Raw genomic sequence first — 288,358 nt, forward strand, 5'->3', positions numbered from 1 at the left:
ACCTATACGCTGCTGAAATGCAGACCAAGATATTAATTCGGAATCTTCTACAATCTTCCCCCATCTTACCACGCCGTTAACTTTCAGTGGTATTGATAGCTTATCCGTAAGACATTCAGGAGTACCTGGTGAATCCCAAATGGGGGCAGAGCTACAATAGTAAGCTATCCCTAACACCTTACGAAATTGCATCCAGACCTTACAAGCATGTCTGGGGATCTTCAAACGAACCTTCTTAAAGAACTTTGGGTGCCCAAATTTATACAGACAATTATCAGCTCCTTCCGCAAGATGCACCGTCAAAGCTCTCCAAACCGGAGAATAATCTGACTTCTTATTCAGTAAAACTCTAATATTCTTTTGTTGGAAAGCCAGATAATACCTATAAAAATCTGGGGTTGCTATGCCCCCCCATTCCTTCTTTTTACATAACTTCTTCCATGATATCCTTACTCCCTTAGATGCCCAAATAAATGTAGATAAGTCACCCTGTAGTTTTTGAAACAAGCACGACTTGAACTCCAAAGGTATAGTGTTAAATAGGAAAGTAAACTTTGGAAGAATACACATCTTTAAAATATTAGCTCTGCCGATTATGGAAAGAGGGAGAACGGCCCATGCCTTCAGAAGTTTTTTAGTTTCCATATAGGCTCTATCAAAATTAACCCTGGCCACATCACTAAGATTAGCCGTAAACTGAATTCCCAAGTATTTAATCTCCCGTTTTACTAACGGAGAAACATAGGCCATATTCTAACACATGAATTCCGTTTTCTCAGTATTTACACTGTAACCTGACATTCCACCAAACTGCTCCATCAATGTATTAATTATAGGTAGGGAACCCGCCACATCACTAGTATAAGGCATCAGGTCATCTGCGTATAATGCTACTTTCTTTTCCCAGGCCCCACTCCAAAAAGGGAGAATATCCCTACAAGCCTGAAGCAGAATTGCCAAAGGCTCAATGTATAAGTTGAAAAGCAAAGGTGACAAAGGACAACCCTGTTCAGTACACCTACCAATCCTGAATTCTTGAGACAGCAAACCATTAACCAGGATCCTCGCAGTAGGGTATTTATACAATTCCCTGATAGCTGTAATAAAAGAAATTCCCAGTCCACCTAATTTCATCACAACCTGCAAAAAGAGCCAATTAACACGGTCAAATGCTTTAGCTGCATCGAAAGTCAAAACTGCCAAGGGAGACTTCTCCTGTAAAGCCAAATCTACTGTGGCAAGTAAAATCATGAGTTAACTCATAAAGTTGTCTATCTTTTATAAAACCCTTCTGATCTGGATGAACCAAATTACCTATAACTTTCCCCAATCTTCTGGAAAGAATCCCTGTATACAGCTTGTAATCTGAATTTAGTAGTGAAATGGGTCTATACGCCAGTATTGTTTTATGTGTGTTTCATTTGATTCTGAGATTAATCTACATGACTTTAGCATTGTTATTTTAAGGGAAATAAACTTACTAAACTTTTACTAAAGGTGTGGATATTCATGGCTGAAAAGTCATGGTGTGTGACAATTACTGACTCCATTGATTATTGATTTTTACTGATTACTAATGATTATTGATTATTGTGTATTGATTATTGATTATGTACTGTAGCTATGGTAAGAACACCCCAAATGAGTCAAAATGTTCATCAACCTATTCGTGTTTCCTTGTAAGTTTACTTATTAAGGTCCGACACGCTAACAGTTATGATAGCAGACTGATGGTTTGTCTCTTTGAGGGCTTGCCATAGGTGTCCAGTGCAGAGTGATAGGTGTTACGGTTATGGTAGCAGTTTGAAGTCGGTCCTTTGTAGATTCAGTATTTTTAAGATTAGGATTTTGTTTTCAAAATGATAATTGGATAGAAAATGATGTTCCCTTAAGACCAGAAATGACTTTCTCAAATCCTGGATCCTGCTAGTAGTGGTGTTGGGTATGTTCCTGGCGTTCTAGTGATAGAGTGAGAGAAATAGATCACGCTTGCACAAGCTTATGCAAATCGCAGGTGAATTGTGACATATGTGAGAATTTAGGGAGTTTGCGTACTCCAAATGAAGTTTTAGTAGGAGTGTGCGTACTCCGCAGTGTGAGAGTAGGGAAGTCGTCGAACTTCACATGTGTGTGGCACTTTGTGCTAAATAATTGTCCATGTGGTTGCTGATGTACAGACCCTGTGTGGTCTAAAACTCCGGAGCATATTGAAAAGTATATGAGACACTTGGTTATATGTTGTAATCTGTCTGGTTTAGTAGGTTGATCAGGCGTGGTTAACAAGCCAGTGTGTGAGTTAAAAATGGGTGAGAGGAAATTTCGACTGAGATTTGGTGAGGCCTATGTGCACCAGGACAGACCCATTGATCAGTTAAGAGTTACATTTTCCGGTTGAGTTTTGCTTTCGAATCTGGGAGCCTGAGAAAGAGGAATAGCTGCATGTGTGAAAAACGGCATCAGTGAAAATCCGTAAGGTTTCTGAAGGGATTGTGTTACCTTCCTGTATTAAACCATCAGATTTGCTTTTGGTTTTTGATTAGTGCTTGCAATATTTTGCATTCGTTTTATGTGTGAATTGGAGTTTAGGAGGATGAGCCACAGAACTTTGTCAGCCGCAGTACGTGTGATTGTGACGTCATTGGAGCTGCGCTGGGATAGGTTGGTTAGTTAGAAGGGTCACGCACAGATTGGAAGCTGTCCGTGAGAGGCAATTGGTTGAGAATGTGGGTCAAAGGAATCTTGGGATGAAAAATAATTTCCTGATTTCATTTTGAATAAACAAAAAGTAGAAAAGATGAAGTTTTTCAAAGCGTTGAGAAGTGCCCTAAGGGGAGATACGTACATTACAGCGAGTGTAGGGGAGCCTACACAGCCAGATTAAAATAGAGTGTATGGCTGAAGGTAATATGCCAAATGTAGAGGAGAAGGTGCTGACAAAACCAGAAGCAACAGCCTGAAAGAAGTGTACATTCCCAGCGGTGTTAGACACATTAAAAATGTGACTTAGGAGTACACCAAAATGTCTCTGAAAGTATGTATTTAAAAGAGACTGTATCTCGCCACTTGGATAGCATAGGTCTCATGAACAGATGTACACGCTGCGTGTTTTTGAAACAAAATAGCTTTTAGTCTGCACAGCTTGTCAAAATTTACATTTGAAGTAGCAATATGAGGTCAAATTTCTGCTACCTTTATCTCTCGCGTGGGGGAGAAAAGCACATTTCTGCAACCTGTAACAATTTGGGAGACCAAAACTACACATGCAATTCCAGCTCTCATACCACAACAGCTGATTTCGTTCAGCATCACATTACTTTCATTTGAGAGCACCTGGAACGCCAGATGAATCAAAGGGACAGGAACCCCCTTCAGATAACAAACTAAATTTGCAGCTGAAACATTACATGCTCAGTGCAAAGACAGCTGTTTACAAATCATCAAATGACTTACAGAAGTCACACATTCACTTCAGCTAAGAAAGAACTCCTTCATGCCATTGAAACATTTGTTCGTAAATGGTAGCTCCCACAACTCATGGATATAACTATCTCTTAGCTTTTCAAATCTGCCAACAGGAATGTGCTTCAAACATGAGGTGAATTGAAGTGTTGAAATGGGCAGATTAATAACCAAATTGCAAATGGTATTTCCTCCACAGTGACAGGAAAGTTTTCTCTTTGATGTTTAACAAAATATATGTTTCTTCTTTTTGAGCCATTATTTGTTGCTGTTGTGTCAGATTAAATGGGGCAAACAATTCCCTGGAACTGGCGTGGTACCAGGTCACGCAACCACTTTTCAAAACTTGAACAACCTAACTGCATAATGGACCTAAACTGACTCTGTCCATGTAATAAAGATGGCGTCAATCATTCAGACACAAGCTTTATTCGGTCATTAATGAACCATCAAAGCATACAAAATCTGTAGAGTATTTACAAGATGAAACTACATCACAATTGAAATAAATCAATACTAAAATTTTAGTTAAATATAAGACAGTCACATATCCTTAATAATATCTGGTTTCCTAAAACTATTTGATCAATGCTGTACAGATACCACAATTTAAAAACCACAAAAAGCTATTTGTCCAAAGACCACAGATATAATAAATTCTGGGAATTGCTGGGTCCTGTCCATTCAACATAAATGTCCAGTTGCTCTGAAACAAAAACACATGCCTACATTCACTCGTTCCCACAAATAAAGTGCCAGTGTGTGATTTAGGCCGATATATTCAAAGTTTCCCTACGTGTTGTGCATCTAAAGCTAATTTCCCTTGTGCTTTAATTACACTATAAGCATAATCATTCTTGCATTGAGACAACTACTGCCATCAGTGTAGTAATTGTCTCAAAATCAGAAGTATGGTTGGCTTCACTCTTAGAAAGAACAGACATACCCACAATCGATACCACAAACAATATCCCACACATAATCGCCAAACCAATACTCATATATTTACAGCGCCTAGTGTTATTACCTTGTTGACTAATGTTACTCATGATATGTAAAGAATCAGAAAGCAGAAGGAAATTTAGAAAAGCTTGCAGCAAAAATAAAAAATAGGCAACTATTCTTTCAGCAATTACTTACTGCTCTCAGTCTCACTTCCAGGATCCCTTGTCAAAATCAGTGAGCAGCTTGTCAAAATCAGGTTTCAAAACTCAAATCAGGTTATCAATGTCTCTTCTGGTTACTTTCAACAGTCTCTTTCTCAGAATTTTTATCTCAGATTGTTTCAATAGTTCAGTTCATCAGCTTCCTTCAAGTGCCAAAATACTGACCCGGAACGTTTCTATCAAAACAAAAAGACATAGGGGGTCATTCTGACCCTGGCGGTCGGTGATAAAGCGGCGGCCAACCCGCGGTCAAAAAAATGCAATTCTGACCCTGGCGGGAACCGCCAACACAGCCCGCCGCATTAACACTCCGACCGCCACGGCGGAACAAACAAAAAGCGCGGCGGTCACCGCCAACAGCCAGGCGTCAGACAATGTACCGCCCACCCTATCACGACCCACCAATCCGCCACCTTTTCCGGGGCGGGAGCCCCGCCGATAAAAACACGGCGGAAACAGACATTTCCAATGGAAAACGCTCACCTCAAAACACTCCACGCGGAATCCGGACAGCATGGAACCCGAATTGAACATCATACCTGCTCTCGTCTACCTGCTCATCTACCACGAGTACGAACTCCGGCGCAGACGTCAACGGTGAGTACTGCACCTACGACACACGGGAGGGGGGAGGAAGAAAGGTTACGGGCATACACATATGCGACCCCACCACCCCCCCAATATGTACACACCAATGCAGAGCAGGAAGTCACAGTGACACCACACAAAGACCCTTTAAAAATACAATGACACAACCAAATTTGGAATACATTTTCATGTACAAAAAAAGCACCTGGAAATAATTGAGCAACTGTGAAAAATATTTACAAAAACCAAAAAGATATACACATCAGTGTATCACTGAAGTAACAAGTCCTGCACATCCTACGAATCTAACATGTCCGTGGGCCAAGGTTCTGCGAAACAAGGGCAAAGCCCACACACGAGACCTGAGTCCTTTGGAGAGAACACTGCAGGGGCATCTGATGTCAAAACTACAGGCACCTCAGGGGGAAGGGAAGGGGGGGCCACCACAGCCACATGAGTCCACAACGCCAGATCCACGAGGAGCCACCATGCCCACTGTACCATCCTGGGGAGTGCAAAGCCACAGTCTCTCAAGTCTCTGCAGTGGGTGGGTTGCCCACTGGACCATCCTGGGGAGTGCAAAGCCACAGTCTCTCAAGTCTCTGCAGTGGGTGGGTTGCCCACTGGACCATCCTGGGGAGTGCAAAGCCACAGTCTCTCAATGTCTCTACAGTGGGTGGGTTGCCCACTGGACCATCCTGGGGAGTGCAAAGCCACAGTCTCTCAAGTGGATTACAGAGTCCACTGGTCAAGGAGGAGGCATGGTGGGCACAGTGAACCATAAACAGTGCCTGAGACGGCGGGACCCAGCGCAGTGGTGCATGACATGGCGATGTCCAGCGGAGCGGTGCTTGAGAGGAAGGGCCCAGCGGAGCGGTGCTTGACAGGAAGGGCCCAGCGGAGCGGTGCTTGACAGGAAGGGCCCAGCGGAGCGGTGCTTGAGACGGCGGGGCCCTGTTCAGCGGTACCTGTCTTCACGGCGGGCCCTGTTCAGCGGTGCTCTTCTGCACGGCGGGGCCCTGTTCAGCGGTACCTGTCTTCACGGCGGGGCCCTGTTCAGCGGTGCTCTTCTGCACGGCGGGGCCCTGTTCAGCGGTACCTGTCTTCACGGCGGGGCCCTGTTCAGCGGTACCTGTCTTCACGGCGGGGCCCTGTTCAGCGGTGCTCTTCTGCACGGCGGGGCCCTGTTCAGCGGTACCTGTCTTCACGGCGGGGCCCTGTTCAGCGGTGCTCTTCTGCACGGCGGGGCCCTGTTCAGCGGTACCTGTCTTCACGGCGGGGCCCTGTTCAGCGGTACCTGTCTTCACGGCGGGGCCCTGTTCAGCGGTACCTGTCTTCACGGCGGGGCCCTGTTCAGCGGTACCTGTCTTCACGGCGGGGCCCTGTTCAGCGGTACCTGTCTTCACGGCGGGGCCCTGTTCAGCGGTGCTCTTCTGCACGGCGGGGCCCTGTTCAGCGGTACCTGTCTTCACGGCGGGGCCCTGTTCAGCGGTGCTCTTCTGCGCGGCGGGGCCCTGTTCAGCGGTACCTGTCTTCACGTCGGGGCCCTGTTCAGCGGTACCTGTCTTCACGGCGGGGCCCTGTTCAGCGGTGCTCTTCTGCACGGCGGGGCCCTGTTCAGCGGTACCTGTCTTCACGGCGGGGCCCTGTTCAGCGGTGCTCTTCTGCACGGCAGGGCCCTGTTCAGCCGTACCTGTCTTCACGGCGGGGCCCTGTTCAGCGGTACCTGTCTTCACGGCGGGGCCCTGTTCAGCGGTGCTCTTCTGCACGGCGGGGCCCTGTTCAGCGGTACCTGTCTTCACGGCGGGGCCCTGTTCAGCGGTGCTCTTCTGCACGGCGGGGCCCTGTTCAGCGGTACCTGTCTTCACGGCGGGGCCCTGTTCAGCGGTACCTGTCTTCACGGCGGGGCCCTGTTCAGCGGTACCTGTCTTCACGGCGGGGCCCTGTTCAGCGGTACCTGTCTTCACGGCGGGGCCCTGTTCAGCGGTACCTGTCTTCACGGCGGGGCCCTGTTCAGCGGTACCTGTCTTCACGGCGGGGCCCTGTTCAGCGGTACCTGTCTTCATGGCGGGGCCCTGTTCAGCGGTGCTCTTGCAGTATGTCAAGGGAGTCATACCTGGCCTGGACACCCTGCTCACTCGCCCTCCGACCGTGCTGTGTCAGGCCCCTTCGGGGAGTGAGTCCTGGGCCCTTTGGTGTCGTCCCTTGCAGCCGGGATGGGGCTTGTGGGGCCCTCCTGCTCCGCGCTCCTGGTGGTTGTCCTCTCCGCCCTGCTGTCATTCCGCTCCTTAGATGGGGCTCTCGGGCCCTTGCCTCCCCTGGCTGCTGTGGCCGGTGAAGTGGCCGGAGTCACCTCCTTGGGGGCAGCCGTCTCTGTCCGCTCACGGCGGCCCTTCAATTTCCGGGTCCTCTTGCCTGGGGGGGGGCTGGCTGTCCCCTTGCTGCTCACCGAAGTGTTACTGCCGCCAAAGGGTGGACTCCACATGCCATGCACCACTTGCACTGTAGAAGTTGGGCTGGTGGTGGCTGAGGTGCCCTTGGGACTTTTCCCAGTTGGAGGGGGTGGGTCGGGGGAGGGAAAGAGGTCAAAACTGGAGAGGTAATTTTTCTTGGGACCAAGGTAAGGGGTAGGAGTAGTGGTGAGAGAAGTGGAGGAAGAGGATGTGGTTGTATGAGAGCCAGGTGTGCTGTCCTTGGGTGCAGGTGACTGGGACGTAGGCTGTGGTGAGGTGGTTGGCTGTTGTTTGGGTGTCTGCCTGCGTTTATGTGTCTTGGAATAGGGGGTGACAGACACAGTGGGAGAGGACACAGGGGACGTGTAAATGCCAGTGAGGGTGGTGACTGCAGGTGTGCGGACTGTAGTGGAGGGTTTGCTGGTGGTGGAAGAACTGGCTGATGTTGGGGTGCATGCAGGTGTGAGTGTAGACGTCACAGGGAGGGAGGAGGGAGACGAGGAGGACGGGGACACAGAGGTGGTAGTGACTGTTGATATGTCTGCATCTGTGTGTTGCTTGGGTGAATGCTTGTGTTTTCTGTGGTGCTTATGTTTGGATGAGCTGGCCTTGTGTGTTGAGGTGTGTGCAGGCTGGTCTGATGGTGTGGATGGGATAGCTTGAGGTACAGGAGACAGAGAAAGGGTGGAGGCAGATAGAAGAGGGAGACTGGAGACAGGGACAATGGCTGCCGTCAGTGCTGAGGCCAGAGCAGTGAACGCTCGTTGATGGGCAGCCTGACCCGAATGAATGCCCTCCAGGTAGGCATTGCTCCGATGCACCTCCCTTTCCACCCCCTGGATGGCATTCAGAAGGGTAGTCTGCCCAACAATGACCGTCCTCACCAGGTCAATGAGCTCCGCACTGAGGGCAGCAGGGGTAACAGAGGCAGGGGCTGAGGTGCCTGGGGCGAAGGAGACGCGCGCCTTCCTGGCCGAGCGGCCACGGAGCGAAGACTGAGGGGCTGCTGGGAGGGCGGTGCTGGTGCGCTGGGTGGCGGCTGTACCTGTTGTTGCGGGGGGCACAGATGGTGCCGCCACCGCTAGGGAGCTCCCAAACGAGGACGTGTCCGTGTCGCTGGTGTCTCCACCGGCCCCCGTTGTGGTGCTCCCCTCGCCCTCCGGATCACTGGTGCCCTCGGTGTCTGTGTCAGTGCCCACCGGGGCCTGGTGACCTGCAGCTCCCTCCTGCTCCGACGCCAAATCTCCTCCGCCGGATGATGCTAAAACACAAGAAGACAAAGATTTAGGGTGGGGGGAGGAATGAAACAAAGTTGAGTGCATGCCTTAGCAATACCCTTTGCGGAGAGGACAGACACAGGTGCCTAGTGCACTAAGTCGCGAACTTGGGGTACACTACTCAGTACTTCTGACTAGGCAAACAGGTCTAGGGACAACACACGCGCACATGTGTGATGCTGGAGCATGGGTAGCTGCACTTGGCACCCTACAGAGGTGGGGGGTGGGGGCACAGGGCCATGCCTAAGGGAGCGGACTACACTACAGAGAGCGCCCTGGCCTAATGTCACCCACAGCCCTCCTCCCCCACCCAGACGCCTCCAATGCGCATACAGATAGGAGAATGTGCGGATACTCGCCCCCTTGTGTCTGCTGTGCTGTCCTCAAGCGCCCATCCAAATTAGGGTAGGCCACTGCCAGGATCCGGGACATCAGGGGGGTCATGGTGCGACTGGCACCCCTCCTAGGTCGGGAGGCCATTCCCAGCAGTGTTTCTGCGGTCTTCCTCGTTCCGCGGCGGATGTCCTCCCACCTCTTGCGGCAGTGGGTGCCCCGTCTGTTGTAGACCCCCAAGTTCCGGACTTCCTTGGCGATGGCACGCCAAATATCGATTTTCTGGTGGGCGCTCACCTGTTTGACATGTACAGGGTGGGAAAGAGAAACCGTCACATATCTGCATGTTTGGAGTACATGCCCCCCCCTCCCCAACCTTGTCATGGTTCCCATTCTCTCATCTGTCGTGCGTTGCACTCCTCATTCCCTCCACACCCCACCAACTTACATCCCCCCACTCCACACAGGCATAACCCATTCAATGTGCACTGAGTGTACTCACCTGTTGGTCTGGAGGACCGTAGAGTAGCGCATACTGGGGGAGGACCCCATCCACGAGCTTCTCCAACTCTTCTGAACTGAAGGCGGGGGCCCTTTCACCAGTAGCAGAAGCCATTGTCACTTCCAGACCGAGTTCACAGCAGCACTTGCAGTATAGGTCCTCTCCTGTGGATGATCAGGTCTCGAATGATTGAGCAGATAGAAAATGGCCGTCACGCCCGCGGCGGTGCGTACCGCGGCGGTGCGTCCCGCGACCGCCGGCGCACATCGTCATTGGCTCCTGAAACCCATAGGCTTCAATGTTAACCAATGCGTCTTCGCACAGCGGTCTTCGACCGCCTACCGCCACGGTGTGCCCCGCCAGCGCAGTGACCTCACATCCCATTGTCCCACTTCACAGGTCAGGCATCGGCCATTTCAAGGGCCCACATGGCTTAATTTCTAATGCGTCACACAGGCCTAGGCCTTGCAATGGCACACATACAAACATATCAAACCATACATTTACCTGTACTGTGCAAGCTGTGTTGTACGTACCTATGAGTGGATTGACTCTGTACTCCATATTCTCCTTCCTAGGCACCGTCCGCTGGGACTAGCGATGAGAAGGAGGAATCCTCGCGTGTACCGGCCGCTGGTGGACCTGTCCACAATGGAAGAACGCAACATAATACTACGATACCGACTTGACCGAGCCTCCATCCATGAACTGTGTGCCCAGCTGGAGCCAGCCCTGATGTCCCCCATCCGCCAACCCACAGGAATTCCCCCTCTAGTGCAGGTTCTGTCTGTCCTCCATTTCTTTGCAACTGGCTCATTCCAGACAACAGTGGCCATGTCATCTGGGATGTCTCAGCCTATGTTTTCCAAGATCTTATCCAGAGTGTTGTCTGCCCTGATGAAACTCATGCGGAGCTACATCATTTTCCCAGAGGAGGGTGATTTGCCTACAGTGAAAGCTGATTTCTATGCCCTTGGACACATCCCCAACATCATTGGTGCAATTGATGGGACCCATGTGGCTTTAGTCCCCCCAAATGACGATGAACAGGTGTACAGGAACAGGAAGAATTACCATTCAATGAATATCCAGGTGGTCTGTTTGGCTGACCAGTACATCTCCCATGTAAATGCCAAGTTCCCAGGGTCAGTGCATGACGCGTATGTTATGCGAAATAGCAGCATTCCCTATGTGATGGAACAGCTACAGAGACAGCGTGTGTGGCTAATAGGTGACTCTGGTTACCCCAACCTGCCGTGGCTATTGACCCCAGTGAGGAATCCCAGGACCAGGGCAGAGGAACGGTACAATGAGGCCCATGGGCGTACTAGGAGGGTGATTGAGCGAACCTTTGGGCTCCTGAAGGCCAGGTTTAGGTGCCTGCATATGACAGGTGGATCCCTAATGTACTCACCAAAGAAGGTGTGCCATATCATCGTGGCGTGCTGTATGCTCCACAACCTGGCTTTGCGATGCCAGGTGCCTTTCCTGCAGGAGGATGGTCCAGATGGTGGTGTTGTAGAAGCCGTGGAGCCTGTGGAGAGTGAAGAGGAGGAAGACTCTGAGGACGACACAGACAATAGGGACAGAGTGATACAACAGTATTTCCAGTAACACACAGGTAAGAATCACCCACGCCATTTCACAATTGCTTATAGCCTCCTGCATCTATACTTTCTGTAGTTCCCCACAGATGTTTGTCATTAATTTTTGCCTTTCCCTTCCCTTCTCAGTGCTGTCTGACTCAGTACCTGACTTCTGCTTGGTTCGCCCATGAAATACAGCGTATTGACATTGGTATGTTGTCATGACTAATTGACAGAACAGAAATTGAACAGTAATATGTAATACATTTGTTAATAATACAGCATGACTCAAAACAGATTTGTGTGCAAAATGTGATTTATTTACAGTGCTAGATATCGGTACATGTGATTCTAAGGGTGATGGGTGGGGGTGGAGGAATATCCATGGCAGAGTCCAGTTCTCAGTCTCACAGGTGCATTGTCCTTTTGCCTGTGGAAGGATGGAGCATAGGCAGTTCATGGTTGGACAGGGTGGCAATGTGGGACAGTGGGAAGACTTGAGGGGGTATGTCCTGCTGGCGGGGGTCTTGACATCCTACTCTGTCTTTTTTTTTGGTCTCCGGCTCCTCTTAAGGGGTGGTTGTTCTTCAGCAGGAGGTGGGGTTCTGGGGGGCTGTCAAGGTGTTGGGACCTCCTGTCCACTAGCGCCGGCGGAGGTGGTAGGCTGTTCCTGGTCCGGGCTAGTGACAGGGGCCCTGTGTGGTGCACCATGGTCCCGCAACGCGTCCTCTATCCTGTGGAGGGCCAGGACGATGGTCCCCATTGCGGTCCCGATGATTCTCAGCTCCTCCCTGAACCCCATGTAGCGTTCCTCCTGCTGTGCCTGGATCTCAGTGAACCTGGCCAGTACCGTTGCCATTGTTTCTTGGGAGTGGTGGTATGCCCCCATGAGGGTGGTGAGGGCCTCTTGGAGAGTGGGTTCCCTGGGCCTCTCCTCCCCCCCCTGTCGCACAGCAGCCCTCCGAGCTGCCCGGTTTCCCCCGGCCTCTGTCCCCTGCCACTGCCCCCAGGTCCCTGTTGTTGTTGGGGTGTTGGGTTAGCCTGGGTGCCCTGTAGTGGCAGACACACCGCTGATTGAGCTGTCCTAGAGACAGAGGCATGGGCCCGCTGGGTGGGAGCTGTGCTGGTGATGGCAGAGGGGGTCGGGTCTGATGTGGCCTGTGGCTGCCTGAGGGGAACCGACTGCCCAGAGGTCCCCGATGGTCCGGGCTGGTCATCAGGTTCACTGTCGACAGAGCTGCTATCCTCAGTGTGGGCCTGTTCCGGTGGTGGGATGGACACTTCTGGACCCTCCTGGCTGGTGTGTTGTCGTTCGGGTCCTGCATGGGGTAAGAGAGTTTGGTTATTGTTTCTGTGTGTGCAATAGCGTGCGTGTTATGGGTGCCCTTGTCCCCCAGTGCAGGCATTCCCTTGATGGAGGTGTTGTGAGGGTAGTTAGTGGGGGGGGGGGGTTAGTGCAGTGGTCATGCTTAGGTGATGGGTGCCCATGATTTGTGTTGGCATGCAGGAGTTGGTGTTGGGATGGGTGGGTTGTGCTGGTGAGACATTGTCAGGGAGGATGTGTGCTGGGGGGTTGGGGGTGAGGGTGGGGGTGTGGGTTGGCATGCTGGTGGGGTGGGGGGGATATAGTAGTTGAGATTGGACTTACCAGAGTCCATTCCTCCGGCTACTCCTGCGAGGCCCTGAGGATGCAGGATGTTCAAGACCTCTTGCTCCCACGATGTGAATTCGGGAGGGGTGGGTGGGGGTCCGCCGCCAGTCTTCTGGACCACGATGTTGTGCCTGGAGACCATCGATCGGACCTTCCCCCGTAGGTCGTTCCATCTTTTGCGGATGTCCTCCCTATTCCTGGGATGCTGTCCCACCGCGTTGACCCTGTCCACGATCCGCTGCCATAGCTCCGCCTTCCTAGCTATACTGGTGTGCTGCACCTGCGAGCCGAAGAGCTGGGGTTCCACTCTTAGGATTTCCTCCACCATGACCCGGAGTTCTTGGTCCGAAAAGCGTGGGTGCCTTTGGGGTGCCATGGGGTGGTGTGGGTGAGGTGTGGGGTGGTGTATGTGATGATAAGTATGTTGGTGAGTGGTGCCTTGTGCTACTATGTGGTGTGTGTGATGGTGTAGTGTGCCTCAGTGTGTCTTGCTATGGATTGTCTGCTGTGTCTCTCTCTCCTTCTCTCAGTAATTATGGTTGCAGGGGTTTGTGGGTGATGTGGGTGTGTGTTTTATAGTTGGTTGATTGTGTGGGAGTGGTGTGTGTATGTGTATCAGGTGTGTGTATTTCAAATTGTCCAATGTGGCTGTGTTTTGGTGCTGTGTGTGTATTCTGACCGCGGCGGTGTGTAGCGCCAATGGAATACCGCGTTTGAATGACCGCCGTGTGGATTCGTGGGTCGTAATGGCATGGGCGTATTTCTGTTGGCGTGACAGTGGAGGTTTGGTCATCTCCAGTTTCTCGCTGCCCGCTGATGTGGCGGGCTGCAGTGGAGGACGGATTTTTGGAGGTTTGACCGTTGTGGGTCAGAATTACCGTGGCGGTTAACCGCGGCCGCGCGGTGTTATGGCGGTCTTCTGACCGGCGGTAAGGGCCTTTTACCGCCGAGGTCAGAATGACCCCCATAAACTCTTGCTGCCATTCACTTGTAGTTACATACGCCCATTCAGGACCTGTGTATCTTCGACTTGCTATTTTCTTTCTTTTCAACTTTCGATCACCATTCAATTCTCCTTCACTTAGATCTTCTCTCCTTGTTGTATCTACTTCTTCCTCGATCAAAGCTTCAACAACCACTTCTTTTCTTCTTTCTACTTGCGACTCCGGCCACGGATCTCCTTTCAGTGGACCTTTTGTCAGTGTTCTCTTCAGAGTCAAACTCGAACCTTGTTCTTGTTCTGCATTTTTTTCTCTTGGTGGACCTGCAACAGGTTTGGGAGGAGTCGGATCACAATGGCTTTGATCCACCTCAACTCCTTTCCTCTCTGGGTCTGGCATTTGCTCTGTTTGTCTCTCAAGATCATCTGCTTCTGGGAAAGCTCTCCTCTGACTAGGCTTTCCTGCTTCCTCAATTGAGATGGGCCCTCCGTCACCCTCCTGGAGGTCTTCTCCTTCGTCTCTCACAGGAGTGACTGAACCGTCCTCAACGGGCTCAGATCCGGTCTCAGTTCCCCTTTGTTCTCCTTCCAGCCCTGAGACTTGTTTCACTGTTGTTGGTACTTTCAACAACTCTTCTTCCTCATGATCCAGTGGACATGCTACTATCTTCGTGTGACTTGCATGTATCCAGTTCGGAATTCCAGCACACTTCACAGCTGTGGTAGTTGTCAAAACTACCTGATAAAGTCCCTTCCAACGCAACTCCAAACACGTTTTTCTCACGTGTTTCCGGACCGCAACCCAGTCTCCAGCTCTCAGATTGTGTCCTGGGTCATGGATCGGTGGCAGTGTGGTGGCTTCCACCTGCTGAGAGAAAGAGCAAACCACATAAGACAGACCTTTGCAGTAGTCCAACACCATATCATCTGTAATGTGGACAAGTGCATTTGCAGGCACCGCTGGTAACCTCATGGCTCTGCCCATAAGGATCTCATGCAGCGACAAACCTGTCTTCCTGTCAGGTGTGTTTCTCATTGACATCAACACTAAAGGCAATTATGTCAGGCCATTTCATATTCTTTGACACACACATCTTTGCAACTCTTGACTTTAAGGTACCATTCATCTGTTCCACTAGTCCTGATGCTTCTGGCTGGGAACTACAATGCAACTTCTGTTCAATGTTCAATGCTGCACACAGTAATTTAAGTACTTCATTACTTCATTGGTTAAGTGACTTCCCCTATCTGATTCTAAAGAGATCGGAAACCTGAAACACAGTATCAGTTCCCTAAGCAGTAGTTTAGCTACTTCTTCGTATAGGGTAAGCTTCATTCCAGTGATTAAAGATGTAAACAATCACCATCACATATCTCAAACCTCCACACACAGACATCTCAATAAAATCCATCTGCATTCTGCTCAATGGACCTCCCACTCTTCCAATGTGGCTCAAAGTAACCACTGTCCCTTTACCCACATTTAGTTGCTGGCAAATGACACAACGATGGCAAACGGCTTCAACAAATTGTCTAAACTTTGGGTTAAACCAGTCATGTTTGAACAGTCGAATCATTGCATCCCTCCCAATATGTGCTTCACCATGATAGTACCTCGCCATTTGAGACAACAGACTGTTTGGCAAAACCAATTGACCCTCTTCTAAAACCCACAATTCATCTTGTCTTTGCACACATTTCATTTTACTCCATGAACGCTTTTCCTCCCTGTCAGCATTATTCTGCAACATTTTCAATCCCTCCAGAGTGTCAATTACTTTCAATGCAAAACTTGGACATGTCTCATCTTCTTCCGGTAACAGCTCCCACTTGTCTTTGAATGAAATACAGTTCAATGCACGAAACCTTGCGACTTGACCCGCATATCCATTTCCCAATGACACAAAGGCCCTCATTATGACATTGGTGGTTAGTACCGCTTACCGCCATGCTGACTGCAGCCAACATACCGCGGCGGCGGCGGATTACCACTACCCATATTATGACACACACATAGCAATCTGTCACTATACAGCCACACACACAAGTCCACCAGCCCAAAGGTCGCTGATAAACTGGCAGTAACCAAAACCGCACCGTTACGCCAACAGAACAACACCCAGAACATTATGACCCACAAATCACCACGGCAGACATTCAATGGCGGTAAATCATTGGCAGTACATACCGCCACGCTCAAAATACACACACACACATACAAAACAACACCACATTGGACAATTCAAACAACACATACCTGACACCCATACACACACCACACCAACACCACTATAAAACACACACACACATTACCCACAACCCTTTACGACTACAAACAAGTACCACAAGACCACAGACCAGAACACAGCCACACACCACCATACACCATACACACACCATCACCCACATCACTTCACACTATACCCATGGCACCACAACAACACCCCAGGTTCTCTAAGGAGGTGCTAAGGGTCATGGTGGAGGAAATCATCCTGGTAGAGCCACAGCTATTCGGATCACAGGTGAAGCAGACATCCATTGCTAGGAAGATGGAACTATGGCAGAGAATCGTGGACAGGGTCAACGCTGTGGGACAGCACCCCAGAACAAGGGATGACATCAGGAAGAGGTGGAACGACCTACAGGAGAAGGTGCATTCCGTGGCAGCAAGATACCAAATAGCTGTACATAGGACTGGCGGTGGACCCCCACCTCCTCCCGCACAACTAACAACATGGGAGGAGCAAGTCTTGGCAATCATGCATCCTGAGGGCTTGGCAGGAGTAGGAGGAGGACTGGACTCCGGTAAGTCAACTCTTTACTACTGTCACCCCCCCTACTTGCATGCCATCACATTCCACCACCCTTACCCTCACTCCTATCACTCCACCACCTCCCACACATCACAACCCACCCCTCCCAATACCAAGCCCTGAATGCAACACCAATGCATGGACACCCACCACAGACCTGCATGGACACCTATCTCTAAAGCATGCACACAAGAGGGAAGCAGCTAGCCCACCAAATAACAACTTACACAAGGCAAAGCTGCCAGGAAAATAACACCCATAGAGGGCAACACACCCATGCACAAGATGTCACATGCAGAAATAATAACACTGCGTTTACATCCCCACAGGTCCCCCAGCCAACGTCACCAGAGAGGAGGTGCCAGCAACATCCAGTCTCCCCCCCCCAGAAGAGGCCCACAGTGATGACAGCAGCTCTGGAAGCCTGGATCTGGATGACAAACCTGGCCTGCCAGGGATCTCCAGACAGTCGGTTACCCAGGCACAGTCCCATACCACCACAGAGCCTCCACCCTAAGGAAACACCAGCACAGTACCCACCCAGTGGGCCCATACCTCTGTCCCCAGAACACGTCAATCAGCAGTGTGTCCACCACTATAGGGACCCCAGGCCACCCCACAAACACAGGACGATCAGGGACCTGGGGTCAGTGGCAGTGGGCACACGGTTCAGGGGACAGAGGCACAGAAGAACAACAGGACAACAGGGAAGCTGGGAGGACTACTGTGCGACAGGAGGAGGACAGGCCCAGGGAACAGACTCTCCAGGAGGCACTCACCGACCGTAATAGTCTCCTTCTATATGAAAGTCACCATCCAAAAGCTCTTAGAGACAATTTACCAGTGGGTCAATTTCTTCAGTTGAGACGAAACTGTAGCTCCATACGTGAGTTTGATAAACAATCAGATATTTTACAAACTAAACTCCAGGACCGACATTATCCGACTAAGACGATAAATGCGGCCCGTAAGAGAGCAAAAAACAACCATAGGGAATGCCTGTTGGCCAAAAATGAAAAGACTCCCCAGACATGTATAACCTTTGTAACAACGTTTACCCCTTTGTCTAACACCGTTAAAAAGATAATCAATAAACGTTGGCTGATTTTGGAAAGTGGCGGTGATGTTATGCCAAGACCCATCTTTGCCTTCAAGCGTACTTCTAACATAAAAGATTTAGTGGTCCACACACGTCCACAAGGCGGGACATCCCGATACAAAAAACCCTGTGGGATTGCCCGCCCGTTGTAGGCCACTTTCCTTGTGGCAATTGTAACGTATGCCCTTTAACCAGTAAGGTCACATCTATAGACCTAGACCCAATTGGAAGGTGTTTTTTAAAGAAACATACGAACTGCAATTCTAAAAACGGTATCTATATGATCACTTGTCCTTGCGGTTTACGTTATGTGGGGATGACTACATGACCAGTTAAGATTCGTATAAACGAACACAGAAGCAACATCGGAGAGTGACCACAAAATTGAGCTCCCACTTTTTGGATGCTACGCATTCGCCAGACGACCTTAAATGGGTGGTCCTAGAAGTCCCAAAAGCCCTCCCACATGGTTCCAATTCACTTTTTAGAATAGAACAAAGATGGATTTTTAAATTGGGAACATCATTACGGGAACTTAATGATGATATCCCCTGGACCACTCTCTCACCTTAAGATATATTCTGTTTCATTAACTTTATTTTTACTCTGGTCAACAACCACTTAGTTACTTTTGATTGGCTTTTCACATTTGTGTCAACTTTGATAGACTTTGGGGCTATTTTTGGGCCTTGATATGATTCATTTATAATTATTCTGACATAAAAATCTACATAATTGAGAGTTATACAGCCCTGTATCTGATTCAATCTATTGATAACACAGTGGAGTGCAGTTATGAGCTATCCTTTGACTGTCTTTTAATCTGAATCGGGTTGCTTTTATTATTAGCGACCGCTATCCTTTTGACAAAAATAATAATAATAATAATAATAATAATTTTCTTATGGAACTTTGTGTTCCCTCTCCTTCGATGTCTGTAATCAATAGCCCCCGCTTTTTATTTGTGACGAGGAGGCGCTTTGCATTGATTTTAATTGAAGTATTTTTTCCACCATACGAGAGTCTGTCTTCACTGCCGATGGCTGTGTGAGCCGGCAGCTACTTCCGGGTTTCATAGATCGGGTAAATAAAACCCGGATCTACACCGCGCTCGTGTTTTTGAGGACGCGCCGGTGGGTAGGTGTATTAGCCTACTTTGATGAAACTGAAGTAAGTTTCCATACAATCCCTGGTTCTTTGTCTTGGTGAGCACTCGAGTGACTCGGTTGAGTGCAATTTTGCATTTTGCACGTGACCGTTCGACTCTGAGCAAGCAATCTATCTTTTGACTCAGTAGAAGATAGTTCTTTCTCACTAATCAACACCAGTTAAGTTTCTCCCAATTGTCGACATTTGATTGAATTTTTATAATTGTGTATGACAAAATTCAGATAACTACACCTCATTAATTTTATATATGAGTGGAGATTTGATGTTGATAGACACCCAAAAGGAACTGATTGCTGGGTTTTCTAGTGTGTACGGCTGTACCATGTCTTAATTAATTAACTGTTTTCTATGTCTAGAATTACCAGACATGTTGTGTTGTGAGTTAAGTATCTTTGAAACTCATGATGTCTTTATTTTCTATCCATTGTGATTTATGACTATTAATTCACAGAATTGTAGTTTCTTGTTCTGGCAAGTGATCCTTTTGAGCTCTATCCTGACATTGGGGATGGTAAGCTAGATTTTCACTTATTTTTCACACGAGTGTGTCACTTTGATCACTTTTTTCTCACAGGCGCACCATTTTTTATTGTATTTTCATTGTGCTTTATTTTGATCATAGTTTCTCTATTTGTATTCATTTAGGGTGACCTTTTTGAGTTAATAAATAGGACTAAGTAAGTGACTTTGTTCTTTCTACACATTGTTGATTATAATCTTTGGAGAAGGTTTTTTGTCCTGATGAAGCGTCGCTGGATCCGGCTGGACGCGAAACATGTAGACTTGTGTTAGTGAGGTACCATAGTTGGTTATATCCTCTCTTCTTTAAGAGAGTAGGTGAGCATTATTAATCACGTTACTCCTTATTTTTGGTTTTTAATCTTGGTTGCCATCACATTTAATACTGATTAAAACTATGAATTATTTCTGTTGATGGTAAACCAATTTTAACGTTCTATTCTCTCCAATATTTGCTCGGGTACTTAAAATTGGGTATCCCAATGATAATTATTCGATTTTTCACAGCTACCATCTGAGCAAAGTGGTTAAGAGCACCCCGCTAGGGGAGCCCGTCAGGCATTGCAGCACCAGCCTGACGAGGAGCTTTCCCAATGATGATGCCAGTCATCCATTGTGATGCATGAGGGTTCTTGCTCCTGAATAATTTGGTTCGCCTGTGTGAATCTTCCGTGTGTTTGGAACAGTGTACCAATTTTTGTATCATGGCACTCACCGTGATCCTGGGAGCATACCACTATTCCCAGGAGACGATGGGCCAGATACTGGACAAGATGGAGGAGAACCAGCGGCTGCAGGAGGGACAGTACAAGGGGATCAGGGAGGACTTGAAGGACATCAACACCACCCTGGTCACCATTGCAGGGGTGCTGGCAGACATGGCCAACACTATGAGGGAGGCAGTGGTACACCACCAGGCCCCTACCACTAGCCAAGCCAATGAACAGCCCTCCACCTCCACCTCCACCTCTGCTGTTGCTAGTGGACAGGAGGCCCCGCCACAGGACCAACAGGCCACTAGCACACCTCCCCCTGCAGAAGAAGACCCACCCTGCAAACGTTCCCTGCGATTCAGGCAGAAGCCAGAGACTATTTCCAAGATCCCCAAGAGGAAATGAGACTCCCCTGATTGTACACAGGGGAATGTTTCCATCTCCTATTCATCCGCAGCGGTTGCAATCTATGGGTGAAAACGGTGAGCAGCTGGTCAGTATCCCATATTTCCAAACACTACACCTCATTGCATGTTGTGTTGTGATTGTATATTGTTGGATAGGTCCAAATGGTGCTTATGTGTACTGTGACCCAGTTAGGTGCCATGGCCTGCCCCCCCACTGAAATGGCGTCTGCCTGTCCTGTATGGAGGGATATGTACAAATGAGGTAATTCCGTTGCGGGAGGCGGTCGAGAACCGCCGTGCAACTCCTCACTGGCTATCATTGGGCCCTATGGGTTACAGTGGCCAATGGTGATGTACGCTGGCGGTGACGGTATGCACCGCCGCGGACGTGACCGCTATTTTCTATCTGTTCACTCACTTGGTTCCTGACCTTTAACAGGACCTACACTGCATGTGCTGCTGTGAAATATGCTAAAAGGGAAGAGATATTAGGGGAAAAGAAGCGCTCCCAACAATCCCCTGGTAAGAGTAAAAAAGAAAATATCATAAGTAAATATGGTGCTCCTGGCCTCGGAGGAATCTCCCCTGCCCCCAAACTGTGAAAACACAGATGTACAAATTATACAATGGAGACCTAGGCACTCATGTACATCAGAGTCTATAGAAATCACTATTACGGATTAAACAGAGTATGTATACCATTAGTTACACATCCACTAGTTATATGCATATGAACAAAAATCCAATACGAATCATTTTGAGTGACGATTCCATCCTTTAATGTAACACAAAAACAGCCAACACATGTTTCGTCATGAGAATGGGTACTTCCACTCTGTGGTACTGAAAAATTCTGGACCCGTGTTATAAACATCGTCGTATCACAACGATTTTGGTATCAGCAGACCGAGAATGATTAGAATAGTATGCACAAGCATTGTATTCATATTCAGGTGACGAAATCACCCGAATATCAGAGTTTCCGTCCTGAAACTCTGAGGTTCCATTTAAACGACAGCCATTTTGTGATTGCCCTCACATAGGCCAATGACTAATGCCGAAAACGAGTCTGAAGGACACATACATCTTTGCTGACTCCTCTGTGACCTGGGCAAGCTGACTCCACTGCCTGAAGCCAAACCTGTTCGGCCAGTTTCATTCCCAGTGGCCGAATGAGATTAGTATCAAGGCACAACACATCATAAAACCTTTAATCACACACAAACCATGCCTAATCTTACACACACCTGTCCCTGTTTCTTTCTTTATGACTTGCTTTACAAGGAGGAGGTGCCTGTTTATATTGGGGGTCCGTCGATATCTGATGAAAGTACTGAGCCTTGCCGGGTAATTGATTGAGGGCTGGACAAACTGAAATATGGCTTGTCATCATAACCCTGCTATTTCTTTGTAGTGAAAATATGTGAATGGTCAACTGTAAAATAAGGAATGTTTGCCTAAAGCATAATATTTTGTATAAAAGAGAAGGTTAGCTTTGCAAGGGGAGCAGTCTCCTGAGAACATACACCGTGTTGTACTTCTAGGATACCTGTTACTGGCTGCAGCCAATAAACAAGATCTTTGACTTCACCAAGAAGACTCTGTGTTTCTGTAGTCTGAAACAGGAAGGACTCGAAGTCTTAGGGTGTGTTCCCTGGCACCACTGGGTTCTGAAAAACCCAGTACTTCATTTGGCACCCAACGTGGGGCGATTTCAGCGGTACCGGTCCAAGCCAGAGGTTCGCGAGGAGCTTCGTGTGAAAATTCTGGAGGGAGGCCGCCACTTCATCGACCCCTTGTATGTCGACGTGGTCCAAAAGTCTTTGCTGCGAGGTTCCCCACTTTCCGACGGCTACGAAGGACTGCTGCCCTGACTATCGCCCTGTTTTGGACCCTTGATGATTTGGTAGAGCGAAACGATAAACGAGTCTTCTGGTGATGTCATCGATACCTCAGTTAAGTATAAGTGGAGCGTCTCCCAGTCTGGAGAGCGAAGATGCCTGGTCTTAGCAGACATGGAAATTTGTTTTGTCTTGGTTATAATAGGGATTCCTGATTGGAGGACTCGTGTCCGGTTCCTCCGATTGACACTCCAACCTATGAACTATATGTGAAACATGGCATAGGCCCCATCATATATAATGAAGTATGGATCCGATACACCAGGAAAGATGGTGTTTTAAAATGGCCCCAATATGGTAGTTTTGACACAGAGATTCTGGATAATCTGGAGGTTAAACTTTTTAAGAAGAAAGCCCGGCCGGCGATGTTTGACTCTTTCCGCCTATGGCGTAAGGAAGCCAAACAGAAGGAAATTAAATTAGCAAAGAGAAATAAGAGGGAAGAGGGTATCTCGATAATGCAAGCTGCCATACAGTTTAAAGATGATGAAGAAGAACAGATAAATGAGCAGTTGCACAGGCAACGTAAAATGGTGACCGATAAATGTTATCCAGTTTTTCCGCTTCTTCAGCAAGATGCAGCAAAAGAACTTGAGAAAGATCCTTTAATGTCACACTTGTTGAGGTCGCCACCCCCTTATGCGCAGAATGCTACAGCACCTCTGCAACCTTTAGCTGTGCAACCTCCGGTTATTGTGCCTCAGGTTCTTCCACAGCCGCCAGCTCCTCTTCAGTTGGCTCCTACTACTATGGCGCAGCCCCTTCAAGGGCCGCCGACTTCGCTACCTGCTCCATCTGTACCTCCTACAACTTTATGTACTACATCGACTGCCTCTTCTGGTGTTCTTCCTGATACTGCCTCTGAGTCTGCCTCTGCGTCTGCCTTGCCTCCCTCTGTTTTTCCTCCTGTTCTTTCATCAACTTCTCCTTCTGTCCGACAGAGAATGACAGATACTGTTGCCAGCCTTATATTTCTTCTCTTTGGGTCGTCTGGTGTGACCCCGGAATCGGAGCGTAAGCAGTCGCGTAGTCAACTGCCTAATTCTCGAGAGAGAGAAATGTTTGACCGTATGGCGCGTAAATGGGTTGTTTACCCTTCAAGATACGATGTAGAGTCTGTTATGGATGTCTTCTGTCAATGGGAAGCACCGAAACAAAGATACGTTTATGAGAAAATGTGTGCTTTCCTTTGTGAGGAATTGGAGGATAAGGATTTGGAAACAAATCCGCCTGATTTGTGCAGTGTACGGTTTGAGTTTGCAAAGGGCACGATTGTGGGTTCCGATGTTGAGAAAGCAGTTGCGACGTTGTTGTCCTTTAGGAATAAGGATCCTTCTCAGTCATTGTTCGAACATGACTCCTCTGTTAAAAAAAAGGTGCGACAGTACCCAATGAGAGAAGTCCCTCCGGTATGGAAGGACGCCGTTGAGGCTGATGTTGCTAATCAAATTGATGCTGTCCCAGCTCATTTTCAGCGTGTTTGGGTACATGTTCCGTGGAAGCGAGCTGAAGTTTTAGCCCTTAAGCAGACTTTGCCTGATCCCCGTAAAAACCCTGCAGGGTATTATAAGGAATTATCACAGACTGCAGACTCATGCATTATGAATTTAGCCGACATAGACATCTTATTTGGGAATGTTGTTCCACAGCCTTTGTGGGGATTGATTCGCCATACAGATCATGCGCAAGAGTTAGGTGACTCATGGGCTAATATTAGTGCTGCAAATGATAGACAAGTTGGGGGTGCCAAGCCTGAGCCTTTAGTAGCAGAACTGCCTGCTAGGATCATTACTTACATGAAGACTTTAATGCCTGCGATGCGTGTGAATTGGGATAAATTGTCTGCGTGTAAGCAGAAGAAAGATGAAACAGTGTCTGATTTCTCCACCAGGTTTGAGGAAACGTTTATCGACCACAGTGGTCAAGATATGAGTACAGAAGGTGGTCAACGGTTGTTCGTCGACAAGTTTGTGCACAATTTGCTTGCCGAGCTGTGTAAGAAATTGAAGGAGTTCTTGGGCCGTTTCCTCTTCAGCACAAATATTGGCTACTGCACAGTACTACGAAAATAGGGATAAAGATGAGAAGGATAGAGCAGACAAGAAAACTAAAGAATTAAAGACGAAGGTTCTTTTACAACAGGCGTATCCGCCACGTGGTGGTCAGAGTAACTATCAGCAACCTCAACAGTTCCAGAGAAACTCGCAAAGGTTCGAGTTTTCTCAACCACGTGTTCCTGTAGGTCCCAATCAGTGTTCATATTGTAAAGAAGAGGGTCATTTCAAGTATAGTTGTCCTATTTTGTTACAGTGTACGAATGATGCTTCTGGCGCAAGAGGTCGAGGTGTTCAACAAGCTCCTAGAGGTAGAGGACGTGGAAGTTTCCCCAAGAACACGCGTTCCTTTCCATCTCAAAACTCAATGAATAGATTTGACCAGCAACATAACGTGTCTGGTAGAACGGCTCAATACTATGCTGACGACTACTATACAGAAGATGAGAACCTGGAAGGTAATAATTGCTAGGACAGCCATAGACGGAGAGAGGGAGTTTTTTTTAGCTCCAGTAGATCAGAATGGACCTTATGTTAAGGTGATTACATCAGGTGTGTCGGAGCCTTTTCTGTTGGATACTGGTGCTACAAAGAGTTCTATTATGCACTCAAAACTCCCTGGCGCACCTTTGTCTGGCGAGATGAATGTTTCAGTAGGTTTTTCTGGCGCCCCGGTTAGGAACCCGATTTCTAGTCCTATGTCCCTTTCTGTTGGACCTTGTGAATTGGAAGCACCCCTTATTCTGACGACAGGTTGTGGTGAAAACTTGTTAGGATTGGATTTGTTGAAAAGATTGTATGCGACATTATATTGTTCTCCTTCGGGAGTACAACTTACACTGGGTAGGAAAATGGTCTCTCCAATGTATTTGTCGAAGGATAAACTTCCGACCGAATTGTCGTTTCTTCCTGATATTATTTGGGCTACTGGTCCTAACGATGTGGGTCTGTTGGAAATACTGCCTTATGTTGTGACATTGAAAGCCAATGTTAAATTACCACGCATTCAACAATACAAGATCTCTAGTGAAGGTGAAAAGGCGTTGCTAGCGATCATTTATGATTTAATTGAAAAAGATGTAATTGAAGAGACAAGAGGCAACGTTTGTAATAGTCCTGTTCTGCCTGTTTTGAAACGTACTGACCCCTCTAAGCCACCTGTTTACAGGTTCGTGATTGATCTTAGAGAGGTAAATAAAATAGTTGTGCCACAGTTTCCAGTTGTTCCTGATATCACTGCCATATTAACTATGATTCCAGCTTCCGCCACCTGGTTCTCGGTGATTGACTTAAAGAATGCTTTCTTCAGCATCCCGATTGCCGAGGAGAGCAGGGATATTTTTGGCTTCAGTTTAGGAGGCAGAAGTTTCCGCTTCAAACGCGCTCCTCAAGGCTACTGTGAAAGTCCATCAATATATAGTCAGGCTTTAAAAACACAGCTTGATGCAATTGTTTTACCTGACGGCGCTACCCTTATTCAGTACATTGATGATTTGCTAGTCGCTACAGATACTGAAGAGATTTGTAAAGAAGCCACCTTGTTGTTGTTGCGTCATTTGTCTGATTTACATCACAAAGTGTCCCTTTCAAAACTGCAATATTGTCGACAAGAAGTGACCTACTTAGGTCATCTCTTATCGAAGGAGGGAAGGAAACTGACCTCAGAAAGAATTCAGGCAATTGCAAAATTGAGTGTGCCAAGGACACAGAGAGAAGTACGTGCTTTCTTGGGCATTACATCATACTGCAGACAATGGATACCGAATTTTTCTTTGCTGGCCAAACCTTTGGTAGCATTGACCTATAAAGATACACTGAATCCCGTTCCATGGTCTGAAGATTGTCAAAAAAGTTTTTCCGAATTGCGTAATGCATTGTGTTCGGCTCCTGTGTTGGGTACCCCCGACTACAGTAAGCCCTTTACACTGTATGTCCATGAGAGAGAGGGTTGTGCATTGTCAGTGCTGACACAGTGTTTTGGAGACAAGCAGCGCCCATGCGCATATTTTTCGTCGACTTTGGATCCGGTAGCTAAAGCATTGCCGAGTTGCTTGAGAGCCACAGCGTCAGCAGCTGTTTCTATTCGACAGTCTGCTGGGTTAGTGATGAATAATATGTTGATTGTGATGGTTCCACATGCAGTGGACACGTTGTTAAACAGGACCAAGACACAGCATTTAACTAGCGCTCGATTGTCAGGTTACGAGTTGACACTGTTAGCGAGTCATGTGCACATAAAGAGGTGCAATACGTTGAATCCATCCACGTTATTGCCGATTTCAGTAGAAACAGATGATGTTGAACAACATGATTGTTTTCTTAGGACAGAAGAAGAAACAAAAGGGAGAGTAGATCTTAAAGATACTCCTCTTGTAAAGTGTGATGGTACCTTATGGTTGGATGGTTCATGCTTCAAGCTTCCAAATGGTGATACGACTGCAGCATATGCTGTCACAACTTTGCATACGATTGTTGAAGCTGCACGTATACCACATAATTCAGCTCAAGCAGCAGAGCTGATTGCACTTATGAGAGCGTGTGCGTTATCAAAAGGAATGAAAGTGACCATATATACCGACAGCCAGTATGCGTTTGGTGTGGCCCATAGTTTTGGACGATTGTGGAAAGAACGTGGGTTCCTGACTTCGCATGGAACTAAAATTCAGCAAGGTCAGTTGGTGAATGAGCTTCTTGAGTCACTGACCTTGCCATTACAAGTTGCGATTGTGAAATACAGTGCACACAAGAAGGTTACGGATGATGTCGGTCATGGCAATGCATTTGCTGACAAAATCGCAAAAGAAACAGCAAAAGATGTGATGAATCGAATGTATGTTGCAGGCCCCGCAAAATGGGCTGGTGACGTTGGAATGTGTGAAGATACGATAGAGGGTGTGAAGTCTCTTCAAGCTGAAGCTTCAGAGAAAGAGTTGAATGTGTGGAAAGAATGTACGGGTAAATTGGATGAAAATGGTTGTTGGGTTGACTTGTCAGAACATCAGCGATGGTTGTTACCCGATGCGTATGTGCTTGCAGTGGTGACAATGGCTCATGGAATGGCCCATATCAGTGTGAAAGGGATTTGTAAGTTGTTGGCTCCAGTATGGCAAAATGCTGGAATTCCTAAATGTGCAGAGAATGCAGTCAAGAATTGCATGGTGTGTCTGGAATACAATCCTGGTAGGGGAACCCCAACTCCAGCTAGTCATTTTGCGCCTCCAACGTATCCGTTCGAGGTTTTGCAGCTAGATTTCATCCACATGGAAAGGCGCAACAATCTGAAATATGTACTCGTTGTTGTTTGTGCCTTTTCAAGATGGGTAGAAGCATATGCCTTAAAAGACAACACTGCCTTATCCACAGCTAAAGCCCTTGCCAAAGAATTCTTCCCTAGGTTTGGAATGCCGAGAATGATCTGGAGTGATAATGGGAGTGAATTTGTGGGTCGAGTGATGAAAAAATTATGTGAGGGGCTAGGTATCCAGCAAAAATTCCACGCTGCAAATCACCCCCAATCAGCTGGACTAGTAGAGTGCTATAATGGCACGCTAAAACTGAAGTTGGCAAAGATACAAGCGAGCTCTAGTCTTAAATGGCCTGACGCTCTGCCTTTAGCACTCCTATCAACAAGAATGACTGTGCATTCGCGAGTGGGACTTAGTCCCTATGAAATTGTGTTCGGCCGCCCGGCCAACATATGGGGAGTGCCAAGACCAACAAAATTCAGCGAGATCGAACACCCTGTACTGCTTGATTATTTGTATGAATTGACAGCTAAATTGCGCGTTCTACACCAACAGGTTCACGATACTCTGCCTCAGGTCTCTAAAGCTCCAGGACATCTTATCGATCCTGGATCATGGGTGCTGGTCAAGAACTTCCAGCGGACAAAGAATGACCAGCCCCGTTGGACCGGCCCCCACCTCGTCCTTCTCTCAAGAAGATCAGCTGTTCGAGTGGAAGGGAAAAAGAACTGGATCCACGGCGTACACTGCAAGAGGGTCCCTTTTCCTCTACCGTACGACCGGTGGGTCCAGGAGGGGATCGCTGACTCTGAAACTGAGACTGTGCCTCGTTTTTTGCCATTTAGCGATGCACGTGTAAAAGGAACAATTTCTGAACGAGAAAGTGACAATAATTTGCAAGAAGCTGTGCCACCGTCAATTCGATTGAACACTACAGAGCCTGAACTCTTGTTCCAGAACCAGACAGTACCTGGAAAAAGCCGTTATAATTTGAGACCAAGAACTAAGGACAAATAATTTTTTTCCCGTTCCTTTGCTATTTTTTTTAAAGTGCGGCTCTCTCATCTGAGAAACTTTCTTATTTTTGTTTTTTTCTTTTCGAACCGCCATCCAGGTTCAGCTGTAGGGTCGTGGTTGCCCAAGTCTTTGGAGTGCAGCTGAAGACGTTAGGTCGACAGTTCTGGTCGGTCTAAGGGAGTTGCCCTGGACTGACAGAAGCATTCCCTAGCATAGAACACCCTACCACCGCGAGCAGCAACTAGAGAGGATGGAGTTTTTCAAGAATGAGAGACCTGCCAAACAGATGGATTTTAAAGCCAGAATGTCTATAATAATGACAAAGAAACGATTTTTGATATTATGTATTTTCATGTTGCTCAGTGTAATGACGTTTTTAATAGGATATGTTTTATTCTCTTTTCAAGTGACATTTGCACCCATTACACAGCCCATACCTCCTTCTACTGTTTCCTCGCATTCTTTTCACCCCCTGCCTGAACACGAGTCTGCCAGAAGATTAGAATTTGTCAACAATTCATTCATTCAGCTTCTACACCAACACCAATTAGTAGTGAACACAACTAACTGTTGGGTGTGTGGTCTTATGCCTCATACTACTGATAAAGGTATCCCTTATCTGGTCCTGCCTTTCAGCCATAATGGTTCTGTGTGGGCATATAGATCGGTGTCCATATACGCGTATGAAGCCAACCCCCTACGTTCTGTGAAAGATAATCCTAAGAATAGTGCTCTAGCTAATGGTATAGTAGATATGATTAGGGAAGATATTTCCTATGAGACTATCGCGAGAGATGAGACACTAGCATATATTGGATGGAACATAACAGGATATGGAGTTACTCTGAGTGGAAACCAGCGAGCAAAGAGATCCTCCCCGATTTGGATTGTACCCCATCAGGGTCACCTATGTCTGCAAGGTAATGGCAAAAATCTCAGAGCTCAGTGAGGGAAAAGTATCTGCACTGAAACATATGTTTTTGCGTCTCAGACTTCTCCTTCGTTATTAGCAGCTAAGGGTACCTATTTCATCTGCCATAATAGAGCCTATACATGGTTGCCCCCTGACTTCTCAGGCACATGTTTTGTTTTGTTCCTGTTACCTCCCACCTATACGGCCGCGGCAGATTACCATAAGACAAGGATAGTTAGAGGTGTCATAAGTAAAGAAGACACTACAGGACAAGAATTTGGAGATTTCGTAAAGGGTTTTCTGCCGTTTTGGGGTCCTATGGTTAACAGCAGGAACATAAGGCAATTGACAAGGGTGGTTGAATCCACGGTAGTTGAAACCGCCGGTGCCCTTAGTAATTTGACTGCTGAGCTCCAGTCGGATCGCCTTATGACTCTTCAGAACAGGGTCGCATTAGACGTCATACTTGCAGACCGAGGTGGGGTATGTAAAGTGATCCAATCAAGTTGTTGTGTTTTCATCCCAGATAACGCTCCGACAGTCTACCAGGCCATTTGCAAACTGCATAAGATCTCCAAATCTATTCACGTGGATAAAGGAGATTGGTCATTGATGGGGTGGTTCTTGGAGCTGATATCCACCTGGGGATGGAAGACTCTGGTAGTCATTGGGATGATCTTAGCCATTCTTTTCCTGTCCTGTTTGTGTGTACAGTGTGCTCCTGCAATATGTGGCCTCTGTGCTACATCGTGTGTAAGGAAACCTGTATCAAAAGACGAGCTAAGTAATAGGATGATGCTACAGCAACATCTCAACGACTTTATGAATATAAACCTGGACTCAGATTAGCGTGAGTATGGGTTATTGCCTATGTAAGGGCAAAAGGAGGGTCTGTGGTACTGAAAAATTCTGGACCCGTGTTATAAACATCGTCGTATCACAACGATTTTGGTATCAGCAGACCGAGAATGATTAGAATAGTATGCACAAGCATTGTATTCATATTCAGGTGACGAAATCACCCGAATATCAGAGTTTCCGTCCTGAAACTCTGAGGTTCCATTTAAACGACAGCCATTTTGTGATTGCCCTCACATAGGCCAATGACTAATGCCGAAAATGAGTCGGAAGGACACGTACATCTTTGCTGACTCCTCTGTGACCTGGGCAAGCTGACTCCACTGCCTGAAGCCAAACCTGTTCGGCCAGTTTCATTCCCAGTGGCCGAATTAGATTAGTATCAAGGCACAACACATCATAAAACCTTTAATCACACACAAACCATGCCTAATCTTACACACACCTGTCCCTGTTTGTTTCTTTATGACTTGCTTTACAAGGAGGAGGTGCCTGTTTATATTGGGGGTCCGTCAATATCTGATGAAAGTACTGAGCCTTGCCGGGTAATTGATTGAGGGCTGGACAAACTGAAATATGGCTTGTCATCATAACCCTGCTATTTCTTTGTAGTGAAAATATGTGAATGGTCAACTGTAAAATAAGGAATGTTTGCCTAAAGCATAATATTTTGTATAAAAGAGAAGGTTAGCTTTGCAAGGGGAGCAGTCTCCTGAGAACATACACTGTGTTGTACTTCTAGGATACCTGTTACTGGCTGCAGCCAATAAACAAGATCTTTGACTTCACCAAGAAGACTCTGTGTTTCTGTAGTCTGAAACAGGAAGGACTCGAAGTCTTAGGGTGTGTTCCCTGGCACCACTGGGTTCTGAAAAACCCAGTACTTCAACGTGACTTTTTCAAGGCTGAAAGAAATATCAAACATAAAATATGTACATATCTGAACAAGATTCATAATCTGTGCGTTACACAACTTATATGATTAATATGAATTAGCATATCATAAAAAACAAATGCCAATACTTCATTGTTAAACTGGCACAATCAAAACCATAATCAGAAACAACTTATTAAATATATTACGACATTAAATGTTTACATTCTATTACTGTGTTATCCAGATCCAGTATGAAAAGTGAGAAAGAGAAACCAAGGCACAACCCACAAAGATCCAAAGTACTGTTATTACTATGTATTGTATTAAAAACAAAACAGTTGTACTCCCAATCAGTAAATTATTCATAAAAGACACCAAACAACCCCGACGAACCAGTGAAACAAATCCCAAACCGATGCACAACCAAAATACACCTATTATGTGGCAAACAAGTGCACAAAATAACTGGTAAGTGACCCCCAGAACAAACTGCATCGTACCTAAGTTGGGTATAGTAAGAAGATCATCAGTATTTCAAAATTACTCGAACTATTACCGACATCCACTCTGTAAGCAAAGCGTGTAAAACGTGTAAAGAAAGATAAGTAGCAAAGAACTATTAAGACACAAGTGCTCCACCAAACTCCAACCGAGGGCACCTACCCGCTCATAACCATAAAGAGTAGCCACATGTGGAAATGAAATAATATCCTCGACACCTAAAGTAACGATAATAATATTAAACAGCCAGTTAGCGTAACAACTTATTTGGGATATCCACGTAATGTTGAATATGATCCCAGCATGAGTAGCAATAAATTCTTAATCCCTTACCTAATTCCAAGTGCAAGCATGCACACAAACGGAGCTGAAAACGCCAGCTCCGAAAGTCAGTACTCCAAGTGAAATCGTTTACACTAGGCTGCCATCTTAATACCTCGACCGATCTCAGACGCGCATAAAAGTAAAGCGCGCAACCGCATCGTCCTTAGTACATATATATAATGATCGGCAAAGCGCGGGCGCCATCTTAGTAGGAGAAAAAACTATCTTCGAATGCTTCCCCAATTAAAATGTAATTCATGAATTTACGTCCGCTCTTCTCCACCCTATAATATTAGAGAGAAGCAGTCTAACATAAGAAATTACAAAATTAAAAACATCATAAGAAAACCATGAGAAACTAAAAAACGAACAAAAACGAAAAGAACCAACAGGGTCAGAAAGCAATTATCTGCTCATACATACCTGATCATTTCGCATACATTAGTGATATGTAATATACCTAAAACCACAAAACAAAAAACAAGAAAACGTTTGTGCCTCGGCCCCTACCCCACAGATCAGACTGGATGGTTTCAAATCAATTATGAATAAGTATAAGCCATAATTCACTGTATATGTTATAAAGAAAAAGTCTATACCAGATATAAACAAGTGGAGAAGGCTTGTATAATATCAAGAAAACAATATAGCATTATATAACTATAGTTACAATGTTATATAATACAAACATAACTTATAAGTCGTTTATTTCAATTACATGATTCCAATAAACAAACTACATTCTAAAGACAAATAGACCCAGGCATTTAATAAAAACACAATAATATATAGTAAAAGCACTAATATATATTATCATATTTAATCAGTCAAAAAAGTATTCAATTTCGTAGTTGGAATTAAGCCCCATTTCTACTGCTCTGAGTTTGAGAATCCATTGGCATTCCCTCTTCCTCAGTTGTAACTCTCTATTTCCACCACGCGGATTAGCATGAACCATCTCAAAGCCAAAGAATTCAAAGGTCCACGTATCCGTCTGGCTGGGGCAGTGACTCATATGTATGACAATGGGATATCGCTCGTCTCGCTGTATAAGGGCTCTATAATGTTCACTAATTCTTACTTTAAGGGATCTTATACTGCTGCCAATATAGTATAAACCACATTTGCATATTATCATATATATGATGAAGCAGCTGTCACAAGTAATGTGGGAGGTGATAGAAAATGTATCTCCCATCAGACTGTCAAAAGTAGAAATACCCGACCTACTTAATTTGCACATCCCGCACCGACCACATTTAAAGAACCCCTTGCTACGAGTAGTGAGCCAATTGTCATGTAAAGATAAAATAGGGTAACTAGGACATAAGATATTTTTCAGGGTTCTACCTCTGCGAAAAGTGAAAATGGGTGAATTAGATATTTGATCCTTAAGAGTAGTATCTGCCTTGAGTATATGCCAATGCTTCCTCATACACCTCCGTAGGGCCATTGAGGCTGGAATCGACCATGGCTAGTGTCACTTGAGAAAGGGCCCCTGCCTTCACTGCGGCGGAGTTGGAGAGACTGGTGGATGGGGTGCTATCCCAGTACCGAATGCTGTATGGGCCTCCAGACCAACAGGTGAGTACACTGTGAGCACGATGCATGGGGCATGAATGCATAGAGTGGTGTGTGTGAAGGCCTCGTGTAGGGGGGTGTTGGTGGAAGGGCCCTGGGCAGAGTACTGCATGTATGGTGGGCCATGTCTGTGATTAAGGGGATGTGAAGGGCTATGGTGGGCCATGAGTGTAACAGGCAGGATGGTCTGACTGATACCTTTTCCTGTGTGTATTTCTCTGCAGGTCAGCGCCCATCAGAAAAAAGGTATGTGGCGTGCCATCGCTAAGGACGTGCAGAACCTGGGAGTCTACGGCAGGCGGAGCACCCACTGTTGGAAACGGTGGGAGGACCTGAGACGCTGGGCACCGAAGACGGCGGAGGCCCAGCTGAGGATGGCCTCCCAATGAGGAAGGGTGCCCGTCGAACCCTGACCTCCCTGATGGCCCGCATACTGGTGGTGGCCTATCCGGAGCTGGATAGGCGCTTGGGGTTATCACAGCAGCCACAAGGAGATGAGTACAGTGGCCCAATATACTACTTACGTGTGGTGGGATGGTATCCGGGTGGGGAATGTGGGTCTCTGGGTGCCCCTAGGCCAGGCCAGACATTGCAGTGTAGGTTCCATGTTGGGCAGGGTCTGATGTAAACTTCCTCCCACCAAGGTAGTAGGCATCCACTATTGGGCAGGGGTCTGTGGGTCTCAGGTATGCTGCAATTGGCGTTAGGTGTCCCTGTACATGGGCTGGTGACTAGCATTGTGACTGGTAGTGCATTGTCTAGTGTGTAGGACTGTTCCCTGTGTGGGTGTGTCGTGTACGCCAACGGTGGTGTTGTTGCTGTCATTGACCAAGTGTATCCTTTGCCTTTCCCCCCCCTTTTTGTTTTGTGACCCTGTCCTTATGTGCATTAGCATCATCTGGCGGAGGAGCACAGGCACTGGCGATGGAGGGAGCTGCATCCCACAGGGCCCACGAGGCCAAATCCACTGACGGTGAGGGCACCAGTAGGACGAAGGGCGAGGGGAGCACCATGGCGGAGACAGGAATGGATAGTTTGGACAGTGATACCTCCTCTGATGGAAGCTCACTGGTGGTGGTGGACACCTCTGTGCCCATCCCAACTACAGGTACAGCTGCCACCTCCCATACCAGCACCGCCCTCCCAGCAGCCCCTCAGCGTGTTTCCCGTGCCCGCTCACCCAGGAGGGTGGGCATCTCCTTTGCCCCAGGCACCTCAGGCCTTGCCCCAGTTAGCCCTGCTGCCCTGAATGAGGAGGCTATTGACCTCCTGAGACCCATCTCTGTTGGGAAGTCAACCATTGTGAATGCCATCCAGAGGCTGTCAGCCCAAATGCAACAGACAAATGCATTCCTGGAGGGCATTCACACTGGCATGGTGGCCCAACAGAGATCAATCCAGGCTCTGGCCTCCTCTTCGATGGCAGCCATTGTCCCTGTTTCTAGCCTCCCCCCTCCAACTACCTCTACCCAATCCCATTCCCCTCAACCTCAACCTATCCTAAGCACACAGGCAGACCAGCCTGCAGCCAAGACAACACACAGGAGTGGTTCAGGCAAACACAAGCACCACACATCATCCCACAGGCACTCACACAAACACCATCCAGATGAAGACATACCAACATCTACTCCCTCCACTGTGTCCCCCTCCTCCTCCTCGTCCACCTTCCTCCCATTTCCGTCTATACTCGCACCTTCATGCACTACATCCTCATCCACTACCACCATCACCATCACGCCTATCACTACACACCCCTTACTGGCAGTCACCACCCCCACATCCATGCACACGTCCCCTGTGTCCTTTCCCACTGTGCCCCTCCTCCAAAAGTACACAAACGCAAGCACCCAACAGCCATCCACCTCACAACAGCATCCAGCCCATGCACCCAAAATCAGCAGACAGACACCTCCTACAACCACTTCCTCTTCATCTACTCCCAAACCTTCACCCTCTTCCCGCCCCAATTTCCCTAAGAAGCTTTTCCTCTCCACCATTGACCTCTTCCCTACCACTCCCCCCCTCGTCCTTTAAGTCGGGCCAGGGTGGTCAGAACCCAGGCGAGCACCTCAGCCACCCAGTCCACGGCCACAGTAGTGTTGACAGCTACTCCAGGTGGGAGAGGATACCGGGCACCAGGCAGCCACACAAAAAGGGTGCCTGCGCCAGGTGCTGCAAGGAAGGCCAAGGAGGCACCACCAGCTTCGTCAAGGAAGGGCAAGGAGGCACCAACAGCTGCGTCAAAGAAAGGCCAAGGAAGCACCCCCAGCTGTTACAGGAAAGGGCAAGGAGCAATCCCTGGCTGCTGACAGGAAGAGCAAGGGCCCTTCACCAGCAGGCAGGAAGGACAGGAGGCCTGGTGCTGGGACTCATTTGGAGCCCCTACCACCAACCATGGTGGTTCAGCCGTCCGAAGCTGCAGGGGATGGACTGGAGCCTCCCCCAACCTCTGCCAGCACCGCCACCAGAGCATTTCAGGCTCTGGCCTCAGCACTGATGGCAGCCATTGTCCCTGTGTCCAGCCTTCACCCTCCAACTTCCTCCACCCAGACCCAATCCCCTGTACCTCAGCCTATCCCAAGCACACCATCAGAACAGCATGCACACTCATCAACACACAAGAGTGGGTCAGGCAAACATAAGCACCACACATCCCACAGGCACTCACACAAGCAGCATCCCCATGCAGACACAGCAACATCCACTGCCTTCACTGTGCCCCCCTCCTCCACGTCCTCCTCCTCCCACCCTGTCTCGTCTCCACTCACACCTGCATGCACTACATCCTCAGCCACTGCCTCCATCACCAGCACGCCCATCACCACACACCGCTCACATGCACTCACCACCCCACTACCATTCAGACATCCCCAGTGTCCTTTCTCAGTGTGTCAGTGAGCCCTCCTCCCAAAGTACACAAATGCAGGCACACACCCACCCAACAGCCGTTCACCTCACAACAGCCTCCGGCCCATGCACCTTCACCCAAATTCAGCAGACGTACACCTCCTACAACCACTACCTCTACCTCCACTCCCAACCCCCTCCATCTTCCCGTCCCAGTGTGTGAAAAAAAACTTTTTCCTGGCAAGCCTTGACCTCTTCCCTTCAGCTCCCCCCCCTGTCCTTCCCCTACAGCCAGGCTTACCAGGTCCCAGCCCAGCACCTAAGCCTCCAAATCCCCAGGCACAGCGGTGCCAGCAACTGCAGGGTCATCGAGTGCGCCACCCATCAGGGCTGTCAGTGTGCCACGTAGCGAGGGCAAGGACTTTCTGCCACCTGCCAAGGTGAAAAATGTGCCCACATCCCAGAGGGAGAAGTCAAAAGTACCAGCCACAAAGGGCTCAGCAAAAAACAAAGGGGATAGTGGCAAGACAACTGCGGCACCATCAAAGCTGTGGAAGGGCCAAAAGATGAAGAGCAGGTCATGAGAGGGCATGGTGGCATCTACTGAGGGACCAGTGTCACACTTTCTGTCCACGACCATACCAACCTGTACGGCTGCCAACACCGCTAGCTGCCCCGCCACTAGAACCGCCACCTGCACAACCACATGCACCGCCACCTGCACCGCCCCCGGCACGTCTACAGCCTCAATGACAGTCCCCAGCCTCTTCCCCAGTGGGCAGCCATCCGAGGCTGCAGGAGACGTCCTGCTGTGTCCCTCAGCAGGTGCTGAGCCATGCACCGCCGCCAGCACTGCTGCAACAGACACCGCCGGAAGCACCGCCACCGGCCCCGCGGCGTCCTCGGACACAGACACCACCGCTGACATGGCTACCATCCCCAGTGTTCAGTCGTCTAAGGCTGGAGGAGAGTTCCTGGACCCTAGGTAGCTTCCATGAGGCATTTCTTCCATCACTGTTTGCACCTGCAGGTGGAAGGCGCAGCAGTGTGGGGTATGTCGCTGCCTCCATGGCGTATCATGCTACCTGAACCTCGCAAATCTCATGGCATGCACACCCAGGTGAGGTAATTGTACCGGCCACAATTCATGTGGAGTACTCTGGGCACCAAGCCCCCTCCAGAACCAGTGGAGAAAGGCATCCACTACCTCAGTCCTTTGCAGGATGAATTCTCTGGGCACCAAGCCCCCTCCAGAACCAGTAGTGGAGTATCACATCCACTACCTCAGTCCTTGGCAGGATGAACCACTCTGGGCACCAAGCCCCCTCCAGAAACAGTGGAGTATCACATCTACTACCTCAGTCCTTGGCAGGATGAACCACTCTGGGCACCAAGCCCCCTCCAGAACCAGTGGAGTATCACATCCACTACCTCAGTCCTTGGCAGGATGAAGCAAACTGGACACCAAGCCCCTCCAGAACCAGTGGAGAAAGGCACCCACTACCTCAGTCCTTGGCAGGATGAAGCACTCTGGGCCCCAAGGCCCCTCCAGAACCAGTGGAGAAAGGCATCCACTACCTCAGTCCTTGGAAGGATGAAGCACTCTGGGCACAAAGCCCCCTCCAGAACCAGTGGAGTATCACATCCACTACCTCAGTCCTTGGCAGGATGAAGCACTCTGGGCACCAAGCCCCCTCCAGAACCAGTGGAGAAAGGCATCCACTACCTCAGTCCTTGGCAGGATGAAGCACTCTGGGCACCAAGCCCCCTCCTGACCCAGTGGAGTATCACATCCACTACATCAGTCCTTTGCAGGATGAAGCACTCTGGGCACCAAGCCCCCTCCAGAACCAGTGGAGAAAGGCATCCACTACCTCAGTCCTTGGAAGGATGAAGCACTCTGGGCACAAAGCCCCATCCAGAACCAGTGGAGTATCACATCCACTACCTCAGTCCTTGGCAGGATGAAGCAATCTGAGCACCAAGCCCCCTTCAGACCCAGTGGAGTATCACATCCACTACATCAGTCCTTGGCAGGATGAAGCACTCTGGGCACCAAGCCCCCTCCAGAACCAGTGGAGAAAGGCATCCACTACCTCAGTCCTTGGAAGGATGAAGCACTCTGGGCACAAAGCCCCATCCAGAACCAGTGGAGTATCACATCCACTACCTCAGTCCTTGGCAGGATGAAGCAATCTGAGCACCAAGCCCCCTCCAGACCCAGTGGAGTATCACATCCACTACCTCAGTCCTTGGCAGGATGAAGCAAACTGGACACCAAGCCCCCTCCAGAACCAGTGGAGAAAGGCATCCACTACCTCAGTCATTGGCAGGATGAAGCACTCTGGGCACCAAGCCCCCTCCAGAACCAGTGGAGTACCACATCCACTACCTCAGTCCTTGGCAGGATGAAGCACTCTGGGCACCAAGCCCCTCCAGAACCTGTGGAGAAAGGCAGCCACTACCTCAGTTCTTGGCAGGATGAAGCACTCTGGGCACCAAACCCCCTCCAGAACCAGTGGAGTATCACATCCACTACCTCAGTCCTTGGCAGGATGAAGCACTCTGGGCACCAGGCCCCCTCCAGAGCCAGTGGAGACTGTTATCCACTTGAGAGACTGTGGTTTTGCACTCCCCAGGATAAGGCAATGGGCAAACCACCAACTGGAGAGACTTGAGAGGCTATGGCTTTGCACTCCCCAGGATAAAGCAGTGGGCAAACCACCCACTGGAGAGATTTGAGAGACTGTGGCTTTGCACTCCCCAGGATACATCAATGGGCATGGAGCCCCCTCGTGCAGCTGTGGCGTCGTGCGTTCATCAGGCTGAGGTGCACCCCCTCCCCCTGAGGTGCCTGTTTATTTTCGATCTGATGCCCCAGCAGTGTTCTCTCCGTTTCGAGTCAGGTATCATGTGTGGGCCTCGCCCATGCATTTTGGGCCCAGTGGTCCACGGACAATGATTAGTACACTATCCGGACTTGTGTAGTTGGTGTACATATTTGTATATACTGAATTTTGACTTTTGACTAATGGCTTTTTCTTGATTACACTGGTTACAATCATTTCCTTTTGTCCTTGCGTTCTTCCAAAGGGTGGGGGTGTATATGTAATGTTGCTGCATGTATTCGTGTGTATGTTGATGTGTGTGAGGGTGAGTGTGGGGATGTTGTGTGTTGCATGTGTGTGTCACTCGCTTTCCTCCCCCCGTGTTGTAGGTGCTGTACTCACCGTGGTCGCCGCCACTGTTCGTACTCCTGGTAGAAGAGGAGGTAAACCAACATGGGCAGTACATGTAGTTCGGGCTCCATGGCGTCCTGGTTCCTCGTTGGGTATCGAGAGGTGAGTGTTTTCCCTTCTGTGTACTGTTTCCGCCATGCTTTTGATGTCGTTGGTTCTGTCCCGGAAAAGGTGGCGGATAGGCCTCTTGTAATATAGTGGGTGGTACTTTGTCTCCCGCCTGTCTGCTGGCGGTGTCTGCCACGCTGTTTGTTTGTACCGCTGTGGCGGTCGGAGTGTTAAAGTGCTGTCTATGTTTGCGGTTTCTGCCACGGTTGTAATCCCATTTTTTTCCCTGCCGGCCTGTTGGCGGTATTACCGCCGCTTTAACACCGGCGCTAGGGTTGTAATGAGGGCCTATGTGACTATTCTTTCCCAAATGGTTCAACGGGGCAATTGTATCATACTTGCACTAGTCCCTTGTTTTGGACGCAATCAGCAAGTCATCAATGTACTGCACCAAGGTCGATTGGAAAGGCAATTCCAATGACTCCAAATTCTTTTTCAAGATCTGATTGAATATGGAAGGTGACTCTGAAAACCCTTGAGGAAATCTCCACCAGCAATAAACTCGATCCAGAAATTTGAAAAAAAAGAAAATTGGCTAGCTTTATGAAGAGGCACAGAAAAGAAGGCTTTCGACAGATCAATGACGGTGAACCATACGGCATGGAATCTGAAACATTATCACAGCTGGGTTTGGCCCCACAGGATAACATTTAACCACAATTTTATTTTTCTCAAATCCTGATCAATCCAAACCTCCCACAGGGCTTTTGCAACCCCATCATCGGTGAATTACATGGACTGCTCAATACTTCCTTCAAAACTCCTTGCTTTACAAAGTCTGCAATTATCTGGGAAACCTTCATAAGAACATTTTGCGGCATGTAGTACTGCGGAAGTTGAGGGAAAACTGCATTCGGCTTCACAGTAACTTTAACTGGCTCAACTCCCTTTATCAGACCTACTTCTTTTCCTGACAAATCCCACTTTTTCTCCATAACTGTTCCCTGCCAATCAGGATGAAGCTCTTTCACTGTGAACATTCAGAAGAATTTGATCAGAGGATATTCTTCATTTGTAGTTTCACACTGTGTCTCTGGGGCTTGGTCATCTTTATCATCACTATTCGTCTGAATCTCAATCCCATCATTTGAACATGTTATCGAACACTTCATTTTACACAGCAAGTCTCTTCCCAGTAGGGATACTGGACTTGAATCACAGACTACAAATTTGTGCAGTCCCTGAAAGTTGCCAATCTCAACTTGAACTGGATCTGTAATCAGGTTTGTCAAATACTGGTTTGTTACTCCCACAACCTGAACTGTTCTACCTGAAAGGGGCAAATTTGGAACTTCTGCACTTCTCACTGTAGAGCGTGTGCCTCCTGTGTCAACCAAGAATGAATCTCTGTGACCCATAACCTTTCCCTTAACATAGGAACCTCTTTGATCTACTTCTAAGGAAGTCGCAAGCACACACAGCTCCTCATCTGAACTGTCACTCGTCCAATCATCATTTATCCCATTCTCACTGCGTAACGGGAGTTGGTGTACTGTATTACTACTTTGGTTAAGCTTCCGACCTGTGACCTGTTGCGAAAGCATCATCTGTTGCTGTTCCATCAGGGCCTGAGGTATTTGAATTTGCTGTCTAGGTACCAACGGAGCCTGCTATTGCATCGGCTGCAACTGTGTCATTTGTAAACGTGGCATTTGCACTTGCTGCATAGGTTGGAAATTTTGCATTTGATTCACATTATTCTGAAAATTTGGATTAGGACCTCTCACTCTCGGTCCTCTCATATTCTGGAATTAATTGATGTCATTACTCTGCTGAACAACGCCTTCCTGCACCATCACTGGACACTCCTGTTTCCTGTCCTGTTCTGTCCAACGGCTCCACAAATGTGACATGGCAATAATTTATTCATTCCTTGCACATCATTCTGAACCCCTACAGTACTCAAGTCTGGACCATGATTCATATTTCCTCCCTGATTTCTACCTCCCATCTGGGGCTGAAACATCATGTTCCCCTGCTGCTGCGGTAACTGCTGTGGAAAATCCCCTTGCACTCCTCTTTGAGCTGCTATTATCTGCATCACCATCACCATCACCTTCTCTTTCAACTTTCTCTGCTTCAAATCAATTTCATGACTTTAGGAAAATGGCTTCCTGTTGCAGTTACCCCCCACTTTTTGCCTGATATTGATGATGACATGACTGAGATGTGTGCTGGGACCCTGCTAACCAGGCCCCAACACCAGTGTTCTTTCACTAAAAATGTACCTTTGTTTCCACAATTGACACACCCCTGGCCCAGCATATGTTGTGCCATCCTAAGGGACCCCTCACCTAACACATCCACACTGGCATTGTAGATTGTGTGTGTTGGTGGGGAGAAAAAGGCAAAGCCGACATGGCATCCCCCTCAGGATGCCATGCTCACAAAATACTGCCTATGGCATAGGTGAGTCACCCCTATAGCAGGCCTTTCAGCCCTAAGGCAGGGTGCACTATACCACAGGTGAGGGCATAGCTGCATGGGCAAAATGCCCCTACAGTGTCTAAGTCTGTTCTTAGACATTGTAAGTACAGTGTGGCCATATTAAGTATATGGTCTGGGAGTTTGTCAAAACGAACTCCACAGCTTCATAATGGCTACACTGAATACTGGGAAGTTTGGTATCAAACTTCTCAGAATAATTAACCCACACTGATGCCAGTGTTGGATTTATTACAAAATGCACACAGAAGGCATCTTAGAAGATGCCCCCTGTAATTTACCCAATCCATCAGTGCAGGACTTACTAGTCAGTGCCAGCCTGCCACTGAGACGAGTTTCTCCCCTCCTGGGGTGAGAGCCTTTGTGATCTCTGAGGCCAGAAACAAAGCCTGCACTTGGTGGAGGTGCTTAACAACTCCCCCCTGCAGGAACTGTAACACCTAGCAGGGGGCCTCAAAGGCTCAGGCTTCGTGTTACAATGCCCCAGGGCATCCCAGCTAGTGGGGATGCCTGCCCCTCCGGCCACTGCCCCCACTTTTGGTGGCAAGGCTGGAGGAGATAATGAGAAAAACAAGTCCCTAAGGTGTCTTGAGCTGAGATGACCCCTGCCTTTAGAAACCCTCCATCTTGAGATTGGAGGATTCCCCCAATAGGATTAGGGATGTGCCCCCTTCCCCTCAGGGAGGAAGCACAAAGAGGGTGTAGGCACCCTCCAGGACAGTAGCCATTGGTTAATGCCCTCCTGATCTAAACATCCCAATCAATCAATCAATCAAAAAATTTGTAGAGCGCGCTACTCACCCGTGAGGGTCTCAAGGCGCTGGGGGGGGGGGAATCAAGGGGGGCCAGGGAGGGTCGCAGATCGAACAACCATGTCTTGAGGTTCTTTATGAAGAGCAGGAGGTCTTTGGTTTTGCGAAGGTTGGTGGGGAGGGAGTTCCAGGTTTTGGGGGGTGAGGTAGGAGAAGGGCCTGCCTCCTGTGGTGGTGCGTTGGATGCGGGGGACTGTGGCTAGGGCGAGGTCGGCTGATCGGAGGTTGTGTGTGGGAGTGTGGAAGTTCACTCTTTCGTTGAGGTAGGTTGGGCCGGTGTTGTGGAGGGATTTGTGTGCATGGATGAGGATCTTGAATGTGATTCTCTCGTCTATGGGGAGCCAGTGAAGGGATTTGAGGTGGGGTGAGATTCGTTCGTGGCGGGGGAGGCCAAGGACGAGGTGTGCGGCTGTGTTCTGGATTCTCTGGTGTTTGTGTTTGAGTTTGAGTGTGGTGCCGGCGTAGAGGGCGTTAACGTAGTCCAGTCTGCTGCTGATGAGTGTGTGGGTGACTGTCTTCCTGGTTTCTGGGGGAATCCATTTGAAGGATTTTTTTTAGAGTGCGGAGTGTGTGGAAGCTGGAGGAGGTTAGAGCATTGATTTGCTGTGTCATGGAGAGGGAGGGGTCCAGGATGATGCCGAGGTTGCATGCGTGGTTTGCGGGGGTGGGTGCGGGGCCTAGGGCCACCAGGAGTCGTCCCATGTGGTTTTGTTGGGGCCGAAGATGATGATCTCGGTTTTGTTTGAGTTGAGCTTGAGGTGGTTAGTGGTCATCCAGTTGGCAGTGTCGAGGAGAGCAGGGTGTAGGTTGGTTTTGGAGGTGGTGGGGTTGCGGGTGAGGGAGAGGATGAGTTGGGTGTCATCTGCATAGGAGAGGATAGTGATTACGTGAGCTCGGAGGATGCTGGCTAGGGGGATCATGTAGATGTTGAAGAGTGTGGGGCTGAGGGAGGACCCTTGGGGGACTCCGCAGGTGATCTTGGTAGTGTTGGAGTGGAAGGGTGGAAGGTGCACTCTCTGGGTCCGGTCAGTGAGGAAGGAGATGAGCCAGTCTAAGGCTTTGTGGCAAATTCCTATGTTGTGGAGGCGTGTGCGGAGTGTGTGGTGGCAGACGGTGTCAAAGTGTTTTTTTTTTAGGAGAGCAGTGATTTCCGCGTGCTTCCAGGGGTCTGGGTAGGTGGCGGAGTCGAAAGAGGAGTTGATTGTGTTGTAGAGTATGGGGGCGATGATTGGGGTGGCTTTGTTGTAGATGCGATGATTGGCATGGGTCAGAGGGGGATCCAGAGTGGATGGAGTTCATGGTTTTTTCGGTTTCTTTGTGTGTGATGGGGGTCCAGGTGGAGAGTGTGGTGGGGGGGTCAAGAGTGGGGGTTGGGTTGGGTGAGTGAGGGGTGTGTGTGGTGGGTGTGTGTGGTATGAAGCTGTTGTGGATGTCCACGATTTTGTGGAGGAAGTGGTTGGAAAGGGCGTCACATAGGGGCTGGGTGTGTGCGGGGTCTATGTTGCTGGCTTTGGGTTTGGCAAGTTCATTAATGATGGTGAAGAGTTCTTTGCTGTTTTGAGAGTTGTTGTTAAGGTGTGTCTTGTAGTGATCTCTTTTAGCGGTGCGTATTAGTTGGTGATGGGTGCGAATGGTGGTTTTGAGGGTGGAGAAGTTGGTTGTGGAAGGTTCTAGTCGCCATATTTTCTCAGCTTGGCAGCATTTGCGCTTAGAGTCTTGGAGTTCAGGGGTGAACCATAGGGCGTTCTTGATGTTGCGGGTGGCGATGTGTTTTCTGAGGGGGGCTAGTGTGTCTGCGCAAATGGTGATCCATTTGGAGAGGTTGTGTGCTCCTGTGTTGGGGTCGTTGGCGTGGGGGGGGGGGTTGTGAGCCTGTTGGGAGTTTAGTCATTCTGTGGGGATCTTGTCCCACATGCAGCAGGGTGTGGTGTGTTGATGGTAATGTGTGTGGGGTTTGGTGAAGGAGAAGTGGACGCAGTGGTGGTCAGTCCAGAGGAGTTCGGTGGTGTGGGTGTAGGCTTGCGGTGAAAATTGCGTTGAGCGTGTGTCCTGCTGAGTGGGTGGGTGCAGTGACCAGTTGTTTGAGTCCGAGGTTGGTGAGGTTGTCTGTGAGGGAGGTAGAGTTGTGGTCTTGTAGGTTTTCTAAGTGAAAGTTGAAATTACCGAGGAGGATGTAGTCTGTGGAGGTGAGGGCGTGTGAGCTGATGCTGTCGGCGATGGCGTGGTCCTGGTGGTCTGTAGATTAGTGTACCTCTGAGGGTGGAGTTGTTGTTAATGTGGATTTGGAAGTGCATGTGTTCTGTGTTGTCGATAGTGTCTTAGGAGCTGGTGGTGACTTTGATTGTGTCTCTGTGTAGGATGGCGATGCCACCACCTAGCCTGTTGAGGCGGTCTTTGCGTTTACCCAGAACCCAGGAAATCAGATTCCTGCAACCTACAACAAGAAGAAGGACTGCGGACCTGAAAGCCCTGCAGAGATGACGGAAACGACAAATGCTTTGGCCCCAGCCCTACCGGCCTGTCTCCAGACTCAAAGAAAACTGCACAGCAACGCATCCGACAGGGACCAGCGACCTCTGAAGCCTCAGAGGACTGCCCTGAACCTGAAGGACCAAGAAACTCCTGTGAACAGTGCAACTGTTCAAAAACAGCAACAACTTTGCAACTTTCTTGCAACTTTTAAAGACTTCACTCTTCCCGCCAGAAGTGTGAGACTTCACCCTCTGCACCCGACGCCCCCGGCTCGAGCTCCAGAGAACCAACACTACAGGGAGGACTCCCAGGCAAATGCGATCTTGTGAGTAGCCGGAGACGACCCCTCTGGACCCCCACAGCGTCGCAAGCAGAGAGAATCCAGAGGCTCCCCCTGAACGTGACTGCCTGTAACAAGGAACCCGACGCCTGGACCAAACACTGCACCCGCAGCCCCCAGGACCAGAAGGAACCGAACTCCAGTGCAGGAGTGACCCTCAGGTGACCCTCTGCCTAGCCCAGTTTGTGGCTGGCCCGAGCAGCCTCCCTGTGCCCTGCCTGCTCCGCTAGAGTGACCCCCGGGTCCCTCCATTGATTCCTATTCAAAACCCGACGCCTGCTTTGCACACCGCACCCGGCCGCCCCTGTGCTGCTGAGGGTGTGTTTTGTGTGCCTACTTGTGTCCCCCCCAGTGCTCTACAAAACCCCTCTGGTCTACCCTCTGAAGGTACTTACCTGTTGGAAAACTGGAACCGGAGCACCCCTGTTCTCCATAGGCGCCTATGTGTTTTGGGCCCTCCTTTGACCTCTGCACCTGACCGGCCCTGTGTTGCTATGACTTTGGGGTTGCCTTGAACCCCCAATGGTGGGCTGCCTATGCCCAAGAACTTGAACTTGTAATTGCCTTACTTACCTGAAAAACTAACCAATACTTACCTCCACCAGGAACTGTTGATTCTTGCAGTGTGTCCACTTTTAAAATAGCTTATTGGCATTTTAACTAAAACTTTGTATGTTACTGTAATAATTCAAAGTTCCTAACTTACCTATGTGGTCTACATTGCATTTTATGTATTTACTTCCAATCTTGAATCTTGTGGTTCTAAAATAAATTAAGAAAATATATTTTTCTATATAAAAACTATTGGCCTGGAGTTAAGGCTTTGAGTGTGTGTTCCTCATTTATTGCCTGTGTGTGTACAACAAATGCTTGACACCACCCTCTGGTAAGCCTACTGCTTGAACACACTACCACAAAATAGAGCTTTAGAATTATCTAATCTTACCTCTAAGGGGAACCCTTGGACTCTATGCACACTATCTCTTACTTTGAGACAGTATATACAGAGCCAACTTCCTACATTGGTGGATCAGCGGTGGGATCTAAGAGTTTGCATTTTCTGGACTACTCAGCCAATGCCTGATCACACTACTAAATTCCAAAATTTGTCATTAGCAACTGATTTTTTTAATTTGAGCTATTTTTCTAAATGTTTAAAAGTCCTGGTTGGGGGCTTGTGTAAGTCCCTGTTAGCATTTCCTTTAGAGTTTAAAAGTTTGTAAAAGTTTGGATTTAAGTTCTAGAAGTAGTTTTTAGATTCTTAAAAAGTAATACAAACTTTTAGAGTGATAATGTCTAGCACAGATGAGATGGTGGTGGAACTCATCCTCACCCCTTACCTGCATCTAAGGATGTCAGAGTTAAGGACTCTCTGTAAGCTAAAAAAGATTTAAAAAATGGGTCCAACCATACCAAAGTAAAGCTCCAGGAGCTTCTGGCAGAGTTCAAAAGGGACCACCCCTCTGAGGATAATCCTTCAGATCGGGAAGTTAGTGAACAGGAGGATGAATTCCCCCCTCCTGTCCTAATGAGGGAGAACAGGGTCCCTCGAACCCTGACTCCACAAATCATAATCAGAGAGACTGGTTCTTCCACAGGGGAGACCTGCACTTCTGAAAGCATTGAGGGCAGCCTCAATGAAGATGACCTCCTGTTAGCCAGGATGGCCAAAAGATTGGCTTTGGAGAAGCAGCTCCTAGCCATACAAAGGGCAAGAAAAGAGATGGGTTTAAGTCCCATCAATGGTGGCAGCAACTTAAATAGGGTCAGAGAGAATACTGACATCCTAAAAATCCCCAAAGGGATTGTAACAAAATATGAAGATGGTGATGATATCACCAAATGGTTCACAGCTTTTGAGAGGGCTTGTGCAACCAGAAAAGTAACAGATCTCACTGGGGAGCTCTCCTTTGGGAAATGTTCACTTGAAAGTGTGGGGATAGACTCCTCACACTCTCTGGTAAAGATGCAGAATCTTATGACCTCATGAAGGCCACCCTGATTGGGGGCTTTGGATTCTCCACTGCGAAGTACAGGATTAGGTTCAGGGGGGCTCAGAAAACCTGGGATGATTTTGTAGACTACTCAGTGAAAACACTGGATGGTTGGGTAACTGGAAATGAAGTGCATGACTATAATGGGCTTTATAATTTGTTTATGAAGGAACACATTTTAAGTAACTGCTTCAATGAAAGGTTGCATCAATATCTGGTAGACCTAGGTCCAATTTCTCCCCAAGAATTAGGAAAGAAGGCAGACCGCTGGGTCAAGACTAGAGTAACCAAAACTTCCACCTGGGGTGACCAGAAGAAAGGGGTTACAAAGCCTCCACAGGAGAAAGTGGGTGACACTAGAAATAAAGAAAAAGAGTCATCTGTAGGCCCCCAAAAACCAGACCAGGTGGGTGGGCCCCAAGATACAACCCAAAACAAAGGTGGGTACCAGGGTAAGAACTGAGATGCCACTAAGGCATGGTGCCAAAACTGTAGACAGACAGGGCACCACACCAAGGATACTTCTTGTCCCAAAAACAAACCCCTAGCAAAATCCCAGGGGTGACCAGGGTAGCCATTGGGTATGACTCCTCAGATGAGGAGGTCTTCATAGCCTTCAACTGGAAAAAGGGCCCAACAGGTGAGTTAGAGATTCCAGGGGGAAGTAAACACTTCCACCACCTACTGGTGAATGGAATCCCAGCCACTGCCCTGAGAGACACTTGTGCCAGTCAAACTATTGTGCTTGACAGGCTGGTGTTCTCAAATCAGTACATCCCAGATGAGACTGCAGAGTACGAGTTAGCCCAGACAGGATCACTGATAGGCCTGTGGCTTTTGTGCCCATAGAAGTGGGTGGGACTTTTAGCTGGAGAAGAGTGGTAGTCAGTACAGACCTCCCCACCGATTGTCTCCTTGGAAATGACTACCCAGAGGTTAGTCAATCAATCAATCAAACAAATTTCTCAAGCGCACTACTCACCCAGTAGGGTTCCAAGGCGCTGGTGGGGGGGGGGGTTACTGCTCAAAAAGCCATGTTTTGAGGTGCTTTCTGAAGGTTAGGAGGTCCTGGGTCTTGCGCAGGTTGGTGGGGAGGGAGATCCAGGTTTTGGCGGCGAGGTGGGAGAAGGATCTGCCTCCGGAGGTGGTGCGTTGGATGCGGGAGACCGTAGCGAGGGTGAGGTTGGCGGAGCGGAGCTGTCGAGTAGGTTTGTGGAAGTTGATTCGCTAGTTGAGGTAGGCTGATCCAGTGTCGTGGAGGGCCTTGTGAGCGTGGACAAGGATTTTGAAAGTGATCCTTTTGTTGATGGGCAGCCAGTGTAGGGATCTGTGGTGGGCGGAGATGTGTTCGTGGCGAGGGAGGTTGAGGATGAGATGTGCGGCTGCGTTCTGGATTCGCTGGAGTTTTCTCTGAAGCTTGGCTGTGGTCCCTGTGTAGAGGGCTTTGCCGTAGTCCAGTCTGCTGCTTATGAGGGCGTGGGTGACTGTTCTTCTGGTTTCTAAAGGAATCCATTTGAAGGTCTTAAGTAGCATGCAAAGGGTGTTGAAGCAGGAGGATGATATGGCGTTGATTTGCTGAGTCACAGAGAGAGATGAGTCCAGTATGATGCCGAGATTGCGTGTGTGGGTGTTGGGGGTAGTCCAAGGGTGGTGGGCCACCAAGAGTCGTTCCATGCTGTCTTGTTGGGACCGAAGATGATGATTTTGTTTTTTTCTGAGTTCAGTTTGAGGTGGCTTGCTGTCATCCAGTTAGCGATGGTGAGGAGTCCGGCGTGTAGGTTATTCTTGGCGGTAGATGGGTTCTTTGTGAGGGAGATGATGAGCTGGGTGTCGTCAGCGTATGAAATGATGGTGAGGCCGTGGGGGCAGATGATGTTAGTGGGAGGAGCCATGTAGATATTGAAAAGGGTGGGGCTGAGGGAGGATCCTTGAGGGACCCCTCAGATGGTCTTGGTGGCAGTAGACTGTAAAGGAGGGAGGCGAACTCTTTGGGTTCTTTCGGAGAGGAAAGAGGTGAGCCAATCCAGGGCTTTGTGGTGAATTCTGGTGTCGAAAAGGCATGTGTGGATGGTTTGTGACATACGGTGTCGAAAGCTGCGGAGAGGTCTAGGAGGATGAGGGCGATGGTTTCTCCCTTGTCCAAACTGGTCCTGATGTCGTCTGTACAGGCGATGAGGGCGGTCTCGGTTCTGTGGTTTTTGCAGAATCCAGATATACGTTGAGTATGTTGTTGTCTTCTAGGAAGCAAGATAGTTGTATGTTTACTATCTTCTCTATGACCTTTGTGGGGAAGGGGAGTAGAGAGATGGGTCGGTAGTTTGTGAGGTCTTCAGGGTCTGCTTTGGGTTTTTTGAGAAGAGCGTTGACTTCGGCGTGTTTCCAAATATCTGGGAAGGTTGCGGTCTCAAAGGAACTGTTGATGACGCCTGGAGCTGGGGAGCGATGATTTGGCTGGCCTTGTTGAAGATGTGGTGGGGGCAAGAGTCTGTTGGGGAGCCTGAGTGGATGGAGCTCATGGTTTTGCCAATTTCTTCATCGTTGGTGGGGGTCCAGGTGTTCAGTAGGTTGGTGCAGCAGGGTGCTGTGGTGTTGGTTGTGTCGGTGGTGGTGATGGTGGGTGATAACGATGTGAAGCTCTCGTGTATGTCTGTGATCTTGCGATGGAAGTAGTTGGAGAGGGAGTTGCAGAGGTCTTGGGAGTGTGGAGGGTCGATGGTGTAGGATTTGGGTTTGGTGAGTTCTTTGAGGATGGCAAAAAGTTCCTTGCTGTTGTGTGTGTTCTCGTCTATGCGTTCTTTGTAGAAGGCTCGTTTGGTGGTCCGGATGAGTTGGTGATGTTTGCGCATGGCTGATTTGAGGGCAGAGAAGTTGCTCACTGAGGGTTCTTGGTGCCAGGCTTTCTCAATTTTTTGGCATTCTCGTTTGGAAGCCTGAAGTTCTGCGGTGAACCGGGGGCGGTCTTGATGGTGCGGGTGTTGTTGGTTATTTTGAATGGGACGAGGGAGTCTGCGCATGTTTCTAGCCATTGTGTGAGGTTGAGGGTGGCAGCGTTGGGGTCATTGGTACTGGGAGGTGGAGCTTGTGCAAGGTTGGAGATCAGTTGTTTTTGGAGATCTTGTTCCACTTGCGGTAGGGGGTAGGATGTTGTTGGTGGTGGGTTTCAGGAAGGAGAAATGGACACAGTGGTGGTCAGTCCAGTGGAGTTCGGTGGTGTGAGTGAAGGCGATGTGGCTGCTGGAGGTGAAGATGGCGTCTAGCGTGTGTCCAGCTGTGTGGGTGGGTGAGGTGACCAGTTGCTTGAGGCCGAGGTTTGCGAGGTTGTCCAGCAGGGCTGTGGAGTTGCAGTCGTGGGTGCTTTCCAGGTGAAAGTTAAGGTCACCAAGGAGTAGGTAGTGTGTGGAGGTGAGGGCCTGGGAGCTGATAGTGTCAGCGAAGGTGTCACAGAATGGGGGGCAGGATCCTGGTGGTCTGTAGATGAGGGTTCCTCTTAGGGTGGTGTTGGCGTTGATGTGTACCTGAAAGTGTAGGTGCTCTGCAGTGTCTAGGGTGTCGTTGGTGTTGGTGGAAATCTTGATGGAGTTTCTGTGTATTATGGCGATTCCTTCTCCTGGTTTGTTGGTGCGGTTTCTATGGGTGATTTTGTATCCTTCTGGGATGGCTGTGGCGATGTCGGGTTCTGATGAGGAGTTCATCCATGTTTCAGTGAGGAAGGCGATGTCAGGAGAGTATGTGGTGAGTAGGTCCCAAAGCTCAATGGCGTGCTTGTGGACGGAGCGGGTGTTAAGGAGGATGCAGTTGAGGTGATTCGGGGGTTAGGTGTTGTTGTGGTGCTTGTTGGTGTTGGTGGTGTGAGTGCAAGAGAAGTGGCATGAGTGGCATGTGAAAGGTCCGTGTGTGTGTCTGGGGTTGGCTTGGGTGCAGGCGGTGTGCTGGCCAGGGTTGAGAGCGAGAAGCTCTGTGGAGGAGTAGTGGTGCTTGGGGGGGCCTGAGGAGCGTGGACCAGGGGGAGAGGCGCAAGGCGCGGTTCAGGCGCTGACAAGCGCGGACGGGCGCTGACGGGCTTGCCTCTGGCGCACCTCAGGCGCGCCAGCGGCGCACCCGCGCAGCGGCCGCCATTAAGAAGGGGAGGTGGGAGGGAGGAGCAGCTGGGAGGCGGGAGGGAGTGTCCAATGGGAGCGCGAGGGGGGCAGGGCCGCAGGGGACGCAGCGGCTGGGTTAGAATAACTGCCGAGAGACGGAAAAGAAAAACAGGCACAATTTAGAGCGAATAATACGAAGCGGAGCAGAAAATGGGCACACTTAAAGTTAAAAACAGTGTGTATAACGAAAAACCAATTACAAGAAAAGAAATACAATTTACAGAAAACAAAGTACACGGTACAAAGTACACTAGATACGCCTACCACTAGGCCCCAGGGATGAGGCGAAGGCGGGTGCCTGCGGGTGGTTGAGGGCCTCGAACTTCTTTTTGCAGCAATGGCGGGGTCAGGGGCACAGAGGCAGGCTGGTGGAGCTGAGTCTACTCCTGGCCCAAAGCAGGTCAGGGGTTCACACTAGATGCCGCGCAGCGGTCGCCATTAAGAAGGGGAGGTGGGAGGGAGGAGCAGCATGGAGGTGGGAGGAGTGTCTGATGGGGGCATTAGGGGGGCGGGCCGCAGGGGACGCAGTAGCTGGGTCAGAATAACCGGCGAGAGCCGGAAAAGAAAAACGGGCATAACTTAGAGCAAATAATACGAAGCGGAGCAGAAAATGGGCACAATTAAAGTTAAAAACAGTGTGTAAAACGAAAAAAACAATTACAAGAAACGAAATACGATTTCCAGAAAACAAAATACACAGTACAAAGCGCACTAGATAGGCCTACCACTAGGCACCAGGGATGAGGGGCAGGCTGGTGCCTGCGGGTGGTGGAGGGCCTCAAACTTCTTTTTGCAGCAATGGCGGGGTCAGGGGCACAAAGGCAGGCTGGTGGAGCCGAGTCTACTCCTGGCCCAAAGCAGGCCAGGGGGTCACACTAGGCGCCGCGCAGCGGCCGCCATTAAGAAGGGGAGGTGGGAGGGAGGAGCAGCTGGGAGGTGGGAGGGAGTGTCCGATGGGGGCGCGAGGGGTGGGGGACGCAGGGGACGCAGCAGCTGGGTCAGAATAACCGGCAAGAGCCGGAAAAGAAAAACGGGCACAATTTGGAGCGAATAATACGAAGCAGGGCAGAAAATGGGCACAATTAAAGTTAAAAACAGTGTGTAAAACGAAAAACCAATTACAAGAAATGAAATACGATTTCCAGAAAACGAAATACACGATACAAAGCACACTAGATACGCCTACCACTAGGCACCAGGGATGAGGGGCAGGCGGGTGCCTGCGGGTGGTGGAGGGCCTCAAACTTCTTTTTGCAGCAACGGCGGGGTCAGGGGCACAAAGGCAGGCTGGTGGAGCCGAGTGTACTCCTAGCCCAAAGCAGGTCAGGAGGTCAGAGCCCAAGAGAGGAACTGGTCTAGTGCCAGTCCTCGCCTAAGGATTCTGGAAATGCTGCTCCTGCAGTAGCTTCAAGTAGCCCCCAGAAGAAAAAGAAAAGAAAACAGAGCAGGAAAGGTGGACAACCTTTAGCCAAGGTTCCAGCAAGCCATGGAGATTCTGTTTCAGTAGGGGAGAACGCCAAAGGTGGCCCTGGTAAAGTCCAACCTGACCCACAAGAAGTCTTGGCTAATCAGGCAACTGTTAAGTGTGAGTGTGTGGCTCCTGAACTAACAGAAGAAAGAGTGGAAGAAGGGTGTTTACAACAAGATGTAGTAACCCCCCACTCTAACACAGCAGACAGGCACCCTGAACCCAAAGAAGCCTGTAACTTAGCCCCTTCCCTTGTAGGTGAAGAGCTAAAGGTGTGGTTCTGGGCACTGACATCTGTCAGTGGCCTCTGCTGGGTATTAGCCTTTATGGCTGCACTGTCCTTGGCATGGTGGTCTGATCCCTTGCCAATAGCAAGTTAGGCCCCCTGACCCTGTTGGTCATGGTGGGGTTACTCCAGCTATGGGTAACCTCCTTGGGTAAGCTAGGGGTGACCCTGGCTAAAATAAGATTAGCAGAGGTGGATACCTCAAATCCCAAAATAGAGAGAATGGGTGAAGACACTAAACACACAGACATGAGGCAATTCAGACTAGGTCCTATTACTGTGGAAGTGGGTCAGTTCCCCAGAGGGAATGACCTGAACAGGAGGATGTAAGTCAGAGTAGGCCCTGCAACAAACCAGCCAGTTTTCCCTACTCTTCCTCGCCTGACAGACTAGGAAGACTCTCCTAGCTTTGGGTGAGTCTCTTGGCCTGTGGGCTGGGGAGGGGGGGGGCTTGTGTAGGAAAATGGCTCCCTGTTGCAGTTACCACCCACTTTTTGCCTGATATTGATGCTGACTTGACTGAGAATTGTGTTGGGACCCTGCTAACCAGGGCCCAAAACCAGTGTTTTTTCACTAAAAATGTACCATTGTTTCCACAATTGGCACACCCCTGGCCCACAGATAAGTCCCTTGTAAAAGGTACCAGTGGTACCAAGGGCCCTGTGACCAGGGAAGGTCCCTAAGGGCAGCAGCATATGTTGTGCCACCCTAAGGGACCCCTCACCTAACACATGCATACTGGCATTGTTGATTATGTATGTTGGTGGAGAGAAAAAGGCAAAGTTGGAATGGCATCCCCCTCTGGATGCCATGCCCACACAATACTGCCTGTGGCATAGGCAAGTCACCCCTCTAGCAGGCCTTACAGCCCTAAGGCATGATGCACTATACCACAGGTGAGGGCTAGGTGCATGATTAATATGCCCCTACAGTGCCTAAGCCTATGCTTAGACATTGTAAGTATAGTGTGGCCATATTAAGTATATGGTCTGGGAGTTTGTCAAAACGAACTCCACAGCTCCATAATGGCTACACTGAATACTCAGAAGTTTGGTTTCAAACTTCTCAGAATAATAAACCCACACTGATGCCAGTGCTGGATTTATTACAAAATGCACACAGAGGGTATCTTAGAAGATGACCCCTCTAATTTACCCAATCCTTCAGTGCAGGACTTACTGGTCATTGCCAGCCTGCCACTAAGACGAGTTTCTGCCCTCCTGGGGTGAGAGCCTTTGTGATCTCTGAGGCCAGAAACAAAGCCTGCACTGGGTGGGGGTGCTTAACACCTCCCCCCTGCAGGAATTGTAACACCTAGCAGTGATCCTCAAAGGCTCAGGCTTCGTGTTCCAATGCCCAAGGGCATCCAAGCTAGTGGAGATACCCGCCCCTCCGGCCACTGCCCCCACTTTTGGCGGCAAGGCTGGAGGAGATAATGAGAAAAACAAGGAGTCACCCACCAGTCAGGACAGCCCCTAAGGAGTCCTGGGCTTAGGTGACCCCTGCCTTTAGAAATCCTCCATCTTGAGATTGGAGGATTCCCCCAATAGGATTAGGGGTGTGCCCCCCTCCCCTCAGGGAGGAGCCATTGGCTACTGCCCTCCTGACCTAAACACACCCCTAAATTCAGTATTTAGGGGCACCCCTGAACCCAGGAAATCAGATTCCTGCAACCTACAACAAGAAGAAGGACTGCTGACCTGAAAGTCCTGCAGAGACGACGGAGACAACAACTGCTTTGGCCCCAGCCGAACCAGCCTGTCTCCAGACTCAAAGAAAACTGCACAGCAATGCATCCAACAGGGACCAGCGACCTCTGAAGCCTCAGAGGACTGCTCTGAACCCGAAGGACCAAGAAACTCCTGTGAACAGCGGCACTGTTCAAAAACAGCAACAACTTTGCAACTTTTAAAGACTTCACTCTTCCCGCTGGAAGCGTGAGACTTAACTCTGCACCCGACGCCCCCGGCTCGAGCTCCAGAGAACCAACACTACAGGGAGGACTCCCAGGCGACTGTGACCTCGTGAGTAGCCCGAGATGACTCCCCTGGACCACCACAGTGACGCATGCAGAGAGCATCCAGAGGCTCCCCCTGACTGCGACTGCCTGTAACAAGGAACCAGATGCCTGGACCAAGCACTGCACCCACAGCCCCCATGACCAGCAGGAACCGAACTCCAGTGCAGGAGTGGCCATCGGGCGACCCTCTGCCTAGTCCAGTCGGGGCTGGCCCGAGCAGCCTCCCTGTGCCCTGCTTGCTCCGCTAGAGTGACCCCCGGGTCCCTCCATTTATTCCTATTCAAAACCTGATGCCTGCTTTGCACACTGTACCCGGCTGCCCCTGTGCTTCTGAGGGTGTGTTTTGTGTGCCTACTTGTGTCCCCCCAGTGCTCTACAAAACCCCCCTGGTCTGCCCTCCGAAGACGCAGGTAAATACCTGTCAGCAAACTGGAACCGGAGCACCCCTGTTCTTCATACGTGCCTATGTGTTTTGGGCCCTCCTTTGACCTCTGCACCTGACCGGACCTGTGTTGGTGGTGTGGTGACTTTGGGGTTGCCTTGAACCCCCAACGGTGGGCTGTCTATGCCCAGGAACTTGAACTTGTAAGTGCCTTACTTCCCTGAAAAACTAACCAATACTTACCTCCCCCAGGAACTGCTGATTTTTGCACTGTGCCCACTTTTAAAATAGCGTATTGCCATTTTAACTAAAACTGTGTATGTTACTGTTCTAATTCAAAGTTCCTTACTTACCTATGTGGAATACCTTGCATTTTATGTGTTTACTTCCAAACTTATGGTTCTAAAATAAATTAAGAAAATATATTTTTCTATATAAAAACTATTGGCCTGGAGTTAAGTCTTTGAGTGTGTGTTCCTCATTTATTGCCTGTGAGTGTACAAAAAAAGCTTAATACTACCCTTTGATAAGCCTACTGCTCGACCACACTACCACAAAATAGAGCATTAGAATTATCTAATTTTGCCACTATCTTACCTCTAAGGGGAACCCTTGCACTCTGTGCACACTATCTCTTACTTTGAGATAGTATATACAGAGCCAACTTCTTACAATCACTACAGTATTTCGCATACTGCAGCATCTCATCAATTGGCTTTGCTTGCCAACAAATCAAATGATTCTTAATCATCTGGATAATTTCAGGTCTCAATCCTTCCCCAAATCTGAACACAAAATGGAGCATGTTTTTCGCCTCAATTGTTTCTGTACCACTGTAATTTATGAACGCCTGCAACAATCTCATAATACGCATGTATTGACTCCTTTGCTTCCTGAGCTATCATGTCAATTCTCTGCCAATCAATATTCTTTGGTGAAATTCTTGTGCAGTTGTCATGGAATCATCCTAAAGTATTTCCCATTCATTCTCAAATTGTCCCGAAATCATCTTGGAGTAATCTATGCTCATCATGAAGTTGTCATGTGATCATCCTGAAGTAATTTACACTGATCCTGAAGTTGTTAATTAGTATTCCTTAAATGGTTAAAGCTCATCACACACTTTCAATTTAAATAATCAAATTATCATCCTAGAGTAGTTTCTCTGATGACTCTAGAGTCATCTCATTAAAATATTTCACCCTATACACATACTTCAGGGTAGTTTTGGATGATTCCAGCATATAACTACAGGAGTAGCTCAGCTAGAGTAATCAGATGACTTCAGAATGACTCCAGAAAGATCTTTCTTTTTGACATGGGTGGTTTGGTTCGAAATTTCAGTGTTCCTCGCAATTTGTTTGTTATTCAGTTATCCTTGGCATAGATGTGCAAAGAAAGAGGATGGACTATAGTGACTGAGATATATATATAGTGTATGGCTGGCCCTAATTAGGGTGGGGGGAGTCATAACGAGGCTGTGAGACTCTGGGAAATGTAGTTTTGTTTTTTATTCTTTACTATTGGCTGCTGTGTGTTATCAGTAAAGAGAAAGCATAATCCTCACATCCCTGTCCTTAATAGAATTTAAAAAATGTGTCACGCAAGCTAGAACATTTTTGATCCTTGGTTAGGCTTTGGCTGGGCACTCTCTGTTATTGCGTTGGCTCACCCACCTCTAAAACCTATTTACATTAAATATGACACGTGTTAAATTCCATTTGTAACGTTTTGTAGACGAATGCTTCTGAAATGAACAAAAAGCACATCATTATGTTCAAAATATGATGCAGAGATTCCGTGTTTCGAAATGTGCACGTTTACCCACCTGGTTGAGTAAATACACGCTTATTTGTCTGTATAACTCTACGCCTAGTACTACCACATGCGATAGTAGAGAACAGAGACAAGTGACAAAAACACACTGTCACCTTAGTTCTTGGTAACGTGCTGATCTAATACCTGCCTTAATGCATAATAGACATAGAAAACTTCATCTCCCAGAAGCCGGTTCTACCGGAAGCGGAAGTCTCGTTCCTGGAACAGGAAGTGACTGTTGCTAAGCGATAGTGGCGAGTGACCTGTAACGGCCTGTAAGATCAGCTGAAAAGCGTCGGCGGGAGAAGGTGTGTGCAGGCGGCAGTATTGTCCGATGGGATACATGGTTTGATCTGTTGTGTTTATGGCTATGCAGTGGAAGGGGCTTTGCTGGGTTTGTGCAGTGCTCGGCCGGGGCTTTCTTCATACTCAAAGCTGGGAGTTATGGTGCACTGTTTTCCTAGTAGAAATCACAAATGTGTTCTTCTGGCTTTTTGAGCTGTGCAGTAACCGGGTGCTGGGGATGCAGAGATCGTGCATGGACTATTCTGATTCTTGGGGCTATGCTGTGGCTGTGCAATACTCCCAGCTTGGCCATGTACCCACCCGTTCTGTGAGCTGAGGCTGGTTTGTCAGCTAGAGTCGTTCTGAGCTATGCTGGTTGCTGAGTTCTGTTGCCATTTTAAACATTTGCACATTGTTCATATTTTTATTTGTGGATATGGTGTCTTGAGTGTGTTAAACCAGAGGAGTAAGTTGAAAAACGTAGCTACGTTTGAGACGAAAGGTACAAAAGTGCGAGCAGGACATAAGCTTGATATGGCGTTTTACGACACAGCATAATGCGAAGTGTAGCGAGGGGGCAAGGCAAAGCAACCTCGAATACAAGCAACTCTGATTTGATACCTGCTCTCACTACTGAAAGAAAGATGTGAGTTTGAGATTCATAGGTAAAATCCACTATTACAGTGCCTTTTTAAATTTAGATCCGTTCCCCCTACTTCAGTGAGTCTGATCCAGAGGAGTGGGGTGCGTAGCTAACCACAGGCTTATCAAGAAACTTGTGTTATGCTTTTGCTAGTATAAAATGCAGATAAATAAAACTTAGATCTATAAGCAAAATGCCAAGTTCCGGATAGTGCCCTAGCACCTCTAATATCGCCCGACTACCATGTAAAGCGTTACATCTGAGCACCTCAAGGTACAAAGCGGGTCATTTCAGAATGAAAAGAAGGTGTGAGGAGGTAATCGTCGCATTAAGTAGAAATCCCCATGTGCACGAAAATGTATATCACGAATCGCTCTTTCTCTCCCTAAAATGTGAACTTGCTCCCAACCAAATTTCTGTTGTTTACCTCCCTTCATTAGTTCATAAACAGCCAGAACTGTTGCTTAGGGGTTTGGTCAACCACATTCTTACTGAGGTCGAACATATCTTGTGTAGAAGGTGAATCTTTGTTTGCGTTGTTGGTCTGGATGCAAATGTTTTGCAAACTGGTGATATGATTTTTTTTTCTACCACATAGTCACTTATAATTTAATATGAAGGTAATTTTTACCTGGGGTTTCTGGTTCTCTGCATACTGTTGTGCTGTACAGTAGTTTGGAAAGATGGTGCGGAATTCACATCTGTGGCCTAATCATAGCCACTGTATTGAAATTGGTGATTCTCATGATACCTCTAGTCTGGTACTTTTTTTTTTTTTAACTTCGTGTGCTGTTTTATCAAGAAGTATAGCCGACCTACTAGGTGTGCCAGATCCATGCCAAATTTTCTAGCCAAGCACTGACTATTGGGAAGAGTTCAAATTTTATATTCATTTGTGTATATTTATTCTCCGTAGATATTTTGGAATTTGAAAAGTATCAATAAAATGGGGGGTTGCAAAATTTTACCTTCTAGCCCTTCTAGTTTGGCAATACAATATGTATTTTTATCTTTGCACTTGTACTTAATCATGTGAATACTTATTGTATGGTTTTTTTGACACACCATTGTTTTCCTACTGAATTTGATACTTGTTTTCCCAAGATTAATGCTGCCCATCTATATTAAATATTTTTTTATACTTAAGTTCATTTCTATTTATTCCATTGATATTCAGATCTTTCCTAGAATTACATTTTGGTTAAGATTGGGTGGGGAGGTGCTATAAAGCGACCAAGTATTTTTCAAGCTTTTTTCAGCCACTAGCCATGTCTGTAGTTAATCGAAAAGCCATACCACAAGTCTGCTCTTTGGAACTTGATGATTTAAATGTTTTATGATGTAGATGAAAGTATCGGGGGTTGATGCCTCTTTTTTGTTTTATGGCATCTGGGGATTTTTCCAAAACAAATCTCGTCATTGTGCCCTTCCTTACACAGCTGTTAGGTATTACACTCAGTTCATAGGGTTAACTGAATTCACAGGCCCTGCTCTTCTCAACCCCTAAGCCAGTAACTATTCTGTCTCACAAACTCACTAACTTACAACAGATGGGGAAGGGAAGCACCTAGGAGGACATACAATAATTTCTTTCAGCTATTTTATTATTTTCATATGTTTTTAGTGAATCATTTCAAATTCAAACCTCTGTAAATAAATAAAAACAATTTACCCCATATACAGACCCATAAAAATGTTTTGCTACAAGTTGTTCACTATTGAGTCTTTTCACAGTAACATCATATCATTCATCCAACAATTTAAGGACCTTTTGTATCCTTGACACAGTATTTCAAAATATTATACTGTTTTCTCCTATCGCCCTATATATAATATTTCAGAATAACTGCTTAAAATGACTTCTCTTATTGCATTAACTGTCTGACATGATGGAACCTATGGCACAAAGATAAAGTGGCTTTCTGAAATGTGACGTACTGAGTAAATTGAGTGGATGTCTACGAGGTGGATTTCTGTCTCATGCAGTGTAATAAGCAAGCTGTTGATTGTGTATTGTGAGATAGTGTGTATTCCTTGCATACTTTGGCGTTATTTATGCAGGCAGTTGATCTAAGAAAGATTTCTTAAAGGTTACAACAATCACAGATGGGCTTATACAAAAAGTACACTAGAAATGATACAAAGTGCAGAAGGAAGAAAATTAATTGTGTATTATAGCAATGAAGAAGCGATGTCATTACTGCAAAGCAATTATTAGCTGTTACCATGTGAGAGACAGTTGTACTTTGGAAAGACAATAATTGTTATGTACACACTTGTGCCTTGTATATGAAATGATTCAATAAAACGTATGAATATAATGAACTGGTGAAAATAAGTTATTGAATGTGCTGCCAGGTGCTCCCTACACTCATCTGTTCAGAATTCTCAGCACTTCTGTATGGAATTTTATGTGGCAAAGATATGGGACTATCAGATATCCAAAGGGTCTGTCCTGTATTTTTTTCACTAAAGTGGATTTATTCAAATTTTGGTAAAGGGTTTTAATTTTATTATTAAAGCATTTGCTGTTATTTTAAGAAACACGAAGCCTTTACATATAAATGTGCAAAAGTCTTCTGATTTTTATTTCCGTATGTATTAAGTATCAAAAGTTTTGTGTATGTCACAAATTTAACTTCATGAGGTTTAAATCGGTCTCGATGAAAATAATCCTTCATGGCATCAGTGCATTTCGGGATTTCCAAACTCTTCTTTCGGAGTAAAATGTGGTCACTTGCAATTAAAATCACCAGATTAATTAGAAATGTAAATTATAAATAGTTTTGTAAATCGGGTAGCAGGCAGTTTGTCTGAAGTCTTGAGTTCTTAGCTCAAAGGTAAAACATAGAATCAATTTACTGGCAGCTCCTCTAGTAGAGTCTGATGTAATTCTCAGGACAGTTGCACACATCTAATTCCCCGCTCATTTTGGAACTGATGTAACCATAATTCTTCAAAGATGGCAACCTTTTTTCCTTTCTGTTCTACATAAATCAATAACAGTTTCATAATACATTTCATTGAGCATGTCATAAACTGGAAAATAGACTTCAAAGAATGTGAAAGCAAAACAGTTCAAATCCCATTTTTCATTAAATCTCATTGGGTTGCTTTATTGTAATAAACTCGTCCAGTAATTTTTATTTTCTCATAAAGTCTCTGCTTCTATTGAAATGAGCTTTTTTTTTATCCCGAACATTGGTCACTTGAAAACAGGTTTATCTCACTGTGCCTAAATTCTCAAAATTGATTAGCGACTGAAGATTTTTCTTCCATTGTCAGATATTGTATTTGTGCTCTGAAATTCTGAGTTTTTTTCCATTCAGTCTTACCAATTTACAATAAGCCAGAACAGCATTTGATTGTATAACTGTAAAATTGAGCACCACATGATAGCTTTTTATTATTATACTATTAAAGTGTATACATCCCAAATGGAATGTTCCGTTCAAGTTAGCTTTATTTCGGTAAAAAAGAAAAAATACATAAAAGCACATTTACAACACACTTTGATAAGTATAAAAAAGGGTAATATAATATCCTCTAGCTAATAATGTCATATGCCCAGGTAACAAATGTGCCACATTCGGAATCTGAATTAAAAAAAAAAAAGAATAAAATATAATATGAATAAATTTAAAATTGTAACCCAATATTAAAAGCATGACTTCAGGAGGACAAAACAACTCCTATTCTCGTTTTTAAACTAGTATTCATGAATTATCTATAAATTATTTACCATCAAACTACAGCTCCACACTCAAAACAACTTCAGTACAATGCACTATAAAATACACTCCATAGATTTACATCTAGTATGCCAAATGGCCTCCAAAAACCCTGCCAATGTACATGCCACAGTCCCATGAGGGTTTGTTTTGCATATCCTAAGGGCTAATAGCCGATTCCTAAAACCCATGGATCTGCAAAGTGGTATAATCCAACCTACTCTCTGCTTGGAATATGCAGGGCAATGAAATAAGACATTGGCCATACATTCGACAACTCCACATCCCATTGGGCATAAGTTAGAATGATTTTCAGGTTTAATCCATCTGCAAGTGAAAGTGCGTAGTGGTAGCGATCCTAATCTAAATCTAATATAAAGTGCACATGCTAAAAGAGATGAAATAAAATTCATATAATGCTCATATTCATAGTGGCATTTGAGTGATACAAAGCTATTTGTCATACTAAACGAAGGCACCTCTGCTAACTTTTCAACTTATACATTTAACCAGTACGCATCCTTTACAAGCTGCATAGCCTTTTTGGGAGATGAGAAGGGTCTGTCCAATAGGCTCCTAACCCAAGTTTAATAAAAGTGTTTTCAACATAATTACACCACCTAACTTTTTTTGTAGCATGCGTACTCATCAGGACACATAGCCACGCTCTATATGGGCTAAAAATGTCCAAAGGCCAGATCCTAATCCAATATGTTAAAGGCCTTAGGGCAGCTGTATGTTAAATGGAGTGTACATTTATATCCATCCGAATGGGCAATGTGGGGGAACTTGCATGTACTTCTAATAAAGCTTTGATGAAAACATTTTCAGCTCTTTCTAGGTCCTTCAAATTACAATGTCCCCATAGCTCTGCACCATATAATCAAGCTTGGGCTTTATATATTTCCATCGCAGGAGAGATGGCAAACCTGGGGGATCTAGCAGCATATCTCAAAGTACCCCCAGACTTTTGTTTTAGGCTCATAAGATACTTCAATAAGTGAGCCTGCCATTTATGTGAGTCCTCCAGTCTGATTCCTAAATAGTCTAAGTCAGTCACTCTTTCTAAAGCTTCCCCATCCAGAAATATCTGTTTCCTCACTTTGTTTTGTGTCACCAAATACCATGTACATGATTTTGGAAGTGTTAATTTCCGATCCATGGTTTTTACAAAAACCAGGGAACTTCTCAAGCAAATTAGCAAGTCCAGAAGCAGTTTGGGATAGTAGCTGAGTATCATCTGCAAACAATAAACACTGGGTCCTCGCCCCACCTATTTTGGGTGCGTCACTAACAAAGTCCAATAAGTAAGGAATGCAAGCATTGATGAACAATAGGAAGAGTGTAGGGGCCAGCACACACCCCTGTCTCACCGCTCAGCGTATTGGGATCTCACTCGTTAATTCCCCTTTTGTCCCCCATCGAATTCGGGCATAACTCTTGGAGCACAAGTCTTTAATCAAATTTAATAGAAGTCCGGGAACTCAAACTCTGCTCATAACCTCCCACAGTTTACAATGTGGGACCAAATCAAAAGCAGGCTTAAGATCTACAAAAGCGACAAAAAGTTTCCATACATCCAGGTCCATCATCTTCCATTTGATCATAAGAAAGCGACATACTCGGTCAACTGTGCCTATTCTCTGCCTAAAGCCCACCTGTAAAATGGCTGAGTGCTTGGTTTTCTATTCCTTAAGCCTACTCAATACCTTGGTAGCAGACTTTTTTTTTTGTAGGTTATCTAGAAGACTGATTGGTCTATAATTTCATGGGACACCACTCTCCCCCTTTTTTACGAATGGGTACAATAATTGCTCCCTTCCAGCTCCGGGGGTAAATGCCACTTGCAAAAGCAGCGTTTGACACCCTATTGACATAAGGACCCCAATAATCAAGATCTGATTTAAACATATCCGTGGGAATACCATCCAACCCAGGTGCCTTTCCTGATTTCTGGGCCCTAACAGCAATCTTGGTTTCCTTTAGAGTAAGGGGTGTAAAACTAACTGCAGCAGGAAGCACATTTGTTGGTTCATTAACAATAGGAAAAACAGGCTCATAGCTATACAACTCAGTAAAAGGGCTAATCCAATTTTCGGGGGGAATATGGCAGTCAGGTCTAAAATTCTCATTTCGTCCATTTCTGGCCACCAAGGTTCAAAAACGTTTAGAGTTTCTGTCCTTAGCAGACAGTAATCACAGGGGTGTGGAATTTATTAAAATATCTACTTGTCCGGGGGACAGGTTGCTTCTCAAATCTACTTGTCCTGTAAAAAGATCTACTTGTCCCTTTGGTGCCATGTAGTGTGGCGACAAATTATGGCAGCAATTAATAGCCTCTCTGATTATGCCAGGGCTACTACCATAGTAGGGTTTGAATACTTGCAGTTTCAATTCCTACTGTAGCAATTTCCTTATTTTGCCACCTTTCTGCAGATCTGCATACTGGGGCTGGAGGAAACAGTAAGCTATAGTTCCAGGGCTGGAATGCCTTTGAGTCTGCAAGCCTACTAACCTGCATGTTTTAAAGATTTTTACCAGCTTCTCTCGAATATTTTCCCATAATAAGAAAGGTTAGACATTTACTCCGGACAATAGCAGAATTAGAACTTCTTCCAGAGTTGGGAAGAAAGTGGCTGGAGGGAAAATGAACTTGCAAATGCTCAATAGATTTTCACATGAGCAAATCTACACATCGTATTTACCCATGCTAAAATACAGTTCACAAATATTTTACAGGGGTACAACATATACCATGGGTGCACTTTTGTGACTTTCTTTAAAAATTTGGGGCCACATGTAGGTAGGTTCAGATTTGTGACCTGCAAATTGCGAGTCGCAAATCCAAATGTAGGATGGTGTCCTTGACACCATCTGTGATTCGCAAGGGCTTCGCAAATGCCCACCTCATGAATAATCATGAGGTGGGTCGCAATTTGCGACCCCCTCGCGAATGGTGGCCTGCTGGAGACAGCAGACCATCATGTCTGTGACTGCTTTTCAATAAAGCAGTTTTTTTTTGTAATGCAGCCTGTTTTCCTTAAAGGAAAACAAGATGCATAACAAAAATGAAACGTTTTCGTTTCATTTTTTCAGAGCAGGCAGTGGTCCGCAGGACCACTGCCTGCTCTGAAAAAATGTTTACAGTGACATTCACAATGGGGAAGGGGTCCCATGGGGATCCCTTCCCTTTTGTGAAAGTGTTAGCACCCATTTGAAATGGGTGCAAACTGCGATTGGTTTGCGCCCGCGGTCACAAAACAATCCTACATTGCACTGCGAGTCGCAATTAGGAAGGGAACACCCCTTACTAATTGCGAGTCACAAACCCGTTTTGTGATTCGGTAACCAGGTTACTGAATCGCAAAACTGGGTTTGTGCATCGCAATGTGCTTTTTGCATGTCGCAAACAGCGAAAGTCGCTGTTTGCGACATGCAAAAAGCTACCTACATGTGGGTCTTGGTCCCTAATTAGGTCTGGTGTGAACAAAGACATTTTGTTTTTATTAAACTTCTATTTCTCTCTCTTTCGGCTGGCTTTACTGTGAGTGATCGCATTCTGCTCTTCCACAAGGAGCATATTGCCACACAAAGTAGTTTTGTTCAGTGTCAGGAACTACAGTGGCAATCAGTGACATAAACGAAACTGGAGGGTGCCCCTTTGCAAAGAACATGGAGCCCCCTCTCCAGACTCACTCAGGGCAGGTGATGTGCTGAAGGGGCCCCCTGGAGGGCGGCTGCGGGCCTTTGTTATGCCGCTGGTGGCAACGTGTGCTTTTAGAGTTCAAAAACTTTTTGGGGGGGTTTTGCCAGTGTTTGTTACAATGTTGAGGGCCTGGTAGCTCCCACAACAATAAAGTGTTACAAAAGCCATGTCAAAACAAGACATGCATTGATGAAACTAAAAGACTTATAAAAATATGTCAGATCAGTTGGCTTTGTCAGTGTTTGTTTATTTTCATGCTTCCTATAATCGTGTTGAAAATGGTTACACTGATTTTCCATTAGAAATATTTTTGGGAAATACTAGCATGCATCAACACATTTTACTAAATGACACTTCATTTGCATATAATCAGAGAGCATTCTGGGAGCATTATACTTAGCCTCTTAGCCTAAACTTTTCAAACATGTATGTACACGTATTTTTTTTTGTACTGGAACCAACGTCAGTAGTGAAGTGTGACCTTAAAACATTTATTTACAGCACTCACTCTAATAATGAAGACTTTCAAATAATGAACCATAAATACAAGTTCGAACAGCATTATCTTTTGGAAACACATTACCTCAACTGCAGAGAGTTCCATGCTTTGTAAACAGGCAGCCAAAGGGTTTGTGCTGCAGGGGGTTGGGCCTACTTGTCCCAAGGACAAAACAAACATAAAAACTTGTTGCCCTTGACCACAAACAAGTTGTCCCGGGCATCGGGCGATGGGAATTCCACATCTCTGAATCAATCCTGCACGGATATCTCTTCCCAGTGATATTTGCTAGTCTTAAGTGTAGATGCATACTCACGTCTTGCATAAGTTATCTTGGCTCTATCTTTTAGTTTTATTGCTTTTATGAGACTGCTCTTGGCCTCTCTGCATACCTTACCAAACCACCTATGGTGCGGTCCTACTCCCGGGTGTTTATTCTCCCTGATAGTTCTAAAGAATAACTCTTTCAGGGCAGAGAAAAGGCCTGCATGCAGGGCCATAACCTCATTCTGGGTATATGGACAAGAACTGTCAGATATGTTCCTTTCAGTTTAGTTACAGGAATTTGTAGGACCACCGTTGATTATTCATAATTTTACCTTTTGATTCTCACGCTCCTTTCAAATGCAGTTCATGGAGTATGTGGAAAATGTTAATGTAGCTATAGATGTGTATAAATTAGTCTTTGATATTTTCTCTAGGTTTTTTTAAACAAATTGCTTTGCATTGAATATTAGCTGTTGAATACTGGCTTTTCACTTTACTTTTTTTTAACCAACAGTATGTTTTTGTTTAATAAACTCACTCTTCTTTGTGAACTACTCAATATCTAGTTCATATCCTCTTTCTTTAAATTCCATCAAAATGTTTTGCTTATGATGACTATATTTATCTGAATCTGATACAGTCCGTTTAATTTTCACCAACTGGCTGCACAGCAGATATTTTATTGAATACTCTGTGAGAAAGCGTGTGATATGTAGTAAATTGTTTTGGGCACTGACTTGGTAAACAAATCAGTCTGCCGTTTTCCCTTACACACTTCAATCTTTAACACTAGAAAAATCGATTTTACTGTCTTTCACTTTGTGTTTTTAGTTTTGTATTTGGTAATTGCTGGTATGTAAGCCACCTATATTACTTTTATCTTTTTTTTTCATTAAACCAAGCATATAAAAAATTATACTATAAATCTTTTATAGAATACCAACTCTTCGCAAACCTATTTCTGTTCGAAATTTGCAGCAAATTAGAGTGCAATGGCTCCAAGCTGGAAAGTATCGACGTGCATGATCAGTGTAGACATTTTTTTTCTTGTATTGTAAGTTATAAACTAATTTTTGATTGCTTGTTACAAAGCAATATGAATATGTGCTTTAAGTGCCAAACAATATAGAAACTCAAAAATGCCATGTGCTACAGTGCTTGCTACCTAACTGCTAAAGTGCATAAGTTCCTACTGTATTTTGTGCCTTACAGTATGCATAGTCTAAAAACTAATTCTTTTAATCCAGTACAAATGAGTGCTTAAAGTGTCAAACAATATCAGCATATCTGGACCATTAACCACTACATTAAACCAGAAACTACAGTGACCTTTAGGCTTATATGGGCAATACATAACGCTACTCATGATTACTAAATTATCACATCCAAAGGGGCCCAAGTACTCTCGTATCTCTTCAAGCTACCCTTACGCCTAGTCCGTTGTAGCTGCACAAACTACGCCCGAATAGTTGGTTTTAAAGTAGCATGCAATGTTGTAAAATCAATGATCTTCCGACTGCTACTAAAGCTGTAACAAAGTTTTTGATGCGTTTACCCAGACCTTATGTTTGACTCGATACCAGCAAACAGCGCCAGTTTTAATTCTGCATGCAACGTCATACGGATACCTTGACTTCATTTTGAAAATACCCCATGCACCAGAGTGGGACACTCCTATGCGCCTGATCTCCTTTTCCATCTTGAAGACACCTAGAGCATGTTTTGCTGATAGAATTACCTTGGGTGTTTAATATGCAAACCAGCGAGATAGGAAATTCATTCTGGCTGCCCGGAGTGATTTATAGGGTCTAAGATGCCTTCAAGTCTTATTCCTGTCACATTTGCACTGTGTTGAGAGACAGAGGTCAAAAGTCAGTTTGTTTTCTTGCAATGCAAAATACGTTTCCTTGTGACTGTAGAGTTCCAGGATTTCGTAAGGTGAACTGTCTGACCTGTGTGAAATGAAAGTGTTTTGGTATCAGGTTTTTCCTAATGCACAATTTATATAACTAAGTCAACTTTACAGACATTTCAAAATACATTTCAGTAGCTGTGAAAGACCATTTGTTTGTACTTCTGTGTGATGAAACAATATTTTAATAGGATGAAAAAAGTCAGAACATTTTACCTGGTGATGTGCAAAAGATAAATGTTTTCTGAAACCCAATTTTCACAGGTTATTGATAATACACTATATAGTTTTATCAGTAAAGCTGTAAGTTAGTGGGAAGATTTTTGGAAATGTATTGTCTGTAAATGACAGTGCACTACAACATCATGCTTTAGTAATATATTTATTAAAAGTGAGTGTTTAAACATAAACTGAGAAACACTCCTGCCCTGATGGCAAAGCTATTAGTAAACTAAGAGGCAAGTCATGCATGGATCATGTGTACCCTATATGTGGGCTAGATTTATTAGACACAGAGCAAGCGTTTAGTGTATTTAATCAAACAAAAAAGGATTTTTTTACAGCAGAAATGCTTAACTCACATACTTAAAGATGCACTCATATGCTCATCTGTGAGAATGAAGGAAAAAGGTGACTGTAAAATAGAATATTTGCCTAGGATCACACAATTTGAGGCCTGTTTCCTGGTCAAGTATATTACTGTTAGGTTGAGTAGGTTATTCAAGCTACTCGACCTGCAGGTCTATTATTATTTTTACAATTATTCGAGGCCTGCTTCTGCACTCCTGTCCCCGTCTGACTTAATGGTTTGTGTGTGTGTGTGTCTGCCTCTGGGCCGACTTATAGGCGATAACCTGTCCTCCAAATGTAGCTTTAAACAATTCCCATACTGAGATTGTGGAGGCCATGCCCTGATTGATCTAAAAAAAAGAAAAACGTCTTAAATATATTTAAGCATGCTGGCCACCTATTTCGGATTAATCAGGAGTGCCTTATCAAACCACCAGCCTACCCTAGGAGTTTGAATGCCCTCAATCACCATAATGACCCCAAACACCGAATGGTCAGAGAATGCATTATCCCAAATACTGGTGTCTTCTCATTTGACTGATTTAGAAATTAAAAAATAGTCTAACCATAAGGCCATATTATACTGGCTAGAGAAGCAAGCAAATTGCCATGGGACCTCTAAATTTAGACTATTTTTGATTGCGGCCATCACTTTATCTGTTTTTGATTTCAGCTGTCTTTTAAATGTATTTGAGGTATCCAATTTAAGATCCTGATTAAAATTAAAATCGCCCCCCTCCCCCCCAAAAAACTATCGGGCATGCCACACCCATTACTAAGGGAAAAATTGCCTTTAGAGGAGTGTCATGATCTACTGAACTGGACCATAGTAGTTAAGGAGATTAAGAATAGCCCCTGAATCCGGACTTTCAACAGGATCCATCGTCCCTCCTTAGCTCTAATAACTTCATTTACTTTCCTGTCTAATCGTCTGGACAGGAAAATCTCGACTCCCTGCACTGTGGTCCCCTAAAGAGCCTATTATTATACCCAGAAACCATAAAAGTGCCCGCTCACAGTTCGAGGAGGAATCGCCCACAGTACCCCCTACCTTCCCTAGCAACTTCTCTGGTGCCGGTCTGTAGTCAGCAAAATTGACGATATTAGTAAGGGTGAATATCACATTTAGCTGCTTTTGGGAAGGAACCCGGTGTGCTCACATTAATTGTCAAATCTGCTGGAGTCCTCCATGAACCGCAACATATCTTGATGATTACTGCTATATTCTGGTCACCCCCTTTCTCTCTTGCCAACTGGCTTGTCTGTTGGCCTGGCATCTTACTCCCCTCTGCTCCCAGATCGCCTTTTAATTGACCTCCTATTAATTGGCCATGGTTTGTTGCCTGATTAGGTGGTTCCTGAACCAAGCTTTTTACTACTAAGTCAATTGCTGATTGAGGCACTTGCATTTGGGCTGAGCCACAGCCCTCTTCTTCAGCCACATTAGCTTCAGTGAGAGAGGGAGTGGCTTTTATTGAACGCCTGGCATTAGTGGCTTTCAAAAACAAAGGATAGTCTTGCCTACCATCAGGGGCAAAAACATTCTCTCCTACTGTTGTGGTTGTCAATGATATATGAATCAGGGAGGGTTAGTGAGGGGAGGGACCTGCTACCTGGCCATTGTCTTGTCCCCCTTGACAAATTTTCCCCTATAAAACTTCGGCACGTTTCTGCCCAGGGAGCCGCTGAACCACATTCTGCTGAGATTTGTGCTGCTAACCCAAACGGTAATAGTTTTAGCCGTCACCATCTTGAGGAGATTGCCAACTAGTTTGACTTTACGTGCAGCAATGTTTCCCCCCCCCCTTTATACGACCAAACTAGCTGCGCATTGGACGTCGTGTGCGCAAAAGCCATACCCAGTGATCCTCAACCACGGGCGTAGCAGTAAATGAGTAAAAACAGAGCAAATGGTATGGTAAGAAACCGGATGGTAAGAAACCTGGCAGCCTCACACGATAATGTTCATTGTGCCTGTGCCAAACTTGCTTCTCTTAGGCTACGGCGGTCACAACCACCTAATTAGTTTCTACATTGCAGGCAGCTAATCACAACAGCAGCCGTATTTCAGGAAAGAGCACCTGCTTCGGCTCCACATGTCATGGGAATCCTATGTCCTCCTCAAGGCATCCTCCTCGCTGCAAGCCCCCTTGTGCTCTTCGCTGCTCATTGCTCGCCTATTGCAACAACATCAGTATGTACCGGAGGGAGGTCCCAAGCATGCCTACCCACAGATCATGTGGGATATGTCCCGGGCTTCAGCTGATTACGGAAGATTTGCACTTCAAGCCAGTGTTCAGCTTAAGCTAACCTGCATCTCCTTCAAGTCTCTATCTCCAACGACTCTCATATCGCTTGCCGCCTTGTATGACTTCAGGAGGCAAGGCAACGTTTAGGAGTAAAGGCACTTTTCAAAACAAAGTCATTTCATTCCTACTTGACTGCATTACGCTACCTTGAGTGTAGCTCCCAGCCACTCTCCACATCCCTCAGCCCCAACCAGCCCAGCTCTCATGTTATTTAATGTGAAGCACATTAACACTTGGTTTGCCAACGGAGTGATGCTTTATGAAAATGTACAAAAGGTTAAAAATAACCTTTCTTTTTTGAGGATCTGAGATGGCCTTGAATATGCATTGAAAAGGGAAAATATGGCTACTGAAGTCATATTTTTAAGGATACTAGTTAAGCACAGACATACACTCGAGAAGACTTTTAGCACTCGCTATGAAAACTTAGAGGCAGAAGGGAATGCAGAACTGCTTGGGAAACACACTTGCTTTCACAGCTTTGTTAAAATTTAGCAAGGGGGAGAGAAAATGAAATTTACATAGGGGAGAAGATGACTTTCCAGAAGGGTACAGTTCCATACACGTGTGCCTTGAATGCAAAAGACTTTCGCACCCTATTTTGTGTATTTAGTATGGTGAACCTTGAAAGTGGCATTACAGACAGATCAAAGATTCCTAATGGAGCCTTGTATTTTAATTGTTTTGCAAGAAACAAGCCACTTCTGTCTTAGAGTTTGTGCATTATGCAAGGTGCCTTGAAGCAAATCCGCTTCTCTACTGGGAGCCATTGTAGCAAGGTTAGATTATCAGAAACCAAATCAAATATTTTTAGATTACTGACACTCCAATTAGATAGGTTTGTATCCTTTGCCAGTAAGTGATGGATTTTTTGGAAGGCAAGTTAGGCCGTAGTTCACACAGAATTGTACTAAGGCATTGGCTACCATTAACCTGTGTCTAAATGTTGGAAAGGGCCTGATAGGATAACATTTGGGTGGTATTGGGTATTTGTTTCTCCTTATTCAGGATTAAGCGAGAAGACTGGGAAGTCTCCCACAGAGGGAGACCACAGCGAACCATCCCACAGGTTCACTTTGCGAATGCCTGTAAAATCTCTTCCTTGGATGGATTTCATTTTAGAAAATTGTTCCTCAAAAAATAGATTGTTTCCAGATTGATTTGTAGAGGTTGTGGGAATCATCATTCATATTTAATTATTTTGGTATCATCAACATATAAATAGGTGGTCACCTTGAACTGATTAAGCAGCACAGCCAAAAGTTCAAGACAGATTTGAAAAAGCAATGGAGAGGGGGAAGACTCCTGAGGAATGCCATAGTGTAGCCTGGTAGATGAGGATATGACACTTCTTAACTGAACTTGCTGTGTTCTCTGTGTTGTTAAGAGTCTATTCATTTAAAGTTAACACTTTTGATTTGAGACTTAATTAGTTATTATAGCAGGATCTTATGATTGACTTTATCGAAAGCGGTGGAGAGGTCTAGGTGTTTTGCTGCACCGGATCTAATTCTTCCCAGAAGCATCCTCAGGTTGTCTGATGCGTAATAGATTACTGGTTCAGTTCCACAGCCTGTTCTAAAACTTGCCTGGTCATTTGCCTGAATGCAATTTTCCTTGGCAAAAGCTTGCAGGTATGTAGTTACTAATTTCTTGAGAATATTCGATAAGCAGGGAGTAAAAGAATAACTTTTAATGAATTGATTAGTTAAAATCATTACAATAAATATTTGGAATGCAAAATTACCATTGGGAAAACAATAAATCAAATTTCATTTAAAAAATAAGTTGGAAATGTAGGGTGGTGGCAATATTAGCTGAAAGTTGTCTGGAACCTCTGGATCCAGACTTTAAAAAAAAATATATATATATATATATATAGGCTTCTAATTGCCTTTTTAAACTCTAAAAGGACTTTACCTGACTCCATCTATGCACCAGTTACATGGGTGACATGAGAATTAATTGGATGGCTAAAATTCTTAATTTTGCCATCAAGGCAAGCATCTAATGGGGATCCCAAGAGTGTGCTACCGTTATTATCCTAAGACAGTCTTCAGTGATAGTGGAGAACGATTGCAAGTAAGCGATATTATTAAACTCAGCTGTCCTGTTACTGTCTCCTTTTTTCTGGCATATTCAAATGGCTTTTAAGATCTTCCCTTATTTTTCTATCCTTATTGTAGCGGAAGGTGGAGAATAAGAGCACATGTTCCTGTAGTAGAATAATGCCAGAACTGCAAGCATGGGGATTTTGGCGCATTTCTATTGTTTTAAACATTTCCTATTCAGTTTGTCGTATTCAAAAATAATGTGGAGTAACGTGTTCTTTTGGCCTTTCTCACAATCTAGTTGTATTTTCTCATCTGTTTTGTATAATTGGTTTCTTAATAATTATTGTGGGTTCTATGCAATGCTTTTTTTCAGCAATCTAAGTTTGTCTTCCTTTTCTTTTAGAGTTGCAGTATGCAAGGTAGGGGATAGATATTTAGTTTTTATCATTTTGTTATCCATCAGGGTAACAGTTAGAGTAGGATTAAATTCTTGTAGCATAATATCTGGCTCTATGGGATGTATGTTTTAGCATGGTTATGAAGCTTGGTAAAATGCGGTTAGAAATCTAGTGGAGGAGCGGGGGGTCACTTGTTTCCAGTTTGAGTGGGTGACTTGCTACTTCACGCCTTTTTTAAAGATTGTTTTTTAACATCTTTTAATATAAAAGACCATTAAAATGTGGTCTGTCCATGACAGCTACAATGTGTCATAATTTTTGACCAATTTTAAGAGATTCAAATTTTATGTCAAGCATGGCGCCAGCTTTGTGTGTAGGTGAACATACTAACTGTTTAAAGTCTAACATATTGAGAGGTTTGGTGCTCTCTTCTTTTTTGGTGTATTCTGCCCATAAATTGAAGTTGCCCACTATGACCCCCTCAGAAGAGTGATCAGTTCCTTAAGGCGGCTGAAGAATTCTAGGTAGATTTGAAGGGATTGATAATTGAGGATGCAGCCACGGAGGGCACTGTTTTTGCTTTCAAGGCTTCAACACATAGGGCCTAATTATGAGTTTGGCGAACAAGAACACCCTTCTGTCAAACTTCCAACAGGGTGGCCGCCACTGTAGTGGTGACCTCCCCGCTTTACCTATTATGACTTTCCTGCCGGGCTGACAGGTGGAAACCAAGGTTTCACCTGTCAACCCAGTGGGAAATTGGCGGCAGCATTGTTACTGGCCCATAATCGAGCCGACGGCAATGCTGCCACCCACAGGGGGCGCCAGCACCCTCATAATGCGTACTCTCTGCACAGCAGACCATGCGCTTTATGAGGGTGCTGGCCAGTGGGACCCCTGCACCTGTTCTCCACCAGCCTTTTCATGCAGAACCACCCTGGCTGATTGCAACTTGCACCCGCTGTCAGCCTGTTGGGATCAGTGATCCTTGCGGAGGTAGCGGTACCTTGGAGGTCGGACCACCAGTGTCGTAATGTAGCAGTTGGACCGCCACAGCAGTGGCTGTCCAGACTGCGAGTCTGGTGACCTAGTGACAGCCAGACTTGTAATTAGGCACATAGTGTTGTTGCTCGGGAAATATTCACTGTATATCTTTTTAATTTGAACTGATTTGTGGTGGATTACCACACCCCTCTTCCATTTCTAGCACATCTTGTTTAACATTTAAAATTTTTGCTGGTGCTATGTCATCTAAGATGAATTTACAATCGAATGGTAACCAGGTCTGGATTATTAATACACTGTAGATCAAGTATTACATAGGTGTGCCTCTATCTTATGCATTTTTTTTTTTTTTTTTTTTTTAACTTTGGCCCAGTGGTTAAAGTTAGACCTTGCTTATGAGTATTTTGTTAGTATTTCTATTAAGAGCATAGATGTTTTATTTCTGTAAAGTGCTGCGTATGTCTTTCAGTGGATAATTGTGGACAAATAGTTTCAGAACTAGATACAGTTTGAAGTATCTGGCCAACCAGAGTGTCACCCTTTTGTTTCCCAAGCCTACTAATATGTTAAAACTCTTTACATTCACCAGGTGCACCCAACAGGTGGGAGAGATGTCTGAGGGCGCCTCCAGGATCACCGGCCCAATTCCTCCAGACCCTACTCTCTTCCCCGACTATTACAAGCGCCCTGCATCAGGTAAAGCATCAGAGAAGGTTCTATATTAATGCAACATACCTTGGCCATCTTATCTACTGTTGTTCTATCCTTTTTATGAAGCCATTTCTCCCAGCTGAACCTTAGAAAGTGGGTTTTCAGCCATTTCAGTCATTTCCATTTGTTTCGAGAACACCTCATACCCTATTTAGGCCACCACAGGGCATGCAGGAGGGCAGAGGTCACAGCCATGGCGCCTGGGGTCATTTGCCCCTGGTGTACAATCTACAATAGCTCTGCAAATGGGGCTAAATACATCCTTTATGCACTTGCCTCTCAATAGTGCAGACAAGCAGTCAAGCACTCTTACAGAGATGGGGTGGGGGGGCAGGTGGGAGGGGAGACTGAAAACAAAAGGCATAATGTAGTACGGTCCAGGCTAATGCTTATCTTAGTGAAAGAGAAATACTTGAATTTCACTGCAAAATGAAACATTACACATTTTGATGGAGGTCCAGCTACAGGATTCCATAGAACAACAGGGCTGTAGCCAGTTCCTCCACCAACCATAGTGGTCTAGTACAATTGCTACAGTTATCACACTACCGCTGTGGTCTAGCAGCAGAGGAAAGCTCAAGAGCTATAATTGGCACAAGTTGCCAGTGCACTATTTGGCTTATAATAGCATTACTAAGTTTAGTAACCTGTATATCAGTTCAGTTTTTATCTTTCAAAATTGTTCACAATTACAGTAGTTACTACTACTAACATTCAGGTCTATTTAGTTCATGACACAGTCTCTCAGTCATTCAACATGGAATTGTGCTACCCATCTGTGAGACTTGGATGGGCACGGAGGTTGTTGTGTTGTGCGCTTTGTGGTCACACAGCCAGGGCCTCATGTCATCCGGCTCAGAGTTGCAATGATGGCTGTGACTCTCGGATCTTGGCAGCAGCTGTTACACCCCTTCGGTAGTTGTGGCCTTTAGGCTGATGGCGTGCATTCTCCTGTTACAGTGGTGGTGTTTGTTTTGTAGTTCGCACAGCACATTGGTCAGTGCAGAAAAGGTCCTGTGGGCCACTGCAGCAATGCTAGATAACATGCAGATGTTTAGGGTTTGCCACATCTCGCACACACAGAGAACACTCAAACCCTTCACTGTTCAGGTTTGTGCCGGCAACTCTGCTAGCGTAAGTTGGTTATTCTGGATAGTCCACACACAAGGATATGGCTGGGCTTCTCCTCCTGGAGAGTCTCTTCTGCAGGTTCGGGCATTTTCCTTTTCTCTCTGAGCAGTCAGGCTGGCAGCCTTATAGGTGCTAAGCAGACCCACAGCTTCTCCACAAAGTTGCACAAACATCAGGTGATGTCACCTCACCTCAGAGAAACTGACTATCAGGCAGACAGCAGCTCTTTGAGCACTTTGTGGAATACTCCCTTCCTTGGTCAAGAAGAACCTTGAAGTGGACTAAAGTAGGATTGTGTGGGTTCTACCTTTGGACCCCTTTTGAAGACAGGATCTTGATCCACTGTTGAAAGTCCAGGAACCTTTTTGGTTTGGTTTCCTTTCAAATTTCTTTTTTTGGTTGTAATGCGGAAAGAGACTTTTTGCACATCAGTTAAAGATTATGGGGGTCATTATGATCCCCGGTGGTTCAGATTTACGGGCAGTGATCTGTGTGATGGGTGCAGCTGCACCCGCTGCACAGAAGCATTGACAGCAATGTCCTGGCCATGCATTCTGCTGGGCCGGTGTGCAGAAACAACGTTTGCGCCTGCCAGCCCAGCAGAATGTTCTTTATGCAGCCGGCGGGGCCCGAGGGGGGCCGGCGGTCAGTGAAGTGCCCGCCAGCATGAACACAGCTGTAAATACCACTGTGTTCGTAATGAGGGCCTATGTGTGCTCCAGGTAGAAGCATCCAAAACGTGGGCACACTGAAGTGTAAAGACTCTGAACCTAGCTATCATCTGCCTTCCTGAAGTAGCAGTCAGGAAAAGATGAAAGGGCAGGGCCGGCCTAGAAACTGTTGCTCTGTCAACAACAGAATCTGCTAACTCTGTCATCAACCAAAAAATGCGTAGGAATGACCCCCTGCCAAAAGTTTCTCATAGAATTCCACACTTCTTGTGTTTGGGGCTTTTCCATTCTGTTCCAGGAATGCAGGCACTGAACATACACTGTCTGGGAAAGCTGTGTTCCATCCTCAATTTTGTACCAGTTCAAACCAGGTAATGTGCAAAGGAGTCCCCACTGATTCCAGCAATCAGAATCTTACCACAATTGGGAAGATTTTTTTATTTTCTTGAAATGAAAGTGTTGTGTTTGCCCTCTTGTTCATGAGGCATTAGTATTCAAAAACACATGGCCTTGTTGCCCCCTGCATTACGATTAAAGCCCTTTTAACTGTATGCCTGTTAGTAGACTGTCGACCAGCACCCCCATGTCCTAATTATAGATCCTAATGGAGGAGCAGCCCCTGGATTTAAGTATCCGTTTTATTATTTTTTATGTTTTATTTATTTTGTCAATGTTTTGATTATGTGAAACAAATAAAGATTTACTTACTTTAATTTCCCTTTTAATTTACTGTTCCATAAAGGTCGGACACCCATATTTGAGCGTTATATTAAAAATATAAATAGGAAGTGTGCACATTAGCAAATTTCTGCTGCTGGGCCATCTGAAACCTATGGAGTGCTCAAAGTAAAAAGAAACATGTAGCTCTCAGAATGTGACCAGTGGAACGATAAAACTTACCTAAACAGAAGGACGATAAAGATGTGTTGCTCCAAGAAGAGGAAGGAAACCCATTGAAAAAGAATCAGGCAGATGTGATTGGCAAGAAAGCCAACTAATAATAAACAATGACCCAACACAAAGCCACTGTAAGTATTGGTATTGTCCACAACATTTTTTTTTTTTTTTTTTTTTTTACAATAGAGAACTGAGAGGCAGCCTGCAGAGAAACTCAAGAGTGATGGCTCACTAGTTTTCCTTGCCTGTCCAAACACCCAAGTTTGAGATTGAAATTGAATTCCAGTGACTTAAGACCTTTGAACATTGACCATTACCAGACAACAGTGTATAGATTCAAAGGTTACCAGCAAATCACAATCTGGAGCACCATTGCCTCTTTGGTGGGGTCCTACTTATTTTGGTGGTGTGTTTGGGTTTTATAATTTTGGGGTGACAGCTTTTTATTACAGCTCTCATTTATTTTTATGGATGACTTGTTTATTCCACCCATTGGTGGTACCTCCGGCCTGGAACTACGTCCAGAGCCCTGCATCTTTGTCCCTTATCCATCTTTCAGATCTTTTTACAAGACTATGGCTCAAGCAAGACACGCGCTTCAGAAGTTCCCTTCAATCTGAGCCAAGTTCCACAGGCTAACATTGATCACCGTAAACAAATACAATGCCTTGCACTTGACATCTCTAGTAACCTTTGGGTCCTATTGTAGTCCCATAAAGTGATTTATTTTCTATGTTTTTTAGTTATATCATGTTTGTAACTCAACTACTAATTTATCTGTTAGAATTCCCATTTACAATGTACAATTTTGATTATGTCCAATTAAATGATTTAGAAGTTGTAACTTGTGTATTTCTTGATGCTTTGTATTTAAGACATGAATGTGTCTAAGGGCCTTGAAAGAGAACATCACTGGTTTGTAACCAATACCCTACTTTGAAGTTTATGATTTAGAATATTCGGGAAGTCTTTAGGAAAAATTATGGAAAATAAATGTTGGGAAGATATTTCTTGCATGGAGACAACGTTATTTTGTTCAGGCAAAAAGTGTGTGAGGTTTTAAAATGCAAGGCTGAATGAAAATATTGGTGATTTGTACAGAACAGGAAAATCCTTTTGTCATATTTCAGTATATATTATCCCGTTAAATGTTTGAGTGGATCACAAAGCTGGACCTTAATAAGACTCCTCTTCTCCAGCCCTGCTTCAGCTTATGTGATTGATGAAGTTCTTCCTACACCATTCACAAAAGAAAATATTGAAAAAAACAGCAGTTCTATTAATTGTATCGTGCCCTGACAATATTTTGGGATGTAGCCTTAGATTCAGTCTGAATTGGTGGATAGCTCAACTGTTCCCTTTTAAGTGTACTGTGGTCAACAAGGTGATTCCTGAAACGTGGCTGGGAGCAAGAATTAATTCAATATTTTAAAAATTCAGTCACTGTGACCCAGTATGACTCCTGCTAATATCTCTTTCTAGATACCAAACCAAAGTTTTTTTTTTTTTTCTTTTTTTCCTAAGCTTGTTTTGGTGTACTTTGGGGTTGGTCATTCCACAGTGGGTCTCTGTCTGCCCCTGCAGGAGGTTGCTGGTAGGTTCACAGAGTGTCATGGCACTCTCTTTTGCGCTTTGTGAACTTCATGCCAGACTTTAAACTAGTCAATGAGGGAAACTATCGGACAGACTTTGAAACTGGGGCTAACTATCCATTACTCAAATTGCATTCTAAGATGGGACCCAAATTGAGAGCTTGACCAATTGCTGTTTGTCCAGAAAGACAAACATCTATAAAGATCTGAAAAAACTTGTATTTTGTCTTTTTGTGGTTGATCTTCCAATATCTGTATCTCTTTCTAATTTTGTCCCCCTAAAACTGGCAAAGAAACAGATTAGTTGCTTGATATACCCATATGCCCCTCTCTTCTTATTTCTAGAGGAATAATTTACTAATAAATATGTACAAAACAAAAATTCTGGTCATGTCTGTTTACCAGAAATACCTTGTGGAATAGGCAGCACCAAATGTGTAGCTATCCAGTTAGCCTGTTTCTAAATGCGCTAGCAGGGAAATATGGACCCATACTTTTATAAAGCCCCGAACTATTAGTTATGTATGCTAGGATCCGTTTTGCTGATTTGGACTGTAAAATACTTGCAACCGCTCCTGCAGTCCTCAGAGTTACCATGATCCCTTGAACTTTGCCTGGAACATGGCACTCTTTTGTAGGTCACTATAGCAAAAATCCACTGAGTACAATTCCTACTGCAGGGCAGAATTTACTAGATGCAAATTTGTCATCTTTTGACTTTAACTTCATTAGAGAATTAAGAAAATCTTTTTAATATCAAACCGTACTAAAAAATAAATGATTTGTTAAATGTTGTCACATTGTCTATGGACAGTTCCAGGAATGTAAAAAGTTTATTAAGCAATGGGAATAAAACGAATGGAGGGCGGTGAACTGAGCTCTGCCGAGGTGTTTTTTTTTGTTTTTTTCCTCCAACGCCAAGTTTGCAAGCAAGGAAAATCGTACTCAGACCACCTCCTAGTGGGATTTCTTACTGTGGGCTGTCGCTGATGGTCGCTAGTGCTCGCATTGAGAAACCTTCCGTTCGTGTTGAGAAAGGTGCCGCTCGAGTAGAATATCTACTTGAGTGGCAGAAAAGAAGCAGAGCCGTCTTGCTTTGCGCGTGGTGACTTTACCATGGATTTTTCGGCGCGGGACAAACACTTGGCGTTAACAATTGCCATGAATGGCGTGACCTAACGCACTCCACCGCTTGCGGAACTCCGTATAGCCCGGCGGAGTATTTTGGTCACTCCGCCCATACCTCAATATTGCCTCAGAGTATGAGCAGAGATAAACAGTAATTGGCCCAAAAAGTTCAGTGTTGGTCCTAAAATAATTTTTGGGTGACCTTTCTTTACTGAATTATTTAGTTGAAATCATGTATCCAAACTTGAAGCATCCCAGTTTTAACGGCCATTAGGCCTTCATAAAAAGCTGTCAGTTCAAGGACTTTAAAGAAGTTGATGGTAAGAAAGGAGGGACATTATATATGTACCATAGGTAATATATGTAGTAATTGAATACCCTTTGTTTTTATATCTTTGTAGGTTGTATTTGTCTCATTGCTTTGAAATTCAGGGTTATGAACTGAAGAGATGGCATGTTTTTGGGCCAAAAGCAGTTTTTAATGCTTCAGTTTCCCTAGGAAAATGCTATATTAAAAAGAACATATTTTGGTGCTGAAAGGCTTTTTATGTTTTTTTCCAAAATGTTTGTTTTAATGTATTTTTAGTCAATGTTTTAAACGATATGTCAAGAAAAATAAAGCTATGTGATTGTCCCAGTTTAGAATGTTTGAGCACAGGAAAAATATCTGGGCAATTGCATCTCAGCCCTTCCAGTAATATGTGGTGTTTCACAGAATTTCTCACTCTTTCTCTCTATCTCTCTCTCTTCTCAAAGCATAAGTTACTGTTCTTGCTGATGTTATCAGGAGCTACTTATTTCATTATCCGTTATAGCCAGATGTCACACAGTTGTTTGGAAGTGGATGAGAGAGATCGCATCTGTGTCCAGTAATTCACATACTGTTACTAACTGTAATATAGCACATATTCTTGCATCCTTATGAACTTTAGTGGCTAGCCAGCAAACCTAACCCTGTTTCCACTCTCAGTGATACTAGTCTGCAATGTAAGAGCCTGAGGCTTTATTCTAATATGAGGCAATACTACAGTAAATCCAATCAGTCAAATACTCTGGATGCTAGGGATTGTACACTGGTTTTCACTGTAAAAAGAAGGCGCTACCTATATCAGGAATTGACTTTTGTAACTTGCAGTATACCAAGATCCCAAAGAAATTCTGTGGTATAGTCTTGTCTAATGTGTTTGTGACAGGCGGTATCATATGTGTGGGTTCCAGACTTCTGGCTGTAATGCTGGAGATGACACTGGAGAGTCATTGGGATCAGCTTTATTCTCCTGTGTTTTATACTTGTATGCTTTATATTCATTAATACATACAAACAAGAAAGAAGTGTTTAACAGTGAAACTTTAGTCTCCGTGTGAATCCACAACATATTTAGCTTGGAGGATGATTAAAGAATTGTAGCTGTTTCTTCAAGGATCTTGCAGCTCTTTATTGTGAGCCCAAGGGGCTATTTTCAACATTATCAAGTGGATGTGGATGTGGCAGGCACAGCAAGTGTTGGCGGATTTTAAGAAGATTTTTCCCGCTGTTGGTAACTGTATATTTGCTGAGCGGTGTTTGTGCTGGCAGTTAACCTGTGATTTCAAGTTATGCTTGTCTGAGTCAGCGTGTGAAGCCGATCGCTCAAGGCAGTTTCCCCAGCGGCTTTGTGTACTGTGTTCCACAGTACTCGTGTGGAGCTGTGCTCTTGAGGTAATTACATTATTATCGCCATGCTGTGAAGCTTCTGCAGCGTGTCTGGTTTTTACCTGTCTGCTATTTGTGGTTCTGCCATTTGAAAGCCAGCTGTGCAGGGCTTATCCTTTAATGTACATTCCCTGTTGGTGTCATCCATTGCCCTGGCTGGTTTACTTGTGGACAGTCAATTTTCCGGGCTGAGATAGAGCACCTTCTGGGGACTCCGAGTGCTAACAGCAATTAGCACACTTATTTCTTGTGCAACAACACCAGCTACTGGTGTCATTCAGTGCTAACAGCGATTAGCACACTTATTACTTATGCCAGAATAAACAATATTGTTCAGACTTTCTCTCAGCAATTGGCACATTTCATCTTGTGCTAATCTAACCACATCAACAGCTCTGTACTCCAGCCAGTAGCACGCTTTATAGACAATTTTTATTACAGTCAGCGATTGGCACGCTTAATCTTGTGCTAATTTAACCACGTTCAACAACTTTATATTTCAGCGATTAGCAAGCATTATAGACCATTTTTATTACAAGTTCTGTACATGTGTTATTACTTCTATTTTGATTGTGGTTTATTTTGTTTAAGTTCTACATGATGCAATCTGTTACTCCACCAGCACCTTTTCTCCAGGAGCCTGGGGAGCCGCCATAGAAACAGAGGTTGTACATAAGGTTGTTTAATTCTTACTCTGGGGCCATTGATGGTCAAAAAGTTCACCCTGACAGGAAATGACATTTCCTGTATTATCTTGGGGTGGAGAGGCAAAATATTTTTGGTCCTTTACCTTAAATAAATCCAGCAGAGGCTGAAGAGGTGGATGAATGTCAGAGTGCAGTCAAGTTTATATTGAGGGCATAGTTAATTTTGAAGTACTTAGGCATCAATTTTTCACCAGAGTACAAGCACTATCTGAGTCTTCTGACACATTCATAACTTCTTTAAAAGTGTTGGCTTCTAATTGTGGGTTTGACAATTTTACCTCACGGCTTATTAGGGATCATTTAATGGCAAGGTACAATTAAAAAAAAAAACCAAGAAGGATTATTAGCATGTAAAAAATCCTACTGTGGATGAGACGATTGATATTGCAAAGAGTCCTCTAGATAAGATTCAAAACAGCTGGGATCCAATACTCAACATGTTTCTAATGTAAAGCAGAGTGTTGGTAGAAATCAGACAAATAAAGGTCAACAATCAGGTCAGGTGCAGTCTGGTTCCACATTATCAACAAAAGGCCAAGGAAGTACTAAATCCCCGGGGCTTCATGTGTGGTTCATTGTATCCTGTAATCTCATTTAAAAATTGTCCTGTAGTTTCACAAGAGTGTTGGAAGTGCAACAGATTAGGGCATTTTGAAAAGGTGTGTTGGGGTGGTAGACGTTCTGGTGCTGGTATAAGGAGCCTAAGAGGGATGCCAATTTGAACAGCACAAATCCAGGAGATGATTTGCAAGTTGCAGAAAATCAATTAGACAAACTAGTGTTAGTAGTCAATATTGTGGTAAATGGTAAAAGTGACACTAAAAGTTACTGAGACCCGTTGGTGGATTTTACCATTAATGACCTCATTATTCCCTTGCTTGTTGATTCTGTTGCTAGCATAACCATTATTGACATCACTAAAGTTAATGAAAAGTGGTCGAATTAAGTTTTACTACCTCCAGATGTGGTCACTACAGCTTTTGACGGAAGCAGAATCAATTTGCAGGACTATTTTTGGGCTACCGTTGTTTTTTTCCAATAAGGCAATCAAAGGAAATGTTTATGTAACAAAAACTGTATACTGCATTTGGTTGGTGGTACCAGGCTGATTTTGGCATTATCATAGGACCTGGAAAAGAGCCACCTGTTTCTATAGAGGGTTGTCTTCACATTGGGATGTGGTTTAAAAAAAATTGCCCATTGGATTTTTGAGTTTCCTAGAGTATTCGGTGATGAGGTGGATGAAATAAAACATTTCAAACATGTCTTTAAGGTTAAAGATTGATTTGTGCCTATTAAGCACAAGCTATGCAGTGTTCCTCTCAGTGTAAGAGGTGATTTGACAAAACCTTTGTCTAAAATGCAGTAAGACGGCACAATTGAGCCAGTGCATGTCACTGTATGGTTATCTCCAATGGTTTTGGCAACAGAGAGTTCTGGAGAGTTATGATTTGTTATTGATTTGAGAAGTGTGAACAATGTGATATGGATGGAAAATCTTCCACCTCCCAGTATAGAAGATTTAATCACCATAGTGGCTCAGGCCAAATGGTATACGAAATTGGATTTGAAAGCAGCATTCCGAAAGGTTGTGTTGGGAGCTGCGTCACACCATTAAACTGCTTTTGTTACGCCTGATGAGATTTTCAATTTTGTAGGATGCCATTTGGTCTGGCCTGTGTTGCATTGTTTTTTCAGAAGGTCGTGACAAAGATTTTGCAGTGGCTAAAAATGTTGTGGCATTCCAAGATGGTATTTTGGTGTTGGTTAACACTTTAGAGGAGCACATTTGTACATTAAGACTAATGTTAAATGCTTTGTGTAAAATGGTGTAACTTGAAGAAAAGATAAATGTGTTTTTGCTGTCAAGAAGGTGGAATATTTTGGGCACATTATTTCATCTGAAGGTGTCAAACCTAAACCACGATGGTGAAGGCACCTGTAAAAGCTCCACATCCAAAAGACAAAGATCAACTTTTATCTTTTCAGCTTCAAAAAACTGTAGTTATTGCTCTGGTTTTATTCAGAATTGATTATTGTAATGCCCTTTTATATGGGCATTTATGAAGCAGGTTTAAAAAAGCCTCCAGACACTTCAAAATGCAGCTGCCCATCTTTTAAAGAAAGTCCCTCAATACAGCTCAGTGACTCATGGCTTATCTAAGGTGCACTGCCTTCCAGTTAAGAAGCGTGTAGCGTTTAAGACTTTCTGTTTAGCTCATAAAGCCTTATACAGTACAAAACATAATGGTTTGGCCGGTAAATTTAAATGGTAGCAACCAGCCAGGAATTTGAGATCATCTAGATTGCTTCATGTTCAAGTTCCCAGGTTAAATAAAATTTCCTGGGGTGGTCGCAGCTTTGTCTACACCATGTGCCAGTTGTGGAATAAATTGCCATTTCACCTTATGAATCAATCAAATTTGACTACATTCCGGAAACTGATGAAATTATGTTTTTTTTTTTTTTTTTTCTCCCTCCTCTTTTTAGAAGTGCTCTTAGTGGTTTCTTTCATTTCATGTTTCATTTGCTAGAAACCCTTGGGTAATCACACGCTTTATAAAATCAGCTTCATTCATTCAGATCTTTCTTTGGGATGTGTTTTTTATTCCAAATTTGTACAGAATTACTCTGATTTGACAGAATGTTTTTGGAAGTTGATAGAAATAATACAGGTTTCATTTGGTCACCTTTATATCAACAAAGTTGTTATCTCATCAAGACGGATATGGTAACTGCTCCTGCACTGCAAACATTTGTAACAGTGGGTGCAAGTGGGTACGGGATTATAACAGTGCTTTCACAAAAGGATGGAATCAGAGAGACCGCTATTGGATGTGCCTCTTGAGGACTAACTGAGGTTTAAACACTACTCTGCGATCGAAAGAGAGGTGCTGGCATACACATGGGGTGTTGAGAAATGTAAACCGTATTGGTGGGGAAGATCATTTTGCCTTCAAACAGAACATCAACCTTTGGAAATTCTCAAAGGGTCCAAGATAAAGAAATCTACTGCCATGCTTACTAGATTGTCTGTGAAGCTACTGGAGTTAAATTTTGAAGTACTGTATACACCTGGGGGCAAAAATTGTAAAGCAGACTGTTTGTCAAGGTTACCTATTGTCAATCAGAGGAATTCCAGGGAGGATGAAGAAATTGAAGATTGCATTACTGCAATGGTTGGAGATCTAGTAGTGTGTGAGAGTGTGCATGAATGGTGTAATGTTATGAGTAAGGATGTTGGTCTGCAAGAAGTGATGACATTTGTGTTGTAGGGTTGGCCTAAGGAAAGAAGCTTGAAATTATATTTGCAACCTTATTGGAAGATTGCAGATCAGTTATCCATTGAAAGTGGTGTTCTAGTCAGAGTAGAGAAATTGATTCTACCTATGTGTTACAGAAAAAGGATTATTGAGATTGCACATGCTGGTCATTTAGGCATGACATCCACTAAGAGAAGAGTAGGAGCGCGATGTAGGTGGCCATCCATGGACGGAAAGGTAGACGAGTTGGTATGTGAGTGTGGCCAATATTGTATTAGTGATAAGCATCTGGTTGCTTTGGTTCAGGAACCTAGGATTGCTGTGAGTTCAGGGAATATTTAGCAAAAAGTGTTGATTGTGTTTTAAAAAAAATATATATATATATATTTTTTTATTTATTTTTAATTTTGGGACCATTTCATGTTTTACCCATGCAAATGAGATATTTTACTGTAATTAGTGGCCAGTTGTCCAGATTGGTGGAGGTGATAGGAGTGGGTGAGCCCAATACTGCAAGTGTTTTGAAATTGTTCACAGAACAGAGGTATTCCTGTTGAAGCTTTATTTTATGAGATGTGTGTTGAAAATTTTTCTATGTGAGAATGTTTGTAAAGGGGGAAATATGTGATGTAGTCTGTTCTCTTGTGGTATAGTCTATTTTCTTATGTATGTGTCACAGGAGGTATGATGTGGGTTTTAGACTTCTGGCTGAGGTTGGCTTTAATGCCGGAGATGACACTGGAGAGGCGTTTGGTCCAGCTCTATTTTACTAGGCTTTATACATGTACGCTCTATATTCATTAATGCATCTTAATACTAAAGAAGTGTTTAACAGTGAAACTTCAGTCTCCTTGTGAATCCACAACAAATTCACTTGGGTACATTATGAAGAATACCTCAGATCCGGGACATTTATTATTCATTATTACCGATTGTGGTAATATCCCAAGTAAAGAGTTCATGGAATGCTGAAATGAAATTAATAAGGGATTACAGCAGAGCTATGTCACCCCCCCCCCCCCCCAATTCAGAGTTAAGCTGCTGTTTATCTGCAAGTCACCTTTGACTTTTCTTTTCTTCTCCTTACAACTTTCCTTGCCACCTTTTAATTGCTACTGTGCATAGTGATGCCTCCATTGTGGATGGTCTAGATCAAAAGCTCCTAGATTAATTAAATTAAATTCAGAGTAACTAGATTAGGTGAGTGATTACGCAAAACGACTAAAATGTCTGTACAGAATCTATGCTCTTGCATGATGCGTGACAGAAAGATTATATATGCACATTATAACCAACTAGGAAAAAGAACATTGTGCAGTTTAGCTAAATGTTTTTCCTTTCGTACATTCATCTTTCACTTTCTTTCCCCGTTTTCATGTTTAAAAATAAAAAACATTAGATTGCTCTCTCCATATTTGCCTCTTATTTCTGTTATCTTGTTTCTCATCTTTTTTGCATTTATTTAGCTTTTTCTTTTTCTTTGCCATAGTCCCTTTGGCTTTCAGTGTTGCCAACCTTTCTGCTCTAATGCACTTTCTCACTCCTTTTCCAATTAGTTATCTGTCTCTCTTGCCATTTTATTCTGGTACACCGAAAACAAAGAAAATCACTAACCAGTATTGATTAACACTTTTACATTGGTTAGTTCTTGCCTTTTAGTTACCGTCAATCATGTTTTCCCTTTGTTTCTTCCCTGCCGATTTCTGTGCAGCCCGAGGGAGACTTGAAGGAAACTCACTGAAACTTGACTTTCTCTCTGGACCCCTGGCACCTGACCCCACCTTGTACCCAACGTGCTACAGTGCACGGCCGGCCAATCCTCCGCGAATCCGCCCCAATGCACGGGAAATTCTGGAGAGAGGGCAGAAGGGAACAGTTGGGGTTCTCCTACAGCTGGAAGGAGTGTCACTACAGGGGGAATCACCACCTAGAAGTAAGTGAACTGAGTCTGAATTTAAAAGAACAGCATCTAAAGGCGTTATCTCTGGTGTTGTCATAGCTGGTTGTGGATGGGGTGAATCATATAGTGCTATGGTGAAATTTCTCAGTGGATATGTATGAAGTCTTGCAACTAAGCTTGTTTGTGTGCAGTCATTTGGGAGCCGATGGTGAAGAAATATGTTTGGCTTGTTATTCATAGCCCATGGCTTGCCTGTTTTACATATGTCCTTAAACCAGGAGAAACAAACACATGTTCACAACAGGTTTGTATCTACATAAGGGCTGATCATTGTAGGATCCTAGCCATACGTTTTACAGCAGTGCAGTGCAGTGCAGTGCTGCACCGTTCTCAAAAGTCACACAATACTACTCTCTTGTCTTCATTGGATACAGGATCCTATGAAGGTTTCCATTTGTGACTTTGAGGAAATGGCCATTTGTTTGCCATCAGGTGCATGAAAGTACCCATTTATAACTCCATGGTTTTACCAAGAGTTAAACTTGAGATGCATCCATTTATTAAAATCTGTTAAAAAAAACAAAACAACATATTCTTATGATTTTAATACGCACTTTAGTACTTTAGCTTGGTGTTTTTGACAGAAAGGTGTGGCATCCACAAATGAGTGATAGAAATGGATGCATATCATTTTCTAAAATATGTGTTAAAATTAACAAATGTAAAAGGTTGAATACAGCAGTTGAATGCCCCCACGGGTTGCACTCTGCACTTCACTTTCACATATTGGTTACTTGCAGAGGCAATTGAACTGGCAATCTTTTGTCACTAGCCTGAAAACTAAATCCTGTCATTGTCAGTCTTTATCAACCAGAAGAGGGTGGCATTAGCTCAGATAGGCTTACCATCGTTGGAGTAACAAAGTTTCTAAAATCACATTTGAAGGAAATACTTTGGAATGTCTTAAAATTGTGCATCACACATTTGAGACATGCCAGACCTATCTCAGTCCTCCTAATTGCTTTTAGCTGCAAGCATTAAGATTTGCTTCAGGGGTGAATCGTTACTAAAATGCAATTCCCAGCTGAACAGCCCAAATGCAGTTCACATCTGAATAATAAATTATACATCCATTATGGCCCTTATGGCTTGGTAAACATTATTAAGGACCAGGCAGCAACATTCCTCCATTTAATTGTATGAGTATAATACTGAATGTGGAAAAAGCCTTTCTTTCAGTCCTACATTTGTTACTTTTCTATTTGCCTTCAAAACTAGCTACAACTTTTTCATCATTTAACAAATGCTATACTGCAGGAAAAGGGAAAAAGGGCATGGTCTCCTTTGGCAATTTGGGTTGGCCTGCTGCTGTCATAAACGTGTCACAAAAGCATTTCAATAACACCTTTGAATGTGCAATAACATCCTGAGAGGTTGCACCAGAAACTGTACTTGGTAGTTATATATGTTAAAACCTTTAAATAGACTGTTTTCCTAGGTCGGTATGTGAGAGTTGCATGATCTATCTTATAAATGCTCCAGAGTCCCTAGCAGCATGAAAGGTAATGCCTAGTTAATGTAGAAGGAATTAAATAAACCAGGACTATAAGAAAAACAAGTTAGATAGTTTCAACAAACAAGACCCCTGAGCTCCCTCTGACATACTGTAGCAACACATCTTAACAATCATCCTATGGACAGTGTGAATGTGTGTAAGACATCAGATTTGAAGAACTTGACAGTTCCATCATCAGTCAGGTGTCATAGATTTGGTGTAGGATTCAAAAAGCAATCGCCATCTTGAAAGCCCAAGCTGTCAATAGTTGAAACCTACTATAATGATGTGGTTTGTCACATCTGTGGGGGTCAAAAAATTATTAATATTGTTCCCATAATTTAGCTGCCAAACATTGTACTCAAACATAGGTGTAATGGTGTAGTACCTATTAGATTATGGCAAAGGAGCACAATGTGATTAGGGCATTGAGTGGCAATTGAAGTGAATGCCAAAGTAAAGGTGATAATTCATGATTTGTGTGATTTATTGTTTCATGAGATCATGATGTAGTTTGATGTATATTTTTACCTGCTTAGTCTTTATAACCGGCCCTATTCTGGTGTGTTGATTCAACTACAGTTGTTTCACTATTGATTTGAATATTGCCTTAAATCGTCATATGTGTTATAGTAAGGACATTTCCTGTAAAGAAGAGCAGTGGAACATCCTTGACTCTTACTACACTGCATCTGTCAATCTATTGATGTTTGGAAGCTTCTTTTGTATATACAACTATAGTTTCCCATCGGTTGAGAAAGTGTAACGAAAGGACAAGAATAGATAATCCACCAAAACTGTTACTGTTTCAATTGATGATGCAAAGGGCAGTATTGCTTTGTGGAAGGTGGTACAGGACCCATCAACCCAGCCATAAATCAAAAGTAAACACAACCCATCTGTGCTTATTCTAAAAAAGCGTACAATGGTCAGTAACCAGTCGCAAGTGAAAGCATCAGCAAATGAGCTAATAGTGCCGAATGAAGGAAGGTTCAGTAGTGAGAGCATCAGTGGATGAGCACACAGTGGCAAATAAGATTAATTAAGTTGGCACAGATTGGCATAAGGGAAATTGAGGTAAGACTGTATAGCCAAATATTGGATGAAACTGAACTGCATCTCAGTTGACAGGGACTTAGGAGGGTATTATGAAAGCCCATGAGGGTGTCATGGGGACCTTAAAGAGATTTCTATTAAACCAGGCTACACATTTGGTCTGTACCAAAGAATTTTAAAGAATGTAGGTTACCATAGCCTGTTTGCTAAAAGGTTGGGCCATGCAGATAATTGTAGTGATGAGTTGGAATCAAGTATAAGTAGTGTCTCAAGAAAAAGAAAAGCTATCAAATGAGGAATTTGGGAGGCTCTAAAAAAGGTGGCGGAGTTTAAAATCCAAATGTTCTTCAGGTGGTTGTTCGGGAGAGGACTTAAGAATGATGTTGAGAGAGACCTAAATATCCCAGATAATGCATGGTTTAACCCTTTCCCATTTCCATAAGTCAACTACCAGTCTGATGCCCCAAATAGAATGTAATGTTGATAGCACAGTTAATGCAGGAGATGTTTTTCCTCATTAGCTCCACATGAAGTGTGTGAGTCCATCAATATTCAGGCGATGAGAAAAGCCTTGTGTGTAAATAAGAGTATTGTGCATAGATAAGAGTATCAGCAGAGCTTCAGAGGTGTCAGTTATAGCAATAGACTTTGTACTTATTGAGGTTGGTGAACTATGTTTTGTTGAAGGGTAGATGATTCATAGCTCATGGTTCAGATCTGAAATAGCCCTTTTTTTAAAAAGGACAAATACAAGATTAATTAATGGCCTTCTCTTTTGTAGTTGGCCTGAAAACATCATAAGGACTTATTGTTTGCATTAATAGAGGCCCGCCTATAAAGCTACTGAAATCTAAAATAATAATTATAAACCAACCAACAGTGAGAGAACATTTCTATATTCAAGACTGTTATGTCATTTGGATTGGGTCTAGGTTGCTTGATTACCTAGGAATATGCATCTCAGACAGCACTAGCAACTTTCCCTACTTGCTGAGGGCAAAATAGTACTCTGAAAGCAATACAGAGCAATCCTTTGTTTTAATAAAAAATGTGTTGGTTACTTTTTGTGGGTGATATAAAGAGCATAAACAACTTAATCTACAGAGCAGTGGAGCAATCTTGCTAAACCCAGCCCTGGCAGTGGTGAAAAGCAACTTATTTAAGAATATTTAAATATCTTTCCCTGTAAAACCCATTGTTCCTTTGTAGATCTGGGTGAAAAATGTATAACTGTGCATCTTTGCTTGAAAACCCAAGAGTTTAATGGGCCCAAAGACTGAACGCTCTTGCAAAGACATCATAGGTATTGGGAGATCCTTGGTTGTGTTACCTCTCATGGTTTTATTATTTTAAAAGTTTGTTTTGTACAGTTATCCTTCCATCATTTTAACAAAACCCAGGATTGCTTCCAAGAGATGCAAAAACTATACTGAAGGAATTTACAGGGACCAGATTAAGCAACATAAAATAAATTCCTTGTCAGTTTCAAGTTTGATGATCCAATAAATGTATATACAGTGTTGAGACAAAGAAAGTATACCCTCTTAGATTTCTGCGGTTCGACATATAAAGGCTTATTTGGACTTTGTTTGTTCCTCACCAAGCCCTAATAGGGGATCAGTCAGTCAGTCAGTCAGTCAGTCAGACACACACACACACACACACACACACACACACACAATAATTCAGTAGCCTTTTGTGAAAAAGTACTTCGATAACTTAAAAGGAGTTTATCCATTTTCCAGGTTATCTTTTTTGTAAACTTTTTATTGATGCACATTAGAATAGCAATGTTACAGTGATACCCTTATGATGTGACATTGACAATACAACTCATAATGTAGACTTCAAGCATCTTATGTTAGCAATGAAATCATTCCCGTGTACAATGAATCTATTCGTTAGGAACCTAAAAAAAAAAAAGCTGAAATGCACCATTACCCCCCCCCCCCCCCCCCCCCCACACACACACACACACACACATACAATCTGTCTGAGCCAGTAATGTAAACTATAATGCCTTTTCACCTCTCAGGTAAGAGCCACACCAGGCATCCGTTTCTCACAATACTATGAGTGGAACTGCACCAGGTCGTCCCTACATTACATCCCAATCACTTCCACCCCCCACTGTGTCATGGAGACAATTACGCAGTCATGTCATTGTTCGTCAGAGATATATCAAGGTGGATGGACATCACTCTTTAGTAGTATCTTAAAATTTCTGTAGGATCATATCCCAAGCCTGGATAATAAGGTATTTCCTCAAGCCCTCGCACATCTCCCTGTGAAGGAGAGTGCTTTTTTCACAAGCCCATGTGGCTACCACCCTAGCTCAGGCTGACAGGGAGGGAACCATAGAAGAGTTCCAAAAGCATAGCTATGCTGCATTTTGCTAACAGCAGGGCCAGGTTAAGGAATTTACGTGCAGGCTTCTCTGGTCCTGGGTGAGGGAAGAGTCCTAAGAGTGCATCTTCTGGTGAAGTAAGCATGGTAGGCCTGTCGCGGTGCCCAATATTGATAATAGTCAAGACCAAAAGGACCGCAACAAGGGGCAGTACCAGAACTTGTTGAGAAGGTCTGCAACTGGAGGGCACAGTGATGGCAGCCCACACTTTTTCCATGGAACATTTGATTAATAAGAGCCAGGGTAAGGTATGCCCTATTCAAAACCTTAAACTGAAAATATCTGAATTGAGCTTCTCTAGATATTTTATGTTGCTATTCCACTGTTGTGGACCATTACATGTCATGAAAGGATCTGGTGAGGTCTGCTTCACATGCAGTTCTAAGAGATGATTGATATTTATCAATTTGTTGCTGGAATACTCTGTATAGCTTTTTTTATTGTCTTCCCCCATGTTTCCACTGTGTGTAGTGTCTGGTACACCTTTTGTGTCAGTGGGAATGTGAAGGCAGATATTGAAGAGTCTGCGAAAAGAGTGCAGGGCATGCTTTTTTGCGAGGAATCGCCCAGGTGGGAGGTCACAGTCTGTCAAAGTGTATAAAAGTCGATTATCTAAACATTATCGCAGCAGTGAAGAGACCAGCTGTATGTCGGTGTCATAAGTGCCCCATTCCGAGCACCCTGTGCTTGTGGGCAGAACTAGAAGAGGAATAGCAGTAGAAAAATGTGTAATGATGCCTGTTATCTTATCAGTCCTGCCCAAACAAGCTGCCGCCAGTCGGAGGAGGCCTGTGGTTCGAGGAGTTAGGTAAGTAGAAGGGAACAAACGGAAATTCAAGAGGCCAGGCCACCCCTGTCCTCAGCCAGTGAAAGACCTGTTTCAAACAGGGAGCAACCAGATAGCTAATGGGCAATCCACTATAACTGTGCAGCAAAGTAGTACTGTTCAAAATCTACGAGCCCCAGTCCCCCTGCATCTGTCAAGAGCTTTATGATGGCAAGGGATACCCTGCATCATCCTGCCCCCCGCCCCAGCCCCCCCCCCCAAATTAAAATAATCCATGAGGAATCTAGTAACCTGAAGAAGGAGCATGGAAGGACGGAATGGTTAGTGAAATAACAAATGAATCTGGGTCCCTACCACCATTTTTACCTAGGACACATGAAGAATTACCAATAGTGGCAGGGATGACCAGAAGGTTATTTGTGCTCAGAGTGCTTCCATCACATTATCTAGGTTTCCCTTTCATAGGTCTTCTACTGCAGTGGTTCCCAACCTTTTGACTTCTGTGGACTGCCACTTCATCATTACTGGAACCCATGGACCAACACTAAATTATTATTGGAATCAGGGGACGCCCCCCCCCACTGAGTCATAACTAAAAGCTGTGGACCTAATCTGTTAATATTATTTAATTTTCTAAGCAGTCACAGACCCCCTGAGGAGGCTTCGCGGACCCAGGGGGCCCTAGACCACAGGTTGGGAACCACTGTTGTATGGTAAGTGTTGATGCCCAAATACTTAAATGTAGTCCGAGCTAATGTTAACCTAGGGTCCAACAGAGGTAGATGTATTTGTCTGTCTCAATGGTGTAAAGCAGTGATTCCCAGCCTTTTGACTCCGGAGGCTCCCCACTGAATTCTTACTGGAAGCTACAGACCCCAAAACAATTTGTACAATTTTAAATTTCAAACATTAAAACTGTAATCCGCAAAAAAGACACAAACAACTACACACAAAACAAATACTCCAATTACTAAAGATATAATTATTTTATATTGAAAAAATATGCAGAAATCAAAAAATGTAATGGGAAGATTGGCACTGCATCTCGACGACTAACTTTTCAATGTTTAGTTTTATTTAGGAAAGATGAAACCTCTGGTCAGATTCAACATTTCCCAAGCAATTTCAGTTTTTATTTTTAGGTACATAAGGTCTGAGAAAGCTTTTTCACATAAATATGTGGTGGGGAAAAGGAAGTAAAACCATAAGTGCCTCTCCTCTCTTTATAGCTTCTCTGTCGCATGTAATTCATGTATTTTATAGATCCTCTCATACCAGTGTAGGGTGTCGGAGCATCTTACAGGGGTCTACAAGGTGTAGGATTCACATGTCATCCACAGTGGTAGCCATTTTCTAAGAGTGCTTGGTCAGGAGAAGCACAAACTCAGGAGTCAAAACTCAACACAGTGGTTAGTGTTGATTTTAATAATAAGAATATATTTCTACGCAAGCAAACCTTTATAGCAGCATAAGGAAAATGAAAGACTAGGAAAAAAACTTTCTAATTTGTGTCAGATGTAGCTCTTTAATGGCAGTTCATAGCTCACTGTGCTAGAATACGATTGTAATTTATGAACTGCACAGTAACAAAAGAATCTCTGTGGCAAAAACAGTAATCCACGGGGCTAAGCAGATAAAATACTGTTCTTTGCATGATACACCTTCATTGCAGCAGGAATATTAACCATCTGCGCTAACTTTGAGTCAAAACTGTCACTAGACAAAACTCCCATCTCTCTCCAGCAGGTACATTAATCATTAGAGTTATTGTGATGCTTTTATTTTTGCCTGAAAGCTGCTGGGAGTACAAGAAACTTTGCAGTGCTTTTAAAACTGCTGCACAACAAAGGAAGTAATAAATGTAAACACACACACATCAGGTTTGTCAGAGGCTCCTGCTAGAGAAGTACCTTCCTCCGGGCTAAGGCCTGCGGAACCCCTGGGATTATATCATAGACCCCTGGGTGTCAGCGGACTACAAGTTGGGAACCAGTCCAATTCACTCTGAAGCCTGGTAGCAAAAACCTGCGCTATATTGCGTAGCCTAACATTTGTGTCACAGACGTACAAAGGAGATCATCATCGTATAAGGACACTATATGGGTGGTGCCATATAACTGTATTCACCGGGGTGTTGCAAAGAGGCAAAGCTTTGAAACTAAAGGTTCCATGGCCATTATGAAAAATAGTGGTGACCAGAGGCACCCTTGTTGAGTGCCTCCACCTTCGGGGCAATGAGCAGAGATACACTTCTCAGTCTTTGCATGGGCTGAAGGAGCAGAGTACAGAATCTGTATCCAGTTCCACCAGTACGGGCCTGTCCCAGATAATATCAGTACTTAATGCACATAATCCCAGTATAGGGTTTCAAAGGCTTTCTCTAGATCCAAAGCAATCCATATATCATTGGGGTAGAGAATTGCCAACTATTTTTTTGTTTTTAATATGCCACTGGTTACGGAGGTTTTGAAAAGTGTTCCTTTGTAAGCCTGGTCACTGTGAATTCAGTCCGGTTATTCCAGCAGTAAGCTCCCTGCAAATAGTTTGGTCAAGATTTTGTAGTCGGCGTTTAAAATAGAGAGCAGGTGATATGATACTAGATCTGTTGGATCTTTATGAGGCTTCAGCAAAGTGGAGGTGACTGAGGCATTAAGAGTTGGAGGGAGCAGGCCCTTAGGGAGAAAGGATTTGTATCATATTAGTAACTGGGGAACCAATTGCATGCAAACTGTGCATACAATTTTGCTGGAAGGCCCTTCATACTTGGGATCTTCCCATAAGGGAAGTCCTTCAGAATCAAGAGAATTCCTGGTGATGTAATGGGTGTGCCTGGTAATAGTCAGGCCTCCAGTGAAGTTGGGCAACAAAATGCTCAAGCAGATCATCAGGTAGAGTTGGTGGGTCAGTATATAATTCTTTGTAGTAGTTGTAAAGAGCTGTGGTGATAGCTGACTGTGTTATGTCTCCAAAAGAAAGAGAGGTCGTCCGACTGATAGGCAAGTGGGGTGTAATCAAACGTGCTATTAAATGACTGGAATTTGCCCCCTTCATTGTTGGTTATAACTAAGTACCCAGCATGGTTGTGACACCCTATCTTTTCCTTGGTGCCAAAATACATAGCCCATGCTTCCTGCACCTCATTCACCCTTTCAGGAGAGAGTACCACTGCTTGCTCCAGGTACAACAGGGTCAAGTCAGCTTTTGCAGTGCCCCGAGTGAGCACTCTGTGGATGTCCACTATAGTATTAATGCAGAACCCCCCTTGTAGCAACCTTAAAAGTTTCCCATTCCACCAGGGGGGGGGAAGAGGAGGACCATGCATTATCCCAAAAAAAGGTGTTGATGTGTTCTGACATAGTCTGACAGAACACAGTTTCATCTAGCATCGTAGTCACCAGTCTCCAAGTGGGGATCGGTGCAGCAGGAATTACCCCAGGCCACTGTCTGCGGTAGGGGGTTATGATCAGATAACTACTCTGGGTAAGTAGTATATGGAAATCACCGTAGTGTGTAGAGACAGCAACAAACAAATTGGTGCAGTTGGAAGTGCCATTTAGGAATCTGGGAATAGAAGGGCACAGTGGGTCAACAATTGCCTGAGCACATCAGCAATAAGAAGCACTGGGGCATTGAACAATCGAGATGCGGGTCAAGGATTGAGTTAAAATCCCCACCTATGACCCATAGGGCAGTTGGCCAGTCAACAAGTATGGCCATCAGCTCAGCCCAAAAGTCCAGTTGGACCGTGTGGGGCGTGTAAATGACACAGAGATTTTGTGGGTGACCATTGAACTGTTAATTAGTGCAAAACGGCTATTGGGTTGATGTATTTCTTTCACAACCAGAAGGGAACCCCGGCTCTCACCCATACCTCAACCCCACTAGCACAGCTTAAAAAATACAAGGCAATTACCTGGCCCCTCCACTTAGCATGCAGCTGAGCTACCTCTTTAGTGTCAAATGGGTTTCTTGTAATAGATGAATGTGCATTTTCCAGTAAAGCATTGCTGCATGTAACCTATAATGTTCCGTCAGTTAGTTAATTCCTCTGATGTTCCATATAATCAGGTTGTAGGACTCAGCAAATGGACAATGTAAGGGTGCTATGGCTCAAGTTGGGACCCTACCAATGTGTGTGGGATGGAGTCAGTGTGTACCAAATGTAGTAATGTGCGCCCATAAATGGGTGTGCTCCACAATAATGATTACTCAGACGAAAGCAGACATGTAATGGAATGCAACATGCTTCCATAGGACAGAACAGAACCCTGCCGTTCAAAAATAAAAAAAATAACCCAGAAAACCCAGCGCAAACATACCAACAAAACCTAGGGAAGAGGTGAGGGAATCCAGATAAAACCATGACCGTTCTCTAGCTGTACGTGCCAAGGAAACAAGGACGGTGCTGTGGCTACTGCAGAGGAGGGTTCCCAATCCCACCAATTCTTTAGAACCGATATTGAGTGATAGCAGATCCAATACCTGGCCAGGGCCCAAGTATAGTGGGCTGTCTGGTCCCCTCGGTGGCCCTTTAGCAAAGAGGGTCCGAAAGATCTGCAATTATAATATCCAATGATGGACCGTGGAGGTCATTCCATAGTTCTTGTGAGAAGTTAGACTTATCAGATGTGGGTCACCCCAACTCGGCTATAGTTTGTGCAGTAAAGGATGGCAATAAAGGGCTGTCAGAAGTCAGCCCCTCTAAAAGGGAATCCTCTGCAGAAATGGAGTCAGAGGAATGCAAGCATGGTGACGCTGATAGTCTTTGCACCCCAGCTGTGACCTTGTTTCGCTGCTCCCTCCGAGTCTCTGCTGGTGATTGTTTGTCACACTGTGGTCTGCAGCCACATAGTTTTTGAGCCGTGTTTAATATTCGATCCAGCTTGGAAACGGTGGACCAGTGAGACCAGTAATGCCCAGGTGCCCACTTATCAAGAGTCTCCACCCAGTCCCTTGTCGCTTCCACTTGAGTGAAAAAATTAGTATGTTGGCTTTTTGAGATGATTAACTTGGCAGGGAACATTAGGGTGTATTTAAATCCCAGTTCTTGCCATTTCCTCTTCACCTGAGTGATCGATGTCCTTTGGCACTGGAACGCTAATCTGGAAAAAAAATCACTTTTGTGTTGTTGAAACAAATGGTACTCTTTTCACTGGCTGCTGCTAGGTTCACATCAGTCGCGAGTCATGCAATAATAGGTTGGTGCGCACCACTGGTAGAGGTGCCTAGAATGGACCCTATGTGCCCACTCAAGCACCAATATGTGGACAGTGCAAAATTACATTGTACCCATCTTTTCATCAATATGACAGTTGTTCCACTCTCCCCCTCCTATAGGTCTATTACCCTCACATTGTTTTGCAGCAGGAGCGACCTTCCGCATCATCCAGTGTACCTTCTGGTATCTGCATGTATTCTCTATTAGATTTTATTTTTCTTCCCTAGAGGATCGCCATATTGTTGGTAACGGAGGCAAATTTGACTTCAGAGGCTTCTCTGGATTCTGCGATGGCTACCAAAATCGTGTCCAGTGTATAGGAGAGAGGGGTACTTCACCTGGGGAGGACCTGGTTTCCCTTTGGGGTCTGTAGTAGTGGCATGTGATCTCCCTGTGGTGGGTCCAGTAGTGGCTGTGGATGTGGTATCTATGGTCCGGTACCAATCTGCAAAGCTCATTGTTGCTTACACCCCTTGCTTCATTTGCCCATAGAAGGTGGGCCAGCTAGGTGCAGACCAACACAGTCCGCAATACAGACTGAACCATGAACCAGACTTTGACTGCTACTTCTTGGGGGCACAGCACCAGGCTTCCATGGTCAAGAATCCCCTCCGTCCACGTCCCTTCTCCTGAGCCCATGCCCGGCTCTGAGACAAGCCGTGTTGCAGGACCCACATGCCAAAGCTCTGCAGTCCATTTCCACTGCTCCTAGCCCTCAGGTGTTGGGTGGTCCTGCACCTCCCAGGCTTCCGGGCTGACCCTGGACAGGCCATCACTGCCATCGCGGAACCAGTTGCAGGCCTGCAGGCTGCACAGCTTATCACTCTGCCACAGTCCCCTCCTGTGCACTGCCTCCACACAGATAGCTGGTAGGAGGTGACACATCCTGGGAGGTGACTCCTGGCTCCACAATATAGGGGTGTGGATGCTGTGGATCTCCACTCTCTGAGGATTCAGGTGAATGGCTGAAGGTTTGAGGAGCCTCTCTATCTCGCATCCGCCATATTCAGCGGTTCAGCCATATCCCCTGTTTTTCATATCACCTGTGAGGAATTACGGCCCTCTTGTCCTACAAGATTGCTTCCACTCCGTGATATTGAAGGAACTGAGTTATGCGCAGGTGTCTCTTCAGGTCTTACCCCAGCATCTCAGTGGGGTTGGGTTTTGCATCTTTGACTTGACCATTCCAAAATCCTACTTCTTTTCATTTCATTCACAGGTGTGTTTTAGAACATTGTTGTGTAGGCCTGATCCATTTTTGCCTGTGTTTTAGCTGTTGAAAAGATAAGATGGTCTCAAGTTTTCTTCTGGAATACACTGGTGTAGAGAGGTATTCATGGTGGACTCAATCATTGTGAAGCATTCACGCCGTGCAGCTGCAAAGCGGACAAAAATCATCACCCCTCTACCACCATGGTTGACAGTTGGTATGACGTTCTTGTGGCCATAAGTGTTTAGTTTTCATCAAACATGTTGTTCTGCATTACAGCCAAACCACTCCACTTTGTCTTATCTGTCCAGAGGACATTGTTCCAGAGTTTTGTGGTTCAATTAGGTGCTGGTTTGTTAATCTAAACCATGCAGCAATGTTCTTTTTAGAGAGAACATGTTTTCTCCTGGCTGCAGTTTCACAAAAGCTCTTCAGGTGCAGGAACTTTAATATACAGAGGTGTGTGGAGATAACTGTCTGTGGTTTAAGTGTTATTCAGGATTGGATCTTTCATAGATTCACATGCTTGACTCATTCCCCGTCATCAAAGTGGGAATCCTACTGTACCTTTAGAAAAGCAGTATGCAACAAACCTCATACGCTATAACTGTGTTAGTCCCTGAGTCCACTAGCTTATCTATGTAATTTTTTTCAAAAAGGACTAAACTTGAACTATGACCAACCAGGCGCCAGCACCCTCTAGAACACTCCCAAGAGAGGCTCCTTGCCTCAGATTTCCCCACATGTCAAGTGTGAAGGGTGTCTCCCTGAGCTCCGCTTAGTTTTTTCTTCTACTTCAAACAAGGTATTGGATTTTCATCTATATGTACCATGTCTGATTCTAAAGGCCTCTTTTTCGTCCGTGTAAGACCTGTGAAAAAAATAGAGTTCATGTGGATGATCCACATAAGAAAAGTATTTACTGCCTTTACCCTGACCATAAGGCAAAGGAGTGCAAAATTTGTCGCACTTTTTCTACCAAGACTCTAAAGGATAGAGAAGGAAGATTATTATTGTGGCCCCAAAAGTCTAAAGCCCAAAAAACATCTTCAGATGAAGACAGTGACTATTCACCAGTGTCATACAAGAGAGACCGATCTTTAGAGGGCACTTCTGAGTAGACTAGAAAATCCCTCAAAATTCATCCCCAAACAAGGGAATTCAAGAAAAAGGAGAAACAAAAACTTTTTTTCTCAGAGACAATTTCATCTGCTCTTACTACTCCGTCAGAACAAAAAGATATGCCTCAGACAGACTTGTCGACAACAAACAAAAAAATCTTCTTTTAAAATCCCATCAACGAGAACATTACTGTCGACAGTGACATTATCAGAGACGACCGTCACCACCATCTCCATCACATTTGTCTACAGCGCGGACCACAACTACCATTGATGTTCCCATTTCCTCAGTAAAGTTTATGGAGACAAAAGCATAGCTGCGCCCCCCACCGATGTCTGCCCCGTTGACGAAGACTCTACCGTTGGCGACCTCAGGTACTGCTGCATCAACATCTCCACTATTAATCACCTTGTCAGCAATGGTCCTGTTGACTACTACACCATTAACTCACATGCCACCGTCGACAACATGGTCAGCGACACCAATAAAAATTGTTAAATCCTTTGTGAAGCCTGGACTCTGATATTCCACCAATACATCTCTGTCTTAGACATGGACGATGATGGCCCATTTGGACCAACCCCTAGCCCCTCGGAGCTCCATGTAAAATATCAGAAAAGGATGAGAAATACTTTCAGGGTGACCAAGGCCAGGAATCTGAGGATTACTACCACCAACCCTCCACCCAAAAAACACCTGGAGCTTTTCAAATATTATCCTGAGCTTCAACACAGACAGGATGATGTTTTTATGCCTCGCACCTTGGTTCTGGACCATCAGGCTATGCTATCTGTTTATAGACAATGTTTTCCTGCACAGCTACAGGCACCGCCACAGCCTGTCCCTTCTTCTCTGCTAACCATCTCCCCACCAAGGGATGACCCCTCGACTTCGGAAGACAATTACAGAGAGGAAGGCGAGATCCACGAATATCCTGCACAATTGGATGATTGGGAAAACGATATCATTCCCAGCCCATCTCCACCACAACACCAGCCTGTTACTTCTCCTCCAGGGGACTTTGGAGTGTTTCACAGCCTTATGGAAAAGGCAGCTGAAAGATTTTGCCTTTCTATAGCAGTCAAGCAATCCTACTGTTTCTTATACGATTTCAAAAACATAAATGGAAATTGGTTTGATCACATTTGGGAGGAGGGTATAGAAATAATGAAAAAACCCACAACGGTGGCAGCTGGCTTACCACACATTGACAAGAAATATAGAGCACCTGATGATGCGCCGGCATGCCTGTCAGGGCATCCCAGGCCAGACTCCATAATTTCACAAGCAGCGCAGAGAAGATGTAAAAATCAGTCCACCCCCCGATAGAGACGGATGCCACCTTGACTCAATAGGCAAAAGATTTCCCCTTGTGTCAGCCATCACAGTCAGAGCTGCCAATTCTTTAGCTATTCTGGCACGCTATGACAGGCAGATGTGGTCTGACTTCAAGGATATGTTAGACCTGATCCCGGAAGATCGAAGGCAGGAGGCAAGAAAAATTCTTCAGCAAGGCACATACGCCTCTTCAGAAATTGACACCACCATGGATATTGTCTCCACAGGTTGAAGGCAACTGGCAGGCGCAGTCATCCTGAGATGCTAGGGATGGCTCAAAGCCACATTTCGACCTAAAGTTCAGTCAAAGGTTCATGATATGGCTTATGATGGGGACCAACTGTACAAGATGAGGCACTTCTTGCCATTAAAACAGATACAGATACCACCAAGTCCCTCAAAACCTTGAAATATAGAATATTTCCCTTTCAAGGTGCAAGAGGTAGAGGTTTCCCCACCTATAGAGGCACATACCAGTGCTCACAGCAATATCAACCTTATCAGCCTCAATATAGACCACCACAAGGATACCGCTAGTCAACCCTGGCTGGTTTCTCTAAGCAAGGAGCTCGCTGGAGAGCGGCACATCAGAATACAGACACCGGTCACAAACAATGACCGAACCCAGGTACCAGCTACATAACTTTATTCTCCCCACGTGGGTGCGATCATTTCCAACAATCTCCACCACTGGAAAAACATCAGCTCAGACCAGCAGGTGTTCAACTTAGTCAGTTATAGTCATACTTTGGAGTTCACAAAGAAACCACCAAAGAATCCACCTAGGCGGTTGCACCCCCCTCCTCTTCACTTAACAAAAAGGAAGCCATTTTGATGCTTTCCAAAGGGGAAGGGAGACCTATCCTAGACTGCAGGCAACTAAACGTATATCTTCGAAAGCATACTTTCAGAATGATTACTCTCTCAGACATACTGAACTTACTGAACAGTGGGGACTATATGACATCTCTGGACCTGGAGAATGCATATTTTCATATTCCTGTTCATCCCAAATATCACAAATATCCCCAATTCACAGTAGCTGGTACCCATGATCAATTCCAAGTTCTCCCTTTCAGATTCAAGTCCGCTCCATGCATCTTCATCAAGTGCTTGGCTCCAGTAGCAGCCACTCTCTGAAAACCAGGTCATCAGCTATTCCCCTACCTGGATGACTGGCTGCTAAAAGCATCAACTCCACAGGGAGCACTCAAAGCCACAAAAGCCTGCCATGCACTTTTTCACAAACTGGGTCTCGCAGTAAACAAACAAAAATCTTTAATTACCCCTACTCAAAAGATGACACTTCTAGGAGCTGTTCTTGACACACTCTAAAACAAAGCCTACCTTTGGCAAGAATGATAACAGAATCTGACAGCCTTAGCCAGCAAAATATCAAGAAAAAAGTCTGTTTCAGTGAGATTGTTCCAAATCGCTCTTAGGCATGATCTCTTCAGCAATCAACCTGGTCCCATTTGCGCGTCTCAAGATGAGACCATTACAAGAAGAACTACAAACTCAATGGAATGAATCTCAATGCCCCTTCGAAGATCTTATATCCATCACACCAAGAATGATAGAGGTGCTAGAATGATGGTCCCACCAACCTCATCTTTCCCAAGGCCTTACTTACCCGGCATTGGTTCCTGATTTCATCATTACGACAAATGTGCCAATGGACGTCTGGGGAGGCCACCTACATGACCTACAAATCGAAGGGAAACTGTCCAAAGATCAACAGCAAATCAACAGCTTGGAACTCAAAGCCATTTTCCTCACACTGCCTTTCTCCCAAGGATACAAGGATCTTCAGTGCTGGTCCAAACGGACAACGCACCCAGCATGTATTCTATCCACAAGCAACGAGGCACAAAATCTCTAACACTCTCGAAAGAAGCCTAGGATTTGTGGCACTGGTTATTCATGTCCGATCCACACTGATACACGTCCCATGACTTCCAAGACTTCTCTAAATGCACCAGAGTCAGATATTACACCTAGAACCAGTGTTGCTGTATTTAAATGCATGGCAACTGAATTCTAAGCTCACTCGGAAGTGCAAACCCATGCTCTCTAAAGCTAGAGCAGACAATACAAAGAAAGCTTACTGATTGTAATGGAGGCGGTTCTGTTCCTGGTGCCAACAAAATGATTTGCACCCATTTGAAGCCTCCCAGGAACAGATACTACCATATCTGCGATCACTAGCAAAATCTGGCCCGATCCATTCTTCAATAAAGGTACACTTATCAGAAATTTCCAGATATAGGCGATAGTCAGAAACAGTATCCCTGTGTTCCTCATGACTAATAGAGAAGTCATGAAGTGTTTGTTCATGGTGTTTCCTCTAGTAACGGCGCCTCCACAGGAATGGCATCTTAACGTTGTTCTATCACAGTTAATAAAACCACCTTTTGAACCTATTCATAAAGCTGAACTAAAGATCCTCACATGGAAGGTGGCTTTCTTGAGTGCGATTACGTCCACCAGAAGGGTTCATGAGATACACTTTCACTGCGAAAGAACCTTTCCTACGCCTCACAGAAGAGTTTGTCATTCTTAGAACAAATCAAAATTCATTCTGAAAGTTCCATCTCAATGTACCAGTAATTCTTCATATGTTTTTCCCCAATCCTACCCCACCAGCTGAAAGATCTCTCCATACTTTGGATGTTAAGAGATGCCTCAAATTCCATCTCCAACGCACTAAAGCTATTCGCAAGGCTGATCAGCTGTTCCTTTCCTATGGACCTGGATGAAAGGGACCGCAGTAATAAAAGCAACAATAGCAAGATGGCTGTCCTCAACCATCCAGTTTACCGTTCCATAGCAGGAAAACCTTTAACAGGACAAACTTAGCTGCACTCGACAAGGGCACTATCTACCTCTACTGTTCTGTTTGCTGGAATCCCGCTGGAACAAATATGCTGGACTGCGACTTGGAAGAGCCCACACTCATTTATGCAGCCTTACTGCCCCCAGTGCATGCATAGATGTGACGCGGCAGTGGAACAAGCAGTCCTGCGTCATCTGTTCCAATAAGGTGAGCCTCTCTTAATAGAGAATTTCTTCCCTGTACTAACTACCCAAATTGCTTTCTAGTCTTATGTAATTGCACTGGAAATGTTTCTGTAAGTCACTTCTTTTAGATATAAAGTTTAATATCTCCATGTATATAAGCTTTGTTATGTTTACACACAGTGTAATCGTTGCATATTATTTACTTGCACATGTGAATTCTCTTAAGCCCATCATCCTCTAAAGATTTGCACTAAGTTGTTATACTGCTTCCTATTCGGATTCAAGCATGTGAATCTATGAAAGATCCTATACTGGATAAGACCATGAGTTACTTACCTATAACTGCAGGTATCCAGTATTGGCATCCTTCATAGATTCACATGTGACCTTCCATCTTCCCCTTAGAGGCTCCCCTCATATTCTAACAATATTCTTCACTCTAGTGCTCTAAACATCTGAAGGAAGGAGCCTCTCTTAGAAGTGTTCTAGAGGGTGCTGGTACCTGATTAGTCATAGCTATAGTTTAGCCCTTTTTAAAAAATGACATTGGTTAATGGACTTAGAGCCTACTGCCATTATAGCCTGTGGAGTTTGTTGCATACTGCTTTTCTAAAAGTGCTGTGGGATTCCCACTTCGGGGAATGATTCAAGCATGTGAAATCTATGAAAGATGCCAATACTGGATAACTGCAGTTACAGGTAACTCATTTTGCACTTTGCAATCTCAAATAACATCCTCATGTCTGACCGTGGGGTGAATTTGCTAGGATACCCAATGCCTGGTAGATTTGCAACTGCCTGGAACTTTCTCCATTTGTCACAAACCGTTCTTGCTGTGCATTAATGTAATTAATATTGTTTAGAAGTAGTTTTAATAACCCTTCCCAGAAATGCGAGCAGCAACGATTCTTTCTCTGAGACAGTCATAGATATATTTTGACCTGATGTAATAGGCTAACACAAATCTGAAATTTTCAGACTAAACTAACAGTTTCTGAGTATCTAGAGAGCTGGTAGCGCTTTCCAATTATAATTTATTTAAAGTATTCCTCTGATCTAGCAACAATGCAGTGGATCGCTTGAACATAAACTTCCATTGACTGAGCTGCACAGAAGTGATGGTAGGAAGGAAATGAGAGAGACAAATACTGTAATGAAGTGACTTTTTAGATCTTTTCTGTATGCAAGGTGAGCTGGACTTCTGGTTCATATCTGTGAATTAGGACAAGGTTTGTTTTGAGTTTTTGTTTTATTGCGTTTTCATAGTTATGAAACTAAGGGAGTATCTGTACTTGTATTTCTCATACCGCCTGTAAGTAAGAGCATATCATTCAGGTAGAATGGACGGCCATGTTCAGTGTTATTCATGCGATCTTGAATTAGATTCTGGCTTCCAGAGGGAGCCAGTAGACATGTTTTAGGATGAGGTGATAGTGTGATTTCTTGGCTTCTGCGACTAGTTTGGTGGTAGCACAAAGGATTATTTTTAGAGGTACAATGTTGCATTTGAGGAATCTTTCAGGACTGCATGGCCTCTGTCAAATTCAGTCAGAGCGCACATTTGTACTGCCAATCTGAGGTCTTCCTGAAGAGCTAATGCTGTTAAGCAGCTGACTTTAACTCATAACATAGTCAAAGTGACAGACTGAAAGGTTGCTTTGAGATGATAAAATAGTGTGCATTTGTTTAGCAGCATCTGATTCTAATTAACTTCAAAACTGATTTAGAAGTAGCAAGCAGACACTTTTTCACAGTGATACTGGTTTTTGATTCATAAATGATGACTAAGGGACATTGGTGTGCCTTAGTGTCATGTCTTGAGATCTAGCTAACTTTAGGATTTGGTGAGGATTAGTTGAAGGTCAGAAATATATTATTAATATATAAAACGAGAATATTAAGCATGCTATTTCTTGTTTTTGCATCTTTCTTTTTCACAGCACTGTAAAACTAAAAGAATATTACAAGATTATTTGGATATCATTAAACCACTGTGGTATAAGAATCATTATATTGAAGATAGGCTGGATACCCTGCCATTGTCACAGTGATGTGTACTTGGAGTTTCCCAGAAAGACCTAAATCATATAGTTCTAGTCTTTAATTGTCCCATATACAAGACCGTGAGGCTGTATTTGTTACTGCCATTTCTCTATAACAGCTCAGATACTCACCGCCTTTATAAAGTGACCATCAATCTAAGCACATTAGTTGTATGATAACTTTAATAGGTACAAGAGGGTAATTTTGAGTTTAGTTTCTGTCAACAATGTTTACTGTGGAATAAACCTTGACACGTTTTAACACCCTGTACTGTAGGTACCAGCATCATGAATTTTTTTTTTTTTTTTTTTTTTGTAAATGTATTTTTTGTGTAATCAGATGTGGGCACTGTATTCTAAATTAGTGTAGTAGACATTGGTACATTTTTAATGAATCTTGTTTATGAAGGAAATAATTATGTGATTCCCCTTGTGCAAGATTCAGTTTCTAGTGTGTGCATTATAAGCAACCTAACACAGGATAGCAATGTGGTAGTCTCAGAAATAATCCGCCTATTGTATATGTATTTTAATGTATCATAAACATCCTGTATTTCTGTCAGAAATTGACCATAGAAGTCAAATATAAAACAATTAAATCAACACTAAAAAAATAATACAAAAGTCCATAAATAAAACCAATGCCTAATCATCATCTTTTAAAACATTAGTATAACAAATTCATTCCATTCCTTGTATATAAAAGTTATTTTCCCTTCTCAATTCCATGTTTAATTTCAATGTATTGGAATTAATCTACATTTCGAATTTCTTCAAATAGAAAACATTTAAAAATACAATAATTACTGTGCATATCTACATCTAATGGCTAGGGCAATTTTTTTAAATGAAATTCACAACTAAAAAGCATAATTCTAGAAAGTTCATTTGTTTTAGAAAAGTGAAAGCTCTTCCATGTTGTCTAATAGTCACTGCTTTCAAAACAGGTAGTAAAAGCGTCTTTTGTGGACTAGCACACAATGGGATAAGAAGCATAAAGTGCATACTGCTTGACCTGGATTTAGTCATTTTAGGGCCCACATCATAAAAGTTTTTGCAGAAATTACTTGTAAATCCAAGTTCCCTATAAAATTGATAAATGATTTCAAGAGCCACTGTAGCTCATACATGCTTTTTATGCTATAAGTATTACGTCATCTGCATCGAGAAGGCATGGGTTCCAGCGTCCGTCCCTCACGGGTAGGTCTTTCCCATTCTTATTCAGATATATATCCAGCTAATTAATATATATATAACAGAAAAAGATACGGGGCCAAGATACAACCCTGCCTGACCACGCCCCCTGTGTTGATTTAATTGGGTCCGTACATTCTCCATTCTTACCAAATCTGATTCTAATGCTGGAATTTGTGTGCATTCTCTTTAACAAATGTAATAAAACTTAACCCCCATGGATTCCATCATGGTCCACAATTTAGCACGATTGACATTTTCAAAAGCACAGAAGCAGTCCATGTAAGGCCCCTTTCCTGGCATTGACATCGTTCACCGCTAGGAGTGTCAAATTCAAACATTGCCCCACTTTGTCCACTCCTGGGTAGAAACCAAATTGCATAGGTGAAAGAATATTATTTTATTCCACCCACGTCTCTAACCGTGTGAGGAGGACTCGGCCTAGGATCTTTCAGGTGGTATCCAACAGGGGGATCGGTCTGTAACAACTTGGAACAGCTTTATCGCCCTTTATAGGTTTCACCTGCACTTGCACTGTGCTTGCAAAGTCTTATGTTACAAACAAAATCCTTAAAGGGACTTAGAACCTGCCCCTTCTTCGCCCCTTACTTACCTGAACTTCCTATTTGTTTATGAAAACGTCGCTTGATTTTACTTGCTGTTTATTGGTCACTTCCAGCTCTTCTGCTCTGCTTTCTGTTCTGCTTTTGGCATCACGTTGAGTGTAGCAGCAGTACTCCTTCTGGTCTTAGGTGATTGGTTACTTGTTAGTGTTTATATGTGAAAAGATGAACTGAACGCAAGTCAATTTGCTTTGAAATGTGTGTAAACATGTCGGTCATCTTGCAATGGAGTACCGAGTGCATATGTAAAGCAAGCAGTGAGTGGGCTCAGGTTGTGTTTTTCATTACTTATTTACATTTCTGATGAATAACAGTTGTAAATCTTAAAATTATTTGTGCATTTGTTTCCCAAATTACCACTCATTAATTTTTTATAGAAAAGTCATTTGTATAATTGGGCAACGTTTTTTTTCAAATTGTTATTCTCTCAGTGACTATATATTTTTGATTTCAAGAGTATTATATTGACATTTTATACAGTAGGAAAATTTAAATAACATAAATGAAAAGAAACAATACATTGTATGGTACAATCAAATCAAGTGGTAACAGTAGATTAGGAAATAGCATGAGGAGTTGGTCCACATTTATAAAAGTAGAGGGTAGAGATAAGTGTATTAGTTTGCAGTGGTGAGGTAAGGTTAATCAGTGTATGTATTGTGACAGATTGTTTTTTGATGTGGTGAATGATCAAGGTACCTCTGTTATAGGTGAATTAGACAGAGTAAAAGAGCGGAGACAAGAGACGAAGAAGGTGACCACTTACTGCCATTATAGTGTTAACATAATATCAACATAGTGTCAACGTAGAGCCAACAGAGTTTCAACGAGTTATCAATAGGGTGTCTACCTAGAACCAACACATTATCAACTTAGTAGAAGCATAATGTTCACATAGTGCCAGCATATTCTTAACATAGATTCAACAGATATCCAAGTGAATCAGTCAAGTCACCCCAGATTACTGTATTGCAGGCAGTGCAGGCAAACATTAGTGATTTGTGTATTGTCCAACCTCTGGGTCAGAACGCAGTTTCGATAACAATTGTACAACAGCTAAGTACCCATTGGATGGCATTAGATTTGTATGAAATTATTATCAACCTGAGGCTGGTATCAATATTGATTAATGTCCGTATGAGATTTGATAAATCTAAATTCTGTTGAAAATGAGAAGATGAAATATTGCAATAAATCCTTTATCGGGTTGAAGGCAATTATAAGACAACTGATTTAATCAGAGCAGATTAAAAGTCGTTATAGAGATACAGTACCAGTCTTTGAAGAAGAGAAAATAAATCTTACCACTGGTTAGGGTTAACAGTAGGATGTTAGGTTTATTGTTAGGTCATTAGAAGGTGAGTAGGTGCTAGTTAGTTTAGTTAAAGTTTTTTTAGGTTGCTGACCGCTTTTATTTATTCTACTTCAGTTTGAAGAAGTGGAAGCAACTCAAACAAATATTTCAGCCCATGTTATGGTAATTATGAAAGAATGAGCTTGTACGCCCATGTGTCAATCCCATGGGTCGATCAGGGTTATGCAACGTTATGGAAAGATACCTGAATTTGGTTTTGGTTAGGCAGTTTGTGAGCAGCCTTGATTATCATATGTTACTAAGTGAGTAGAAAGTTAGTAGGAAGGATTTGTGTTAAGTGTTGGCCATTCCTACTGAGTTTTTAAGAAGTAATTTTCAGATCTTTGATTTCTGCCACGAGGAGTCAAGTTTCTTAGGGTCTTCAAAAATGTTGGTTTTGCCATTGTAAGTTGTTTTTATTCGTGCAGGACCAATAAACGAAAATTGTATTGACAGATCTTTCAGAGCTTTCCTGTGGGAAAGGAACAGCTTTCGTTTCTTGACAGTGTCTGTGGAGTAATCTTGAGAGATCCCAATGGATGCCCCTTGCCACTTAATTCTCTGTATTTTCATCATCTGTGTGATGGTGGCTTCATTATGTGAGTACCAGGGGGTTTGAAGATGAGGGCTCTTGGAGCTTTGCTGTTTGTGGACTTATGTGTGGGTGCTCTGTGCACTCCGGTTATTTAAAAGTGCTTGCCTAAGTTTATATTGAGTACTTGGGGGATCCATTTTTCAATGAAGGTTGCACAGGAAGAAGCTTGGTTTTCGTCACCTTCAGGAAGTCCGAAAAATGCACATGTTGCCCCTTCTGTTTCTGTCTTGGAGTTCGGTGATGTTCCTTTCCAGTCTTGCAGTGGTAGTTGATAAAGTTTTCGAAGAGTTGTGTTTGTGGTCTTCCAGGAGGTTTACCTGTGATTCTGTATCAGAAACTCCCACCCAGTTGTATTATTTTGTGTTTCAAATATGCAAAGTCGCTCTGTACAGTTTATGGGGTGGATTTTGTCAATTGAGCAAGCACCTGGAGCATGTCCATTTTCTGCATAATTAGGTCCAGAGTTGCGAAGTTCTCAGATTTACATTTTATAGAGGAGTCTGGAGTCGGGGGTCCTGCTTGTCTCTCTTTTGTGCTGGTTTGGTGTCTTTCAGGCCTCCCTTTGCCTCTTTTGGATTGTGCAGTTTGAAGTCTGCCATTTTGAGAGCAGACTTTACTGTAAAACTTGCGTCTGGTGCACCTAGTGGGATTTCGGTAGCCCTTGAGGTGTTTGATTGAGGCGCTAAATGTTGGGAGATAGGGTGAGGTGCAGAAGTCTGTATCCTTCCTGGGTTAGTAACACTTAAATAATTGTATATGGTGCCGCAATGCAGATTGTTGAACAGCAGGGTACAGCACTTTGGAGTGAAAGGGATATTCTCTGAACCCTCCTGTCTGCAATTTGGGTTGCTGTTGAGGTGGAGAAATTTAGGATCTCATTGTGTCTTGTTTAGAAGTAAGAAAGTTCAGGAGCATGTTTAAGAGAGAGCTGTATTAAATGGATGTGTCCATCCTGGGGTCAGGCATAGGATGGGAGGGCCAGTGCCATATTTGCTCTGGTCGGTAGGTTAGTTTTGTATATTATAGGTTCCTACCCTTATAGAGCGTTGTAGAGTAGTACCACTAAGTGCTCATCTCTAGGGGTAGGATGTTCATAGTGAAGCTGGGGTAGTCGAGTAGAGATTCATCCACGTGGAGTCCTTGTGTCGGCCATTTTAGGGTCAGACGTTGCGAGGCAGCTTCTGGAGCACTTGGTTATATGAGGTGTTTCGTTCAAAGTTTTTTTCGTCAAAAGTCAGTCACTGGAAGCACCACACCTTATATGCTGGACATTGTTTAAAGTGTCCATGAAGGCGGTGTATCAGCAGAGCAGGACGTTTTTGTCGATCGGTACGGCAGAGCTCTCCGATTAGGTGCCCATTTTCCTTGAGCGGTAGCCACGCCCTCTTCTCTCAGTGACTTATTAACAGGCAGTCACAATTGTAGTTATGTTGCAGGCACTCGGGTAATGATTTGAATGGCGCAGCAGGTGCAGTGGCACTGGGGCCAAAAGTTGTCAGAAATCATCTAAACACCAGATATTGCCATATTTTACCACTAAACAGGCATCACAATTGGAGTTACCTTGCAGTTATAAGGGTTATGATTTGAATGGTGCATTGGGTGCAGTGGTACTGGGGTCACAGGCTGTCAGAAAACCTCTAAACACAGATTAATGCTACATTTTACTACTAAACAGGCTGTCACAAGTGTAGTTATCTAACGGGCACTAGGGTCTAGATATGAATGGTGCAGCAGGTGCAGCGGCACAGGGGCCACATTTTTCATAACTCCTCTAAACACCAAATATTGCAACATTTTACTACTAAACAGGCAGTCACAAGTGCAATTAACTTGCAAGCACCAGGTTCATGATTTTAGTGGTGCAGCAGGTGCAGTGACACCGGGACCAAAAAGTCTAGGAACCCCTCTAAGCACCAAGTATTGCAACATTTTACTACTAAAGAGGCAGTCACAAGTGCATTTATCTTGCAAGCGTTAGGGTCATGGTTTGAATGGTGCAGCAGGTGCAGTGGCACGGGTGCCACAAGGTGTCAGTCTCTAAACACAGATTATTGCTAAATATTACTACTGAGCAGTCAATCATAAGTGCAGTTATCTTGCAGGCACTTGGGTCATGATTTGAATGGTGCGACGGGTGCAGGGGCACCAGGCCCAAAAGTTCGGAACTCTTCTAAATACCAAATATTGCTACATTTTACTGCTAAACAGGCAGTCACAAGTGCAGCATCTTGCAGGCATTGGGAGCATGATTTGAATGATGAAGCAGGTGCAATGGCACTGGGCCGAAAAGCTCTAGGAACCTCACTAAACGCAAATTGTTACTAAATTTTACTGATAAACAGGCAATCACAAGTGCAGTTATCATTCAGGCATTAAAGTCATGGTTTGAATGGAGCAGTGGCACTGGGGCCAAAAGTTGTCATAGCTCCTCCAAACAAAAAATATTGCTATATTTTACTACTAAACAGGCAGTCAGAATTGTAGTTACCTTGCAGTTAAAAGGGGCATGGTTTGAATGGTGCAGTGGCACTTTACTAACTACACATTAATATACCCTAATAAAGTGCCATATTAAATAAGGTAGAAGTTTGGAACCCTGGGATATTAATTTAACATACATCCGAACATAACCAACTGTTAACGGTTTATCTGACTTAAAACAAACATTATTGTGACCTTTCTCTAATATTTATATTCCAGTTAATGAGACAAAATGCAAAAGAAGTGCTTGTTGAAAATGAGGACAATAACCAACTCCTTCTAGGAGGGGGGCAAGTGGCTGATCACTGCGGCACAGAGAATGTTTCTAATCAGGGGGCCCATAGCTCTATATTGGCCTTAAAAAGGTCTATGGGTACTCCACTTGCGTCTGGTGCTTCATCATCAATAGATCCACTCAGTGCAGTGCAGCAGCTCTGTTCTATAGCATCCCCCAAAGGTCCCTCCATACCACTCCTACCCAGGGAGTTTTCATGACCAAACAATTTTGCATAATGAACAACCCAGGACTCGGCTGGAATGACACATTCAACACTAGTTGAACTCTGATCTGGAAATAATTGGCCATTGACTATCGCTGGTCCCTAAGTTATAATGCTAATTCTAAATCATCCCTTGCTGAATTCTGGATATCAAGATTTCTTGAAACTAAAGTTCCTTTCCCCGCGTAACCTGCACCTTTTCCCTCTGAGTAGACTTCAGTGCTCTTTGGAAATTTTAACCTGATTACCAGACTTGCCCTTTTTAACAACTAGTTACTTGGACACCTTAGCACAAAGTGAAATAAACCCAGATATAATTATTTCAGGGTCAGAATCTAACGACAGATGGATAAAATCAATTAATGTAGGCTTGCCATATCCATGGACAGTGGGAGGTACCGAACAAGGATTAAAACTAAGATCTGAAACAAAAAGCAAATCATGTTTGATAAGGCTCTTATTTAAAACCTCCCCATAAGGAGTGTGCGTTAAATGGGTAATTAAATCCTCTCTGAGGTGGGTAACCCACACACTTAGGTATGACTAAATTTACAGAGCTTTAAATTAAAATCCTCCTCTCATAAAAGAGAAATTTGAAAAAGTATTTTTTTTTTGTTTTTGCAAGGGACGTATCCAGATCTTCCACCATCTGTCAATCTGTTATCAAAAATGTTATAATCTTAGTTTACTATCACCAAATTTCTGAACCCACCTAATTGACAACTGTAGGATCTGAAACCACAATGAGTTGTATATCTCTGTTACTTTTACAAAAGGAAACTCTAAGTTGACTAGAACAGCCCCCCCCCCACTCTTTCGCAGAACCTGTTGCTGATGGTGAACTACAATATGTATGAAAACCATCTACATAGAAAGGAGTTACTATCTATGTTTTCTGTAAGAGAATCGGGTCACTTTTACTAATATGGGCGAGCCAGTCAGGATTGTTAAATTTGTCCCTCACACCTGCTGTGTTCCAAAGCTAAAGGCACCCCTTGGAATCTTGCCATGCATCTTCCTTTGCCCCTTTAATACAAACCACTGGTTCTCCCCCATCACTGGGCTGAAAAGTGCCAGTTGCCCATTTTGTCAATCTGTACTCTCCAGGTCAGTGAGGGGGACAAACCGTTTTTGAGTAGGAGTATTGATAGCCCCCCAGAACCCTCCCGACCTCTCTCAAACCTGAATTGAGGGCAGACAAACTGGGCCCGGAAGAAAACCCCTGATGGTAAGGCCGGAATACCCTTACTAGAAGCATGCGTATGGGTGAGGCAGTTTTAATAATGTTGCCACTGTTTTTTGGGCCTACAATTTCCCACTACACAGCCTAAGTGGGGGCTATATGGGACATGACCAACTTTTTTTTAAAACTCTTGTCACAAGAATGATCTCATATAAATTGCCTCTCCCTCCCTCACCCCCCCCAACCCTGAGTTTTTCCTTAGCTAGTAAACCACTTTGGATTTCAAGTCTAGGACATGTTCATGCTTCCCGGGGGTACAGGCCGGGGGCAAATGTAAATGTTTTTCTGGGTTAGCACTGACTGATGTACTTTCAAGGTCTTCGTTAGGTGCTGCTGGTGCCCTGTCTGATCCAATCTGGCAGTTTTTTGGTGGAAAACAGTTTATCTGTACTACATTTACTATTCTCTGGTTAGCTGTGTCCTGTGTTTCCACAGGGACAGACCTTTCTACAGTGTCATGTATTGGCACTGCTATCAGATTCTCAACCTGGACTTATTGAGGGGAGACCCCTTTAAGAGTCAGTTTATCTTTAATCTCTTTCAAACTACCGCATATGTCATTACAAAATATTTTAAGTATGAAGTCCAAATTATCAAGAAAGTCCGTACACAATTTTTGGTAAATATCACTGGGCAAATGCTCTTTTCATAGTGTCTGGGCTTCTACACCTTTAGCAACATAATTCCTCTAGGGCCTACGACTGGTCTTATTCGAGGTGGACCGGATAGCCGTTGGAGACCCCCTTCTATTCCCAGCGGAACTTTGGTGAATCTCATTTTTCTTCCTTTTAGGGGGAGGTGAGTCAGCCATCCCTACACCTACATCAATGACTTCCAAGTAGGGAGCCGTACTAACACAAGGATATAGGGAAACTTACGAGGTAGCTCCACTGAGGCCCGACAATATTGAGGAGAGTGGGGTAGGCTGCCCACTGTGATTTCCAGGTGTCTTCCTCATTTACTACTCGTACAGGTGAGGAAACCAGCGAGTTGCATTGTTCTTTATCTATGCGTTCCTCCACCAGACCTAATTCCGCGTTAATTGCCCCCATTACAGATGTAAGATACAATGAAATAGATGATGTTGCTTGGGGGGGCCTTGGCAGCATCCCCTTTCCCATCGCATGTTTTCCGTTTCTCCATTCTTACCTATATGGGCATCCAGTTTGCCTATAAGCGGGACTGAAGCACCAACCAGGGCCAAGAGGGGTGGCCCAGTCCAGTCCAGTCTCCTCTGGGCTCTGACAGGCGCAGACGGACCCGCTCTTGTCCCGGTCTTTGTCCAGGCATGTGCCCAGGTGCGTCCCCCACATGTCCCGCTGTGCCGTTTTTTTTCCTTGCACCTCCTGACGCAGTACTGGCCGTGGGTGGGTTTCCCCCTGAGCAGCCTTGATCCCATAGTCACAACAACAGTGCGATAGAGCTTCCTGCTCTGCTGGAGCGTTGTGCCGGTTTTGTCCTTGTGCCCCCCGTCGCAGTAACAGTGGGTACATTTCCCCCCGAGCAGCCTGGATCCTCAATAAATTAATTATCTTTCACGTGCAGATGTGTATCTGAAATGCCATTGGAATAGATCTTCAGCTCCCAGATGACGCCCTATATGTGAGACACCACACCTTCAGTCAGTCCACCTATCATTTTTATCTGTTGGCATATTAAGCTTTTATAAATTGCATAACATTTAAGCTACTAACATTTGTGAGATGGCTCCACTTATCCCATGAGTGACATTGCGCACAGATGACTCTAACTTAAATATACATGTTAAACACTGAAGTATAAACTTGTTTTGATTTGTCAGAGAAGGACCCCAAAGACCATGAGAAGGAGAATGTGCGAAGGATGAGAGAAATCCAGAAGAAGTGTCGTGAGAAGGAGATGGAGAGGGAGATCAACAAGCCCAAGCCTGTGAAGGCTCTGTGGAAATCCCAGAAATATGAGAGTGTGGAGTCAAAAGTGATGGCTCGGCTCCAGGTATGGTACCAAATCCTTGTTAGGTAATTCTTATTTTAAACATGCATATTGTGTGAGATAAAAGCCTTCCCTTGCCATCCAAGCAGTACTCAATTATGAGCTACCCTTTTCTTCTGACTTTATAATATATTCCATTGGCATGATACCTTAAGTAGGAACCCTGACTCCAAAGCAACATTAGCAAGACCGTCTTGCTCTGCCATTCACCTTGCAATATGGTAATGGCTATCTGGATAAACCACTACTACAGTTAATTATAAATACAACACAGGTTCATAATGTTATGTTGGTCTACATCTCCCATTTTCGCACCTTGGCACTGTGTCTGTCCCTCCCTCAGACTTTGTCTCCCTTCTTCTCCATATTCTCACTTAAATGCATTCCCTGTATCACTAACCCTTAACTCATCTCTCCACTTATTTCCATGAATCTCTTGTCCTCATGTTCCTCTTGGTATGTTAATTTCTGTAAATTGTTTAATTAGCATATCTCGGACAATAAGAGAGCGGAGCACTGTACAGTGGAGCTGATACAAGGGAAGATTACAGAGGATAGGGTCCACTAGTCAGATGGTTTCTTGTGGATGAGGTGTTGATCACAGAATAATATAATAATTTCCTTTCTGAATAGCGGGTGTGAGGAGCCTGCTCTATTTAGTTAGTGGGAGAAATCTAAATTCTAGGAGTATAGCAAGTGAAGGCTTTGTATTTTTTTGTGCTTTTTTTTATCTTAAACCGTATGAGATTGTTGTGTTGAGTGTTGTCGTCCTCGCTCTTGATATTGCTTGCCAGATATGGTGAAGTTCAAATTTTTGGTAACGTTGCAGGTTTGAAGGTAATGCAATCTAGGGAGGGAGCCATTGGTGCTTTTTCTGTGTGGGAGAGATTCATTCAAACTTCCTGAGACATTTGGTCTGATGGATGTTTGTGAGTAGGGTATTGCCTCCTCTGAAGTGAAATGGGATCACAGCTCTGACTTTTCTGAAATCTTCTTTCACTTAACAAATTGTAATAAGCTGGTTAGACATTTGGGGCCAGATGTAGCAACTTTGTAAATTGCGAGTTGCAATTTGCGAGTCCGAGCAACTCGCAAATTGCAACTCGCAATTTGTAATGCAGAACGGTGTCTCAGACACCGTCTGCGAGTCGCTATGGAGTCACAAAGACCATCCTCATTAATATTAATGAGGTGGGTCGCAAATTGCGGCCCCATAGCGACTATGGGCACTCACGGGTATGGAGGCCTGCTGGGACCAGCAGACCTCCATGTCCGTGACTGCTTTGAAATAAAGCAGTTCTTTTTTTTTCAAGTGTAGCCCGTTTTCCTTAAAGGAAAACTAGCTGCACTTAAAAAAAAAAAAAAAAAAAAAAGAAACTTTCGTTTCGGATTTTTTCAGGGCAGGTAGTGGTCCCTTGGACCACTGCCTACTCTGAAAAAATATTGGTGGGTCCACTCACAAAGGGGAAGGGGTCCCATGGGGACCCCTTCCAATTTGCGAGTGGGTTACCATCCACTTCAAGTGGATGGTAACTGCGAACGCGGTCACAAATGGAATTGCATACCACTGCGAGTCGCGAATAGGAAGGGAACACCCCTTCCTATTTGCGACTCTGAAATGCATTTTGCGAGTCGGTCCTGACTCGCAAAATGCATTTCTGCATAGCAAACTCCGGTTTGCGACTCGCAAACGGCGATTTTTGCCGTTTGCGAGTCGCAAACTGGTTGCTACATCTGGCCCCTAGTTTCTGGTTGGCAGAGGTATGCACCCTCTCCATGCAGTAGCCACAATCCTAGTCAGCCTAAGTCAGAAACACACCCTAAATGAACCTGTGCTCACCCCCTGGTAGCTTGGAGAACAGCAGTCAAGCTTGATTTAAGAGGCAATGTGTAAAGTATTTGCGCAACACTTCAAACAGTAAAACAGTGAAAACACCACATAAAACGATCCCACATCTGGTTAGAAAAATAGAACTCAATTTATTGAGCAAAGACCAAAATGACAAACACACAATAAGTAGACATTGAGATATGAATTTTTGAAGAATAAACTTGGTTGTAGTGCTTAAAAGCATAAAGCACCAACTAGGGTAATCTGGTCACACTAAACCGGGTCAAATCTGGAAAGTCAGGCTAACGGTGATAGAGCGTGGGTCAGATACAGGGACCAGCCTAGGCCCACTGAAACAGTAGCATTGTTCTGAGTTGCGTCGATGTCGAAGACAAGATGCGAAGAGCAAAGGAGGTGATGTATTGGCGTCAATCCCAAATATGCAGGCTTTGAGCTGTGCAAAGTTAGGTCTGAAGGTGAGGTGTCACGCAGTCAGCAATACAGTGTTCCTGATCCTTGGAGTATCAGCAGTAAAGCGGTGTCCTCGATCATCGCAGCAATGCATAGGCATTGATGGAAGTGTCCTGGCTCTAAGCCGTGCAATGATGTCAATGCGTCGATTTTGGATAGGAGCAGCACTCTATGCCCACTTCCAAGGGCCCTGGACTGGATTGACACCAGTTGGCAGGGCAGGATTTTCAGATGGTAGAGTCCAGGTGCTGTAGGAGATGAGTCAGAAGTCTTTTGTGTCCCTGAGACTTTAAAAGTACAGGAGGCAAACCAGCAAGCCCTTGGAGTCACTGGTTCTGGGCTCAAGTGTTGTGGGTCCAGCCCTTCTCAACCAAGCAAGGAGGGCAGCCAGTCAGCACAGCAAGAAAGCAGTTCTGCAGGCGCAGCAGTCTAGCACAGTAGCAGTCCTTGTAGCAGCACAGCAGTCCTTCCTGACAGAGCACCCTGAAGTCTAGAAGTGTACTGAGTTGTTAGGGTCAGAAGTCCAGTTCTTATACCCAGTGGTGCCTTTGAAATGGGGGAAACTTCAAAGAATGGGTTTGAAATGCACAGCGGTCCTTCCTTTGTGCCCTAGTTCCAGACTCACTATAGGGGGTTAAGCAGTCCTTTGTGTGAGGATAGGACACAACCTATTCAGGTGTAAGTATGAGGCTGTTCCCACCTCCTCCTTCCCATCCTGCCAGGATGGCCCATCAGGATGTTGATGTCCCATCAGTCACACCTAAGCTCCCTTTGTGTGTGGCTGTCTAGAGGGAATGCACAAACCTAGCTGTCACCACACCCCAGACGTGTATTCGAGACAGGCCACAGGCACACAAGGCTAAGAGCACGAAAATGGCATCTTTCTAGAAGTGGCATTTTCAAAATTATAACAAATCGGACTTTACTGTTAAAATGGATTTATTGTTACTATTCCATAGTTACTAAACAAGATACGTCCACCCCTTTCCAATCAGGAATTACAGCTTATTAAATGTAATAAGGAATCCCCAATATTACCCTCAGGTCTCACAGTATTGAAAATGAATTTGAGAGTTTTTCATGACCAGGACATGTAAAACCTAAAGTATTTATCCTACTTTTAATTACATAGTACCCTGCCTAAGGGCTACCTAGGGCCTAACGTGGGGGTGACTTATATGAAATAAAAGGGACATTTAAGGCTTGGTAAAGGGTTTTAAATGTCAAGTCGACATGTCAGTGTAACACTGCATTCAGGCTGCAATGGCAAGCCTTGGACATGTTTTAAAGTGCTACTTAAGTGTGTGGCACAATCAGTGCTTCAGGCCTATTTAATTTGCAGGCCCTGATGCATGTAGTACACTTTATAAGGGGACCCATAAGTAGATTAATAATGACAATTAGGTGTTTAACAGTCGGACCATGTTTTAGGGAGAGAGCACATGAAAGTGCTCGTAGTCCTAAGGTCAACAAATCGAAATCAGCAGAAAAGTGTGGCAAGCAGTCAAAATGTTTGGAGGAAGACCTCCCTAAGGCTGCCTGGTCTAACAGAGCTGTTACTGATTCATTGTGTATTTTTTTTTTGTGTTGTGCTTTTTGAGTGTGAAGTTGAAAATGGGGGTAGTGTTAATGTGAAATCCTCGCGACCTGGCTCAGTTGATCAGTTTTTGGGAGGAAACCATGGAGGGCCTTCTTTGATAACGATTCCTGCACATGTTTTTTGGGTTGAACTAGAATCTGCAGACCAGTGTTCTCTCACAAATGTGACCTGACAGATTCTATCCTATTTATTACAAGTGCTGTAGGTTATGAGGTGTTGCTCATCTTAAATAGCATGAACAAATTATTAGGAAGTGCAGATTTTAATACATTTGAACAATACTAATTATTAATACCTGAGTAGCTTCCAAGATACTAGGCGCCCAACTCCAAGTTGTGGCCACACTCGGACAAAACCATATTTGTAATTTGCAGATATGTGGCTTGGGGGAATATTGATAATAGTGGCCATTTTTTAAGCCATTTATCCCCTTGTTGTTGGATAATTTAACCCATGTGCAGCATCTCCAGTGTGTGGTTGGAGTTAAGTCCACAAGGGGAAACACTTTGAATCCACCAGCAATAGCCAATCATGTACAGAATAGTACCACTTTCTGTGCAGTGCAAAGACTTCCATCTCCACAGTACTTTCCACCAATATTTAACAAGACCAAACACTCATCCAGTTTCACAAACAACTGAGATTTCACTTCTTCCATCAAGGATCTAACCATGTACTCCACAAAACTAGCCATGCAAGCTTCCCATACTATGATGTGTTACTTGTACTGGTTTGTCTTGTCTTCATTATCCACCATGCATTCCGGTGCCAATAAGGCGCTACAGCACCAAATAATGTGCCGCAAATTCCTATGTAATATAAAAATGTTTACCCAGTAGATGTAAGTGATAAATGATATTTCAGCAGCTTTTCAGTAGATTCCATTGTGATTCCATTTAGTCATTGTAATTTTTTGCCCTTTGCCCATACTAGTTACTTTTCACTTAAGCACTTATATCTGACTTTTAACTTAATAGCTGAACTAGGTTTTAAGAGCAGTGTAGTATCTTCACACACCAGTGATTCTTACCTATGCATGTTTCATTGAAATTCCATGGAGAAACTATCAGAGAGTAAAAAAATGTGTAAGTCCAGTGCAGTAACTCTGATTCATGATGTTCTCCCTAATTCTAGGCAGGGAAACTCAGAATTGCCTTAATTTCGTGCAAGGGAGAGCTGCAAGTTGTAGTAACAGATTTTTCATGTGGTGAAATTACTGTACCTTCAATCTAGTCTGCTCGGAATAAAACCATGTACTGCCCTAGAAGTTCTCAGTTCTCAAGGATGCCTTGCTTAGCATGGTCATGTTTTTCTAAAGTTGTCTTAAGGGAGTACAAATGTAATGTACTGCCAAAAGTTTAGCACTACAGTTGACCATTTCTTTTTCAGGACAGCTCTTCTACACCAAATGTGGAAACACCTAGGTTCCTTAAGGCACACTCCCGCTGTGGCTCTGGGATCCAGCCCAGACGTTCATTGTCGCCAAGCCCAACGCATTCGAGAGCCCTGAAGGAAGTTCGGAGTCCAAGGATGGAAGACAACAATCAAGAACAGGTGAGAAACAGATATGGTGGGTCCTGCATGACCATGGGTGTTTTAGTAACTATTAAACCGCAATAGCTGTCGGCATGGGGTGGTAGGCCATTGTGGAATGCGCTGGAAAGCTTTTTGCCCAGTGAAATGAAGGTGAATCCCAGTCAAGACTCCTTGGGGGCGAAGAGGGTACAATGGATTAACTCTCTTGAAGGCAGCTGAGCGGTTCAGTATTATCAGGAGGCAGGGGTCATCCTCATCTGTGGTCAGTGGGCATTGTCTATGATGCGTTGTGTAAGGGTCTTCATGCCGCAGCGTGATGTGCAGTCAGACTGATGGTTGTGCAGGAGATGCTTAGCTAGCTTTAATGTGATCTTGAAATTGAACATGGACTGCTTTTTAAATAGATTTGAGTTGTACTGGTAGACAGCACGGTTTGTAATGCTGGCAGTACTGCATTAGCAACACGTGAAAGAGATACTAGAGAAAAACAGCCACTGGCAAATGCAATTATTTTTGCTTGTTATGTGAAAATGCTTCTTCATTGATTAGGTTGTAGTTGGGTGAGGAGATGTAGGAAAGTACCATCTTCCTTGGCATGTTACCCCCATTTTTACCTGTATGTCAGTATGTTTATGCCTGTCTCACTGGGATCCTGCTGGTCAGGACCCCAGTGCTCATAGTTTATGGCCTAATGTGTGTCTGTATAGTGCTTAACTGTGTCCCTGAGGCTCTGCTAATCAGAACCTCCGTGCATATGTTCTCTCTGCTTTTAAATGTGTCACTATAGGCTAGTGATTTCATTTACCAATTTCAATTGTCACACTGGACCCCCCTTATAAGCCCCAAGTATATGGTACCTAGGTACCCAGGGCATTGGGGTTCCAAGAGATCCATATGGGCTGCAGCATTTCTTTTTCCACCCATAGAGAGCTCAGACAAGCACTTACACAGGCCTGCCATTGCAGCCTGCATGAAATAATGCACACCTTATTTCACAACTATTTTCACTGCACTTAAGTAACTTATAGGTCACCTATATGTCTAACCTTCACTTGCTGAAGGATAGGTGCAAAGTTACTAAGTGTGAGGGCACCCTTGCACTAGCAAAGGTGCCCCCACATAGTTCAGGGCTATTTCCCGGGACTTTGTGAGTGCGGGGACTCCATTACACGCGTGCACTACATATAGGTCAATACCTATATGTAGCTTCACAATGGTAACTCCGAATATGGCCATGTAAGGTGTCTAAGATCATGGAATTGTCCCCCCATACCAAATCTGGTATTGGGGAGCCAATTCCATGCATCCTGGTGGCTCCACTATGAACCCCAGTACTGCCAAACGAGCTCTCTGAGGCTTGCACTGCAGCTACAGCTGCTGCCACCTCACAGACATGGTTCTGCCCTCCTAGGGTCTGGGCAGCACAGTCCCAGGAAGGCAGAACAAAGCATTTCCTCGGAGAGCAGGGTGTTACACCCTCTCCCTTTGGAAATAGGTGTTACAGGCTGGGGAGGGGGTAGCCCCCCCAGCCTCTGGAAATGCTTTGAAGGGCACAGATGGTGCCCTCCTTGCATAAACCAGTCTACACCAGTTCAGGGACCCCTTGTCCCCTGCTCTGGCGTAAAACTGGACAAAGGATAGGGTAGTGACCACTTCCCTGTCCATCACCACCCTAGGGGTGGTGCCCAGAGCTCATCCAGTGTGTCCCAGACTTCAGCCATCTTGCTTTGCAAGGTGTGGGGGCACTCTGGAGGGCTCCGAGTGGCCAGTGCCAGCAGGTGACGTCGGAGACCCCTCCTGATAGGTCCTTCCCTGATTAGGTAGCAATCCCCCTCTCAGGGCTATTTAGGGTCTCTCCTGTGGGTTCTCTTCAGATTCTGCTTGCAAGTTTCCTTCAGGAATCCTCTGCAACTACTTCATCATCCTCTGATCAACCGCAGCCACTCCAGGAACTGCTGTAACAGCAACAAAGTATCCACAAGGGATACTTTTCCTCTGCATCTTCAGCTCCAGCCAGCAACTGAAACAGTTTTCACAGTGTGCATGCTCTGAGGGCTCCCTGTCTTCACCCTGCACCAGAAGGGCCGAAGAAATCTCCCGTGGGGTGACGGAGTCACTCCCCTGCTCCAGCAGGCACCTTCTAAGATGACTACTGGTACCCTTGGACTCCTCACAACGACGAGCGTGCTCCTAAGGACACAGAGGTTGGACCCCATCATCATAGACTGTCCTGAGGTCCTGCTGATGCAATTTGGAGGAGGTAAGACCTTGCCTCCCTGAGAGCGATGGTACCTCTGCGGCTTCTTCACCTCCTGAGGCCTCTGTGCACTATTTGCTAAATTCCTTTGTGCACAGCCTGGCCCAGGTCCCCAGCACTGAGTCGCTGAGTTGTTCTTCGGCGGCGTGGGACCTTCCTTTGATGTGCTGCACCAATCACGTTTTATCCTTTGTCCCTGTGTCCTGGGACTCCCGTAGGTGCTGCCTGGCATCCTGAGGGCTCTCTAAAGTGCTGAGAGCTCCCTCTTCCTCCTCACACAGACCCCCAGGTCCCTCCTCGGTCCAGCCAGTGCCATTTTGACGCAAAACGCACTTTTGCCGTAACCAAGGCTTGTTGGCGACTTCCAACACGAAATCCCATCTGCATCCATTTTCACGTTGTGGAACATCCTTTGCATCACACAGGAACCCGCTGGCATCTTTCTAGGGTGCATTCCTGCAGTCTTCGACTAACCGGGGACTCTTCTTTTGCACCCTGTTCTGGGTTGGCAGGGGCTCCTGTCCTTGCTGGAACTTCTTTCGACTTCTGGACTTGGTCCCCTTCTTTTGCAGGTCTTCAGGTCCAGGAATCCAGCAGTTGTTGTTTGCAGACTTGGTTTGTTACTGCAAAATCCCAATCACGAGGTGTAGTGTGTCCTAAGGAAACTTGAAGACCTTTACTCCTGCTTTTCTGGGTTCTGGGATGGGGTAATGTACTTACCTTTACTATATTCTTACTCTCCCAGCGATTCTGCACACACTACACCTGTCTAGGGGGGAATTTGTGATTTGCATTCCACTTTCTTAGTATATGGTTTGTGTTGCCCCTAGACCTATTTTCTCCCATTGCATTCCATAGCATTTCCTATTGTTTGCACTGTTCTATGACTATTTACTTGTCTAATTTTGGTGTCTAGTGTATATATTGTGTATAATAATACTTACCTCCAGAAGGAGTATTGTCTCTAAGATATTTTTAGGACTGTGTCGCCCAAATAAATACCTTTTTTTTTTTTTGGTAACACTGAGTATTGTCTTTACTTGTGTATAAGTACTGTGTAACTATAAGTGGTATTGCCTGAGCTTTGCATGTCTCCTAGTTCAGCCTAAGCTGCTTTGCTATATCTACCTCTATCAGCCTAAGTTGCTAGAACACTAATACTTCACTAATAAGGGATAACTGGACCTGGTATAAGGTGTAAGTACCCAAGGTACCCACTACAAACCAGGCCAGCCTCCTACAGGCACTAGGAATGACTCAGTGTGAATGAATTGAAAAATGAGTGAGTATGGGATTAAACGTATAAGTGGAAGAGTGAGTGCATGGTAGTATGTTTGATGGCTAAATGTATAAATGGATGGATGAAGGTGCAAAAGCCGCCTGCAATGGCAGGAGTGGTGTGGTGAGTTTGGGAGGAGAGGGATTGGAGCAGTGGAAGAAGGAACAGTGTATAAGGTTGTGTAAGCGCAAGTGATTTTGAGCACTCTTGGAATGGGTGCGAGTACATAGATGGATATCTGTATTAATGGGTGTATGTGAGTGGATGAAGGGTGCAGTGGAAAAAAGCTAAAAGTTAATAAAGGGCCCAGAGTAAGAGCATGAGCTAAAACGGATGGAGAGAGGCTGTTAGCGAGGAAGAACAGGTGGGAGTAAGTTTGTCCATTGTCATTAATTACAATGTTATTGTAGTGTGCGAGAGAAACAAATGGACCAGAAGCAAGCATTGAATGGTAGATATCTGGCTCATTGTAGACTGATGAGCAGCAGACAAACTCCTAAGAAGCACTAAAGTATGTAAAAAAAAAAGTGATGACTGGAATGTTTGAATTAATCTCCGCCACTGGTAATTACTCGGGCCGCATCTCAATCCATCAATATTTTGCACACCATGCTACATACAAATCAGTCTTGACTCTGCTCCAATGGGAAAATTCCAACCCGAATAGTCAGGCTAGGTTCTCAGTGAACTGGAATAGAAGCAACCTAGGACCCTAGTTAGGGTTCATCAGACAGATACAGCTTGGTTCCAGTGACATTGTGAGTGGGACCCACATCTGTGAAAACCTCTCCCACTTAGGGTGACACCCTAAACTATACACAAAAGGGATGTATACAATGCTTTAATGAATTTCGGCCACTGGTAATTACTCAGGCAGCATCCCAATCCACTGTTATTTTGCACACCGTGCCACCTCAGTTTGGACCCATCCATATACAAATCAGTCTTGACCCTGCTCCAATGAGAACATTCCAGACCCGAACTGCCAGGCCAGGTTCTTCCCTAACTGGAACACAAGCAACCCAAGACCATATTCACCCTGTTTGTTGCTCTTCAGTCGGTTCTAGTATGGTTCCAGTGGCACAGTGAGCACAGGACCCATGGCTGCGCATACCCTTGGCCACTTACGGTGTTGCACTGAAGTACATCAATAATGTAATGGGTGGAATGCTTGTATTAATCTCCTGTGGCTGTAACTTGTAGAATGTTACATTAAAGCAACAAAAACAAATAGCTTGTTGGTTGTACATATGGAGCCTTGACACACAGGTATATAACAGACTATCAGTGTTTTGTTGCATACACAGAAGGAGGAATAAGCAAAAGCAGAGTGCCCGCAGTCCAGTTCTTGAAACATTCCTCAGTGCTAAGGTGAAGGTATTTTGCAGACCAGGAAATAACACTACATACTTAAATTGTACTTTAAGCTATAGATACAAACACTGGTGTATTTACCATCCTTTCCAATATTTACTGAGGGTTATGCTTGGCGTGTATTGTATTCTCAGTAATAATCAGTCATATAACTAGGAGACCGAAAAGCCCCCTGGAAGTCGACAAGAGGCACTTGGGCATGCTCCTCAAGAATAATGAAGTAAAAGCACCAAGTTCAATAATCAGTAATGTCTACAGTGAACGAAAAAGCTTATTTTTTTAATAGCTGGGTTGTGAGAAGGGTTGGCACTACTTTTAAGTTCTGTATTCTCCACGGTGCTGCAGAACCAGGTTTGCAAACTTAAGGGGCAAGGGAGGGGGAAGTAAGGAAGTGAACAAGCAAGAGAAAAGGAGAAACAGGATTGAGAAAGCCAGAGTGTAAGAATTGGAGAGATGAAAAAGGAGAGATTAGAGAGAGCTAGAGAAAAAGGGATAATGTGTAACAGGAGGCAGGCATAGATAGACAGTTACAAAAGAGACCTGAGGGAAGATGGGAGACACAGAGGAGAGAGGGGAAACGGGCTGATAGAAGTGATAAAGAGAAAATGCAGGTAGAAGATAGGGACAGGGGATGAAAGCAATACATATATATGGAGACAATTGGCAGAAGCATAAGAAAAGAGGCTGGTATAAGGAGAGTGGTTGTGTGTATCGAGTCACGTTAGTTCTCTTTACATTGTTGCATATATGCTAGTTTTTTAGGTTGGTAAATGGTTTTCGTTTGTCCCTTCTTGGGGAGGTTTTGTTACTGCCTTGGCTATCGCCCCTGTTAAATGGGTAATAGCACTTTTGCCAATAAGTTTGCGAGCAAACTTCTTTTTCCTTTTGTGTCTCTCCTTATCGCTGATGCTCATAGCAGCAGTGGTGCTGTAAACTGGCTCGCTTATGTGAAACTGTTATACTTTTGATTTTCAAGTTATGTGGCAAGAAAAATCCGGTTAGGAGTTTACAACTCTAATAGATCTAACTCGAGCAAATACGAGACCCATTGCATTGCAAATGCTTGTCATACACCGAACTCATTCCGGCACCACCATTCTCTGTTCTTTTACAAAAGTTCTATGTAGACTGTAATTCACCCTTAAATTGCACAGCACACTGTTAGATCAGGGGTCCCATTATCTTCTTTGAATGCTTCCAACCACCTAAAATCGTACCTTTTTAAATTAGCAGACTTTCTTCCTTGCAGCACAAGCCTTATGATGCAGTCTCATTCAAGATCTTTTAATATATGTTTTTTAAATTCTACTTCTTCACACCTGCTGGTCTAGTGATAGCTAAATTCTGTGCAAGTCTCCTTCCCTTAAAGTGCTTTACCATATGCAGTGACAGAGTGGTAAAAAATGAGTCATACTCTAATCCCATGCACACAGTTGAGTAGAAAGTGCACTACGTGGCTTTCATTGTTTGCCCACTATCTGTGCCAATTTTATCATCTACTCATATTTTGCCACTTTAGTGGGGATTATTTTCCGCTTTCTTACTTTTTTATATGCGTATGACCATGCCCATCATATTGAGGTCATCTACTACAACAAGCAATGTGGTGGAAGGCCCTACTGCATCGGTGAGCGATGCACCAAAAGTAAAACCTTTTGGTATTCATTGTTTTGAGTAGTCAGGATAAAATGTTGGAGGAAACTACCTTCCCATAAAAGTAGTTGTCTAGTGTGGCTTCTCTGTGTAATCCTAACACAATCTGTTCCTTCGTTTCATGCTGTTTAGCATTGGGCTGTACCAACGCAGGGATGTTCTTCCCTTGACTAGGGGGAAGTTGAGCACTTTTCAGTACCGCTTACGCCCAGGTTTTTCCTGTTGGTGGTGGGCATTGCAAAATAGCCATATGTTCCCCGACCCCATCTAAATTAGACTGGCTTACCTATAGCCAAAACTTTGATGGCCCTTACTCCGTCAGAGGAGTTTGACAGAGGCAGAGATGGAGTAGTCTCTGCTGTTGTCAAACTATGGTCTGCCCAAATTTCAAATCAGATGGGTGAACCAGTCTTGGTGGGGAGGGAACTCAGTCTCCATTGTGATGGAGTTCCCTCTCTGCCAAGACATAATTCAGCCCTTAATCTCCATTCATCTATTTTAATTCTTATTGTGCTGCCATGCTTGTTGTATACTTCTCTCTTAAATGTATAAAGCCTACAAGCCCATGGGCACTAGTGTGCTACAGACGCATACCAAATAAATAAGTACATTTCTCTATTCTTTCATGACATAACGGTGCTTCAGATGCAAGTGAAAGGTGTGAGCATTGACTTTGTGTCCCACAACGCCCGCAACGCCAAGAAAGTTCAGCTGCAACGCTCCAGGTCCCTGCAAACGCTAACAGAGGTGCTCGAGCAGAAACGCAAGGAACAGGAGGATTACAATACCAAGCAGAAAGGCCAAGTACCACTATAGTATGTACACAACCGATTTATATTTTTAATTTGTTCGTTACCGCACTAGACATTTCAAATTACGTTTCATTCTTTCCTTTCCATGTCCTTCAACTTATTTGCCTTTCTCTTTTCTTGAGTCCTGTTTCACATTTTCTACAGCTCTTTTTAATTCTGCTCTCAAACTATTCTTTTCCCCGTAGCAGATTTTGTCTTCCTCTCTTCCCTCTATCCCATCCACTCACCACCACCCCACTCATCTTTCAGCAACATGCCGTCATTCAACTGTAAAAAGTCATGATATGAATTATCTTAAGATTTATGTGCCATATTTCTTGCAATATTTCAAAACCAGGAAAATTATACTTTTTTAGGTCGCATAAACTTTGCCGTTTCTAGTACCGGATTTTTGATGCAGGCTACTTTAAAATGTTCAAAATATTTTTTTGCTGCCCCCTCTAAACCCCCAGAACTGATGATAGCTACATTCAACCCAAGTCTTCTTTAACTAAGCAATGCTTTCGTTATATGCACTCTCTTTATGGCAAAATAAGATCCATACTCTTAATTCCCTGGGCACACCCCATTTAGTAAAACTAGCAATGTAGGTTTTTGCATTCTTTCTTCATCTCTTAAAAATATTCTGTCATTGTTTTAACCTTTCCACACCCATGCAACATGTATATGTCAACAAACTCGATTAATGGCTAATATTCTTTACTGGATTGCTGGATATTGCTAAATTTCGCACATATTATATAATAGCATATGGTTAATTTATGTTGCGTTTAGTATGCAATTTGTAAAAGAAAGAGTGCTTTTTAGAAATTGGGTTTCTGGCTGGCAGAGGTATACACCCTGTCCAAGCAGGAACCACAATCCTAGTCAGGGTATGTCAGAGACACACCATAAATTAAGTTATGCTCACCCGCTGGTAGCTTGGCACAGAGCAGGCAGGCTTAATTTAGGAGGCAATGTGTAAAGTATATCTGCAACACTTTAAACAGCAAAACAGTGAAAACACTACACAAAACGATACCACACCAGGTTAGAAAAATAGAGCTTAAATTAATGAGCTAAACAAGAGTAATGACAAAAATCCAATAAGTAGATATTACAATATGAATTTTGTAAAGAATACATTTAGTTGTATTGCTTAGAAGCATAAAGAGCCAATCTGGACTGTCTGTTCTGGTCATGCTAGATTGGTTCAAGTCTGAAAATTCAGACAAACCACTATGGAGTGTGGGTCAGGAATAGGACCAGCCTTTGACCGCTTAATAGAGTTCCTTGGTTTGAGGTTGAGGATTCTATGCAGGGATCAGAGAAGGCAATACGTTGGCGTTGATACAGCAGATGTAGCTGATGCGTCAGGAATGGAGGCAATGTGTTGTGCAGTCGGCAATGCATGGTCCTGCCCGCCACGGTCGACTGTGCTACAATGTCCACAGTACTCGCAGAAGCGGCAATGTATAGGCGTTGATGCAAAGCTTCTGGCAGTTGCAGCACTTTATATCCACTACCAGGGGCCCATGACTGGACTGCTACCACTTGGCAGGGCAAGCTTTGCAGCAAGCAAAGTCCAGGAGCTGTTGCAGGATGAAGACAAGTCTTTGATGGCGATGAAACTTCTGAACAAGAGTAGGCAAGCCCTTGGAGTCACTTTGGTCAAGGGTTGGAGAGATTCAAGTCCTTTTTATTCACTGCTAAGCATGAATGGCAGCAGGCAGCAGGCAGCAGGTCAGCAGAGCAGGCAGAGTGACTGTCCTTTCAGCAGCACAGCAGTCCTTCTTCCTAGCAGAGTATCCACAGGTCCAGAAGAGTACTGAGTTTGTGGGGTTTGGAATCAGTTCTTATACATAGTGGTGCCTTTGAAGTGGGGAGACTTCAAAGAGAGGTGTTTGAGGTGCACAGAGTCCCTGCCTTTCCTGCCATGCTCCAGACTCACTACAGGGGGTTATGCACCCCTTTGTGTGGGATCAGGACACAGCCCATTCATATGTAAGTGTCAGCTCCTCCCTCCCATCCGGCCCAGTAGCTGCCTAGATTGGTGAACTGTACTTTTGTTGCATTAGTAGACAATAGAGGTTTAGATGTGAATGTGGCTATTCAGTGTACTGTATACTGGCATTTTAAGTCTAAGAAATGCTAGGTTGAGAGATCCTTGGTTGTCTCTATTTATGCCAGTAGTTTTTACAGTGTGTGGTGGCTGCACAGTGGATGCTTTGTTTTAGACACCAAGGCCGTTTTTCATATGTTTTATATGGGCTTTGAATGTCTCTCTTTTGATTGTTCATGCCAGCGTCATTTCTGGTCTGACACCAACAGGTAACGTTGAATTTGCCCAGGCCATGATCTAGTAGTTCTTGACAATTAAGCGTTGGTTGTATGTGGTCCCCCGCAGCCATTGTATACCACGGCGTATACAATTGAATCTGCCCAGGCCATGGTCTATTCTTTTCTTCTGCCCTTGATGTCCTAGCGTTGATTTTACGTGGACGCTCGCAGCCTTTAACCTTAGTGGGTCCTATGTATATATATTAGTTACTCTACAATTCTTGTGATGATTCATTGCCTGGTGGATTGTGGCGACATTCCAATTTTTTTTAAATTACATGCATGTTGACAGAGACCATGTATGATCGTTCCTCATCATTCAGTGCAGCCTGTGTCGGTTTTTGACTAAGTTAGTAGTATTTTGTAACCATTACTAATTTGATGTAGTTGTTTGCATTGACAATAGCGGTGCATCTAGAAGTATTTAGGTTGTTGATTCATACCATGAATGCTTTCATGTCCAGGGCACAGTGGTGACCTCCTTCTTTACGCGTTCACGTTGGTAGGCTAACAAACGTGTGTGGCACAGGTTTGATGGTTTGGCGCTTTGGTTGTTCATGGGGTTTTGCATAACAGCATGTGCAGTGGCACCTTGTGTGTTTAGAGTGTGATGCATGGACACTGAGTTCCCTCCTTTTCAAGATACCCAGGATCTTTAACTTGACTTTGAGCAGGTGTCTTTTGGACTCTGTGTGCTGCACCTCAGTACTCTTGAGTGAGCACTTGGAGTTCTTTCTTTTTGAGTGTCCCTCTGTCCATAATGCACCTTCTCTCAATGTCCAGACAAGCAACTCTCCCCGCCCGCAATTTCTTCTGTACTTTCTCTTTCAGCATTGAAGTTCTTAATCCCCATCATTGATGGTATGGATTCTTATGTCTTTTCTTTTCCGGACACAAAGCATTCTTTAATCAAGATACATGAAAAATTGTAAACCCAAATTAGTTCTGGATGGGTAAGATATTTCATATGGATATATGCACCATGGGGAGTTCTATGTGCCCCATGCAGACTGGTTTCTGTTATACTCTCAGTTGTAGGTGTTTACTAGACATCCTTGATCCTGATGAAAACCTTTGCAAAGTTATAATATTGAAGTTGAAACATTGACTTTCCCTAGGTCAAGAACACCCCGATTATAACACATTAGGCACTCAAAACGTTTGATTATTCTTTCGATTTGTTTTCATGCAGTTGTTCATTTGGGCTTGACCTATTGATTCTTGCCAAGTATTTAAAGTTAATGTGCCATGACAAACAAGAATGGAAATCAATGTCTTTGTACTAGTCACTACGTCGTCACTTGGAGTACTTAATTGTTTTTTTATTTTGATGGATCAGTCTGTGTATATCAATCTTTTTGAAGGAATGAATAGTCTGCTTATGACTAATTTGTATATACTTCTACAAATATACAATCTTTGTTTGAAAATAACTCTAATTGTGTCTACTATGAACTATTTCCTTCATGAATTGATTCTTGTATATCCCATAACCACATAAGTACTTTTTGTATAAAAATAAAAAAAAAATACAAATCTGGCAAAACTGTTGTCTATTTTGTACTTGATTACCCTTGTTCTTTGGATTAAAGGGTTCCCCTTATTTGATTATATTGTTGAGCTACAGCTGTGTAGCGAGTGGTTTAGGTAAATCATATTTTTCAACCAGGTTTTTATTACCTCTATATCTTTATCTACTGTTTTCCATTCTATCGACCTTAGATTTGATATGTCTGAGCAGGAAACTCTTCCCTACAGTGAGGAGTATATTTGAAAACTGATTAGGGGTTCTTTCTTTCTAAGTTCTGTGCCCAACCCCACTGACAATATTTAAAGATGCAAAATTACACTAGCATGTGAATTACAGGGCATTTCTAAAATAGATGTCTTTTTTACACACTTACATTTGATAGGAAACAATGTGGAGAAAGACAAGGGGAAATAACACCTGTTCCTCTATTCTGTATTCCCTCAAGTCTCCCGATAACAATGGTGCCTCACCTGGGTAGGCCTAATGCTTGCGACAGGAAACGCAACATGGACACATCACATTTTTACATTGAAATCGAATGTGTTTTTTGTAAAGTGCCTAGCTGTGGATTTTGACCTGTTGCTCAGCCAGCACCTAGGGAAACCTACCAAACTCATGCACTTTTGAAAACTAGACACCAAGGGGAATCCAGGATGGGGTGACTTGTTGGGGCTCTCAGAAGGTTCTGTTACCCAGAATCCTTTACAAACCTCAAAATTTGACCAAAAAAAACACTTTTTTTTCCTCACATTTCGGTGCTGCAAAGTTCTAGAATCTGAGGAGAGCCACAAACTTCCTTCCACCCAGCGTTTTCCCCCAGGTCTCCCGTTAAAAAATGGTACCTCACTTGTGTGGGTAGGCCTACAGCCCGCAACAGGAAATGCCTCAAAACACTACATGGACACATCAAAATTATCAAGTACAAAACTACCTGTTTTTGCAGAGGGGGGCACCTGTGTTTTTGTGCCTGGGCTCAGCAGCCATCTAGGCAAAACCTACCAAACCCAGACATTTCTGAAAACTAGACACCAGAGGGAGTCCAGGGAGGTGCGACTTGCGTGGATACCACAGTGTTTTTTTTCTTTTTTTCTTTTTATATACCGAGAATCCTCTGCAAACCTAATTTTGCTAAAAAATCAAAATTTTCCCACATTTCTGTGTGGAATCACTAAACCGGCACAGAATTCCTACCACCCAAAGTTCCCCTCAGTCTCCCCATAAAAATGACACCTCACTTGTGTAGGTGGGCCTTGCCTGTGACAGGAAAGAGCCAAAAACATGTCGAAATTGAGGGGGAACCAAAGTGGATATAAAAGGGCAGTTTGGAAAAAAACATTTTTAGGCTGGCAAGTGCAGCAGAATTTTTATTGGTATAGATGAGACAATGCTGGGTGGTAGGAATTTTTGGGATTCCTGCAGATTCCAGAAGGTTCCATCACAAAAATGTGGGATTTCAAGCAAGCTGGGAGGTTTGCAGGGCATTGTGGGTAGGAAAATAGTGCCGGTGCATGTGAAACACACCACCCTGGATTCACCCAGATGTTTGGTTTTCATATGTGTCTAGGAGCCAGATGTATCATCTGATTTTGCACTCGCAAACAGCGAAATCGGTCGTTTGCGAGTGCAAAATCGGGGTCTGCAATGCATCAAATGCATTCGCAGACCAAATACCGAAAATCGCAAAAATTGCGATTTTCTGGGTTGCGACCTGGATTTTGCGAATCGCAAATTGCGATTCGCAAAATCCAGGTCGCAATGCAATTCTGCAAAAAATCGCAAATTGCGATTTTTCGCAGAATGGTATTTTGCAAGTGCAAAATACCATGTCCAGCAACCAGGTGGTAACCTGGTGCAAAATTAAAAAATGCAGTAAAACTGCATTTTTACATTTGGAATGTAAAGCACACATGCCCTTTTGGCATGTGTGTCCTTTACATGTCTAAAAAAAAAAAAAATGGGGTGCAGGAGAGGGGGCCTTAGGCCCCCGGCACCCTGGCCCTTTGCTTTTCTCAAATTGCGATTTCTGTTACAGAAATCGCAATTTGCGAAAATGGAAAAAATTCGCAGCTATGTGCCAACAGGCCCATAGCTGCGAATGGGGCCTGTATTGCAATTTGAGATTCGGTAATTGCATTTGCGATTTTTAAGAAATCGCAATTACCGAATCGCAAATGTGATACATGGCCCTTTGCGATTCGGTAATTGCGATTTCTTAAAAATCGCAATTACCGAATCGCACTGGGCCAGATTCATACATCTGGCCCTAGGTCTCATAGATTTTTCTACATGGCAGCGTCCCAAAGTCCAAAAAGTGCAGCCCTCACCATTCCAAGTGGGACGATTTTGATAGTTAGACAAGCTCTCATGGCCCAAATGTATAACCAAAACACAAAAATAATCAAATGTGCTCTTGCTTGCCGAGGGATAAGATATTTTAGTGTGCAGGGGGAGAGCTGAAAGACTGTTACCCCCTTCAGTTGGGGTGGGGGCATCACCATGTCCAATCTTGTTTGGTAGCCACCACTCCACAATTTGTTTCTATTTTGAATTCCCTGGCATCTAGTAGGCTTTCTTCTCCCCCCCCCCCCCCCCCCACACCCCACCACTGCCGGGGTGTGGATCTAGGGTAATTGCCCCATCTGCCCACCGGTGGACAGAACAACTTTGTCCCCATTTATTTGAGGCGGGGGTATGGCCATACCCCCACCGTCCTTTCTTTAAAACAAAAATCTTTCCTGGTTTCTGGTGGGCTTAGGTGCAGATGGGCCTTACAAAAATAGGCCGATTTGCCCCCAAGGGGGGCAGAAATAGCCAACAGTAATGTGCCCCATGGGGAACGACCCTTGCCCAGGGCTCAGGAATTTGGTGACGCCAGTGGTCTGGATACTTCTCCAGACGCTGGCATGCTTTCTCCTCCTACCGTGGCTACGGCAGAAGGAGCAACTTATGGTATGGTAGTCAATAGGGCAGCTGAGGTCCTTGGCCTTGAGCTTCCTACTGTACAGGTCAGGTCCAATCTCCTGACGGAGGTGCTTCAGCCCAGGGCTTGTACATCAGAACCCCTTTTACCATTCAATGAAGCCCTCACCCATGTCCTTTTGGGTACTTGGTCCAAACCCAACACAGGGGCTCCTGTGTCTAGGACTATCGCACGCCGCCATCGGCCTGCCCTGAATGACCCTAAATTCCTATCCCAACACCCCACGCCTGAGAGTCTTGTCATCCAGGCCTCCTGTTCTTCAGGCGCATTCCCTTCCGCACCTCCGGACAGGGAATCAAAAAGGCTGGAACAGTTTGGAAAGAAGTTGTTTTCTTCCTCCAGTCTCTCGCTGTGGTCTGTGAACCCTGCATGCCTTTTGGGACGGTAAACCCACTCTTTGTGGGATATAGTTGCGCAAGTCCTGCCGCAGATACCGTAGGAGGCCCGTGCTATCGTCTCCCAAGCTGTGAACGATGGGAGAGATGCAGCAAAGTTCACAATCTGTTGTGGGCTGGACACGGCCGACTCTCTGGGCAGATCAGTTGCTAGGACGGTGGCCTTAAGACGCCATGCATGGTTGCGTTCTTCTGGGGATGTCCAACAATCCCTCATGGACATGCCCTTTGATGGCTCCCGTCTCTTTGTAGACAAAGCGGACTCGGCCTTGGAGAGGTTCAAGGATTCCCGGGCTATGGCTCGGTCGCTTGGTCTTTCCTCTGCCCCTCGCCACCGGCAGTCTGCTTTTCGCCTCTGTCGAGGCCATAGAAGGGGCTCCCTGTCCCGTTCTCCAGCGTGCCACCCATGCTGCCCAGCCCCTGCGTGGATGGGGACGTGGAATCCCACTTGGGTTTGGGACAGGGAACCAGAGGTCTGCCCAGTCCACCTCTGCCCCCGCTGCAGCCTCCAAACCCTCCTAGTCCGTCCCCTCACTCCCATCCAGTTGGCGGCAGGATTCGCCATCACCTGCCCCACTGGAAATCCATCACTAGGTGGGTTTTGCAGATCGTTCAAAAGGGCTACTCCCTCCCTTTCAAATCTGCTCCATCAGCCTTTCCTCCAAATCAAATCAAATCATTAACATTTATAAAGTGCGCTACTCACCCGTGCGGGTCTCAAGGCGCTAGGGGAAAAAGGGGGGGGTTATTGCTGCTCGAACAGCCAGGTCTTTAGGAGTCTCCGGAAAGCGGAGTGGTCCTGAGGCTGGTGGGGAGGGAGTTCCAGGTTTTGGCCGCCAGGAAGGAGAAGGATCTCCCACCCGCCGTGGAGCGGCGGATGCGAGGGACAGCAGCGAGTGCGAGGCCAGAGGAGCGGAGGAGGCGGGTGGGGACGTAGAAGCTGAGGCGTCTGTTGAGGTATTCCGGTCCCTTGTCGTGGAGGGCTTTGTGTGCGTGGGTGAGAAGTCGAAAGGTGATCCTTTTGCTGACTGGGAGCCAGTGCAGGTGTCTCAGGTGTGCGGAGATGTGGCTGCTGCGGGGTATGTCGAGGATGAGGCGGGCCGAGGCGTTTTGAATGCGTTGCAGGCGATTTTGGAGTTTGGCTGTGGTCCCGGCGTAGAGGCTGTTGCCGTAGTCCAGGCGGCTCGTGACGAGGGCATGGGTCACGGTTTTTCTGGTGTCGGCGGGGATCCAGCGGAAGATCTTGCGGAGCATGCGGAGGGTGAGGAAGCAGGCGGAGGACACGGCGTTGACTTGCTTGGTCATGGTGAGAAGAGGGTCCAAGATGAAGCCGAGGTTGCGGGCGTGGTCTGTGGGGGTCGGTGCAGTGCCAAGGGCTGTGGGCCACCAGGAGTCGTCCCAGGCGGACGGGGTGTTGCCGAGGATGAGGACTTCCGTTTTTTCAGAGTTCAGCTTTAGGCGGCTGAGCCTCATCCAATCTGCGACGTCCTTCATACCCTCTTGTAGGTTGGTCTTGGCACTGGCGGGGTCCTTGGTGAGGGAAAGTATAAGATGCGTGTCGTCGGCGTAGGAGGTGATGATGATGTCGTGCTTGCGTACGATGTTGGCGAGGGGGCTCATGTAGACATTGAAGAGTGTCGGGCTGAGTGATGAGCCTTGGGGTACGATGCAGATGATCTCGGTGGGTTCTCAGCGAAACGGAGGGAGGTAAACTCTTTGGGAGCGGTTTGAGAGGAAGGAGGCGATCCAGTCCAGGGCCTGGCCTTGGCTTCCGGTGGAGCGGAGGCAGGTGATTAGGGTGCGGTGACAGACGGTGTCAAAGGCAGCCGAGAGGTCGAGCAGAATGAGGGCGACTGTTTCACCGTTGTCCATCAGGGTTCTGATGTCGTCAGTGACTGAGATGAGGGCGGTTTCAGTGCTGTGGTTGGTTCGGAATCTGGTTTGTGAGGGGTCGAGCAGGTTGTTGCCTTCCAGGAAGGTGGTCAGCTGTTTGTTGAAGTAGTCAACCATAGGATCATTTGGCACTTGGCACTTATCCGCCAGGACGTCGCAGCTCTCTTGGCGAAGAGAGCTTTAGAAAAGGTCGATGTTCCCGAAGTAGGTCGTGGTTGTTATTCCCGCTACTTTCTGGTGCCGAAAAAGGTCAAGGGCTTACGTCCTATCCTAGACCTTCGGGACCTGAACTACTTTCTGAAGAAGGAGAAATTCAAAATGCTCACGCTGGCTCAGGTTCTGTCTGCCTTGGACCCAGGAGACTGGATGGTAACGTTTGACTTGCAGGACGTTTATTTCCACATCCCCATCCTACCTGCCCACAAGCGTTACATACGATTCGTGTTAGGTCATGAGCACTTTCAGTTTACCGTGCTCACCTTCAGCCTTACCAGCGACCTCGGGTGTTCATGAAAGTGGCGGCAGTCGTTGCAGCTCATCTGCTCAGGTTAGGGGTGTCAGTCCTCCCCTACCTCGATGACCGGCGGTTGAAGGCACTCGCCCCAGAAAGTCATCTCCCACCTTCAGACTACTGCGAACCTCCTGCACCTGCTGGGGTTCACTATAAACGTGCCGAAGTCACACCTGACTCCCTCTCAGTCGCTCCCCTTCATTGGAGCTATTCTGGACACAGTGCAGTTCCTGGCTTATCCTCCTGAAAAGCGAGTCCGAGACATTCAGGCTATGATTCCGATCTTTCGGCCTCGGTCTTGGGTTTCGGTGAGACTGACTCTGAGGCTGCTGGGCCTCATGGCCTCCTGCACCCTGTTAGTAACACATGCCAGATGGCATATGTGGTCTCTGCAGTGGGACTTGAAGTTCCAGTGGGCGCAGCATCAGGGGACTCACTCAGGCATGGTACAGATCTCGGAAGGGACTGCGAAAGACCTGCAGTGGTGGCTTTCGAAACCGCATTGGGTCCACAGCAGATCCCTCTCCCTTCCCCAACTAGATCTATCTACAGTAACAGATGCGTCACTTCTCGGTTGGGGCGGTCACATGGGAGAGGCGGAGATCAGAGGCCTCTGGTCTGCGGCGGAGTCTGGGCTCCATATCAATCTTCTGGAGCTCTGGGCATCCCTGCACACGTTTGCTAAACACTACAAGTCCGTCAGAATGGCTACTTTGGTCGTTCGGTCCTGCAGGATTTCCCAGTATGATCTTGGTTTGCATCCCACCTCCCAGGATGGCATTGCTTGGGTATCTATTTTAAGGTAAGGAATCTGCAACTAGAAGTCTCTATCAGATGTACAAGTTACTTACCTTCGATAACGGAATATCTGGTCGAGACATATTCTAGGTGCAGATTCCTTACCGCCCACTCATCCTCCCCGCTTGCAAAATTATTTCTAGGACAGGGATTCCCCTTTCAGGTCCTTAGCTCTGGCTCACCAATCTCAGTGTTCTTAGCGGCTCTGCGCTTTGACGTGGAAAGTCGTTAAAAGAAACTGACTTCACTGCGTGAAGGCGGTGTCTATATACTACTTCTGACGTCATCACAGCGACTACAGCGCCCACGGAGTTGACCGACACCACCTTCCACCGCGCAAGGGTATTACTCAAAGAGAAATCTCCGGATCCAGTCTGACGCCTGGTGGGAAATTCTAATGTAAGGAATCTGCAACTAGAATATGTCTCCACCAGATATTTAGTTACCAAAGGTAAGTAACATGCACTTTAAGAGTTTTTCACTAGAAGGTCAAGTAAAACTTAAAAGTACATGTCCTACGTTTTAAGTATACTTTACCCACCACTTGGGCTGTCTAGGGTCTATCTTAGGGGTGACTTGTATGTATCAAAAAGGTAGGTTTGTCCCTGGTGAGAGGGTTAACTTGACAGGTCAACATGGTAGTGTAAAACTGTACACGCAGACTTTGCAGTGGCAAGCCGGAGTCATGTTTAACAGTCTACCGAAGTGTGCATGTAGTGCACTTTACTAGGAACCTAAAACTAAATTAAATATGCCAGCTGTGGATAGGCCACTGTTACCATGTTTTAAGCAGAGAGCACCTGCATTTTAGCACTGGTTAGCAGTGATAAAGTTCCCATAGCCCTAAAGCTAGCAAAAATGAGGTCAGCAAAACACGAGGCTAGAAGGCAAAAAAGTTACAGAGAACTACACCAAGGATGCCAGGTCTAACAATGAGGATGCCCGAAGCTGTGCTCAGAAACTGGCAATCAGTGCAATGAAATGTTGGTGTGCTCAGTGCCACAGCTGGTAGCCTTAAATCCACATCATGCCACTTCAATCCACTGCCAGGCACTCCCTCCCCCTTCTTCTCACTCTTGTAAGTTCCTGCTTTCGCCCTTTCTCTTCCTCTGTCTTTCAGATTTCCGTTACTTGCTCTCTGTGAATAAGTGATGTGGACAAGTGAGCTCCGGTGCCCAAAAATAAGTGCTGGTGGCCTTCACCAGCTCAAATTATGCACTGGCTGCATCTGCTGCTCTGTGCACACCTTGCAGACCATTTACCCTTTTCAGCTCTTTTTTTCATCTTACCTAATGATTTTGTATCTTTTTTTAACTCTAATAACTTCTAGGGTTTATCCGAAGGCAGGCTTACTGTAAGGAAATGCTTCTTTTTGCATGCTTCCCTCAACATTTAGTACTGATGCTCCTGGTTTTTCGACTCTGAGAGTGCACTGAGGCCTGCTAACCGGATCTCGGTGCCAGTGTTTTAACCCATACATACAAAGTGTATGTCGAATTGGATACACCCAATTTGGCAAGGCTTGACTTAACTGTAAGTCATTAGTATATGGTACTCGGGGTACCCAGGACATGCAAGACAGTATCCACTCAGGACTGCAGCACTGTTTGTGTCACCCTTAGTGTGACAAGGTACAAAATGGCTCCCTGCTTGCCACTGCAGACTGGAAGGACAGTGTTTTCACTGCCAGTTCGACTTTACCATTCAAACCAATGGCCAAGCCACCCTATCCCTTATCATTATATCTGTCACCCGTAAGGAAGGCCTCTGGCAGGGAGATGTATTTTGTTAAATAAGACATATATCTTTTCTGATAGGTCTTAAGAACAACACTTCCAAATTGTCGTTTTGCTGTGGGTGAAAGTTGGTAGCCCCATTAGCTAACACAGGGTTACCGGGTGGCATCCCAACCAGGCTAATGTTTGACTGGAACGACCAAACTGGGTCACATAATGAATCAAATTAATTGTGGCATTAAATGTGACCTGCTGGCCAGATCAAAATTTATGTCACTATTAAAGGTAGGCAACTTTTAGAAAGTTGCCATTCGGTGCTCTGCGCATCAGGTAGCTTCGCAAAGGCACACAGACAGCTTTCTGATCACCTGAGTAGACATGTGAACAACTCCCAGTCTCTGGAACAAAGGCAGTGCCTTAGCAGAAAGGTGTCACCTCCTCTGCGAGAATGGCCACTCAATGATGGGTCGCCTAGCTTAGTACCCCTGAGCAGGGATGCCTTTTGTTCCTGTAGACAGCATGGAGACTGGGCCAGAGAGGGGTAACTCACCCCCAAACCAGTTTTACCATAGGCATGTAGCCATACATCTAGGTTGGGCTACCAAGCTCCTGACGCCCGAGGAAGGGTTGTGCAATCTTGAAAGAGACAAGAATGTAGCATTCTGGGATACCCAGATGCCACACATCACAGGAATTTCATCACTAGTTAGGAGGAGACCCAGTAGGCCATTGGCTAGTGACAGCATAGTCCCCTCATGGCACTTTCCTGGGATAAATATGGCCCCCCTGGCAGCCTGAACCGGAGATCATGCTGAAATGCCAAAGGACGACTACCCATCTGTCCTGCACAAAAAGAGGCTGCCAGTTCCAAAGGACTGCACCTGCTGCACTTTCGGCTAGCAAAGATTGGACTGTTCCTATGGCTTGTGGCTCGGGGAAAAGTTGATTTCTGGCATCCAACAACAGCAGTGACTCTAAGGATCAGTCATCTTATGTCCTGGAACCAGCTCCAGAGACACAAGAGCTGAAGTTGGCCAAGTTGCAAAGTTTTTAACCACTGCAGAAGTTTTGCTGCTGCCAGTCACTGGGCACACAGGAGGACAGATCCGAGATAACCAAAACCTGCGTCTGCGGACCCAGGGGTTGCTATCCAGGACTGGGTTTGGCGCATCCAAAGACACTAGCCCCCTCCAACGGATTTTTCCCCAACCGCAGTGCAGACTGACCAGTAGCCCAGCATCGGCTGGCCGGCTACTGCAACCTACAGAAGTTTGAGGGGCCCTCGACCTCTGTGGCCAAGTTTGCCCCACTTCACCCGTGGACTGAGGAATCTTCACAAAGGCACCCCTGTTGAACGCATCACAACTGGAGCATCCTTTCAGCTTCTTTCAGTCTGTGTCTCTCAGCATCAGGACAACTCCATTGATGTCTATTGCAGTCCTACTGTAAAGTTTGTCTCTTGCTTTAAAAACACTCCGATGACCAAGCTTTTCAAAGTTTCCAAAAGTTTTGCTGGCCATTGCTTGTGGTTAATATAAACATTATTTATTAATTCTAAAATCTGTATCCCTAGAGCCTTTCAATTGATTTTGCTGCTTAAGGTCTCTAAACAATCATAAAAATCTAACCCGTTTTTATAAATTGGTGTCTTGTTTCTTTTGTGTCATATGACTTTCTTAATTTGTTGTTTGGTGCTGTTAAATGCTTTACACATTGTTTCTTGCCTAAGCCTTATTGCTCGAGCCACAGCTACCCAGGGCTGAGCTTAAGGTTAAGTAAATGTACCCAACTGGACCGAAGATCGTATTTGTGCGTGTACTGCACGATATGGCCTCCAAGCCATATCATATAGTACACCCAAATCCTCACATTAGTGCCTAGGGGTGGGATCCAGACCTTGTTTAGCCATACTAGACAACTTATAAGTTTGTAACTGACCGAAAGAGTTTTTGCCATATTGAGAAGTAAAGGTTTAGCCAAGTTCTGGCATTCTAAAGCATCTGCTTCTACGAAGAAAAGTCAAGACTTGAAAAACGTTTTTCTTGCTATTTAAACATTTTCAAGGATGTAGGGGAAAGGATTCAACTTTGCCACCTTGCCTACATGGAAAGGCCATGAGCTGAGAGTGTGTAAAGAATGGAAAATCCTTACAGGAGTATCATTCAAAAAGGATTACCTGGTAAAAGCTCTCAACGTCTGGGGGATAAGATTGTTGTGATAATAGGGCTAAGGGTGACAATAGTGAGCCATTCACATAGGGAAAATGAGGACAGAGTTGTCCCCACAATTCATCCAAGACATGACTCCCTCTCTGGAAGTGACAGGAGCGTCACATCTCTGAAGAGGCCTGAGGAACCCGATGCCCAGCTAAGCCTCTTGGAGCTACAGGAGAGGAAGCTGGCCCTAGAAGAAAAGAGATTGGCCCGGTGAGGAGAGAAGGGCCAAGCTGAGGATGAGACCCCAGGAGATTGGTGGCAGCAACAAGGTGACAGAGGTAACTGCTGAGGTTGCCTATAATACCAGGGTGCCCAAAGGGATTGTGCCCTAAGTACTCTGAGGGGGTTGATATAGACAAATGGCTGGCATCCTATGAGAGAGGTCTTGGAATGAGAAGGTAGGTGCACAACATTGGGGGTCATGACTGTGGGAACTCACCCATGTTTTAGGAGAAATAGATTGCTGACACTAGAAGACAAGGTGACAGAATCCTACACCAATATGAAAGTTTCACTCATTGATCTCTTTGCCTAACCTGTGAAGAGTATAGACAAACATTTAGAAGCACACTAAAGAGAGCAACACCATCATGGTTTGAATTTATAGATGCCTCTGTGAAGACAGCGGATGGGTGGATTAAAGGTAACACCTATGAAGACTTGTGCAATTTAGTGGTAAAAGGATGTATTTTGAGACATCGTTCCTCAGAGAAGTTACACAGGCATCTTATACTCTAAGCTACCTAGCCCTAGAGAGCTGGAAAAGATAGAGGATGAATAAGAAGTCCTTAGATGGTAAACAAAAAATGGGAGAATGGACCCCCTTCAAGAGAAAGATGGGGTTGGAAGTTTAAAAAGCAGAGAAGCCCAAAGAGTCCCCAAAAGAAGTCCACAGTGGCACCCCAGAGCCACATCCCAAACTAAGGGGAGGGGGTATCAGGGAAAGAATTTTGACCACTCAGAGATTGGGGTATTCTTTGACTGTAGACAGCAAGGGCGCAAGAGAGGTGATGCAGCATGCACCAAAACGTCACCCACTGGTGACACTACCAAGGGCGAGTGTAGGGATTGGAGTGGAAGTTATCCATGGGGCTTGCAAGGGATACACTCAACCCACAGTTTTGTTCCTGGGAAGTGAGGAAATTGAACCTTTGGTCACCAGGCCTGCCAGTATGATAAAGTACATGCAGTGGCCAGAAATTAATGGGTTGGAAGTTAAAGCCTTGAAGGATACAGGTGCTAGCATAACCACGTTTATGGGTAAGCTGGTTTTTCCATGCCAGATCCTACCAGATGAGGTGCATGAAATAGTCAACTCTGACAGTGTTACAAAGTTACATCACATAGTTGTGGTAGTCTTTGAGTGGGGAGAGATAACTGGCCCTGAGAAAGTAGCTGTGTCCCCTGCCATCCCAGTGTAGTGTGTATTGGGCATGCATGGGCAGAGGTGGACCAAAGGACTCATGCAGCAATGTTGGGTCTTCTGGAGTGGGTTAGTTTCCCCACTAGAGCCCAGAAGGACTTAAGGGAAGGAAAATGACTGTGGATCATGAAACAGTGGATCCAGTCCCTAGTGACAACAGAAAGAGCAGGAAGACTTCTGCAAAGAGTCCTCAAAGATAGAAGCAGTCCAAACCTCAGGGGACAGCATAGTCTCTGAGGAGGAGGATGCTCCCTTGAGAGACTTGCCTGATTTGGCAGAACCTCAAGGAGCCGGTGGTCCTTCCAGAGAGGACTTGAGCCAGGGACAGAAGACTTGTCCCACTCTTGAGGGCCTGAGAAAGTTCACTGTCAGACGAGAGTTCCCATAAGGTATACTTGGAGGAGGGAATCCTGTACAGTGAGTCCAGGGACCCCAAACCAGGGGCAGCCAGGAGAGTGATTGTCCCCAGAAGTATGGAGAATTCCTCCTTAAAATAACCCATGACATTCTCTTGGCTGGGCATCTGGGATAGACTCAAACCTGGGACAGGTTAGTCAACCATTTATTAGTCCCAGATGGTAGAAAAAGTGAAGGCGTTCTGTCACTCCTGTGTGACCTGCCAGGCTAATTGCAAGGCAGGTATCAAACCAAATGCTACCCCGATACCACTTCCAGTGGTGGTGTTTCTCTATGAGAGGGTGGGGATTCACGTTGTTGGTCACCAAGCTCCACCTACTGACTCAGGGCAAGGGTACATTTTGGTTTTAGTGGATCATGCCTCTAGGACCCCTTAGGACAGTTATGGCACCTGCAGTAGTTAGGGCCCTACTTAGTATTTTTATTAGAGTGGCTACTCTAAGGATATCATTTCAGATAAGAGCACAACCTCAATGTCTGCCTATCTGAAAGTGATGTGGGATTAGTGTGGGGGTGACATACGTTCACTACTCTTTATCAGCCACAAGAAATGTAATAGTTGAAAGATTTAACAAGACCCTGAAAGGCATGATCGTGTGTTTATCAGAGAAACTCAGGAGGAGATGGGATGTTCATCTCCCAGGCCCATTGTTAGCCTACTGGACGGTTCCTCAGAAGGGAGTAGGTTTTAGCACTTTTCAACTGCTCTTTGGACACCTTGTCAGGGGTCCTTTATGTTTGGTAAGAGAAGGGTGGGAGAGACCCCTCAAAGAACCCAAACAGGACTATATTATGTGCTAGGCCTTCACTCCAGAATGGCTGAATACATGAAAAAGGCACATAAGAACTTGGAGGCTAGCCAGGAGCTTGTTAAGCACTGGTATGACCAAAAGGCTTTTATGGTTGAGTACCATACCAATCTGGGCAATTGGTTTAGGTGTTGGATCCTGTAGCACTCAGAGCACTCCAAGACAAATGGACCTGGCCTTACCCTATCTTGGAAAAGAAGGGAGATGTCACATACTTGGGGATTTCAGATACCCCAAGGAGCCCTCGTAGGGTGATACCTCTGAACAGGCTCAAGTCACATCATGACAGAAAAGACATTACCATGCTCATGGTGACAGATGCTGGCGAACAGGAGGAAAGTGACCCTCTCCCAGACCTGATGTCTATCGACGTCATATATGGTTCACTGGAAGGAGTAGCACTCTCTCACACTGACAATTCAGCAGCGGACTGACTGTCTCAACTTGCTTACGCAGTTCTCTGGGTTATTTCCCTTGACTCCAGGTCTGACAACATGTTGTACCCATGATGTGGACACAGGTGACAGTTTATCGTTAAAAAAAAAGATTTACAGACTGTCAGATCAAGGCATGGCTAGCATTAAAAACAGAAGTTGCTAAAATGCTAGATATATGAGTGACTGGGCCTTCTAATAGTCCATAGGCCAGCCTAGTGGTTTTGGTGCCCAAATCTAATCCCAAGGAGGGAAACCTGAACTAAGGTTGTGTGTGGACTGTAGAGGACTGAATGCTGTTACTAAGGCTGATGTTCACCCATTTCCAAGAGCTGATGAGTTCGTAGACAGGTCAGTGGATGCAAACTATGAGTACCTTTGACCTTACTTCAGGTGATTGACAGATAGCCCTTGGACCAGGAGCCAAGGAGAGGTCTGCGTTTCAACCCCAGAAGGCCACTTTCAGTTCAGAGTGATGCCCTTTGGGTTGAAATATGCCCCTGCCATCTTCCAGAGGTTGGTGAAAAAAGTACTTTGTCTGGAAAGTTTCAGAGCAGCATACCTTGATGATATTGCTGTCTTTAGTTCCACCTTGGAAGATCACCTGGTCCACCTCAAGAACGTGTTTCAAGCCCTTCAAGAGGCAGAGATGAATGTTGAGGCAATTAAGTGCCAGATAGAGAAAGGGTCTGCAGTTCTACCGGGGCACCAAGTTGGTGGAGGCTTTGTACAACATCTCCAACCCAAGATCTAGACAATTCTGACCTGGGTCTCTCCAAAGACTTAGACCCAGGTCAGAGCCTTTTTAGGCCCGACTGGGTACTATGGGAGGTTTGTGAAAGGTTATGGTACCACAGTGGCACCTTGAACATAATTAACCTCTTAAAAGCAGCCAATGAAAGTAATTTAGACTGACTCCTGTCAAACGGACTTTGAGACCCTAAATGAAGCTCTGTGCTCAGCGCCTGTAGTGAAGGCACATGACTTCACCAAAGAGTATTGTTCAAATTGATGCTTTAAAACATGGGATTGGGGGCTGTTCTGTCACAGCTGAATGGCAAGGGGCAAGATCAACCAGTTGCCTTTGTTAGCAGATGACTCTTCCCCAGAGAGCAACTTTGGAGTGTCATTAAGAGGGGGAAGCCTTTGCTGTGGTTTGCCCCCCAAAGAAGATGAGACCCTGCTTGTTTGGGACTTACTTCAAAGTTCAAACTGACCACAGATTTCTCAGATGACTTATGCAGATGAACGGGGAGAATCTCAAACTGTTGAGGTGGGCCATCTCCCTATAGGGTACGGACTTTACAGTGGAAAATAGACCTGGAATTGACCATGCCAATGCAGATGGCCTTTCTAGGTTTTTCCATTTAAATGATGAGAACCACCCGGATTAGGGTCAACTTGCTCATCACCTTTCGTCTAGAGGGGGGCCATGTAAGGAAATGCCTCTTTTGCATTTTCACCCTCACATTTTTGTACTGATGCTGCTGTTTTTTTTTTTTTTTTTTTTTTACTTTTACTTTTACTTTCAGAGTGCACTGAGGTCTGCTAACCATACCTTTGTGCCAGTGTTTTAACCACGTTCAAAGTGCATGTCGAATTGGATACAGCCAATTAGCAAGGCCTGATTTACTTAAAGTTCTCAGTATATGGTACCCAGGGCACGTAAGACAGAGTGCCCACTCAAGGCTGCAGCACTGTTCGTGCCACCCTTAGTGTGACAAGGAACAAAATGGCGGGGAGCTGTAATTTGTTAAGTAAGGCATGCTTTACAATATGTCTTAACGTGGAAGGGGGGTTTGAGGGGGATGAGGGGGGGGGGCTTTGATGGGCCCCCTAACTCAACACCCCTGAGCAGTGTAGAGGACTTCTATACAGTTGAAGAGGAATACAAAGCATATCATGATGTCTGATATAATAATGGTTTCTGATGGGTAATTAAAAAATTCCTAGCTATCATAACGGAAAGTTTAAATTCTATTAAGGACTCAGAGGCGAAGATTAGGCTTCACTTTCTCCACTTTATTACATCCAGCAGCCATTAAAAGTTTGTAACAGAAACCAAACTACATTTTCCATGAATACTATGGAAAAAGAAGCATCAACATGTCCAACAATTAAGATACGTCCATCCCTTCAACTTCGCCAGAGGACACTCTGTTCTCCTCTTTCTTCCTGCAAGCACAGCCAGTAAAGTTCTGTTTCATTCTTGTTTACTTGAATCCATTCCTGAGAAACAAAAGGGTCATTTCAGTAAAACTTTATGGAAGCATCCCCAAAGGGAAATATTCCTTCAACACAGAAGATTATTTTACAGTATCTCAACCAATCCAAACTTTCCTAAACATAGAAAATATTTTACTTACATAAACAGAGCAGATACATCGGGGGGGGGGCATCAAATCTCAGGGTGGGCTAATCCTCTCCTCTGAGTCATTAACAGAATAGGACCAGAAGGGAGGATTAGGCTGGTTCCAAGCTTGTCCACTACCAAAGTAACAGATTTGAAGAAGAACCTTTTGAATGTAGAGTCAGATGACCAATCTACTACGTTTAGTATATCATCCAGGTATGCTCCCAGTGAAAAAGCTTTAGAGACAACAGCATCAATCCCTGCATCTGACGGAGGATTGTGTGGTGTCGCAGCTGAGGCCAGTGCAACGCAACTGACGCCCGCACCAGGTGGTTCGCAGCAGAGGACGCAGGGGCGCTTTGCGAGCCCGTGAGCAGAGGAGCAGAGAGCCGCGACAAGCTGCAGGGACCCGACGAAGTACCTGTTGCGACAGCAGCAGGCAAGCTCCTCAGGCGAGTCCCCCGGCAGAGAAAGGACTCGGGAGCCTCAAGAAGAGCCGGTAAGCGCCAGCAGGGCCGGGAAGACGCGAGGGGAGGGTAAAAGTGGGTATTGGTGCTGCAGCAGAGGAGGGGGCTCTCCTTGCTCCCTTGCTGTGAGCAGACTCTCTCCTGCCTACTGTCTACTGTGATCTCCCCACCCTCTGCTGTGCTCAGAGTGCCCTGTGCTCAGAGTGCCCTGCTGTGCCTGCGCCCTCCGTCCCAAAGTAGTGCTCCCAGTTGTGCCACCTGCCCTTGCTGCCCTGCAGAGAAGTACACGGGGGGGTCAGGGAGAGCGACACCAGGGAGAGAGCCCACAAATCCCAGACATCAGATCCACAAGCGGGGGCCCAGGTACACAGAGGAGGGAAAGGCACCACAAGGTTTCCAGGCTCCCTCAGGCTGCACCAATTGGAATCCAACATGGAGCCCAGTGGCAAAAGAACTAGAACTCCGAGACTGTGCAAAGAACCGACGGAAGCCAGTGGGTGCAATTTTTTTTTTTTTTAAGACATTAGGCTGCAGGCTGCATGCTTCCTCTCGGCAAAGCAGCCAGCCACAGACTGACGTGACTCGCACGAACGGAAAGGCACACACAGAAAACCGCAAAAGCACCTTTCATTGAGAAAGACCATCCACTGAAAACACTCAGTCATTGTCTGTCAACCAGGGGGCAGCAGGAAGGATGACACTAACACGTGGAAGGAAAAAAGCAGCAAAGCGGCAAAGACAAGGCTCCTCAGGGGAAGGCTGGCACGAGCCGGAAAGTGAATCCATAGAAGGGAAAATACCCACAAACCCAGCACAAACAAAGAAATCGCCTCATAAATCTCCAAGCTAGGGTAGAAGGGCAGGATCTAAAATCACAGACTTCTTGCTCACCCAGATGGAGTCGAACCCCACCAGCACTTCAAAAGGTATAGTTCTTGCCAATGACTCGGAGTCAACAGACGGGGTTGAAGTGAAGACTGCGCAGGACATTGAAAGGCCTTGTGTCGACCTGGGAACAACAGACACACTTATCCCTCAGCCCAATGAAACAGGCATAAATTCACAGATGTTACCAGAATGATGCTTTTTCCACTTTAAATCTCAGCAATTGGAACAACTGGGGGGAGAGTCTGTGCAATACTTCAGTCTCCAAACAACCCTCGCAAGAAGAGAACGACATTGACTGTATCATAATAGAGGAACTTCCGCTGATAGATCTTTGCTCAGACATATCTCAAGGCAATCAAATCACAAATAATAAAACAAAATTGAGATCCATCTGTAACACAAGCTCACCAAGGAAAGATCATTCATTTTGCAAAACAATAACTACAACAACATCTAATATGCTTGCAACTTCAGTCGTCATGGCAATGGAGCAACAAGATCAACAAGAGGAAACTGACGCCCCATCGAACCATACAACGGGGGCTAAATCAAAAATAGAACCATTACCATCTGGAGACTCGTGGAAGGCCTTGTTATCAACAATGGACACGATGTCCGCAGCTATTCAATTTCAAGCAGACAAGCAAGACACTTGTGTAGATTTACTCAACATCCTGGCTGTCCACATTGTGAGCATCAACAACAAGCTTCAAACCTTGCACGATCTGATAAAGAGGGCCCAAACCCACTCATACACCCAGCAGGTGACATGTCAGGTGACAACTCACAAAGACCCTGGAAATCCTTAACGACATCTTGAAAGAGGTAAAAGTTCAGACCCTTAGAACTTAGGAGCACTTTTGTAGTAGTGGTGAGAAGGCCCTCAAATACTCAGTGAATAAGGAAAGCACACAAAATGTGGAGGAACCCCCACATGAAAGCAATAATTTCATGGAAAATAACTTATCTGGACAGGGAAGGTCTCAAAGCAACACAGAGGGCAGATCATGCCATAGTACACAAGAAACAGGCTCCTCCATGGGCGGATCGAAGGAATCAGTCCCCCAAAAAATCAATAGCAGAGGAATTCTCCCTCAGGAAAAGGGGAAAGAAACGACAAAGGAAAGCACAGAAAACATCCAAGGGGGTCCAGCCACATAGTATATGGAAAGCATTCGCTAACTTTAATGGCTTGCAGTGCAAGGAACCAGGAAGAATAGACAAAAGCAACAAGACAGCAAGCTGGGCCAAATCTAGACAGATGAGGGAAGGACAGCTAGGACAATACCCCGTGTGAATCGAGTGTTCCAGGTAATCAATTAACATCACATAAAATGTGTCCTAAACCCCTCTTTCCAGCAACGAGTGGGGCGGTAGCCTCTTGCATGGCGAGATGGCCTTAAGAGAACCCCATGGAATAAGTATAATCATCCGTCCGTGCCCAGACCAGGGAACACAGCAGGTCAGTGATAGGCTGGAGACCGCTAAACCCTGGGAATACAACCCTCAATGTGCTAGCTCCGAACACAATACGATCATAACAAATCTATCTGCAGGAAAGAACAAACCGATTTTAGATCATGGTCACTATCCTTGGTCAGGCGATTGCCCAAACAGCACAGCACAAAAAAGAATTGCAGGACATCAGACATCGCACGATAAGATGGCTTCAGAGGACAACAAATTACTTTTAATCCCTTGCAATGATTCAAGGGGGGCATTTGACATTCTAAACAGATGCACCATACTGAAGTTAATAAATGCGATTCAAACTCTGGCTCACATCTCAACAACAGAACTGATGACTGTTGAGTTCATTCCACATCCAAATAATAAAGATAAAGAGGCAAAGCTGACATCCTGGGCCACATCTGCCATAATTGACCAAGTTTTAGTACATCGAGACACATTTAGTGCTTGGGGCATCGTCCTGCAAAAATTAGAACCGCCCCGATACCCCAATCTTCTGATACCACAACAAAAGAAGGGAGGCTCAATTTTAAAAAGGCCGTGGGAGTAGAAACCTCCCCAAGTAGTCGGCAACACTTAAAAATTGTAAATAGTAAAACACCAAAGATTGCTTCATCATAGCATGTACCAACAGGTCTTCATTGGTACACCCTCAACAGTCAAACAGGTTGGAATGCAAAATTTAAACAACAACAGTCATAATTGGTCCTGACGAAAATCCAGAACACATTTACATATGCTCCTGGAACGCTCATGGTCTAAAAAATCTGGTTAACGATAAGGCTGAGTTTCCCACAGCAGTTTGAAATCATCATGTTGCAGGAAACATGGTGTATGGAGCCGATACAAATTTCTGGATTCATTGGGATGGACGTCTCTGCAAAACAACCTCAAAGATACAGACACCCCAAGGGGGGCCTCACAACGTACTGCTCTACGAAAATCAACTGGGTGACCAAAGCAGATTGACCTGGGAATCGACTGGCTGCTACCAATAAAGTTGGAACATCAGGCAACAATAGAACCTTACTACTGATCAAAGTATATTCACCCCAATAAAACTCAAAATAGTGAAAACATGGAAATATTGATCAGCATTGTAAAAATGCTGCAGAAGCAAAATAAGGACGCAATCCTCTTTGTGTCCGGTGATTTCAACCTTGATCTGAGCAATGGCAGCACAAAACCCCTCCACGGAACATATGCGAACATAAAGCTTGAAAATCTGGGTTTGCGCACCTTACGCCTCTCCCCGAGCATGCTTCATCCGCACAAGTAACTTTCTCAAGTGGCACAAAAAAATCCAATATCGACTTTACATTAATAAATGAAACTGCATTGCCATTGGTCTTAGCATATAAGATTCAACAGCGCACACCAAACGATCACTTGCCACAACTTATTAAGATCCGGAATTAATGGAATCAGCTCCCCTCCACAAACTTCATAATTTCAGCCCCAGTGACTTATGATACAAAAAAATTGAAATGGAAGGGGCTGGTCCTCGGCAAAGTAATGGAAGAAGTGTACCGCAGTGCAGGTACAACTGATGAGCATAAAGAAACACTAAGAACGCAGGAACAAGATCATCCTCCAGGAAAACGAGTGGCCGCCGGGTTGCCCTTGTGTGATTCCCTAATGAATAAATTCTCCATCAAAAAATATCTCCCAATTTCGGTCATAGAGACTAAAAACAAAGTTAAGAGTGACAGAGCAGTAAAGCCATGGTATAATAAAACCCTGCGTGATCAGAAAAATCAAGTCTTTAGAGAACTAAAAAATGGTCCTAAAAGACATACACTGGGGAAAGAAATCTGATAACACAAGGCTTTCTGAACTAAGAGCCAAATACAAGAAAAATTGCTTGATGGCAAAACAGAGATATTATGAGGATGTGTGGACCAAGCTTCCCATGTCCAACAAACAGAAAAATAACAAAACGTTCTGGGAACTGATAAACTGATTAAATCCGGGAACAAATCGACACACGAATGCAAGAATCGACGCGGCCACATGGGAAGCCCACATACAAACAATGTTCTCACTCCCGGAGCACCATGCGAAGGAGGAGGCCACTCAGGCAGCTGACTTAAGTAAGATAAACTTTGGCTTTAGTGTGACAACACAAACCGATTTACCTCCAAACGATAATGAACAAAAGCACGCACGAATGAACACAGACATTGAAAAACTGACAAATCTTTTTAAGAAACTAAAACTGGAAGGGGCAGCTGGCCAGAATGGAATTCCGAATCCCCATTTTAGAGGAGACCCTTCATTCTGGGTGCATTATTTGGTGCTTCTTTTTAATGACCTCCAGGGTACTATGAGGCTACAAGACGCTTGGAAAGGCAGTATTATTCACCCAATATACAAAGCAGGAAACCCTGCAAGCCCCTCAAACTACAGGCTAGTAGCATTGATAGACGTGGAAGCAAAACTTTACGTAGCCTGTCTATTGCAACAACTAGCAGAATGGATTCATGATAGACATCTAATTCCACAATGCCAGACAGGCTTCAGAGCAGGTTTTGGAGGCTCCACCAACCTGCCAATCCTGGCCTTGCTGGGAAATAAAGCCAGGCTGAAGAAGAAAAGGCTATTTGCGTGCTTTATTGATCTAAAGGCAGCTTTCGATTGCGTACCAAGAACCAGTCTATGGGAGAAACTGAAAGGCTGGGGCTTACCTTGCAGCCTTCTTAACAAAATTATGGCTTTGTATACGGGTACTTGGGCGCAAGTAAAAATCAGAGAGGGCGGCCACCTCACCAACAGACTATCAACAGCAAAAGGATTAAAACAAGGGTGTGTATTAGCTCCCACGCTGTTCAATTTATATCTTGCAGACCTAGCTGAGGCCCTCGCACCCGTAAATAGTCATCCACCAGTACTGGCCAGGAAAGGAATAGCATGGTTACAGTATGCAGACAACATAGTTGTACTTAGCCAAACACCAGTCGGATTACAGCATAGCATGGATGCACTTCACACATATATAACAATGCAAGGTCTGGAATTTAACTTGAGTAAAAAAACAAAAAGTTGTCCGCTTGGTTGATAAGAAGTTTACATTTGTTTCATGGTTTTTAAATGGAACCCGGGTGGCAGTTGCCCCCACATATAAATACTTGGGATTTACTATGGATCGCCTCCAGACTTTCAAGCCACAGCTTGCTGTCGCTCAAGCCAAAGCCCACTCATTGATCTATGGCTTCAAAGTATTAAAACAAAAACTGAGCTGCCCATCATATATTCACCTGCTTTCTGTCATGGCAGCAGGGCTAATGCCTACCGTCACCTATGGAGCTGAAATTATGCTGGGAAAGGAGACAGTTTTTTTTTTTTTTACAATTGAGTACAGACGAAGGCCTATAAATCGTTTTTTCAGATTCCACGACCAGCATCTCCATGAACCATCGGTTCATGCTTTTTCGATTCGGGTTGATGGAAACGAAAGACATGGTCCCTTTTTATGGAGACAGCAAGTACCAACACATTTTTGCCGACTATGTGGGCACAGACAAGAGTCATTAGAACACATCTTTTGCGTGTGCCTGGCTTTGCTAGGCCTCAGGATATTGTATTTTTAAAATATCTTCTGGTTCTTAAATATACGCTCATGTAGGCCGGCCGTTATCAGTTGGCTTAGTGGACTCTCAATCCTATTTTCTTGTCGAGGGACCAAATTTATGGTACAGGCCCAAAAAGAATTAGAGAATAAACTCTAGCAAGCCGAGAGTGCATGGTTTATCAACTGGTGTTAAAAGAGTTTTTAAACAGTCAACTGCAGCCAGAAATTAGTCATAGGAATTACTTAGTGTTAATTATTTAAGGATATTCCCTGAATTTTACTTTTAGCAACTAACAATGCAGCTTTAACACAGGAGTAAGAAAATCCCGATTAAGAACAAGGTTGAAATTAGCGGAGCAGGTTTTAGTCACGCACAATTTAACATCATGATATGATTCAGTTTCAAAAAAGCAAATTACGTTTTTATGAGCTTCTAATTTATATAGTGAGTGTGGTAAGTATTTATATTGGATGTATGCTTGAATTGTGATGGTTTTAATTAACCTTGTCAATAAACTACTTCTTTTTCTTTGTCTATGTAGTAGTAACCACATCAGACAAGATTATGTTAGTGGCCACCATATGCATGATTACTAGCAGTGAACAACTTTGTGTATCAGGCACACTTGCCAGTAACCATGTAGAAAAAAATGCTTTGTCAATGTGAGATGCCTCTGCATGGGTAATGCATAACAGTCATAGCTGCAGTGCCCCAGCACCAAGTTCATAATATTAGTAATATTGTCCCACAACATCTTTTTTTCTTTTTTTTTTTTTACTCAAATATAGGCTTTAAATATACTTAGACGTTTTAGTTTAAAATACATACTTTTGGTATGTGTATATAAATTCAACCAAGTAAAAGCTTCCAATTTATTGCACTGGGTGGCACACAGAAGAACTACTTAGATACAGCTGTTAAGCTCACGAGCTACTCATTGGAGAAGCCTGGTCTACATCTACTCCCTTCTCTTCTATGCACATGCGTTTGGACTCTGTGGCTGATGCGGCTGATTACCCAGGAGGTAAAGGGGCTTAGGGCCCTTGAGTATCTTCCCTCGAGGCAAGGGTTTTTTGGTACTGGGCCTGTAGTCGTATCTTCTTCTTCAAGGGAGCAACCACCTGTGAGACTGCCTTATAAATTGAGACATTAATTATCTGACAAAAGTGATCATCAATAGGGAGGTAAGTAACCTCCTCCTCCTCACAATATTCATCAAATCCTTTCATTGCTAATTTTGAGCAAAGCACAACATGAGGAATAACCAAATGGGGGAGTCCCCTATAGTATTATATCCCTGAAAGGGTTAGCTTGAAAGACCCTCAAGGGCCTGGAAGTAGTCCTCCCTTATGATTTTAGAGAACTGATTTACTGCCTGGGTGAGTCCCAACTTGTCCTAGATCTTACCCTTAAAACGGGTGTTCCGCTTCCAGACAGTGGCTCTGAAATTGTTGAACAACGCAATAATAATGATAGTAAGTACTTCTGCCCCAGATGGAGATTGCCGCTGGATGCGCTTCACCAAGCCTTAGAAACTGGGCGAATGACATGCAGAACTGGCCGTGAAGGGGTCGAAAACGCTCCAGAGGCCGTGCTGTGAAGGAAACCTGCACCAAAGGCAATTACAAGTGACACTTGAACAAACAAGGGTACACAGTAAACATTTGGAAGCCGCAAATACAAATAAAACAGTCAATAAAATACAAGGAAGAAAACACTTAACTCAAGCTGCTGGAGCAGTGAAGAAAGAAGAGGATAGAACGTTCTCGGAGGAAGTTGAACTGATGGACATATCCTGATTGGTGGACATGTGGATGTTTCTATTTCTTAAGTGTTTCTTGGGAAATGTAGTTTGGGTTCTGTTACAAGCTTTTAATGGCTGCTGGGTGTAATAAAGTGAAGAAAGAGAAGCCTAATCCTCTCCTCCGGTCCTGACATAGAATTCTGCCTGCATATTCCTCACCTGCTGAATATCCCAGGCTCCAGGCAAATTTTTGAAAAGACCCTTCCATGGCATTAGGGGGTGCCGGCTCCACTACAATCTGGGAAGTGAGGTTGTGGTGTGGTCACTGGATCCAAATAGCACCCACACAAGTGGTTTGATTTTAGTTCTTTATTTCCATGAACTTTGATGAGGATCCAGAGTTCTCCTGAGTGGTTTTTCACCTCAGAGTTTTTTTCTCAAGATTGTTAATCATTCAGACTTTTAGTGCAGAGTATTAGGGATGTCCCCTCCAAAAATGTCATGATTTAAACCGTGTCACACCTGCGACAAACAGTTGTCCATCACAGACCCGCATGAAGACTGTCTGTGGTGCCTGGACTATAGGCATGATATTTTTCCTGTGACCAGTGCTACAGTAGTCTTCCTATGGCCATTAAGCTGCATTATTCTAAGACTTTTATGGCGCATCTGTCTCAATATACTCAGTCCAGATTGAGATCACACTATTGCTGTTCTCCACCATCAAAGTCTTTGAGAGAGGAAAAAAAGAAAATGCAGATGGAGTCCCCAAGATAACAACTAAAATCAAGGGATAAGTCACCTCGGCATATATCAAGTATCCAGCAATCTTCGCCTTCAGAGCCTGAGTTGATGGATATCACTGCACCTCAGGATCCTCTCCATGCACTGCCCTCGCTAATACTGCTACCAGTGCTGGTAGTGGATGTCCCTGCTCTTCCTTCGTGCTATGTGATACATGTTGGTCCCTCTCCAGAGCACCTTTTAGCCTTAGAGGCCACGTGGGGCATGTTTGGGGTCCTGTTGGCGGATTCTCCCCCAGTGCCCAGCATCTCTATCATTCTACTAAAAAACGTTCTAACGTCAGTCAAAGTTTTACTGATACTGATCCTTTGTCAGTTCTCCTGGTGTCTATGCTGGTGACAGTCCTGGCAGCACTTCCCATGCAGCAGCCGCCTCCTCACCTGACTAAACTTACATCCACTCCCCTGCTATAGGCAGCATCGAGCCCAGTTAAGGCCCATTGCTCAAGGAAAGAGGCTCAGATGATAGAAGAAGCATACTCTGCTGGTACAGATTGCTTACGTTGAGCTTGCTGGCAGTGGGTACACACACTTTTTTGCTCTGATTTGGATCCTGTAAAAAAACAGCGGGACAACCTCAGGACGCAGTTATCAGTAGTGACCACTTGTTCCCACCTCATTCTTTGGAGACTGCTATCTGGCACTGCAAAATGCCATCAGTTAAGCTAATGCCCCAGCTATTGATATTGTCTCTGTGCTGCATTCCCATTTGGGATACCTAATGTTACTACGTTTGATGGTATAGCCTTCCCTCACTATTTCCTACTAAACAGTGACTGTGCGTGCTGGAGCACATGTGCTTTTCACATCTTGCCTGGATAGGTGGCCATATTTATTAACATGGGCCTCTGCCTTTTTAAACTGACGGGTAATCTTACTGCAGCACGTTGGAAGATGACGGACATTTAGTTGAAGATGTTGCCATTCCCTTCGTCTCACAAGGGTAAGTATATTACAACAGTATAACTTGGTTTATATTCTTTATGAGTATATTTTATAACTGTGGGCGGCATGACTTGCTGAGCAAACATGGCGGCTGCTCTCGAAAGGAGCTCTGCTCCACTGGCCAATAAAGTCCTCTACATCTCCCTGCTGCAGCTCTGCATCTCCCACCATTCGGCACCCCTGCACAGCAGCACCTAGGGCCCTGATTAAAAACTCCCACGTATCGACCAGCTAGGACCCAATGCGATTCCCCGGGCCTGGAATGGCAGCAGCCTACTGCAAGGCTAGGCTTGCTGCCTGATGAGCTTCCCAGCCTCTAGCTCCGCCACCCGAGAATGTCAGATTCATGCATATGGCAAGGAGACGCTATACTGTTTACATCCTACATCAAACACTAGAATGCACAAATTATATTCCTCCAAGAAATGCACACGTTAGTAGAGGTACAGCACTTGCACAAACATTGGAGGGGGCTCATCATAGCTACCACCTATTCTGCCTATGCATGCGGAGCCCTAATCTGCATTTCAGCCTGGAGACCCCTTCCAAGCCTTGGATACCATACTGGGGGAAAAGGGGCAGTATGCCATACTAGAGGCCATCTGGATCTCTCCAGCATCCTACAGGGCAGCATATATGCTCTCAGTGTAGACCAAGGAACCTATTGGGCCACACTCTCTGGGGTGCTGTCACCTTGAAACGAGACACCGTGGACCATTTTCAGAGGTGGGTTCGCCGATGGTCATGTGGAGATCTCTAAACTCTCACTCTTGAGTCTATTCATTCTACTCAGCGGTGCATGATTTGCATGTGTGACACATACGCAGCTTGCCTAATACTCAACATGAAAAAGGCCTTAGACACGGTAGAGTCAGACTATCTTTTCCAGGTGCTGGGCGGTTATGAAGATAGGCGACCTTCTCCGGGCTTACACAGAGTTGCTCTACATTGCCCCCCACATCCAGGGTGCGCCTGGGCAGGTTAATCTTACTACCGTTTTCACTGGGAAAGGGGTACCCGCTCCAACCTCACCCCCATATACACCACCCTACAGTTATTGGCACAGATTGCTGGCCTCTGAGTCAAATTGTGCACATTTTCTCCGAGCCCCAGCCTACCCTCGCTTGAGATGCGACTCAGGGAACACTACTGGATTGGAAGGCCGACACACTTCGGTACCTCAGGATGCACATATACCACTCCCCTATTGACCTCTTTGAGGTCAACCTAACGAGTGCCCTCTCAGCCCTAAAATCGCAGGTGCAGTTTTGAAGGTATTTCCCTTAGCTACAACGGGGAAAATAGCTCTGTCCAAAATGATCGTCCTTCAGCGACTTCTTTACTACTTTGCCAATCTTGTTCCTCCCAGTTGCTTTTTCAGTGACCTGGATACAATGCTAAGGGAACTCATCTGGGGTTCTAAACACCACCGCATTGCGCTGCGCAAACTGTATTTACTGGTGGGCAGAGGTGGCCTTGGTGCGCCCTTATTTGAGGCCTGCTACTTTGCAGCACAGCTCCAACTCAGTTTGGAAGAAACCTGTGCTGGATCTGGCCCCCTATCTCTATTTGTGCTCCAGAGCTCCCTCCTTCTTATGGCCGCCCCACAGTCTCTACAGGTAACACTAGCCCACAGGTTTCTCAAACGAGTTGCCTGCCTTACCTGCCAGGTCATACCTTATGCCCTGGCATTCCCCCTGGGCCAGCCGCGCCTCTTGGGATCCAATCCCTTAGCAGAATTAGCAGCTTGGCACACCTGCTCCTTGCCTAATGTCAGTCACCTGTGCGCAGAGTGACACCTCCTCTTCCTTCACCTACTCATAGATGATTACGCCCTTCCCAGGGGTGAATCCTGACATACCACCAACTCCCACCACGTTCTGAACTCTCTGATCTGCACTGAATGAAGAGCCCCAAATCCACTCTGTAATGCAGACTCATGGGAATGGGTCCTCCCTGATAACATGGCTATACAAGGCTCAGAAGGCTCACACAGGGGTCCAGCTGACACCTAAGGGACAGATGGGATTCGACTTAGGACGAGCGCTACACAACACTGAGTGGAACAAGGCATTAGAGTTTCCACAACGTGTCTCCTGAAATGCACACTTCAAAAGCATACTTTCATAGTTCTACATTGGTCCTACCTGACACCAGAGCCCCTGGTGCCCCTCCCCTACCACAATTACAATTCCCACGTAGATATATCAGTACGCATGACGACCCTGCATGTCCCCATACACACTCTACCTAGCTTCACTCTCGCCCCAAATTGCCCCTTTCTCTTCTTTCCAAGTTTATGCACGGGTCCCCCGATTCCAAAAGTCTGAGCCTGCATCCTGAGTCTAAATCACATGCTTGCCTCTTTCATTCTTATGTTGTTGTCTCTGTTATCAGACACTCCCATCATCTGTATATGCTTGTCGATGCTACTGCTCTATCCTGCACAGTTGTACATTATACAGGGCTGTTCACATTGATGTTACTGTTTAATGAAAACCTCCTAATAAAAACAGTTTTCAAAAAGAGTATATTCCATAACTAACCTATATTATAATAGTCCAGGTGACCATCACCCTCACCATGAGTACAATATGTTACACAGGCTATTACGATCACGTTAACTCACTAATGATGCACCACAGTCCCCCTTACTACTTGGCCAATGTAGATATAAATTTGTATTTTACCAGCATATTCCAAAGTCCCAATCCAGACTTTGTAAGTGTTCTAACTTATTTTTGGCTACCCCTTCCTGATGTCACAATCGTGATGAACCTCCTGTATCCTATATAGGGTTGAAAGGTCATTGACATAAAAAAACAAGAATTTGATATTTGCCTAATAGTTTTATTGGTGTTTGTTTTTAATAGGAAAAACACAAAACAGTTAGTTTGTACTTCACGTTCACTTGTCTTGTGGCACTTTGGGTAGTGGTTTTATTGTTCAATGGGATACATTGCATCAATATATTGACTTTGACAATAGCAGTTGATGTTGTCTAATACAAGCTGTTTGTGGTACATCATGGTCTAGATATGAAGTTTCTTTTGGCAGTGATTGCATATAGTCAAGTAGACCTATTAATGGGAATTGAATTGAACGATACCATCGAGAACCACCGTGATTAAGGAAGTGTCAATGTCCCAGGTTCCTGTGAATTTAAGGGCGGCTACAGTGGTCCTTAGAACAACACCCGTATTCCATCCTATGGTTGTGACCCCTTTTAAACTGTGGAAGTCCATTATGCTCCCTCCTATCCTCCATACCACCCCTCCAAGGAGGAGATACTACAGTGACTAGATCAGGAACGAACAGTCAGCTTTTATCTCAACCGCAGTAAAGACGTCAGGTCTGATGACCACATTTTTTTGTAGGATACACTGGCCACATGTAGGGCCACACGGTCCAGAAGGGGACCATGTCCCATTGTATAATGTGGTTCATGAAAATGTGCTTGGCCTCGCAGAGAAAGACCCACCTTAAGGACTCTGTCCCCGTTCCACCAGGGCAAATGCAGGCAAAATCTTCTACCTCAACTTTGGCCAGGAGTGTTCCAGTTTCACTTCCTTCATCTTTCTTTTGAAGAGACTGATTTCTTACTTGTTTGGTTAGGCAGATTTACAAAATCAGCATCAACTCTTTGAGTCACTTTATAAATGCTGTTACTCACTCACTTATCCCTCCAATGTAGGACCATTTCTTGGTACTCTCTTGTAGCGGTCATCATATGATATATGACAAAGAATACTTTTCGTACCTGTATTATAGTTCTTCATTATAAAACATCTTCAGCATTGATATCCAACTCATCCAATCTCCTCAACCTTTAAGACTTTTTCTCCAAACAGCTTCACTTAAAAACAAGGGTTGTGACTGAGTTCAGGGTATCTTGGGTGCTTGCCTTTGTTTAGCGCCAACATCATATCTCTGCAATTTAATTTGGTTTATGTAAGTTGAACTGTTCTACTTGCCCCATGTTTGAATTGTGTTGAATAGTTCGGTTTCATAGTCTTCAAATAGTTCTGTTTTTATTTTTCGTGTTTGCAGTTTGTTGGCACTGAAAGATCACTGGCGTAAAGAAGCTGAAGAACGACAGAAGAGTAAGCCTGATCCATCAATGCCTCAAGGACACACCATGATGCCAGAGGAGGAACGACTTGAAACTCTGAACAATCTCAAACAGAGTAAGTTGAAGACTTGGTAGCTTAATAATCTAATAATGGAAATTTCCTGAGTAAGTAGAGAAATACTGTGAGGTAAATTATCTGCCCTAGTTGTCATATTGCGAAGCAACTAATACCTATCCTGTGCCTTCGCAAGCCATCACAATTGACACCTAAGTGACCTGCCAATAATATTTTTGTATTTTTACAGTCAGCTTATAGTTGCTCCTGTTATTTTTATTTCCCAGATACTGTAAACTTTGCACTTGTATAGCACACTACTCACCCGTTAGGGTCTCAAGGCGCTGTACTCAAACCGCTATGGAACCCCTCCTGGCTTTTCCCTGTGAGGTGCCCACTCCTGGGCACCCCCAGGGTGAAGCCAGGCATCCAAGCGCTGTTGGGGCCATTGTGGAGATTAAGCAAGCTATTGCCCAGAGTTGCAAAGTGGGACCCATTAATTAGATTAGGCACCAAGGCGAGAATTATCTGGTCCAAGGGAATTGAGCCCAAGACCTGCCGAAGCGGGACTTGAACCCTGGTCTTGAGCCAGATCTCTGCTTCAGGGTCTGCCACTCTAACCATTGTGCCACACTTCTCCACTGAAACATACTGAAAAATGCTTTACTAATAGCTATTTAAAACAAATGATCTATTGTGTTTTTAAGATGAGTGATATAATATGAATGCTCTGTGTATTAGTAAGTTTTATTTAAAAAGTAAAGTTTACTTCAGATCATTGATGGAGGAGATGTCCTTTGATATTTTTACATTTTATGTTTTGAAAGTACTAAAACTGCATGCACACAAACAAGGTATATTCCACTGCACCTCAAACGTGACCAGACGTTTCCCTGACTAGTCTTTTCTTTAAATCCCATTTAGTCTCCAAAAAAGTCTTCCCAGTGTTTCTGTGTACTTGTCTTCTTCAGCCCTTCTGCTATGTCCTGGACTAACCTGAAGATTTTTTAAAATTGGCAACTCCCTACCATGTTCTCCTGATGGATACTTCTACCTGCAAATTCCTCACCTGTAGAACAATCACAGGCATTAGACTGTATCCATAAAACTTCCAAAGCTCCCAAGGTGCTGGTACAAGGTGCAAGTGTCAGCTGATGCTGGAAGTGACTTCAGGCAGCGTCCTTGAGGCCATAAAGTGTCCACCCTGGGGAGGGACATCGGTTCCCTTCGCTGTCTGAGGAGTTTCCTCACATAAAGACTAAAATATAATTTGTAGTAACATGTCCCGTCACTAGAAAATAGGGTTCAAACCCTGTAGGGATTGTGCAGGACAGCTGTCCATTGCAAACCCCCATGCTGTTTGTCTTTGGTGCCTCAGGTCAGACCGTGATTCACAGGGCCTGATCCTCCTATCTCAGCTTGCCCCCTAAGGCCATAAAAGAGCACAAAACTAAGCTCTTTGTGGCCAAAGGACCACCGCCACCACAAACATCCAAATAATCGTTTTAGGTCAGGGTGCAAGAAGAAGAAAAAAGCATAGAAAGTCAGAGAAACACGCTAAAGGTAAGTCTACCTGTCGCTCTGTCTCCCCCACAGGACCTTCAGAGACGGCATTAGTTGACTTGATCTCAGTGGTTTCTCCTTCCTGCAGTCCTGCTCCACCACTGAACTCTGCTATGGAGTGACCATCAAACCTTATGGAACCTTCAGTGCTAGTGCCTCCATAATCTAAGATTCTGGCGTCTGCACCAGCCTTACCAGAGGTCCCGACTCCGTTCTTCAATGTCATATATTCTATCTTTTCAAAGGCATTGATACCGGCCGGCTCCCCTTTTGGGCCAGCACCCTATACATTTCCTGTTTTCATGCCATTGCATTCGATGACCTTCAGCGCCATTTCTAATGATCTGGTGCTGGAGTCACATTGTGTTGACCCCATACTCTGGTACAAGGTGCCTCAGAAGTCAATGCTGTAGATGGCACCACCTACGCTACCACCGACTCCTAGCTCCGGCAGTGCCACCGATGTTGCTCCTCCTCTTCAGAGACTCCATCCTGTAAGGATGCCAACAACATTTGGAGGAGGAAGAGTACCGAAACTGTCTTTGTGGTATTTTTAAGGCAAACTACATGGAGAGTCTGGAAATAATGCTTATGAGTTTCAAGGACTGTCTTCCACCAGTGACCTAGATACCTTTCCAGAATTACTTATGGACTTCCCCACTAGTCCACCAATGCCTGAAGTGGTCTGTCTTCGTAAGGTGATGCTGGAGGCTACTGAAGTGCGCAACTTGTTTTTGCCCACCACAGAAGCCACGTCCAACATTCTTACAGAGGTACTTTTACCCTCTACTTTTACATCATAACCACTTCTCCCTTTTAATGAGGCTATTTTAGAGCCCTTCTTGGTGACATGGGAGAAACCTTTTTGTTGTGGCAGTCAACCAGATTGTAGGCCACATTATGGCCGTGCTCCTGATGACCCAACTTTCCTTTCGGCCCACCTCCTCATCTGAAAGCCTTGTGTAATCTTCCTGTTCAGGGGGCCAATCCAAAGGTTCTTTTTCCTCCGCGCCCTCCGATAGCGAGTCAAAACATCTTAAGGCAAAAAGGCTTTTTTTTTTTACGGGAAGGATTGCCCTGGACTGCCTTAGCTCTAACTGCCTTCTAGCCACATATAATCATGCCTTTGTGGGATATGTTTCAAATGCTCTTGCCTCATGTTCCTAACGACATGAGAAAGCATTTCCAGGAGGTCGTTTGTTATGATCAAAATGTCTCCATGTATGATACAAAATCGGGGCTTGACAGAGCAGATTCTGTGGCCCGTGACATGGACACTTCTATTACCATACGTAGACATGCTTGGTTCCCCATATTCAACTTTGCTGCGAATGTCTAGGCGAATTTTACGGACCTTCCATTTGATTGGGCGCAGCTTTTTGGTGAGAAGGCTGATTAAAGTCATGCAGCTTCTGTCTCCATCCAAAGATTACTACCAGTGCCAGAGCAGGAAAGGGCCATGGAAGTTAGGCTCATTACTTTCAGGTCACCAAAAAGGCGTCAGTCTCCATTCAATCCTAGACCTCTGGGATTTTTAATTTTTTCTCAAAAAGGAAAAGTTCAAGTTACTGACCCTAGTATTACTGGTGCTGTTCGACCTGCAGAATGTATACTTTTTATCAGTCGTTCTGGAGGTACTTGTGATATGTGGTGGGTTCTAAGCTCTGCCAATTTTCACTTCTTCGTTTTGGTTTGATTTTTACACCTCGAGTCTTCACCAAGGTGACAGGAGTGATAGCAGTCCATCTCAGAATGTCGGGACCTAATTGGTCTGGAGTTGCTGATGGGAACCTTTTCTGTATCCACCTGGTACTGTTAAGTTAGAGGACAGTTACCTGCAAGATTTGTAAGGTGAATAAACCCAAGAGTTGCAGGGAAGAGCTGCTTACCGTCTGCTTGAGAGGCAGTTGTGGTGAATCATACTCTTTCTGATTTCACAATTGGTGCTCTTTTTCCCGGTAACACCTCCATAACTTTTCCTTTTTTTTTCCTTAATTGTGAAATCAGAGTAATATGTTCCACCCAGTACAGTCCCTTCATAAAATAAAGCCTTCCATTACCCGGCTGTCTGCATCTGTGTCTGGGTCTTTTACAGATATCCTCACCCGAGCTCTTAAACCATTTTCACGATTGACGTTTATAAGTAATTTAGTGACAGAGCCAAATGGCAGGATTAGTAGCTGTAAAAGCAGGACATTGTGCCTGATACCATCATGTTTGTGAGAGTTAAATGCAGGCACGTATTTTATACAGGGAGAGATCCTTGCCCATACGCCTCAATTTTTTTCAGGCCTTTGGTTTCTTTGACTTCTCGCCCTCAACAACTTTTGCTATGGCGCACAGACCTGTTTCTTATCTCCAATTTCTGCAGCAGCTGACTCTTAGTCTCAGAGTCTCTTTTCTATGGGACAGCAGCTATCCGACACTCGCCTCTGGTTGTTATGCTGTTTCAGGATCTATCCAGGAATAATAGTCTTGCATACAGATAAGGGGGAAAAGGAGATGGTGTATTTCATCTTGGAGGAGGGAGAACAGTGGGTACTATTGAGGTTTCCTACCACTGTCTTGAGGTCAGCAGTGGTGCAACACAAGGGTCCAAGTCGCACAACCATTCCTCCCAATCACCTTTGTAGCTGCAAACCTGTCAGCCACTTTTGGCCGTCCGAGTCCAGCAAGTGTGTGGCAAGAGCCTGTAATGAATTTGCCTTTCAGGATCAGACACTCTCCAGCTACAGACAATTTTGCAAACAGAGGTTACAAGCAGCTGTTACACAATGTAACTGAGCAAGTCTGATAAGGTCTCTCTCCCCAAGTTTGATTTGGGGACCAAGTCTTCAAATGCTCAAGTCACTCTGGAGTGTTGCACCAGGAACAGACTTCAGCTGTTTCTGCAGGCACCCTCTGCAGTAGTTCCCCCTGTGATGACAGCCATTCATTTTCTCTGCACCTGTGGTTGAACTTTGTTGCTGCGTCATGCCTAGGGGCTTTTGAGTGACAATGGGAAGGATTACTTGTCATCAAGCACAAAGCCTCTTCATAAGAAGTGTAGAGGCTTACCTCCCTATTGTACTTATCAACTCACTCTCTAAAACACAACAGTTACAGAAAGAAGTGAAAACTCTGAGCGGTGCTGCGCCCATGCATAATCTGCCCTCAGTTTAGCTAGCAGCAGCAGTCATGTTGAGAGGTGTCACTGACGTTGTTTCTACTCCATCATCCTTGCAACTCAAGAGTGGCATGTCTTTGCGAGTGACTCCTTGACACAACCACACATTCAGAGCCCCTGCGGTTGCAGAAGGTACTGGCTGTCTGTTGCCTCAAGTTTTCCTTGCTTCTGGATTACCCCCTAGGCTGTACTGCTTGATTGAAACATGGTGTCCCCACACATTGGGCCAGGAAACGCATTGATGGTAGGGTGGGAGACATTTCACAATAGAGACAGATTTACCATTATTACACAATCCTGTCATTCCAGCCATGAAAGAACATAAGGAATGTGCGCAGCTCGCACAACTTGGCATCCCTAAGACGTAAAATATATACATAGAAGACTCCCTTATATCTAGGACAACGCTTAAAGAACAGGGACACACTTCCCCATTAGGCATATTTCTGTATTACAGGCACCTGCACATTTTACATGGAAATTGCCGTCAACACACCCATTACTAAATGGCTAAACATATTTTATCAACACAGCATCACCTAGACACACCATATCTCACATAAAATGGCACACCAAATGCTGGAACATCCAAGTATATGGGGGCGGCTATGCATCAATGGAACACAGATCTTGATATAGTTCTTAAAGATGCCTTTATTGTCATAAGGTGAAAACCGTTGTTGTATTAGTTTGGGCATGCCTACAATAATGGAATACTAGCATGAAATATTTGACACGCCATCAAAACTGATAGCACTACAATAGAATCCTCTAAGTTGCTGGCACAACTATTCTGTGTCAAGGAATTATTGACTCCCACTAGGAAGTGTTCAACCACGTCCCTCTTGGTTGCTAAGAGGAATAGGAGAGTGCCTATCTCATGAAGAAGCGGTCCCACCCCTACCACAAACCTACGGGTAAAACACCTAGTTTATTGTGACATGTCAGATGTGTACACAACACTCCTACCCCTCACGTCAAGGCACATGTCCTTGTCAACAGGTGGAAAAGAAGAATAAAGACAGAGGGGTGTACAAAAAAGTAAAATAACGAAGAATCAGGAGATTGTTTGAAAGAATATACAATTAAGATGAGGCACTGTCATGTGTGGTGCATTATATCAGTGGTTCTTAACTTTTTGACTTCTCGGAGCACCACTGAATCACTACTGAAAGCCAGGGACCTAAGCCTAAGAAACATCTACAATTTGAACCACAAAACGATATACAGAAATACATAAACAAGGGTTGTTCAAACAAATACATACATTATGAAATAATTCAATTTGTATACAAAAAAATACAAAATTTAAATTTTTGGTTCAATGAGCAGATTGGGACTTTTTGAAAATGTGGGTTTATTTCTAAAAGATGAAGCAATATGCTAGGCTTTAGCATGTCACTAACTCATCTTGTCATTGTTTTTGCTGTGAATGCATGCTTTGGTTGAGGCGACCAAGTGGCCATACAACATTATGCTTGCTATACTTGCGCTTAGATTGACAAATCAACCTAATTTTTCAGCATAAAATTTCAAACTCCTTCAAATTCACAGACTGTTTCACAGTTAATTTTACATTTCGCTTTTTTTTTGGGAGACATACTTTATTAATCTTTCAATATTATTTAATTTTGCAAACCGCCCCTTACCCTCCTAGCAGGCTTAACAGACCCCCAGGGGTCCACAGACCACAGGTTAACAACCACTGCATTATATGAACATACATTTTTCTGGTTTTAGTGATATGAAACACTAGGCAGACTTAAATGTTTTCCTTTTTCTTGTTTCTGACCAAAAACCTAGTCAATGTGATTGGTAGTAAGTTATAGTTACTGGAAGCTGATAATGGAATTATTGCATCAAGTAATGGATCCAATGATATTTTGGATTGTTTGTGTAATTTGTAATGCCAGAAACATGTTACCCTGTGTGTTTATAGGAAAATGAAAAAATAGTAAAAAACATTTAAAAAAGAAAGATGGTCTCCCTTGCAGACCTGTTTTAATCATCTGATCAATCAGAACAGAATCGTCTGGATGTCCAGTTGACCCAGCCACACCATCTCACCTCGAACCCTAGGAACGGCTTTGATTCTATGTTTTCCTTCATTTTTAGTTCAGATTTTTATCTCGACATTCCGAGTATGAAACGGAAACCTAGGGAAGACTGTCCCAGTCATACCATCTCAGCCTCTGGCCCCGCCAAAATGGCTCATTAAAGTAATGAGATCACCAGTGGTTTCTGGAGATGACACCTCTCGAGTGTGAGTGCTCTTGAACTTGTCTTGTAAATCTCTGTAGAAGACATTAATCTGAACATTCTAAGACCCCTAGTTGAAATTTTGCATTGGGACATTTTGCTGATTAATTTGCCGCTCCCCTACTTGAGGTCCCTCCCCCCCTCCCCCCCCCCCCAATACACAGACTGTTTACACTAAGGCAGTGGTTCCCAACGTTTTGACTTCTATGGACCCCCAACTTATCATTACTGGTACCCCCACTGAATCATTATTGGAATCCGGGAATCCCCCCCTTACTGAGTCATTACTGAAGGCTGGGGACCTAATCTGTTAATAATATTTAATTTTCTAAGCAGTCGAGGACCCCCTGAGGAGCATTCGCGGACCCCCAGGGTTCTCCGGACCCGAGGTTGGGAACTACTGCCCTAAGGTATTCCCATGCATGGTTTTGAACTAAATAAAAAAAATAAAATCAATCAATTCCTAGTCACCAGACAGGATCACTGATCTATCAATGCAGTTGTCCCAGCAAAACCATTCTTTTCAAGAATGAGTGGAAATGCCACCTTGCTTTCCAGGACTCTTGTACCTGGGGATAGTTTGTTAAATGTAGCGTACATTCATCCAGGAAGATGGGGAAATCCCTGGGCTCTCATATATATCTGGTCAGTAAAGGATATGAAGGTGAGGGTTCCTGAACCCTGGTAGACAGGAGTTCCCATGCATGCTCTTGAGGACACTGGAGAAGAAGTGCTGGCAGTTAAGTCCTGGGTGGCCCGCCATAGGTCTCATATCCATTGACTGACGGGAATGCTTGCCCTGATAGGTCGAAACTTCCTACACATGTTCTTAGAGCCACCTGTGAAGAAGTATGGTCATTCACCATTAGGGTTGCCCCAACACAATTTCAACATCAATGAACTGAGGAGGATTTTACACTTTATCTTGATGCTCCATTTGCTGTTAATAAAATATTGCATTGCCCTGCCATGAGGCAATTAATTGTCTAATGATATTGTTATGCTACAACCAGTACTTAGTTTATAAAAGAACAAGTGCAAGGGCCCAAAGATTTTCTTAAAAGCACAACAGCGCCACTCCTGAATGTCTGGGTTGTTGAATACCAAGGCTTTCTGGTCTTCATGCCACCTCACGTCTCTTACTTCCACAGTCTTACCCTCCCTGTCCCATTAGCTCACTTTCATGTTCCCCTTCATTCCTGCTTTCTCCTTTTTATTAAAGTCTTTCCATCTTTCTCTTCCTCCTTTTTCCCCATTTGCTGCCCTTTCTCTTTCTTGTTCTGGGTCAAAGTCTGATGAGTGTGACGCCAAAACATAAGTCCCAGTACTCAAAAAAGAATGTAGTGGAACCCACCTGCAACCACCGGCTCAAATTAACCACATATCTTGAAGAGGTTTGTCTGTAGCCAGAACTACAAGAGAGCCCTGCAAATTTGTCTGGTACCTGATTAGGTTGAAGAAATATGACTCAAGAGCTGCAACATATTACAGGGCAACTACCACCTCAAACTAGTTATATATCTTCCCACAGCCATACTATGGGATCAATGAAACTAACCAGGGCGAGGAGCACATGTGACATGCAGAAACCCCAGTAAGGCAAGATCAGTGAACAGAGGGGTTAAAAAGCATAGAAGGCAAAGGAACCCCCACAGCATAACACCGTGGACAGGGTGGCACAGACACTGTAAATTGTCCTTTAAATTATCATTTTAATCTGAGAACAGAGCATTTGTTTAGTTTCAAGCAGCAACTGTGATCCCGAAAATGTTAGTAGCTGATAATGTCTAAAAACAGAATAAAAAGAGTACAGGGCTTGCAGATGCGATAGCCAGAGTTCCTGAAAAGCATACAGAGCAACGTCCTGGACAAATACTGCTTTCCAAGAATGACTTTTTATAGAACTTACTACAAGCTAATTGACTTAAGCAAAATTCGTGTTTACAAGGGTATAGGACCTGTTGGGGACCCCATTTTGAATAGGGGCCCAATGGACCCATAATTTCTAGTTAATGTAAACAGGATGTGGTTAATGGGCCGTTCACCCACAGACAGTGCAGGCGAATGCACCTGTATCTGAACCCTCAAACGTTTGGTGATACCTGGCTGAATGTGTTTGATTTGTTTAACAGTTATTGTATTTAAGTACACATTTTACCGTCCTTACTAAGTTTATATTATTCACTGTGGTTTCCATTATATTGGTAAATTGTAATGATTTATTACGTATTTTTATTCTTTAAAAGAGCTTATGTTCTATAACCCTTTGTGTTGGAATAATATACACATAGGGACCTATGAATGATTATGATTAATTAGCATGGATCAACTAACAAATAGTTTACAATGTAGGCACACTGGAGGGGATTAATATAACTGCTTGAAATTGTGTGATAAAAGATAAGATCTATTTTGTTCCTTGCCTTTTTTTTTATTTTTTTTAAAGGAATTATTAATGTTCTTATTGTCGAGTAAACTATAAATTTAGAAGCAATATTTCATATGCGTAACACCCATAGGTGTTTGATAGAAACCTAATCAGATGTTGAGGGTGTATGTGGGTGTTGTTAAAAAAGGAAATTTTGATTAATATATTTATTAATCAACATTTTCACCAGTCCTAAGGTGTGAGGCCATAAGTGTCTCCTGTTGATAAATCAAAGCAGAAAGAACAAGGATTTATTATGTTTTTTTACGGAGGCCAGCAAATCATTGAAGTAAATCTGTTTGCATCGTCTGCAGAGTATCACTAACCTAAGAAGCATGGACTGAGTGACAAATGTGTTATTCAGTGTTAAGAAAGGTAATTTAAATACCCTTTCCTTTTCAAATCCCGTCTCCCAGTAGTTCACTGTAATGTTCCCTGTCATTAACATTGTGAATATAGAGGATGGCACTCCGTAGAAGAAATATCTTTGAATACCCTTAACTCTATTTCTTCAAGCAAGAATCACCTTCTGACAAATAAGACCCATTATTTATCCATTACTTCGAAAGAAGTGTTTGTGCACCCAAAAGATAATCAAAATGCTGTTTGTGGCTTGGAGAAATGTAGACCTTATGAAGTCATGCACCTCAACATCAATGATTGTCTGCGTATGCCAATAACCTGTATAAGCACATTAGAACATGTATTGACATTTTCACTGAGCACAGTAAATTTTCTCAAATGAAACTGAAAATACAGTCACTCTGCAGAATCAATGCTGTGTGTAAAAACGTTCTCTTTTTATCTGTAAATTCCTTTTTCCAGCTCAAGCACAGCTACTGAAGCAGTTAGTCACACTGCCTGTCCGAGCAGACACACTCAGCATTCAGAATCGGAGGACAGAACTAGATAAGAAGCTTTCAGAGATTGAAGAGGCCCTCAAAGTTTTCTCCAGACCAAAAGTCTTCATCCGAACAGATTCTTGATCAGTAGTGCGACCAGCATGCTTCACAGCGGATTCGTATGGTGGGCCTGCTAATTCAGGTTCGATGAGTACCAGCACTTGTTCGTTGTTGACTGGACTGTTAAAGCCTGTGTTTCTTCCACTTCACCATCATCATGGCATGGGGCACATTATCAATAAGCATCATAATCTAGCATGATACCTATACTATCTTGCCACTGGATAATTATTGTAGAACTCTGCTTTCTGGGTTGACTTGCTTGCATAGTGTGTTTATTCATTACTTGGTGACTGTGGCTGTTGAAACTTTGGATGTGTTTTGTTACAGATTTGTTCATTTCCAGTTGACACGTCAACTCTTCCTTTGTTTCTTGGTGCCATAGATAGATATGCAGTGTTTCCAATAGAAGGAAACTGCCATAGTCATCCACTCTTTGTCATTATGATCTCTGATGACAAACTATGCAATGCAGTTGAGTAGATATGCCTTGCTTGTCTTTGGCAGTATCTTATTCTACAGACGGATAAGGATGTAAGGGATTGTATCAACCGCTCAGTTTGATTTTCTGTAACACTCCTAAGTAGTAGTGGTAATTGCTGAGCAATGTTGTGTCACTCTACAAGTTGAGGAGTGGAGGGGAGAGACTCCCCCTGCATTGTGGTTTACTTCTACAGGCATGGCCTGGAAGGATGATCACATCTAAGTGAGTTTTAGAGTGCTATCGTCACCCAGGTGATATGGATGGTGTCATCTAATCTAAAGGCTGGACCGGTTCTAATCCTTTTGGAAGAGGCTGTCTAATTGAATTAAGGTCACAATGTTGCATTGTGTGCAGGCCAGATCTCATGTGGAGGTTTTACTGCTCTCCTTACCTGCTTCTTCTTTAAGAAGTGATAATAGGCAGGTAAAGACCAGGGAGTATTGCTTTGCTTGCATGCTTTAGGCATGTTTGTGATTTCCTAAGAATGGAACACATACTTCGCTAAAGAAATTGTAGATGCTGTTTGCCTTGGACTGTGACTGAATGTTCAAGCAGTCAATGAGGTGGACAGATCTACAAAAAAAAATCACAGTAGTATTTTGTGAGTGGCAGACAGAGGTTTTTATTTCACACCATGATGCGTCATTGCATATTAAGCGACAGAATGTTCTCGCTAAGAGTATATTTTTAAAGTATTTATTTAATGGAGTCCCTGGCACAGGCCAAGTCTGGTGTGTTCACTCTTGGAGAAGTATTTCCTAAATTCAGAGAAATTAGATATATTTATTTTGTCCACTGTTCAGCCTGTCACAGTTGCTGAGCTAGACCTCTAGAGTCTGTAGACATTCTGTGTTCATTTGCAATATAGAGTCACCATCTATGAAATTACCTTCTTACTGAAATCTGCTCTCTTCTCAATCTGATGTCCTGTCATAAAAACCTGACAACAGCATCATTCCTTTAGTACCTCATAGGGTCATAGTCCTGCAGTGAATGAGTCAAATGCTTTGAGTGTCACTTGATCCAAATCTACAAAGTCTAAACTGTCATAACATGTGATATGCGTTTGTAATTGGTTTCATTAATCGTTGACAAATCAATTAATTGTTTATTCACATACCCGAGTGTATGCATAAAAGCAAGGTACAACACAAAACAATAAGATCAATACAATAAATTAATCACTTACAGAATATATATACCAAAACAAAATACTCAAACAAAGGTAAAAGCGTAAACAAAGCTTTTTTCAGGCAAGAGCCCACTCTGTGCCAAATCTCCTTACTGCTTAACAGGTGCAAATAACGAAGAGCCACCCTGCATTGAAGCAAGGTTTAATTTCTTTAATAACGGTTTCAGAAATTGTTTGGTTAGGATTACATAAAATTGACAGAAAAAGAAATGAAGCAAGGTTTGCTCAGAAGTACTGTCACACAGGCAGGCACCCAAGGATGATATAGTACTGAATTCCAAGGGGAACCTAAACAGATGATGGACAGTTCCTACCCTAAAACGGAACAAAAGCGACCTTTTCTGTTGTGTCCACTGGCTACAATAGATACAGCTCCGGACAATCTGTTTATTACAAGCTAAAGTAACACTACACTGTAGTTTTACCTCTTTAAGTGCTCTGCCTCAGAGTTTGTCTTCTTCCCATTAAAAAACACATTTTCACTGACTTAATATCTTTATTTATGAGAGATGGCGAGTGAATAGCTCCGGGTGACCAAGAGCTTTTAGGGATGAATCAATCCATGCAAGCCACGGGATAAGTGCTTTCTTATCTTGCAGTAAACACTACTTAATAACTCTATTCAGAGTTGCCTCAGGGTTGGTTGAAATCGAAGGCCCTAGCAAGATGGGGACCTGTTTGATAGGATTTTCCAGGTACAGCAAACCAATCTCCTTATGAAAAAGTGCATGTTCCTAGGTGGTAGAAGCAACATTCGCCCACCCAGGAGATTTTCCTCAACCTGCAGGGGATGGCTTTTTGAATCTCCCAAACTCCTGCGCCATAACTAGCTATCGGAACACACTGAGACTTCTATTTAGACAAGACGGGAGATAGGGCCTTGAGACCACTAGGCCACAGAATGTTCAAAAGTGCTCCTTTTGCCCTACATAGGGTAGTTTTGATCAGGAAATATGGAAACCTCACATGCCCAAAGAATTAAACGCAATTCCTGAATACGGTAAATTGTGCACACTAGTTAAATGTTTGTTTCCACAAGTTAGTGAGGTAACCCTGTACTATTTAGGGCAACACACTGTGATATGAGATTTGTTAACATTAGTTGATAAATCCAGAACAGCCATAAATTTACAAAAGAGTCTACTAACTTTCTTAGGGTTTTAAGCGTGCAAGACATTAAAACTGTGTCGTCCGAAGACAACAACACTGGAATATTTACTCTGCTTATTGGCCTCAACCCCTAACCAGAGAGAACAGACTGTCATAATAGTATTTTGACCACTAAGGAGATGGTTGAGATTACAAACTTTCTCTGCTGTACATTACCTTCTGAACCCTGCTCTTCCCCCCCCCCCCCCCCTCCTTACTTCTGTGAATTGTCACTTTCTTGCCAGAAATGTCCTAGCTAAGAGAGAGTGTGGGGAAGGGACTTACCTTCTCCACTAATTTCCCTTCAGACTCCTCCCACAAGCAGGTCCCATAATTGGAACATCATCTTGTAACACAACCTGTTTTTGTGTCTGCGCTGCAGGTTGTGTGGGTCTTGGCTGGGTTGGACCCTGATTCCTAGATGAGTTTGTGTATCAAAAGATTGCAAAGGCCCTTGGAAGTATAGAAGAGAACTGCCTGGTCTGCCGGAAGAAAGTCAAGGTTCAAACTCCATGCTCTGCAAAGGGTTCATCTGTTTCTGATCAAATATCAGAAACTATTGCAGATTTTGAGGGAAATGTATGGTTCCATCACCACCTCCACTACCATTCCTTTGCCTCTTTTCCCTCCTGTGTGGCAAGTAAAATAGTAAAATAGGGGTGCAAAACATGTGGTGGCTGTGCCCTATATTAGCACATTGCTAGGTTTAATAATATTTAGAAAGCAGATTCCTTAGATAAGCCTTGCAGGGCCACTGTCTTATTTGGATTGCTTGGGGAACTAAATGTAAAGTACAATTTGTATATATTTAAGTGCATTTTATGGTGTTTTATGAAGTTTCTCAGTCTTTACTAGAAGCTTGTGTCTTTTGAAGATAGTCCTGATGAAGTAGCCTTTCTTAACTTAGTGTTCTGCTCTCACTGACCGTCCGCTGGACAGTTTCTGTAGTGAAAGTTGCCTTCTTTTATTTTGCTAGAATGCAGTAAAAGAGTAAACTAGCTACACCAGGGTTCTGTGCTGGGCTGTATTTAGTGGCTGGTATTCCATGTCCCTGCATGTTATGGTCCAAAGGGAATCGTGGTGCTGTGTAAACATTACTCTAATTACAATCATACCTTTAGAGGTAAAAGTGACGGTGGTGAAACAGTGGGAGTATTGAGCCTGTTTTTCTCGCTGAAATCCTGAGAACCAAATTCAGCCTCTGATTGCTTCCCTGATTGTGGTCCAACAGTGAGCCAAAGAGGCTACTTTGCTAGACAAAACTTCCTGTAGATGATCCTTCTTCCTCTTTTTCATCAGTGTCTGCTTGAAAAGCTTCAACTCCTTTCTAGGGTTTTATCCTGACCCTCTGCAAGATATGAACACTATTTGTTAACCAAGACCTTAAAGATTTGCTGTTACGTGATTGATAAAATCCTAACAAAGCAACCTGGTCCACATTTCTTGCTGAACTCTGTCCACTTGCTGGATCTATCTTTTTCCCTAATTCTGGATCATATGTTGGCTAATGTGGCCCGAGGTTCGTCAGATATAGAGGCAGATGGAATCAGCTCTTAATAAAAGTTACACTGGACTAAATGTTTCATTTAGAGATAGCCTTCATGCTATTTAGGCCTCAGAGGAATTTGTTAAAGGGTTTTAGAAGTTGCTAATCCTGTGCAGTCAGGCCACATTCCTTTTTGCTGTAACCTGTGGTGCAAATGTCATGGCTTTGAGTACATCAGAAGAGGAGGAATCTGAACTACCTTTGCTTTGACCATGTAAAAATAAAGACTGATATCGAAGCTGGGGGATAGAATTGCCTCTGCTAAGGTCTAAGAGAACTGTACCAGAAAGGTTTCCCAATCTTAGGCTGACTTTGGAAGATCAGGGCAGATTTCTGATTCTTAAAGGTCCTCCTCAAAAGCTCTTCCAATTGATCTCTAAACAGGGTTGATCCTCGAGATGCTTATTTCAACGAATCGCCTTTTTAGTTTATTCAGCCTTTGAGTTCCATAAAATGGATTTGCCTGCTGGCTCTAACAATATGCTCTAGTGCAAATGTCATGGCGTTGTAGTCTTCTGTTTTACAAGGTCAAAGCAGTGTTAATTTAGATTCCTCCTTTTCTGAACCTTAACACCAGTTCTTACTATGCTGAGCATCTATCACTTTCTCGAGGACCAGTGGGAGACTGTCTCTCTTCGGCTATGATTCTTGCCCCAAGTGTTCTTCTGAGACATGCTTGAGTTTCAGGTCTCCTCGGATGGATTCCTTAGCAAACTCCAGCAATAGCCTATTACCTTGCTTCGTTTCAAGGTTTCTGGAGATATGGGCTTTGTCTTTACCCCTTTTGCCCCTCATAGCCAAGTTCTTTGCTGGACTCCGCAGGGAAAATACAGTAGTCAAAGTAATTGCTCCCTTTTTCCCTGACATCGGGTGGTTTCCACTTATAAGGCCCCCGAATGTATATCCCAAGTGGCTCCTTCCTTTGGAAAACTTTTCTATGTAGAGTCCTCTCCTGTCTCTCTTATCCTACCTGCCACTTAATCTGTGTGTTGGAAGGCTGAAAGTAGGGGGCTGTGAAAGTCAGGCCCTTCCTCCATTTTAGCTGCCTCTTATTTAGAAGTCTTGCAGAGTTTAAACACTTAAGACTATGATTATAACTGGCTTTTTCGTCCTGGTGTCGACCCACAATTTTCAGTCCTTGCAATTTTTTAATCAAAATGAGTTTTTCAGTTTCTTCTGGATGATTTATTTTTGATCTGGTAATGTCCGCTCGGCTTTCAATGTTTAACAGTAAAAACTGTGTGTACTTTTTCAAGATGTCTTGCTATAAAAGATCAGTAAAGTCAGTAGTACCTTTATATAATCTTCCCATAACTATCAAGGCTCTGCAGCTTCCTTCGTTTACTCTTTGGAGGATGTGGATCTAACATTTTTAACTATGAAATCTTTCTTTTTGATCTGAATCATTTCAGCATAATGGCTGGGTGAACTGGCCTTTTTATGTTGGTTTGGACTTCTTATTTACAAATCTTTCTAGACAGACTGATTACATATGTGTTCAGGATATCAACCTAATGTAGTGTCTTAATTTCATGTAGACAGATATCTAAGTTTCCCTTCTTTGCCCCCCTAACCCTTCTTCCCAGAGTGAGAAGCTTGGCATGGTCAGGGTTTGACTAGACCTATCTATAGGCTCATAATAAAGCTCTTAGGCTAGTGATACTCTTGTTATTTTTTTGTATTTTGTGTTGTTAATGTAAAGCTTCTCCTTCCTAGTTATGTTGCAGGGTCAAGTTGTTAATTTCTCTGACCTACACATTTTAGTTTTTTTCCCCACCTGGCCAAATCAGTATTAGTGCACTCCTGGGATGACAGGCTCCTGGGCAGAAGCTGGTGGATGACCCTGCAAAATACTTGCTGTGATTATACTTGGATAACACTTTCTACATTGTTCCTCAGTACTGTTTGGATGTGATGGATCAAAGAGCTACAGACTTTGGATCAATGTTATTGTCAGCTTTGCTGCCTAACTAGATTTCTTTTGTGTATGCTGTAGGTAGATCTGTTGCATTATGGAGAATCTGTTCTGTGTTGTGATCTAGTTGTGAAATACTGCTATGGCAAATCCTCGCAAAAGAAAGGACTGAGGTTTGGTGGATTTGTGGAGTTAATGTTTACCATAATTTTGATGGCCCCAATTATCCTTCCTTGTCCCAGTCCCTACATTCCACCTTTCCTCTCCTGTTAACAATTTATTCTTTAGAATTTGTGGAGGATAGACTGTATCATCAGATAAGCATCCCTTTATGCACCCCCCCTAGTGGGAGGAGTGGTAAGGGACATTATGGGAGGGGGTAGATTAACTTTTTCATAAACTTAGGTCACGTGGTGCCTGTAGGGGAGGTGGCACACCTCACAGAAATAAGTTCAGGCAAGTAATTGGAACATTTCTTGGTAACACATGGTTTCCCTTTTGTGTGGAATTCAAAAAACAAACCGGCCAATGATGAAGACCAGCAGAAAGTGAATCAAAAAATTATTAATGGTATTAAGGGTTGCAATGGCTAGACATTTGAAAATAGTTGTTGGTATCTAGACAACATGGGTGCCTGTACATTGGTTTAGATAGGTTTAGACAAGCATGACAAAGCTGCACTCATTTGTACACTAAGGGGTGACAGCACCAAGACTGCTAATACGTCCTGCAGTTAAATGTGGCTAGACAAACTTGCTTGCAGTGCACACATTCAGATGCATCTTTTATCATTCCCCCCCAACCCCTGTTATAATAATCAAAACATTGCTTTTCCTGCCTGGTAAAAAAGAGTAAATTACTTTCCCCCAGATATTTGGTTTTCTAAGCTGCGGAGTTTTTGTAATAGTTTCTTTCTTGGTAAAGAATATGGTGTTGACCTTTTTTTGTGCATATAAACCCCAATTCGACTTAATCTTGGATAACAACTGTATTCCATTTTACTGAGTCTCCAAAGGTCTGAGACAAAGCTCCTGAATGTACTTGGAACCACAATTGCTCACAGGACATTCTTGCCCCTCAAATAGTTCTCTCTCTCAAAGAGAGGTCCATAGAGGATAGCCACTGCATAGAAATTAGTATTCAAAAGCTATTTCTATGTTATTTGGTCGCCCTGCTTAGCAGTGCTCACAGTTGAATCAGTAATAGATCATTTAAGGGCATTCCATCATCAAATACACAGGACAAGGATCATGGTGCCCCATAGCCTGGCCCAGTGGTAAAACCTCTAGAAAAAAATGATGATTATCATGCAAATCCTTCCTTTACAAATGTACTATGTCCATAATGACAAGTCCTACAAGTAGCACCTCCTTGTTTATCAGACAGATTCGCAAATACCCACAGAGCTACTGGCCTATTTTTGGAATACTCCAGTCCCTTCCACACTTCTCAGGGCAGTATTGCTTGGCCAAATAAGCCGACTGACATTAGCAGGATCAGAGGTCAATGAAAGAAGTCTCTATAAGACTAAACGTATATCCTAGAGTTCTCCAGTGGAGAGACGACTCTGGTAAATTATATTTCTCTTGTGATTCCTTATTTTAGGAAGTTTATTCATGACAAAAACTCACAACCTCTAAATTTGCTGCTTGATCTCGATTATCTTTCTCACAATTAATACTCTGATAATGCTGCAATGGTCTTACAAGTCCTAACTGATCTTTAGCAGATGTTCATGTTGCCTTCTCCCGGTCTCAGAATGCTGGTTCTGTTAGCCCCAGTACTGGGAAAATGATGAATCTCATGAATTTGTCATGAATCGTACTTTAAACCTGTGGAGGCTGAGCACTTTTCAGAGAAAAGCAACTGCAACCTAAGGTGTTGTTTGTGGAGACCGCATTCTAACGTGAAAGAAGGAAGAGGAGAGAATGTTCATGTTGTTGGATACCCCAAAAACTAAAGTGACTTTACACTGCTACAAAAGAAGCCACAACTCTGTTTAAATTTAAGAATTAAAGTATGAAGCTTATCACGTCTTCAGTCGTTACTGATCATCCAAAGGCTAATCTCCAATATCCTATAAATGGACATATTTAAAATGCAGGCCAAAACATTGCAGTTGACACACAAAGGCACTCAAATACTGCAACAATCTCAACACACATGGACATGCTTCCTTAACATTCCATCTTCCACAGTGGATGAAATGATAAAAATTAAAAGCCCTATGCACCCTGCACAAGAGATTCTGGTGTAGGAATCCTCACCACAATACCTGGCCAGATGCAACCAATCAATCCACTTTAATTAGTCTTATTCAATTCAGATGAGAGATTCTCATTGGATGGACACTCAAAGCAACTGGTCTGCACTCCAGAAACATCTGCACCAGTCCTTGAAACTCAGACATCAACTTTACAGAAAAGGTATAAAAAACCACCCTTTGTGGACAATTATTTGACAGCCTTTATAAAACACTATGGTCATCTCCGTGGTCCACAGGTTTATTGTTGCATATAGAGCGAGTCTTCTCAAACAGGGGGCCTATCTCAGCAAGCCTGGTGTGGCCAGTGCCTTGTTTATCCGTCACTGCAAGGTCTGATATACAGAAAGTGATGGAGGTGGATCCCTAAACTAATGTCCAATTGGGGAACAATGGGCTTTTGGACTACTGAGTCTGTTTCTCAGTTTAAAATAATTGCAAAAGTTTGTTGAAATTGAATGAGTTTGTTCCGAATTTTCATGACTTCAGCAGCACCACTGTAGTATAAAATACAGACGAAAGCATCCTGTGATCTATCAGGTCTTTGCTCCTACCACTATGACACTGTAGAGAGTGTACTGTAGTGGTAGAATGGATTCAGTGGTACCTGAGTCCAGTACACCAATTGTTGCCTTGCGGGCATAGAAACTCTTAGTTCACAGAGTCCGTTTCCTGAAGGATGCCAAAATACAGTTTTTTTTAGAAGCGCAAGCGGCTTTTTCTCCATTGAGTTAGCTTTCCCAAAGAACCCTCCTCCTGAATTACATAAAAACTATGGTCCATTGAAGATGCTCACCCAGTCCACCCTTTAAAATCTGCAAACAGAATTGTTTTGTGGACTATCATTGTACCGCAGTACTTTATACTCTATAATGAACAGGCCTGCATTCTAAGAAGAGACATTATATATCTAGGTGTGTATTCAGTTCTTTGTGTGTTTTTAAATTGCTGCTGGACATACAATCATGTAAGGCAGCAGGGATATCTAAGATAATAACTTTACATGGTAACTACTCTAAGTTAGAACAGGAAAGCAGAAAGACAACTTGGGCCCATCCAGTTCAGCACTCTCCCAATAGTCAAAATCAATGGAGTTTCTTCTATATGCAACTCATTCCGTGTGGATAGGTTTTGTGCCTGACGCACTCTAATGAGGCCCGGCTGATACATTGAATTCATCTCTGCTGCTGACTCCTTTTCTGAAGCGTGGTGGGGCAAAGAGGCTCATATACAAGTCCCTTGTGCTGCTGTAGTGTAATTTGGTTTTTTTTTAAGGCTAAGGCATCGCAGATCAGTCCCCCACCCGCATTCACAAACTGGCGCAATAGCACCATTGTGCCAGTTTGTAAACCCTTGCGCCACATTATACCTTCACCAGGTATAATGTATGCAAGGTAGGTCCCCCCACTGCCCCCCCCCAAAAAAAAGCCACGCAGGAATGGCGCAGTGAAATCTACAATATTTCACTGTGCTATTCTGTGCCGTCACAGTATCTTTTTTCAATGCCTGCTCAGGGCAGACGTTACAGAGACTCTGGGCCTGATTCTAACTCTGGAGGACGGTGTTAAACCGTCCCAAAAGTGGCGGATATACCACCTACCCTATTACGAGTTCCATAGGATATAATGGACTCGTAATATGGTAGGTGGTATATCCGCCACTTTTGGGACGGTTTAACACCATCCTCCAAAGTTAGAATCAGGCCCTCTGTGTTTTCGGTGACCCCCCCCCACCCTTAACATTTTTTACGCTAGTCCAGCAATGCTAAGATTCAGCGCTACGCTACGTCTGCATCATAATTTCAGACGCAGTTGTGGACACTGCTCCCTAGAGCACTGTAATATAAGTGCTTCCATGGCATCGTTAGGAGAGTGCAGGACGGTGAGGGAAAAATGGCTCTAAAGTGACCATAAGCACTGAAAATGATCTCAACGTGGCATAAGTGCTGGCACAGACCAGGCCTGAACATCAAAACGAGCGTAACCGGAAATCTGATTTTACAAGTAAACTGAAATGTGGAATACGTTGATGCTTTTGTACTGAATTAAAAAGGATACATCTGACAAACTGTAAAGAGAAAAGCTACAGTGGTGATGTACAAATATCGACTATTGAATGGTATTGAGCGTAGTTACTCCCTCCAGCCAGCTCTCATTTTTCATTTAAGCAAGTGGTGCTATACTGAGGTCTTTTAATACAAGTTAAACACTAATGGCCTCAGTTAGTCTGGATCTGAGGCCTGGGGAAGAACCTGCATAGTGAAATAGTACTGAAAATAATGAACTTTGTAACAAAAATAAAAAAGTGTCTATGCGATGTCTGTAGTAGGTTTGACAATATGGTATGTTATGCGCTTTTATATTTTCAAGCTTTAGGATCAGGTACCCCAGAGATGAGAATGCAATGTGAAAAAGGTTTACTGCTTTTACCCCGTTTACTTATGATGATGTATTTTCTGAAATAACCGTTTTTTTACTCTGGGAAGGTATGCATGTTCAATTAAGTGTCTTTCCTGTTCGTCTGTTTAAAATAAAGAATATTTTTCTAAATTCCTTAGCAAATTGGTTCAGTGGTTATAAAGACATTTGCTAAACCCCGTCATCTACCAACAGCAAGGATGGTGTAACATATGTCAACAGACCTAGGTTTTGTTTTAAAATATGACAAATGCGTGTGCAGGACTTTAAAAGGGTTTGTGGCTGCAAAGGTTGTGCGGTAAGTAGAAGTTGATGTAAATAGTGGTTCACTGTAGTGAAACTGTATCAATGAGCTACACCGCTAGAGAGAATGCTCAAAACATTTGACATTGATTCGAATCTGCCTACTTTATAGTCATTGTTGCAGCTTCAAAAGGTAGGTTATGTTCTGATTTCAAGACACCATATGAAATCATATACCTCAAGAAAAAGTCGCAATAAACACATTTAATGCCAATTTCCATCTTCCAGGAGAGACCGTGTAAATAGGTAATTTAATTGTAATAGAATGTGATCTTTTCTCAGGCCGCCACAAATCATTGAAACCTGAGTTAATGACGACGGATCCTAGCTCCTTCAAGTATTATTGTCGTTGGTGAGATTCTAATTTATTGCCCCCATTCTTGAGGCAGTAGAGAAAGACATGTTAAAGATTCCAAAGAGCTAGGCAGCAAGTTATCTGCATTTTATTGTGGCTTTGTTAATCCTGTACCATTCTGCTATTCTAGGTCTCCTGAACAAGTGCAAGCATTTGCAATGCAGTGGGTCTTGCGTTTGCTCGAGTTCAAGCTATTAGCGTTGTAAATTCCTATCCGGACTTTTCTTGCCACATAAACTGAAAATGAAAAGTAAAACAGTTTCACTTAAGCGAGCCGACGGCCGCCATGAGCGCAAAGCAGACACACAAAAGGAAACAGAAGTTCGCTCTCAGTGAAACGTATCGTCAAAAGTGCATTTATCCATGTAACCGGCAAAAGTGCAAATATCCATGTAACAGGGTCGATGTCATGCAAAAAGCGCTCGACTACTGCCCATCGACATTGCACTGTGTAGGAAATTAAAAGAATAAGTAGTCCAGAAACCATACCGAAAACACAGAGCCTCATATGTTTTCAGTAGTTGGCCAGTGCACTTGAGGCGGGCTAAACACAGGAAAAGGCATGCCTCTAACAAATTAAATCAAGCAAATTTTGAAAAGGAAGCCTCCGAACATGGGCGTATCATGGGCGTGGTTAAAAGCCCACAGGGAGATTATACCAGGGACAGAGCGCATTGTGCGCTCAACCCTATAACAGCAAGTGTGTTGAAACGTACTGGAGCAGCACACCACCAAAGGAGGCCCTCCCATGTGCTGCCAGTACTGCAAGAGCGTTATTTCTCTAGAATGCTATTGCAATTCTCTGAGAAACCCTGCAACACCCTTTCCCAATGTTGTTTTAATAACAGAGGCTGGTATTATACGGTCTTTCCTACTGTTCATTTTGATAGCAGCAAGCTAGTGACAAAGTTAAAAGTGCAGTGAAATCCAAGACCCAGGAAACTCTCATGGACGATTACAAATTAAACCACACAGATGTATGACATGAAATATGGCGGTCACCAGTAGGTATTTATAATTAGGACCTAGTTTTCTCAGAAAAAGCATTTTTTGACTTGCCTATATCTTTGGACGAATCTTCACAAAATTTTTCAAACAAAGTACACTCTATGGTTTTGTTGTGCATGGAAAGATTCGGGGTGATCCGTCAAGCGGCAGCCGAGAAAAAGGGGGGTAAATAAAAAATGTGTTTCCCATGTCAATTCCCATAGTCTTTAGACACTCCTGCAGCCCGAAACGCTGGACAGAATTTAGTCCATATTTAGGAGAATTGTAGCTTTTGGTGCAGGGATAACACTTTTAGGTGAAAATCCATTCACTAGCTTTCTAGATATTAAAGGGAAAAGATATAGATATCTGGAGCAGCAGATCCTGGTGCTCTCCTGCTGAGATCTGATTGGCTGCCAACACTCCAACTTGGAAGTATTGGCAGCATTTTGGGACTCCCTTGCTTTTCCCTCATTCATACTGCTTTCACTTTGCTTTTTTGCCCTTTTGTGTGCCCTCTCCTTACTTTGCACTGCTTTCATCTCCCCGGGGCTTCTCAGTAGTTTCAGAGTTCTTTAAGGAAAAATAAATTTGTATATCTAGAGGCACGGATCCTCCTCTGATCCAGAGGAAAAGCAAGGTCTGATTGGCTGGCTGCAACCTGACAGAAAAGTTGCGACTGCCATTTTGTTTCTCGCATTGGCTGGTGCAGGTGGGGGGAGAGCGGGGCATTGTAGAAAAATATAAGAGATCAGGATACAGGTATCCGGACCCCATAGGGCACATGGAGGGTGGGGGGAATAAACTTAGGGACCTCTCATGGGCAAAAAAAAAATTCCAATTCTTTTTTTTTTTTTGGCTGATGAGAGGATCCTTGAACCCTCCTTGAATACAGGGGGAAAGCATTGCCCTGATTGGCTGGCTGCAACCTAACAGAAATATTAACATGCATGTTAAGAGAAAATCACAGAAATTCACTGAAAAAAAAGCAACAGTTACAGAGACGTTATAGTTAGGTTGGTATTTTACCCATACAAAACCATAGAAATTCAGACGTTATAGTTATACCTATAGTTATATGTATCTGAAGGGACTATAACTCGTGCCGGAAAGTAACTTTGAGCACTGAGTTATAGTTTCTTAACATAAGTATTGGTACAAGTTTCACTATAACTGCAGAATTTTTATGGTTTTGAATAGGTAAAAAATCAACCTAACTATGTTTGACGAATCTTCAGGAAATTTTCCAAAAAAGTGTCATGTTGGGTCTTGTTGTGTGTGTAAAGTTTTGCAGTGATCCATCAAGCGGGGGCTGGGGAAAAAAAAAAGGGGGTTGAGGGAGAGGGGCAAAAAAGTGCATTTCCATTATTTATTCCCATAGAGACTTTAGACGCCACTACAGCCTCAACCGCTGGACGGAATTGCACCAAATTAAGCAGTAAGGTAGCTTTTGGTCCAGAAAGCATCCTTTTTGGTATTTAGTGTAAATGTGTTCAGTAGTTTTTGATATATTAAAGGGAAAAGAAATATAGCTATCTAGAGCTGCAGATCCTGGAGATCTCCTGCTGATATCTGATTGGCTGCCAACACTTCAACTTGGAATTGTTGGCAGCAATTTGGGACTCCTTGCTTTTCCTTTATTCTCACTGCTTTCATCTTGCTTTTTTTTGTTTTTTTCTTTTTGTTTTTTTTCAGTTTTGTTGTGTGCCCTCTCCTTTCTTTTCACTGCTTTCACAACCCCAGGGCTTCTCATAAAGTAAGGAGGGGGCCACACCTAACCCCCTCCTGGGGCTTTCAGAAGCCCTGGGAACCACCACATCCCCAGGGCTAAACACAATGTCCCAGGGACCACCATGTCGCCAGGGCCCCTTCCCCCTTTTGGGCCATGTGGTGGTCGACCACCTCCATGGGGCCGGCCCATGCGCAACAAGGGGCCTCCTCCTGGAGCCATATGGGCAGTGGGACTGCCACCCCCCCCCCCCCCCCCCCCCCCCAGGTCTGGCTCCTACTATCTCTTGAAGTGCCACCCTTGGGATTTAGCTGTTTGCTTTTGCTTGGTGGCAGCTGTGACAGCTCCCACCAAGCAAAAGCAAACACTCCTATTCCAGCAAGCTTTTAGCTGCCAAAATGCTCCACTTGCTAGAAGCGGATTTTTCATCTCTTTCCCTGCCTGCAACATGCAGGCAGGGGAAAAAGATGAAAGTGTTGCTCCCGCATGCAGGGTGCTGCATTTCCAGTAGCTCCATGTGTGCTGGAGCAATGCAGGCTCCTGCAGGGGGGGGCAGGAAGCCAGCAAAGACCCAGCAAGGAGAGGGCACTCAAAACAAGCATTTGCAGTGCAATGGGTCTCATATTTCCCGAATTAGAGCTAAGGGTGAAAAAGCAGGGAAATTGAGGGAAAAGCAAGGAGAAGGCACAAAAAAGGGTGTAAAAGCAGTGAGAACAAGGGAGAAGCAAGGAGAATGCACACAAAATATGGGGGGAGCAAGAAAAAAGCAGTGAGTACAAGGGAAAGCAATGAAAAGACACAAAACAAGGTGAAAAGATGGGGAAAAAGCAATGAGAACAAGGGAAAAGCAAGGAGGGAGCAATGAAAGTGGGTAAAGCTAGGAGAGGGCACAAAATATGGGGGAAAAGTAAAAGCAGTGAAACATGGGAAAAACAAGGAAAGGGCACACAAAATTGGTTAAAAAGCACAGTGACAAGAGGGGAAATTAAGGAGAGGTCTCAGAATATGAGGTAAAATAAGGAAAAGAGTGATAACGAGGGAAAGCAAGGAGAGAGCTCTCACAAAGCAGGTGAAAAAACAAGGAAAAAGTAGTGAGAACGAGGGAAAAGCAAGAAGCGGGCAAACAAAATACGGGGGGAAAAAGGAAGAGAAAGCAGTGAAACATAGGGGAAAAAACAACAAAAGGGCACACAGATGGGTGGAAATGCAATCTGAAAGCACTGAGAACAAATGGAAAACAAGGAAAGAGCACAAAAAGTGCAGGAGGAAAAGTAATGTGAAAGCAGTGAAAACATGTGAAAAGCAAAGGAGTAGGCACACAAAATAGGGGGGGGGGGGGAGTGGTGATAACGTGGGAAAGCAAGGAGAGGGCAATTAAAAAACAGGTGAAAACACAAGGAAAAAGCTGTGAGAACCAGCACTGGCTCCTCTGCAATGGCAGAGGAGTGTCGCCCCACTGGCCAAAGCCAACAGCTGAAAAATAAAAACAATATTTTATTTTATTTTTCAGCTGCTGGCTGAGCCAACATGTGCAAGACAGAGCCGTGCCATGGGAGGAGGAGAGGAGGAGTAGTGGTGTGCACTTAGGTGCACAAGTCAGTTTGGCCGGCCTTTCTAGGCCTGCTAAACAGATATGCACAGTTAGGTTTTCTCAGACCCAGCTGTATTGCACTGCCGGGTTGGAGAAACAACACAGACTCCTACTGCCAGAGCGAGTGGTAAACCAGTCTATTTAGGCTAATCCCCACGCTGCTCTCATGGCTGGTAATAACAATGACAGCAGCAGGGAGATTGCACAGAGTCTCTGATGCTGTCCCATGGTTTGCTGGGACCAGGAAGCAGAGGAGCGCACGGGCGGCCGGCAGCACCAGGTAGGTGTTTAGTGTATTTTTTTTAATTAGTGTTAAGTCCTCTTCGTGCTTCCACGTGTGCTGCCCCCGTGTGCCTCCCTCCCAGCACCTCCTCTACCCACCCCACCACTTTTAATTAGTGTCAGCCGCCACTGGTGAGAATGAGGGAAAAGCAAGAATGGGGCTCACAAAATAGGGGAGGGGAAGTGAGGTGAAAGAAGTAAAAACGAGGGGAAAGCAAGGAGGGGGCACAAAATACAGGAGAGAAAAAGCAGTGACAAGGGAAAGCAAAATATGGGGAAAATGCGTAGAGAAAGCAGTGACAACAAGGGAAAGCAAGGAGAGAGCTCTTAAAAGGTAAAAAGACAAGGAAAAAGTGAGAACGATGGAAAAGCAAGAAGGTGGTACAGAATACGGGGAAAGTAAGGAGAAAAGAAAGCAGTGAAAACAAGTGTAAAGCAAGGAGGTAGAGCACACATTACAGGGGGAAACAAGGAGAAAGCAGTGAACGGAGGGGTAAATCAAGGAAAGGGCACAAACAATGGGTGAAAAAGCAAAGTGAAAGTGAGAAAGAAGGGAAAGGAAGGAGAGAGCACACAAAATATGCGGGGGAAGCAATGACAACGAGGGGAAGCAAGGAGAAAAAACTTGGCAAAAGTAAAAACAAGGGAAAAGAAAGTATCTGGCAAACAAAATATGGGTTAGAAGGTGAAAGTGGTAAAAACAAGTAAAAAAAAAAAAAAGGAGAGGACAAACAAACGGGGGAAGCAAGCTGAAAGCAGTAAAAACAAGTGAAAAGATAGGAGAGGGCACACAACAAAACAGCAAAAAGCAAGGGGAAGTCAGTGACCATAAGGGAAAAGCAAGGACAAGACACTAAAAAAGGGGAAAGCAAGGAGTAAGCAGTGAGAATGCGGTAAAAGCCAGGAGAGGGCACACAAAAAACGGGAAACAACAATGACAACGATGGAAATCGAGGAGATGGCACCTAAACTGTTGAAAAGACCAGGAAAAAACAGTGAGAACAAGGGAACGGCAAGGACAAAGTGCACAAAATACAGAAGAAAAAGCAAGGACAGTGAGGGGAACCAAGGAGGTGACACAAAAAAACAGGTGAAAAGACAAGGAAAAAAAACATTGAGAACAAGGGAACAGCAAGAAAAAGGCACACAAAATACAGAGGGGAACCAAGGAAGAGACACAAAAAGCAGATAGAAAGACAAGGAAAAAGCAGTGAGAACAAGGGAAAAGCAAACGGGGGCACACAAAATCTGTGGGGAAAAGCAAGGCAAAAAGTGAAAATGGGGAAGTAAGGAAAGGGCACACAAAAAAAAGGGTGAAAAAGCAAGGTGAAAGCAGTTAGAATGAATGGAAAGGGCACACAGATTCATGGGAAATGTAATATGAAAGCATTGAAAACAAGTGAAAAGCAAGGACAGGGTACACAAAATATGGGGGAAAAGGAAGGAAAAAAGCATTGACAACGAGGCAAAGGCTATGAAGTGGCACTCAAAAAAACATGTGAAAAGACAAGGAAAAAGCATGGAAAAGTAAGGAGGGCACACAAAATGCGGGGGGAATTCAGAAGAGAAAGCAGTGAAAACAAGGGTAAAGCAAGGATAAGGTACACAAAATAGTGGGAAAAGTGGTAACAAATAGGGAAAGCAAGGAGAGAGCACTTAAGAAAACAGGAGAAAAGACAGCGAGAACAAGGGAAGAGCAAGGAAGGGGTACACAAAATAAAGAAGGGAGCGAGGAGAAAGAAGTGAAAATGAGGGGAACGCAAGGAGAAGGCATACAATACCAGGAAAAGCAGGGAGATGTCAGTGAAAATGATGGGAAAGGAAGGCGAGGGCACACAATTTGTGAGGGAAAAAGCAGTGACATCGAAGGAAAGCAAGGAGGTGGCACTCAAAATCCATATGAAAGGAAAAAGTAGTGAGAATAAGGGAAAAGCAAGGAGAAGGCACACAAAATACCGGTGTAAAAAGTGAGAAGAAAGTGAAAACAGGGAGAGAGCCAGGAGAGAGCATTCAAATTATGGGTGGTAAAAAAAGCAAAAAGAAAGCAGTGAAACGTGGGCAAAAAAGCAAGGAAAGGGCACACCCAATTATTGGTGAAAAAGCAAGGTGTAAGAGGTCTGAATGAGAGGAAAAATAACAAGTGGAGCGGCACATAAATATGGAGGAAAAATCAATGACAACAAGGGAAAGCAAAGAGAGCACTCAAAACAGGTGAACAGACATGGAAAAGGTAAAAACGAGGTAAAAGCAAATAGCGGGCACACAAAAAAACAGGTGAAAAAGTAAGGTGCAAGCAGTGAAAATGAGTGAAAAGAAAAGAGAGGGATCAAAAATGGGTGAAGAAGCAAGGTGAAAGCAGTAAAAGCGAGTGAAAAAAGGAGAGTACACACAACAACAGCAGAAATGCAAGGTGAAAGCAGTGAAACAAGGGAAAAGCAAAGAAAGGGCACACAAAAAAACAAGTGAAAAAGCAAGGTGAAAGCAGTGAGAGCAAAGAAAGGCCAGACAACATACAGGGAAAAAGAGGTGAAAGCAGTGAAAACAAGTGAAAAGCGAGGAGATGGCACAAAAAACTTGAAACAAGCAAGGTGAAAGCAGTGAAAATTAGGGAAAAGCAAGCAAAAGGCACCCAGAAAAGAGGAAAAAAGCAAGGAGAAAGTAAAAATGAGGGAAAAGCAATGAGCAGGCACACAAAAAAGAAAAGCAGTGAAAATGAGGTAAAAACAAGGAAAGGGCACACAACAAAACAGTAGAAAAAAGCAAGGTGAAATCAGTGAAACGAGGGAAAAGCCAGGAGAAGAGATGCAAAAGAGGGAAAAGCAAGGAGAAAACAGTGAAACGCAGGAAAATCATGAAAAGGTCACATAAAAATTGGGTGTGAAAGCATTTAGAACGCAGAAAAGCATTGAAAGGGCAGACAAATACAGTGAAAAAGCAAGGTAAAAGTAGTGAAAATAAGTAAAAAGCGAGGAGAGGGCACACAAAAACTGCAAGCAAGCACGCCAGGTGAAACCAGAGGAAACAGGGAAAAGCAAGGAAAAGGCATTCAGAAAAGAGGAAAAAAGGAAGGAGAATGTGTAAATGAGGGAAAAGCAATGAGGAGGCACACATAAAAAAGGAAAAATGAAAGAGAGCAGTGCAAATGAGGTAAAAACAAGGAGAGGGCACACAACAAAACAGCAAGGTGAAAGCAGTGAAATGAAGGAAAAGCAAGGAGAAGACAAGCAAAAAAAGGGGGAAAAGCAAGGAGAAAGCAGTGAAACACAGGAAAATCTGTAAAAGGCCACATAGACATCAGGTGAAAAAGCAAGGTGAAAGCAGTGAGAACGGGGCAAAAATAAAGAAAGGGCACACAACATACAAGGAAAAACCAAGGTGAGAGCAGTGAAAACAAGTCAAAAGCAAGGAGAGGGCACACAAAAACTGAAAACAAACAAGCAAGGAAGGTGAAAGCAGAGAAAATGAGGGAAAAGCACACAAAAAACAGGTAAAAAGCAAGGAGGAAGTGAAAATGAGGGAAAAGCAATGAGCAGGCACACACAAAAACAGGGAAAATGAGGAAGAGAGCAGTGAAAATGAGGTAAAAACAGGGAGAGGCAGGCAAAAAAAACTGCAAAAAAAACAGGGTGAAAGGTGTGAAAATGAGGGAAAAGCAAGAAGAATGAACACAAAGAACAGGGGAAAAAACAAGCAGAAACCAGTGATAAAGGGGAAAGAAAGGAGTGGGCACACAAAATGGGGAAAAAGAAGAAAGCAGTGACAATGAAAGAACAGCAAGGAGAGGGCACACAAAATATAGTGTGAAAAAGCAAGGTGAAAGCTATAAGAATGAGACAAAACCACAGAGAGGGTAGATGGGGAAAAAAACCAAGCAGAAAGCAGTGAAAATGAGGGAGAAGCAAGTAGCCGGCACTGAAAATACGGGTTTGAAAGCAGTGAAAATAAGTCAAAAGAAAGGAGAGGGAACAAAAACAGATGAAAAAGCAAGGTGAAAGCAGAACAAAGAAGTGAAAGATAGGAGAGGTCATGCAACAAAAAAGCAAAAAAGCAGGGTGAAAGCAGTGAGAATGAGGGAAAAGCAAGGAGAAGACACACAAAATAAGGGGAGAAAGCAAGGCAAAAGCAGTGTAACAGGAAAACCAAGAAAAGGGCACACAAAAGTGGGTGAAAAAGCAAAATGAAAGCAGTAAGAACACGGAAAAGCACAGAAAGGGCAGACAAATACAGGTAAAAAGGAAGGTGAAAGTAGTGAAAATAAGTAAAAAGGCAGGAGAGGGCACACAAAAACTGCAAACAAGCAAGGTGAAAGCAGTGAAAACGATGGAAAAGCAAGGAAAAGGCACACAAAGAAGAGGGAAAAAGCAAGCAGAAAGTGAAAACAAGGGAAAAGCAATGAGCAGGCATACAGAAAAAAAGGAAAAAGCAGTAAAAATGAGGTAAAAACAAGGAGAGGGCACACAACAAAACAGCAAGGTGAAAGCAGTGAAATGAGGGAAAAGCAAGGAGAAGACAAGCAAAAGAAGGGGGAAAGCAGTGAACACACAGGAAAATAAATCAAAGGCCACACAGACATCGAGTGAAAAAGCAAGGCGAAAGCAGTGAGTACGGGGGAAAAGTAAAGAAAGGGCACACAGCATGCAAGGAGAAATCAAGGTGAAGGCATTGAAAACAAATGAAAAGCAAGGAGGGGGCACACAAATATCTCAAAAAAGCAAGGAAGGTAAAAGCAGTGAAAATGAGGGAAAAGCAAGGAAAAGGCACACAAAAAACAGGTAAGAACCAAGGAGAAAGGGAAAACGAGGGAAAAGGCAACGAGCAGGCACACAAAAACAGGAAAAATGAAGGAGAAAGGAGTGAAAATGAGGGGAAGGAAGAAGGATGCAGACAAAGAACAGGCAAAGAATAAAGAGAAAACAGTGAAAACGAAGGGGAAAGCAAGGAGTGGGCACAAAAAATGGGGTAAAAGAAGAAAGCAGTGACAGCGACAGAACAGCAAGAAGAGGGCACACAAAATAAAGTGTGAAAAAGCTAGGTGAAAGCTATAAGAAGAGGCAAAACCACAGAGAGGGCACCCAGGAAAAGAGCAAGCAGAAACCAGTGAAAATGAGGGAGAAGCAACTTGTGGGCACCCACAATACGGGTGTGAAAACAGTGAAAATAAGGGGGGAAAGCAAGGCGAAAGCAGTGAAACACATAAAAACCTGGAAAAGAGCACACAAAAAGTGGGTGAAAAAGCAAGGTGAAAGCAGTGAGAGCGCAGAAAAGCACAGAAAGGACAGACAAGTACACAGATAAAGCAAGGTGAAAGTAGTGAAAATAAGAGAAAAGGAAGGAAAAGGCAGACAGAAAAGAGGAAAAAAGCAAGGGAAAATCAATGAACAGGCACACAAAAAACAGGAAAAAAGAAGGAGAAAGCAGTGAAAATGAGGTAAAAACAAGGAGAGGGCACACAACAAAACAGCAAGGTGAAAGCAATAAAATTAGGTAAAAGCAAGTAGAAGACAACCAAAGAAGGAGGGAAAAAGCAAGGAGAAAGCAGTGATACACAGTTAAATCAAGCAAGGCCACAAAGATATCGGGTGAAAAAGCAAGGTGAAAGCATTGAGAAAGGGTGAACGGTAAAGAAAAAAGGGCACACAACATACAAAGAAGAAACCAAACTGAAAGCAGTAAAAACAAGTGAAAAGCAAGGCGAGGGCACACAAAAACTGTAAACAAGCAAGGTGAAAGCAGTGAAAACGACCGAAAAGAAAGAAGACACAAAAAATAAAGGGGGAAAAGCAAGGCAAACTCCGTGAAACACAGGAAAATCAAGAAAAGGTTACACAAAAAGCAGGTGAAACAGCAAGGGGAAAGCTGTGAGAACGCGGAAAAGCACAGAAAGGTCAGACAGCATACAGGGAAAAAGCAAGATGAAAGCAGTGAAAAAGAGGGAAAGCAAAGAAAAGGCGCACAAAAAAACAGGAAAAAGCAAGGAGAAAGTGAAAACAAGGGAAAATGAAGTTGAAAGCAGAGAAAATGAGGTAAACACAAGGAGATAGCAGACATAAAACTGCAAAAAAAGCAAGGTGAAAGGAGTGAAAATGAGGGAAAAGCAAAAAGGATGCACACAAAGAACAGGGGAAAAAATAAGGAGAAAGCAGGGAAAACGAAGGGGAAAGCAAGGAGTGGGCTCACAAAATGGGGAAAAAGAAGAAAGCAGCAACGGAACAGCAAGGAGAGAGCACACAAAATATAGTGTGAAAAAGCAAGGTGAAAGCTATAAGAATGAGGCAAAACCACAGAGAGGGTAGACAGGAAAGGAGCAAGCAGAAACCAGTGAAAATGAGGGAGAAGCAAGTAGTGGACACAGGAAATACGGGTTTGAAAGCTGTGAAAATAAGTCAAAAGAAAGGAGAGGGCACAAAAATGGATGAAAAAGCAAGGTAAAAACAGTAAAAACGAGTAAGAAGATAGGAGAGGTCACGCAGCAAAACAGCAAAAAAGCAGGGTGAAAGCAGTGAGAATGAGGGAAAAGCAAGGAGAAGACACACCAAATAAGCGGGGGAAGCAAGGTGAAAGCAGTGAAGCACAGGAAAACCAAGAAAAGGGCACACAAAAAGATGGATGAAAAAGCAAGGTAAAAGCAGTGAGAACGCGTAAAAGCACATAAAGGGCAGACATACAGGGAAAAAGCAGGGTGAAAGCACTGAAAATAAGTAAAAAGCAAGTAGAGGGCACACAAAAACTGCAAGCAAGCAAGGTGAAAGCGGTGAAAACAAGGGAAAAGGCACACAGAAAAGAGGAAAAAAGCAAGGAGAAAGTGAAAACGAGGGAAAAAGAAGGAGAAAGCAATGAAAATGAGGTAAAAACAAGGAGAGGGCACACAACAAAACAGCAAGGTGAAAGCAATGAAATGAGGGAAAAGCAAGTAGAAGACAACCAAAAAAAAGGGGGAAAAAGCAAGGAGAAAGCAGTGATACATGGTTAAATCAAGCAAGGCCACAAAGATATCGGGTGAAAAAGCAAGGTGAAAGCTGTGAGAAAGGGGGAGTAGTAAAGAAAAAAAGGGCACACAACATACAAAGAAGAAACCAAACTGAAAGCAGTAAAAACAAGTGAAAAGCAAGGCGAGGGCACACTAAAACTGCAAACAAGCAAGGTGAAAGCAGTGAAAACTAGCAAAAAGAAAGAAGACACAAAAAATAAAGGGGGAAAAGCAAGCCAAAATCAGTGAAACACAGGAAAATCAAGAAAAGGCCACACAAAAAGCAGGTGAAAAAGCAAGGGGAAAGCTGTGAGAACTGGGAAAAGCACAGGAAGGGCAGACAAAAAACAGGAAAAAGCAAGGAGAAAGTGAAAACGAGGGAAAAGCAATGAGCAGGCACACAAAAAACAGGGAAAATGAAGTAGAAAGCAGAGAAAATGAGGTAAACACAAGAAGATAGCAGACAGAAAACTGCAAAAACAAAGCAAGGTGAAAGGAGTGAAAATGAGGGAAAAGCAAAAAGGATGCACACAAAGAACAGGGAAATAATAAGGAGAAAGCAGTGAAAACGAAGGGGAAAGCAAGGAGTGGGCTCACAAAATGGGGAAAAAGAAGAAAGCAGCGACGGAACATCAAGGAGGGAGCGAACAAAATATAGTGTGAAAAAGCAAGGAGAAAGCTATAAGAATGAGGCAACACCACAGAGAGGGTAGACAGGAAACGAGCAAGCAGAAACCAGTGAAAATGAAGAAGAAGCAAGTAGCGGGCACAGGAAATACGGGTGTGAAAGCAGTGAAACTAAGTCAAAAGAAAGGTGAGGGCACAAAAATGGATAAAAAGGCAAGGTAAAAGCAGTAAAAACGAGTAAGAAGATAGGAGAGGTCACGCAGCGAAACAGCAAAAAAGCCGGGTGAAAGCAGTGAGAAAGCGTGAAAAGCAAGGAGAAGACGCACAAAACTAAGTGGGGAGAAGCAAGCTGAAATCAATGAAACACAGGAAAACCAAGAAAAGGGGACACAAAAAGTGGATGAAAAAGCAAGGTGAAAGAAGTGAGAACGTGGAAAAGCAGAGAAAGGGCAGACATCATACAGGAAAAAAACAAGGTAAAAGCACTGAAAATAAGTAAAAAGCAAGGAGAGGGCACACAAAAACTGCAAGCAAGCAAGGTGAAAGCAGTGAAAACGAGGAAAAAGCAAGGAAAAGGCACACAGAAAAGAGGAAAAATGAAAGGAGAAAGTGAAAACGAGGGAAAAGCAATGAGCAGGCACACAAAAATGGAAAAGAGGAGAAGAAAGCAGTGAAAATGAGGTAAAAACAAGGAAAAGACAAGCAAAAGAAGGGGGAAAAAGTAAGGTCAAAGCAGTGAAACACAGGAAAATCAAGAAAAGGCCACGCAAAAATCAGGTGAAAAAAGCAAGGTGAAAGCAGTGAGAAATGGGGAAAACTAAAGAAAGGGCACACAACATACAAGGAAAAATCAAGGTGAAAGCAGTGAAAACAAGTGAAAAGAAAGGAGAGGGCACACAAAAGCTGCAAACAAGCAAGGTGAAAGAAGTGAAAATGAGGGAAAAGGCACCCAAAAAACAGGTAAAAAGCAAGGAGAAATTGAAAACGAGGTAAAAGCAATGAGCAGGCACACAAAAAAACAGAAAAAAGAAGGAGAAAGCAGTGAAAATTAGGAAAAATAAGGAGAAGACAGAAGGGGGAAAAAGCAAGGAGAAAGCAGTGAAACACAGGAAAATCAAGAAAAGGCCACACAAAAATTGGGTGAAGAAGCAAGGTGACAGCAGTGAGAAAGGGGGAAAAGTAAAGAAAGGGCACACAACATACAAGGAAAACCAAGCTGAAAGCAGTGAAAACAAGTGAAAAGCAAGGAGCGGGCATAGAAAAACGGCAAACAAGCAAGGCAGGTGAAGGCAGTGAGAATGAGGGAAAAGCAAGGAAAAGACACACAACGACAGGTAAAAGCAAGGAAAAGGTGAAAATGAGGGAGAAGCAATGAGCAGGCACACAAAAAACAGGGAAAATGAGGGAGAAAGCAGTGAAAATGAGGTAAAAAAAGGAGAGGGCAGACAAAAAACTGCAGAAAAGCAAGGTGAAAGGAGTGAAAATGAGTGAAAAGCCAGAAGGATGCACACAAAGAACAGGGAACAAAATAAGGGGAAAGCAGTGAAAACGAAGGGGAAAGCAAGGAGCGGGCACACAAAATGGGGAAAAGGAAGAAAGCAGTGACAACAACGGAACAGCAAGGAGAGGGCACACAAAATATAGTGTGAAAAAGCAAGGTGAAAGCTATAAAAATGAGGCAAAACCACAGAGAGGGCTTACAGGAAAAGAGCAAGCAGAAACCAGTGAAAATGAGGGAGAAGCAAGTAGTGGGCACACACAATACGGGTGTGAAAACAGTGAAAATAAGTCAAAAGAAAGGAGAGGGCACAAAAACAGATGAAAATGCGAGGTAAATGCAGTAAAAACAAGTGCAAAGATAGGTGAGGTCACACAAAAAAACAGAAAAAAGCAGGGTGAAAGTAGTGAGAATGAGGTAAAAGCAACAAGAGGGCACACAAAAAATGCAAACAAGCAAGGTGAAAGCAGTGAAAAGAAGAGAAAAGGCAGGAAAAGGCACACAGAAAAGAGGAAAAAAAAGAAGGAGAAAGTGAAAATGAGGGAAAATCAATGAGCAGGCACACAAAAAAGAGGAAAAAAGAAGGAGAAAGCAGTGAAAATGAGGTAAAAACAAGGAGAGGGCACACAACAAAACAGCAAGGTGAAAGCAAGGAGAAAGTAGTGATACACAGTTAAATGAAGCAAGGCCACACAGATTTCGGGTGAAAAAGGGGGAACACAACATACAAAGAAGAAACCAAACTGAAAGCAGTAAAAACAAGTGAAAAGCAAGGCAAGGGCACAGAAAAACTGCAAACAAGCAAGGTGAAAGCAGTGAAAACGAGTGAAAAGAAAGAAGACACAAAAAATAAAGGGGGAAAAGCAAGGCAAAATCTGTAGGAAAACATAGGAAAATCAAGAAAAGGGCACACAAAAAGCAGGTGAAAAAGCTAAGGGAAAGCTGTGAAAATGCAGAAAAGCACAGAAAGGGCAGACAGCATACAGGGAAAAAGCAAGGTGAAAGCAGTGGAAATGAGGGAAAAGCAAAGAAAAGGCACACAAAAACAGGAAAAAACAAGGAGAAAGTGAAAACAAGGGAAAAGCAATGAGCAGGCACACAAAAAATAGGAAAAATGAGGGAGAAAGCAGTTAAAAGAAGGTACAAACAAGGAGAGGGAAGACAAAAAACTGCAGATAAGCAAAGTGAAAGGAGTGAAAGTGAGGGAAAAGCAAGAAGGATGCACCAAAGAACAGGGAAAAAAGGAGAAAAGCAGTGAAAATGAAGGGGAAAGCAAGGAGTGGGCTCACAAAATGGGGAAAAAGAAGAAAGCAGTGACAGCGACGGAACAGCAAGGAAAGGGCACCCAAAATATAGTGTGAAAAAGCAAGGTGAAAGCTATAAAAATGAGGCAAAACCACAGAGAGGGTACACAGGAAAAGAGCAAGCAGAAACCAATAAAAATGAGGGAGAAGCAAGTAGCGGGCACAGAAAATACGATTGTGAAAGTAGTGAAAATAAGTCAAAAGAAAGGAGAGGGTACAAAAACGGATGAAAAAGCTAGGTAAAAGCACTAAAAATGAGTAAATAAATGCTAGCAGTCACGCAGCAAAACAACAAAAAAGCACGGTGAAAGCAGCAAGAATGAGGGAAAAGCAAGGAGAAGACACACAAAATAAGAGGGGGAGCAAGGCGAAAGCAGTGAAACACAGGAAATCCAAGAAAAGGGCACACAAAAAGTAGGTGTAAAAGCAAGGTGAAAGCAGTGAGAACAAGTGAAAAGAAAGAAGATACAAAAATAAGGGGGGAAAAGCAAGGCAAAATCAGTGAAAAGCTGTAAATTCAAGAAAAGGGCACACAAAAAGCAGGTGAAAAAGCAAGGGGAAAGCAGTGAGAACGTGGAAAAGCACGGAAAGGGCCGACAGCATGCAGGGAAAAAGCAAGGTGAAAGCAGTGAAAGCGAGGGAAAAGCAAATAAAAGGCACACAGAAACAGGAAAAAGCAAAGAGAAAGTGAAAACGAGGGAAAAGCAATGAGCAGGCACACAAAAAACAGGGAAAATGAAGTAGAAAGCAGAGAAAATGAGGTGAAAACAAGGAGAGAGCAGACAAAAATACAAAAAAGCAAGGTGAAAGGAGTGAAAATGAGGGAAAAGAAAGAAGGATGCACACAAAGAACAGGGAAAAAATAAGGAGAAAGCAGTGAAAACAAAGGAGAAAGCAAGGATTGGGCTCATAAAATGGGAAAAAAGAAGAAAGCAGTGACAGCGACGAAACAGCAAGGAGGGGGCACACAAAATATAGTGTGAAAAAGCCAGGTGAAAGCTAACGAGAATGAGGCAAAACCACCACAGAAAGGGTACACAGGAAAAGAGTAAGCAGAAACCAGTGAAAATGAGGGAGAAACAAGTAGCTGGCACACAAAATACGAGTGTGAAAGCAGTGAAAATCAGTCAAACAATAGGAGAGGGCACAAAATGGATGAAAAAGCAAAGTGAAAGCAGTAGATATGAGTGAAATGATAGGGGAGGTCATGCAACAAAACAGAAAAAAAGCAGGGTGAAAGCAGTGAAAATGAAGGAAAAGCAAGGAAAAGACACACAAAATAAGGGGGGAAGCAAGGCGAAAGCAGAGAAACACAGGAAAAGCAAGGGCACACAAAAAGTGGGTGAAAAAGCATGGTGAAAGCAGTGAGAACGCGGAAAGCACAGAAAAAGCAGATAACATACAGGGAAAAAGCAAGATAAAAGCAGTGAAAATGAGTAAAAAGCAAGGAAAGGGCACACAAAAACTGCAAGCAAGGTGAAAGCAGTGAAAACGAGGGGAAAGCAAGGAAAAGGCACACAGAAAAGAGTAAAAAAGGAAGGAGAAACTGAGAACGAGGGAAAAGCAATAAGCAGGCACACAAATAAAAGGAAAAAAGAAGGAGAAAGTGAAAATGAGGTAAAAACAAGGAAAGGGCACACAACAAAACAGCTAGGTGAAAGCAGTGAAATGAGGGAAATGCAAGGAGAAGACAAACAAAAGAAGGAGTAAAAAGCAAGGAGAAAGCCATGAAACACAGGAAAATCAATAAAAGGCCAAACAGACATCGGGTGAAAAAGCAAAGTGTAAGCAGTGAGAACAGGCGAAAAGTAAAGAAAGGGCACACAACTTACAAGGAAAAACCAAGGTGAAAGCAGTGAAAACAAGTGAAGAGCAAGGAGAGGGCACACAAAAACTGCAAACAAGAAGGAAGGTGAAAGCAGTGAAAATGACGGGAAAGCAAGGAAAAGGCACCCAAAAAACAGGTAAAAAGCAAGTAGAACGTGAAGACAGGGGAAAAGCAATGAGCAGGCACACAAAAAACTGGAAAAATGAGAGAGAAAGCAGTGAAAATTAGGTAAAAGCAAGGAGAGGGCAGACAAAAAACTGCAAAAAAGCAAGGTGAAAGGAGTGAAAATGAAGGAAAAGCAAGAAGGACGCACACAAAGAACAGCAAAACAAATAAGGAGAAACAGTGAAAACGAAGGGGAAATCAAGGAGTAGGCACACAAAATGGTGAAAAAGAAGAAAGCAGTGACAACGCCGGAACAGCAAGGAGAGGGCACACAAAATATAGTGTGAAAAAGCAAGGTGAAAGCTATAAGAATGAGGCAAAACCACAGAGAGGGTGCACAGGAAAAAAGCAAGCAGAAACAGTGAAAATGAGGGAGAAGCAAGTAGCAGGCACAGAAAATACGGGTGTGAAAGCAGCGAAAATAAGTCAAAAGAAAGGAGAAGGCACAAAAACGGTTGAAAAGCAGGGTAAAAGCAGTAAAAACTAGTAAAAAGATAGGAGAGGTCAGGCAGCAAAACAGCAAAAAAGCAGGGTGGAAGCAGTGAGAATGAGGGAAAAGCAAGGAGAAGACACACAAAATAAGGAGGGAAAGCCAGGCGAAAGCAGTTAAACACAGGAAAACCAAGCAAAAGGCACACAAAAAGTGGGTGAAAAAGCAAGGTGAAAGCAGTGAGAATGCAGAAAAGCACAGAAAGGGCAGACAACATACAGGGAAAAAGCATGTGAAAGTACTGAAAACAAGTCAAAAGCAAGGAGCTGGCACTCAAAAACTGCAAACAAGCAAGGAAGGTGAAAGCAGTGAAAATGAGGGAAACGCAAGGAAAAGGCACACAAAAAAACAGGTAAAAAGCAAGGAGAAAGTGAAAACGAGGGAAAAGGAATGAGCAGGCACACAAAAAAATCAGAAAAATGAGGGAGAAAGCAGTGAAAAGGAGGTACAAACAAGGAGATGGCAGACAAAAAACTGCAGAAAAGCAAGGTAAAAGGAGTGAAAATGAGGGAAAAGCAAGAAGGATGCACACAAAGAACAGGGAAAGAAATAAGGAGAAAGCAGTGAAAACGAAGGGGAAAGCAAGGAGTGGGCACACAAAATGGGGAAAAAGTAGAAAGCATTGACAACGACAGAACAGCAAGGAGAGGGCACACATAATATAGTGTGAAAAAGCGAGGTGAAAGCTGTAAGAATATGACAAAACCACAGAGAGGGTACACAGGAAAAGAGCAAGCAGAAACCAGTGAAAATGAGGGAGAAGCAAGTAGCGGGCACAGAAAATACAGGTGTGAAAGCAGTAAAAATAAGTCAAAAGAAAGGAGAGGACAAAAAAACGGATGAAAAAGCAAGGTAAAGGCAGTAAAAACAAGTAAAAAGATAGGATAGATGTTGGACTCTTTTGCTTATGGAGGGTCATCCCCAATCTTTTTGCCTCCTGCTTCCTATTTTTTCTGACCTGTTGCTGTTGGCTTTTGAACTCTGAGCACTTTACCACTGCTAACCAGTGCTAAAGTGCATATGCTCTCTGTGTAAATTGTATGGTTGATTGGTTTATCCATTATTGGCATATTTGATTTACTAGTAAGTCCCTTGTAATGTGCACTAGAGGTGCCAAGACCTGTAAATCAAATGCTACTAGTGGGCCTGCAGCGCTGGATGTGCCACACACATAAGTAGCTCTCTAATCATGTCTCAGACCTGCCACAGCTGTGTCTGTGTGTGCAGTTTTGACTGTAAATTCGACTCGGCAAGTGTACCCACTTGTCAGGCCTAAACCTTCCCTTTTCTTACATGTCAGACACCCCTAAGGTAGGCCCTAGGTAGCCCCAAGGGCAGGGTACAGTGTATGGTTAAGGTAGGACATATAGTAATGTGTTTTATATGTCCTGACAGTGACATATTGCTAAATTTGTTTTTCACTGTTCCAAGGCCTGTCCCTCTCATAGCTTAACATGCAGGCTACCTTTAAATCTGATTCAAGTGTACATTCCCTTTGGGAGCGGATGGACATGTGGAGTTTGGGGTCTCTGAACTCACAATTTAAAAATACATCTTTTAGTAAAGTTGATTTTGAGATTGTGTGTTTGAAAATGCCACATTTAGAAATTGAGCATTTTCTTGCTTATACCATTTCTGTGACTCTGCCTGTTTGTGGATTCCTTGTCTTGGTCAGTTTGACAGTTGGGCTGGTTGCACCTCACACTAGACAGTAACACAAAGGGAGCTGGGGTGTAGCCTGCATATCCTGATGAGCCATCTGTGCTAGTAGGGAGGGGAGGAGTGGTCACTTACACCTGAAAGGGCTGTGCCTGCCTCACACCATGCAGTCCCCGACCCCCTGGTGAGTGTCTGGGGCCTGGCCTGGGCAAGGCAGGATTTCACATTCAAAAGAGACTTTGCTTTGAGGTAGGCCTACTTCAAAGGAGAAATTGGGTATAAGAAGGGCACCCAAAACCACAGACTTTAGAAACACTTCTGGAAACAAGAGGAACCTCTGCCTGGAGAAGAGCTGAAGATCGGAGGAAGAAGAGCTGCCCTGCATGTGACTGTGCTTTGTGGAGCTATCCTGCAGTTGCTGCTTGTGCCAGAGTAAGAGGGCAAAGATTGGACTTTGTGTGCCTTCCATCTTGAGAAGAAATCTCCAAGGGCTTGATTTAGAGCTTTCCTCCTGTTGTTTGAAGTCTCAGGGACAGCAGCAAAGACTTCTCTCTGCCAGCAGCTGGAGTCTCAGGAGAGACTCCTACTCTGCCCTGTGGTGCCCATCCAGTTCCTGGGACCCTGAAAGGAGAAGCTGGCAGCCTAAAGACAAGGAAATCCACGCACAGAGCGCCGTGCGGCAAAAAGATCGACGCAACTCCGATCTGCGTCTGAAGAAACGACGCGCCGCCGGCTCCGCATCTGAGAATCGATGCTTGCAGGAAACCTGACCGAATAATCGACACACGGAGCAGGAGAAAACATACGCAGCATCGCTGACAGAGGTTGGGAGATCTCCACCTGTGCTGTGGGGTTTTCGGATCATCGTGAGGCTGGATTTCCGAATCAAGTACCGCTGGGCGTGGAAAAACAACACAAGGCCTGCTCATACCCGAGCGCTGACCAGATTGACGCACCGCTCTCCTGCGGAGAGTAGAAACAACACGCCCTGCCCCGGCAAAAGGAGAAACGACGCATGGTCCTGCTCGTGAGTGTAATCAACGCATTGCAAGCCCTTTTTGATGTGCACTCACCTGTGCGGGGTTATTTTTGACGCACCCAAGGTACTTTTTCACGCTAACAGCGTTAGTGTGTGTTTGAAACTACTTAAAGACTCTTTTTGCATTTTTAGTAATAACTTGACTTGTCTGTTGTGGATTTTTGTTGTTTTGGTCTTGTTTAGATACATATTTCCTATTTTTCTAAACCTGTGTTGTGTCATTTTGTAGTGTTTTCTTTAAGTTACTGTGTGTGTTGGTACAAATACTTTACACCTAGCACTCTGAAGTTAGGCCTACTGCTCTGCCAAGCTACCAAGGGCGTAAGCAGTGGTTAGCTGAGGATGATTCTCTTTTACCCTGACTAGATTGAGGGTCCTTGCTTGAACAGGGGGTAACCTGACTGTCAACCAGAGACCCCATTTCTAACAAGAGGTTACGCAGCAAAACAGCAAAAAAAGGAGGGTGAAAGCAGTGAGAGTGAGGGAAAAGCAAGCAGAAGACACACAAAATAGCGGGGGGAGCAAGGTGAAAGCAGTGAAACATAGGAAAACCAAGAAAAGGGCACACAAAAAGTGGGTGAAAAGCAAGGTGAAAGCAGTGAGAACATGGAAAAGCAGAATAGGGCAGACAACATACAGGGAAAAAGCAGGGTGAAAGCAGTGAAAATAAGTAAAAAGCAAGGAGAGGGCACACAAAAACTGCAAGCAAGGTGAAAGCAGTGAAAATGAGGGAAAAGCAAATAAAAGGCACACAGAAAAGAGGAAAAAAGGAAGGAGAAAGTGGAAATGAGGTAAAAGCAATGAGCAGACACACAAAACAGGAAAAAATAAGGAGAAAGCAGTGAAAATGAGGTAAAAACAAGGAGAGGGCACACACCAAAACAGCAAGGTGAAAGCAGTGAAATGGGGGAAAAGCAAGTAGAGGACAAACAAAAGAAGGGGAAAAAAGCAAGGTGAAGCAGTGAAACACAGGAAAATAAATAAAAGGCCACACAGACATCGGGGGAAAAGCAAAGTGAAAGCAGTGAGAACGGGGGAAAAGTAAAGAAAGTAAAGAGAAACCAAGGTGAAAGCAGTGTAAACAAGTGAAAAGCAAGGAGAGGGAACACAAAAACTGCAAACAAGCAAGGAAGGTGAAAGCAGTGAAAATGAGGGAAAAGCAAGGAAAAGACACTCACAAAACAGGTTAAAAGCAAGGAGAAAGTGAAAACGAGGGAAAAGCAATCAACAGGCACACAAAAAACAGGAAAAATGAGGAAGAGAGCAGTGAAATGAGGTAAAAACAAGGAGAGGGCCAACAAAAAAATGCAAGGTGAAAGGAGTGAAAATGAAGGAAAAGCAAGAAGGATGCAAAGCAGTGAAAACGATGGGGAAAGCAAGGAGTGGGCACACAAAATGGAGAAAAAGAAGAAAGAAATGACAACGACAGAACAGCAAGGAGAGGGCACACAAAATATAGTGTGAAAAAGCACGGTGAAAGCTATAAGAATTAGGCAAACCCACAGAGAGGGTACACAGGAAAAGAGCGAGCAGAAACCAGTGAAAATGAGGGAGAAGCAAGTAGCGGGCACACACAATACGGGTGTGAAAGCAGTGAAAATAAGTCAAAAGAGAGGAAAGGGCAAAAAAACGAATGAAAAAGCAAGGTGAAAGCAGTAAAAACAAGTGATAAGATAGGAGAGGTCACACAACAAAACAGCAAAAAAGCAGGGTGAAAGCAGTGAGAATGAGGGAAAGCAAGGAGAAAATGAAAACAAGGGGAAAGCAATGATCAGGCATAAAAAAACAGGAAAAAAGAAGAAGAAAGCAGTGAAAATGGGGTACAAACAAGGAGAGGGCACACAACAAACAGCAAGGTGAAAACAGTGAAATCAGGGGAAAAAAAGGAGAAGAGAAGCAAAAGAAGGAGAAAGAAGCAAGGAGAAAGCAATGAAACACAGGAAAATCAGTAAAAGGCCACACAAAAATTGGGTGAAAAAGCAAGGTGAAAGCAGAAAAGTAAAGAAAGGGCACACAACATACTAGGAAAAACCAAGGTGACAGCAGTGAAAACAAGTGAAAAGCAAGGAGAGGGCACACAAAAACTGCAAACAAGCAAGGTGAAAGCAGTGAAAATGAGGGAAAAGCAAGGAAAAACACAAAGAAAAGAGTAAAAAATTCAGGAGAAAGTGAAGATGAAGGAAAAGCAATGAGCAGGCACACAAAAAACAGAAAAAAAGAAGGAGAAAGCAGTGAAAATGAGGTAAAAATAAGGAGAGGGCACACAACAAAACAGCAAGGTTAAAGCAGTGAAATGAAGGAAAAGAAAGGAGAAGACAAGCAAAAGAAGGAGGAAAAAGCAAGGGGGAGGCAGTGAAACACAGGAAAATCTATAAAAGGCCACATAAAAATCAGGTGAAAAAGCAAGGTGAAAGCAGTGAGAACGGGGGAAAAGTAAAGAAAGGGCACACAACATTCTAGGAAAAACCAAGGTGAAAGCAGTGAAAACAAGTGAAAAGTATGGAGAGGGCACACAAAAACTGCAAAAAAGCAAGGTGAAAGCAGTGAAAACGAGGGAAAAGCAAGAAGGATGCAAACAAAGAACAGAAAAAATAAGGAGAAAGTAGTTAAAATGAAAGGGAAAGCAAGGAGTGGGCATACAAGAAAAAGAAGAAAGCAGTGACAACGGGTCGGGCACACAATACAGGTGGGTCAAAAGAAAGGAGAGGACACAGAAACAGGTGAAAAAGAAAGGCGAAAGCAGTAAAAACAAGTGAAAAGAAAGAAGACACATGAAATAAGGGGGGAGGAAAGCAAGACAAAAGCAGTGAAATGCAGGAAAATCCAGAAAAGGGCACACAAAAAGCAGGTGAAAAAGCAAGGTGAAAGCAGTGAAAACATGGAAAAGCACAGAAAGGGCAGACAACATACAGGAAAAAAGCAAGTTGAAAGAAGTGAAAATAAGTAAAAAGCAAGGAGAGGGCACACAAAAACTGCAAACAAGCAAGGTGAAAGCAGTGAAACACAGGAAAATCAAGAAAAGACCACACAAAAATGGGGAGAAAAAGCAAGGTGAAAGCAGTGAGAATGTGGGAAAAGTGAAGAAAGGGCACACAACATAGAAAGAAAAACCAAGGTGAAAGCAGTGAAAACAAGTGAAAAGCAGTGAAAACGAGGGACAAACAGGGAAAAGGAATACAGAAAAGAGGAAAAAAGCAAGGAGAAAGTGAAAACGAGGGAAAAGCAATGATCAGGTACACAAAATACAGGAAAAAAAGAAGCAGAAAGCAGTGAAAATGAGGTAAAAACAAGGAGAGGGCACACAACAAAACAGCAAGGTAAAAGCAGTGAAACGAGGGAAAAGCAAGGAGAAGACAAGCAAAAGAAGGGGAAAAAGCAAGGAGAAAGTAGTGAAACACAGATAAAAGAAAAGGCTACACAAAAATTGGGTGAAAAAGCAAGATGAAAGTAGTGAGAAAGGGGAAAAGTAAAGAAAGGGCACACAACATATAAGGGAAAGCAAGGGAAAGACACACAAAAACAGGTAAAAAGTAAGGAGAAAGTGAAAATGAGGGAAAAGCAATGAGCAGGTACACAAAAAACAGGAAAAAAAGGAGAAAGCAGTGAAAATGAGGTAAAAACAAGGAGATGCCACACAAACAAACTGCAAAAAAGTAAGGTGAAAGGAGTGAAAACGGGGGGAAAGCAAGAAGGATGCACACAAAGAACAGGGAAAAAATAAGGAGAAAGCAGTAAAAACAAAGTTGAAAGCAAGAAGTGGGTGCACAAAATGGGGAAAAAGAAGAAAGCAGTGACCACGAAGGAACAGCAAGAAGAGGACACACAAAATATAGTGTGAAAAAGCAAGGTGAGAGCTATAAGAATGAGACAAAAGCACGGAGAGGGTACACAGAAAATAAGAAAGCGGAAACCAGTGAAAACGAGGGAGAAGGAAGTAGCGAGCACACAAAATAAGGGTGTGAAAGCAGTGAAAATAAGTCAAAAGGAGAGGGCACAAAAACGGATGAAAAAGCAGGGTGAAAGCAGAAAAAATGAGTGAAAAGAAAGGAGAGGGCACGCAAGAAAACACCAAAAAAAACAGGGTGAAAGTAGTGAGAACGAGGGAAATGCAAGGAAAAAAACACAAAATAAAGGGGGGAAACAAGGCAAAAGCAGTGAAGCGCAGGAAAATCAGGAAAAGGGCACACAAAAAGTGGGTCAAAAAGCAATGTGAAAGCAGTGAGAACGGGAGAAAAGCAAAGAAAAGCCAGACAACATACACAGAAAAAGCAAGGTGAAACCAGTGAAAACAAGTAATAAGCCAGGAGAGGGCAAACAAAATATTGGGGAAGGATGAAGCAGTGACAACGCAGGAAAGCAAGGAGATGGCACTCAAAAACAGATGAAAAGAAAGGCAAAAGCGGTGAGAACGAGAGAAAAGCAAAGAGGTGAAAAACTATGGGGGAAAAACAAGGAGAAAGCAGTGAAAATGAGGTAAAAACAAGGAGAGGGCACACAACAAAACAGCAAGGTAAAAGCAGTGAAACGAGGGAAAAGCAAGGAGAAGACAAGCAAAAGAAGGGGAAAAAGCAAGGAGAAAGCAGTGAAACACAGAAAAAAGAAAAGGCTACACAAATTTGGGTGAAAAAGCAAGATGAAAGTAGTGAGAAAGGGGGAAAAGTAAAGAAAGGGCACACAACATATAAGGGAAAGCAAGGGAAGGGCACACAAAAAAAGGTAAAAAGTAAGGAGAAAGTGAAAATGAGGGAAAAGCAATGAGCAGCTACCCAAAAAGCAGGAAAGAAGGAAAAGCAGTGAAAATGAGGTAAAAACAAGGAGAGGCCACACAATCAAACTGCAAAAAAGAAAGGTGAAAGGAGTGAAAACGAGGGAAAGCAAGAAGGATGCACACAAAGAACAGGAAAAAAATAAGGAGAAAGCAGTGAAAGCAAAGGTGAAAGCAAAGAATGGGTGCACAACATTGGGAAAAGGAAGAAAGCATTGACAACGACTGAACAGCAAGGAGAGGGCACATAAAATATAGTAAGAAAAATCAAGAATGAGAAAAAAGCACAGAGAGGGTACACAGGAAATGAGTAAGCAGAAACAAGTGAAAACGAGGGAGAAGGAAGTAGCGGGCACAAAAAATAAAGCTGTGAAAGCTGTGAAAATAAGTCAAAAGAAAGGAGAGGGCACAAAAATGGATGAAAAAGCTAGGTGAAAGCAGTAAAAACTAGTGAAAAGAAAGGAGAGGGCACGCAAGATAACAGCAAAAAAATGGGGTGAAAGCAGTGAGTACGAGGGAAAAGCAAGGGAAAAGCACACAAAATAATGGGAGAAAAGCAAGGTGAAAGCGGTGAAGCACAGGAAAATCAAGAAAAGGGCACACAAAAGTGGGTGAAAAAGCAATGTGAAAGCAGTGTGAATGGGAGAAAAGCAAAGAAAGGCCAGAGAACATACACTGAAAAAGCAATGTGAAACCAGTGAAAACAAGTAAAAACAAGGAGAGGGCAAACAAAATATGGGGGAAAGACTAAGCAGTGACAACCCGGGAAAGGAAGGAGACGACACTCAAAAGCAGGTCAAAAGAAAGGAAAAAGCAGTGAAAATGAGAGAAAAGCAAAGAGGTGAAAAACTATGGGGGGGAAAGCAAGGAGAAAGCAGTGAAAACAAGAGGAAAGCAAAGAGAGGGCACACAAAATACACAGGAAAAAGCAAGAAGAAAGCAGTGAAACGCAGGAAAACCAAGGAAAGGGGACACAGAAAACAAGTGAGGATGCAAGGTGGAAGCAGTTGGAAGTAGGGGAAAGGAAGGAAAAGCAAAGAAGGGGCAGGCAACATACAGGGGGAAAGCAAGTAAAACACAGTGATTTTTGAGGGAAGGCAAGGAGAGAGCACTCAAAAAACAAGTGAAAAACAAGGAAAAAGCAGTGAGAGGAAGAGAAAAGCACATAGGGGGCACATGGTATACAGGGAAAAAGCAAGGCAAAAGTAGTGGAAATGAGGAGAAAGCAAGGAAAAGCCACTCAAAATACAGGGAAAAAGAAGGCAAAAGCAGTGAATAGTGGAAAAAGCATGAAAAGGACACACAAAAATGGGTGGAAAAGCAGTGAGAACAAGTGAAAAGCAAGGTAAGGGCACACAAAACAAGGGGAAGCAAGTAAGGTGAAAGCAGTGAAAATGATGTAAAGGCAAAGAGAGGGCACACACAAAAATGGCAAAAAGCAAGGTGAAAGCAGTGATAACGAGGGAAAAGCAAGAAGGATGCACACAAAGAACAGGAAAAAAATAAGGGGAAAGTAGTGAAAATGAAAGGGAAAGCAGGAAGTGGGCACAAAAAAGGGAAAAAAAGAAGAAAGCAGGGAAAACGAGTCGGGCACACAATACGGGTGGTAAAGCAGTGAAAATTAGTCAAATGAAAGGAGAGGACACACAAACGGGTGAAAAAAGAAGGTGAAAGCAGTAAAAACGACTAAAATGAAAGGAGAAGACAAAAAATAAGAGGGAAAAAGCAAAGTGAAAGCAGTGAAACGCAGGAAAGTCAAGAAAAGTGCAAACAAAAAGCGGGTGAAAAAGCAAGGGGAAAGCAGTGAGAATGTGGAAAAGCACATAAAGAGCAGACAACATACAGGGAAAAAGCAAAGTGAAAGCAGTGAAAATAAGTAAAAGCAAAGCGAGGGCACAAAAGGAGTGGGCATAAAAACAGATGAAAAGGTGAAAGCAGTAAAAACAAGTGAAAAGAAAGGAGAGTGCATGCAAGAAAACAGCAAAAAAACAGGGTGAAAGCAGTGAGAATGAGGGAAAAGCGAGGAAAAAAACACACAAAATAATGTGAGGAAAGCAAGGTGAAAGCAGTGAAGCACAGGAAAATCAAGAAAAGGGCACACAAAAAGTGGGTGAAAAAGCAATGTGAAGGCAGTGAGAATGGGAGAAACGCAAAGAAAGGCCAGACAACATACACGGAAAAAGCAAGGTGAAAGCAGTGAAAAAAAGTAAAAAGCAAGGAGAGTGCAAACAAAATATGTGGGAAGGAATAAGCAGTGACAACGAGGGAAAGCAAGGAGATGGCATTGAAAAACCAGTGAAAAGAAAGGAAAAAGCAGTGAGAATGAGAGAAAATTAAAGAGGTGAAAAACTATGGGGAAAAAAGCAAAGAGAAAGCAGTGAAAATGAGAGGTAAACAAGGAGATGGCACACAAAACACACAGGAAAAAGCAAGGAGATAGCAGTGAAATGCGGGAAAACCAAGGTGACACAGAAAACAAGTGTTAAAGAAAGGTAGAAACAGTTGGAACTAGGGGAACGCAAGGAAAAGCAAAGAACGGGCAGACAACATAGGGGGGAAAGCAAGTAAAAAACAGTCACTTTGAGGCAAAGCAAGGAGAGAGCACTCCAAAAACAAGGAAAAAGCAGTGAGACCAAGGGAAAAGCACAGAGGGGGTAAACAAGATAGAGGGAAAAAGCAAGGCAAAAGCAGTGGAAATGAGGAGAAAGCAAGGAGAAGCCACACAAACTACGGAGAGAAAGGGGGCACACAAAAAATGGCAAAAAGCAAGGTGAAAGCAGTGAAAACAAGGGAAAAGCAAGAAGGATGCACACAAATAACAAGAAAAAGAATAAAGAGAAGGTAGTGAAAATGAAAGGGAAAGCAAGGAGTGGGAACACAAAATGAAAAAAGAAGAAAGCAGTGACAACAAGTAGGGCACACAATACGGGTGGTAAAGCAGTGAATATGAGTCCAAAGAAAGGAGAGGACGCACAAACGGGTGAAAAATGAAGGTGTAAGCAATAAAAACAAGTGAAAAGGATGGAGAAGACACAAAAAATAAGGGCAAGGCGAAAGCAGTGAAACGAAGGAAAGTCAAGAAAAGGGCACACAAAAAGTAGGTGAAAAAGCAAGGTAAAAGCAGTGGAAACGCAGAAAAGCACAAAAAAGGCAGACAACATACAGGGAAAAAGCAAAGTGAAAGCAGTAAAAAGAAGTAAAAAGCAAAGAGAGGGCACACAAAAACTGCAAATAAGCAAGGAGAAAGCAGTGAAAACGAGGGAAAAGCACGGAAAAGGCACACAGAAAAGAGGAAAAAGGCAAGGAGAAAGTGAAAATGAGGTAAAAGCAATGAGCAGACACACAAAAAACAGGAAAAAAGAAGGAGAAAGCAGTGAAAATTAGGTAAAAACAAGCAGAGGATGCACAACAAAACAGCAAGATGAAAGCAGTGAAACGAGGGAAAAGCAAGGAGAAGACAGAAGGGGAAATACAAGAAGAAACAGTGAAACCCAGGAAAATCAAGAAAAGGCCACACAAAAACCAGGTGAAAAAGCAAGGTGAAAGCAGTAAGAAAAGGGGAAAAGGAAAGAAAGGGCACACAACATTCAAGGAAAAACGAAGGTGAAAGCAGTGAAAACAAGTGGAATGCAAGGAGATGGCACACAAAATCTGCAAACAAGCAAGGTGAAAGCAGTGAAAATGAGGTAAAAACAAGGAGAGGGCACACAAAACAACTGCAAAAAAGCAAGGTGAAAGGAGTGAAAACATGGGAAAACAAGGATGCTGTTGGACTTTTTTGCTTATGCAGGGTGATCCCCATTCTTTTTGCCTCCTGTCTCCTATTTGTTCTTACCTGTTGCTGTTGGCTTTTGAACTCTGAGCACTTTACCACTGCTAACCAGTGCTAAAGTGCATATGCTCTCTGTGTAAGTTGTATGCAATTGGTTTATCCATGATTGGCATATTTGATTTACTAGTAAGTCCCTAGTAAAGTGCACTAGAAGTGCCGGGCCTGTAAATCAAATGCTGCAGCACTGGTTGTTCCACCCACATGAGTAGCTCTGTAATCATGTCTCAGATCTGCCATTGCAGTGTCTGTGTGTTCAGTTTTAACTGTAAATTCGACTTGGCAAGTGTACCCACTTGGCAGGCATAAACCTTCCCTTTTCTTACATGTCAGACACCCCTAAGGCAGGCCCTAGGTAGCACCAAGGGCAGGGTGCAGTGTATGGTTAAGGTAGGGCATATAATAATGTGTTTTATATGTTCTGACAGTGAAATATTGCTAAATTAGTTTTTCACTGTTGCAAGGCCTGTCCCTCTCATAGGTTAATATGGGGGCTACCTTTAAATCTGATTAAAGTGTAGCTTCCCTTTGGGGGCGGATGGACATGTGGAGTATGGGGTCTCTGAGCTCACAATTTAAAAAATATATCTTTTAGTAAAGTTGATTTTAAGATTGTGTGTTTGAAAATGCCACTTTTAGAAAGTGAGCATTTTCTTGCTTATACCATTTCTGTGACTCTGCCTGTTTGTGGATTCCCTGTCTTGGTCAGTTTGACAGTTGGGCTGGTTGCACCTCACACTAGACAGTAGCACAAATGGAGCTGGGGTGTAGCCTGCATATCCTGGTGAGCCATCTGTGCTAGGAGGGAGGGGAGGAGTGGTCACTCACACCTGAAAGGGCTGTGCCTGCCCTCACACAATGCAGTCTCCAACCCCCTGGTGAGTGTCTGGAGCTTTGCCTTGGCAAGGCAGGATTTCCCATTAAAAAGAGACTTTACTTTGAAGTATGCCTACTTCAAAGGAGAAATTGGGTATAAGAAGGGCACCCACAACCACAGACTTTAGAAACCTTTCTGGAAACAAGAGGAAACTCTGCCTGGAGAAGAGCTGAAGAGATGAGGAACAAGAGCTGCTGTGCCTGTGACTGTGCTTTGTGGAGCTATCCTGCAGTTGCAGCTTCTGCCAGTGTAAGAGGGCAAAGACTGGACTTTGTATGCCTTCCATCTTGAGAAGAAATCTCCAACGGCTTGATTTAGAGCTTGCCTCCTGTTGTTTGAAGTCTCAGGGACAGCAAAGACTTCTCTCTGCCAGCACCTGGATTCTCTGGATAGACTCCTACTCTGCCCTGTGGTGCTCATCCAGTTCCTGGGGCCCTGAAAAGAGAAGTTGGCAGCCTAAAGACAAGGAAATCCTTGACCAGAGCACTGTGTGGGGAAAAGATCGACCGGACTCTGATCTGCTGCTGAAGAAATGATGTGCCGCTGGCTCCACAGCGGAGAAATGACCCTCGCAGGAAACGCGACCGGAGAATCAACGCACGGAGCAGGAGAAACAATGCGCAGCTTCGCTGACGGAGACTGGCGATCACAACCCGCGCTGCGGGGTTTTCAGATCATCGTGCGGCTGGATTTCCGACTGAAGTACCACGGTGCGTGGAAAAACAACGCAAGGCCTGCCCGGACCGGAAAGTGCTGACCGGATTGACGCATCGCTCTCCTGCGGAGAGAAGAAATGACGTGCCCGACCCGGCAAAAGGAGAAACGACGCACGGTCCCGCTCGTGAGTGGAATCAATGCCTCACAAGCCCTTTTTGACACGCTCTCGCCTGTGCAGGGTTATTTTTGATGCGCCCAAGGTACTTTTACACGCTGACAGCGTTAGTGTGTGTTTAAAACTACTTAAAGACTCTATTTGCATTTTGATTTTTACACAAAAAGTGGGTGAAAAAGCAATCTGAAAGCAGTGAGAACGGGAGAAAAGCAAAGAAAGGCCAGACAACATACACAGAAAAAGCAAGGTGAAAGCAGCAGTGAAAACAAGTGAAAAGCAAGGAGAGGGCACACAAAAACTGCAAACAAGCAAGGTGAAAGCAGTGAAAATGAGGGAAAAGCAAAGAAAAGACACACAAAAAAATGTAAAAAGCAAGGAGAAAGTCAAAACAAGAGAAAAGCAATGAGTGGGCACACAAAACAAACAGGAAAAAAGGCGTAAGCAGTGAAAATGATGTAAAGCAAGGAGAGGGCACACAAAAAAACTGCATAAAAGTGGAAAGCAGTGAATACAAGGGAAAATCAAGGAGAAGGCACACAAACAACAGGTATAAAAGCAAGGATAAACTGAAAATGAGGCAAAAGCAATGAGCGGGCACACAAAAAATTGAAAAAAGGAGAAAGCAATGAAAATGAGGGAAAAGCAAGGAGAGAGCAACCAAAAAAGCAAAGTGAAAGCTACAAGAATGTGGCAAAAGCAACAAGACGGTACACAGGAAAAGAGCAAGCAGAAACTAGTGAAAACGAGGGAGAAGCAAGTAGCGGGAACACAAAATATGGGTGTGAAAGCAGTGCAAATAAGTTAAAAGAAAGGAGAGGGCACCAAAACAGATGAAAAAGCAAGGTGAAACCAGTAAAAACAAGTGAAAAGAAAGGAGAGGGCACTCAACAAAACAACAAAAAAGCAAGGTGAAGGCACTGAGAACGAGGGAAAAGCAAGGAGAAGATACAAAATAAGTGGGAGAAAGCAAGTCGAAAGTAGTGAAAAGCAGGAAAGTCAAGAAAAGGGCACACAAAAAGTGGGTTAAAAAGCAAGGTAAAAGCAGTGAGAACGTGGAAAAGCAAAAAAAGGCCAGACAACATACACGGAAAAATCAAGGAGAAAGCAATGAAAATGAGGGAAAACCAATGAGAGGGCACACAAAAAAGGCAAGTGAAAGCTGTGAGAATGAGGGGAAAACGAGGAGAAGACACAAAATAAGGGGGAAAAGAAGGAAAAAGCAGTGAAATGCAAGAAAAACAGGCAAAAGGCACACAAAATGCAAGGTGAAAGCAATGAGAACAGGAGACAAGCAAAGTAAGGGCAGACAAGATACGGGGAAAAAGAGAGGTGAAAGCAGTGAAAATGTGAAAAGCAAGGAGAGGGTGAACAAATATGTGGGGGAAGGGCAAAGCAGTGACAACGAGGGAAAGCAAGGAGATGTCACTCAAAAACAGGTGAAAGAAAGGAAAAAGCAGTGAGAATGAGGGAAAAGCAAAGAGGTGAAAAAATATGGGGGGGGAAAACAAGGAAAATCAGAGGAAAGCAAGGAGAGGGCACACAAAATACATAGGAAAAAGGGGTCACAGAAAACAAGTGATACGGCAAGGTGGAAGCAGTTGGCACTAGGGGAAAGCAAGGAAGAGCTAGGAAAGGGCAGACAACTTCTGGGGGAAAAGCAAGTACAAAACAGTGACTTTGAGGTAAAACAACAAGAGAGCATTAAAAAAATAAGCGGAACAACAAGAAAAAAGCAGTGAGACAAAGGGAAAAGCACAGAGGGGGACACAAGATACAGGGAAAAACAAGGCAAAAGCAGTGGAAGTGAGGAGAAAGCAAGGAGATGCTACACAAAATACAGGGAAAAAGAAGGAGAAAGCAGTGAAACGTGGAAAAAGCATGGAAAGGGCACACAAAAATGAGTGGAAAAGCAGTGAGAACAAGTAAAACGTAAGATAAGGGCACACAAAACAAGGGGAAAAAAGTCAGGTGAAAGCAGTGAAAACAGGGGAAAGGCAAAGAGAGGGCACACAAAAACTGCAAACAAGCAAGGTGAAAGCAGTGTAAATGATGTAAAAGCAAGGAAAAAGCACACAAAAAAAGATAAAAAGCCAGGAGAAAGTCAAAATGAGGAAAAAGCAAAGAAATGGCACACAAAAAACGTAAAAAGCAAGGAGAAAGTCAAAACAAGAGAAAAGCAATGAGTGGGCACACAAAACAAACAGGAAAAAGGTATAAACAGTGAAAAATGATGTCAAGCAATGAGTGGGCACATAAGAAATTGGGAAAAAGAAGGCGAAAGCAGTGAAAATGAGGTGAAGCAAGGAGAGGGCACACAAAAAACTGCAAAAAATGGGAAAATCAGTGAATACGAGGAAAAAGCAAAGAGAAGGCACACAAACAAAAGGTATAAAAGGAAGGAGAAACTGAAAATGAGGCAAAAGCAATGAGCGGGCCCAGAAAAATATGGAAAAAAGGAGAAAGCAATGAAAATGAGGGAAAATCAAAGAGAGGGCACACAAAAAAGCCAAGTGAAAGCTGTGAGAATGAGGGAAAACCAAGGAGAAGACACAAAATAAGGGGGAAAAAGAAGGAAAAAGCAGTGAAATGCAAGAAAATCAAGCAAAAGGAACACAAAATGCAAGGTGAAAGCAATGAGAACAGGAGACAAGCAAAGTAAGGGCAGACAAGATACAGGGAAAAAGGGAGGTGAAAGCAGTGAAAACATGTGAAAAGCAAGGAGAGGGTGAACAAATATATGGGGGAAGGACAAAGCAGTGAGAACGAGGGAAAGCAAGGAGACGGCACTCAAAAACAGGTGAAAGGAAGGAAAAAGCAGTGAGAACGAGGGAAAAGCAAGGAGGTGAAAAAATATGGGGGAAAAAACAAGAAAAAGCATTGAAAACCAGAGGAAAGTAAGGCGAGGGCACACAAAATACATAGGAAAAAGCAAGGAGAAAGCCGTGAAACGCGGGAAAACCAAGGAAAGGGGTCACAGAAAACAAGTGATAAAGCAAGTTGGAACTAGGGGAAAGCAAGGAAGAGCTAAGAAAAGGCAGACAACTTTGGGGAGAAAAGCAATTACAAAACAGTGACTTTGAGGGAAAACAACGAGAGAGCACTCAAAAAACAAGCGGAACAACAAGAAAAAAGCAGTGAGACAATGGGAAAAGCACAGAAGGGGGCACACAAGAAGAAGGGAGAAATCAAGGTGAAAGCATTGGAAAAGATACAGGGAAAAAGCAAGGCAAAAGCATTGGAAAAGAGGATAAAGCTAGGATAAGCCACATCAAATACGGGGAAAAAGAAGGAGAAAGCAGTGAAACATGGAAAAAGCATGGAAAGGGCACACAAAAATGGTTTGGAAAAGCAGTGAGAACAAGTAAAAAGCAAGGTAAGGGCACACAAAACAAGGTGGAAAACGTCAGGTGAAAGCAGTGAAAACAGGGGAAAGGCAAAGAGAGGGCACACAAAAACTGCAAACAAGCAAGGTGAAAGCAGTGTAAATGGCGTAAAAGCAAGGAAAAGGCACACAAAAAAAGGTAAAAAGCAAGGAGAAAGTGAAAAATGAGGAAAAAGCAATGAGCAAGTACACAAAACAACAGAAAGAAAGCAGTGACAACGACAGAACAGCAAGGAGAGTGCACACAAAATATGCGTGAAAAACCAAGGTGAAATCTATAAGAATGAGGCAAAAGCAAGGAGACAGTACACAGGAAAAGAGCAAGCAGAAACCAGTGAAAACGAGGGAGAAGGAAGTAGCGGGCACACATAATACGGGTGTGAAAGCAGTGAAAATAAGTCAAAAGAAAGGCGAGGACACCAAAACGGATGAAAAAGCAAGGTGAAACCAGTAAAAACGAGTGAAAGGAAAGGAGAGGACATGCAACAAAACAGCAAACAAGCAGGGTGAAAGCAATGACAACGAGGGAAAAGCAAGGAGAAGGCACAAAATAAGGGGGAGAAAGCAAGGCAAAAGCAGTGAAACGCAGGAAAATCAAGATAAGGGCACACAAAAAGTGGATGAAAAAGCAATGTGAAAGCAGTGAGAACGGGAGAAAAGCAAAGAAAGGCCAGACAACATACACAGAAAAAGCAAGGTGAAAGCATTGAAAACAAGTGAAAAGCAAGGAGAGGGCACAAAACAACTGCAAACAAGCAAGGTGAAAGCAGTGAAAATGAGGGAAAAGCAAAGAAAAGGCACACAAAAAAAATGTAAAAAGCAAGGAGAAAGTCAAAACAAGAGAAAAGCAAGGAGTGGGCATACAAAACAAACAGGAAAAAAGTTAAAAGCAGCGAACAATGATGTAAAGCAAAGAGAGGGCACATAAAAAACTGCAAACAATTGGAAAGCAGTGAATACGAGGGAAAATCAAGGAGAAGGCACACAAACAACAGGTATAAAAGCAAGGAGAAACTGAAAACGAGGCAAAAGCAATGAGCGAGCCCACAAAAAATGGAAAAAAGGAGAAAGCAATGAAAATGAGGGAAAAGTAAGGAGAGGGCAACCAAAAAAGCAAAGTGAAAGCTGTCAGAATGAGGGAAAAGCAAGGAGAAGACACAAAATAAGGGTCAAAAGAGCAAGTTAAAAGCAGTGAAATGCAAGAAAATCAAGGAAAAGGCACCCAAAATGGTAGTTGAAAGCAATGAGAACAGGAGAAAAGCAAGTAAGGGCAGACAACGTATATGGGGGAAAAAGCAAGGGGAAAGCAGTGAAAAGCAGGGAGAGAGCAAACAAAATATGGGGGAAGGACAAAGCAGTGACAACAAGGGAAAGTGAGCAGATGGCACTCAAAAACAGGTGAAAGGAAGGAAAAAGCAATGAGAACGAGGGAGAAGCAAAGGGGTGACAAAATATGGGGGGGAAGCAAAGAGCAAGCATTGAAAATGAGAGGAAAGCAAGAAGAGGGCACACAAAATACTCAGGAAAAAGCAAGGAGAAATCAGTGAAACGCAGGAAATCCAAGGAACGGGGACACAGAAAACAAGTGATAAAGCAAGGTGGAAGCAGTTGGAACTGGTGGAAAGCAAAGAAAAGCAAAGAAAGGGCAGACAACATAGGGGAGAAAAGCAAGTAAAAAACAGTGACTTTAAGGGAAAACAATGAGAGAGCACTCAAAAAACAAGTGGAAAAACAAGAACAAAACAGTGAGACCAAGGGAAAACCACAGAGGGGGCACACAAGATACAGGGAAAAAGCAAGGCGAAAGCATTGGAAAAGAGGAGAAAGAAAGGAGAAGCCACATAAAACACGGGAGGAAAGGAGAAAGCAGTGAAACGTGGAAAAAGCATGGAAAAGGCACACAAAAATAGGTGGAAAAGCAGTGAGAACAAGTAGATAGCAAGGTAAGGGCACACAAAACAAGGGGAAAAAGTCAGGTGAAAGCAGTGAAAACAGGGGAAAGGCAAAGAGAGGGCACACAAAATCTGCAAACAAGCAAGGTGAAAGCAGTGGAAATGATGTAAAAGCAAGGAAAAGGCACACATAAAAAAGGTAAAAACCAAGGAGAAAGTGAAAATGAGGGAAAAGCAAAGAAATGGCACACAAAAAACATGTAAAAAGCAAGGAGAAAGTCAAAACAAGGGAAAAGCAATGAGTGGGCACACAAAACAAACAGAAAAAAGGAATAAGCAGTGACAAATGATCTAAAGCAATGAGTGGGCACACAAAAAATTGGGAAAAAGAAGGTGAAAGCAGTGAAAATGAGGTAAAGCAAGGAGAGGGCACACAAAAAACTGCAAAAAAAAGGGAAAATCTGTGAATACGAGGGAAAAGCAAAGAGGAGGCACACAAAAGGAGAAAGGAATGAAAATGAGGGAAAAGCAAGGATAGGGCACACAAAAGAGCCAAGTGAAAGCTGTGAGAATGAGGGAAAAGCAAGGAGAAGACACAAAATAAGGGGGAAAAAGCAGTGAATGCAAGAAAATCAAGCAAAAGGCATACAAAATGCAAGGTGAAAGCAATGACAACAGAGGACAAGCAAAGTAAGGCCAGACAAGATACGGGGAAAAAAGCAAGGTGAAAGCAGTGAAAACATGTGAAAAGCAAGGAGAGGGTGAACAAAATATGGGGAAAGGACAAAGCAGTGACAACGAGGGAAAGAAAAGAAGTGACAAAATATGGGGGGAAAACAAGGAAAAAGCATTGAAAACCAGAGGAAAGCAAGGGGAGGGCACACAAAAAACATAGGAAAAAGCAAGGATAAAGCAGTGAGATGCAGGAAAACGAAGGAAAGTGATCACAGAAAACAAGTGATAAAGCAAGGTGGAAGCAGTTGGAACTCGGGGAAAGCAAGGAAGAGCTAAGACAGGGCAGACAACTTCGGGGAGTAAAGCAAGTAAAAAACAGTGACTTTGAGGGAAAACAAGGAGAGAGCACTCAAAAGACAAGTGGAAAAACAAGAAAAAAGTAGTGAGACCAAGGGAAAAGCACAGAGGGGGCAAACAAGATACAGGGAAAAAGCAAGGCGGAAGCATTGGAAAAGAGGAGAAAGCAAGGAGAAGCCACATAAAATACGGGAAAAAAGAAGGAGAAAGCAGTGAAACATGGAAAAAGCATGGAAAGAGCACACAAAAATGGGTGGAAAATCAGTGAGAACAAGTAAAAAGTAAGATAAGGGCACACAAAACATGGGGAAAAAAGTCAGGTGAAAGCAGTGAAAACAGGGGAAAGGCAAAGAGAGGGCACACAAAAACTGTCACCAAGCAAGGTGAAAGCAGTGTCAATGACGTAAAAGCAAGGAAAAGGAACACAAAAAAAGGTAAAAAGCAAGGAGAAAGTGAAAAATTAGGAAAAAGCAATGAGCAGGTACAAAAAAAAACAGGAAAAAAGAAGGAGAAAGCTGTGAAAATGAGGTAAAAACAAGAAGCGGGCACACAAAAAACTGCAAAAAGGCAATGTGAAAGCAGTGAAAACTGTGGGAAAGCAAGAGGGATGCACACCAAAGAACAGGGAAACTGTTAGAAATGGGGTCTTTGGTTGACAGTCAGGTTACCCCCTGTTCAAGCAAGGACCCTCACTCTAGTCAGGGTAAAAGAGAATCACCCTCAGCTAATCCCTGCTTACCCACTTGGTAGCTTGGCAGAGCAGTAGGCTTAACCTCAGAGTGCTAGGTGTAAAGTATTTGTACCAACACACACAGTAACTCAATGAAAACACTATAAAATGACACAACACCACTTTAGAAAAATAGGAAATATTTATCTAAACAAAACAAGACCAAAACGATAAATATCCGGCATACACAAGTCAAGTTATGAATTTTTTAGAGATTAAACTAAAAAATAGTGCTTAGAAGCAAAAATGATTCGATGAGATGTTAACACGGCGTCGTGACTGAGTCGTTCCCAACAAGCCGACACCAGCGGCACCAGACACGGAGTCGTGTAAACCCCTAAGTACAGTACCTTTGGTGAAGAGTGAAAACAAGCCGATGCGCGAAGTCGGGGGTTGCGGCGTCTGTGCGAAACGTTGAATCCACGCACTTCGAGTGGCGTCGGTCACAACGTGGTGCGGCGACTTCCACGGAGTTGCGGACTTCAGCGGGGCTGCTGCGCCATCGGGCCTGCGAAGAGCATCGCGTTCCAGCGAAGGTCACGCCGTCGGGTGCAGGCGGCGTTACCAGATTCAGCAGCGGCATCGGTCCGGAGTCGTCCGAAGTCGATTTCCTTGGATTTCCACCAGCTTTCCTTTCAAGGGCCCAGGGACTGGATAGGGCACCACTTGTCAGGGCAGGAGTCTCTCCAGAGACTCCAGGTGCTGGCAGAGAGAAGTCTTTGCTGTCCCTGGGACTTCAAGCAACAGGAGGCAAGCTCTAACTCAAGCCCTTGGAGATTTCTTCACAAGATGGAAGGCACACAAAGTCCAGTCTTTGCACTCTTACTCTGGCAGAAGCAGCACTGCAGGAAAGCTCCACAAAGCACAGTCACAGGCAGGGCAGCACGTCTTCCTCAGCTATCAGCTCTTCTCCAGGCAGAGGTTCCTCTTGGTTCCAGAAGTGTTTCTAAAGTCTGTAGATTTGGGTGCCCTTCTTATACCCATTTTAGTCTTTGAAGTCACCTTTCTTCAAAGGGGACTCACACCTACTTGTGAAATCCTGCCTTGCCCAGGCAAGGCCTCAGACACACACCAGGGGGTTGGAGCCAGCATTGTCAGAGGCAGGCACAGTCCTTTCAGATGAGAGTGACCACTCCACCCCTCCCTCCTAGCAGAGATGGCTAATCAGGAAATGCAGGTTACACCCCAGCCCCCTCTGTGTCACTGTCTAGTGTGAGGTGAAAAACAACCCAACTGTCAAACTGACCCAGACAGGGAATCCACATACAAGGCAGAGTCACACAATGGTTTAAGCAAGAAAATGCTCACTTTCTAAAAGTGAACAAACAACAGGAGTCAAGCTCTAACTCACTCTAGCTCACTTTCTAAAAGTGGCATTTTCAAACGCACAATCTCAAAATCAACTTTACTAAAAGATGTATTTTTAAATTGTGAGTTCAGGGACCCCAAACTCCACATGTCCATCTACTCTCTAGGGGAATCTACACTTTAATCATATTTAAAGGTAGCCCCCATGTTATCCTATGAGAGAGACAGGCCTTGCAACAGTGAAAAACGAAGTTGGCAGTATTTCACTGTCAGGACATATAAACCACATTACTATATGTCCTACCTTATCCATACACTGCACCCTGCCCTTGGGGCTACCTAGGGCCTACCTTAGGGGTGCCTTACATGTAAGAAAAGGGAAGATTTAGGCCTGGCAATTGGGTACACTTGCCAAGCCAAATTTACAGTGTAAAAATACACACACAGACAGTGCAGTGGCAGGTCTGAGACATGATTACAGGGTTACTTGTGTGGGTGGCACAACCAGTGCTGCAGGCCCACTAGTAACATTTGATTCACAAGCCCTGGCAACTCTAGTGCACCTTACTAGGGACTTACTAGTAAATCAAATATGCCAATCATGGATAAACCAATCAACATTACAATTTAAACAGAGAACATATGCACTTTATCACTGGTTAGCAGTGGTAAAGTGCTCAGAGCTAAACAACCAACAGCAACAGGTCAGACAAAATAGGAGGCAGGAGGCAAAAAGATTGGGGATGACCCTGTATAAGCAAAAAAGTCCAACATGACCCCCTACCAGCCTAAAGCCAGGGGAGAACAATCAATACCCTGATGTACTTCCCTGATTGGGCGATAGAACAAGGACCCAGGCCCACAACAGCAGGGACATGTTCCAGTTCTACGCCTTCCTGACTCCAGTTGGATCCCTCTGTCCACACTCTCAGGGCCCACTAAGCTAACCCGTGGGGAACCCTTCTCCACATCTGCAGATAGCATCTGTGCAGCACCTAACTGTACTTTGCTCACAGATGTATCCCAATGGGCAGATAGCACCACCAGGGCCAACACAGTGGTGTTGCCCACTCCACCCCTGGGGTGTGACTCTCGTCCCCCCTCCAGGGGCAACTCTGTCCACCAGGACAGCAAGCCACAGTGACCCCTGACGATTGTCAGGGATGAGAGCCTGACCTCAGGCCTCTCCAACCACTGTGACTGTGGAGAGTGAGGGGCGGTAGTCCCAGGTGTCTGACACCCTTTGACCACTCTCCCTTCCACCAGGTCAGGGACGACAACCTGACCATGGTCCTCCCCTCTGGGGCTCTGTACCCTCCCTGTAGGAGCGGCACCCCCAGAGTCCAAAATTGTCCGGGTGCTTGTAGAAGCAGTCCGACACAATTCTCCCACCAGTGCAGGGATGTTAATCTGCAACTGGTCCTCCAACCTGGGGTCTGTACCTTCAGGTTGGACCAGGGCCAGGGGTGAGGCTTCCCTCCCCCTGCCCTCTCTTCTGGGGTCCTTCACCCGCCAACTAGGAGTGCCCCCCCAGAAGACAACATTGTAGTGGCACTGTTAGCAGTAGCCCCTTTCTCCAGGTCAGGGGTGACACCCTGAATCTGGCCTTCCAATCCAGGGTCTGTACCCCTAGATTGCACTGGGGCCAGGGGTGAGGCTCTCCCTCCCCTGCCCCTACTCTCAGGGTTCTGCACCCCCCCATCAGGGAGAGTAACCCTTGAAATCACACCAGGAGGGGTGATTGGGCAAACCGCCCACCCCTTCAGGTCAGGGTTTACCCCCTGCACCTGATCCTCCAGTCCAGGGTCTGTACCCACAGACTGAACCACTGCCTGGCAACCCAGGACTTCCTGGGGGGCATTCCTACCCCCCACCAGGTCAGAGTTTACCCTCTGAACCTGGTCACCCAACCCAGAGTCACCACCCTGCAGTTGAACCACTGCCTGGCGCACCAGGACTTCCTTCGGAGCACACTTACCCCCCATCAGGTCAGAGTTTACCCCCTGAACCTGATCATTCAACCGAGAGTCACCACCCTGTGGTTGAACCATTGCCTGGCACACCAGGACTTCCAGGGGGGCACACTTACCCCCTCAAGGGACACACTGTCCCCAAGGGCCACACAAGAATCTGGCTGGTGCAGGTCTCCTGACCTCTGCCCATCTGACAGAGTCTGAATTCCCCCCAACCCAGAAATGGTCTCACCAAGGTCATTCCTGGGGGGCTCTGCTCTCAGAGCTGACCCCTGGCCCTCCAGGTTCTCCACTGGGGTCCGCAACCCCCTCTCAGCCCTCTGTCTGGACTTCTGCACCCTCTCACTAGGAGTGGTACTGCCAGACACCAGAACTGGTGGGACGCTGGCTACAGCCGCCCCCCAAGTTCTCCTGACACTGTGGGGTCTCCTCTACAGATGGCCTTACGGTACAGGCTAGGCCTCCCCCTGGAGTTCCCTCATGGAACCCTCCAGGACCCGGGACCGGATCTTGGCCACTTTGGGCCTCAGCCCATCCCCATTCCCTCTCCTCTGAGACTGGACATGGGGTCCCTCACCCATCCCACTACACTGGGACCTACCTGGGACACTACAATCCTTCCCTACCGCACCTGGCTGGGAAATACCTAGACCACTCCTCTCAGGAGCACCCCCAAATGCCTCTTCAGACTCTCTGGTACTCACCCAGAAGTCTGCCTCCAGTGTAAGTTCCATGGGGTCAGAGAACTCACACTCCATCTGGTGTTGGCGTAGCTCTGGAAAATAAGGACTAGACATATGCTCTCCAGCAATTAAATCACACAGCCCCTCACATGAATTAACCAAATTACCCTTCACCCAATCATCCAGTGACTCTGCTTTGAAAAAGCACCCCACATCACCCTCCTGAGACTGGTGAGACAGTACCTGACTGTCCCTGACACTCAACCCACACTCTTCTGGGATGTCTTCACACTCCATAACCAGGACTTCTACCTGGGGGGAACCCCTCTCACCTAGAGTCAGTAGAGTGTCCCTCCCACCAGTAGGAATATGACTGCCCATTCCAGTTCCCCAATCCACCTCAGGGACCCTGTGCGTCACTGGAGCTACCTCATACCCCTGAACCTCCTGGTGTGTGTTAACTCCCTCCTTCAAGTAGGGCACCACATCTCTGGACACGTGCACTTCTTCAGCAGCACTAGATATAAAATTGTTGCTGCCACCATTCCAGCTGGACTCAGCCCTTATGACTTCCAGCTCCTTCATTTTGATCTCATAAGCCCAAATTCTCTTTTTGATCTCTAAGTCCCTCCTCCATTCTTCCAACTTCTTCTCCCTTTGCATCCTCAACTCCTTGAACTTCAACCGGCGAGCCCTCTCTGCCTGTCTGTCCTGTAACTCTTCAGGAGTCTGACACTTGGGTGGCACCCTGCTACTCCTCCTCGGGACTCTCCCCCCAGGCATAACAGGTACCTCCACTACACCACTGTGTGTCCTCTGCACTTCCCCACCCCCATTCTCCTCCTCTGTGTGCCCTCCAGCCTCCTTGATTGTCACCCAGGCCCTCTGTGCCTTTTGCAGCTCCCCCTCCCTGGTGGAGCTCTCAGTGGGACAGTCAAGATCTTTAAGGAACTGTTTCAATTGAGCAACTGAGTACTCCTTCAGTTTCTCTATTTCAAACACAGCTCCAGGTGTTGCATCTCCAGATTGAGACATGATGGTCACAAGTGCAAAGTTCCAAAGGCAGAAAATAAGTTCACAATGAAGTAAAAATAATCAGTCAAGGGATCAGCAAAATCATGGAAGTAGAACAAAAAGGAGTCCTTAAGAGAAAAAGCAAAAGATCACCAAACAAGTAGTATATGCTCACGTAGTGGTCTGAACTCAAACAGTAGTGTAAACTTAATCACTGTATGTCAAGTACAAATACAAGTCCAAATCCCAACCGCTGATCACCAATGTTAGAAATGGGGTCTTTTGTTGACAGTTAGGTTACCCCCTGTTCAAGCAAGGACCCTCACTCTAGTCAGGGTAAAAGAGAATCACCCTTAGCTAACCCCTGCTTACCCCCTTGGTAGCTTGGCAGAGCAGTAGGCTTAACCTCAGAGTGCTAGGTGTAAAGTATTTGTACCAACACACACAGTAACTCAATGAAAACACTATAAAATTACACAACACCAGTTTAGAAAAATAGGAAATATTTATCTAAACAAAACAAGACCAAAACGATAAACATCCGACATACACAAGTCAAGTTATGAATTCTTTAGAGATTAAACTCAAAAATAGCGCTTAGAAGCAAAAATGCTTTGATGAGATGTTAACATGGCGTCGTGATGGAGTCGTTCCCAACAAGCCAACACCAGCGCCGCCGGACACGGAGTCGTGTAGACCCCCAAGTACAGTACCTTTGGTGAAGAGTGAAAACAAGCCGATGCGTGAAGTCGGGGATCGCGGCGTCTGTGCGAAACATTGAATCCACGCACTTCGAGCGGCGTCGGTCACGACGTGGTGCAGCGACTTCCACGGATTTGCGGACTTCAGCGGGGCTGCTGTGCCGTCGGGCCTGCGAAGATCGTCGCGTTCCAGCGAAGGTCACGGCGCCGGGTGCAGGCGGCGTTACCGGATTCAGCAGCGGCGTCGGTCCGGAGTCGTCAGAAGTCGATTTCCTTGGATTTCCACCAGATTTCCTTTCAAGGGCCCAGGGACTGGATAGGGCACCACTTGTCGGGGCAGGAGTCTCTCCAGAGACTCCAGGTGCTGGCAGAGAGAAGTCTTTGCTGTCCCTGAGACTTCAAACAACAGGAGGCAAGCTCTAACTCAAGCCCTTGGAGATTTCTTCACAAGATGGAAGGCACACAAAGTCCAGTCTTTGCCCTCTTAATCTGGCAGAAGCAGCACTGCAGGAAAGCTCCACAAAGCACAGTCACAGGCAGGGCAGCACGTCTTCCTCAGCTATAAGCTCTTCTCCAGGCAGAGGTTCCTCTTGGTTCCAGAAGTGTTTTTAAAGTCTGTAGATTTGGGTGCCCTTCTTATACCCATTTTAGTCTTTGAAGTCACCTTTCTTCTAAGGGGACTGACACCTACTTGTGAAATCCTGCCTTGCCCAGGCAAGGCCTCAGACACACACCAGGGTGTTGGAGCCGGCATTGTCAGAGGCAGGCAGAGTCCTTTCAGATGAGAGTGACCACTCCACCCCTTCCTCCTAGCAGAGATGGCTAATCAGGAAATGCAGGTTACACCCCAACCCCCTTTGTGTCAATGTCTAGTGCGAGGTGAAAAACAACCCAACTGTCAAACTGACCCAGACAAGGAATCCACAAACAAGGCAGAGTCACAGAATGGTTTAAGCAAGAAAATGCTCAATTTCTAAAAGTGGCATTTTCAAACGCACAATCTGAAAATCAACTTTACTAAAAGATGTATTTTTAAATTGTGAGTTCAGGGACCCCAAACTCCACATGTCCATCTACTCTCTAGGGGAATCTACACTTTAATCATATTTAAAGGTAGCCCCCATGTTATCCTATAAGAGGGACAGGCCTTGCAACAGTGAAAAACGAAGTTGGCAGTATTTCACTGTCATGACATATAAACCACATTACTATATGTCCTACCTTATCCATACACTGCACCCTGCCCTTGGGGCTACCTAGGGCCTACCTTAGGGGTGCCTTACATGTAAGAAAAGGGAAGGTTTAGGCCTGGCAAGTAGGTACACTTGCCAAGTCGAATTTACAGTGTAAAAATACACACACAGACACTGCAGTGGCAGGTCTGAGACATGATTACAGGGTTACTTGTGTGGGTGGCACAACCAGTGCTGCAGGCCCTCTAGTAACATTTGATTCACAAGCCCTGGCACCTCTAGTGCACCTTACTAGGGACTTACTAGTAAATCAAATATGCCAATAACGGATAAACCAATCAACATTACAATTTACACAGAGAACATATGCACTTTATCACTGGTTAGCAGTGGTAAAGTGCTCAGAGCTAAAAAGCCAACAGCAACAGGTCAGACAAAATAGGAGGCAGGAGGCAAAAAGATTGGGGATGACCCTGCATAAGCAAAAAAGTCCAACACAACCCCCTACCAGCCTAAAGCCAGGGGAGAACAATCAATACCTTGATGTACTTCCTTGATTGGGGCGATAGAACAAGGACCCAGGCCCACAACAGCAGGGACATGTGCCAGTTCTACGCCTTCCTGACTCCAGTTGGATCCCTCTGTCCATACTCTCAGGGCCCAATAAGCTAACCCATGGGGAACCCTTCTCTACATCTGCAGATACCATCTGTGCAGCACCTAACTTTACTTTGCTCACAGATGTATCCCAATGGGCAGATAGCACCACCAGGGCCAACACAGTGGTGTTGCCCACTCCACCCCTGGGGTGTGACTCTCGTCCCCCCTCCAGGGGCAACTCTGTCCACCAGGACAGCGAGCCACAGTGACCCCTGACGATTGTCAGGGATGAGAGCCTGACCTCAGGCCTCTCCAACCACTGTGACTGTGGAGAGTGGGGGGCGGTAGCCCCAGGTGTCTGACACACTTTGACCACTCTCCCTTCCACCAGGTCAGGGACGACAACCTGACCATGGTCCTCCCCTCTGGGGCTCTGTACCCTCCCTGTAGGAGCGGCACCCCCAGAGTCCAAAATTGTCCGGGTGCTTGTAGACGCAGTCCGGCACAATTCTCCCACCAGTGCAGGGACGTTAACCTGCAACTGGTCCTCCAACCTGGGGTCTGTACCTTCAGGTTGGTCCAGGGCCAGGGGTGAGGCTTCCCTCCCCCTGCCCTCTCTTCTGGGGTCCTTCACCCACCAACTAGGAGTGCCCCCCCAGAAGACAACATGGTAGGGGCACTGTTAGCAGTAGCCCCTTTCTCCAGGTCAGGGGGGACACCCTGAACCTGGCCTTCCAATCCAGAGTCTGTACCCCTAGATTGCACTGGGGCCAGGGGTGAGGCTCTCCCTCCCCTGCCCCTACTCTCAGGGTTCTGCACCCCCCCATCAGGGAGAGTAACCCTTGAAATCACACCAGGAGGGGTGATTGGGCAAACCGCCCACCCCTCAGGTCAGGGTATACCCCCTGCACCTGATCCTCCAGTCCAGGGTCTGTACCCACAGACTGGACCACTGCCTGGCAACCCAGGACTTCCTGGGGGGCATACCTACCCCCCACCAGGTCAGAGTTTACCCTCTGAACCTGGTCACCCAACCCAGAGTCACCACCCTGCAGTTGAACCACTGCCTGGCGCACCAGGACTTCCTTCGGAGCACACTTACCCCCCATCAGGTCAGAGTTTACCCCCTGAACCTGATCATTCAACCGAGAGTCACCACCCTGTGGTTGAACCATTGCCTGGCACACCAGGACTTCCAGGGGGGCAAACTTAACCCCCTCAAGGGACACACTGTCCCCAAGGGCCACACAAGAGTCTGGCTGGTGCAGTTCTCCTGACCTCTGCCCATCTGACAGAGTCTGGATTCCCCCAACCCAGAAATGGTCTCACCAAGGTCATTCCTGGGGGGCTCTGCTCTCAGAGCTGACCCTTGGCCCTCCAGGTTCTCCACTGGGGTCCGCAACCCCCTCTCAGCCCTCTGTCTGGACTTCTGCACCCTCTTACTAGGAGTGGTACTGCGAGAAACCAGAACTGGTGGGACGCTGGCTACAGCCGCCCCCCCAAGTTCTCCTGACACTGTGGGGTCTCCTCAACAGATGGCCCTACGATACAGGCTAGGCTTCCCCCCTGGAGTTCCCTCATGGAACCCTCCAGGACCCGGGACCGGATCTTGGGCAACTTGGGCCTCAGCCCATCCCCATTCCCTCTCTTCTGAGACTGGACATGGGGTCCCTCACCCATCCCACTACACTGGGACCTACCTGGGACACTACAATCCTTCCCTACCGCACCTGGCTGGGAAATACCTAGACCACTCTTCTCAGCAGCACCCCCAAATGCCTCTTCAGACTCTCTGGTACTCACCCAGAAGTCTGCCTCCAGTGTAAGTTCCCTGGGGTCAGAGAACTCACACTCCATCTGGTGTTGGCGTAGCTCTGGAAAATAAGGACTAGACATATGCTCTCCAGCAATTACATCACACAGCCCCTCACATGAATTAACCAAAGTAGCCTTCACCCAACCATCCAGTGACTCTGCTTTGAAAAAGCACTCCACATCACCCTCCTGAGACTGGTGAGACAGTACCTGACTGTCCCTGACACTCAACCCACACTCTTCTGGGATGTCTTCACACTTCATAACCAGGACTTCTACCTGGGGGGAACCCCTCTTCCTGTCACTCTCACCTAGAGTCAGTAGAGTGTCCCTCCCACCAGTAGGAATATTACTGCCCATTCCAGTTCCCCAATCCACCTCAGGGACCCTGTGCATCACTGGAGCTACCTCATACCCCTGAACCTCCTGATGTGTGTTAACTCCCTCCTTCAAGTAGGGCACCACATCTCTGGGCATGTGCACTTCTTCAGCAGCACTAGGTATAAAATTGTTGCTGCCACCATTCCAGCTGGACTCAGCCCTTATGACTTCCAGCTCCTTCATTTTGAGCTCATAAGCCCAAATCCTCTTTTTGATCTCTAAGTCCCTCCTCCTTTCTTCCAACTCCTTCTCCCTTTGCATCCTCAACTCCTTGAACTTCAACTGGCGAGCCCTCTCTGCCTGTCTGTCCTGTAACTCGTCAGGAGTCAGACACTTGGGTGTCACCCTGCTACTCCTCCTGGGGACCCTCCCCCCCAGGTGTAACAGGTACCTCCACTACACCACTGTGCATCCTCTGCACTTCCCCACCCCCATTCTCCTCCTCTGTGTGCCCTCCAGCCTCCTTGATTGTCACCCAGGCCCTCTGTGCCTTTTGCAGCTCCCCCTCCCTGGTGGAGCTCTCAGTGGGACAGTCAAGATCTTTAAGGAACTGTTTCAATTGAGCAATTGAGTACTCCTTCAGGTTCACTATTTCAAACACAGCGCCAGCTGTTGCATCTCCAGATTGAGACATGATGGTCAGAAGTGCAAAGTTCCAAAGGCAGAAAATAAGTTCCCAATGAAGTAAAAATAATCCGTCAAGGGATCAGCAAAATCATGGAAGTAGAACAAAAAGGAGTCCTTAAGAGAAAAAGCAAAAGATCACCAAACAAGTAGTATGTGCTCACGTAGTGGTCTGAACTCAAACAGTAGTGTAAACTTAATCACTGTATGTCAAGTACAAATACAAGTCCAAATCCCAACCGCTGATCACCAATGTTAGAAATGGGGTGTTTGGTTGACAGTCAGGTTACCCCCTGTTCAAGCAAGGACCCTCACTCTAGTCAGGGTAAAAGAGAATCACCCTCAGCTAACCCCTGCTTACCCCCTTGGTAGCTTGGCAGAGCAGTAGGCTTAACCTCAGAGTGCTAGGTGTAAAGTATTTGTACCAACACACACAGTAACTTAATGAAAACACTATAAAATGACACAACACCAGTTTAGAAAAATAGGAAATATTTATCTAAACAAAACAAGACCAAAACGATAAAAATCTGACATACACAAGTCAAGTTATGAATTTTTTAGAGATTAAACTCAAAAATAGCACTTAGAAGCAAAAATGCTTCGATGAGCTGTTAATATGGCGTCATGACAGAGTCGTTCCTAAGAAGCCGACACCAGCGGCGCCGGACACGGAGTCGTGTAGACCCTCAAGTACAGTACCTTTGATGAAGAGTGAAAACAAACGATGCGCGAAGTCGGGGATCGCGGCGTCTGTGCGAAACATTGAATCCACGCACTTCGAGCGGCGTAGGTCACGACGTGGTGCGGCGCCTTCCACGGAGTTGCGGACTTCAGCGGGGCTGCTGCGCCGTCGGGCCTGCGAAGAGCGTCGTGTTCCAGCGAAGGTCACGGCGTCGGGTGCAGGCGGCGTTACTGGATTCAGCAGCGGCGTCGGTCCGTAGTCATCCGAAGTCGATTCCCTTGGATTTCCACCAGCTTTCCTTTCAAGGGCCCAGGGACTGGATAGGGCACCACTTGTCAGGGCAGGAGTCTCTCCAGAGACTCCAGGTGCTGGCAGAGAGAAGTCTTTGCTGTCCCTGAGACTTCAAACAACAGGAGGCAAGCTCTAACTCAAGCCCTTGGGGATTTCTTCACAAGATGGAAGGCACACAAAGTCCAGTCTTTGCCCTCTTACTCTGGCAGAAGCAGCACTGCAGGAAAGCTCCACAAAGCGCAGTCACAGGCAGGGCAGCACGTCTTCCTCAGCTATCAGCTCTTCTCCAGGCAGAGGTTCCTCTTGGTTCCAGAAGTGTTTTTAAAGTCTGTAGATTTGGGTGCCCTTCTTATACCCATTTTAGTCTTTGAAGTCACCTTTCTTCAAAGGGGACTCACACCTACTTGTGAAATCCTGCCTTGCCCAGGCAAGGCCTCAGACACACACCAGGGGGTTGGAGCCGGCATTGTCAGAGGCAGGCACAGTCCTTTCAGATGAGAGTGACCACTCCACCCCTCCCTCCTAGCAGAGATGGCTAATCAGGAAATGCAGGTTACACCCCAGCCCCCTTTGTGTCACTGTCTAGTGCGAGGTGAAAAACAACCCAACTGTCAAACTGACCCAGACAGGGAATCCACAAACAAGGCAGAGTCACAGAATGGTTTAAGCAAGAAAATGCTCACTTTCTAAAAGTGGCATTTTCAAATGCACAATCTCAAAATCAACTTTACTAAAAGATGTATTTTTAAATTGTGAGTTCAGGGACCCCAAACTCCACATGTCCATCTACTCTCTAGGGGAATCTACACTTTAATCATATTTAAAGGTAGCCCCCATGTTATCCTATGAGAGAGACAGGCCTTGCAACAGTGAAAAACGAAGTTGGCAATATTTCACTGTCAGGACATATAAACCACATTACTATATGTCCTACCTTATCCATACACTGCACGCTGCCCTTGGGGCTACCTAGGGCCTACCTTAGGGGTGCCTTACATGTAAGAAAAGGGAAGGTTTAGGCCTGGCAAGTGGGTACACTTGCCAAGTCGAATTTACAGTGTAAAAATACACACACAGACATTGCAGTGGCAGGTCTAAGACATGATTACAGGGTTACTTGTGTAGGTGGCACAACCAGTGCTGCAGGCCCACTAGTAACATTTGATTCACAAGCCCTGGCACCTCTAGTGCACCTTACTAGGGACTTACTAGTAAATCAGATATGCCAATCATGGATAAACCAATCAACATTACAATTTACACAGAGAACATATTCACTTTATCACTGGTTAGCAGTGGTAAAGTGCTGAGAGCTAAAAAGCCAACAGCAACAGGTCAGACAAAATAGGAGGCAGGAGGCAAAAAGATTGGGGATAACCCTGCATAAGCAACAAAAAAAAACACAACCCCCTATCAGCCTAAAGCCAGGGGAGAACAATCAATACCTTGATGTACTTCCCTGATTGGGGCGATAGAACAAGGACCCAGGCCAACAACAGCAGGGACATGTTCCAGTTCTACGCCTTCCTGACTCCAGTTGGATCCCTCTGTCCATACTCTCAGGGCCCACTAAGCTAACCCATGGGGAACCCTTCTCCACATCTGCAGTTACCATCTGTGCAGCACCTAACTTTACTATGCTCACAGATGTATCCCAATGGGCAGATAGCACCACCAGGGCCAACACAGTGGTTTTGCCCACTCCACCCCTGGGGTGTGACTCTCGTCCTCCCTCCAGGGGCAACTCTGTCCACCAGGACAGCAAGCCACAGTGACCCCTGCCGATTGTCAGGGATAAGAGCCTGACCTTAGGCCTCTCCAACCACTGTGACTGTGGAGAGTGGGGGGCGGTAGCCCCAGGTGTCTGACACCCTTTGACCACTCTCCCTTCCACCAGGTAAGGGACGACAACCTGACCATGGTCCTCCCCTCTGGGGCTCTGTACCCTCCCTGTAGGAGCGGCACCCCCAGAGTCCACAATTGTCCGGCTGCTTGTAGAAGCAGTCCGGCACAATTCTCCCACCAGTGCAGGGATGTTAACCTGCAACTGGTCCTCCAACCTGGGGTCTGTACCTTCAGGTTGGTCCAGGGCCAGGGGTGAGGCTTCCCTCCCCATGCCCTCTCTTGTGGGGTCCTTCACCCGCCAACTAGGAGTGCCCCCCCAGAAGACAACACGGTAGGGGCACTGTTAGCAGTAGCCCCTTTCTCCAGGTCAGGGGGGACACCCTGAACCTGGCCTTCCAATCCAGGGTCTGTACCCCTAGATTGCACTGGGGCCAGGGGTGAGGGTCTCCCTTCCCTGACCCTACTCTCAGGGTTCTGCACCCCCCCATCAGGGAGAGTAACCCTTGAAATCAAACCAGGAGGGGTGATTGGGCAAACCGCCCACCCCTTCAGGTCAGGGTTTACCCCCTGCACCTGATCCTCCAGTCCAGGGTCTGTACCCACAGACTGGACCACTGCCTGGCAACCTAGGACTTCCTGGGGGGCATACCTACACCCCACCAGGTCAGAGTTTACCCTCTGAACCTGGTCACCCAACCCAGAGTCACCACCCTGCAGTTGAACCACTGCCTGGCGCACCAGTACTTCCTTGGGAGCACACTTACCCCCCATCAGGTCAGAGATTACCCCCTGAACCTGATTATTCAACCCAGAGTCGCCACCCTGTGGTTGAACCATTGCCTAGCACACCAGGACTTCCAGGGGGGCATACTTACCCCCCTCAAGGGACACACTGTCCCCAAGGGCCACACAAGAGTCTGGCTGGTGCAGGTCTCCTGACCTCTGCCCATCTGACAGAGTCTAGATTCCCCCAACCCAGAAATGGTCTCACCAGGGTCATTCCTGGGAGGCTCTGCTCTCAGAGCTGACCCCTGGCCCTCTAGGTTCTCCACTGGGGTCCGCAACCCCCTCTCAGCCCTCTGTCTGGACTTCTGCACCCTCTCACTAGGAGTGGTACTGCCAGACACCAGAACTGGTGGGACGCTGGCTACAGCCTCCCCCCCAAGTTCTCCTGACACTGTGGGGTCTCCTCAACAGATGGCCTAATGGTACAGGCTAGGCTTCCCCCCTGGAGTTCCCTCATGGAACCCTCCAGGAGCCGGGACCGGATCTTGGGCACCTTGGGCCTCAGCCCATCCCCATTCCCTCTCCTCTGAGACTGGACATGGGGTCCCTCACCCATCCCACTACACTGGGACCTACCTGGGACACTACAATCCTTCCCTACCGCACCTGTCTGGGAAATACCTAGACCACTCCTCTCAGGAGCACCCCCAAATGCCTCTTCAGACTCTCTGGTACTCACCCAGAAGTCTGCCTCCAGTGTAAGTTCCCTGGGGTCAGAGAACTCACACTCCATCTGGTGTTGGCGTAGCTCTGGAAAATAAGGACTAGACATATGCTCTCCAGCAATTACATCACACAGCCCCTAACATGAATTAACCAAAGTAGCCTTCACCCAACCATCCAGTGACTCTGTTTTGAAAAAGCACCCCATATCACCCTCCTGAGACTGGTGAGACAGTACCTGACTGTCCCTGACACTCAACCCACACTCTTCTGGGATGTCTTCACACTCCATAACCAGGACTTCTACCTGGGGGGAACCCCTCTCCCTGTCACTCTCACCTAGAGTCAGTAGAGTGTCCCTCCCACCAGTAGGAATATGACTGGCCATTCCAGTTCCCCAATCCACCTCAGGGTCCCTGTGCATCACTGGAGCTACCTCATACCCCTGAACCTCCTGGTGTGTGTTAACTCCCTCCTTCAAGTAGGGCACCACATCTCTGGGCATGTGCACTTCTTCAGCAGCACTAGGTATAAAATTGTTGCTGCCACCATTCCATTAGGACTCAGCCCTTATGACTTCCAGCTCCTTCATTTTGAGCTCATAAGCCCAAATCCTCTTTTTGATCTCTAAGTCCCTCCTCCTTTCTTCCAACTCCTTCTCCCTTTGCATCCTCAACTCCTTGAACTTCAACTGGCGAGCCCTCTCTGCCTGTCTGTCCTGTAACTCTTCAGGAGTCAGACACTTGGGTGGCACCCTGCTACTCCTCCTGGGGACCCTCCCCCCAGGCGTAACAGGTACCTCCACTACACCACTGTGTATCCTCTACACTTCCCCACCCCCATTCTCCTCCTCTGTGTGTCCTCCAGCCTCCTTGATTGTCACCCAGGCCCTCTGTGCCTTTTGCAGCTTCCCCTCCCTGGTGGAGCTCTCAGTGGGACAGTCAAGATCTTTAAGGAACTGTTTCAATTGAGCAATTGAGTACTCCTTCAGTTTCTCTATTTCAAACACAGCGCCAGCTGTTGCATCTCCAGATTGAGACATGATGGTCACAAGTGCAAAGTTCCAAAGGCAGAAAATAAGTTCCCAATGAAGTAAAAAGAATCCGTCAAGGGATCAGGAAAATCATGGAAGTAGAACAAAAAGGAGTCCTTAAGATAAAAAGCAAAAGATCACCAAACAAGTAGTATGTGCTCACGTAGTGGTCTGAACTCAAACAGTAGTGTAAACTTAATCACTGTATGTCAAGTACAAATACAAGTCCAAATCCCAACCGCTGATCACCAATGTTAGAAATGGGGTCTTTGGTTGACAGTCAGGTTACCCCCTGCTCAAGCAAGGACCCTCACTCTAGTCAGGGTACAAGAGGATCACCCTCAGCTAACCCCTGCTTACCCCCTTGGTAGCTTGGCAGAGTAGTAGGCTTAACCTCAGAGTGCTAGTTGTAAAGTATTTGTACCAACACACACAGTAACTCAATGAAAACACTATGAAATGACACAACACCAGTTTAGAAAAATAGGAACTATTTATCTAAACAAAACAAGACCAAAACGATAAAAATCCGACATACACAAGTCAAGTTATGAATTTTTTAGAGATTAAACTCAAAAATAGCGCTTAGAAGCAAAACTGCTTCGATGAGCTGTTAATATGGTGTCATGACGGAGTTGTTCCCAAGAAGCCGACACCAGCGGCGCCGGACACGGAGTCGTGTAGACCCCCAAGTACAGTACCTTTGGTGAAGAGTGAAAACAAGCCGATTCGCAAAGTCGGGGATCGCGGCGTCTGTGCGAAACGTTGAATCCACGCACTTCGAGCGGCGTTGGTCATGACATGGTGCGGCGACTTCCACGGAGTTGCGGACTTCAGCGGGGCTGCTGCGCCGTCGGGCCTGCGAAGAGCGTCGTGTTCCAGCGAAGGTCACGCCGTCGGGTGCAGGCGGCGTTACTGAATTCAGCAGCGGCGTCGGTCCAGAGTCGTCCGAAGTCGATTTCCTTGGATTTCCACCAGCTTTCCTTTCAAGGGCCCAGGGACTGGATAGGGCACCACTTGTCAGGCAGGAGTCTCTCCAGAGACTCCAGATGCTGGCAGAGAGAAGTCTTTGCTGTCCCTGAGACTTAAAACAACAGGAGGCAAGCTCTAACTCAAGCCCTTGGTGATTTCTTCACAAGATGGAAGGCACACAAAGTCCAGTCTTTGCCCTCTTACTCTGGCAGAAGCAGCACTGCAGGGAAGCTCCACAAAGCACAGTCACAGGCAGGGCAGCACTTCTTCCTCAGCTATCAGCTCTTCTCCAGGCAGAGGTTCCTCTTGGTTCCAGAAGTGTTTCTAAAGTCTGTAGATTTGGGTGCCCTTCTTATACCCATTTTAGTCTTTAAAGTCACCTTTCTACAAAGGGGACTCACACCTACTTGTGAAATCCTGCCTTGCCCAGGCAAGGCCTCAGACACACACCAGGGGGTTGGAGCTGGCATTGTCAGAGGCAGGCACAGTCCTTTCAGAAGAGAGTGACCACTCCACCCCTCCCTCCTAGCAGAGATGGCTAATCAGGAAATGCAGGTTACACCCCAGCCCCCTTTGTGTCACTGTCTAGTGCGAGGTGAAAAACAACCCAACTGTCAAACTGACCCAGACAGGGAATCCACAAACAAGGCAGAGTCACAGAATGGTTTAAGCAAGAAAATTCTCACTTTCTAAAACTTGCATTTTCAAACGCAAAATCTCAAAATCAACTTTACTAAAAGATGTATTTTTAAATTGTGAGTTCAGGGACCCCAAACTCCACATGTCCATCTACTCTCTAGGGGAATCTACACTTTAATCATATTTAAAGGTAGCCCCCATGTTATCCTATGAGAGAGACTGGCCTTGCAACAGTGAAAAACAAAGTTATCAGTGTTTCACTGTCAGGACATATAAACCACATTACCATATGTCCTACCTTATCCATACACTGCACTCTGCCCTTGGGGCTACCTATTGCCTACCTTAGGGGTGCCTTACATGTAAGAAAAGGGAAGGTTTAGGCCTGGCAAGAGGGTACACTTGCCAAGTCGAATTTACAGTGTAAAAATACACACACAGACACTGCAGTGGCAGGTCTGAGACATGGTTACAGGGTTACTTTTGTGGGTGGCACAACCAGAGCTGCAGGCCCACTAGTAACATTTGATTCACAAGCCCTGGCACCTCTAGTGCACCTTACTAGGGACTTACTAGTAAATCAAATATGCCAATCATGGATAAAACAATCAACATTACAATTTACACAGAGAACATATGCACTTTATCACTGGTTAGCAGTGGTAAAGTGCTCAGAGCTAAAAAAAACAACAGCAACAGGTCAGATAAAATAGGAGGCAGGAGGCAAAAGGATTGGGGATGACCCTGCATAAGGAAAAAAGTCCAACAGAAACAAATAAGGAGAAAGCAGTGATAATGAAAGCAAGGAGTGGGCACAAAAAATGGGGAAAATGAAGAAAGCAGTGATAGTGACAGAACAGCAAGGAGAGTGCACACAAAATATGTGTGAAAAAGCAAAGTGATATCTATAAGAATGAGGCAAAAGGAAGGAGATGGACCACAGGAAAAGAGCAAGCAGAAACCATTGAAAAGGAGGGAGAAGGAAGTACCGGGCACACAAAATACAGGTGTGAAAGCAGTGAAAATAAGTCACAAGAAAGGCGAGGACACCAAAACTGATGAAAAAGCAAGGTGAAACCAGTAAAAACTAGTGAAAGGAAAGGAGAGGGCATGCAACAGAACAGCAAACAAGCAGGGTGAAAGCAGTGAGAACGAGGGAAAAGCAAGGAGAAGACACAAATGAAGATGGAGAAAGCAAGGCGAAAGCAGTGAAACGCAGGAAAATCAAAAAAGGGGCACACAAAAAGTGGGTGAAAAAGCAATGTGAAAGCAGTGAGAACGGGAGAAAAGCAAAGAAAGGCCAGACAACATACACAGAAAAAGTAAGGTGAAAGCAGTGAAAACAAGTGAAAAGCAAGGAGAGGGCACACAAAACTGCAAACAAGCAAGGTGAAAGCAGTGAAAATGAGGGAAAAACAAAGGAAAAGCACACAGAAAACATGTAAAAAGCAAGGAGAAAGTCAAAACAAGAGAAAAGCAATGAGTAGACACACAAAACAAACAGGAAAAAAGGTAAAAGCAGTGAAAAGTGATGTAAAGCAAAGAGAGGGCACACAAAAAACTGCAAGAAATTGGAAAGCAGTGAATACGAGGGAAAATCAAGGAGAAGGCACACAAACAACAGGTATAAAAGCAAGGAGAAACTGAAAACGAGTCAAAAGCAATGAGCGAGCCCACAAATAATGGAAAAAAGGAGAAAGCACTGAAAATGAGGGAAAAGCAAGGAGAGGGCAACCAAAAAAGCAAAGTGAAAGGTGTGAGAATGAGGGAAAAGCAAGGAGAAGACACAAAATAAGGGTCAAAAGAGCAAGCTAAAAGCAGTGAAATGCAAGAAAATCAAGAAAAAGACACACAAAATGTGACGTGAAAGCGATGAGAACAGGAGAAAAGCAAGTAAGGGCAGACAACAGATGGGGAAAATCAAGGGGAAATCAGTGAAAAGCAGGGAGAGAGCAAAGAAAATATGGGGGAAGGACGAAGCAGTGACAACAAGGGAAGGTGAGCAGACGGCACTCAAAAACAGGTGAAAGGAAGGAAAAGGCAGCGAGAACGAGGGAGAAGTAAAGGGGTGAAATGCAAGGAGAAAGCATTGAAAATGAGAGGACAGCAAGAAGAGGGCACACAAAATACTCAGGAAAAAGCAAGGAGAAATCAGTGAAACGCAGGAAAACCAAGGAAAGGGGACACAGAAAACAAGGTGGAAGCAGTTGGAACTGGTGGAAAGCAAAGAAAAGCAAAAAAAGGGCAGACAACATAGGGGAGAAAAGAAAGTAAAAAAACAGTGTCACTTGAGGGAAAACAATGAGAGAGCACTCAAACAACAAGTGAAAAAACAAGAAAAAAGCAGTGAGACCAAGGGAAAAGCAAGGCAAGGGCACACTAAACAAGAGGAAAAAAGTCAGCTGAAAGCAGTGAAAATGAGGGAAAGGCAAAGATAGGGCACACACAAAAATGGCAAAAATCAAGGTAAAAGCAGTGAAAATGAGGGGAAAGCAAGAAGGATGCACACAAAGAACATGGAAAAAATAAAAAGAAAGCAGTGATAATGAAGTGGAAAGCAAGGAGCAGGCACATAAAATGGGGAAAATTAAGAAAGCAGTGACAACGACAGAACAGAAAGAAGAGGGACACACAAATTATAGTGTGAAAAAGCAAGGTGAAAGCTCGAAGAATGAGGCAAAAGCAAGGAGACGGCACACAGGAAAAGAGCAAGCAGAAACCAGTGAAAACGACAGAGAAGGAAGTAGCGGGCACACAAAATACGGGTGTGAAAGCAGTGAAAATAAGTCAAAAGAAAGGAGAGGACACTAAAACGGATGAAAAAGCAAGGTGAAACCAGTAAAAACGAGTGAAAGGAAAGGAGAGGGCATGCAACAAAACAGCAAACAAGCAGGGTGAAAGCAGTGAGAATGAGGGAAAAGCAAGGAGAAGACACAAAATAATGGGGAGAAAGCAAGGCGAAAGCAGTGAAACGCATGAAAATCAAGAAAAGGCACACACAAAGAGGGTGAAAAAGCAATGTGAAAGCAGTGAGAACGGGAGAAAAGCATAGAAAGGCCAGACAACATACACAGAAAAAGCAAGGTGAAAGCATTGAAAACAAGTGAAAAACAAGGAGAGGGCACACAAAAGCTGCAAACAAGCAAGGCGAAAGCAGTGAAAATGAGGGAAAAGAAAGAAAAGGCACACAAGAAACATGTAAATAGCAAGGAGAAAGTCAAAACAAGAGAAAAGCAATGAGTGGGCACACAAAACAAACAGGAAAAAAGGTATAAGCAGTGAAAAATGATGTATATCAAAGAGAGGGCACACAAAAAACTGCAAAAAAAGTGGAAATCAGTGAATATGAGGGAAAATCAAGGAGAAGGCACACAAACAACAGGCATAAAAGCAAGGAGAAACTGAAAAACGAGGCAAAAGCAATGAGCGAGCCCACAAAAAATGGAAAAAAGGAGAAAGCAATGATAATGAGGGAAAAGCAAGGAGAGGGCAACCAAAAAAGCAAAGTGAAAGCTGTGAGAGTGAGGGAAAAGCAAGGAGAAGACACGAAATAAGGGTCAAAGAGCAAGCTAAAATCAGTGAAATGCAAGAAAACCAAGGGAAATGCACACAAAATGCAAGGTGAAAGCAATGAGAAGAGGAGAAAAGCAGGTAAGGGCAGACAACATATGGGGGGAAAAGCAAGATGAAATCAGTGAAAAGCAGGGAGAGAGCAAAGAAAATATGGGCGAAGGACGAAGCAGTGACAACGAGGGAAAGCGAGTAGACAGCACTCAAAAACAGGTGAAAGGAAGGAAAAAGCAGTGAGAATGAGGGAGAAGCAAAGAGGTAACAAAAGATGGGGGGAAAAATCAAGGAGAAAGCATTGAAAATGAGAGGAAAGCAAGGAGAGGGCACCCAAAATACTCAGGAAAAAGCAAGGAGAAATCAGTGAAACGTAGGAAAACCAAGGAAAGGGGACACTGAAAACAAGTGATAAAGCAAGGTGGAACCATTTGGAACTAGGGGAAAGCAAAGAAAATCAAAGAAAGGGCACACAACATACGGGAGAAAAGCAATTAAAAAACAGTGACTTTGAGGGAAAACAATGAGAGAACACTCAAAAAACAAGTGAAAAAACAAGAAAAAAGCAGTGAGACCAAGGGAAAAGCACAGAGGTAGCACACAAGAAACAGGGAAAAAGCAAGGCAAAAGCATTGGAAAAGAGGAGAAAGCAAGGAGAAGCCACATAAAATACGTGAAAAAAGATGGAGAAAGCAGTGAAACGTGGAAAAAGCACCGAAAGGGCACACAAAAAATGGGTGGAAAAGGAGTGAGAACAATTAAAAAGTAAGGTAAGGGCCCACAAACCAAGGGAAAAAAGTCAGGTGAAAGCAGTAAAAAGAGGGGAAAGGCAAAGAGAGTGCACACAAATACTGCAAAGAAGCAAGGTGAAAGCAGTGTAAATGATATAAAAGCAAGGAAAAGGCAAACAAAAAAAGGCAAAAAGCAAGGAGAAAGTGGAAAACGAGGAAAAAGCAATGAGCAGGTACACAAAAAGCAGGAAAAAAGGAGAAAGCAGTGAAAATGAGGTAAAAACAAGGAACGGGCACACAAAAAACTGCAAAAAAGCAAGGTGAAAGGAGTGAAAACCAGGGGAAAGCACGAAGGATGCACACCAAAGCACAGGGAAATAAATAAGGAGAAAGCAGTGATAATAAAGGGGAAAGCAAGGAGTGCGCACACAAAATGGGGAAAATGAAGAAAGCAGTGACAATGACAGAAAAGCAAGGGGAGTGCACACAAAATATATGTGAAAGAGCAAGGTGAAATCTATAAGAATGAGGCAAAAGCAAGGAGACAGTACACAGGAAAAGAGCAAGCAGAAACTAGTGAAAACGAGGGAGAAGCAAGTATTAGGCACACAAAATACGGGTGTGCAAGCAGTGAAAATAAGTCAAACAAGGAGGGAACACCAAAATGGATGAAAAAGCAAGGTGAAACCAGTAAAAACGAGTGAAAAGAAAGGAGAGGGCACACAACATAACAACAAAAAAGCAAGGTGAAAGCAGTGAGAACGAGGGAAAAGCAATGAGAAGATACAAAGTAAGGGGGAGAAAGCAAGTCGAAAACAATAAAACGCAGGAAAATCAAGAAAAGGCACAAAAAAAGTGCGTGAAAAAGCAAGGTGAAAGCTGTGAGAATGGGAGAAAAGCAAAGAAAGGCCAGACAACATACACGAAAAAAGCAAGGTGAAAGCAGTGAAAACAAGTGAAAAGCAAGGAGAGGGCACACAAAAACTGTCACCAAGCAAGGTGAAAGCAGTGAAAACGAGGTAAAAGCAAGGAAAGGACACACAAAAACATGTAAAAAAGGAAGGAGAAAGTCAAAACAAGGGAAAAGCAATGAGTGGGCACACAAAAAATTGGGAAAAAGAAGGCAAAAGCAGTGAAAATGAGGTAAAGCAAGTAGAGGGCACACAAAAAACTGCAAAAAAAGGGAAAATCAGTGAATATGAGGGAAAAGCAAAAAGAAGGCACACAAACAACAGGTATAACAGCAAGGAGAAACTGAAAATGAGGCAAAAACAATTAGCGGGCCCGCAAAACACTGGAAAAAAGGAGAAAGCAATGAAAATTAGGGAAACACAAGGAGAGGGCACACAACAATTCCAAGTGAAAACTGTGAGAATGAGGGAAAAGCAAGGAGAAGACACAAACTAAGGGGGGGAAAGGAAAGAAAAAAGCAGTGAAATGCAAGAAAATCAAGCAAAAGGCACACAAAATGCAAGGTGAAAGCAATGAGAACAGGAGACAAGCAAAGTAAGGGCAGACAAGATACAGGGAAAAAAGCAAGGTGAAAGCAGTGAAAACATGTGAAAAGCAAGGAGAGGGTGAACAAAATATGGGGAAAGGACAAAGCAGTGACAAAGAGGGAAAGCAAGAAGACGGCACTCAAAAACAGGTGAAAGGAAGGAAAAAGCAGTGAGAACAAGGGAAAAGCACTGAGGGGGGCACACAAGATACACGGAAAAAGCAAGGCGAAAGCATTGGAAATGAGTACAAAGCAAAGACAAGCTAAATAAAATACAGGGAAAACAAGGAGAAAGCACTGAAACGTGGAAAAAGCATGGAAAGGGCATACAACAATGGGTGGAAAAGCAGTGAGACGAAGTGAAAAGCAAGGCAAGGGCACACTAAACAAGGGGAAAAAAGTCAGCTGAAAGCAGTGAAAATGAGGGAAAGGCAAAGAGAGGGCACACACAAAAATGGCAAAAATCAAGGTAAAAGCAGTGAAAACGAGGGGAAAGCAAGAAGGATGCACACAAAGAACAGGGAAAAAAATAAAAAGAAAGCAGTGATAATGAAGTGGAAAGCAAGGAGCAGGCACATTAAATGGGGAAAATGAAGAAAGCAGTGACAACGACAGAACAGAAAGAAGAGGGACACACAAATTATAGTGTGAAAAAGCAAGGTGAAAGCTTGAAGAATGAGGCAAAAGCAAGGAGACCACACACAGGAAATGAGCAAGCAGAAACCAGTGAAAATGACAGAGAAGGAAGTAGCGGGCATACAAAAGCAGTGTGAAAAAAAGGTGTGAAAGCAGTGAAAATAAGTCAAAAGAAAGGAGAGGACACTAAAACGGATGAAAAAGCAAGGTGAAACCAGTAAAAACGAGTGAAAGGAAAGGAGAGGGCATGCAACAAAACAGCAAACAAGCAGGGTGAAAGCAGTGAGAATGAGGGAAAAGCAAGGAGAAGACACAAAATAATGGGGAGAAAGCAAGGCGAAAGCAGTGAAACGCATGAAAATCAAGAAAAGGCACACACAAAGAGGGTGAAAAAGCAATGTGAAAGCAGTGAGAACGGAGAAAAGCATAGAAAGGCCAGAAAACATACACAGAAAAAGCAAGGTGAAAGCATTGAAAACAAGTGAAAAGCAAGGAGAGGGCACACAAAAGCTGCAAACAAGCAAGGTGAAAGCAGTGAAAATGAGGGAAAAGAAAGAAAAGGCACACAAGAAACATGTAAATAGCAAGGATAAAGTCAAAACAAGAGAAAAGCAATGAGTGGGCACACAAAACAAACAGGAAAAAAGGTATAAGCAGGGAAAATGATGTACATCAAAGAGCAGGCACACAAAAAACTGCAAAAAAAGTGGAAATCAGTGAATACGAGGGAAAATCCAGGAGAAGGCACACAAACAACAGGCACAAAAGCAAGGAGAAACTGAAAACGAGGCAAAAGCAATGAGCGAGCCCACAAAAAATGGAAAAAGGAGAAAGCAATGAAAATGAGGGAAAAGCAAGGAGAGGGCAACCAAAAAAGCAAAGTGAAAGCTGTGAGAGTGAGGGAAAAGCAAGGAGAAGACACAAAATAAGGGTCAAAAGAGCAAGCTAAAATCAGTGAAATGCAAGAAAACCAAGGGAAATGCACACAAAATGCAAGGTGAAAGCAATGAGAAGAGGAGAAAAGCAGGTAAGGGCCAACAACATATGGGGGAAAAAGCAAGGTGAAATCAATGAAAAGCAGGGAGAGAGCAAAGAAAATATGGGGGAAGGATGAAGCAGTGACAACGAGGGAAAGCGAGCAGACGGCACTCAAAAACAGGTAAAAGGAAGGAAAAAGCAGTGAGAACGAGGGAGAAGCAAAGAGGTAACAAAAGATGGGGGAAAAAATCAAGGAGAAAGCATTGAAAATGAGAGGAAAGCAAGGAGAGGGCACACAAAATACTCAGGGAAAAGCAAGGAGAAATCAGTGAAACGTAGGAAAACCAAGGAAAGGGGATACAGAAAACAAGTGATAAAGAAAGGTGGAACCATTTGGAACTAGGGGAAAGCAAAGAAAATCAAAGAAAGGGCAGACAACATACGGGAGAAAAGCAAGTAAAAAACAGTGACTTTGAGGGAAAACAATGAGAGAGCACTCAAAAAACAAGTGAAAAAACAAGAAAAAAGCAGTGAGACCAAGGGAAAAGGACAGAGGTAGCACACAAGAAACAGGGAAAAAGCAAGGCAAAAGCATTGGAAAAGAGGAGAAAGCAAGGAGAAGCCACATAAAATACGGGCAAAAGAAGGAGAAAGCAGTGAAATGTGGAAAAAGCACAGAAAGGGCACACAAAAATGGGTGGAAAAGCAGTGAGAACAATCAAAAAGCAAGGTAAGGGCACACAAACCAAGGGAAAAAAGTCAGATGAAAGCAGTAAAAAGAGGGGAAAGGCAAAGAGAGAGCACACAAATACTGCAAAGAAGCATGGTGAAAGCAGTGTAAATGACATAAAAGCAAGGAAAAGGCACCCAAAAAAGGTAAAAAGCAAGGAGAAAGTGGAAAACGAGGAAAAAGCAATGAGCAGGTACACAAAAAACAGGGAAAAAAAGGAGAAAACAGTGAAAATGAGGTAAAAACAAGGAACGGGCACACAAAAAACTGCAAAAAAGCAAGGTGAAAGGAGTGAAAACCAGGGGAAAGCACGAAGGATGCACACCAAAGAACAGGAAAATAAATAAGGAGAAAGCAGTGATAATGAAGGGGAAAGCAAGGAGTGGGCACACAAAATGGTGAAAATGAAGAAAGCAGTGACAACGACAGAACAGCAAGGGGAGTGCACACAAAATATATGTGAAAGAGCAAGGTGAAATCTATAAGAATGAGGCAAAAGCAAGGAGACGGTACACAGGAAAAGAGCAAGCAGAAACCAGTGAAAACGAGGGAGAAGCAAGTATTAGGCACACAAAATACGGGTGTGAAAGCAGTGAAAATAAGTTTTAAAAAAAGGAGGGAACACCAAAATGGATGAAAAAGCAAGGTGAAACCAGTAAAAACGAGTGAAAGGAAAGGAGAGGGCATGCAACAAAACAGCAAACAAGCAGGGTGAAAGCAGTGAGAATGAGGGAAAAGCAAGGAGAAGACACAAAATAAGGGGGAGAAAGCAAGGCGAAAGCAGTGAAACGCATGAAAATCAAGAAAAGGCACATACAAAGAGGGTGAAAAAGCAATGTGAAAGCAGTGAGAACGGGAGAAAAGCATAGAAAGGCCAGAAAACATACACAGAAAAAGCAAGGTGAAAGCATTGAAAACAAGCGAAAAGCAAGGAGAGGGCACACAAAAGCTGCAAACAAGCAAGGTGAAAGCGGTGAAAATGAGGGAAAAGAAAGAAAAGGCACACAAGAAACATGTAAATAGCAAGGATAAAGTCAAAACAAGAGAAAAGCAATGAGTGGGCACACAAAACAAACAGGAAAAAAGGTATAAGCAGGGAAAATGATGTACATCAAAGAGAGGGCACACAAAAAACTGCAAAAAAAAGTGGAAATCAGTGAATACAAGGGAAAATCAAGGAGAAGGCACACAAACAACAGGCATAAAATCAAGGAGAAACTGAAAACGAGGCAAAAGCAATGAGCGAGCCCACAAAAAATGGAAAAAGGAGAAAGCAATGAAAATGAGGGAAAAGCAAGGAGAGGGCCACCAAAAAAGCAAAGTGAAAGCTGTGAGAGTGAGGGAAAAGCAAGGAGAAGACACAAAATAAGGGTCAAAAGAGCAAGCTAAAATCAGTGAAATGCAAGAAAACCAAGGGAAATGCACACAAAATGCAAGGTGAAAGCAATGAGAAGAGGAGAAAAGCAGGTAAGGGCAGACAACATATGGGGGAGAAAGCAATGTGAACCCAGTGAAAAGCAGGGAGAGAACAAAGAAAATATGGGGGAAGGATGAAGCAGTGACAACGAGGGAAAGCGAGCAGACAGCACTCAAAAACATGTGAAAGGAAGGAAAAAGCAATGAGAACGAAGCAAAGAGGTAACAAAAGATGGGGGAAAAATCAAGGAGAAAGCATTGAAAATGAGAGGAAAGCAAGGAGAGGGCACACAAAATACTTAGGAAAAGCAAGGAGAAATCAGTGAAACGTAGGAAAACCAAGGAAAGGGGACACAGAAAACAAGTGATAAAGCACGGTGGAAGCATTTGGAACTAGGGGAAAGCAAAGGAAATCAAAGAAAGGGCAGACAACATACGGGAGAAAAGCAACTAAAAAACAGTGACTTTGAGGAAAACAATGAGAGAGGACTCAAAAAACAAGTGAAAAAAACAAGAAAAAGGCAGTTAAACCAAGGGAAAAGCACAGAGTTAGCACACAAGAAACAGGGAAAAAAGCAAGGCAAAAGCATTGGAAAAGAGGAGAAAGCAAGGAGAAGCCACATAAAATACGGGGAAAAGAAGGAGAAAGCAGTGAAACATGGAAAAAGCAAAGAAAGGGCACACAAAAATGGGATGAAAAGCAGTGAGAACAATTAAAAAGCAAGGTAAGGGCACACAAACCAAGGGAAAAAAGTCAGGTGAAAGCAGTAAAAAGAGGGGAAAGGCAAAGAGAGAGCACACAAATACTGCAAAGAAGCAAGGTGAAAGCAGTGTAAATTACATAAAAGCAAGGAAAAGGCACACAAGAAAGGTAAAAAGCAAGGAGAAAGTGGAAAACGAGGAAAAAGCAATGAGCAGGTACACAAAAAACAGGAAAAAAAGGAGAAAGTAGTGAAAATGAGGTAAAAACAAGGAACGGGCACACAAAAAACTGCAAAAAAGCAAGGTGAAAGGAGTGAAAACCAGGGGAAAGCACAAAGGATGCACACCAAAGCACAGGGAAATAAATAAGGAGAAAGCAGTGATAATGAAGGGGAAAGCAAGGAGAGGGCACACAAAATGGGGAAAATGAAGAAAGCAGTGACAACGACAGAAAAGCAAGGGAATGCACACAAAATATATGTGAAAGAGCAAGGTGAAATCTATAAGAATGAGGCAAAAGCAAGGAGACGGTACACAGGAAACGAGCAAGCAGAAACTAGTGAAAACGAGGGAGAAGCAAGTATTAGACACACAAAATACGGGTGTGAAAGCAGTGAAAATAAGTCAAAAAAGGAGGGAACACCAAAATGGATGAAAAAGCAAGGTGAAACTAGTAAAAACGAGTGAAAAGAAAGGAGAGGGCACACAACATAACAACAAAAAAGCAAGGTGAAAGCAGTGAGAATGAGGAAAAAGCAATGAGAAGATACAAAGTAAGGGGGAGAAAGCAAGTCGAAAACCGTAAAACGCAGGAAAATCAAGAAAAGGCACACAAAAAGTGCGTGAAAAAGCAATGTGAAAGCTGTGAGAATGGGAGAAAAGCAAAGAAAGGCCAGACAACATACACGGAAAAAGAAAGGTGAAAGCAGTGAAAACAAGTGAAAAGCAAGGAGAGGGCACACAAAAACTGTCACCAAGCAAGGTGAAAGCAGTGAAAACGAGGTAAAAGCAAGGAAAGGACACACAAAAACATGTAAAAAAGCAAGGAGAAAGTCAAAACAAGATAAAAGCAATGAGTGGGCACACAAAAAATTGCGAAAAAGAAGGCAAAAGCAGTGAAAATGAGGTAAAGCAAGGAGAGGGCACACAAAAACTGCAATAAAAGGGAAAATCAGTGAATATGAGGGAAAAGCAAAAAGAAGGCACACAAAAAACAGGTATAAAAGCAAGGAGAAACTGAAAATGAGGCAAAAACAATTAGCGGGCCCACAAAACAATGGAAAAAAGGAGAAAGCAATGAAAATGAGGGAAACACAAGGAGAGGGCACACACAAATTCCAAGTGAAAGCTGTGAGAATGAGGGAAAAGCAAGGAGAAGACACAAAATAAGGGGGAAAAGAAAGGAAAAAAGCAGTGAAATGCAAGAAAATCAAGCAAGACGCACACAAAATGCAAGGTGAAAGCAATGAGAACAGGAGACAAGCAAAGTAAGGGCAGACAAGATACGGAGAAAAAAGCAAGTTGAAAGCTGTGAAAACATGTGAAAAGCAAGGAGAGGGTGAACAAAATATGGGGGAAGGACAAAGCAGTGACAACGAGGGAAAGCAAGAAGACGGCACTCAAAAACAGGTGAAAGGAAGGAAAAAGCAGTGAGAACAAGGGAAAAGCACTGAGGGGGCACACAAGATACAGGGAAAAAGCAAGGCGAAAGCATTGGAAATTAGTGCAAAGCAAAGACAAGCAACTTAAAATACAGGGAAAACAAGGAGAAAGCACTGAAACGTGGAAAAAGCATGGAAAGGGCATACAAAAATGGGTGGAAAAGCAGTGAGACGAAGTGAAAAGAAAGGCAAGGGCACACTAAACAAGGGGAAAAAAGTCAGCTGAAAGCAGTGAAAATGAGGGAAAGGCAAAGAGAGGGCACACACAAAAATGGCAAAAATCAAGGTAAAAGCAGTGAAAACGAGGGGAAAGCAAGAAGGATGCACACAAAGAACAGGGAAAAAATAAAAAGAAAGCAGTGATAATGAAGTGGAAAGCAAGGAGCAGGCACATTAAATGGGGAAAATGAAGAAAGCAGTGACAATGACAGAACAGAAAGAAGAGGGACACACAAATTATAGTGTGAAAAAGCAAGGTGAAAGCTCGAAGAATGAGGCAAAAGCAAGGAGACGGCACACAGGAAAAGAGCAAGCAGAAACCAGTGAAAACGACAGAGAAGAAAGTAGCGGGCACACAAAATACGGGTGTGAAAGCAGTGAAAATAAGTCAAAAGAAAGGAGAGGACACTAAAACGGATGAAAAAGCAAGGTGAAACCAGTAAAAACGAGTGAAAGGAAAGGAGAGGGCATGCAACAAAACAGCAAACAAGCAGGGTGAAAGCAGTGAGAATGAGGGAAAAGCAAGGAGAAGACACAAAATAATGGGGAGAAAGCAAGGCGAAAGCAGTGAAACGCATGAAAATCAAGAAAAGGCACACACAAAGAGGGTGAAAAAGCAATGTGAAAGCAGTGAGAACGGGAGAAAAGCATAGAAAGGCAGAAAACATACACAGAAAAAGCAAGGTGAAAGCATTGAAAACAAGTGAAAAGCAAGGAGAGGGCACACAAAAGCTGCAAACAAGCAAGGTGAAAGCAGTGAAAATGAGGGAAAAGAAAGAAAAGGCACACAAGAAACATGTAAATAGCAAGGATAAAGTCAAAACAAGAGAAAAGCAATGAGTGGGCACACAAAACAAACAGGAAAAAAGGTATAAGCAGGGAAAATGATGTACATCAAAGAGCAGGCACACAAAAAACTGCAAAAAAAGTGGAAATCAGTGAATACGAGGGAAAATCCAGGAGAAGGCACACAAACAACAGGCATAAAAGCAAGGAGAAACTGAAAACGAGGCAAAAGCAATGAGCGAGCCCACAAAAAATGGAAAAAGGAGAAAGCAATGAAAATGAGGGAAAATGAGGGAAAAGCAAGGAGAGGGCAACCAAAAAAGCAAAGTGAAAGCTGTGAGAGTGAGGGAAAAGCAAGGAGAAGACACAAAATAAGGGTCAAAAGAGCAAGCTAAAATCAGTGAAATGCAAGAAAACCAAGGGAAATGCACACAAAATGCAAGGTGAAAGCAATGAGAAGAGGAGAAAAGCAGGTAAGGGCCAACAACATATGGGGGAAAAAGCAAGGTGAAATCAATGAAAAGCAGGGAGAGAGCAAAGAAAATATGGGGGAAGGATGAAGCAGTGACAACGAGGGAAAGCGAGCAGACGGCACTCAAAAACAGGTAAAATGAAGGAAAAAGCAGTGAGAACGAGGGAGAAGCAAAGAGGTAACAAAAGATGGGGGAAAAAATCAAGGAGAAAGCATTGAAAATGAGAGGAAAGCAAGGAGAGGGCACACAAAATACTCAGGGAAAAGCAAGGAGAAATCAGTGAAACGTAGGAAAACCAAGGAAAGGGGATACAGAAAACAAGTGATAAAGAAAGGTGGAACCATTTGGAACTAGGGGAAAGCAAAGAAAATCAAAGAAAGGGCAGACAACATACGGGAGAAAAGCAAGTAAAAAACAGTGACTTTGAGGGAAAACAATGAGAGAGCACTCAAAAAACAAGTGAAAAAACAAGAAAAAAGCAGTGAGACCAAGGGAAAAGGACAGAGGTAGCACACAAGAAACAGGGAAAAAGCAAGGCAAAAGCATTGGAAAAGAGGAGAAAGCAAGGAGAAGCCCACATAAAATACGGGCAAAAGAAGGAGAAAGCAGTGAAATGTGGAAAAAGCACAGAAAGGGCACACAAAAATGGGTGGAAAAGCAGTGAGAACAATCAAAAAGCAAGGTAAGGGCACACAAACCAAGGGAAAAAAGTCAGATGAAAGCAGTAAAAAGAGGGGAAAGGCAAAGAGAGAGCACACAAATACTGCAAAGAAGCATGGTGAAAGCAGTGTAAATGACATAAAAGCAAGGAAAAGGCACCCAAAAAAGGTAAAAAGCAAGGAGAAAGTGGAAAACGAGGAAAAAGCAATGAGCAGGTACACAAAAAACAGGGAAAAAAAGGAGAAAACAGTGAAAATGAGGTAAAAACAAGGAACGGGCACACAAAAAACTGCAAAAAAGCAAGGTGAAAGGAGTGAAAACCAGGGGAAAGCACGAAGGATGCACACCAAAGAACAGGAAAATAAATAAGGAGAAAGCAGTGATAATGAAGGGGAAAGCAAGGAGTGGGCACACAAAATGGTGAAAATGAAGAAAGCAGTGACAACGACAGAACAGCAAGGGGAGTGCACACAAAATATATGTGAAAGAGCAAGGTGAAATCTATAAGAATGAGGCAAAAGCAAGGAGACGGTACACAGGAAAAGAGCAAGCAGAAACCAGTGAAAACGAGGGAGAAGCAAGTATTAGGCACACAAAATACGGGTGTGAAAGCAGTGAAAATAAGTTTTAAAAAAAGGAGGGAACACCAAAATGGATGAAAAAGCAAGGTGAAACCAGTAAAAACGAGTGAAAGGAAAGGAGAGGGCATGCAACAAAACAGCAAACAAGCAGGGTGAAAGCAGTGAGAATGATGGAAAAGCAAGGAGAAGACACAAAATAAGGGGGAGAAAGCAAGGCGAAAGCAGTGAAACGCATGAAAATCAAGAAAAGGCACATACAAAGAGGGTGAAAAAGCAATGTGAAAGCAGTGAGAACGGGAGAAAAGCATAGAAAGGCCAGAAAACATACACAGAAAAAGCAAGGTGAAAGCATTGAAAACAAGCGAAAAGCAAGGAGAGGGCACACAAAAGCTGCAAACAAGCAAGGTGAAAGCGGTGAAAATGAGGGAAAAGAAAGAAAAGGCACACAAGAAACATGTAAATAGCAAGGATAAAGTCAAAACAAGAGAAAAGCAATGAGTGGGCACACAAAACAAACAGGAAAAAAGGTATAAGCAGGGAAAATGATGTACATCAAAGAGAGGGCACACAAAAAAACTGCAAAAAAAAGTGGAAATCAGTGAATACAAGGGAAAATCAAGGAGAAGGCACACAAACAACAGGCATAAAATCAAGGAGAAACTGAAAACGAGGCAAAAGCAATGAGCGAGCCCACAAAAAATGGAAAAAGGAGAAAGCAATGAAAATGAGGGAAAAGCAAGGAGAGGGCCACCAAAAAAGCAAAGTGAAAGCTGTGAGAGTGAGGGAAAAGCAAGGAGAAGACACAAAAATAAGGGTCAAAAGAGCAAGCTAAAATCAGTGAAATGCAAGAAAACCAAGGGAAATGCACACAAAATGCAAGGTGAAAGCAATGAGAAGAGGAGAAAAGCAGGTAAGGGCAGACAACATATGGGGGAGAAAGCAATGTGAACCCAGTGAAAAGCAGGGAGAGAACAAAGAAAATATGGGGGAAGGATGAAGCAGTGACAACGAGGGAAAGCGAGCAGACAGCACTCAAAAACATGTGAAAGGAAGGAAAAAGCAATGAGAACGAGGGAGAAGCAAAGAGGTAACAAAAGATGGGGGAAAAATCAAGGAGAAAGCATTGAAAATGAGAGGAAAGCAAGGAGAGGGCACACAAAATACTTAGGAAAAGCAAGGAGAAATCAGTGAAACGTAGGAAAACCAAGGAAAGGGGACACAGAAAACAAGTGATAAAGCACGGTGGAAGCATTTGGAACTAGGGGAAAGCAAAGGAAATCAAAGAAAGGGCAGACAACATACGGGAGAAAAGCAACTAAAAAACAGTGACTTTGAGGGAAAACAATGAGAGAGGACTCAAAAAACAAGTGAAAAAAACAAGAAAAAGGCAGTTAAACCAAGGGAAAAGCACAGAGTTAGCACACAAGAAACAGGGAAAAAAGCAAGGCAAAAGCATTGGAAAAGAGGAGAAAGCAAGGAGAAGCCACATAAAATACGGGGAAAAGAAGGAGAAAGCAGTGAAACATGGAAAAAGCAAAGAAAGGGCACACAAAAATGGGATGAAAAGCAGTGAGAACAATTAAAAAGCAAGGTAAGGGCACACAAACCAAGGGAAAAAAGTCAGGTGAAAGCAGTAAAAAGAGGGGAAAGGCAAAGAGAGAGCACACAAATACTGCAAAGAAGCAAGGTGAAAGCAGTGTAAATTACATAAAAGCAAGGAAAAGGCACACAAGAAAGGTAAAAAGCAAGGAGAAAGTGGAAAACGAGGAAAAAGCAATGAGCAGGTACACAAAAAACAGGAAAAAAAGGAGAAAGTAGTGAAAATGAGGTAAAAACAAGGAACGGGCACACAAAAAACTGCAAAAAAGCAAGGTGAAAGGAGTGAAAACCAGGGAAAGCACAAAGGATGCACACCAAAGCACAGGGAAATAAATAAGGAGAAAGCAGTGATAATGAAGGGGAAAGCAAGGAGAGGGCACACAAAATGGGGAAAATGAAGAAAGCAGTGACAACGACAGAAAAGCAAGGGGAATGCACACAAAATATATGTGAAAGAGCAAGGTGAAATCTATAAGAATGAGGCAAAAGCAAGGAGACGGTACACAGGAAACGAGCAAGCAGAAACTAGTGAAAACGAGGGAGAAGCAAGTATTAAAATACGGGTGTGAAAAGCAGTGAAAATAAGTCAAAAAAGGAGGGAAACAACCAAAATGGATGAAAAAGCAAGGTGAAACTAGTAAAAACGAGTGAAAAGAAAGGAGAGGGCACACAACATAACAACAAAAAAGCAAGGTGAAAGCAGTGAGAATGAGGAAAAAGCAATGAGAAGATACAAAGTAAGGGGGAGAAAGCAAGTCGAAAACCGTAAAACGCAGGAAAAATCAAGAAAAGGCACACAAAAAGTGCGTGAAAAAAGCAATGTGAAAGCTGTGAGAATGGGAGAAAAGCAAAGAAAGGCCAGACAACATACACGGAAAAAGAAAGGTGAAAGCAGTGAAAACAAGTGAAAAGCAAGGAGAGGGCACACAAAAACTGTCACCAAGCAAGGTGAAAGCAGTGAAAACGAGGTAAAAGCAAGGAAAGGACACACAAAAACATGTAAAAAAGCAAGGAGAAAGTCAAAACAAGATAAAAGCAATGAGTGGGCACACAAAAAATTGCGAAAAAGAAGGCAAAAGCAGTGAAAATGAGGTAAAGCAAGGAGAGGGCACACAAAAAACTGCAATAAAAGGGAAAATCAGTGAATATGAGGGAAAAGCAAAAAGAAGGCACACAAAAAACAGGTATAAAAGCAAGGAGAAACTGAAAATGAGGCAAAAACAATTAGCGGGCCCACAAAACAATGGAAAAAAGGAGAAAGCAATGAAAATGAGGGAAACACAAGGAGAGGGCCACACACAAATCCAAGTGAAAGCTGTGAGAATGAGGGAAAAGCAAGGAGAAGACACAAATAAGGGGGAAAAGAAAGGAAAAAAGCAGTGAAATGCAAGAAATCAAGCAAGACGCACACAAAATGCAAGGTGAAAGCAATGAGAACAGGAGACAAGCAAAGTAAGGGCAGACAAGATACGGAGAAAAAAGCAAGTTGAAAGCTGTGAAAACATGTGAAAAGCAAGGAGAGGGTGAACAAAATATGGGGGGAAGGACAAAGCAGTGACAACGAGGGAAAGCAAGAGACGGCCACTCAAAAACAGGTGAAAGGAAGGAAAAAGCAGTGAGAACAAGGGAAAAGCACTGAGGGGGGCACACAAGATACAGGGAAAAAAGGCAAGGCGAAAGCATTGGAAATGAGTGCAAAGCAAAGACAAGCAACTTAATATACAGGGAAAACAAGGAGAAAGCACTGAAACGTGGAAAAAGCATGGAAAGGGCATACAAAAATGGGTGGAAAAAGCAGTGAGACAGAAGGAAAAGCAAGGCAAGGGCACACTAAACAAGGGGAAAAAAGTCAGCTGAAAGCAGTGAAAATGAGGGAAGGCAAAGAGAGGGCACACACAAAAATGGCAAAAATCAAGGTAAAAGCAGTGAAAAACGAGGGGAAAGCAAGAAGGATGCACACAAAGAACAGGGAAAAAATAAAAAGAAAGCAGTGATAATGAAGTGGAAAGCAAGGAGCAGGCACATTAAATGGGGAAAATGAAGAAAGCAGAGACAATGACAGAACAGAAAGAAGAGAGACACACAAATTATAGTGTGAAAAAGCAAGGTGAAAGCTCGAAGAATGAGGCAAAAGCAAGGAGACGGCACACAGGAAAAGAGCAAGCAGAAACCAGTGAAAACGACAGAGAAGAAAGTAGCGGGCACACAAATACGGGTGTGAAAGCAGTGAAAATAAGTCAAAAGAAAGGAGAGGACACTAAAACGGATGAAAAAGCAAGGTGAAACCAGTAAAAACGAGTGAAAGGAAAGGAGAGGGCATGCAACAAAACAGCAAACAAGCAGGGTGAAAGCAGTGAGAATGAGGGAAAAGCAAGGAGAAGACACAAAATAATGGGGAGAAAGCAAGGCGAAAGCAGTGAAACGCATGAAAATCGAGAAAAGGCACACACAAGGAGGGTGAAAAAGCAATGTGAAAGCAGTGAGAACGGGAGAAAAGCATAGAAAGGCCAGACAACATACACAGAAAAAGCAAGGTGAAAGCATTGAAAACAAGTGAAAAGCAAGGAGAGGGCACACAAAAGCTGCAAACAAGCAAGGCGAAAGCAGTGAAAATGAGGGAAAAGAAAGAAAAGGCACACAAGAAACATGTAAATAGCAAGGAGAAAGTCAAAACAAGAGAAAAGCAATGAGTGGGCACACAAAACAAACAGGAAAAAAGGTATAAGCAGTGAAAAATGATGTATATCAAAGAGAGGGCACACAAAAAACTGCAAAAAAAGTGGAAATCAGTGAATATGAGGGAAAATCAAGGAGAAGGCACACAAACAACAGGCATAAAAGCAAGGAGAAACTGAAAAACGAGGCAAAAGCAATGAGCGAGCCCAGAAAAAATGGAAAAAAGGAGAAAGCAATGAAAATGAGGGAAAAGCAAGGAGAGGGCAACCAAAAAAGCAAAGTGAAAGCTGTGAGAGTGAGGGAAAAGCAAGGAGAAGACACGAAATAAGGGTAAAAGAGCAAGCTAAAATCAGTGAAATGCAAGAAAACCAAGGGAAATGCACACAAAATGCAAGGTGAAAGCAATGAGAAGAGGAGAAAAGCAGGTAAGGGCAGACAACATATGGGGGGAAAAGCAAGGTGAAATCAGTGAAAAGCATGGAGAGAGCAAAGAAAATATGGGTGAAGGACGAAGCAGTGACAACGAGGGAAAGCGAGTAGACAGCACTCAAAAACAGGTGAAACGAAGGAAAAAGCAGTGAGAATGAGGAAGAAGCAAAGAGGTAACAAAAGATGGGGGAAAAAATCAAGGAGAAAGCATTGAAAATGAGAGGAAAGCAAGGAGAGGGCACACAAAATACTCAGGAAAAAGCAAGGAGAAATCAGTGAAACGTAGGAAAACCAAGGAAAGGGGACACAGAAAACAAGTGATAAAGCAAGGTGGAACCATTTGGAACTAGGGGAAAGCAAAGAAAATCAAAGAAAGGGCACACAATATACAGGAGAAATGCAAGTAAAAAACAGTGACTTTGAGGAAAAACAATGAGAGAACACTCAAAAAACAAGTGAAAAAACAAGAAAAAAAGCAGTGAGACCAAGGGAAAAGCACAGAGGTAGCACACAAGAAACAGGGAAAAAGCATTGGAAAAGAGAGGAAAGCAAGGAGAAGCCACATAAAATACGTGAAAAAAGATGGAGAAAGCAGGCAAAGAGAGAGCACACAAATACTGCAAAGAAGCAAGGTGAAAGCAGTGTAAATTACATAAAAGCAAGGAAAAGGCACACAAGAAAGGTAAAAAGCAAGGAGAAAGTGGAAAACGAGGAAAAAGCAATGAGCAGGTACACAAAAAACAGGAAAAAAAGGAGAAAGTAGTGAAAATGAGGTAAACAACAAGGAACGGGCAAAACTGCAAAAAAGCAAGGTGAAAGGAGTGAAAACCAGGGGAAAGCACAAAGGATGCACACCAAAGCACAGGGAAATAAATAAGGAGAAAGCAGTGATAATAAAGGGGAAAGCAAGGAGTGGGCACACAAAATGGGGAAAATGAAGAAAGCAGTGACAATGACAAAAAAGCAACGGGAGTGCACACAAAATATATGTGAAAGAGCTAGGTGAAATCTATAAGAATGAGGCAAAAGCAAGGAGACGGTACACAGGAAAAGAGCAAGCAGAAACTAGTGAAAACGAGGGAGAAGCAAGTATTAGGCACACAAAATTCAGGTGTGAAAGCAGTGAAAATAAGTCAAACAAGGAGGGAACACCAAAATGGATGAAAAAGCAAGGTGAAACCAGTAAAAACGAGTGAAAGGAAAGAAGAGGGCACACAACATAACAACAAAAAAGCAAGGTGAAAGCAGTGAGAACGAGGGAAAAGCAATGAGAAGATACAAAGTAAGGGGGAGAAAGCAAGTCGAAAACAATAAAACGCAGGAAAATCAAGAAAAGGCACACATAAAGTGTGTGAAAAAGCAATGTGAAAGCTGTGAGAATGGGAGAAAAGCAAAGAAAGGCCAGACAACATACACGGAAAAAGCAAGGTGAAAGCAGTGAAAACAAGTGAAAAGCAAGGAGAGGGCACACAAAAACTGTCACCAAGCAAGGTGAAAGCAGTGAAAACGAGGTAAAAGCAAGGAAAGGACACACAAAAACATGTAAAAAAAGCAAGGAGAAAGTCAAAACAAGGGAAAAGCAATGAGTGGGCACACAAAAAATTGGGAAAAAGAAGGCAAAAGCAGTGAAAATGAGGTAAAGCAAGGAGAGGGCACACAAAAAACTACAAAAAAAGGGAAAATCAGTGAATATGAGGGAAAAGCATAAAGAAGGCACACAAACAATAGGTATAAAAGCAAGGAGAAAATGAAAATGAGACAAAAACAATTAGCGGGCCCACAAAACAATGGAAAAAAGGAGAAAGCAATGAAAATTAGGGAAACACAAGGAGAGGGCACACAAAAATTCCAAGTGAAAACTGTGAGAATGAGGGAAAAGCAAGGAGAAGACACAAACTAAGGGGGGAAAGGAAGGAAAAAAGCAGTGAAATGCAAGAAAATCAAGCAAAAGGCACACAAAATGCAAGGTGAAAGCAATGAGAACAGGAGCCAAGCAAAGTAAGGGCAGACAAGATACGGGGAAAAAAGCAAGGTGAAAGCAGTGAAAACATGTGAAAAGCAAGGAGAGGGTGAACAAAATATGGGGGAAGGACAAAGCAGTGACAACGAGGGAAAGCAAGAAGACGGCACTCAAAAACAGGTGAAAGGAAGGAAAAAGCAGTGAGAACAAGGGAAAAGCACTGAGGGGGGCACACAAGATACAGGGAAAAAGCAAGGCAAAAGCATTGGAAATGAGTACAAAGCAAAGACAAGCTACATAAAATACAGGGAAAACAAGGAGAAAGCAGTGAAACGTGGAAAAAGCATGGAAAGGGCATACAAAAATGGGTGGAAAAGCAGTGAGACGAAGTGAAAAGCAAGGCACAATAAACAAGGGGAAAAAAGTCAGCTGAAAGCAGTGAAAATGAGGGAAAGGCAAACAGAGGGCACACACAAAAATGGCAAAAATCAAGGTAAAAGCAGTGAAAACGAGGGGAAAGCAAGAAGGATGCACACAAAGAACAGGGAAAAAAATAAAAAGAAAGCAGTGATAATGAAGTGGAAAGCAAGGAGCAGGCACATTAAATGGGGAAAATGAAGAAAGCAGTGACAACGACAGAACAGAAAGAAGAGGGACACACAAATTATAGTGTGAAAAAGCAAGGTGAAAGCTCGAAGAATGAGGCAAAAGCAAGGAGACCACACACAGGAAATGAGCAAGCAGAAACCAGTGAAAATGACAGAGAAGGAAGTAGCGGGCATACAAAAGCAGTGTGAAAAAAAGGTGTGAAAGCAGTGAAAATAAGTCAAAAGAAAGGAGAGGACACTAAAACGGATGAAAAAGCAAGGTGAAACCAGTAAAAACGAGTGAAAGGAAAGGAGAGGGCATGCAACAAAACAGCAAACAAGCAGGGTGAAAGCAGTGAGAATGAGGGAAAAGCAAGGAGAAGACACAAAATAAGGGGGAGAAAGCAAGGCGAAAGCAGAGAAACGCATGAAAATCAAGAAAAGGCACACACAAAGAGGGTGAAAAAGCAATGTGAAAGCAGTGAGAACAGGAGAAAAGCATAGAAAGGCCAGAAAACGTACACAGAAAAAGCAAGGTGAAAGCATTGAAAACAAGTGAAAAGCAAGGAGAGGGCACACAAAAGCTGCAAACAAGCAAGGTGAAAGCAGTGAAAATGAGGGAAAAGAAGGAAAAGGCACACAAGAAACATGTAAATAGCAAGGATAAAGTCAAAACAAGAGAAAAGCAATGAGTGGGCACACAAAACAAACAGGAAAAAAGGTATAAGCAGGGAAAAGTATGTACATCAAAGAGAGGGCACAAAATAAACTGCAAAAAAAGTGGAAATCAGTGAATACGAGGGAAAATCAAGGAGAAGGCACACAAACAACAGGCATAAAAGCAAGGAGAAACTGAAAACGAGGCAAAAGCAATGAGCGAGCCCACAAAAAATGGAAAAAGGAGAAAGCAATGAAAATGAGGGAAAAGCAAGGAGAGGGCAACCAAAAAAGCAAAGTGAAAGCTGTGAGAGTGAGGGAAAAGCAAGGAGAAGACACAAAATAAGGGTCAAAAGAGCAAGCTAAAATCAGTGAAATGCAAGAAAACCAAGGGAAATGCACACAAAATGCAAGGTGAAAGCAATGAGAAGAGGAGAAAAGCAGGTAAGGGCCAACAACATATGGGGGAAAAAGCAAGGTGAAATCAGTGAAAAGCAGGGAGAGAGCAAAGAAAATATGGGGGAAGGATGAAGCAGTGACAATGAGGGAAAGCGAGCAGACGGCACTCAAAAACAGGTGAAAGGAAGGAAAAAGCAGTGAGAACGAGGGAGAAGCAAAGAGGTAACAAAAGATGGGGGAAAAAATCAAGGAGAAAGCATTGAAAATGAGAGGAAAGCAAGGAGAGGGCACACAAAATACTCAGGAAAAAGCATGGAGAAATCAGTGAAACGTAGGAAAACCAAGGAAAGGGGACACAGAAAACAAGTGATAAAGAAAGGTGGAACCATTTGGAACTAGGGGAAAGCAAAGAAAATCAAAGAAAGGGCAGACAACATACGGGAGAAAAGCAAGTAAAAAACAGTGACTTTGAGGGAAAACAATGAGAGAGCACTCAAAAAACAAGTGAAAAAACAAGAAAAAAGCAGTGAGACCAAGGGAAAAGGACAGAGGTAGCACACAAGAAACAGGGAAAAAGCAAGGCAAAAGCATTGGAAAAGAGGAGAAAGCAAGGAGAAGCCACATAAAATACGGGGCAAAAGAAGGAGAAAGGAGTGAAACGTGGAAAAAGCACAGAAAGGGCACACAAAAATGGGTGGAAAAGCAGTGAGAACAATTAAAAAGCAAGGTAAGGGCACACAAACCAAGGGAAAAAAGTCAGATGAAAGCAGTAAAAAGAGGGGAAAGGCAAAGAGAGAGCACACAAATACTGCAAAGAAGCAAGGTGAAAGCAGTGTAAATGACATCAAAGCAAGGAAAAGGCACCCAAAAAAGGTAAAAAGCAAGGAGAAAGTGGAAAATGAGGAAAAAGCAATGAGCAGGTACACAAAAAACAGGAAAAAAAACGAGAAAACAGTGAAAATGAGGTAAAAACAAGGAACGGGCACACAAAAAACTGCAAAAAAGCAAGGTGAAAGGAGTGAAAACCAGGGGAAAGCACGAAGGATGCACACCAAAGCACAGGAAAATAAATAAGGAGAAAGCAGTGATAATGAAGGGGAAAGCAAAGAGTGGGCACACAAAATGGTGAAAATGAAGAAAGCAGTGACAACGACAGAACAGCAAGGGGAGTGCACACAAAATATATGTGAAAGAGCAAGGTGAAATCTATAAGAATGAGGCAAAAGCAAGGAGACGGTACACAGGAAAAGAGCAAGCAGAAACCAGTGAAAACGAGGGAGAAGCAAGTATTAGGCACACAAAATACGGGTGTGAAAGCAGTGAAAATAAGTCAAAAGAAAGGAGGGAACACCAAAATGGATGAAAAAGCAAGGTGAAACCAGTAAAAATGAATGAAAGGAAAGGAGAGGGCATGCAACAAAACAGCAAACAAGCAGGGTGAAAGCAGTGAGAATGAGGGAAAAGCAAGGAGAAGACACAAAATAAGGGGGAGAAAGCAAGGCGAAAGCAGTGAAACGCATGAAAATCAAGAAAAGGCACACACAAAGAGGGTGAAAAAGCAATGTGAAAGCAGTGAGAACGGGAGAAAAGCATAGAAAGGCCAGAAAACATACACAGAAAAAGCAAGGTGAAAGCATTGAAAACAAGTGAAAAGCAAGGAGAGGGCACACAAAAGCTGCAAACAAGCAAGGTGAAAGCAGTGAAAATGATGGAAAGGAAAGAAAAGGCACACAAGAAACATGTAAATAGCAAGGATAAAGTCAAAACAAGAGAAAAGCAATGAGTGGGCACACAAAACAAACAGGAAAAAAGGTATAAGCAGGGAAAATGATGTACATCAAAGAGAGGGCACACAAAAAACTGCAAAAAAAGTGGAAATCAGTGAATACGAGGGAAAAGCAAGGAGAGGGCAACCAAAAAAGCAAAGTGAAAGCTGTGAGAGTGAGGGAAAAGCAAGGAGAAGACACAAAATAAGGGTCAAAAGAGCAAGCTAAAATCAGTGAAATGCAAGAAAACCAAGGGAAATGCACACAAAATGCAAGGTGAAAGCAATGAGAAGAGGAGAAAAGCAGGTAAGGGCCAACAACATATGAGGGAAAAAGCAAGGTGAAATCAGTGAAAAGCAGGGAGAGAGCAAAGAAAATATGGGGGAAGGATGAAGCAGTGACAACGAGGGAAAGCGAGCAGACGGCACTCAAAAACAGGTGAAAGGAAGGAAAAAGCAGTGAGAACGAGGGAGAAGCAAAGAGGTAACAAAAGATGGGGGAAAAAATCAAGGAGAAAGCATTGAAAATGAGAGGAAAGCAAGGAGAGGGCACACAAAATACTCAGGAAAAAGCAAGGAGAAATCAGTGAAACGTAGGAAAACCAAGGAAAGGGGACACAGAAAACAAGTGATAAAGAAAGGTGGAACCATTTGGAACTAGGGGAAAGCAAAGAAAATCAAAGAAAGGGCAGACAACATACGGGAGAAAAGCAAGTAAAAAACAGTGACTTTGAGGGAAAACAATGAGAGAGCACTCAAAAAACAAGTGAAAAAATAAGAAAAAAGCAGTGAGACCAAGGGAAAAGGACAGAGGTAGCACACAAGAAACAGGGAAAAAGCAAGGCAGCATTGGAAAAGAGGAGAAAGCAAGGAGAAGCCACATAAAATACGGGGCAAAAGAAGGAGAAAGGAGTGAAACGTGGAAAAAGCACAGAAAGGGCACACAAAAATGGGTGGAAAAGCAGTGAGAACAAATAAAAAGCAAGGTAAGGGCACACAAACCAAGGGAAAAAAGTCAGATGAAAGCAGTAAAAAGAGGGGAAAGGCAAAGAGAGAGCACACAAATACTGCAAAGAAGCAAGGTGAAAGCAGTGTAAATGACATAAAAGCAAGGAAAAGGCACCCAAAAAAGGTAAAAAGCAAGGAGAAAGTGGAAAATGAGGAAAAAGCAATGAGCAGGTACACAAAAAACAGGGAAAAAAAGGAGAAAACAGTGAAAATGAGGTAAAAACAAGGAACGGGCACAGAAAAAACTGCAAAAAAGAAAGGTGAAAGGAGTGAAAACCAGGGGAAAGCACGAAGGATGCACACCAAAGAACAGGAAAAGAAATAAGGAGAAAGCAGTGATAATGAAGGGGAAAGCAAGGAGTGGGCACAAAAACTGGTGAAAATGAAGAAAGCAGTGACAACGACAGAACAGCAAGGGGAGTGCACACAAAATATATGTGAAAGAGCAAGGTGAAATCTATAAGAATGAGGCAAAAGCAAGGAGACGGTACACAGGAAAAGAGCAAACAGAAACCAGTGAAAACGAGGGAGAAGCAAGTATTAGGCACACAAAATACGGGTGTGAAAGCAGTGAAAATAAGTCAAAAGAAAGGAGGGAACACCAAAATGGATGAAAAAGCAAGGTGAAACCAGTAAAAACAAGTGAAACGAAAGGAGAGGGCCCACAACATAACAACAAAAAAGCAAGGTGAAAGCAGTGAGAACGAGGGAAAAGCAATGAGAAGATACAAGGTAAGGGGGAGAAAGCAAGTCGAAAACAGTGAAACGCAGGAAAATCAAGAAAAGGCACACAAAAAGTGCATGAAAAAGCAATGTGAAAGTTGTGAGAATGGGAGAAAAGCAAAGAAAGGCCAGACAACATACACGGAAAAAGCAAGGTGAAAGCAGTGAAAACAAGTGAAAAGCAAGGAGAGGGCACACAAAAACTGTCACCAAGCAAGGTGAAAGCAGTGAAAACGAGGTAAAAGCAAGGAAAGGGCACACAAAAACATGTAAAAAGCAAGGAGAAAGTCAAAACAAGGGAAAAGCAATGAGTGGGCACACAAAAAATTGGGAAAAAGAAGGCAAAAGCAGTGAAAATGAGGTAAAGCAAGTAGAGGGCACACAAAAAACTGCAAAAAAAGGGAAAATCAGTGAATACGAGGGAAAAGCAAAAAGAAGGCACACAAACAACAGGTATAAAAGCAAGGAGAAACTGAAAATGAGGCAAAAACAATTAGCGGGCCCACAAAACAATGGAAAAAAGGAGAAAGCAATGAAAATGAGGGAAACGCAAGGAGAGGGCGCACAAAAATTCCAAGTGAAAGCTGTGAGAATGAGGGAAAAGCAAGGAGAAGACACAAAATAAGGGGGAAAAGGAAGGAAAAAAAGCAGTGAAATGCAAGAAAATCAAGCAAAAGGCACACAAAATGCAAGGTGAAAGCAATGAGAACAGGAGACAAGCAAAGTAAGGGCAGACAAGATACAGGAAAAAAAGCAAGGTGAAAGCAGTGAAAACATGTGAAAAGCAAGTAGAGGGTGAACAAAATATGGGGGAAGGACAAAGCAGTGACAACGAGGGAAATCAAGAAGACGCACTCAAAACAGGTGAAAGGAAGGAAAAAGCAGTGAGAACAAGGGAAAAGCACAGAGGGGGGCACACAAGATACAGGGAAAAAGCAAGGTGAAAGCATTGGAAATGAGTACAAAGCAAAGACAAGCTACATAAAATACAGGGAAAACAAGGAGAAAGCAGTGAAATGTGGAAAAAGCATGGAAAGGGCATACAAAAATGGGTGGAAAAGCAGTGAGACGAAGTGAAAAGCAAGGCAAGGGCACACTAAACAAGGGGAAAAAAGTCAGCTGAAAGCAGTGAAAATGAGGGAAGCGCAAAGAGAGGGCACACACAAAAATGGCAAAAATCAAGGTGAAAGCAGTGAAAACGAGGGGAAAGCAAGAAGGATGCACACAAAGAACAGCGAAAAAAATAAAAATAAAGCAGTGATAATGAAGTGGAAAGCAAGGAGCAGGCACATAAAATTGGAAAAATGAAGAAAGCAGTGACAACGACAGAACAGAAAGGAGAGGGACACACAAAATATAGTGTGAAAAAACAAGGTGAAAGCTCGAAGAGTGAGGCAAAAGCAAGGGGACGGTACACGGGAAAAGAGCAAGCAGAAACCAGTGAAAACGACAGAGAAGGAAGTAGCGGGCACACAAAATACGGGTGTGAAAGCAGTGAAAATAAGTCAAAAGAAAGGAGATGACACTAAAATGGATGAAAAAGCAAGGTGAAACCAGTAAAAACGAGTGAAAGGAAAGGAGAGGGCATGCAATAAAACAGCAAACAAGCAGGGTGAAAGAAGTGAGAATGAGGGAAAAGCAAGGAGAAGACACAAAATGAGGGGGAGAAAGCAAGGCGAAAGCAGTGAAACGCATGAAAATCAAGAAAATTCACACACAAAGAGGGTGAAAAAGCAATGTGAAAGAAGTGAGAACGGGAGAAAAGCATAGAAAAGCCAGACAACATACACAGAAAAAGCAAGGTGAAAGCATTGAAAACAAGTGAAAAGCAAGGAGAGGGCACACAAAAATTGCAAACAAGCAAGGTGAAAGTAGTGAAAATGAGGGAAAAGAAAGAAAAGGCACACAAGAAACATGTAAAAAGTAAGGAGAAAGTCAAAACAAGAGAAAAGCAATTAGTGGCCACACAAAACAAACAGGAAAAAAGGTATAAGCAGTGAAAAATGATGTATATCAAAGAGAGGGCACACAAAAAACTGCAAAAAAAAGTGGAAATCAGTGAAAACGAGGGAAAATCAAGGAGAAGGCACACAAACAACAGGCATAAAAGCAAGGAGAAACTGAAAACGAGGCAAAAGCAATGAGTGAGCCCACAAAAAATGGGAAAAGGAGAAAGCAATGAAAATGAGGGAAAAGCAAGGAGAGGGCAACTAATAAAGCAAAGTCAAAGCTGTGAGAGTGAGGGAAAAGCAAGGAGAAGACACGAAATAAGGGTCAAAAGAGCAAGCTAAAATCAGTGAGCTGCAAGAAAACCAAGGGAAATGCACACAAAATGCAAGGTGAAAGCAATGAGAAGAGGAGAAAAGCAGGTAAGGGCAGACAACATATGGGGGAAAAAGCAAGGTGAAATCAGTGAAAAGCAGGGAGAGAGCAAAGAAAATATGGGGGAAGGACGAAGCAGTGACAACGAGTGAAAGCGAGCAGACGCACTCAAAAACAGGTGAAAGGAAGGAAAAAGCAGCGAGAACGAGGGAGATGCAAAGAGGTAACAAAAGATGGGGAAAAAAAGCAAGGAGAAAGCATTGAAAATGAGAGGATAGCAATGAGAGGGCACACAAAATACTCAGGAAAAAGCAAGGAGAAATCAGTGAAACGTAGGAAAACCAAGGAAAGGGGACACAGAAAACAAGTGATAAAGCAAGGTGGAAGCATTTGGAACTAGGGGAAAGCAAAGAAAATCAAAGAAAGGGCATTCAACATACGGGAGAAAAACAAGTAAAAAACAGTGACTTTGAGGGAAAACCATGAGAGAGCACTCAAAAAACAAGTGAAAAAACAAGAGAAAAGCAGTAAGACCAAGGGAATAGCACAGAGGTAGCACACAAGATACAGGGAAAAAGCGAGGCAAAAGCATTGGAAAAGAGGAGAGAGCAAGGAGAAACCACATAAAATACGGGGGGAAAAGAAGGAGAAAGCAGTGAAATGTGGAAAAAGCACAGAAAGGGCACACAAAAATGGGTGGAAAAGCAGTGAGAACAATTAAAAAGCAAGGTAAGGGCACACAAACCAAGGGAAAAAAGTCAGGTGAAAGCAGTAAAAAGAGGGGAAGGCAAAGAGAGAGCACACAAATACTGTAAAGAAGCAAGGTGAAAGCAGTGTAAATGATGTAAAAGCAAGGAAAAGGCACACAAAAAAGGTAAAAAGCTAGGAGAAAGTGAAAAACAAGGAAAAGCAATGAGCAGGTACACAAACAACTGGAAAAAAAGGAGAAAGCAGTGAAAGTGAGGTAAAAACAAGGAACAGGCACACAAAAAACTGCAAAAAAGCAAGGTGAAAGGAGTGAAAACCAGGGGAAAGCACGAAGGATGCACACCAAAGAACAGGGAAATAAATAAGGAGAAAGCAGTGATAATGAAGGGGAAAGCAATGAGTGGGCACACAAAATGGGGAAAATGAAGAAAGCAGTGACAACGACAGAACAGCAAGGGGAGTGCACACAAAATATATGTGAAAGAGCAAGGTGAAATCTATAAGAATGAGGCAAAAGCAAGGAGACAGCACACAGGAAAAGAGCAAGCAGAAACCAGTGAAAACGAGGGAGAAGCAAGTATTAGGCACACAAAATACGTGTGTGAAAGCAGTGAAAATAAGTCAAAAGAAAGGAGGGAACACCAAAATGGATGAAAAAGCAAGGTGAAACCAGTAAAAATGAGTGAAAAGAAAGGAGAGGGCACACAACATAACAACAAAAAAGCAAGGTGAAAGCAGTGAGAACGAGGGAAAAGCAATGAGAAGATACAAAGTAAGAGGGAGAAAGCAAGGCGAAAACAGTGAAACACAGGAAAATCAAGAAAAGTCACACAAAAAGTGTGTGAAAAAGCAATGTGAAAGCTGTGAGAATGGGAGAAAAGCAAAGAAAGGCCAGACAACATACACGGAAAAAGCAAGGTGAAAGCAGTGAAAACAAGTGAAAAGCAAGGAGAGGGCACACAAAAACTGTCACGAAGCAAGGTGAAAGCAGTGAAAACGAGGTAAAAGCAAGGAAAGGGCACACAAAAACATGTAAAAAAGCAAGAAGAAAGTCAAAACAAGGGAAAAGCAATGAGTGGGCACACAAAAAAATTGGGAAAAAGAAGGCGAAAGCAGTGAAAATGAGGTAAAGCAAGGAGGGGGCGCACAAAAAACTGCAAAAAAAAGGGAAAATCAGTGAATACGAGGGAAAAGCAAAAAGAAGGCACACAAACAACAGGTATGAAAGCAAGGAGAAACTGAAAATGAGGCAAAAACAATTAGCGGGCCCACAAAACAATGGAAAAAAGGAGAAAGCAATGAAAATGAGGGAAACGCAAGGAGAGGGCACACACAAATTCCAAGTGAAAGCTTTGGAGAATGAGGGAAAAGCAAGGAGAAGACACAAAATAAGGGGGAAAGGGAAGGAAAAAAGCAGTGAAATGCAAGAAAATCAAGCAAAAGGCACACAAAATGCAAGGTGAAAGCAATGAGAACAGGAGACAAGCAAAGTAAGGGCAGACAAGATACTGGGAAAAAAGCAAGGTGAAAGCAGTGAAAACATGTGAAAAGCAAGGAGAGGGTGAACAAAATATGGGGGAAGGACAAAGCAGTGACAACAAGGGAAAGCAAGAAGACGGCACTCAAAAACAGGTGAAAGGAAGGAAAAAGCAGTGAGAACAAGGGAAAAGCAAAGAGGTGAGAAAATATGAGGGGAAAAATAAGGAAAAGGCATTGAAAACCACAGAAAAGCAAGGAGAAGGCAAAAAAAATACATAGGAAAAAGCAAGGAGAAAGCAGTGAAACGCGGGAAAACCAAGGAATGGGGTCACAGAAAAGAAGTGATAAAGCTAGGTGGAAGCAGTTGGAACTAGGGGAAAGGAAGGAAGAGCAAAGAAAGAGCAGACAACTTCAGGGAGAAAAGCAAGTAAAAAACAGTGACTTTGAGGGAAAACAGGGAGAGAGCACTCAAAAAATAAGTGAAAAAACAAGGAAAAAGCAGTAAGACCAAGGCAAAAGCACAGAGGGGGCACACAAGATACAGGGAAAAAGCAAGGCGAAAGCATTGGAAATGAGTACAAAGCAAAGACAAGCTACATAAAATACAGGGAAAACAAGGAGAAAGCAGTGAAACGTGGAAAAAGCTATTAAAGGGCATACAAAAATGGGTGGAAGAGCAGTGAGATGAAGTGAAAAGCAAGGTAAGGTCACACTAAACAAGGGGAAAAAGTCAGCTGAAAGCAGTGAAAATGAGGGAAAGGCAAAGAGAGGGCACACACAAAAATGGTAAAAAATCAAGGTGAAAGCAGTGAAAACGAGGGGAAAGCAATGGGGATGCACACAAAGAACTGGGGAAAAAATATGAAGAAAGCAGTGATAATGAAGGGGAAAGCAAGGAGTGGGCACACAAAATGGGGAAAATGAAGAAAGCAGTGACAATGACAGAACAGAAAGGAGAGGGGCACACAAAATATAGTGTGAAAAAGCAAGGTGAAAGCTCTAAGAATGAGGCAAAAGCAAGGGGATGGTACACAGGAAAAGAGCAAGCGGGAACCAGTGAAAACGAGGGAGAAGGAAGTAGCGAGCACACAAAATACAGGTGTGAAAGCAGTGAAAATAAGTCAAAAGAAAGGAGAGGACACTAAAACGGATGAAAAAGCATGGTGAAACCAGTAAAAATGAGTAAAAGGAAAGGAGAGGGCATGCAACAAAACAGCAAACAAGCAGGGTGAAAGCAGTGAGAACGAGGGAAAAGCAAGGAGAAGACACAAAATAATGGAGAGAAAGTAAGGCGAAAGCAGTGAAACGCAGGAAAATCAAGAAAAGGGCACACAAAAAGTGGGTAAAAAAGCAATGTGAAAGCAGTGAGAACGGGAGAAAAGCAAAGAAAGGCCAGACAACATACACGGAAAAAGCAAGGTGAAAGCAGTGAAAACAAGTGAAAAGCAAGGTGAGGGCACACAAAAAATGCAAACAAGCAAGGTGAAATCAGTGAAAACAAGGTAAAAGCAAGGAAAAGGCACGCAAAAAACATGTAAAAAAGCAAGGAGAAAGTCAAAACAAGGGAAAATCATTGAGTTGGCACACAAAAACAGGAAAAAAGAAGGTAAAAGCAGTGAAAATTAGGTAAAGCAAGGAGAGGGCACACAAACAACTGCAAAAAAAAGGGGAAAGCAGTGAATACAAGGGAAAAGCAAGGAGAAGGCACACAAACAACAATAGAGGACAACATAAAGGGGGGAAGCAAGGCAAAAGCAGTGAAATGCAGGAAAAACAAGAAAAGGGCACAAAAAGAGCAGGTGAAAAGGCAAGGTGAAAGCAGTGAGAACAGAGAAAAGCAAAGACAGGGCAGACAACCACAAGGAAAAAGCAAGAAGAAATCAGTGAAACACAGGAAAACCAAGGAAAGGGGACACAGAAAACAAGTGATAAAGCAAGGTGGAAGCAGTTGGAACTGGGAGAAAGCAAAAAAAAAGCAAAGAAAGGGCAGACAACATAGGGGAGAAACGCAAGAAAAAACATTGACTTTGAGAGAAAACAAGGAGAGAGCACTCAAAAAACAAGTGAAAAAACAAGGAAAAAGCAGCGAGACCAAGGGAAAAGCACAGAGGGGGAACACAAGATACAGGGAAAAAGCAAGGCAAAAGCATTGGAAATGAGTACAAAGCAAAGAGAAGCCACATAAAATACAGGGAAAACAAGGAGAAAGCAGTGAAACGTGGAAAAAGCATGGAAAGGGCACATAAAAATGGGTGGAAAAGCAGTGAGACCAAGTGAAAAGCAAGGTAAGGGCACACAAAACAAAGGGAAAAAAGTCAGGTGAAAGCAGTGAAAATGAGGGAAAGGCAAAGAAACGGGCGCATAAACAAATGGCAAAAATCAAGGTGAAAGCAGTGAAAACGAGGGGAAAGCAAGAAAGATGCACACAAAGAACAGGGAAAAAAATGAAAAGAAAGCAGTGATAATGAAGTGGAAAGCAAGGAGCAGGCACACAAAATGGGGAAAATGAAGAAAGCAGTGACAACGACAGAACAGAAAGGAGAGGTGCACACAAAATATAGTGTGAAAAAGCAAGGTGAAAGCTCGAAGAATGAGGCAAAAGCAATGAGACGGTACACAGGAAAAGAGAAAGCAGAAACCAGTGAAAAGGAGGGAGAAGGAAGTAGCGAGCACACAAAATACAGGTGTGAAAGCAGTGAAAATAAGTCAAAAGAAAGGAGAGGACACTAAAACGGATGAAAAAGCAAGGGGAAACCAGTAAAAACGAGTGAAAGGAAAGGCGAGGGCATGCAACAAAACAGCAAACAACCAGGGTGAAAGCAGTGAGAACGAGGGAAAAGCAAGGAGAAGACACAAAATAATGGAGAGAAAGCAAGGCGAAAGCAGTGAAACGCAGGAAAATCAAGAAAAGGGCACACAAAAAGTTGGTGAAAAAGCAATGTGAAAGCAGTGAGAACGGGAGAAAAACAAAGAAAGGCCAGACAAGATTTACGGAAAAAGCAAGGTGAAAGCAGTGAAAACAAGTGAAAAGCAAGGTGAGGGCACCCAAAAACTGCAAACAAGCAAGGTGAAATCAGTAAAAACAAGGTAAAAGCAAGGAAAAGGCACACAAAAAACACATAAAAAAGCAAGGAGAAAGTCAAAACAAGGGAAAATCATTGAGTGGGTACACAAAAAACAGTAAAAAAGAAGGTAAAAGCAGTGAAAATAAGGTAAAGCAAGGAGAGGGTACACAAAAAACTGCCAAAAAAAAGGGAAAGCAGTGAATACGAGGAAAAAGCAAGGAGAAGGCACACAAACAACAGCAGAAGACAACATAAAGGGGGGAGGCAAGGCAAAAGCAGTGAAACGCAGGAAAAACAAGAAAAGGGCACAAAAAGAGCAGGTGAAAAGGCAAGTTGAAAGCAGTGAGAACAGGGAAAAGCAAAGATAGGGCATACAACCTACAAGGAAAGAGCAAGGTGAAAGCTGTGGAAACAAGTATAAAGCAAGGAGAGGGCACACAAAAACTGCAAACAAGCAAGGTGAAAGCAGTGAAAATGAATGTAAAGCAAGGAAAAGGTACACATAAAACAGGAAAAAAGCAAGGAGAAAGTGAAAACGAGGGACAAGCAATGAGCAGGCGCACAAAAAAGGAGGAGAAAGCAGTGAAAATGAGATAAAATCAAGTAGAGGGCACACAATAAAACACTAAAAAAACTAGGTGAAAGCAGTGAATCGAGGGAAAAGCAAGAAGAACTCACACAAAAGAAGGGGAAAGCAAGAAGAAAGTAGTGAAATGCAGGAAAATCAAGAAAAGGCCTCACAAAAAGCAAGGTGAAAGCAGTGAGAACTGGGGAAAAGTAAAGAAAAGGCACACAACAGACACTGAAAAAGCAAGGTGAAAGCAGTGAAAGTAACTGAAAAGCAAGGAGAGGGCACACAAAAACAACAAACAAGTAAGGTGAAAGCAGTAAAAATGAGGGAACTGCAAAGAAAAGGCACACAAAAAACCAGGTAAAAAGCAAGGAGAAAGTGAAAACGAGGGAAAAGCGATGAGCAGGTACACAAAAAGCAGGAAGAAGAAGGAAAATGCAGTGAAAATTAGGTAAAAACAAGGAGCAGTCACACAAAGAACTTCAAAAAAGCAGAGTGCAAGGAGTGAAAACGAGGAGAAAGCAAGAAGGATGCACACAAGGAACAGGGAAAAAAATAAGGAGAAAGCAGTGAAAATGAAGGGGAAAGCAAGGAGTGGGCACACAAAATGGGGAAAAAGAAGAAGCACTGACAATGACGGGACAGCAAGGAGAGGGCACCCAAAATATAGTGTGAAAAAGCAAGGTGAAAGCTATCAGAATTATGAAAAAGCAAGGAGAGGGTACGCAGGAAAATGGCAAGCAGAAGCCAGTGAAAACAAGGGAGAAGCAAGCAAGTAGCGGGCACACAAAATACAGGTGTAAAAGCAGTGAAAATAAGTCAAAAGAAAGGAGAGGGCAGAAAAATGAATGAAAAAGCAAGGTGAAAGCAGTAAAAACAAGTAAAAAGAAAGGAGAGGGCACAAAACAAAACAGCAAAAAACCAAGGTGAAAGCAGTGAGAATGAGGGAAAAGCAAGGAGAAGACAAACAAAATAAGGGGGAAGCAAGGTGAAAGCAGTGAAACGCAGGAAAATCAAGAAAAGGGCACAGAAAAAGTGGGTGAAAACCAAGGTGAAAGCAGTGAGAATGGGAGAAAAGCAAAGAAAGGCCAGACAACATACTGGGAAAAAGCAAGGTGAAAGCAGTGAAAACAAGTGAGAAGCAAGGAGAGGGCACATAAAAACTGCAAACAAGCAAGGTAAAGCAGTGAAAACGAGAGAAAAGCAAGGAAGAAGGGACACAAATACCATGTAAAAAAAGCAAGGAGAATGGGGTGTGGCCAAGGAACAAGGCCGACGGGATGCAGTTCTAGTGCGCTCCTGCCCCTGGCGAAATCCTGCCGCAATCCTGAGGCTCCCCAGAGCTGGGAGAGTCGATCTTTCGGATCGGGAAGGGTCAGTCGATGCAGTGACGGTGTTGGCGCTCACGTGACTCTGCTGGGCCGAGCTGGAGCTGTGTGGGCCGTGTGGCTCTTTCCCTGGGCCAGTGGTGAGCAGTGTGGACTCGGGGGGGCTGGAATGGTGTGGATGTCCCCCCTCTGATTTCTAAGGGACCTGGCTTCGGATGTGAGGCGGCCACCCGCCGCGGCTGGTGTAGGAGGAGTTGGTGGACCCGTGGCGAGAAGTGCAGTCTACTAGTGGTGACGGCGATGGTAAGGATCTACACTGGGCTGCGAGGCTCGCTGTCTGGCTGGCCTGTGGGCCGGGAGGTTTGTCGTGCTGCTGCGCCTGCGGGGTGTGTGTGGCTGCAGGCTTGGGGAACAAACGCCTGAGCTGGGAGGTGAGCGGAGGCGCCCTTCTGAGGCCCTGGAGTGACAGGCTGACATCCTGGGCATTTGGGCCCACGGTACCACGCTTCTGGACGGTGAGTGCTGCGGTCAGAGTTCCAGGAGGTGCTCCTGGACATCCTAGCAGAGGTGTTTCGGCTTGTCTGTTTCTTCACTTTTCTTGGCTTCCGCTGCACTATTGACCATATACTGACGTTGTTGGTGAGTGCTTCCTGTTTGATTCGTGGCTGCTGGAGAGACTCGCGACCATCTGATCTTCTTGCTTGGCTGGACAGTGAACTTTAGAGGAGTGCCTCAGATACTGTTTTTGTGGTGCTTTGTTGTCAGGACTCTGCGGGAAGCTGCCAGTTGCATTTGGACCTTGTGTGGAGCAACATGGGGCATCAGAAACGGACGGATACATCACAGGGCAACACTATGGAACAGTATACTACCCCTGTGGTTTTCCCGCAGCGAACATCGAGATTGGAGGTGAGTGGAGATGCTGCCTGTACGCCGCTGAATGCTGGAGAGCCATCGCAAGCGGAGCTACTTGTGGCCATTCAGGGCTCCCGAGTGGCACTGGAGGGTAAAATAGAGACAGTGACGGTGGAGGTCAATCTGCTGAGGGCAGACCTTCGGAAGGTGTCTGACAAGGTGAAGGTGGTGGAGGGTTCCATAGCAGAGCTACAGTCAGAGGTGGGGACGCTGCGAAAGCAAGTGGCGCAGGCCACCTCCACGGTGGGACGTCTGGAGGCACGGCTGGTGGACGTGGAAGGGAGGTCCCGGCGGAACAATGTCAGGTTGCTGGGCTTTCAGGAGCATACGGAGGGGTCTGCCATGGTATCCTTTGTTGAGAACTGGATCAAAGATGTGCTCCAGCCAACTGGGCTATCTAGAGTCTTTGTGGTGGAGTGCCCTTGTCATGCCTCCTTGGCCTAGTGCACCGCCTAGGGCCTTTAGTGCCCGCTTGCTTAGCTACAAGGACAGGGACTGTATTCTACGTGCTGCATGGGAGTCGGATAAGGCGTTATACGAGAACTACAAGATCTGATAGAGACTTCTAGCTGCAGCTTCCTTACCTTAGAATTCCCTGGCGTCAGCTTTGAATCTGGAGTTTTTTGTGAGCAGTACCCTGCGTGCGCGCCGTCTGACGACGTCGTTCGGATCCGAGTGCGTCGACCAGCTCTGCGTGCGTCGTCAGCATCGTTGGAGTCGTCTATGACGTCATGGTTGTCTATATAGCTGCCGTCTTGGCGCGCGTACTTCAGTTCTTTTCCTTCTGCGCCAGTTAAGCGCAGTTTTGGAAAGAGCTTCCCTGCTTCGACGGTTTGTCAGCGCTTTTTTGACTGTTTGGAGTCATGTCTTCGAGAAAGACAGGATTCAAGCCGTGTGGTGCGTGTCATCGCACCATGTCGGTGACGGATCTGCACCGAGTTTGTCTTTGGTGCTTGGACAAGGACCACGATTCCACCTCGTGCTCCGATTGTCGGGCCATGGGGCCGAAGGCCTTGAGGGAGAGATCCCTTAAGCTTCTTGCGGCCCGACATTCGTCTTCGGTCGGTGTGGCTCCGCGGAGGTCACGGTCTTGCAGTAGGAGGAGGTCGCAGCACCGCTCCCAGAGCCCCAAGTCCTCTTCCTCGCATTCGAGGTCATCGGAATGTAAGAGGCATAAGAAGAAGAAGAAGTCCAAGCGGACTTCGTCTTCGCCACGCCCGTCGACCGACGAGGCGTCTCGGGAACGTCGACGTTCCGAGCGCGGTTCTGCGGAGCCGTCGCCAGGGTCGACTCTGCGTCTCCCCCACTTTCCGGGGACCGGATTGACCCCGCTCAAATTAAAGAATTTTACGAGGCCATGCGTCTTGTCTTTGAGTGGGCTGTACCCCCGGGTGGGTCTTTGGGCCCCGCGGGGTCAGCAGGGGCCCCTTCGGATTCGATGATTTCTCACAGTCGACCTCCTTCGGCGCCGGGTCCGACATCGACGATTCCGCCACCGGCGCCCACCGGTGGCAGCCCCATCCTTATTCTGGATGATCCGGAGCCGGAGCGATGTCGTACGACGTCGACTCCGACTTCGACTGAGCCGATTCAGCCCAGATCATTGCCTGAGCATTATTTGGAACAGCCAGACGCAGGAGAGGAATGGGAGGTGTCTGAGGACCCTTTAGAATCAGGTTTGCAGCAGGACTGGTATGGGGATCTAGGGGAGGCCAGTGGACTGAACACATCTCCAGAACTATGGTGGTGCGTAGGGCAGCTGAGGTCTTGGACCTAGATTTGCCTACGGTGCCAGTCAGGACAAATATCCTGACAGAAGTACTTCAGCCGGGGGTGTCAACATCGGAACCGTTGTTGCCCTTCAATGAGGCTCTTACAGACGTCCTTCTGGGTACGTGGTCAAACCCAGCACAGGGGCTCCTGTGAATAGGGAATATGGGATACGGTGGCGCAAGTGCTGCCCCAGGTCCCAGAGGGCGTACGGGACACTCTCACCCAGGCTGTGAAGGATGGGAGAGATGCAGCCAAGTTTACAATCCGGTGTGGCTTGGATACGACCGACTCGCTGGGCAGAGCGATTTCATCGTCAGTGGCCCTTCGTCGCCACACCTGGCTACGTTCTACTGGGTTTTCAGGGGATGTCCAGTCCAGCTTGATGGACATGCCCTTTGATGGCTCTCGCCTTTTTGGCGAAAAGGCAGACTCCGCGCTTGAGAGGTTCAAGGATTCTCGAGCTACGGCAAGATCCTTGGGCCTTTCAACGCCGGCACGACAGCAGTCTGTCTTTCGCCCCTTCCGAGGCTTCGGGAGTGGCGTGGTGCCACACAGCATCCCGGAAGAGGACGTGGTAGTGGTACCATCAGACCCAGAGGGTCTGGCCAGAGGTCGACCGCCACACTGCCCCCCTCCACTGCGCCCAAACCCTCCTAGTGTGGTTCTGCGGGATCAAGTCCGTCCAGTTGGAGGGAGGATTCGTTTTCATCTCCCTCACTGGCTTTCCATCACCATGGACAAGTGGGTCCTGCAGATCATACGGAAGGGCTACTCCCTTCCCTTCCAGTCTTTCCCTCCTTCTATCCCTCCGACAAAGGAATGGCTGATGGAGGACCATTTAACTTTGCTCCGCGATGAAGTTTCGGCTCGTTTGGCAACGGGAGCCATAGAAAGAGTCCCAATATCAGAAGTAGGCAGTGGTTGTTATTCCAGCTACTTTCTGATTCCCAAAAAGAAAAAAGGCCTTCGCCCTATTTTGGATTTAAGGGACGTAAATCTCTTCCTCAAGAAGGAGAAATTCAAGATGCTCACTCTTGCTCAGGTTTTGTCTGCCCTAGACCAAGGAGACTGGATGGTAGCATTGGATTTGCAGGATGCGTATTTCCATATTCCTATCCTGCCAAGCCACAGGCGTTACCTACGGTTCAAGGTGGGCCATGAGCACTTTCAGTTTACCGTGCTTCCTTTCGGTCTCACCAGTGCCCCTCGGGTGTTCACAAAGGTGATGGTGGTGGTGGCGGCTCATTTGCGCAGGTCAGGGATTTCAGTCTTCCCCTACCTGGACGATTGGCTGTTGAAGGCTTCTACGCCCCAGGCTCTCGTCACCCACCTCCAGACGACGGCGGACCTCTTGCATTTGCTGGGGTTCACTATAAATGTGCCAAAGTCACAACTGACTCCCTCTCAGAAGCTCTCTTTCATCGGAGCTGTTCTGGACATAGTGCAGTATCGGACTTATCCTCCTGATCAGCGGGTTCAGGATATTCAGGTTATGATTCCGATGTTTTGGCCTCTATCCTGGATCTCGGTGAGACAGACTCTGAGGCTGCTGGGACTCATGGCTTCCTGCATGCTGTTGGTCAAGCATGCCAGATGGCGCATGAGGGCTCTGCAGTGGGACCTGAAGTTCCAATGGGCACAGCATCAGGGAAATCTTACTGACGTGGTTCAGATCTCGGAGAGGACTGCTGGAGATCTGCAGTGGTGGTTAGTGAACTGCGAGTGGGTCAAGGGCAGACCCCTCTCCCTTCCCCAACCAGATCTAATGGTGGTGACAGATGCGTCACTTCTGGGATGGGGCAGCCATCTGGGGGAGGTGGAGATCAGAGGTCACTGGTCTCTGGCGGAATCCGGGCTCCACATCAACTTGTTGAAGCTTCGGGCGATCCGGCTAGCATTAAAAGCATTTCTTCCTGTTGTGAAAGGGAAGGTGGTGCAGGTGTTCACGGACAACACTACCGCAATGTTGTGATGCTATTAATTTTGTTTGACCAATGACTTTGTGTTTCACCACTGTGCATATTAGTTGCTCAATGTTCACCAGTAGCACATTGTTTTGTTCAGCCTAGCCGCCTATTGGCTTTGACATGGCATTAGCCATTACTTTCTGTATTCAGTTTAGCCGCCTATTGGCTTTGACATTGCATTAGCCATTACATTCTGTATTCTGCCTCTTGGCTTTGACATGATATTAGACATCACATTTTGTAATCAGCTCAGCTGCCTATTGGCTTTGACATGACATTAAACATTATATTTGATATTTAGGTTAGCTGCCTATTGCCTTTAACGTGGAGTTAGACATTGCAGTTGAGAATCCAAGCTGTATTTTTCCAAGCTGTGTTTTTTCCACAAGATGAACCAAACTGTTTTTCTCACACCAGACTAGACCTGATAAGAGAGAGTACATTTGGTGTTTTCCTTTCTGCTCAGGCTTGGGAAGAGGAGAAGTCTAGGAGATCTGGCCAGTCTCCAAAGGCTTGCGTAGTTTTCCCGAGTCTGAGAGGAGGGGGCACGCTTTTGTAAGGATGGCTCGGGGCTTCAGAAATTTAGATTCTAATCTGCTGGACTTCGGGATGGAACTTGGTGCCAGTGGCCAGTCTCCCGTGTGGGTAGATAATCTCTTTCTCGCAGTTGACCGGAGTCATCAACTTGCAGACCCCAGAAAGATGAAGCTGTAAATAGTTTCTCACACGGTGAAGTATTTGTTTTGCTTTGCATTATATATATAACCTGCTGTGTACATTGCAACTGAGAAGTACTGTGATATATTTTGTTTTCATTGCTGCAACACTTTTACTCATTTGAACGTGTGCTTGAAATCTATTAATTCGTCTCTCACGAACTTGTGGGTGGGGAAGAATTAACAACAATAAAGGTCTTCTTTGAACTCAGAAGTGCATTCTTGATATGTTCTGTAAGCTCTGGCGTGTCCAAGATGGCGACCGGGTCGGACGTATAACTCGCAGCTCCGACCCGGCCTATAATCAAAATCCTGGAAAGAAGGCGATCCGACCCGCTGCGGAGGTAAAAACATCCCCTCCTAGTTGCGGAGCCGGCGGAGCGGTGGTGGAATCGGGCGCGGACGCGAGGGAGCCAACCAAGCCGAGCGACTCGCGCCGGGCCGGAGAGTTACCAGCGGCACCCTGCTGCACCGCGCCGCGCGATCGCGCTGTGAAGCATCGTGGACTTCAGAAACGAAAAGCTGAGCCAGCCGGAACCGCGCTGACTACACAACGCGGAGCTACCGCAAAGCAGTAAGTGTAGGAGCTTGAAAGTGGGACACAAGGGGCAACACACATAGACCTGTGGGAACTGCCCAAGACGCCCAGCTCACACAAGATCCGAGGGACGCTTGCGCCGCCATCCTTCGCCGCGCAATCGTGCTGAGAAGCCTCTGAGCGCTTGCGGCCTGGAAGAGTGTGGCGGTGGGTGCCGCGCTGGTTATGGGATAGCAGAGATCCCGGCTGGAGTTGGAGGCGAAGTGCTGCGGGGAGGACGTCCAGACCCACTATAGTGATGAAACCATCTCCCACCAGGCAACACACGTAGGCCCGTGGGAGCTACCATAGAAGCCTAACTCGCGACAGTCCCGAGAGACGCTCGCGGCGCCCTCCACTACAGCGAGACTGCACTGAGAAGCACTCTAGTGCTCCTGATCTGATAAACTAAGCTGGCGGAAACCGTGCTGGCTTTGCATTACATGGCTACCAAGAGGCGGTAGGTGCGAATCCCTGGGACTCCCGCCCCTGCGAACGTCCGATTGAAGGAAACTGGACGGAATGACCCCCTTAGACCTCTTGTGTTTCATTAAAGAACGGATGGCCCCCCAGCTGATAGAATAAACGTCTGGGAAAACCGCTAGACACACAGTAATATTGCTACTAAGGGACCAAACACAACGTGTTGTAGCCATAGTAGGCTGTAGAAATTTGAGAGAGAGAGCGAGATTGATCAACATAAAAGGGGCAAGCAAAGAAAAATAGTACCTAGTAGATAGGCTGAAACAGAACCGATTCCATAACGGCGCAGAAATTAGCGGAAATAGGAACAGCCATTCGCAGTGCCAACAGGCGAGTGCGTAGTGTGGGGAAAGGTGGAGGCCGCCTGTCGTTCGCAGACACTGTGCCGTGGTTTAACTCCTATGCATCGCAAGTGACACGCCGCCGACGCTACAGCACTTAGCCCCCGTGACAAAACTAATATAACACAACGCTGAATTCGGAGTTTGGCAATAACTTCAAACGTGTACCGTCTGATGGGAAAACCAAAGACCCCACGTGCTCCCCCAGGAACCATGGGCCCAACTAACCCACCTCTAGCACCCGGAGCCACAGACGCATACCAAACCCTTCAGAAAATGGAAGAGACATTGCAAACGCACTCAACACAATTCGAAAAAGTGCTGCAAGCCATACTGGAAACTAAAACAACTCTGGAAGCGAAAATTGGCTCAATCATGGAAGATGTTAACTTGCTTCGTACGGACCAGCAGGCGCTAGCAGAAAAGGTCGTTGAACTTGAAAAAGATACGTCCCACCTTAAACCATCTATTTTAGAAGTTAAATCCCAATTAAGCGCCATAACAGCAGAAGTTGAGACACTTAAGCGACAAGCAGAAGAAGCCGAAGGCAGGTCGCGACGAAACAACATTCGGTTTGTGGGATTTCCAGAGCGCGTCGAAGGCCCAAATACAGAACTCTTTATCGAAAAATGGCTGACTGAAACGGTGTTGAAAAATAACGTTCCAAAGTTCTTTTCAATAGAACGCGCCCACAGGATTCCGGGCAGACCCCCTCCACCGGGTGCCTACCCGCGTCCCCTCATAGCGAAACTATTGAATTATCGTGACAGAGACCTTATATTACAATTATTCTGAAAATTAAACCCAATACACTTTGAAAACACGCAAACAACCGCCTACCCAGACTTCACAGTGGAGGTACAAAAAAAACGAAACTCATTTTACCGGGTCAAAGAGCGTCTCAGAGAACACAATATTAAATATTCCTTGTTGTTCCCCGCTAAATTTCCGAGTACAAGACGTCACTCGTACCCTATTCTTTACTACTCCTGAGGACGCATGGACATGGCTTCACGCAAAAGGACTAGCTGATCCTCCACCACTTAACGACAAAAGCCTACCCCCGAGAAACAAGCGTAAACCTCGCAGTAAACAAGCCAACAAACCTTCCCCTGAACAATCACGAGTAGAAAGATCGCTACTACTACAGTCTGCGCAGCGTTTTGCCAATGTATCACCGACATCTCTCTCCGAGCAATCAGAAGCTGAACCTGAACTAGAGTTAAACTCTGACTCAACGGAAACTGAGCAGGGCCCAAACCTCACTCCGAGAACAGCAGACGACATCTGTTAAATACTTGTTTCCACGTACAGGATACCATTTCTTCTGCTGTTACTACTTAGTCTCTGTCGTTGTTTACAATTGCATAAATACTTTCCCTGGCTTGTGTGTCCGGTCTGCTGCCGCTCGGTCCTGGCAATGAGATCAACATCCACAAAATAGGCCGGTTCTAAAACCACTACAACACCCGTAACCATGGATCACCCTCCACACTATATGGACTGTTACCCCAAGCAGACAAGTTTTATTATACCCCTGTTTTTATCTCATCTGCTACTGTCGTTAAACATAGCAGATTTTGTAGCTGTAGTTGAATGGAAAGTTTTGTTATTATGTATATTGACATGTACTAATTATAGAGCGTCACACCATAATGTAAACTTTAAAAACAAGGCACATACTTCAGTAGCTAGAAAGCTAGTTGTTGGGTATAGATACCAAATAGCAAAGAAAATTTGGGCTTACACAACCCCGAGCGGTATCCCCTCAGAATATCTTACTCAAACCCTATGGCATCGCAAAATAAACAATATACTACACAATATAAAACCCTAACATGGAATGTAAAGGGCATGGCTTCCGCAAGTAAAAGGCATCGGATTTACACATATCTTAGGAGGCACCAGATACACATAGCCATGCTACAGGAGACCCATTTAGACAAATCCTTGTTGGCACTAACTAAAACAAAGTGGAAAGGACAATTATATGGGACCACCTTTTCGTCATATGCCAGAGGAACTGTAATCTGGATAGGCCCCGGGGTTCCATACACTGTGTCCCAAAAACAGTGCGACTCAGACGGGCGGTATGTAGTTCTAGAGGGCACTTTAGATGGCGTCCCATTAGCCTTGATAACCTTATATGCTCCTAATACAAATCAACGCGACTTTCTAGGGACAACGGGCAGTAGCATGCTCAGCGATCCCGCAATAGATGCCATATGGGGTGGAGACTTTAACTGCGTTCTGGATATTTTAAAAGACCGTTCTATTCCCCCACTAGAACGCGCACCGGCTAAACGAGCATCGCTTGATCTGATAGAATGGGCTGCTAATAACATGCTTACTGAAATATGGAGAACTTCCCACCCCACATTACGCGAGTACTCGTTTTATTCACCAGTACACAAACTTTATACTAGACTAGACATGTTCTTCGCTACATCTAACATAATCCCAAAGGTAACTACATCTGGCTACCTAGCCCGCACTATATCAGACCATAATCCACACTATTTCATGCTGCTGTGGGGATACATTCATGCCCGCATTCCAACATGGCGCCTACAGCCAGACGCCTTAACTGACCCCCCCTTTAACACTGAACTGACCACATGCCTATCAACCTATTTTTCTCTAAATAAAAATTCAACATCAACCCGAGCTACCGAATGGGATGCCCATAAAGTAGTAGTTAGAGGGCACTGCCTGGCAGCATCGGTGGGCATTAAGAAAATGCTGTCCTCAGAATTACTAAAATTGGAAGCCAAAATACATAGTGCAGAGATTGAAGCCTCAACAAACAATACACCACCAGAAACACTTATAGCACTGAGGGCAAAATATAGAGAAACGGACGTCAGCCTCGGTAAACACAATTATAGACATTTTAAAATGAGACAACATGCTGAGGGGGATAGATCGGGCAAACTATTGGCGTGGCTAGTGCGCCAATCACCGCAATCATCGCCGATAGGAGCTATCAAATTACAAACAGGAATAGTGGTCAACACCCAAACTGACATTAACAAGGCCTTTTACACATATTATCACACGTTATACCAATCTTCTACACCTCCCACAGAACAGCAACTTGACGAATTCCTAACTCAGATTCCCCAAAACTCGAGCATCGTCAACAACGCAGATATCCTAGACGGCCCCATCACTATCGAAGAACTCCGCTTGGCCCTCTCTCAGAT

At 44.5% G+C, this 288,358-nt stretch overlaps 1 protein-coding gene across 3 annotated transcripts; it reads left to right on the forward strand.

Moving 5' to 3' along the window:
- The first annotated feature begins 58,545 nt into the window (after window positions 1–58,545).
- Window positions 58,546–186,237, forward strand: ENKD1 (enkurin domain containing 1). Of its 3 annotated transcripts, none has more exons than XM_069217562.1 (8): window positions 58,546–58,628; window positions 76,289–76,395; window positions 89,204–89,425; window positions 118,943–119,115; window positions 124,404–124,568; window positions 131,759–131,928; window positions 165,680–165,816; window positions 175,998–186,237. In XM_069217562.1, exons 2-8 carry the CDS (start codon window positions 76,311–76,313, stop codon window positions 176,156–176,158), a joined length of 1,113 nt encoding a protein of 370 aa, XP_069073663.1. In that variant the 5' UTR covers window positions 58,546–58,628; window positions 76,289–76,310; the 3' UTR covers window positions 176,159–186,237. The 3 variants fall into 3 exon arrangements, with proteins under 3 accessions (XP_069073663.1, XP_069073665.1, XP_069073664.1); XM_069217564.1 differs by lacking the exon at window positions 58,546–58,628 and adding an exon at window positions 58,629–58,666; XM_069217563.1 differs by lacking the exon at window positions 58,546–58,628 and adding an exon at window positions 58,673–58,714.
- The last annotated feature ends 102,121 nt before the right edge of the window (window positions 186,238–288,358 follow it).

Source organism: Pleurodeles waltl, chromosome 12, assembly GCF_031143425.1.
Source record: "Pleurodeles waltl isolate 20211129_DDA chromosome 12, aPleWal1.hap1.20221129, whole genome shotgun sequence".
Classification (NCBI taxonomy): Eukaryota; Metazoa; Chordata; class Amphibia; order Caudata; family Salamandridae; genus Pleurodeles; species Pleurodeles waltl.

Coding starts and splice junctions, on each gene's coding strand:
- ENKD1 (XM_069217562.1), top strand. CDS start 76,311: ATGTCTGAGGGCGCCTCCAGGATCACCGGCCCAATTCCTCCAGACCCT. Junction 89,426..118,942: donor GGGGGAATCACCACCTAGAA/GTAAGTGAACTG, acceptor TTGATTTGTCAG/AGAAGGACCCCAAAGACCAT. Junction 131,929..165,679: donor AAAGGCCAAGTACCACTATA/GTATGTACACAA, acceptor TCGTGTTTGCAG/TTTGTTGGCACTGAAAGATC.